The following is a 245,195-nucleotide window of genomic DNA, read 5'->3' as shown; positions in this document are numbered from 1 at the left end:
CCACCGCGGGGCCGCGCATCCAGCCCCGTGCAGCGCGGCCGCCCCCAGCCCCTGCCCCAACGCCGGGCTTTGGGGAGTTTTCAGCCCCCGGGGGGCCTTTGGGGGTCGTTTCCCTTTACGTTTTTTATTTCCATTTGTTTTTTTTTTTTTTTTTTAATGTAGAATATTTTGGGGGGTGTTGCGCTTTCCCGAGCTGTCCCACACTCCGCTCCCAACTTAGCCCCACGCACACACCTTGTGCCTTCCTGCCCGGGTTGTGTCCCAGCGGGTTTTGTTCCCATCCTTTCCCCATTCTGTGTTGTGCTAACACTTCTTTTCCTTTCTTTTTCTTTTTTTTCTTTTTTTTTTTTTCGGTCTTTCCTCTGTTTGTCTTTTTTCCCCCCTAATCTGTAACATTCATTTCCCCGGAGTCAATTTGCTAAAATGAGGGTGATATACCACATCATAGCCGAGATAATTTCGCCTCGCATCTCAGAAAATTGCTCTAATTATTGATGTTAAACTCAGGGAAATTAAAAGAAGGCACTTCTCCTTCATCTCCTGATTTTAAGCTCTAATTTGTTGAAATCGAGTTGTCATCACAATTCCAATCACTACCGTTAATAGTAAAAGTGTTCTAATAGAGCCAGAATTCGCGCAACCCATGCTATTAGATAATTAAGAAAGATGTTAGAAAGGCAAGTGCTAATCCTTGGGCACACGGACAGCATTTCCATCTGATCCAGCAGGTAGAACAAATTAATTACCAGAATCAATTAGTCCTAAAAGTACAGTTCTCCAGGAAGTGTAAGCCGCGTCTTCCATATGGATGAGCTGGTAAATGGTAAATAGATGAGAGGAAAAAAAAAAAAAAAAACTTTAAAAGAATAGAAATGGCAATCGTCCTGTTTTAATGAAGCTGCAATTCGGAGCGCCCGACTTTTTCCGGCGGTGCCGGCTCCTCTCCGCGGCTGCCGGGCAGAACTGCGCGGTGCGCCGAGCGCCCGCCGGGCGCGGCCCCGATGCGCGCAGGATGCGCGCAAGGTGCGCGCAAGGGGGGGCGGCAGCCCCCAGCTTCGGCAACCGGGGGAGCGGGGAAAAAGGATTTAGACTTCCTTCTATAAATGATGAAGGAATTATAATGCCGCGGTAGCTGTTAAAATACAGCTGCATCCACGTGTAGGTATAAATCTATCTGCATAAATATCTCTATAGATTTAGCTGTGCGACCAGGGGCATCTGTTGCACTTGGCCAAAATTCACAAGCAGGGGAACCAGAGAGCGTTCCCAGGTAAATCCACCGGCGGCTGTGCTGGGTTTTTGTTTTTGTTTTGTGTGTGTGTTTTTGGTTGGTTGGTTGGTTGTGGGTTTGTGTTTTTTTTTTTGGTGCCTGCAGGCAACGCGTGTCACAGCCACGCACAGGCTTTGCTTTACACGTGCGTTGTCCCCATGCAGGAAGGCACTGGTGTGCTCCCCACGCAACTTTATGTCATGAACAGACAGACAGACCGACACACAAGGTAGACAGACGGCCAGGAGGGTGCTGAGCAGGTGGGAGCAGGGACAGGGACAGGGATGAGGACACGGACAGGGATGGGAATAGGGACAGGGACAGATCCCCATCCCCCACAGCAATGTGTCTTGCTGTGTCCCCTCCCCTTTTAATATCAGGCCAGGATTTGGGCCGGCAGATTTGCAAACACACTGAGCTGACAACTTTCTCTGAGGAGCAAATGAGTAAGAAAATGAATTAACAGGATGAAGCGGGGCCAGCGCCCAGGCTGTTAATGGAGGGAGCGCAGCCAGGGGCGTGTAAGCCGCTTGACTGGCCATTTCATCAGCTGAGATTGCTTCTCCAGGAGGGCTGGGGCTTTACTCAACAGTTGTGTGTATAGAGAGAGATAATTTACTTTTTTAAAGAAGGTTCAAAACATTAAAGATGTGATACTTCAGGCAGATCGGGTCACAGCTTTAGCCTCTCCCCAGGGTTTGGCCCCGGGGGGCCAAAAGCAGAGGCGATAGCGCTCTACCTGCAAAAAAGTCCCCCTGAAGGAAGGTAACCCTAGGAAAGGGGAACCTCTGCACTGCAATTCCCACTACCAGTGATTTTCATGTAACTGCTTTATGGCTTTTTACACCAGGAACTGGGTGCTGGGCATCTCCAGGTGGTGGTGGCATGGCGGTCTCTTCATCCCACAAGTCTTTTACCTTTTTTTCTCTCCTTTTGGCCCATTTTTACAGGTCCCCATGGTGACAGGTGTCCAGCAGCAGGGCTGTCACCCCTGCACTCCCAAACCCTCCTGGCAGCACCCTTGCTCCCCAGGGAGTAACCCCAGGATCACAAATTCACCCTTTTTCTCTCCTTGCAGACATACACACACAGGCAGGTGTTCCTCTGGGCTTTCATACACACGCATGATCCCGTTCACTGCCAAATTCACAGGTGCATCAGGTCTCCAGAGAGACCCCTCAGGACATCTCTTAACCTGAGCAGGGTCCCCCTTTGAGGCAGAAACAGCCCCAAACCTGGAGAGAGAGCAAGGCTCAGCTCAACCCAGGGGCTTTGTGCAAGGCAGGGAGAAGCAGCAGGGCCAGCTGCTTTATTCACCATATGTTTTTCTTCCTGGTGGGGGGACAGAATTCCTTCTTGGCACTGTGTTCTCACATCCTTCTCCAGATACCCTATGGTGTGTGCAACATCTCAGCCCGCAGCCCCCAATGCTTCAGACCTCCTCCAGAGACACGAGTCTGTGCAACCAGGTAGCCACACTCCTGCAGAGCTCATTTGTTGTTTCTTCAATACAATAAAAGGATTTCTGCAGGCTTAAAGAGCTTTATAAACTTTGCTAGAAGTGATACACACCTATCCCCCCTATACATGTATACACACATGCACCTTTTATGATTTAGTAACATACGCAAGTGCTGCACTTACACAAATGCCCGTTGCCATTATTTGCACACTTAAGATCATTTGAAGATATTATGAGAAAATTCTCCAGAGGAAACAGAAATTTATTTGACTTAAGTCTTAGTGGGACATTTAAAAGGTTGGTGTAGCTGCACTGATGTTAGCTTTATTCCAGTGCCTTGCATTAGGGATAAATTTGGTGCGATTTAAAAATACATGCACTTACCTTCCTGTGGCTCTTGAAGAGGTAGGGTAGCTTGGAAGCCCAGCCTTTTCATGCCTTTCAAGACAAATCCACTCAAAAAGGAAGGGTTAAATTAAAAACAGACAGCCTCACTACGATCAAAATGGGAGTCTGGCTGCGGGAAAGAGGTCTGAAGAGCTCGGTTTGAGTAGCCACACACACAGCGCGGAGAGAAGGCCTTTGAACACGCCGCGTGGCTTAATGGAGAATGTTCCCTGTGTGATGCTTCAGGCAGGCATCCCACCCTGTGTCATGGGGTGCCTCTTCCTGGGGGCTCCCCGGGGGCGATGGTGTGGGGAAAAGCACTTTGGTGGCCCCCAGGAGCTTTCCCCATCCACACCCAGCCCGCCTGTGTCCTGGCCTCGCCATCACTGCAGGCCTCCAACACCCTCCTGGTGTGGGCCCAGCCATGCCTCCTACGTGCTGACATCGAGTCCCTGAGGATTTTTAAAATCCAGGGGAAGAGATGTGGTGTGAGAGCGTAGTTATAGACCAGAGGCCTGCTCAGCACCCTGGTTCTAGTGTGTCAGCCCGGCCTGCGGCAGCATTTTGCTGCTGGTAGCCCCAAAATGTGCCCTGACAGGGCCTGGGTTGGAGGCGGGATGGGTGGATCAGCCTTGAGGTCAAAATGCTTCAAACAAGCAGGCTTCAGGACTGCAAACGAGTGATGGGGATGATGGAGAAGGGGGAAGGAAGCAGAGTTGATTTCAACCCCCCAGCACCAGGAGGGACCCAGACAGGTCTTCAAAAGCTCAGGAGCACTGCCACCCCAAAACACATCGTCCTGCAGCCTGGGGACAGGCACATTCTCTTATTTATAGCCTAGATGAAGAAAAGAAGACAGAATGGGAAATAGAGAAATAATCAGCCTTTTTTTTTTTTTTTTTCCCAAGATTTCCAATGCCACAATTAAAAAAAAAAATAAAAATAAAAGTGTCTTTATCATCCTAACAGAATCACTGAATTTACCCACAAACAACATCACGGTAATTTCAGGGCTACAGGTCTGGGTTAGAAGCACAGGGGAGGGTGGAAGTGCTGCATGGGATCAGGGATTTTGTTCCTAAACCCAGAATTTTGTCTATGTACTGAAAATCTGCCTCATTATCTGATAATCCCAAATATTTTCTGATGACAGAGTACCTACATAAAGAGAATGAAAACACTGTCGTCAACAGGTTAGGTCCCCCAGAGCAGTGACCCTTACTAGGAGCTAGAATCTGTTGAAACTGTTTAATTATCTGAAATCTGTATGCAACTTCATCAGCGTATTTGTACTACTCCAGAACACAGAAATTGGGAGGGAGATTTGGAAGTTTCCCAGGGACCTGCTTTCAATTAATCTTCTCTTCATTTGGTTTACATACCAATTCTTCCTCATGGTGTGTCCGACCCATGGGCATTGCTTACTCCCTCGAGGCGAAGGTGATTATTTCATCCACGACCATCTGTACTTTGGGATCTCCATTAATCCTTTGCTCTCAAAAAATCCATTCTCGATGCTGTTACCCCAGCTTTGCTGTTGCCTTTGGCACATTAATGCTCATTTATTTCCTTTCATTCAGGCTGTGTAACAATCATCTGCACAACTCAACGTTTTGATTCACCTTTTTGCACTAACGATTCAGAATCTCCCTTGTTTCCCTCGTCTCGTGGCATATGCACCTCACACATCCTTGCTTTTAACCATCAGGGCAGGATAATCCTCCTTGTCCCTTTCTTATCCACTCAACCTTTATTTTACTCCCATTGTATTCCTACTGTTCTGTGTTTTTCCTCCGATTATTTGCCATACTCTTTCTGTAGCTCCAAATACCTCACAAAAACCTCGTATGCTTTTTCTACTTAAAGGAATACTTTGAATATATAATCCCAAGTCTGATCTCAGGCTGGCAAAAGTCAGGCATAACTTCTAAAAAATTTAATGGAGCACATAAATCTAAATGACGCAGGTGCTTTGATTTTTTTTTTTTTTCAATTCCATTCTTTAGTTTCCAACTTTAAAGTGTCTCATTCTGAAGTCTTAAAAAGCACACAAATGATGCACTTTGAGGTCAGAGAAAGCTATTATGGCCACCCAGCCTGACCTCCTGAATCACACAAGCCAGAGTTTCATCCTGTAACTCCCATATCAAACCATAAAAAATACCTGACCTAGGTAGCCAGTGGAATAAGAATACCGATTTTCTAACTCTTAAAGCTATGTTTGATCCATCTTGATGTATACACAGGAAATACTTGTATATAAATAGAGTGAATGAGCAGCTTTCTCTCTTCTCTACATCTCCAGCAAGCATCTCCACTCTTCTGTATTTATATTTTGACTAGCTCCATTGAAAATCTGGGACTATTTACAAACTCAGCACTAAGCTTTTTCAAATATGATTCAGCCTTCCGTTAAAAGATCGATCTCTTCTACACAGTAGATTTTACACGTCACTTAGGTCAAGTCTCAACCTCCTGGCTTAGTTTTTCCTCCTGGTTTTGATGCACAAATTGTTAAATCATCTCATGATGAGACACAAGATGCACACAAATGCCATGCATTACATGCATTTTGTACACTACGTGTCACACACACAGCGACAGTCACAAACTGATGCTGCCTTAGCCGATCATTTTGCTAAAAGAAAAGAAATCAGGCTTTACTGAAAGATAATTAAACCTTTTTCTTTTATGTTTGCTCCAACCAGATTGCAAAACTAGTTGGACCTAGTTTACAAAAAAGATAACCTTTTTGATGATCAAAGGAAGAGATTGGTTCCATTACTTGCATTAGTCAGAGTTGTCTGTGCTGTGGCCTTCAGAATAAAGGGAGAAATGTACTTTAGAAAGATCTGAGTAACACACTTTACTCGAAACATTTTTGTATTATATTGCTTCTTGACTGTTTCAGCTTACTCTGTATCTGTGCACTTTATTTTAAGCACTCCAGAAGTGGATGACAGGTCTGGGGGAAAAAAAAAAGATAGAATCTAGTCAGCGTCCAGCAAATGCATCTTCAAATAATGCTTTAAAACTGGAAATTACATTTTGAAATGGCATTTTGTACATTTCCAAGGATGAGGTATTCAAATGGCGATATGATGTAATATAATATTATCTAATGTTAAAAACTCTTTCTCACATTTGTCAATGTTATTTTAAATTGGAAATACTAAAATGCTCTAGGTCATGAAACATGAAATGATGTGGAAAGGTGCATCATAATAAATTACTGCAATAATTTTTGCATGATTTTTCCACACTTCAAAAATGCATTCAATTTATTTAGTTTATTGGATTCAGTCCAGCTCTTCCTTGTTCATTTTAGTATTTTATTTTAATATGATTTCCTGCTAAAAAGAAATAAAAATAAAAATAAAAAAAGCTTGTACATCCTTCTCTAACTCTTCTTTGTCTGCTTACCACAGCAAGGTTTTAACATATCAGCCAGTTCCAATGAAGTTAGTTGGACAATTAGCGGTCTCAAACATACACTTTTCCAAAATGTTTCATAAACAGGTGGCTGAATGGAGGAGAGTAACTTCGTTAGTGCAGTGTGAGCTTAATTTCTGAGGCCACAGCAGGCCACCAACCTCGCTCTGTCTGCCTCCTGGGGGTCTGTGGGCAGCAAAAGCAAACGCCCAAAATTTCATTCATCGGAGGCTACCACAAGGACAGCAGTAGGTGAGAGAAACCCACCTGGCTTAGAAGCTGGAAGTCGTTCTTAATGCTGAAAGAAATCAGGGATCACCCTCCAGTCATTTCCCCCTGCTCCCAAAGAAGCCGTGGGGTGGGCAAGGGCAGCGGGGATGCTTTTGGCAAGGCATCTGAGCAAGTGGACACAGAGACCTGTGTCTAGGGGACACAGAGAGCCTGGCCAGGGATAGCCAGCAACAGGACAGAGTTTTAGCATCATCTTCAATCCTTTCTTAGGGCTGATAAGGGCTTTTACAGGAGGAACAGTAACTTTCTGGGAAATTGAACCGGATTGCAGCACCACTGTTGCTTCTTCTATGCATGCTAAAGGATCCTGCAAGTGGGCTAAAATCATTCTTGATAGCAAAAAGACTTGGGTATTACACGCTTTTCAAGACTTCTCTATTTTGGAAAAAAAAATAATTAGAGAGTTAAGCATTTTTTTTAGAACAGGAGAAATGTTATGGAAAAATACAAAGACTTAGAAACATGCTATGGTTGCTTATATATGGAACCGGTGAATTTGTTTTTTTTTCTGTTCTTGAATTAGCTTTCACTCGGCTAGCATTTTTAGTAATGAGCTATGGGGTTTCCTTTTCCATTAATATATTATCTGCTCTTCAAAGCTAACATTAGAAATTATCAGTATAATGTAATCACAAGATTCACCGATGCAAAGAAAGCATTAGTTCTCTGCCAAAAATCTGCTTTTGTTTTCTTTTGACTTCAGTGGGATCAAGACCTGGCATTCATCAGCCTACAGCCGTCTTCACAAATTAGTTTGCCATTTGTTATTACACATGGAAAATTAAACCTAGAAGTCCAACAGGTCAAGAGCCATAAGCTTGAATGAAGGAAAACAGCAGCACAATTATGGGAAACAACATATCATACAAAATGTCCTCAAAGCTAAGGGGGGATTTTAGAATGTTATAAGCTCGAGCATCTTTCTGACGAGGTCCCAAATATGATAGGGGTGCAGTCACACGTTTGCGTGCTTGTCCGTGCATTTCTGTCCAACTGAGATCAGTACTTGAGTTTCAAAATAAGTGCAAAAAGGAGAATTTTCCAGTTTGTGTCCTCTGGCAAATGCAATTTCCCTCCCAACACACATTAAATTCATTTAGCCTAGTGCATTTTTAATAGACATTATTCATCTATTACCTTAATGAGCTTGTGGTGAAAGCATATTGCCTCCCAATTTTAACAAAAGCAGTCTAATATTGCTGCAGCTTTTTCCCCTTTTGCCTTCTAAGGCAGAAGCACGGAGGGGGGAAGAAAAAAAGCTATAGAGACAGATAAGGTTTTTATTCTGTGTCACAACACTACATTAAGAATAAAACCTTCCACTTAAACACTTAAATGAAAACATCAAGAAACTAATTTACCATTTGTAACCACATGATTTAAGTAGGAGCAGCTTTAATTTTCTTCCCATTTTCCTCATATTCAATGTGAGCCCACATTAGATTTCACTGGCTCAAATCACAACACTTAAAGCCACTTTCATTTTCTTTTTGATTAAATAATTGAAATTCCTGTCACTGCCTGCACTTTACTAGCACACAAATTTTATGTGTAAAGATAAATACTCTCTTTCTCCTTTCCCTGCCTGTGGGCTTTTTTTTTTTTTTTTTTTTTTTCAGTTTAATCTTAAAAGCAGGCAAGGTTTAGTTTATTGATGGTTCCATAAAATGGATCAGTACTCCATTCACCTATTTCGTGGAATTATACCGCTCCCATTAAGTGATTGTTTGGAGAAATTATGGAAAGCCATCTTCTCTAATTTAGCTGTCATCGTTGTTAGGTTATTGCTATCCAATCCTAAAAGGACAGGAAGCAGAGTTACTCGTGTGCTCTTCCCTCTCCCACATGCGCATCCATTAATGCCCGAAGCCTTGATTTTTATTTAAGTATTTGTTTCAATTAGGGTAACAAGTTTTCTTAATGTTCCCTGATAAGTGACTCTGACAAAATCCTAGGCGCTGCCTTGCCACTCGGCTCGCTCACCCTGCAGCTCCCGCTGCCTGCGATCAGAGGGGTTTGAACGTGGTTTTGGCACGAGCTCAGGCACCTACTTCCTTTATCTAAATGTCAAAGGATTGTGCAAATCTCAACGTACCACCCCATAGCAGGTCTGGGGACGCAAAGAGGAGACAGAACCCGGCTGGGGCCACACCAGGACCTCGCAGTTTGAGCCTGTGGCCCTACAGCATCACTGTTGACTGAACAAGGGTTCAGGCATAAATCCATCTAGAACCAGCTCCCTGAAGAGACACACGTGGTTATTTCCCAACAGGAAGCTTTGTGCTGTTGCACTGCTGTGAGTTCTCCCCTAATCTGGCACTTTGGCTTGTCCTGGGCGATGCTCACAGAGCGCAGAGGCACTCGCAGCATCACACAGGAGAGGAGGCTACCAGGAGGGGTCAGGAGGAGAGGGAAGATTTCTTCCTTCCGCAGCAGCAAAAATAAGAAGGGCAACGTGTGTTGCCTCCCGAGTAAGCTTTTTACTGCCAGGAAATAATAGAGAGCATGGGCAGACGTGGCCTGACATGGAAACAGGCTTTGGGGACATGCCTGCTCTCAGCCAGCACAACTGGAGCTCCAGAGGCAGACACCGCCGAGCACAAGGGAGCCTTGCACACCAAGAGGGAGGTTTGGGCCTTGCTCTAAGTCAAACCAGATTATAAAACTGTTAAATTTAGGGTGATAAAACCACTCAGATGCTAGTCCGGTCATACAAACACCTCCGCCTTAAGACATGCCAGCAGCAACACACGCCTATTTTCTTAGAAGGAAAAGTCAGGATATTTTTACAATTCCTATAGCAATATCTTATTTCTGACCTAATACCCTGACCAAAGAACCAATGACTTCAAATTTTGGATGAAGACCTTTGAGAAAGACCTATGAGCTTCAAAGGGTGTGGGGGCTTCCTATCTGTATCTCCCAGCCTCACGAAAGATGCTGTCTGCCACTACCAACCCACCAAGCTTGCCTCATCAGGCAAAAAGAGGCAAATTTTATTTTAATGTAGCGTGTCAACCTCCTTCCAAACAATTTAGAAGCCTTCCTGGTATTCTTGAATATACATTTTCAAATAAATTATAAAGCAAAAAAAGAATTTCGGAAGAAAATTTGCCACCAGCACTTGCAAGTAAGTTAGGTCCAGGAGTTAGGGACCTTTCTGTGACGAAGGTCAGCCACAGCTTTTGATTCTGAAAGGAGAACCAAGAAACAGAAGAAAAACATCTTTGTTCCTGCCCCTGCGTTTCCTCTAACTATTCACCCTAGAGGACATTGTTACCGTATAATAACTGGGCATGTCAGAACCAATTAGGCAACTAATAATAAAGCAGATGCTGCTATTGTGAAGACGATGCAGTGAAAGTATGGGTATAGGAAGGCCCTTGGTGCAGCCCGGGCTAAGCAGATATGATGCTAATTGAATTCTTGCTGGCAATTTTTCACCCCTAAATGAACAAGAAAGAGAGGAATCTTGGAGTCTCATCTGTTTAGCTTGTGAACAGGAAAATGTTTTCAAGCCCAGCAAATGAGCAACCTAATCCACAGGGATGCTAGCAGGAGGGGTTTCTTTAAAAACTGCAATGTCCCTAAATCCTGGAGTCTTGAATATGGATTGTGCCCTGCTCCCAAAGAGGAGCAGGAGCCAGGGACTTGGTTATTTTGCTTAAGGAAACTGAGCAGGACTCTACTTTTTCCTTGCTTAGAGACTGGAGATCCCACACGAGGGAGCGAGAGGGCTTTTCACCATGCTTGCACGGGGCACTCCCAGGGCTTTTAGGAGGCTCCGATGGCACCAATAGTTCAAATACAATCAGAAGAAGGACTTTAATTTGGGTCCCTGGGCACCTGAATCAAAAACTACCACTCTCCATGCCCCCGTACTGCTACCCTACACCCAGAATCCTGCCTCCTGCCACGTTTTGTCCCCATTTTCTCCCCAAGTCTGCTGGGAAAAGTGACATCCAGCTTGGAGCCTGGCCGTCAGCTGCCCCCAAAGTGGACTGGAGTGCCCCAAGTCCAGGGAGACCTTTCCTGGAGGTTTGGGTGCCAGGTTGTGAATTAAGTCTTACCAAACCAAAGGCAAAGGTTCCCAGGTTTTAACATGGACTGAAACCCAAATTCCAGGGTTAAACCTGCCAGGGGGTATTTTTTGGCAAATATCCTTGCTTTTGTTGCTCCTGCCACAAAAGAAGTGATTTCTCCACCTCACAGTTATCAACAAGCAATTAAGTCTCTTCCAGTAACCCTACGCTGAGAAGGGCTTTTAAATTAAAATATTTTCCATTCGATTTTGTTAGCTGCTAAATGAAGATAGGGAGAAACAGGCTAATTACAGCTATCCTAATTAAGCTCCTACAATAACCCATAATTACAGCATATTTATCACCTTTGTGTCGGACACTTTAACCTGTTGTGGTTTGTAATCAGCATGTCTGCGTTGGGGGCTGGAGGCTGACATCTTCTCTCCCCTGGCAGGGCGAAATTTTTGATTGAAAGTGCGGAAACAAACTCTCTGCTCGTGAAACTGTAATTAGGGTAATTTGGGAGGCTGCATCAGCAGCAGCGAGGCCAGGTTAGGAAGCTGGGCTGGGTGGTGGGCGCGCTGGGTGACCCCACAAACAAACGTGGCCTGGTTGGGGGTGAGAGGAGGTGGGACAAGCACCAGCCTCCAGCTGAGCCTCAGTTTCCCCAGGTGCAGAAAAGTGATGGGCAGGGAGATGGGGCACCCACAGCCTGCCCAGGGAAGGGAAAAAGGAAAAGGAAAGGGAAAAGGGAAAGGGAAGGGCCATGCTGCCAGATTCTGCCTCGCTGTAGGTGGAGGCTGGCCAAGCCCTGTGCCGTGACCCTTCTCTTTCTCCCCTCTGCCTCTTGCTCTCCCCCCCAGGAGCCAGGCCGCTTCTGGGCTCTTTCTGCCCAATTTTAGGGTGCTATGGGGATGGGGACCCATCCCAGGGGCATGGGACAACAAAAAACATCCAAGAAAAAAAGCCAAGACAAATGAGGGGTGCAGCCTGGCACCAAACAACCCTGCCTTCATGGAAATACTCAGAGGAAGGCAAAAAGAAATTTGTTAAATCACACCTAAATCGTGTTCTGAAATAAAGGGCACCCGGCACTGCCCACACTTATGAGGCCATTCAGAGCTGATTTATCGCCTGAGACCACAGAGACAAAATCAAGCCATTACAACCTTTTAAAAGCTTTCTTGCAACAAACTAAAAATATCCATTGCTGGCAGATGCAGGCTGTCAATAAGGAATTTAAGAACTCAGTATGAAGAGTGGAAAGAGTGCAAAGTCTTGATAAACATCTCAAATTGGGTCTTACTCAGTGGGAAACAAGTAGTTTATATTGGTAATTGTAAAGGGCATTTTACATTGAGTCAATTAAATGAAAATCTTTTAAACCCTTTTTAAAAAGAGACCTTTTTAAGTTAACAGGTGATTTTAATTGGAACCATGGGACTTGCATCACAGGAGGTGGGTTGGGTCTTTTTGTTGAGGATTTTTTTTGGAAGCATTAAATATAGGGGAAAATCGATACACTTCCATCAGCATCTGAACTCCTAGAGTCTTGCAAGTTGAATAGTGAAACTAAGCAAGAATCACGGTTTGCTCCAGTTTTGCCAGGGGGGTTTCTAGCAATTAAACACGTTTCCATCATGACTCCTTAGTTGTGAAAGATGCAGGAGAATTTCCTAATACCCTAAGTTATATCCTAATATATCCCAATATCCTAAGTTATATCCTAAATTGTTGTTAGTCAGAATCTTTGCCATAACCTACTGTAAAATAGGATACATTTTCAGAGATGATTTACCTTCAGAGAAGATTTCAAACATCCCAGCTGACAGGAACAACAGCAGGAATTGCGTTTATTTCACATATTTCACATTGCAATTCCTTTTCTTCCTTCTTCACAACCACAAAGCCTGCTCTGTAAAAGAGACCAACTTAAGCAAAACCCTTCCCTCCAAAGCAAGCGCCACCTCCAGCAATCGCCTGCTGAATTCCTGTGGTTTCCATTGCCCTGCATTTCACAAAATCAAGCACTGTGTGTCCTACAAAGCCACCAGCACCTAACCAGGACCAGGCAAGGCAGCAACACGTGTTCCCTGGGTGAAGATGTGGAGTTGCCCCTTAGCAGAGCCAGGGAGGCACCTGTTAATTGCATCAACCTGCACCTCCCCGCCCCCTGCAAATTGTCTCGGGGCTGCAGCCTTTGAGTCTCACCCCAAAAAGCCAAAGGGAAATGCCCCATGTAGCTAATAGGGGCAGGGAGCCCTGAGCACGCAGGATGCAGCCTGGCAGGGAAATGGGTTGGCAAAAAAGACAGCAAATGCAGCAAGCAACCTGACGGCAGATTTCTTGAAAATGGTTGCATGAAAACTCATCTTTTTGACAAAAACAACAAAGACTTTGATGGCATTCCCTTTTGCTAGCTCTAAACAGCTGCTGCCTGGGAATTTGAACGTGTCCATTAAGGAGCTGGTACTGAAGGCTGCCCGGTGGGTGCGGTGTGGGGGCAGAAAGCTGCTCCTGCAGCTGGGCAAGGGCCTGGTGGAGAACCCCCTGCCCCTCTGCTGGTCCCAAGGAACTTGTGCTTGCTGCTGGCATTGGGTGGAAGAAAAATGCCAGGGGAAAATCAAGAAGTTGCCCAGGGGAGTGCATGGAAGGAGGGAGCAAAGGCAGCTCGGGGTGTTTTGTTGTGCTCTTTGCAAGAGACAAGGAGCAGTGGCCAGGCTGAGTGGGGGGCACCCTGAGCTCCCTGCTGTCACCTCTCTCCCCCCCCCAAACCTTAGGATGGAGTCAGGAGGCCAAGAAGGCTGAAGAAGTCAGGCATCACCACGAGTTTATGGACTTTTCAGAAGTGATCAGGTCCTGGGAAATGTGAAAGCCCCCCGACAAGTGTCAAAAGAGCAAATATCTCCTGCCATGGAGCTGCAGCCTCTTACAAACAGCCAGAAGAAGTCAGAGAGAGATTTAGAAGGGGCCAAAACGCTCCAAGTGACCACCGGGGGTGGTTTTGTAGCCCCTGCCCTTCCACAGCCTTGCAGTGAGTTGCACACACCGTGTTCCCAAAAAGCCAGCAGGTGGGGAAACTGAGGCACGGCCGCATGGGAGAAGCTGGGCACCAGCATCCCTCGGCACCTCTCTCTGTGGAATTGGTGTGCTTCTGCCCGGCACCGGGCGATCAGTCTGCGGGTGTGAAGTTACGGAGCGGGAGATCCAATCTCCAGCACGCCTCCAGCCCTGCTCCAGTCCTATCCGAAAGGGTAAGTGTTCTGCATCTTCTTCCGTGCCTGCAACAATCTAGACAAATAGGCTTTTAAATTAAGCAGTGATTTGGAATATAAGTGAGTGCATTTAAGCTGCTAAGAGATGGAAAGATCCTAATGGCTGAAATATTTGTCATATCACAAATAAACTGGCTGTATCGGGAGCTACTAATATAACTAATTTTTACCAAATCCTTCACTGCTCTGTGATAGAAAATGAGGTCAGCACAGGTTGAGGCAACATAAAATGAGCAGCTGCTGGAAGGCAGCACAGAATACTGATAAAGGACTCTGCACAAACTGTATCGCCTGCCCACAGAAAAAAGGAATCAGTTTGTTCAAATTAAGATATAGCTTTTCCAGAGCATCCAGGGTTTTAATGAAAAAGTGCCAATGAACACAGGCTCTCAATGGATCCTGAATACAAATGCATGCCGAGGTGCTGCCTCAGAGCCTCCCTATCCCCCTAGGACCCCATTTCCCCCAGTTTTTCCACATTTTTAATGGTGAGGGCTGCGTGACTTTGAAGGCACTTGGGCATGGGAGAGGGCAGAAGCAGTGATGGGAAGCCCTGGGACGTTTACAGCTCCTTGGATTCCTGCAGAGCTTTCCAGCTATGGGATTCAGACCCTCCCCAGAACCACCTGGTCCCTTGGGTGCCCGCAGAAGGACACAAGGTGTCCCTGGCTGCCACTGGCCAAGTAGGGTGCAGCCGTACTGTGGTTACACGAGAAAAACAGCATCACTGTTCTCATTGTCCTAAAAAGAACCTGGAATTATTTGCAAGGGGAATGGCATAAAAAGTATCAGGACTTCTTTGTGAGGCTAATGGCCTCCCTCTGTTCCAGGCAGGAGCTTTGAACAAGGGGAGGATTTCGTTCTTAAGAATTGGCCCTTTCCATCCCTAAACCTCAGGTGAAAAGCATGTAGGTCCATTTTAGCAATGGGGAAACCAAGGCATGGGGACACCGAGGCACAGAACACCCCCCAGAAGGGCAGAGACTGAGGCTGATCGTGCTCCTTCCCTCCCCATCAGCAAATTGTGTGACTCCACCGTGGCACCAGCAGCTCAGGGAGGGGACCGGGCTGTCCATGCTGGCATGGGGTCGCTCACCTTGCTGCCATCCCAGCCATAAGCCCCCTCCCAGGGCTCCCAGTCCGGCGTCGGGAGAGCGGCTCTGCTGGGATCGATGCACTGAGAGCCGCGGCGGGGGAACAGGGGCCACTTGGGAGCCTCAGACAATTTAAGGAAAATGAGATCAACATGGATTAACAATAAAACTCCGAGCACGCCGCAGTTCCTAAATGGAACGGGAGAAGGGTTCATATTTGATAACCATTAAATGGTTTAATGAAATAATTATAACTCAGACTCCTGAGCCCAGCCACAATCAATACCTATGAGCTCTAAGCAACAGCATGAGCCAAGTTCTGCCATTTTCACAGTGCTCCCCAGCAGGCAGAGTGTGTGACTATAAATGCGATTGACAGTAAAGTTGCATTAAAACATCCCCATCAAGGGCAATAATAGATTAAAGGCTACTGAGGCGCTGCAGTTGGCTGGTCAATATGCTTTATTTTCTGCATCACCCCCAATTTTGCCACCCTCCCGCATACTATTAGTGTGAGTCGATTTGCTGTCAATGACCAGCCCTGGCAAAAGATGCATTAATGCACGCTCACAAAAGAAGTGCGCATGGCATTATCACTTCACTCGCTTTCAAATTACAGCCTAATGCTGTCTCCAGGCAGCTTGTGACACGTTAACACTATGTGCGATTTGTTGGGATGGGGCTAAATATTTCATGTCTAAAGATTTCATCAGAGATTTGATGACAGAAATAAACTACCGCCCGCTGGGAAATCATTCCCAATAATAGAATTAAGCATTGCTGGAAAAGCAACAGGAAAGGAACGATGCTGGCGTGGGGTAGTGGAGGAAGAGCTGCAGGGAGGGCAGCTAATTAAAGGCAGTATTATTAATAAATCCAGTGCAGGGGCAGAAACTCCCAACCAGGTGTCTGTACCTTGCTCCAGACACCAGGTTCGGCTGCTCCGTTGTTGTTTTGGCGTGCCAAGGAACCTGACACGATACACAAACCACAGGAGGATGTGCCCAGAGCTTTGCTTTATTTCCTGCTGGGTCTGGTAAAAGAGACCCGGGTGCTCCCAGCCCTCGAGCCCAGGCAAATGCTGGCCCAAGGATCCAACACGAGAGCCGACGTTCGGCACTGACTTAGGTGCACAGCTCGAAGGCAGCAAACCCATTAATCCTCGCTTGCTCGAGGCCCCAGGACCTCTGCATTGACTGCCTCCTCCAGCAAGCGCTCCTGCCTTTCAGCCTGAACAAAACAGCCACGGAGTCAATCGTGTGATGAACAAACAGGCACTTGACCAAGGAGAGGAGACAAGTACTGAGGCTCGGCGCTGAGCTGCTGCTTGGTCTCCTGGTGTAGCTGTGGTTTGCTTTTGCAGCAGGCCCACCTACAGCAGCAATTTCAAGTCAGAGCTCTGGTTTGTGCCCACCCCTCACACCCAGCGTGGCCAGCACCAAACACTCAGCTCCCCCGCAGCTTAAAAACTTAGGTTTAGTTGCAAAACCTGCGAGCGTTTAACCCCAATAAAGTCTTTTAACAGTGCTTTCTCCTTCAAGAAACTGTGAAAGCTTCTTCAGATCTCCCTTTCTTTGCATTTTGCAGTGCGTGTAGGAAATAAGCTGAGCCTGGCTCCCACAGCACGAGACACTTGGGAAAGGAAAGATCTCATTTACCCTGCTGAGTGCACCCAAGCAGACCTCAGAGCCTGTAAAACCAAAATCCTCACACCAATTCCTGTCCCGTGAGCTGGCTGTGCAGCGTGCTTGTGTTACCTGCAAGGGTATTGAGGTTTCCTCCTCCTCAGCAAAGCCAAATTCAGCCTCTGTTGCTGAAGCACCAAGTAAAAACCTTCCCTTCTGCCTATTTACCAGGAGATTTTAAAAGCATTTTGCGGGATTTCATTCAGTCCCCCTGGAAAGCTGGTGATTTTGGGAGGTTTTGCAGGCATCTGCTGACATCTGGTGGCTGAAACCCACCAAGGCACCCAGGGGGTAACCAGGCTCACTGCGCCCTCCCCACCTGCTCTTCATGCAAATCCTAATTAATCCCCACCTAAAATGTGTCCAGGTGATGGAGTTTCACGCTAATCAGAGAGCTCTGTGCTCTTCCCCAATATTTTGTGGGCAAGGTTAATTAGTATATCAATTAATCCTCAATTATTATTAGATTTTAATTGCCTACCGATTATTTTTAAGGACCGCAGGTGCGCCCCAATGAGAATTGCCACTCCTCGGAGCAAACTTCACCTGGAGCAGCGCCGCTGGCACCGAGAGCAGGAAAATGAGTGTGAGGTGTGGCAGCAGAGGTGACAGGGACATCAGGGCCAACACCCAGATCCCGCAGCGCCTTCTTTGTGTATTATCAACATCAGCCTCCCTTTTGCTAGCCTGCCAATCCCAAAAGGGATCAGAAATGCGGACAGGAAGATGCCTGCTCTGACCCATGGAGCCTCGTGCCTTTTAGAAGGGGAAGAGGAGCGTTGTCACTCAAGAACCTAGTTAATAGATCATCAGTACTGAAGGGTACAGCCCTGAACTCCACCAGTTATACGAGGATGCACAATAAAACCAGTCTAGAAGTAACTGACTTGGGCTTTCCTTATCCCGCTCTTTGTTTGTAACCCCCGGCCCTGATCTGACTCATGGAGGCAGCACAAAGCCACCTCCCAGCCCAGCCGCCACTTCTCTAAATGATAAACAGCCCCACAACTTCCCCCAAGGAGTGGGGGTTGGGGAGCTTTGAGCTGAGAAATGCATAAAAAATCAGATTTTCTTTTTCTATCTATAAAGGAAAAAAAGACTTTTGCTGCTGTGGGTTGGGTATAAGCAGGCTCTGAAAATAATTCTCTCGAAATGCTGCCAGACTTTCTGTGAGCTTTGTGCCTTGCAGCCATCACGCAAACCCACACACAGGTGAGTTGTCTCCTCAGGTGGTGTAGCACCATACAACACCCACTTCCACACCTACCCCACCCAGCTCCAGCCCACCTGTGGCCATCTACCACTCATTTCAGGCTGGCCACTCCTTTCTACAGCTGGGAGATGAAAAACTGAACCAGAAAATGTGATACTTATTTCACCTACAGTTTTAGGATGGTGCAGTTCCATAGCCTTTGAAGATATAGGAAACTAATGCTTTCCTGTAGCTCATGGGGCTTTGTACCAGCCTTGAACTTGGGAAAGAAATCAGCGCTACCAACTGTGTCTGGTTTCTAACTCACTCTGGAGCTACAAAAGTGGTTTAGGGAAGTCTTTGAACTTTTTTAACTCTTACACCTCAAGCTAGAGAAAAACTCTTTACTAGTTGCATGCATAAACTGACCAACGTTATTGCCCCAGCTGTTTTGCCACCCACAGCAGTATGAAAGAATTCAGCGAAGCCTTGTGATGCCCATTAAATAGTTTTTATTCCTTAGGACATGAATTGCATTTCCACTTGTTTACAGTACTGTAAAGTGCAATGGTATTAATCTCCGCTCCTGTGCACATGTTCAAGTATTTAAAATGCCCAGAAAATTTATTTCTTTATTTTTACAGCAGCTCAGTTATGGAGTTGTAATCTGGCAATACACCCAGATGTGCCTACAGGTTTGGGTCCTTCACTCTGACCCCCAGCAGGGGCTCTCCAACACTAACTGCTAGTGGAATGCACTTCCCAGCATCTTTAATCCACCTCCTCGATGGTTGGTCCAGAAGAAGCCCCACCAGATGGAGGAGCTCCGCCACCAGGGAAGCCCCCAGGCATTCCTCCGGGCATCCCTCCTGCGCTCTGGTACAGCTTGGTGATGATGGGGTTGCACACCTTCTCCAGCTCCTTCTGCTGGTGCTCAAACTCCTCCTTCTCAGCCGTCTGAAAGAGAAAAAAGAACTCAGCACCTGCTGCTCTTGCCAAGGCATCCAGTGCCAGTTTAACAGCCCCATCTGAACAAGCTCACCCTTCACACCTCCACCAGAGTAGGTGGCAGAGTATTTCTGCTTTAAGTCTAACTTTAAGTTTTACGTACTACAGAAGATTCACTATTTGTCAACTAGCTAGCCTGAATGAGGAGGAAGAGAATGTTTATGCTCACTAGCTGTGGTCGCTCAGACATCCAAGGAAGGTACTTGGACTAACATGAGTCTTTCGACTTCTAGTGGAAACTACGAATGGCTTTGGAAACACTTTCATCACTGCAACCATTAATTCTCTTCCAGATGAGCTGTCTTTGTAGCTAGCACTGACTTGAGCAGCACAACGTACCTGGTTCTTGTCCAGCCAGTTGATGATTTCATTGCATTTGTCCAGGATTTTCTGTTTGTCCTCATCAGAGATCTTGCCCTGGAGCTTCTCATCTTCAACAGTAGCCTTCATGTTGAATGCATAGGACTCCAGGGAGTTCTTAGAGGACACTTTGTCACGCTGCTTCTCATCTTCTGCTTTGTATTTCTCTGCTTCCTGAACCATCCGCTCAATGTCTTCCTTGCTCAACCGGCCTGCAGAACACAGGAGACATTTCACATTATTTTTTGTGGAGAATGAACAACCCTCTGCATGTTTGTGTTACATCTTCTGCAGTTACCCAAGTTAACTTGGTCATGTAGGCAGTGTAAGAGAGAGCACAGATTTATCAGGTGCCCTTATTTCACACCACTGCATGGGCTTTGAGATTTTTACAGCCCTGATAAATCAAGTGCTGTGTGGCTGACTTTACATTCAAGTTCTGATAAAGCTGGCAAGTTCTGATAAAGCTGGCAAGTGCATTAATAGATTTTATAAAGCTCTGAAAGCTTTATAAATGACATCACTGCAGGCAGCTTGCCAGTCTCCTACCCCAAGAAACATGTGGTGCTTACCTTTGTCATTTGTTATCGTGATCTTGTTCTCCTTGCCAGTGCTCTTATCCACAGCAGACACATTCAGGATGCCGTTGGCATCGATATCAAAGGTTACTTCAATCTGAGGTACACCTCTGGGAGCAGGGGGAATACCGGTCAGCTCAAACTTGCCCAGCAAGTTGTTGTCCTTGGTCATCGCACGTTCCCCTTCATACACCTGGGGGGAGAAGCAGCAGATGCATCAGATTTGTCCACATCGAGTTGTGGTAAGAGCTTAGCCTGTGACTCGGTCGCTCAGACATCCAAGGAAGGTACTTGGACCAACATTAGCCTTTCGACTTCTGGTGGAAACTACGAATGGCTTTGGAATCACCTTCATCATTGCAACCATGTAAATCATTAGCTCCCCTAACAAATTAACTACCCAGAATTCTGACAGGGTTTTAGGACCAAGTGCACCTTGGGGTTGCTCGCCTACCTGGATGAGCACACCAGGCTGGTTGTCAGAGTACGTAGTGAACGTCTGTGTCTGCTTGGTGGGGATGGTGGTGTTCCGCTTGATCAGGACTGTCATGACACCTCCAGCAGTCTCAATACCAAGAGACAGGGGAGTCACATCCAGCAGGAGCAGATCCTGGACGTTCTCAGACTTGTCTCCAGACAGAATAGCAGCTTGAACAGCTGGGGAAAGAAAAAGAAACATTAGGAGCCTTGGAACAGATGAGCCACAAGCTGTAGTAACCCCCATAACTCGCTCAGACATCCAAGGAAGGTTTTTGGCCATCATTAGTAGACTTCTGGTGGAAACTACGAATGGCTTTGGAACCTGATTCATCATTGCAAGTCAAAATAACTCTTTACTGCTGAGAAGCAGCACCAACTCCAGCACGTCTAGCACCCGCACCACTACTGCTGAGACATTAGCTCATGCAGTGCCCAGTTTACTGGGAGCCCCACCCCATTATGTTGGCATAGAGAACAGATTAAGTTGTGACAATTGATTACCTGCACCATAAGCTACAGCTTCATCGGGATTGATGCTCTTGTTCAGCTCTTTGCCATTGAAGAAATCCTGCAGGAGTTTCTGGATCTTTGGGATACGAGTGGAGCCACCGACCAGCACGATGTCATGGATCTGAGATTTGTCTAGCTTGGCATCCCGCAGGGCCTTCTCTACGGGATCCAGGGTGCCACGGAACAGGTCGGCGTTCAGCTCTTCAAAGCGAGCTCTGGTGATGGATGTGTAGAAGTCAATGCCCTCATAGAGAGAATCGATTTCAATACTGGCCTGCGTGCTGGACGACAGGGTACGCTTCGCGCGTTCGCATGCAGTGCGAAGGCGACGAACTGCTCTCTTGTTCTCACTGATGTCTTTCTTGTGCTTGCGCTTGAACTCAGCGATGAAGTGGTTGACCATGCGGTTGTCAAAGTCTTCTCCACCCAGGTGAGTGTCACCTGCAGTGGATTTCACCTCAAAGATGCCATCTTCAATAGTCAAAATGGACACATCGAAGGTGCCACCTCCAAGGTCAAAGATAAGGACGTTCCTTTCAGCACCGACCTGAAAGAGAATTCATTTTTCACAATTTAACTTGTTTTCTACCACTAGGTTAGCAGGTTTAGTAGTTCCAGAGACCTGTCAGATCACAGCATACCTTCTTGTCCAGACCATAGGCTATAGCAGCTGCTGTTGGCTCATTAATAATTCGCAGCACGTTGAGCCCTGCAATGGTTCCAGCATCTTTTGTGGCCTGGCGCTGGGAATCGTTGAAATAGGCTGGTACAGTGACCACAGCATTAGTAACAGTCTGGGGAAAAAAAAAGCAAGCAAAAACATTTAGTTTTAGATGTTGATGACCTCATATATCCAGAACAATTTGTTAGATTTGGTTTAAGTTCTGTGCCTTACCTTCCCAAGATACGCTTCTGCAATTTCCTTCATTTTGGTTAAAACCATGGAAGAAATTTCTTCTGGGTAGAAGCTCTTTGTCTCTCCTTTGTATTCCACCTGCACTTTTGGTCTGCCAGCATCATTCACCACAGTGAAAGGCCAGTGCTTCATATCAGACTGGACAACAGAATCATCAAATCTACGCCCAATCAACCGTTTTGCATCTGGAAAAGTCAGTGCAAGATATTGAAGAATTTCATTCACAGCACAGAAACATCAGTTTCATCCTAGAATAACTGCACAAAAGCCTCTAAAGCCGTACTTTATCTGGAATTACGACCTTGCCAATATCTCCAGCTAAGACCTCAAACTGCTTGCTATGAGATGTAGACTTGTGTCAGCCAACGCAGCAATGCTACAGCTGCCACACAGTAAGCTAAAGTAGAGGCTATGTACCACCTGGTAACTCAGTCACAGCCACCTAACACTGGTCACCAAAAAGCTGTCTGCAGAAAGGCAAGTCTGACTTCAGAGCATGGTATGAACTTGGCCATTCTTAACTCTGTTTTCCTATTTTGACTAAAACACAAGTTTTTAAGCTTAAGAGAAATCACAACCTCTGCTATAAATCAACAGCTAACGTTGACTATCACACGTGTAAGATCTCTACACACAAATCTTGCAGCCTTCTTACCAAAAACTGTGTTGGTTGGATTCATTGCAACTTGATTCTTTGCAGCATCGCCAATCAACCTCTCTGTGTCTGTGAAGGCGACATAGCTCGGCGTGGTCCGGTTCCCCTGGTCATTGGCAATTATCTCCACCTTCCCATGTTGGAACACACCAACACAGGAGTAGGTGGTGCCAAGATCGATTCCGACAGCTGGTCCCTTCGACATCTTGTCTGAAAAGATAGAAGGAATTGGAAGGTATGATTAACGGCTTATATTACTCATCTGCACATTCCGTTGCTGATTTGAATAAAAATTCTCCAAAAATTATTTACATAAGTGTGAAGACTTTCTTATTTCTCTTTTTGTTAAAGTCTGCTGTTTAGCGCGCGCGGCCGAGGCATTTAAAACGCCCGGGTGCCGGCGCCCAGCCACGCGGTGCGGCCACATGGCCGCAGACTCCATTTCCCATCATGCCCCGCCCCTCGGGGATCACGTGGCGCCCGCCGCCATTTTGGGCGCGGGGAAGCGGCCCCTCCGCCGCGCGTGGGCCGAGCTTGGCAGCCCGCGGGGCCTGGCGCAGCCCCAACCTCGCTGCGACGGGAACGCGGCTGGGGGGAGGGGGAACGGAGCCAGCCCAGAGCCCTCAGGGGCCCAACAGCGAGTCCTGATCCTCCATTCCCCATGGGACCGCGGAGATCACCGCGGAAACCCGCACCCCCTTTTCCCCAGCCCCATTTCAAGAAAACCGATGCGGAGCCACCGCTAGCAGCGGGTAGGGAAAGCGGAATCAAGGGAGCGCCGCTCTGCAGAGCCGCTTCTCCCCCCACACAGCGGGTTCAGACCGCAGCAGCCAGGCCCCGCTCCCCCGCGCCCCGCTCCTCGGCCACCCCAGCGCCCTGCCGCGTTCCCCACAAAGCGCTGCTTCCCCCCCGGCCTCCCCCAAGCCCCTCAGACCCCCCTTCGAGCCCCCGCCCCCGTTACCTGAGCGGCGCGGGCGGCAGCTGGCGCGCACGGGAACTGCGCTGTTGGCGAGTGTCTGCTGAATGAGAGCGCTCGGCGCCCACCCCGCCGCCTTTATATACCCCCGCAGAACCTTCCAGAAGGGCCCGCCCCTTTTCTCGGTCCCAGCCAATCCGCTCGCGCGGCCCGCGGAGCTGTCCGCCAATGGAAGCCCGCCGGAACCCACACCCTCTGTGACGCCAGCAGGAAGGGGGCGTGGCCGCCGGCCGGCCGGTATTCTCGAACCTTCATGCGCTTTCCCCCCACCGCCCACCGCCCCGCTCCGCTCGTCCCCCGCCCGCTACGGAAAGGGGCGGGGCTCCCCGCGCGCGGGAGCCAATCAGAGCCCTCCAGCGGCCGCGCGCGGGTGGCAGCACCGGCTGGAGGGGCGCGCGAGGGCGCGAACGGCAGCCAATGGCAGCGCGGCGCCGCAGGCTCGTTTGCATTTTTCCCGCGCCCCGGGCTAGCAGCGGCCAATGGGGTGGCGGCACCGGGGGGGCTCATTTGCATAGCGCCGGGCAGGGGGTGACAAGATGGCGGCGCCCCGCGGCCCCCGCCCGTCCCTGCGCGGCCCCGGCCGGCCGGGTTCAAGGCAATTAACGGCACGGCCCCGGCCTAATTAACGGCTCGGCCCCAGCTTAATTAGAGGCACGGCCCCGCGGGGCGAGACCCGGCCTTGTTCCAGTCTGTTATTCTGAACACAGCCCCTTACTCTGACCTCTTAACTCCAGCCCTAGCCCCTTACTCCGGCCTCTTACTCCAGCCCCTTACTCAGACCTCTTACTCCAGCTCCAGCCCCAGTCCCTTAATCCAGGCCCTTACTCAGACCTCTTATTCCAGCCCCTTACTCCAGCCACAGCCTCTTACTCCAGCCCCTTACAAAGACCTCTTACTCCAACCTTTTACTCCAGCCACAGTCCCTTACTCCAGCCCCAGTCTCGCTCCGTCCCTTCCTGCAGCAGCTGCTCCTGCTGACCCTGCTGCCCTCTCCCAGCCCCGTGTCCGTGCCAGCCCTGCCTGGCCTTTGTGGGGAGGTGAAACCAGCGGTGTCAGATCCCTTCCACACCCACGGAGCAGACTCTTAGTTTCTCCTGCCTGTAAGCACCTCTTAATGCAGCGAACCAAGGAATGAGCTCACATGGCACGTTGTCAGTGCTACCCACGGTGCATGCTCTTGGCGTTTCCAGCAGAAAAGAAACAGAGGCTCAGGACAGGGGAAAACTGGCTGTTCAGGTTCCCCTCCAGCAGGTTTTGGGATAAAGCAAGCAGACAGAGGCAAACGGGTAAAGCAAACAGTCACCTGGTCACGGTGCCAGAGGCTGACAGCTGGTCAGGGGTCATGATCCAGCCTCAGCCCCATCAGCAGTGCTGTGAATTGCATCATGTCCACATGGCATAAAACACCAAGGGGAAAAAAGTGCATCCTGACCACGTGTTGTACTCTTAGGCAGTAGGAAAAGGTGCAAGGGAGGAAAAAATAAATAAATAAAATTCCACATTCTTGTTAACTGCTGACAGTCTGGCTCTTGGGGGTGGGGTGGGGAGAGTAGCAAATCTCTTCCTTCAGCCTTATCCCAGTCAAATGACCGTGTGCCCTCTGTGGTACCTCACTGCCTGCACCCTGAGCCTGAAAGCTGTGAGCTTATCTTCCTTCCACAGCCACCTTGGGTTATGTCTACTGGAGAACATGACGCAGTCACCCTGCATTACCTGCTGCTTGTAGCTCGTTATCAGACCACTAATGGGCAGGTTCCTACTGTTACCTGCCACTGGGTAGGAGCTGGCATGTGGCAGGTATTGACCCACAGCCCTCAGTAGTTTGTGGCTCTGATTTGTGCTCTGCCATGCGCTGGAACCTGTTTTGGGACCTCTGGGTGAGCACAGAAGGCAGCACCACAGGTTGGAATTTGGATGCACATGGTCAGAGAGACGGGAGGTGCAGCAGGAAAAGGAGCGGGGTTGAGGCACTGACCTGGGAATAAGGGTACTCCCGTGTGCCTTTAAAGATAAAGGGCAATGAGCCACCAATTAGGGGCAATATGAATCCCATACACTGACCAGGGATGGCATGCAAGGCTACTCCACCCTGAGCAGAGTACAGGCTGCTGAGCTCTCTGCTCCCGGGCTGCCCCTGAGAGCCCCCCAGTTTGCACCAGTTTGTACCAGTACATTGCGCTCCAGGTCTCAGGGGAGCTGTGCTGCCAGCAAGGCATTGCCTGCACTGTTTTTTGGCTTTGTTTTTTAAATCACGAGCAGGATTTCAGTAGGACCTAAGAATAGTGCTACCGGCCCTTTGAAATAAAGCAATGACACTCTGATGTGCAACTGTACTTTGCACAATGGCCTGATGGCAAGGGAAGGCAGCCTAAGGAAGCAGTGAGTCAGTGCGGGGAGGAGAGCAGTCTAGCAAATGACTCATTACATTAGAAATTAAAGGCTGCTTAACACACTTGACTAAAGTAGCCCGCTTACTGCGAATCAGAAAAATTAAGGCCCAGCAGGCTGGACACTGCCAAGTGTTTTGTGTTGCGTTTCTTTGTTATCCTTTCTTAAACAATGAATAGCAACTTTATATATATATTTAAGCCAGTTTCGTACATTGCAGATCAACCACGTTTAACACAGAGGTAGATAGAGAGGAGAGATTGTCAAAGGCATGCTTCCTATTCACAGTAACGGCATCCGCACGCCCCAGCTGAAGTTTGGAAATGATGCATTTCTAATGCAGCCCTTCCCCTTCCCCCAATGTTCTTCCCCTTCAGCACGGCAGTACAAACTGAGCCAGGGTAAAAATAACCCAAGATTCCTGATACTGTAGAAAAGCATGCAATTGCACAACTCCTCTTGAAATGCGTATCGCCTAATCAGGATTTTGGATGTTGTCAACTCAGAAGTGAGCCAGTAACAGCCTTTCCCCATGAATCAGGGATAAAAGGGCACACCTATGAGACCACTGTTGTCACTGTTTTAAATGCTGTGTAATTTAATTATGTTGCAACTTTTACTCCCAGATTTCTGTAGAGAGGATTGCTGATGTGAGACCTCTGCGCAGAACACCCTGGGGGAAAGAAGGCTGAAAGCATTGCGAGAGGAAATCAACCACAGTCATATTTAGTTAGCCTAAGTTCCACCTACATCTCCACGACTGGAGATTCCTGTTAGCTAGTTCAAAATGTTTATCTGCAGACGAGATCTAAGCTGTCTGAAAACAGCCCTTAGTTGTTCAAGGTTTCATTGTCATCTCCTGCACAGTTCAGGAGATGAACTGAAACGCACAGGGTGGCTCAGAAGCAAGCCCTGTGTATGTGGGAGTAGGAGAGTAGTGTTGCTGTGAGATTTTTATCTGTGCTGTGTCTGCACTGGCAGTATTTACCATATTAGCCTGAAGCGGCTACGTCCTCAGCCAGAACATCTCAGGTGAAATAGCTGCATGGAAGTCAAAACTCAATTTACTTCGATCCACCTGAGATTTCACATATTTCATACCATGTCACATAATTCAGACTGAACAAATCCCCAAGAAAAAACTGCAGCTTCCCTGCAATTTCTACACAAACGTGCACGTAGTCCTTCTTAGCTTAAAAATAGTATTTTTACCCCCATATCTTTTTTCTTAGATTCAACTCGACAGCATACAACATATCATAGCACAGAAGACAGAGAATTAGCACAAGTTTAGTTGAGCTGCAGCACTTCAGCTGCAGCATATTTATTTATAAAACAACCAACCAAAAAAAATTATGAAATCATTGATTCAAAGGAATCAATAATAAATATTTGCTTTCCTCTGAGTTGTTCAGACACAGTACAAGTACACCAATTATAGCAGAGAGAAGAGATGTAAGCTCAGTTTAGCTGCTGAGACAAAAGAAAGCTACATAAAACTGTACGCATTTAATCACACTAGTAATAACTGGTATACGACAGTAAATGCTTTAAGTACACTATTTTACAAAATAGAGTTTGGCTTATGGTTCATTTGTTTCCCTTGTGCAACTCCTGATAGCATCATCTGGAGCCCAGAAAACGTCCCCTTGAAAACAAAATCCCTTAGAAATGATCTCTTTCTCATATTTCCTTTGAGTAATGAACTTTTTCGGGCTTTGTGCTAGCAACTGAAGCGTGGAATTGATTTGGTGCTCACCTGTGAGATCACCGGTGTGCGGGCTGAAAAGCACCACTTCATTGCAGACTTAATGATTTTAAATCACCATGCTTTCTGGCCAGGGCTATACATTTTAATGCCATGGCAGGCAGGAGAGGGCCACAGTGTTTTTCCTGACACGGTTTTGTACACAGGGCAGTCCACACGTGCATGGATAGCAGGCACAAGACCTCCTGCTTCCTGACCAGGGCTAGGAATCATCACACACCAGGCTTCAGCGATTGCTTCCAACTTTTCCCCAAGGCCCATAAATCTTTCACCCCATGGAGGCAGACGGCTAACAGGGAGTGATTTCCCTGCTCCAGGAAAACTGGATGCCAGGAGAGGGTTGCCATAGCGGCTCCGTCCAGCAGCCTGCTCCCCAAGGCCTCCAGGAAAGCATCTGCTTGGTGCAGGCCAGACAAATCGTAGCTGGCAGCAAGCAGCCCCCAGGCTGTAGGCAGAGCACCCTTCTCTTTGCTAATTGCAAGCCTGGCCTGTGACTCAAAGCTAGCTGACAGTATTTGGTGCTTAAACTGTAACCAGCGGAGCCGCTGGAAGTGTTACCCTCATTTTGTGGTAATCAGCTGCTGGTTGCTCAGGCGTGCGTGCTTTGCTGAGAAATTCACCCCTGGGTTTCTCTGCATGGAACAGGTGTCCCCAGATAACCTGCTGAGGTAAATCAAGCACAATAGGCAACCATAAAACCACGAACTACTTCAGAAGCACTTCTCATGTCTTTCCTCAGGACTTTCCTAGCTCTGGAGAGCCTCGTAAGCGTCTTGCAGTGCCTAGGCCTCCAGGGCCCACAAAAAAAAAAAAAAAAAAAAAGCAACAGCAGGAGAGTCACAGACACAGCTGCTGCTTCCAAACAGCCACAGCCAAACCCACCAGAACAAAGCTGACCCAGGAAGGCACCTCTGGAGTAACCAGGGAAACCGCCTGGGTAAAATTGCAAGGTATCCGATACCAGGAGCCTTCATAAAAGTAAAAGCTTAACAAACAGCTAATCCGCTTGTTTAAATCTGTGACTCAAGACCTTCCCTGCCCAACAAGTGAGTATTTTGTCATACTGAGGGTGGTTAGGTGGCTGTGGTACAGAGAACAAGCAGAATCTCAGCATGTGGGATGAAAATGGGTGGTTGTTATTAGGAAGAAAAGTCCTCAGGTAGTATAGGGCAAATTTGAAACCTGTTTCTCACACAGATGTAGCCCAAACAAGGCCTCATTTTAATCAGATTTTCTAAGATCTCAAGCCTGTAAACTAGAATGCTGAGTCTCAGAAAAAGAGATTAATTACAATCCCTAGAGTGAAAGAATCAGAAATCTGTGGGTCTTTTGAGCTGATCCATCTGTAGATGCATTCCACAAATTGGAGAAAACCTTCCCTCCTTCAGATTAAGGATTTTTTTTTTTTTAATGGAAGATCATCAATTTAGGAATACAGGAATTTAGAACATAAAAACTCAGTGTCTTCTGTGTAGCAGTGGTCAGAACCAAGTCCTTCAGAGGAAAGTATTAACGATTAAAAATTATGGGAATACCTGCCTCCAGAGGAAGGCCTGCCCCTATCTCTCATCATTTCTTATTGGCCTTTCACTTGAAGCATAAGACTATACCCCTTAAAAATGTCTATTCTGGCTAACAGTCACAGGAAGGGTTTTGTTCGTTTTTATTTTGATTCTTGAAATTTTTGTTTATTTATTTATTAAGAGTCCTGCTAATGTTTAAGCCTCAAATATAGAATGTGGCCCACAGGTTGATATATAAGTGTGACACTGCACGCAGATATTTTCTTCCTTTTTTCACTGCACCTGTTTACCTGTCCCCAGTGTGTTTCCCTCATTACATGCTCCATCACTGCATCTTCAGTCTTACCTGGATGCCCAAAGGTCAGTCCAAAAATACTCTTTGTTCAACCTTGGGAAGAGCTCTCCAAGGCTTCTATTGCGTGGCTCACCCCAAAACTGGTGAATTCAAAACCTGGTAATCCTCCAAAAGCTTCCTCCCGGCTTTTTGGTAGATCGGCAGCCCTCAGTTTTTGAGGTATGCCTCCATTTTGGATTAAGCGCACAATTCTCATCTCACTAAGGCTCATTTGACACAGATACAACTCCAGTGGAGTTACTGCAGCTTTACAGTGCTGTCCATAAAAGCAGAGTCCAGCTCCTTGCTGTATCTCTCAGGATGCATCAATAATGTTATTCTGGCAATTAAAGCACCTCTGTTTCCTTGACATGTAGGCTCCTTTCTCTTTAGTAGAGGCTAGTTCACACACGCCTTAATTCTGCATCTCTTGACCTTTTTGAGTTATCCTTTCCTTTCTGCTTTAGATACAGCTTCCAAAAGTATTTCACTAGAAGAATGAATGCAGAAAATGTGAAGTGTTTGTTCCCTTTGAGGTTTGACCACCAGGCTAGCCTCAGCAGAGGCTACCTCAAAATCTTCAGGTGAGACAATGCATCTTTTAGTAAGTTCTCCAAAAACAGTACAGGAGACTTTCCTCTCCCCCTTAAATCTCACTGCAATATTGTGTCTTTTTGTCTTCTATTGATCCCTTTTAAAAAATCCTGAAGTTTGGCTTCATTTCATTTGTACAGCTCTTAGCTGACATTTTTCAACTGTCGTTTTAAAATGCTCAGCGTTCCATTTCCAACAAGGTAATTAAAATAAAAAGCTCCCCTTTCCCCTCAAATTTATCCTTCTTAAAAAAAAAAAAAATCTGTATCAGAACCCCAAGTGCTGGAAGATACAAGAAAGAGTTGAGTGGGAGGGCTTCTTGTTGTGTCAATAATCACAAGTGATTAAAATTAAGCTGACCAGGGAGATAACTAGCTAATCTAACAATTCCTATGTGGCTGGTGGTGTGTGAAGTGCTTCTGGATGGCAGGAGTCTCCAGGTGGCTGGTGAGCAGTCACACCGTCTGGAACGCCCGGCTTTGGGCAGGCACCATGACCTGCGTGGCTCCCATTTTCACCAGGTTAGCGTAGTCGACTTTCCTTGGCTCGGTTTCCTTCCCTTCCGTCTCCCTCTGGCTGTACTGGGGAGGAGTCAGATGGGGAGTAGCTTCTGTTGACAAAGTCCGTTGGCTGCGAGAGGCACTGTTGGCTGTCGACCTGGTTGAGGAGGAACCCGAGCGTGAGCTCCTGGAACCAGAGGATGAGGAACTGGGCTTGACAAGGTGGGCTTTGGGTGCCTCCGCGTCTTCTCTGCAATCAAACACAGCAGGGTTCAAATGCCATGAGAACAGAAACACTCCTATTTTTGCCAGACTGAATTGCTGCTGCGATGAGCAGTTGCGCACTGAAGTTGTAAGTCACCAATGCACAGTTGTCAAGCGGTTTGAGCAAGGTACAGGGTTTTCTGAGTTCTGTGCAACACAACTTGGTGGATTGAATTCATTACTGCTCTGCAGAGCTATCAGCCAAACAGATTTATAATACATGTGCACACGACTGGTTCTTTCTGTGTGGCTTTGAGGTCTGTGGACCAAATGCCAAGTGTCAGTGCAAAAGAGTTCAGACAGTACTGCCTGCTCTGCAGTCTTTACTCATAATGACAATTTACCTCAACAGGACAAGCTGAGACCAGTTCATCAGTTTAACATATGTGGGTAGTGAAAGAAGTGCAAGAACTGGGCCCAGAGTGAGAAAAATCATGCATGAAAAGGTGATAGAGGAGGCTCAGACTAAAAATAAAAAGGTATGTGAGATTTGAAAGCAAAAGAGAACAAGGAAAACGGAAGGGAATAAATCAGCAAAGAATACCTTCTTGCTGTCCAAATAGGCAACCTGACTGTCAGCCAGTGTAATCAGCTACTGGATGGATTATAGAGATGCCTGCTTAACAGCACATAGATGTCATATGAGGGCAGGCAGTCCTTGGCAAACAGAAATAAGGATGGAACAAGGCGAGGGGGTTCTTCAAGGGCAGGAGGAGCTAAAACTCCTTCCTGGAAATATCTTTTTCCAGCACTTTCCTTCTCGAGGTTAAGCTCAATTGGCTACAGTCCAACCTCCGCTTGGAGGAGTGAGCAGCAGACCTCACACACATGTAACAGATGAATTTAAAGAACATGCATCAGCATTCTTGGTACGCCCATCCAGGGGTGAGGCTTCTCAACTCTGCACCCAGAAGCTCAGGGGATTTTTCTCCCCGAGCTAAATCCAGAAGCACAGTTGTTCAAAAGACTCAAGGAGGACTGTGAGAACCTGCCTGCCTCGTAGTGTTCCCAACAGGAAAAAGCAATTTAAAAGAAAAATCAAACCTCTCAGAACCATAAGGGCTGAGTTTAATCCTGGAGAGAACTACGTAACTGCTTGAAAATGCTGAAATTGTAAGCAAGAGAATAATTAATACTAAATTGCATTTAATGTAATTTTATTTTGTTTTATGCTAATCTGTCCTGGGAAAAATATCTTTTTTTTTTTTTTTTTTCTCTGGAAAGTCTTCACAAGTATTATTCTCACAGTAACAAAAAAAAACGTCAGTGATATTTCAGGGAGGCTTTACAAGTTTTTTAGAACAACCTTTCACGACTGTTACTTAAAACATCTCAGTTACTTAATTGAGTGAAAAAGAGACATTACTGTGGATCATGCTGGGTGTATGTGAAACTGAAAGAAGGGAGGGTAGGAGGTGAGGGATTAAATGAAAGGCGTTACCTGATTTCATTTGGGGCCTCCTCTTCCTCATATCTCTTCTTTTCTTTCCTCCTTATTGTCAGCCTCACCACCAGGAAAAGGAGGGCAAGTCCCACCACCACGCCACAAACTGCTCCAGCAATCATACCAATATTTTGAGCTTCTGTTGTCCAGAAAATAAATGTGTTAGCTGGTAAACTCCCAGCAGGAGTCATACGGTCAGATTCTAGCCCACACTAGGAATTACACCATTGTGTATAAATCAGAACAGCATGTAATAAATCAGACTACTTCTTTTGGTGTCACCATGCAGAAATTGAACCAATTTATCTTAAAGCGCTTATTTCGGAACCTGAGCCAAGACTGAGAAAAGCATTCACCTCCAGAAGGGTGAGATCACAAGAGCTATGCCTGCAGCTGTGGGTCAGAATTGAAACGGGGAGGAGAAATCCTCACATAAGAGCCCAGAACCACACAAAGCACAGAGGCAGACAGGACAACCCACATCCAAAAAATAAGTACCAAGCAGTTTTGCAGAGGCAGAAGAGTGTTTGAACTACAAATACTTCCCCATGAGGTACAAATATTTCCCCATAAGGATTTTTTCCCCCTTCAACTCACCCTGAAATGATTACAATCTACTTGCAGAATGAATTATTCAATTGGAAAAAAAGTGACCTGAGGATGACAAAGAGGAAGGGAGAAAGGAAGACCGTACTGTGCAAATGCAAGGCATTTTTCATCCATAATAATAAAGTTAATGAGAGAACACTTCCTAACGTCTATGAGCCCTTGGCTGAACCTGTATGAAACTTCATTTCAGTGTTAGGTTGGGTTTGGCTGAAAGTTGTTTCCTTCAGGCTTGTCCCTGTGGAGGGTTTAGCAAATCAAAATGAGGTTTCAAACCAATCCAATTGGTATAAAAGCTGCCAGCATGCTTTTACATCAGAGGGGAAGTAAAATGCCTGAGGGGAACAGGTTTTCTCTGCTACATGACCATATTGCAATTATTTCAGGCCTGGTTGGGCAGACAAATTCCAAAGCTAAAGATCTCCACAGAAGAGACCTCTCTATTAGCAGCCTTTTATCACAAGTCCAGCTCTTGCTGATCTCCCCTGAGTGCTGCACGTAAAAACCTGCTAACCTGTATTGTTTTATTGTTTGTACTTGCTGTCAGTGTTGATGCCACGCTCCACCCTTTTTATTGCATGCATATGCAAAGACACAGGTACCTAGACACATACACACCCTTGATATGGTTCATCAGGTAGAACATTTATTTTAATCTCTGATATTTTGGCCGGAATTTATTAAGTCTGGATTAAAATCAAACTGTGTCAAAAAGTTGCTTTTTAATTTACATTTTACTTCAAGTCAGAGTCAGCCTTTCCAGGCTGTCTTTAGTTTACTGTCTCAAGTCCAATAAACATTTAATTTGGAATTTGAATGAGGGACTACTCATGGAGATTTTATATCTGACAGTAATCTCACGCAGTCATTACACCCAGAAATAACTAAAAGCTGGAGATTCAGCAAACCCACTCACCATTTCCCCCCCCCCCCCAATATTCTATTAGTCATTCTCAAAACTCAGATTTTTTAACAGACCAAAACAGCTGAGCCCAAATAGCATATTTACCACTCTAGGTTATAAGGACTGCTGAGCAAAACAGAAATGTAGTAAGTAAGAACTGTTGCATGTGATTCAAGTACAAAAGGGCAAAGGTGTGGCAGAGTTCATCAGCTGAAATAGGACAGCTGAGAAGCTGCACTGCTCATGTGGTAGGGAGAATATTAGTTATGTGCCAATACTCACGCTGCACTGTCACCTGTACAACACAGCTTTCTTGTCCAGCCTCGTTGGTGGCAATACATTGGTATAACCCTGTACTCATCTGGGTAAGATTCTTCAGTAAGACTTGCCCGGGATTAGAAATGTCTGAAACAGGAAAAACAACACCAGGATTAACCATAAAAGACTAAGCGACTATACGGGTGGATGGAACACAGCAGAACTCATTGAACCTCCAGATCAAATCAGCTCAAGAGCAAATGACACCTCAAGAAAGCTCCTTGTCAACCTTTTGCAAAACACTACAACTCAGACTTCCTTGTGCAGGGTGGAGCATGCCACAGCATCCAGCTGCAGCAGTGAGGAGCACTGATACACCATTGTTGTCACTGCTGGCAAGGGATCCCCAGTTGAAAGGCATGACTGTGCATGTGGGTGGTTATCTGGCTTTGAGCACACGGAGAGCTCCAAGAGGAAATGACCTGACTTACTGACTCTGGATGTGGGCGGGAGATGTTCAGCTCTCTCGTCCTCTTCATTTATGCGCTGCCATCGGTAGGAGATGGGGGCAGTGCCAGAAGATGAGCGGCACTGCAGGGACAGGTCTTTTCCTTCTGACAGCTCCCCTTCTAGCCAGCATTTGGGCTTGGAAGGCTTCTCTATAAGAAACAAAACACAGGTCATGCACACACAGCAGACTGTTTTCTCAGTGGAACCCCCCCCTCCTTTTTTTTTTTTTTTTTGGCAAGAGGACGCATTTAAGCAGCTTTCAAAAGCTGCCTTCCCTGGAAAGCACTTGGGAATTACACCACTGATATTTGTTCATGGACTTCAACTGCAACCTTGTGCAACTTCGTAGTCTAAAAAGTAGAGCTGGCTGGCTCAGACATAGAAATTATGGGGAAATTATGGGGAAGTCTGCCTCATGGATACTTGCACCAGTGTAGTAACACTACATTTCTCTCCTAGGTACTATTTAGAGAACTTCCTTCCCTCCCCTTGCTTCGCCATTTCTTCCTTTTCCCCACAGCATCTGGCAGGCCACAGCAGGGCTTTCATGGAATGATAGCATAAATGCCAAACGCCAACTGGTAATCCAGAATCAAGGGAGAGAAGTGCTAACCACAGCAGTTTATTCATCACCCTCATGACCTGGATCGGTCTGGGGTCCTCGGACATGAACCCCGAGTCCTCAGCAGGAGACTAGACAGAGTGATCACCACTAGGAAGTCATTCTAGTTTGTGCGATGAGATCATAGAGGTAATTCGGAAAGAACAGTTCATGTGATTTTGCAAGTGTGTACACTTACCTCAAAACAGCTCTCTGGGCTCTTCCTGTGTGCTGTCCTTTGCCAAAAAAAATGCAAAGGTTGATATGGAGCTAGACAGTGAAACCTGATCATGAGAAGTCTGTGTGTATTTATACTCCACTGAAATAAATCTCTCTTCAGGAAATGAGCCTAGTGATTTCTTTTCCCCTTTGGAAAAACAATAAGATGATCTTACCTACAACCTTCAGGGTGATGCGAACCCATTCATACTGCCCAGCTTTTTTGACCTTACATATGTAATTCCCTGCATCACTGGACTGCAGGGATATGATCTGTAAGGATGCATCTCCAGCGCGGAAGTTGGAAGTGAATGAAACACGGCCTTTCTGCTCCTCGTTGAGGTCATCATAAACGCGGCCTCCAGAGTAAGTGATCACCTGTGGGGCAGAGACAGTCTCTGATCAGCCACTTGGAATTTTACTTTCATATGGAACAACAAAACAAAGCGTTTCCAGAAACTGCAGGCTAAGGTTCTGTATGGCTGAGGGACTTACCTAGGGTCACACGGAAAACCTATGGCAAGGCAGAAAATGAAACCTGGATTTCAAGTCTGAGACTGAGACATAAACTGTATTTACACTGAAGGTTCATATTTGAGCATTTATACAAGCATCAAAATAGACACAAGCTTATGCCACAATATGTAAATGTATTCTCTAATCTTAGCTAGATTCAGCTAGCTAATTTAAGTTAACACAAACTTGATTTTTTAAATACTAAACTACTATTTTTTTTTCCCCTGAAACTAAGGTTTTAATACCTGTACCTATAAAATCAAAAGCCAATTCCGAAAACCTGAAGGGTAATTTTGAGGCTTATCCAGAAATGACTGATTAAATAACAGTGTTGATTTAAAGAAAGCCCAGATAGAAAATCAATACCCACTCCGATATATGATCAATGAATACAATGAATATCAAATAACTTTTATACATTTTAAATCTCTTTAAATAAAATAGTTTTCTCTCTCTCTCTTTTTTTTTTTATTTTATTATTATTTTAAGTGCTGCTTACTTCCTCAGTATAAATAGCAAAGAAAATCACAAGTCTCTTTAAATGAATGTCTGCTGCTGATGTCAACATGGAAACAAGGCAGTTTTCCCACCAGGTGCTGATCATGGATGCACCTACCGCTTTTTGCACCGTTTCAGAAATGTGCAGCAGCCACTCAATATCCAGGCTCCCTTGCTCCAGGAGGCCCAGGCGGTGGTGACAGGGCAAAGTCACGTTTTCTTCAGCCACTCTCTTAAATTCAGTCTGAGCCTCAGCCAGCCAAACAGAACAGGAAGCTGAAAGAGAGATGCTGGTGGTCAGAGGCCAAAAATAAGGGTTCTTCATCATTTGCTTCATAGCATCAAAGCAAGCCCAACAGCTTGGCTTCCTGGATACATTGCAGCTGATTAAAGGGGACATCTATCCATACATAGGGAGTTAGTTTCACACCGATATTTAAGCACGAAGAACAGATGGCTTTGCACTCCAGAGCTGCAAACACTCAAGTCACAGAAACTTTTGCTAATATATCCACCTACATCCTCCGTGCGCTCAAAATTTCAGATTGCCTCCTTGGTTTTGCCCTCTCCTTGTATTCCCTTGTTTTGTAAGTGACGTTTTAGCCCAAAAGACCTTCAGAGTCCATAGATTTATTCCTACATCAGCCTGATGATGCTTAGAGTTTCTTTCCTAAAACCGAATGATGTTTCTGCATGCAATTCAGCACTGGAAACAAGAAAACAGCCTGGCAACCTTACAAAAGCATGGTGCGAGTAGAATAGCGAAGTCTCTTTGAACAGCAACATCAAACAACCCAAACAACCACCAGAAGTCATCAAAAACGGTTTGTCAGGAAAAAAGAAGTTGCCAAGACGAACCACTAGATGGAAGCTGCGTCCTTTCAACGTTCGTAAGGAAAAACCCCAAACACAAGCTAACGCCCTGAAACCAAAGCCAGCAGATGGCGCATCCCAGAAAAGAGTAATTTTCAACCCGCACTGCTTAAATCATAGCGAAATTCGCAGTTTCTGTCCCGGTTTCCTTCCGTATTGCTGCCCTGCTAGAACTAAACTGAATCAGGGTCTGATTCTTTGCTTTACAGATCTCCAGACAACAAACGGGCTCTGGTAAGCTCAGTTTCGATTAAAACCAGCCCAAAAGATCAGAGGTATGGAAAGGAAAACCTGTGTATTTAGATTTTCAGATTAGACTCTCAGATTTGCTACAAAACCAAATGAAAATGTTTGCAAGCGAGCTTCCACGTGGCTTTGTGGCATGAATGCCATTCGCCTTCTGTGTTGAATCTTCAGAGTGCAGCTGTGTTGTTCTTAAGTTTTGCTGTGCAAGAAGAAAGCCCCCAAACATTTTTATTTTTTTTTTTTTTCCCCTGTGAAAAGAAGCAAGCTGAAATCTCTCAATTTTTAGACCAATTACCGTGAAACAGATTAAAACAGTGAGAGTTGGCAGCGGTAGGAAGATACGTCACACGTGTATTGAACACAACCCCATGATTACATAGCAAGATTACTGGCAGGAGCTTGAGAAGCTGTAGTTACGTAGGCTAAATTTATTCCTGCATTTGCATTCAAACACTGGGACTTTAACCTTTAAAAAAAAAAAAAAAAAAAGGAGAAGTGACATCAGGTGACATTGTCTTAGCTTTCTCTGTTACTCTGTTTATTCTGAACAGAATTACCCACCCTGTTCCCACTCCTCTTTTCAGACCATGACCATCCCTCAGCTCCCAATATTCAGTCAATACTTGTCGAGCACTTGTATAGAAGGTATCTGCTACACGCACACATGTACGAAAACACTTTGAAATATCAGACAGGTAGAGTCTTGCAAAGGATCAAACACTCCTCTCTGCACAGATCTCTGCATGAATTGATGAGCATGAAAGCTCCTTTTCAGTCACATTAGCTGCTTTCTTTAAAGGGAAAATTAATCCACTTTATCACTGGATTCACTAGTCCCAAAGCTCCATCTGCCAAATACAATTATACCTTCTGCCTAAGACAAATGCCTGCTCTCTCCTGCAGCCACATTGCTGCAGGCTGCCTTCATTAACACGCTGATATTTGCTAGATGGCTGATCAATAAGTTTAATTAAAGCGCAACAGTAGTGAGCATTCACATCACATTTGCAGCAGCTTCAAAGTGCAATGCCAGCAGAGCACTGAGCTTTTGTATACATATCACGGGGTATTCTAGATTTTCAAATGCAGTTTTACATTAGAAACTCTGATTGAGATTAAAAATTGCTTTTTGATGGAGTATATTTGTATCACTTTCCTTCATCACTGGCTTGGATAGACTGTTTTTAGGAGGGCACCTTGGTCTATTCTTGTTGCCCCCAGCAAGCAGGCTCTGAATTTCAGGAGCCCTTCACCTGTAAGCTCATCTTCTATAGACAAAACCTTCACTTTCTCTTTCCAGTCACCTATACCTGCACAAAGACAAAAGGAAGCTCAAAATACAGCTTCCTAGAAGTACACAGAGGATGCTGCTTATCAAAATTACCTGTTCAAAATCTGACGAGAGCTTGAAGTGAACAGCCCACATGCTTTCCTCATGCTTTTTTTGTCTCACTGTGGCAATAAGTGAGACAATCGAACAGAAACACAAATTTGCCTTTAGACATGAGCTGGAATTTATGCCTTTGAAATGGAAAGGAACTAGAGACCATGTCTGAGCAGCGATCTAGTTACTTTGAGTTATTATTCACAGAATAAATGCTATCTGAGGTTCTCTCATTTATCTGCAGATGAGACCCAGAAAGAACAGCTCAAAGAAATGAGAGTTTGCAGATAGCATTCAGTTATTTTCCAGCCTAAATTGTTTAAATGAGGAATTCTTTATGGGCAACCCTTCATAGCAGCAAACAGCCCTGCATGCTGGCCAAAGCACACATCAGCGGGTTTGAGCAAGCAGCTTGCTCTGGGCAAGCCTTTTGCTGTGCTGGGTGGGTGCAGAAGGCTCCAGACCTTGCCCCTTACCCAGCTCCAGAAAGGCAGAGCACATTCTGGGTGAGGCCTTTTGTGCTGGCTGCAGCAGATGGCAGTAGATTAAGACAAGATTTTCTCAAATGTCAGACCCCCGGGTCTCACTCAGTAATGCAATATGTATGCAGGCTCCACAGTTCTTACCCAAAAAACTTCTTCCCCTTCCACATCCTGTGTGGGGCTCTTTGCCACAAGTCATTCAGCAATTTACTCAGCCTGCATCCCACGACTCCAAGGGAGGTCGGTTTGTTTCTGTGGAGCAGGAGCCCTAAACCCATTGCAAAGCAGTGGCTCACGGGCCTGAAAAAAGCCTTGGGTGCGGTGCCAGGCTTGCTGACACACTGCAGCATTCTCTCTTTGGGGGAGGAGACCTTTGTAATGCCTTAACACTTGCACAATTGTTCAAGAAGACAATAGCTCTGGCACCCAGTAGACAAGGGAGAAAGATTTGTCTTTTATCCCTCGTTAATGCTTCAAATCCAAGGAATACAGAGCAGCAAGTATTTTATAGGATTTATAGGACTGTTTAGGACTGTTATAGGACGGCTTATAGAACTGTCTGGGCAACTGGAAAATAGTTTGCTAAAGACAAGATTTTTTCAACATTAATAATTTTGGTAGCCTGTCAAGTCCTCTTGGGGATGCTCTCAAATGAATTATTTTCACACCTCAGTGCAATCCTACTGCCTGATGATGGGGAAGGTTTGGTCTCGCAGTGCTCTGAATAACACATTCTTCTCAAAATCCAGGGTTGCTTTTAGAAAACCACCTCGGTGTATCCAACAATCCCACGCTCAGCTAGACCTGCAGGCTGAACTGCTTGTAGAAGTATACTTCATTTAGACCATTTTGACTAAAAGGAATAAAAAATTTCTACTTAAACAGTTTAAATTAGTCCACACTCCAAAGAGTAAGTGTCCACTGTATTATTCAGACAGGTAACGTTTCTCTAGCTGAATAACCCTGTACATTTGACTCGCTTATTGACAGGCTTAATACATGCAATCCACTCAAGCAAGTATTTAAAGAGAGTGTCTGTCTAAACAATATATACACAAGAGTAATGTTTGAGAGTTAAAAAACAGCTCAGCCTGACATGGTGCAACTTCGAACCACTCCTTCATGCCAGGAATTTAAGATTTCACATCTGTTAGATCTTACTGCAGTCTTGTAAGATTTTATTTACTGAGCTTCTTCATGGAAAAGCAGAAGTCTGCCCTCACTCCATCTAGTGCTCTCACGAGTGCTAATGAACAAGATCTGAGCATTTGGTAACAAACAAATTTAGTATTTTACATGCTTCAATAGGAGGCTGACTACAGAATTCTTTGTGGCCAAAAAACTACATCTGAAGTAAAACTTAAGAGATGGTTGAGCGATTTTGAAACTCAGATCAGCCAAGTATCAATGACACTACAGACACTAGTTCTACTTCTTCTCTGCTGAGAAATGAATCATTTTTTCTTCAAGTTATTACTGATCAGTAGCGATAGGACAGACCTGCACCTCATCTTGCATCTCCCCTTTAAGTTTTCTGTAGTTTCTGCTGTGGACAACCAAAATGGTGAATAGCTACTTCAGTTTGTGACAGAGCTTTAAGAACCCACAAGGTTGACACCCCACACTCGCCATCAGACCACTCTAGCATTAACAGTTAGTTACCCTGACAGCATTTTAGGCCAAAATAAATACAAAATGGTGTCTTCTTACAGACAGCTATTTTGCATTCTTTGTGCAAGGGAGGAAAAGCTGGGGGCGGCTGGAAGTCTCCTAAGGATAATTAACTCAGCCAGGGCTGTGCTCTGGGACATCTGCTTTCTGTATTCCTTGGCTGGCAGAGACAGAAAGGCCAGGGGTCGCCTTCCCCCTGAGAGCCCAAGTGCTCCAAGTGACCAAGACCTGGCCCCCAGCGCATGCTGCCTGCAGCCTGCTCCCCTCAGCCTCCCTTTGATTTCAGGAATTTGGTTGTGAAGTGAAAGCATCTCAAATGAGAAAAATGTGAGCTAGCAGTCAGTTCCCGCAGGGACAGGCTGGCTGTGTCAAAATGAAGAGGTCGGCCTATCCTCATAGCACTGCAGAGGTCCTCTGTAATTGGAACCACATGCGCTGGGGCTGAGGTTTGAGGAGGCTGTTAAACAGAAAGCAAAGGCAGCTCCAGCACGCTGCCGAGTTTCCATGGGGGTGACGTGAAGTCTTTGGAATTGAAACCGTTGCAGAGCTAGGAAGGCCCAAGGAGAAGAGAAAAAGCCGCGTTTCACAAAGCCAGAGCCTCTGATTTTTAGAGGTTCGCAAGGACAAAGCAAAAAGCGCAGGAGGGGGCTAAAATCCTCCTGGTGATACAGAGGCTCCTGCCAGAAAAAACACTGCCAGCTGCTGGCCACCCTTCCTCCAAGCTCCTGAGAGCAGCCCCTCACTCCCTGGCCCTTCTGGGATGAGGGAGGCGAGCCGTGGTGAGCTGTTACACCAGCATAGTGGCAGAGCATACCATGTGTGCACAGAAATGCCCTAAATGCAGCGTCCATGCTGCCCCTAGTGCCAGCCTGAGGCTGACAAATGAGAGACTCATGGCAGTACAAGTGGCCACATTCAACCTAAGGAACCTACCTACACATTCCTAGGCGCAAGAGGTAAAATTGTCCCCAGAAAAAGCCAGCAGGAAGCTTGCCTTCAACACCAACATGCAATTGAGTCCAAACCCTGCAGAGACTCTGGAATACTGGAAAAATGTCAAAGCATTCGGTTAGCTGAGGATCCTCAGAGACAGCCAGCAGCTATGTATGTACTGTGTCTGTCCTTTTTCTCATTGTATTTTAAAATCAAGTGCAAGTAGGCAGGTCTGGATTTATATCCCTGGAGACCATAGAGAACAGAACAGACTACATCAGAACTGCTTCTTCCTATTTAATAGGTCACAAAATGTTTGTACAGAGGGATGTGTGAAGTCCCTTAGCCTCTAGTCCAGGCATTTCATGAGGAAAATGATCCAGGTGTCTTCTTTTTACAGGAACACAGCTCATCTAAGCCTTTCAGTAATGCAGCTGGTGATTTCCAGCTGCATGGATGAGATCTGTACAGAGACTGTCAGTACGTATCACATCCTCAGGGGGCTGAAGCACCTAAGGCTGTCGGATATTCCCTTTTCCTCATAGCATCTCTGGGCTGCTTTGAGTACCCTACAAAGGTTTGTGCTGAGTGTGGTGCAATAGTTCTTTCCCCAAACCCAGCTACGGTTTAAGATTAATGTTAAGACATCCCTCTTGTCAGTGCGCAACAGGAGAGCACGAACGGGTTCCCCAGTCACATTTCAAACCCTTGTGTCTTAAGTCACAGCCCAATCTGAGAAGTACCAGGTTCTGGAATACACCAGAACAGCACAGTTGGTGGAAAATACCAGAACTGCCTTATCTGAATCATAGCCGGAATGGAAAAGTACTGACTAATAGTCAATCATCTCATGAGCCTATAAATAATGGTTCTAAGCAAAGAGCCCCTTGAGCTCTCTGGGATCACAGCAGGCTGTGACCGAGGAACTCCCCCAGAGCTAGGACACCTCGCAGGGCCATCTCCGAGGTTTAGCACTGCTGACAATTGATGCACAATTACCTCTTAGGGCAGGCTTCAAGATGCAAAGATCATCTGGTGATTAATGCCACAAAAAAAGGGTGAGTAATTCACCAAGGGGAAATCCTTAGGCACACAACTTGAGAAAGCCCCAATACCCTGCAGTAAGTTTCATGTGAACCTTGCAATTATCAAATCTTTAGGTCGCTGTTTTAATCGTAACTAATTTTTGTTAAAATGCTATACTATATCAATAAACCTTAAGAACTTATAGTGATATAAATTGGATTTCCAGTATCTATATTAAATTATGTGATTTGAGAGCAATGGGTTGTATCAGCTGAGATAACTCAGAAAGTTTCCTAAAGAGGAGATAAAGATTCCTGATAAAACTATGGCTGTATTAAGGATTCTTTTTTTTGCCCCCTCTTAGCACCAAAATGTAACAGATTAACCAGAAAGTGCTGAACTGATTGTGTTCCGCTGCTGCTTTTTGTCATAGAACTTGAACTTCTTATAAGAATGACAAGAAAGCTACCAAGAAACCTGGAAGGTACTCACAAGCAAACTTTATCCTTTTCTGCATCTCAGACATTTTCAACAAGTTGGATGTGGTTTTAAGGAACAGGCTTCAGCCCCTGTTCAGCACATCCATGTTTTTCAGTGAGATGCTCAGTTCTGCACCCATAATTGCACATAACGTGGTATGACATCTCACTTATCCACTACAAGCACTGCTAATATGATACAGAATGAATGCCTAATGTATTAGCACTCTGTCACTTTTCATATTCTCCTAGTCACTCAATCTCAAACACTCAGCTACAGCCTAGCTGTAGGGCAGAAAATGAACAGCAGCAGCAGCTCCTCCCCATCATCCCCGTAAGTCTTGGGGAAGATGTGAAATTCTGCAGCACTTCTGGGATGAATACAAGGTGCGATCTTTGAGGCTGAGCACAGCAAGACCAACAGCAGGCTGACTCTGGAAGGGTCAGGGTTACAGATACTGCCTACCCAGCTGTTTCTCACCACTGCAGCAGTAGCCAGAATTAAGTTACACTTACTGAACCTGTCGGAGGTTAGAAAATACAAGAAATCTAGTTCTCTTAAGCCTTGTCCTTGCACTGGTTTCAGTATGTAAGTAAATAAAGATTGCATTCTTAATTGTGTTATCAGTATTTATTCAGCTTCTTCCCTACGTCTTTCCCCCAGTTTGGCACAACAGCGTCCCAGCTGCAAGCAGAGCCCTAAGAACAGATTTCTGTTCTGTCCAGCCCCCAGTGCCAGGAGCTGCTGCATCTCTACACATGCACTTAAGTCTTGGAAGACCAGATTCACTCTAAATCCTGCTTTCTGAAGCCAAATTGAACAAGTAGGGATTACAGAGCAATGCAAACCCCCCTGTAAATGCTGGAAGAGACACCCACCTACTGCATCTTAGGCAGCTGGCATCAGCCAGATGGTTCACAAGATCTCTACATGCTGAGCATTAGTTTGTGTTGCACTGAATTAGGTCTGATCTTGCATTTGATGGGCTATGTATTCAAAATGATTGTGAGGTTCTTCCTAGTAACACTTAAGAACTAAAGGGCAGACTGAATAGTATACTCGTGAGAACTTGCTTTGATTTTAAAAGATGAGCATAATTTGGAAAGCATTCTCCCTTCAGAGGGACGCATCTCCCAAAGTGCAGCACAACAGCTATTTTAACTGCTGACAGCAACGCTGCACAGCTGTTACAACCAATTCAGAACTTAAAAGGACTTAAAGTCAGGAAGTAAGGAAGTGTTGCATAACACTAAATGCAAAGCATGACAATGATAAACCCACGCCTATATGTTTTTCAATGACTGGGCACAGCTGACCCTAAGACACCAGTGCACTGACAATAGCTGGGGATGCTGAGGTCTGAGAAGGATTCCATTACCCATAAGATCACAGCTTATGAGCTGAGGGCCAAGCTCCACGTTCCCCAGACTTCTGGATCTGTTCCACAAGACAACAGCCTACCAGCCTAAAAAGGACACAGCTACACAATAACGTTACATTAATCAAGTCAGTTAAGTGCAGCAACAATGCTGCAACCAAGGAACGTAAGAAAATGAATGGCTTTTCTTCTGTGAAAGTTTCAGAGCATCTCTGAAATGGAAAAGCCTATTATTGTTTTCAACTACCTATTTATTTACTGTAAACCTACACTTTTTTTTTTTTAAGCTTAACATAAGGTATCAAAACCCTTGTCTTAAAAGTTCAAAGCATGACTTGAGTTACCATTTACGATGGTAAAGGAATAAGGAGTAAAACAAAGCAGATCCATTTCACTTCAACAGAAACAGATGCAGCCTGAGAGTATTGACTTTTTAAATGCCATTTTAAGTGGCTTTTTCTAACATGAAAGTGGAAGGACTAAAGCAAAGCTTCAGCATCTCTTAAGCTAAATACAACCTGTAAATTATTGGGAGGGACAGAGAGGGAGCCTATTCCAGGGTTAAAGAGCTCAGAATCTGTCAGAGCTGAACCACACTGAACTACTTTCTAGTGGTCATATCACCCAACCAATTGCCTCTGCAAGCTTGGTCAGGAAGCAGATTTTCTCTGCTCACCGCAGGGCTCTCATGCCGGCAGCTGAAATGCACGTTACATATATTTTGCATGTTTGCAAATACCAAGGGCTCTGCAGAGCAGGAAAGTCTGTAAAAGCCTAGGGCCATTGCTAGGGGAAACCCTGAATGAGAACATGCAAGCGTCATGCCTGCCAAATATTCCTGTGACCTTTGCACAAAAGAGTAATCTAGTTCCCCTCTGGCACATGTTCCTCCTCGGAAGGGAGGGATGCCCCAAGTGTGACCGGAGAGGCAGAGCTCTCTGTGAGAAGTGGCAGCTGGGTAGCAGTGTCCAAGCACATGGAAGCCGTAGGAGCTGCTACACATCGAGCTCTGGTGAGCAAGCACAATGTTTCCAAGATGCTGAACAGAAAGAGGGGTTTGGAGGGGAGAGGGGAATAAAATGTGATTCAGGCAACAGTTGAACAACTCTGCTAATTGGATATGAAAAGGTCAGGTATCTTATCAAGAAACATACTGTAAAGGTCAGGCAAAGTATACAGAAGCCTAGAAGAAATGGGCATGACCAGCTGCAGTTCTACCACTGGGACTCTGAATCTCCATCTCAGTGTATATAAGAAGTCTGACCCTCGACCTAAAAGCAAATATTTTCCTTTCTTATGCAGACTGAGGTCCCTACCACAACTCGACTAACCCATTTCCTTAAATTCAAAAAGGGTTTCTATCAAGTACAGCTCTGAACATGGTCATAAAGCAGGAGATGTTGAAGCAGTACTGTGCAGATCTGTCTTAAATATCCATTCCTGCTCCTGATAAATTATTTTCCTTAAAACTGCTTGAGAACCACAGGATAGTGGAGGCTGTGAGGGACTGAACTTGATCTAGTCCAAGGCCCTGTTCTAAATAGATGCCAGTCCCTTAATCATCTTTGTGGCCCTTAGGTTGGCTCATTCAAGGATATTTATCTCATACTGGGGAGCCCCAAACCAAACCCAGTATACTTATGGTCTCACCACTGCTGGGTAGAGGTGAGGGATTACCTCCCATGACCTGATACCAACTCCTCCTAATGCGGCCCAGGATGCTGTTGGCCTCTGCCACAAGGGCACACTGCTCACACTCACCAGGACCCCCAGCTCTTTCTCTGGAAAGTAGAAAGGATAAGGTAGAGAATATGAGGACTTCAGTATTGGTGCAGGAATACAGGCATTTCGTTGAAGCAAGAATCTCAGTAGGTCTAAACAGCCTGAAGAAAAACGATGAAAGTTTTCTGCTGAATGATTTGGAAGACTTGGCAGTGGGGATTTCTCCAGGAATTCATCTAAGCTTCCTGGACAGATGAGAAACAAACTCTACAGAATGACCTCAAGCCCTGCTACGGAATTAAGGGTTCCTGGACAAGCTGCAGCTTCTGTGCCTCACTTCTGTCCATGCAAATGTATGTGAGAATACCTGCATGCCTCAGGGATGAATATGTAAAAGCTTACAGAAGGAATAACAAGGTTACAGAGAAATCTGAGTCAGACTCTTCTCAGAGGTACACAAGAAATAGATGAGGGACAATAGACAAGCTGTAAAAAGGGCAATTCCAGTCATATTAGGGAAAAAAATACCGCAAGGATATGCAAGATTATAGTCTGTGGAATCAGCATCCTTGGAGTTTTTCAAAACTGGACTGGCTCAAGTCCTGGGCAGCCTGATGTAAGCCAACCCTGCTTTGAACCAGAGGCTGGATCCAAGGCCTCCAGCCATCCCTCCTGCTTTACACAATCCTGTGCAAAGCTCAAAGTCATATAGCAGGTCAAGGAGGGACCCATGAGATTCAAGCAGCACTCCCTAAACCCTTAAGCCTTTCTGCTTCACCACAACTTCTAGGCTGCCCCAACTTCCAGTTCCTGAGGGCCACACTTTGGTGTCAGCTGCCACGACACACACTGTGTACACAGCTGCTGGAGCAGGGTAGTGGGCTCTCTGCTGATTAAGTCCATTGTAATGTCTGGCAGGCATCTGTCAGCCACATTTACAGTAAACTCCAGCTCTCCTATCATGTGTGGTCTGTGGGGATAGCTGAGCACATAATTTAGTTAATGAATTTAGTTTCTTTTAATGTTGACAGTATCTGTGAGCAGGTCACAGCTGTCTCCAGTTTCTTTACTCCAGTACCAGCATATTCAGTCCTCTCCACAGGACAGAAACAACAAGCTGTTCTATCTGATCAGATACATCACCTGATATTGCTTCCCAATTGCCTAAACTTGCAAGTAAATGCATACGTATATTTGACATTGAATTCCCTCCAATATTTACTTGTACAACACCAACATTTATTCGTAAGTACCAGCAGAATAAGTCATTAACTGACCACAGAAAGTTGCAAAAAAAAGGGCCAAGGCAATTTGCTAAGGTAAAACATTGCTATTTGCAAAGTAGTCTGCCTTATGCTGATTTTGGGAGCTGAAACAAGATCCAAGGAGCTCAAACATTCCAGCTGGTGTGCTTTGCTTCTATTTTCTATGAGTGATACTGAAAACATAAACCCAGGTTTTCAGGAAGGTAACCTCTCCACAGAAATGACCAAGTGTGTTTTCCTGCAGGCTAGAATCTGCTTTTTATATTGTTGCTCTTCAGTGTTCCAGTGGGTTAAATTTTGTCCTCCAAAAGCCCCCAATATTGTTGAGCCAGAATTGCTACAAGCAGCAAACAGAACACGTGGCTGGCCACAGCTATACCTGTGTATTTCTGCTGTTTAAGTTTCTCCAAAAAAGTAAGTTTTCTTTAATAGAAGCTGACACACAGCTCTCCCCCTCTGTTTAAGAGGGCATTTTCAGTCAGAAGGAAGACTAGATAAAAGTGCTGGCTGTCTAAACTGAGCACTCTGGTCTTCCTCTGCCTCCCCAAGGTGCTATTCACCTTCATACCCTCAACTGAGTGCATGCAGAGTTGCAGGTATTCAGCACCTCTGCACATCAGCCATCTAATATCTCAGCTGTAACTTCAGTGCTTTACCTTACACATCAAGAAGCTGTGGTTAACTTAATCCTGTTTACTAGTTCTCGGGGGCTTGGGTATCACCAAGTGAAGAGAAAAAGCATAAAGGAAAGCGCCTACTGAATAGTTTTACTTATTTACCTTGATTTTAAGCCTAGTGGACTTTGTCCAGTGGCATTCAACTAACTAGTGTCATTGTGCATAAGCAAAAACATCCTTAATGTTACCTTTCCCCCACTCATGTCCCACAGTAACTTGTGCACATCATACAACTAAAACAGCCAAATCACTCTCCCATCGATCCTCCCATGCCGAGACCTTGGTGTTCTTTCACAGCCATTAGTTAAATGAGCTCTGCGGCCCCACAGTGAAGCTCCTAAGTAACATTGTTTAGTGTGCAAAGTAAAGAAAGCAGATCCTGAAGGCTCAATCCATCCATGACTAACTAGGGACGCAGCAGTGCTGACCAAGGTCACAAGGAAACAGCAGCAGAGTTGGGACTGGGTTCTACAATTCACAAGCTCCAAATCAAACAAAACTCGGGAAGCATCTCTTGACTGGCTGCCTGCAGAAGGTTTGGTGCCCCTGGCTTGCTTCAGTTCAACCACATTAACCTATGGCACAGTATTTTTGCTTCTTGTAAGAAAATGCATTGGATCTCATGCAGGTTACCCGTCAGAGATGGGAAGGGTGATAGAGGCTGTATGCCCAGTGTGCTGACTTTCACAGAGGAGGCTGGCACCATACACAGCCCACAGTCCACAGAGGGAGGAGAAAAAGCAACTTGTGTCGGCTTATTACTTCTGGTTTCCAAACAGGACAGAAAGTGAAGCCAGCACAGCGCTCAGGCTGCAAGGAGGTAGCTGGCTCCTTGCCCAACACATCGGTTCGTTTTTCTGAGGCCCCTTCAGCTCCACACAGCCAAAAAAGGAAGCTGGAAAATGTCATACCGAAAACAAGAAGGGCTGCATCTCCTTCTCTCTCCCTGCCTGGAGGAAGCATCTCCTCTGGCTAAACTTCAGCCACCCAAAGGAGAAGCAGGCTGCTGTGCTTTCCACCTGATGCTTGCTTCACAAGAGATTCACAGGCATGATGACCAGTGGCCAGCCATTCCTGCCACTCATCATATTCCTGGCTGATGCAAAATCATTTGGCTGTGAAACACAGGTGTCATGTTATGCCACAGCCCTGCCAGCTCTTCCAAGAACTCCAGGTCCGGAAGAAACACTGCCCATTTCTTCTTGACATACTGCTGGTGCCACATGAGCGGAGCTGGCAACTGTTTCCTACTGACCCTTGTGCAATTCTTATAACTAAATATTTTCCCTTTATTTCTAAATCAGACAAAAAGTCCCTAGTCACATGCAGCAGCCAGATTTTGCCAGGTTCCAGCCTAGAACTACCCTAAGACAGGGAACAAGGACCCCAAAACAACATCAGCTCTGCTGCAGACCTTCCAGTGGTCCACTTAATCCTCAACCTTTTGGTGCTGATTAGGAAGTCGGTCACCAGCACTGTTTGATGGACAATCCGTCACTCCATCTCACAGGAGGCAGAGTAGGACAGCCATTTTGCCACAAGCTACTGAAAAAGATGATAGAACCAGAGCCTTAAGGCTCTTCCATCCTAAAAAGACAGGATCCCCAAACTAGCTGCTATTTGCATCTTCCCAAACATTGAGGAGTCACCACTGTCAGCTGCCTCCCTTTTAACCCCTGTTGGTTAACAGCATCCTCCTAACAGCTGGCAGAGCAGGTCACAGCCTGTGCCTTCAGCACACTCAATTCCCACCTCAGCATGGGGGAACTTGTCTTACACCAAGGCAGCTGCTCACTTCGGTGGCATGTTAAAGCCCAGATCCTTAAGGGCTATTTTGATGTGTGGTGCCAAGGTAGAAGTGTAGGAAAAGCACTTTAATCAGACTTCAATACACTGCTCATTTCCTGCAGTCTCACAGAAAAGCTGTCATACCTGAACCAACAGCGTGGCAGTCAGCGGCTGTGATGTTCCCAATAGCATAGCAAAAGACTCCTTGCTCCCTGCGCCTCGTTTTATGCTCAGTGCATTCAGTGGAGAGAACCCGGTAATGTGGGTTGATTATTTTTACCTTAAGCCTTTGCTGCAAGTTCCAAGAAAAGCCCTTCTCCGTTACGAACCAGTGACACCTCCCTGCATGAGGTTTCGGGGACAGCGGGGGGAAGGAGGTTATGTAAGAGCTGCAGGAACTGAGGGGGAGAATGAATGTCAAAACTTGCTAAAACACAAACCCTGGAGCCTTGCGGATTCCGTCTCCAACATCCATCAAACATGATTAATTTTAATGTCACAACATTTTAATGTCAATTACTTTTAATGTCACTGCTTCTTATTTACTGGTGCAACCACATTCTAGAGCTGATAAGAGATTTCCCCCAAAGAACTTTTAAGATCAAATAAAGAAAAATAAACGCAATAAGCACAAGCAGTAGCCTGGTGCCTCTCTGCTATTGTAAAGCTCTTGATGTGGTGAATCCAACTGCATTTCAAAGGCCAAGGCATTTGAAGAATAGAGCATATCTGAGGGTTTTCTGTTCAGGGTTAAATTACTACTTAGTAAAAATTTGCTTCTATGCATGTTTTCCAGACTACATCAATTTGGCTAAAGATGCCTATTAGATAAGTGGCTTGATATTTGCATTAGGCTAAGCCCCCAGACAATATTTTTAATGTTGCATAAAGTAGACAGTAACAAAGTCCTAATCCTGGCTCTCTCATAATTTGTGTATAAAAGGACAGCACATAAACTTAGACGGTTGAAGAAACGGAAGAGCCTGATATTCAACATCTCCAGATTATCCAGTTGCTGGGGAAAAACAGAAGAGCTGAAGATTTTCGTAAGGCATCACATTAAAAATCTATGTAAATTAAAATCTGTTCAACTACTGCAGATATAAAAGCCTGCTATTTCATTCAAATTCTTTGCTTTCATTTGCTCTTTGGCAGAGACAGAGACAGCAGATAGCAAATAGGGAAAAGGAACACAGAACATGTACAAAAGATGACAACAAAAGAACAGAAACAGTGAAGTATGAACAGGGTGACTCAGCCTGCAGAGTGTTAGGCAGCTATACCTAAATACACTATGTGGTACCTATATATAGTACTATGTAAGTGCTATATACGTGTTATTTGCTTGTTGCTTGCTGAAAAGCAATTAAAGCACCCTCCTTTGGATGCAACATGCAAATAGCTGCTGTATACTTAGAACTCAAGTGTTTTTAAAGACTTGATTGAGCCTGAAGAAAATTTGTGGGTACAGCTGGCAACACAAGACCGGTACACAGACTTCTGTCTGTGAAGAAGTTTTTAAAAACATTTGGAGATCAAAACCACAAACCCCACGAGGTTTCTCAAAACAATTAAGGAAGTTTTCCTATCCTCAGTCTTAAAACTTACTCTGAAGACAAGTCAGGCCTCTAATCTAATATAAAGCTTATAAGAAAAGGAATTTGCAAAACAAAGGAACTAATTAAAGAAACTGAGAAATAGAAGTCAAACACCTGTGTTTTGAAGCATTGTATTAGCTACTGATGTTTGTAGCAACTAGAGATGATAAACTGATTAATCTGAATAAAAAAGCAACATTTTTATTTGAAAATGAACAGATAAAACAGCACACAACCAGTTATATTTTGTGCTCAGTTAAATGCAAATGTATATGAACAACTGAACTGAGATGAATAAGAGGGCATGAAAATACATCATTGTATAAACAAATTGCTTTGTTTGGAAGCAAACTACAGACTGCAGCTATTGTTAGGCCTTTTGCTATACATGATTTTGATCCTCAGTAATTGTTTCAGTGTGGTTTTCACTTCTCAGCTACAGAAATTTTATTCCTGACACTTTTGCAATAGAAGTGATCTAGTTTAGTTTCTATCCAAAGTCTGTTTGGAAGAACTGTCTCAGACCACAGGCAGTAGCATTAGAGCAGATTAATTGTTGAGGATCTGCTTGAAAGGAAGTTGGGAAAATTTAGCCAAAGCTTGATGCAATGTTCAAAGCGATACTCTGAGCAAAGACTTCGCAATTAGGATCACCCTAAAGGAAGTGAGAGGAAGAACAAATCTTGTAGTAGTTTCCTAGGACATTTTTAAACAGATGTAGGCCACACTAATAAGACCCGTTGGCTCCACAGCACCTTGACTGGACATAGGCAAGATGAACACATCATTTCTGGGAGAGGATTGCTGGTCCTGCAGGAGAAGTTACTGCCAATAAGAATAAACCCAAGCCAATAAATTGCACGATTTAAGAGCTCAATACAGACAGGGCTTGTGTTTGTAAAACAGATCACAGACTCTAGAAAAGAGGGTAGCTAAGAGAACACTGGATCCAGTCATTGATATACATTTATATATCCACATTTACACTTGTTATCTCATTTAATGGTAATGAATTATGCAGCTCTAGAGCTACTACCATTTTATTTCAAAAAGCTTCAGCCATGCATATTTTAAGACAGTGGCAGTTCAATGGGACATCTGACATGCTTATTTCCACCAATATGTCACTGAGTTACATCTCAATCCATAATACAACTGTAAGAATGAAATTCGACATTGGTAGGTTTTCAAAGCAGAATAGATGAGGTAGTTCTGGTAGTGATAAAGAACCCTTGAAAACAGGTATTTAACTCTATTATTAAAAAGAAAGGCCCACTACGAAGCTTGGACTTCTCACCCAATGAGAGCAAGGCAAGGACAGGCTTTTGCCCCCATGTGTGCTCCCCCCCAAACTCCTGCTGCTTCCCATGCCTGGAGCAGGGGCTGTCCTCATCTCAGGCCCCATGCAGAAAGGGGGAGGCTTAGCACGAGCCAGCCCTAGCTGTCAGCTGGTGTTAGGATCCAGGACTCATTCAGAACTGGGGGTGGGATTTACGTAACACGATGAGTTGCTTCATTCTTCTCCTCTTTTTAGGGGATCAATCACAGCACCATCTCCTGATCCGTGCAAAGCACCTACTGCATCACCCTTGTGCCTGCATTGACCCAGACACATTGGTGCATATCAAAAAAAACACATTTACTATAAAAGGTAATCAGGTAAAACATACAGAGGTGCCAAGAGATGCAAGACAGTGCATTCTGACAGAGCTGTGTGTACATCTGACAGCTAGCATAGCCCAGAGTCATCTCCCAGTCTTAAACAATTCACATTCCTTCCTGAAGCTAAATTGCGCTTGGCTGCATTGTTTCAACAAGCAGAAAGTCAGCCTTGTGCCAGGGGTTTGCTGCAGGAACCTTTACCCTGACCCAGACTAAGCTAAACTCTCCAGACACAAGCCCTGAACAAAGCAGCACATTGCCTTTGTTTACACGCATTAGTTGCCCTGAACCAGGCAGAGAAAAACAGCAGGGTCGTGGTGCTGCATGGAGACCTGGCAGGCCATCTTTGCAAAGCCACCTGAAGCTCTACAAAACCCCAGAGCTCAAAAGATTCCTCAACAGGATCCCCAGCCTGTTTTTGGTTTTAACTCTTTCAGTCTGAGAAATTCTCCTGCCCACCTTTTCTCTACTGCAGCCAGTTCAAATTCACTCAAGTTCAGCAGTTCAGACCTAGAGACTCAGCCAGTGCCCACAGCTTTTATATTAGATGTCAGGAAGATTTGTTTCCATGGAAGGATTGGTTAGACGTTGTAACAGGCTGCTCAGAGAAGTGGAGGAGCCACAAATCCTGGAGGTATTTGAGAGGCATGGATGTGGTGTTTAGGGACATTGTTTAGTGGTGACTTGGTAGGGTTAGGTAATGGTTGGATTTGATCTTACGGGTCTTTGCTGACATAAATGATCCTATGATTCTATGAATCAGTGTTTTAGATGAACTTTTAGTCATCTGGTCCAGTAATTCCTAGCTCCTTATTTTCATGTTCTCTTTCAGGCAGAAGGAGTCTGACTCACTGGCTGAATCTATGCAAAAAAAAGTCAAATAGTTGTACATTAGAGTTACTGTAGAGTTTCCAAAGCATCTGGCAGACAGGGTCTGATGCAATTGTGACAGCTCACAGAAGTGAATCCAGGGCATGAATAACTATGGCAAACCTATGGGCCAGATGAAAAAGTGTGGCTAAATGAGTATATTAGCCACTTGCTGTTACCGAGCGCAGGGTGTCTAATGAACTTCACAAAGCATTATAGAATCATTTAGCTCAGAAAAGACTTAAATGATGATCAAGTGCCCCATTAACACAAGCGTGCATGGTTACACGGAGACATTTCTCACAGCATGTTTCATCTTCCTCTGACTTCCCAGGGTTTTGAGTTGTACGTTAAGGCCTTTTAAAGGCACATCATTAGGACTTGCTCCCTACATGTACTGCCCACAAGTTCATCTGCACGTATCTGTAGCACTGGAGGCATACAAATAATGATAAATAATGCCTAGAAATCCACTGGACCTCTCTGCAGCTAGTACAGACAGTACCACAGAAAATGCTGATGCTAATTTGTATTTTGGATTAGGGCATTGACTCTGAGTTTCACGGGGAGCCTGGTCTCATGTTCTTACATGAGAACACGGGTAGTTTGTGGGGAAGGGGTCAGGTAGAGCTGTAAGGAGAACAACATAACAAGGGGCTGGAGCACCTCTCCTACGAGACAGGCTGAAGGAGTTGGGGTTTGTCAGCCAGAAGAGAAGACTCTGAAGAGACCTTACAACAACCTTCCAGTGCCCAAAGGGGGCTGCAGGAAAACTGGGGAGGGACTCCTTGTCAAGGGGTGTGGTGATAGAACAAGGGGTAATGGCTTTAACTGAAAGAGGGTCAATTTAGATTAGAGAATACAAAGAAATTCTTTGCTCTGAGGGTGGTGAGGCCCTGGCCAAGGTTGTCCAGACAAGCTGTGGCTGCCCCATCCCTGGCAGTGCCCAAGGCCAGGCTGGATGGGGCTTTGGGCAGACTGGGCTGGTGGGAGGTGTCTCTGCCCTGAATTACGTCCCAAAGTGTACACTTAAGGGTATCAAACTTAAGTTTCTGGAAGTCTCTACAGTACTGACTAGGAACAATTGGAAACATCTGGCCAGGGAAGAGTCCCTCCTGTTTTTATCCTGTTCCTGTATTCTTCCCCTCAGATCAGCACCTAATAATTACTAGAAACAAGATACCAGGCTAAGTGGGTATCCTAACCATTATTGTACCTCTTGTTCTGTAACACATTATATTAGATGTTGACATTTTGACTGGGACACAGTTATAATGTGTGAATCTTGCACTGATAATTAATGTGCTTTTTTGCTCTTCACTTGCCTTATCTGGAGTGACAGGAGATACACACCCCTTGTCTCCCTGTTTCAAGCCCGGCTTTATCCCCCCAGCCTCAGCTTCCTGTGTTTCTTCATCTCAAGTGGAAACGCCTTAACAGCTTCTTGACACTGCAAATACTTTATTTTTGTTTGCCTAGTAGAGGGAGAAGAAACCAAATGGCCCCATATGGGGGACGACAGTGGTTCATTGGCCCCAGACCACACAAATCTCTGCATCTGGCCCTCCTTAACATCTAGAAACGAAACCAGAGCATCTGTGTGCCAGGCAGAGGGTCTCATCTGGCAGTCCTGCAGAATAATCACAGCAACATGCACCCACTTGCAGGTTCCTGGCTGATCCTCAAGGCTCATTTGGGATGAGTATAGGTAGCAGCTTGATTGGAGCAGCCACAGCAGGTTATCTCAAGTAGGATTTACGGTCTGGTTTGTCGTGAGGCCAATTCCCCTGATCTCATGCAACCCCGTAAGTTAACAGCCAGCTGCTTCTGGCATCCTGCAGGATGGAAACTGCTGTTTGGGGGGATGGTATGAGGGGAGGGGACTTGTCATGGTTTGCTCAGAAATGTTTTATTCAGGCTGTTTATCCTCAAAAGAGCATTTTCCTTTTAGATTAAAGTATCTGGATTCTGTTTATTCTAAACACAGGAGACAGGACTCAGGCATTTCCTCTTTTAGGAAGTATGGCTGAGCATATTTCCTACAAAATTTATAAAGAATTGAAGTAAGGACTTCTATGGCTCCTGAAGACTTCAAACTCATCTTCACTAAATGCAATGAAGGAGCCACAGCTCTGTCACAGCACAGTTGCAACACTTAAAATACAAATGAAAACAGACAGCAGCTACAAGCCCTTTGAACAGACAGACCAACTAAAACATAATCAAAGTATTTACCAATACTCTGCACTATTTTGTCTGAACACCATAAACCACATCATATAACAGACAAGGCACTTCCCTTTATACAGATGGGGAAACCAAAGCTCCAAAAGGACTCGTAAAGCCACCTGCTGGGATTATAGCTGAGATGACAGGCAAAGTAACGAACAGATTTCAACATTATCACTGAAAAGTTCTTGTCCCAGTTGATTGCAGAGTCACCACTGCAGCTGGAAGCAGAGCCACAGATTCCTGCCTCCCCATCTCTTCTATTTAGATACAACTATCTCTCAAAATAAAGATAGCATCCATTTTTTATGCCATTTTTCATGCATTAGCCACTGCACTTTGTATAGGAAGTCTCTCTCTCCACCTTAAGCACAAGGAAAGTGCCTCGCTCCGTCTTGCAGGAGACAGGAAAGCTGGATAATGAACAGAGCTCCTCTACCCATAAGGCCAACCCATCTCAGCTTCCACAGCATACCTCTGGACTGATGCAAGTCTCATGTTTAATCTCTCAAAACTGCCTACGACATTTTCCGTGGCATCTACCCTCAACATTCATATATTATGCACTACTTTCGTCTGGATTCAAAGTAGAGAATATATGAATGGTGACTGCTATTTAAGATGTCTGCAGAAATAACATCTATCTGCTACATCAAGCCTTCCCCATCTGCACAGCCTGAACATAACCGATGGTGTGTGTTTATAAAGCATGCATAATCATTACCTGCTCAATTACTGTTGTTATAATGCATGGTTTAGCAATAAGTGCTGCCAATTGCAGGGCTCCACCAGCTCCCTGTATTAGGGGGATTCTTCATGTTTTGTTTCTAATTCTGCATCATAATCAAGCCCAAATTTTATGCATGTTGGCTCAGGATATTTTCCTTTCCTTTACATTATCAGTCTGCTTGCCACATCCTTGCTGAAGGGGATTCCTCACTGTAAGTTCTTCTCTTGGTAGGGCAGGATGGCCTCTTTTGGTTGAGGATTATAGGCTCTGACAGTGCCGAGACAGAAAAATACAACCCTAGACTGATTTAAAGCAATGAGCAGGGCTGTTCCCCTAAGATCAGTTATATGCAGCTACCTACCATTTTCTCCTCCTGTAACTCAGACCCACTCTGTACCTGGCCTTATCCACTGTTAGCATATCGCAGACCCAATGACCATATCCACTCCTTCACGCACTGTATTTAAAAGTGAGTTAGGAATTTTAAATACTAACCATGAGACCACACTGCTGCTTCCCCTCCATGGAAACCAAAGCAAAAGCAAAAGTTTTGGGAGCAAAGAAAACCCAAGTAAGAAAACATTTGAAGAACTGTATTTGTTATTTCCTATATTTGAATGTCTCTAAAATAAAGCACTAATTAAACTAAGTGGAGATTTTTGAAAATGCCCAGGTACTATGTTTTCAGAACAGCTTCCAAAGGGCCTGCATTATGGCCTGGCAAGTTAAGCTTTAAATTAGTTCTGAGCACTTGCCAGGAATGTGTGGTTCACACGTCTGCTCTCTGCTACAGTAAGTCACTATTGTTAGCTGGGCCAGTGTTAAATAAAAAGCATAAAGAGCTTGGGTACTAAGTTAAAAAACAAACAAACAAACAAAAAAAAACCATACAAACTGAAAACAGAAGTGTTCAAGTTAGTAAAATACGTAACTGAGAAACTGATGGGAAATTTTACCTCTTCGGATCTTCAAATCAAGCCTGGCTGTCTTTCTGGAAGAGATTTTACTCAAGTCCTTAAAATGAATGCAAAGATAAAGATGAAGTTCTTCCCCCTCCAATATACTTGAACAATTTTCGATGCTGCCCTCAATTTCCTTCCAACTGTCAGTGTGTGTAAATCAGGATCTCAAAGCTTTCACAGATATGCCTGAGAGACAGATTTCAGATACATTCTTCTGTAGCTTTACTATGATGAGATACAGAAGCGGTGAGCAGTCCATGCACCCTAATTACACCATGGGGCTGGTCAGTATTTAGGACCTTTAGCAAAAAATAACCTTGCTCACAGAAGCTGCTTTGCAATCTGGTGGAACAAACCCAGTTTACAAAAGCCCCTAGCTGAGCACCCCTGGCACCACATCTAATTGTTCATCAGATGTTATTTGAGTATCTGAGGTTCCCAGCTTTCCTGGCTTCTCATCGCATGAATCTATGCTCCAGAACTACCTTGCCTGGGTTTCACACGAGCAGATGTGAACCTGGTGCCTGGCTTTATACAGCAAGCAGGAAGAAAACTAGGTTTAAGACGTTCTGGCTGGCCATGCAAGCTTTGAGTCTGCAGTGTTGTAGCAACAGTGCAAACAGGCAAGGAAATGGTCCCTGCTACAGAGCACTTACATCCAAGAAAATATCCTGAATATTTGCATCTGGTACAATAAAGCCCCGTTTGCTCTGTTCACAGCCTGGTTTTAGCTTTCCTTTCTTCTGGTGCTTTCACAGAAGAGAAGACACAGGGTAAGGAAAGATGTTTGCTGACAACTTGAAAAGAGAAACACCACAGCTTCCACTGCATTCAATGCCTTTTTCTAATGGGTACATACTCATTGCTATCCCACAATGGAAACAACATGCCCAAGGCATTACTAAATAGGAAAAAGATGGGGGCTCAATTAGAGGAAAAAAGTATTGTGCAATGCAGGATCATTAACTCCAGAGCAGTGGAGCTCGGTTTTGAACATCCCTTGTACCAGGTCACACTGGGACTGAATTAACTAACAGCTGCAGAATTATCTCCTCTCCTTACCCCAGGGCAAGCCTTGAGCTAAATGGAAGGAGCTCTGACAAAGCCAGATATGCTGGGATGCATTTGCCACAGAGTGACACTGATGGGAAGGCTCCAGAACTGCAACATCATCTTCACCCGTTAAGCTAGTACCCAGAACATATTAACAGGCTATCACTTTGGCCTTTTATAGCATCATTTTCAGCGAGTTCAAAGCACTTGCAGCTCATCAGGGAAGGTTTGCTTCATTTGTGAGGGCTTTTACATTTATCAGCCACAACAGAAGCTGAGGCACGCAGCAGTTGAAACCAACATTTTCAAATGCACCCCAAAACTTGGAATGATTAAAGGACACCCAACATTGCACATAGCTGGTGCGACCACAACAGGCTCATGGGTCCCTGGGCTTGCATCTTCAGCAGTACTGGCCCTTTATAACAAAGTTCACCACTTGAAACAGAGACACTCAGAACTAACAGGCACTTAAAAATGGAACTTGAAATTACTTAAATCATAGTCACTGGCAAAACCAGCAAGGGAATCTAGACATCCTGAATGCTGTTTTGACCAGACACCACTCAATTACTTAAAGCCCCCCCTTGGAAAAGAAATAAGAAAATAAGGTATTAGTCAACACAAAAGCTATGCTTTGTCTTGCTAAAATCCCCACTGTCTCCAAGCAGGAGCTTGAAACAATGGAAATGGAGAGGTTTTACCCACAGCACAGACCACATCAAGCAAGACAAAGCTGTGCTGTGGAAACATCGATCCAGATTGGACGAATTCAGTAAAATAGCTCCTTATGTGAAGTGCTGAGACTGAGGATTAGCAGCAAGTGACACCTCTGTCACGTCTGTGATGGGTGCCTATGAGACAGACCTACTCCAGACATGGGAGAAAAATGCCACAAAACCTTCAGAGCTGATGCAAGACTTCAGAGGCCTTGGAGCAATAATGCCAAATCCCTCATCTGGAATTGGGTTTCTGAACCTTGCTTAAAAAAAAAAAAAAAAAGCTCTGCTTTGTGCTCGGCTGGCTAATAACTTTTTTTTCCTCCCCCCCCTGATAATGCAGCACCGTCAGTTCTAGAAAAAGATATTTAAGTGTCAGCTCACAGGAAAACAGATGAACCCAGCACAAGCACCCAATGGCACCCAAGCCCACAGACTAAACCAAGCCAAGAAAGGCGACCACTGCTCAAGGAACAGCAGCAGGGGGTTATGGCAGTAACAAGCCAACATCAGAGCTTGGTTTTGCCAGATCACTGATACATATTCCTGCTCCTACTTCAGAAGCAGAGGGTCACAGATCCTCAGTTGCCACAAGGAAGCTGAGCATTCCTCTGCTGTTGTTCTGAAACCTGCTCAGGACCAGGTTCCACTTAGCTCCCCTGTACATTTAGCTCCTCTGTAAATTCAGCCAGGATTCTAAATAACTGTCTAAGACGTCAGACCTGGTCTGCTACTCATCTATCAGAGCAACAAAACAGCCTTCCTTCCCAGTGTTTGCTGAGCCCTGATTTTAGCTGGGGCCTTTAAAAGCTGCTATAAAGTAAATAAAGCAAGCACTTGCTAATAACCCTTCACTCAGCAGCCCCACTTCACTCAGAGCTTAGTGCAATCCGATGAAGGAAATGAAATGCTTCACTACGTGTGATTGAAAGCTGTGACACCATTTTAAGACTGTTTTTAACTTGAGCAGCCTGAAGTAATCTACCAAAGACATCTGTATATGAGGCTGTGCTCTGGCTTCCATTGGCAAATACTGAGGAGGAGCCAGACCTAGATGAGAACTTCCCCTAACACAGTAGATTAACCCTGCTAAAATTAAAGCAACTCCCGCACCAGATATCCCTACCCAGTCCAAAACATGGAAGGTAACAGGGTAAAGATATTCAGGGAATAAACTTAACAAAGCTAAGTGGTTTGACATTTGAATTCTGGGTTTGATTTGACTTGTTACAGTGCAAATGAGAACTGCATTAGGGGAATTCACACCTTCAGCCCATGGCACACCCCGTTTTCTACCAGGCAGCTTTCTGATCAGCACGAATGGCTGCCTCCTTTACTGACCACACAGCTAAAAGCCACAAAATATTTAACATTTCTATTTCCCTGTTCCTAAGACAGCTGGGATGTGGCTGGGGTCAGTCAGTCTGACATTGCCAGTAGAAAAAACAGTCAACTTCTGCCTCAAGGCACAAGCCCTAAGGAATTCTGTTTCCTCATCAGTCATTCCGCCACCACCCTCTAGCCTTCCAGTCCCAATAGGCTTTTTGAAGGGCATAATAGCTCTTAGCTCTGGGTAAAGCCCTGCAGCAAATCCTTCAGAATTACCTGAAAGTCAATTGAACCCCTTCAGCAGACTCCTTACCCATTTTGAGCAAAAAAGTTTGTTTTCCATGAGAAATATTCATAGTTTCTTACAAGATCCACAGAGCATTTAACAGATATTTGCTGAAGCTGCATGTCGCCGCACTGAAACGAGCTCAAGTGCCAGTAAATGCCTGAGCAAAATGAAGCAATTTCATTAATATTAACCCAACAAGGCAGGATCCACAGCAGGATTCCCAGCACCCCACCAGACACTGGTCTTGAGTCTCGCTTCATCAGATTTGCTCTGGAATTACCCTACCAAAACTGATTTCCAAATCTGTCTCTGTACCTTTTTTTTTCTGCAGAGGTTTGATAAATGGTCTTTTGTTCAGAAAGAAGCCCTGGTGGTGGAGAATGTGGCTTTTTCCTCTTGTCCCTGGAATTGTGATTGGAAATAATTGGAAGTGTCACTGGAAGTAATCAGAAGTGACAGTCCCTGGGCTATAAGGCTTTTGCTTCAAGTCTAACGATCCCCCCCGCAAAACAAAACCTAAATTTAAACAATGAAGTCACAAAGTGATTTGCCTTCAAGGTTGAAAACCCTGCTTTTTTTTTTTTTTTTTTTGAAATGGAAAAAGTGCCTGACTGTTTTAGTTCAATATTCAAAGCTTGCTCTGTTGTACGAAAGATTTCCCCTGCACACAAACACCCCACCATTTCCTGGCACTCGGCAGCTCTACCCCACAGATAAAGGCTTACATCTATATTAAACATCTCCATGGCCTTTAAAATTTTATCAAGGCTTAAAAAAGAAAAAAAAAATAGCCTAAGCAGTCTAAGCTATGAGACTCAGCCAACATGCATCTCATAAATATTCCGAGTACTGGAAAACCACCTCATTCTGATGTTTTTGCTGAGGCACATAGGGGGAAGGGAACATAGCCATTTGATTTTTCATACACCAGTTCCGATGAGGCCTCTCACCAGCCCCGTTCATGCTGAATGCCATCCAGGCACATAAGGAAAGACCTACCTGCTCAAAACGCTTAGAGCCTCAATAGCCAAAGGAAGTGAAAGTCAAGGCAGTAGAAAAACAGTGGGATCCAATCCAATCCACCATGAACTAAGGCTGCATCCAGATTCCCTATCCTTAATTTAACCCCCCCCCAATGCTTCCCCAGCCATCGCTAATGCTGGTTTCCCAACTGTGCTTTTCTTTCACCTTCAGACACTCCAGCAAGCAGACTACTCAGAGGCATGTCCGCAGACACTGCACAGTTTTCACAGTTACTATGCCACTGCTCCTATTTACAGTATTTTAGGGAACATCTATTCTGAATGAGTGCTGTTGGGCATATGCTTTAAGACAGATTTACAACTGTTCCCTTTTCCAAAAGCCACGGCGAAGTACAGAGGGGACTCCCAAATACTTTTAGCATAGCTGGCTTCCAGGTTCTGCTCTACAGAGCAGCTCAACACACCCAAAAATGTTTATGCTAGATAGCAAGACTAAATTTTCTACTCTCCCATGCAGAAAACAAAGACATTCAGGGCCTAAACACCTGCAGCCCACATTTTTTGTGAGGACTCCTCTGGTAACAGCCATTCACGTCATGAGTGGCGTTTCTCAGCACACTGGTGCTCTAAAACCCATTATGCCGTTTTTCCTAATCAAGAATATTATTACTAAGTAAGAATAAGTCAAACCTTGCCATCCATCCCTCAGAAGTCATCCCTCCAGATGACAGCTCAAGACACTTAGCTTGATGAATCATGGCTGATGGATTCAGCTGTTTGCCACTGATCACTTCCCCTGTGTTTTAGGGCATACTAAAAAGGGAAACAAGTCAGAGCTGCAAGGGTTCAAAACACGCAGCAGTATTGCTATGTTGTCATGAGGCAGAATGCACCCACCTGGGCCTTCGTTTCCTCCTCTGCTAGGTGGGCTTCCTATATTCTCTACCCAACTGGTTGGACTAAATTATCTACCCAGAGCTTTATGTATTTATGGCACTTGTCACAAAGGATGCTACAGCAGCAGCAATGCCATATTACAGCACACCACACACAGTCTAGTCATTGTCAACAGTTGCCTCTAACTATGCACACTCCATTTCAGAAAGACTGCTCCCAGGAGAGCTGCCTTCCTTCTACAAATGCGTATTTTAAGCACAACAAAAATTTCACTGACCTTTTCCTACCCTAGGCAATTAAACTGCAGGCAGTAAGCTGAGCTTTGGCCTTTCCACCTAGTTAGTTGGGAACAAGTCACACTAAGGCTTCATACTCATTTTGCAGCCTCTAAAACGTGGATGTCAGCTACATGGGAGAAGAGCCAGGCTGAAAATACCCTCTGCAATGTATATCAATTCTTGCAGGACAGCAACATCATGAATCTGTGTCTGGGCCATTAAGAGAAATGCTGAGTTAGCACAATTGCCTCCCCCCCCCTTTTTTTTTTAAGCTGTCAAACACTTCACTAGAGAAGGTGAAGCAACAGGTGAAGGCAAGACTTGTCATGATTTTTTTCATCATTCACCAGCACATTTCACAATTGCTCAGTCCTCATCATAACTTGTTGCAAGAAGAAAAAACTTGTTGCAAAGACAAGTTAGATTTCCCTTACATTAATCCCTTCTCCACTTCACACAGAAAAGCTGAGACACCAGAAAAAGGTGTATGAGAAAACCTAGTAGTGGTGCTGTGCTGAGGCAGGACAGGACCCATCCTTCTTACATATTCTGGTTGCTTTTTCCAGAACCTAGTGAGCTTCTGGGGAGAAGAAGCAACTTTACTTTCAGTTGCTAACCCACAGCCAGAGCCCCCAGTCACTCCAGCATATACCTGCTGTATTCTGCCCAGGTGGGAAGCGCTTTTCAGGCAAAGTCTGGAGCTCAGGTTGGTAGAGGTAGCTGAGGTAGCAGAGCTCTGCTCCCTAGACTTTCCACTCAGCCATACTGAATTACTACATTGAAGGAAGAGGAGAATAACAAAAAATAGAAATGTTGCATCCTCCTTCCTCCTGTTGACTTCACTTCCCATCACTTGGCACATTTTCCATTGCTGTGCATCCTGCTCTCACTATTTCTGCATCTACTACTACCCTGTCCTTTGAGGATCTATTCATGGACCTCAATGACCTGAGTTCACCCTTGGCTTTTTGCTGGGCTGCTTCTGTAAACTAACCATTTCTAAAAACAGATGAAGAAAGAGCTCGGGGAAAAGAGACCCAGTCGTCTTCCAGACTGGGCACCACCAACTTCCCACTGCACCCAAAGTAGCCTCTGTTTTGTAACACATGAGTGCAAGCAAGACGCGCACAATATTAAGGGCATAACAGCTAAACTTGTTCTACAGACAAATAAAGCCCATTGCAGACCTGCACTGCATGCAACATACACGAGCAATGCTACTGCCTTGGCTAACCAAGGGGAGTAATTTAGCTGGAAACCTAAAATACACTTTGACTAAAGCTGTGGGAATCATTTCTGGAGAGAAGAGGCACAGCAAGCAGCTTGCAAACCCCTTCTTTGCTGGTACCAAACACACTCACAATCGTTATGTGCAAGTGTGCTTGCCACACGATGCAGAAAGCAGATTTTTGCCAATACACACACTTTGTCAGAGTGACTGTTTACATTGCTTTTCAGGCAGTTCCTACAAACTCAAACAAGTCACAGACTGTAAACCTGCTCAGTTCCCTATAAAGCCCTGTATTTGCCTTGAGGAAGACAGGGGCATTTGTTGTGATCCAGAGGATAAACATAGGGATATCTCCAAGCCCGTTGTGCAATGACAAGCATTTCTGGGAAGCTCGCTCTGCTGTTACACAAAATGTCCTTCTGAAGTGGGCCAGAGTACCCCACAGAAACAGACCGCTAATTCTGCGGAGAGGAGACAAGGCCCAGTGTGGGCACAGTGGCAAAACACCAGTTGTTTCGCATGGGAAATTCAGAAAAGTTGCCTCCCCACACACACGCTGTTTCTCATGATTAAAAATGAATCCATCTTCAGTATTTCAACTCAACGTTGGCACGCTGCTATTCCCCACTCTGGAAGATTACCTTTTTTCTCCTTTTCCTTTGTATGGTTAAACCGAAGAAAACAAAGGATAAAAATAACCCCCAAATTAAAACCAACCATTTTAAACGTTACATATCTGAACTATTTCATGTAAAACAAAGCAGCACTAGAGAAAAATAGGGCACTTTTATGAAGTGCCTTGACAGAAAATATTTGATGCAAACCAGCCCTGGCTTTAAAAGAATTTTAGTGTCTCACAAGAAGTGTTAACCCTGATATCCTGCCAGATAGCAACTCACTCAATTATGTCTTGCTTCTTTGAATTCCCCCTGGAGCACCAAATGGGCACACTGCTTCTTTGCTCTTTCCCTATGTTTTCTTAGAGCAGTGTTGTACTAAAGAGCTCTCTGCCCTCTCCTAGAAGTAAATTCACACCACCAACCGTTCTTGCATACATCTGGTGTTTTGTTGACTGCATCTAGAATTCTCTCCTGAAGAAAAATCAATTACCTTAATTATCAATTACTTGAAGTTGTCTTTGGGTGAACAGCCTCCTTTTGAGCTAAATAAACTAAGAATAATTACCTGCATTCCTTCATAATCCAATGAAGGAAAAGATGAAATCCACATGGCAAAATCCTGTACAGAGCCCCTGTTCACAGCTATGCATTTTCTTTTTCTTTTTGTACTTCAGTCCTGAGCCAAGAATTTTTGTTAAGTGCTGAAAAAATATGGGGCAAAATCCTTGCCCCATCAAGCTTCTAACCTAAGGACACCATGAAATAAACAAAGGCAACAGAAAAAGCCATTAAAAAAAGAGGCAGTAGTAAGTATATTCTATATTGGCAACCTCAGAAATTTAGGAAATACCCAGAGAAGCAGCAGAAATTAGATGAGTCAAGTTTTTGTTTGCTTAAAACAGCCTCCCTTGTTTTTTACTAGTTCCAGGCAGAAGCATTCTATCACAACGAAAGCTTCCCAGTAACCTCACTGGGAGGAGTGCTGGTTTTTATAACAGCACAGCAGTTCTTGGCTTTGCTGGAGTGTAGTGTTGCAAGGTTTTAGGAAGGGCCTCGAGCAAGTGTGACAAGGCACTGTGCAGGTTACCTGTGCTCTTACAGCAGGAGAAAATACAAGTCTCAGAAGTCAGTCAGTATTCAAGCACAGCCCCCGGCTGACCTGCCACTGCCAAATGCTGCAGAGCAGCTTCCATTTCATCAAGGATTTTCAAGCTGGGATTCTGGTGGATACCTAGGCAAGCGCATGCTGTCAGACCCAATCGCTCATGCCAACAAGCACTACAGGGATTTGCACCATAACCTTTCCCAGCACAGTGAGACAATCAGGTCTTGGTGTTCAGTGCAGCAACTGTGTTCCCCTGGGACAACACTGTAAGAGAGCCATTGACCTCAGCTTTCAGAGCAGAGCTCGGCTACATCCACACAGAAAGTACTTTTGCCATTACAGCTGCATCCACTCCAGCAGAATCACTTCTGTACAATACACCAATTTTTATATACTGAACACATCAGACTACCTAAAGCCAGACTAAATATGCAAGTCAGAGCCACCAGGTACACCTGCATCCATCAGCCTCGTACAGTACATCCGTTTCCCTATATCACATATCACTGTACCCTACTCTTGTCTTTTCCCAAGGACACCATATGCAGAGGTAGTTAAGACTAGGCTCTCAAGGCATCTGTGCTTGGTCTTGGAGGTTAGACTTCTTTACATCCTGCTGGCTAGTTAGATTTAAAGAAACCACGAAGACATCTTTGCAGTTATTGAGGTTGAGGCTAACGGCGAAGGTATGAAAGCAGACTTGACCATTCCTCCGTGTAAAAAGAACTCCTGTGGGCAAGCAGCTGCCCGCTTCTCACAAAGCAAGAACTGAGCAATTAGGGCGCTGAGATGAGCAACCCCTACCGCTGTAAGGCAAAGGCTCAGTGTCAGCAGCAGGACACCAGAAAGCTGGATGGCTGCATTGGTTTGGCACATTCTACTCATTTGGATCTCGAACCCACTGGTTTCTGAAGGGCAAAGAACCTACACTAGCCGACAAGTTAAAAACAAATGTAATACCAAAGTCAAAGCAGACATACAAATATTACACACAAACATATTTGATTACAAGAAAATGAAATTTCCTTTTACTTTAGTAGAAGGTTCATTAGAAATATTCAAGATTGACTTGAATTAGGAGATGGGAAAAGGTAAAGGAGATTTCCAGCACCTGAAAATTTAAATCAATTAAACAAAACATGTGAAAAAATATTTACTAATTATTTTTACTCTCTGAAAAATAAACACTCCATAGTGAAGAATCAGGAATTTCCCTTGGAAACTTCCATTTTCATCTTTAAAATGTTATATTATGTTTGTTATATATGAAGCTTGAAACAAGATTTTGACCAGCCATGGACCAAGATAAGAATCAGACATCACAACTGTGTGTAGGCAAAATTGGCGTGCGTCACCATCCTCTCCACACTCCTTCCTGCTTCATTCACATAGCCTTCGCTACAGAAGCATGGTCTTGCTCTTGGCCACGTTTAGGAAAGTCTTGTCACATTTTAACAGCTTCCTTTAGTAATTGGCTCCTGTTTGCTGCCTCCTCACACAGACGTTCACTTGTCCCAGAGGTAAACAGTGCAAAAGACAAGGACTGTATACACGTACCATTAATAATAATCAAAACCCAGCAGAGGCAACCTTCGAGGTTTACATGGCTTCTCTAAACACTTCTTCCCACACTACTCCTTCACTTTAACAGTGAGCAAAAGCAAGCCACCACTGGCAATTCTGCACCCTTCTACTACAAAGGCGCAATTAGACTTTCCCAAGGAAGCAAATCAGACCACTCAGTCTCATTTTCTCCCCAGCACGAGCCATGAACAGGGACCACAATGATTCCTCTTCCCTAGAACATGCTTCTAATGGTGATAAGCAAAGCTCAACTTGGAGCACAAAGATCAAGCTGTCTGTTGACAAGACAGGTACAGCACACGCAAGTCGAGGGGCAGGTCAATGACAAGGAGAAAAAGCATTTTTGGTTGTGCTGTGAGCCCTAGGAAGCCACTTATCCTCTCCATGCCACAGCTGGGACAACTCCCACAGAGGCTGAGGAACGCAGTTCATGGGTAAGTGCATAAGCTCTTCAGGGCAGGGATTGTTGTTTCTTTTGGGCTTATGCATTACAAGCAATTCAGAGATCCCTTGATTCCAAAGAAATGGGAACGGTTAAAGCCCATTACGCTCCACAGATAAAACCAGTGCTAGTCACCCAAAGGATAGTTGTCTTGTCATTACAGCCAAAAGCACCTTTTTCTGTAGCAACAGCTTATCCCTTTTGTTCCAAGCCTTCATCATGGGGCCTCTGTGAGAAGATACACCCTGTGAAAAGGGTTGGTGGATACTGCCATTATCCATCCTCTTTAATGAGGTAAGCGACCTTGCCTTCTGTTTCCTAATTTTTAGAGCCACTTATTAGCCATTTCTGCACAGCAGACTCTGCCCATGCACCTCTAGCAGAAGCCCAGGTGTACATCCAGTTCTTGGTGCCTCATCTCAGCCTTCTTTAAGAACCACCACATAGAGACAAATTGTAAAGGTAAATGTGCAAATGGGTGGGGGGGGCAAACTGCTGCCTGCAGTCCCCTAAGGATTCTTCAACATGTTCAATTTCCCTCATTCCTACAGATAAAGCCTTTGCTAACAACAATTCCCAGAGTAAAAACATTTTCCATAATATATTCAGCAGCTCTACAGATGCTGCCTTTCTTTTGGACATCTAGAAAGCTGGCTAGTTCATATCCCAAACCCGTGAGACACAAACAGGTCTGTGTTGTACAGCATTACTTTTTAGGATCCTATCTGAAACCCCTTTTAACTGTGTCCACCCACATCAGTCCCTCACCATGTGGGGCACAACTCTTCCATGGGAATCAAAGACCTGACCCCTTCCACACCTGTATGCAGGTTTCTGGGGGACAGAAGGACCCAGGAATCACAGCCCTTGTTCAACCACAACAGATCTCAGAGCTGTCTGCTTGTCAGCACTATCTTGTGAGCAGAATGGAGACAGAAACTCACTCATCACATTACAGTGCCTCTGGAGATACAGATACCCAGGCTGTTTCTGAGTCACTCTTGTAGGCAAGCCCCCCTGAAAGACTTCAGGGCTGCAAACCCTTTCCCCATAGACTATGGATTTAACAAACCTCTCTTTTCAGCCCTTCTACCTTCACTCCTTCCTTCTTTTAGTGTTTCCTCTCTAGTTTTCTTCTCCTTCACTCCTATTCAACAGGAAATCTCTACCTATTTTCTTTCAGCAGCCCTTTTCCCTCCCCGTTTCATGCTGTCTCTTTTGTTTTTCCCCCCTTTCTCCCTTCTCCCATCCTTTTCCCCCTGAACTCCTCCCTCTCGCACTTCAACACATCTGTTTTTAATCTGAGGCATCAATTGGAAACAATAACCCCTTTTCATTTTAAAAAACTGAATGTTAAAGGCTCGAGCAAAGCAAAACAGTTTAACAAATTTGACACTATGCTTGGAACAAAGACATTTTGTTCACTTTGTTTTGTTACAGAGGCTCAAGCCCCTTACTAGTACATTGTCTAAAAGTGCTGCCCTTTTTAAACAAAAACACACATTCCTAAAGGAGTCTGTTCAACCACCACTTCTAAAAAACGATTCCAGATATTAAAAGATCTCTGGCCATCAACCTGCTAATAACCAAAGCAGCGAGAAAAGCACCAAACGACACTGAAATTGGAGTTTTCCATAAAAGTTTTTTCTTTGCAAACCCGTTTAGCTCATCAGGAATGAATTTCAGTCGCGCAGAGAGGGCGCATGGAAGTTACATTAAACACCGAACACCAAAAAGCCAACCTACCTAAAAAGAGGATGGAAAGTGCAGACATTCCGTCTCCAGGCAAGAGGGGGACTTTTCCTCCCTTTTTCTTCCTTTCTCCCAGGAACAGCAGGCAGACCTGCACAGGATTCAAAGGAACGCCTCTGGAATGCACCGAGTGTAATTGCATCCATGTGCCAGAAAAATAACCAACTTCACTCTTTCTTCCCTTCTGCTATTCATCTCCTTGTCCATATTCCATCCAAATTCAGCGAGAGCTTTTAGATCTGCAGCTGGTAATTCAGGCCCTTGAGTTTGTGGACGAGGAGAGAGGCAGTGCAGCAAGGAGTTCACATCTCCAGCAGCATAGAACAATTTTGCATGTCTGAAAAGAAAAGGAGAGAAGCAGGGGAAAACACTGTGCTCAATGTTCACCACATGGCTGCCTCCCAGAAGAGCCCCTCCCTACCATCAGCTGGGATTAATAGTGAAGACCAGTCATGTGGGTGAGGTAAAGCTAACTTCTAGCAATAATATATATATTTACCTTTGGGGGAGAAACAAGAGGATTTCTCTAGTGTCAAAACAGTTAAGTTTGGAGGCAGTAAAATCCAGCATGGAAAAAAGAATCCGATTCGTCACTCAAGGGCTGGAGACAGACTCTCTCGGAAAAAGCACACATGCTCTGCAGAGTTATAAACACTCACGTATATACATTTTATACACACTGTATCTTTGTAGATAGTAAGCTACGGAATTAAAGCTTTTAGTCTTACTCGAAGGATTTCTCCTGTCTGGTTTATTATTTTCTCTTTGAATAAATCTGAGTTTCTAGGATAGAAAAATCATAAAAATTCATTTAATCACACATTTTATTGGTTCTTTCCCAACTAGCAAAAGGGCCAAATCAAGCAAACATTGTATACCTACATTTAGTGACCCCTCTGGATACAATTCATAAGGGATACCCTCAAAGGCATTTTAAACCCGAGCAGCCTCCCTTCAGCCTCACACTAGTGCAGTCAGTAAGCAAGCTTAAAAAGCTAGCTTAAATACACCATATTTTCTGCCTTTGCTGCGGTTCAGAGAAAACTCTGTTTCCATAAGAAGGATAAAATTTAATAGAGTCGAGTTCACAGATGGCTTTGACCATCTACAGAGCCGAAACAGCCGGAACTGAACTTTTTTAATGCCTCGCTAACATTTCTAAATCATCCTGCTCACAGCGAGGCCATGGAAGCAGTGTTTGACATGTGCACATATGTACCACTGCTCTGGTCTACAGCACTTCACACATACAGGTCGTGCTTACACCTTTACTTCCACATACCCTGGGATACATCTGCTTTTCCGAAAAGCAAAGCACTTCCAGCTAGTCCACTTGGGTATCAACAGAGTAACACAAACACCACAGGGGCTGTAAAACCAACCAAGTGTCTGAGTAAGCATTCGGGTGGCTGTCTTCTGCTGACCTGTGCTGCCACAGCTTTGCAAATCCCAGGACCCTAACTAGATGATTTAAACATGCTGAGGTGCATCTAAACAAGCAGCAACTGTACATTTTCTAAGCACAGGCACACTCACACAGCAATGTCCAAAATGCACAGCTGCTTGCAAATCAAGTTGACCCACCTTGTGCAACTTGGGACTGAAGGAAAGCTTTGAAGATAAAAATCCTCTGCTTCAGAAGCACTTACGAACATATCTGTTTGAGGACAAGCAGGACATATGCAAGGTTGCTAGCCTGGAGCTTGCAAGCTCTGACTTCAGTCCCAGGCTCTCTTAGTAGCTCCCTGGGCAAGACCATCACCATTTAGTTTCTAAACGGATATCCCTGTAAAATCAGAGTCAGCATGCTGCTCTCCCTCTTCAGGGATGAAAAACACAGCATCATTAAGTCCACAGTGAAGGGTACTATGTTTAGAAGCTCTATGGGCCTTCATTATCTTGGCTCTTCATTACCATACAAGCCTTTCAAGCATTCACTGGAAGATGGGAAGCATTGCCACCCCAGACAAAGTGAGACTTGAGATTCAGGTAAATACCATTAGAGAGAAATAATATGGATAAAACTTATCTTTCTACATTCTGTTTCATTAAACAGCATCCTTTTACCCTTCCTAATTCACACATAGAAGCAATGACCCAACTCCTCCTTTCCAAAACAGCTGTTCTCTGTAACGGTGAGAAAGTGTTTTAGACAGCGTATTTAACTAATACAGGTGAAGGTAACAGCTCCTACAGAGCATCTTTATCTGCATCATCTGCCATAGCATTGGAGCTGGATTCCTTCAGAGCATCTCCCACACCCTTGACCAAACAGGCTGCTTGCTTTCAGACAGTTGACTGGCTCTGAGAGACCATCATTGATTTTCAGTGCAGAACACAAATCAATGGAGAAGAGTGCATTTAATCCTTTCCTCTGCTTTCCAGAAGCCAAGCAACACCGAGCTTGTCTCTCTGCATTACAAGTCTGACAGAAGATGTCCCAAGCTATGCTGTGAATACCCAGCGTGCTGCTTTGCTTTAATAGAATCAATGCAGCACGAACCAAGCCAGAGAGAAGTGGTGACACCCTGCATTTGCTGCCTCGCCTGCACAGAAACAGAGCTGGGATGTTTGGAATATGCCCCCAGAAGGGGAGGAGGATGCTGAGGATCAGAGAAGAGACCACACATGCCAGATCTCCTCTATCTTCTCAGAGGAGCCACTCCACAGCCTGTTCTCCCGTCATATTCAGTCCTTTCTGGAAGCAACTCAGAAAAAAATTATGTTTTGGGGTTCAGTGGGGATTCATAGCCCTTACGGCAAGGTATCTTGCTTGTCTGTGTAACAGCAGTGACAAGCTAGCAAGGGCTGATGTAGGTATGTAGAAGGACAACCATACCCCTTACACCAGCACAGCCTCTCTCAAGAAATTGCTGACTGCCTGGAGGTTACATAGGTCTTATCTATAACAGGTTCTTTTATTTTAATCCCCAGTAGGGGGTAATTCTTCTAGAAGACTCATGAATGATTTCACCTGTTCCTATACAGTGCTAGCACAGCATGGAAGATATCTATCATGTGTTTCTCAGCAGGGAGAGAGAACAGGGCAGTAGAGAAACTGCTGTTTGTTGTCATAAGCATTAAGGAAAAACACTCGGTAAACAGAGCTGTTTCCAGGGTTTCTGCACGGCTTTTAACAGGCCACAGCTTTTAAGTCTGGGGTAGGTCCAGATTAAAATAGCTGTATACAAAACACCTGTAGAAACCCTACAAGTCCCACACTAGCCTTTTCATTATCTTCCCTAGTGACTTCTCAGTTTCAGCACCTTTCACATTTGCATCAATCCTACCAGGAAAGTATGTTCCCTCAAACCCTAGATCCTGCCAGGCTCTTCCTAGTTTATTCCTGTACTGGTTGAAGCATGTGGAGGGGACCCTCTCCTAACCTTTTTTCTTTTTAAAGCGTCGGGTTATTCTTTTCACCTGGTTACTCCTAACTCCAGGGAAATAGCCCCTTGAGGTGCTTCACTGCAGAGCCACATGCTGTATTCTGGGAGTCAAGTGGTGCTGCATGCACCCAGCAGCAGCTCTAACACCAGAAGAAAAAAAATATATATATAATAATAATAATAAAAAGTAAAAAAGAAAAAAGAAGTCCTGCTTGGACATTCAAAAAAGTGAAAAGTAAAGAATCCAGCTCTTCTCACCTTTCTTTTCTACTTCTTCTTCCAGGAGTGTTATTACATAGCAGGAGTAAAGGCTATCCCTACTCAGCCACTCTCTTGTATCGATTCTTTTAGCCTGCTCTCCGAGACTCCCAATATAAGCTTACCGCATACAGCTTAAGTGATTTAAACAATTTATTGAGACAGCCAGTAGAAAGACAGTGCTCATCCATAAGGATGCCCAGAAAGGCACTTTAAAACTCCAGAGCAAAGCTGTGCTGCATTCAGCTTCTGGCTTTGAAATTTTAAAAAGTACAAAAATGCACTTCACCAAAGGAAAGGTAAGCCACACAGGCAAACCAGGCTCCAAGTAGCAGAGCTCAAAACAGATAAGAAAGAATACTAGGGCAGAAAATAAAATCATTCACGTAAGCTTCTTTTCACAATAGTCTGCTGTTAAAAAGGCTGCTTCATACCACGTCAGTACTCAGATATTTACTTACAAACTAGTTGTTTAAGAGTCTCCATCTCTCACGCAGGCTTCAATAATTGATCATAAAAGCACCATTAGTCATTTAATATTGGTGAAAAGTGTCACTTCAACAAGCCTCACTGTCAGTAAGTGCATCTCTGACTGATAAACAAGCAAGCAGAAAGCTTCTTCGAACTCTAGCTATTTTTGAAACATCTCAGGCCATGCAATTTATTGCTCCAACATTTACTTATTTATTATTTTTACATGAACACACACTTATTACTATTTAGATAGTCTTACCTGTGTAAGCCTATAACTAAATGTAATGTTTAGCTGAGCAGAAAAGAAGGGTTTTTGCACCCAAAAAAACACTAATTTAAACTTTATTAGCTTTATATTGATAGCAAGATGGCCAGCAGCTGAGCACAATGTGAACTGCTTTCATTACCATCATTTACTTTAAAGTAAAGGATAAAATAGGTCCAAATCAACAAGCTTTCATTATTCACAAAATAATAATAATAATAATAATAATAATAAATACTCCAATAATGGAGAAATTCTGCTTCTAAGCCATACACTTACCAAACTTTCCTAAGACAAATAACATCACTTAAACTCAAAGATTATAAGAAAACCTAACTGAACAGAAAAACATCATAGCAAGCAATAACCCCTCTTTACCTTCACAGTTCATTCATCACTTCCATCTAAAATATATATATATATTATATATATATATGTGTATATATATACATATGTAAGGAATGCTGGATTTTATTCAGTTTCCTCTGAAACATTTGCCAGTGAAACACCATGCCTTAATTTCCCATCAGTGGGATTGGATACTTGGCAATTGAATTGTATCTACTATCCAAAGGTGTGAAGCCTATGAGATGAAAAGGGATGGTCAGAACACAACTTAAAAAAGCAAGAGAGAAGGATATTTGGTTTCTGAAGTGGAAGAATTAAGGTGAATTTTACTTTTAAATGTGTATCTGTTTGTAAGTGCTTTCATATATTTATGTATTTAGTTTTGATGTGTATTTTTAACATATGTGTATTTATGTTGGTAGAAAGTATAAGCAAGCTATCTAGAAAAAAAGAATGTGAAAGTAATAGATAAGAAAGGAGAAAGAAACAGTTGTTTATAGTGCAAGGTAATTAAAATATTATTTATTTAAATATTTTTAATATAAAATTTAATTTGTTTAGGAAATGCTTTCAATGTAAAGATTGATTTATTTTTTAAAAAATTGTTTTCTTTAAATAAGAAGTTGGAAGGATTTTATTTTCATTATTGGCTTGCCTGAACCAACAAAGATCAAAGATGCAGAGGTATATGATATATCTTATGATAATGCTATAGGTAACATGTAAGTGGCTCTTCTATAAGCTAGAAAAAGTAAGTAAATAACAGCAAATAAAATACAACGATGCCTAGGAAACCAGTGAAGTCTTCAGTTAATCATGGCAATATGAGCCTACTACTAAGTAGTAAGATATTAGTTTTAAAATTAGTATCTATAAGAGGACTCTTTTCTTATGTTATACCTCTCGATTAAGTACAATTTCTGTGAGTAGGGGCATGATTTGAACACACAAAGTCAACTTTGAAATAAATGTAGTATAGGAAAAAATGCTAGGGAAGGATTGAGATTGATTGTGTTGTGTTCTGCCTAAGCCTTTGCTTAGGGAGGCTTACATAGTTCTGGTTTATTTTTAAAACAACTCTTCTGTGTGTTAATATTTTAGTTTTGACTGGGCTTTTTTGTGTTGGCATGGCTCTTCACAGGAGAAGCTCCTGCATTTGTGAGGCTATTAATGGAGGAAGACAGGTATACAGCTCTTGTTTTTCTCTTCCCAGCAGATAGCTGCTGCCCTGGAGTAGGGATAGCAAGTACGTTGGCACATTGCAGTTGATAGATATCACTAAGCTTTTAAGCTAGCCCTGCTACTGACCTCTGAAGTGATATTCAGCACAGTGCTCCCCCTCCCACCCCACCCTTTCTTTTTCTTGTACCATTTTTACACAGCACAGTAGCTATGCAGCTCCTACCAATCTCAATTTCAGCTGGAGCCTTCAGATGTTGTAGAATGTAAACCAGAGATCTGTTTGCTGAGTACTATCACAGTATGGAACATGGTGCTAATTCTGAGTGCAAATTCTTTCAGGGATAGATAAAACAATGTGAATCCAAAATTTGCTCAGACGCTTAGAAGCAAAACAAAGCAATAATGTTTACTGTAATTGGACAGATAGAAAGTCAATACTGTAAAACAGATTTCTTTTAATTGACTTTAAATCATGGTCCTGTAGCACCCATAAATAGACTTCCAGAGTTTCCTGCATCTATTTTCTACATTCCAGAGTCTCTTATTCCTCAAGTGGATTGGAAATAAGAAGGTTTATTATAAGCACCATTTGGACTCTAGAAATTTTCTTCTTCAAAGATCTCCATAAAGAATAGCAAAGATTAAGCCTGACTTGCAGAAACATTAAGGAGTTTCTCTTACTCAAGGAACAAATGTTTACAACTTTTTAAAATGGAAATGTTGGAAGTGTGCTTTCATTTAACACCTTGAATATGAATATCAGTACTGCTTTTTAATAATCGTATGCTCTAGAATAGCAAGATACTCTAATGTACTCTACCGCTTCTGAATTGCTTTCAGGTAACTTTTGTCCATGTACTTCAGCACTTTTATGCTCTCTTTTGTTAATAAACAACTAGATTGAAGCTTACATTCTTGACTGCTCCCATCGTATGATGTAGCTTGTATGACACAGTATTGCTGTCTGCCTGCATAAAAGCAGGTCTTCCGTTTATCTTGGTTAGCAGAATGTTGACAGTTTAGGCTAGAAAGGAAGGTTTTCCTCTCAGTATTAGAAGAGATTAGTTAGAAGTGCTGACTTGAGAAAGATCTTTTTTTAAAAAAAAGTGTGTGTGGGGGAGAATGCTTTGTCAATTTTCCTTTATATGTGTTTATGAATGCTTGACAGTGAACTTCAAGTGGCTGAATACAGTTGACAAGGCAATCTAGGAATAGCTATGCTGAGACAAACTGCTAGTCCCAAACCACGGTCTGCTTCTCTTGTACTTCTCGTTTACTCACCCTTGATGAAGGGGAGAGGGGGAGCAGCAGGTCATTTCAATGTCGAAATGGTCACTATTTCTGCCTCCTTGCTATCTTCTCTTCTGCTCCTTTACAGCTACCACCAGTTTGTTAGCAGCAGAGAGTCCCATGCAAGTGTTTAACAATCGGGTAAGATCTTTTGTGACCCAAAGGAAAAGGGAAGATTTGTACCAAACCAGAGAAGGAAATAAAGCAGCTTATCTTAGAAATTGCTCTCAGCTATTAATCTTGTCATTAGGGATCATGACATGTGTAAAATTGGATTTTTTGGCTACTGTTAAATACCTAACCCAGTTGCTAAAAATTTGTGACATCATGCAGCGGCTGTTTTCAGGACCACAGGAAATAAATGTGAAAACTTAACCCAACTGCTTAGGGGGTGCACTAACCCCACATATTGTTACAATGACCTGTCACAGCAGGGGTAAATAGGCTGAAATTAAAATAATCAGTGGAGACTTGTGGGCTTAGTCTTAAAAAACATTTTTTTAGGTCTGGGTTAAAAAATACTGTGAAGTGAAGATGACATGGGGGTAATGTGGTTTTGAATGGCAGCCAATCGGTTGAAAGCAGGGGTCAGGCAGAAGCTTTCTGTCCCTGGGGCTTTTGGTTGAGTCCTTACTAATACAGAGTTCACTTAGAGTATGTGGAAACTTAAAAGCCTGTTTATTCAAGGATAACCGATATGAAGCAATAAACTGGAATTGCATGACATTGTTATTGACTGCATGGCATTTGAGCACCCACAGTACTGGATTCTGTTCCTTTCCTTCTCTGAGAGGCACTGAGCTGTTAACTTGTGCAGTGGTGTACAGCTCCATAAATACATCTGGAAATGGTCTTTTTGAACTTAGAACATATTTTAAGCCATTTGACATCATAAGATAAAGTCTGCTATTTGTAGGTTGTGTGTATTTTGGTAGAGCATGATGTTTCTTCCTTTGTTTTTACAATTGTTGCACTTGAGTTGTGTTTTCCTTCTCAATAGTCAAATCTTCTAAACTCAGTGACAGAATAATTTCATTAGGCATCCAGTGTTGCAAGAAATATTTACAAAGCCATTTGGAAAAATCCCTTGTTTGCCAATGCCACACTGAGCATATCATTCCACAGCGTCAAGATTAGGGACTCCCAACAATAATATGAATGCTGAAGCATGCACGCTTCTGTTGAATTTGCTCAATATCCAGTTTTAATGACAGTTTGTTGCTGACTTGATATCTTACTGGCTAGACTGGCATATTTTTTCTCTTGGTTGGAGTAGCCTGAACACATTGTTAAAATATTCTGTTTGTTGTTATTCAGCTATTGTATCAATATTGTGCAGTGTGCAAATGTTCTGACAGGCTCAAATGCATGGATTGTGTTTGAAGGAGACCACAGATTTAAGATGGTTTCAAGGCTGCATGCTTTTTAGGGTCATAATAGCTGACATTTGCCTATGGTGTGAGTACAGTATGCGTTCTTAATAGGTTTGGGTTTGTGCCATGTGTGTCCGTATGCTTCAAAAACTGTTGAAGCCTGTGAACTTGCCCTGGCACACCTAGATGTGCAAACGTGTTGTTGTACACTCATGCATATGAGATGCATAATCGCTCAGGTTTTCTGCTGCAGTTTGCTTGAGGCAAATGTCCTGTGAGGTTATGTTTAAATAATGCCATCTAGGATAATCATTTAATGTATATTACTAATTTAATGTGAGCTGTAAGAAGTGAAGGTTCCAAGACCTGTTCTTTCAGCTCTTATTAAAATGCCAGCATGGTCACTGATGCTCTGACACTGTCTCTGCATGGCTAAAAGACACCTTGAAAGGTTTACTGCTCACTTGGCAAACCTTTTCTGACAGTCCCAGTTGCACAAATCAAAGCCTTTTAAACCCAAAGGCCCAAAAGACTCTTTTGAGAAGTGATAGGAAATGCTGAACATAGACAAGAGACACACAGGCCATGGGACCCTACAATGACAATGGGGATGATGCTTTTCTTGGAAGGTCAATGTATTTTGGTGGATGTTGCCTCTTGTTTCCTCTGGATTGCAAGACTTCATGTTCCTTAACCTGTCTGTGCTTAATAATGCTTACATATAGACTGTTGCTGTGTTGCTTGCAGCAAACAGAGCTGATATGTTGTTAATTGAATTTTGCTTGTCCTTTTTCCCCCTTCTGTGACTCGTCTTGGAAGAGGGTATGGCTTTAAATATCTGGAAGAGGTTTAATGCATGCACTGTACTGTGTATTAATCATGTTATTAAATGAATAAACTATTTTCAAGGTATTCTTGGCTACTTGAAACAGGATTTTTGTCAGTTGCAAGGAGTTTTAGTTTAAGGAAAGTATATAGACAAGCTGGGTTTGTTCAGGCTTCTTGAAAGCTGAACTACAACAGCCTAGCATCTCTGAGGAAACAAATTTTCATGGTCCCAGTAGTAAGGACAGAAGCATAAGAATTTCCTTCCTGTGCACACAGAAATATTCATGAAGATGTTGAAATTGCTAGGCTGGAGTGAGAGCTCTCCATCAATAAATAAAAAACATCAGTATCTTACGATATTAGTGAGGAAAGAATGACATCTTTTGCTTTTATTTCCTTCTATTTTAGAACATTCAGGTTATAATATTCAGCTCAAAATGACACTTGAAGCAGGTTTCTGAAGATATGACTTAAAAAAAAAAACTATTTTGTGCTAAAGGAATCCATTAAGCTCAGCGGGGAAGGTACAGATGTGTAACAGTTCCCTGAGCCTCTCCACTGGGCATCTTGGTGTCAGAGATGGCTGGCTGGCAGATCTGAATGCCTTGACTTCAGGCCGGAGAAGGCCTGGAGGAAAGTCAGGAATGCATGTTCCCTAGTAAGCATATGTAGGGAAATAAGAGTGCACCGATGGATTTCAATATACTGTCAGGAAGAGTAACAGTAGCAGAATTTGAATCCTTTTTCAGAAGGATCAAGATTTTTCTAAAGGTCCAGTAATAATGAAGGGATAAGCCCTATCTAACTGCTTTAGTATCTGTAAACATCTTGTTCTCAGTATGTCACAGCTTTCATCTCTTATGTAGATACAGGGAAAATGTTTTTTGAACTCTACTGTTACTCTGAGCTTTCTTCAAGAATTCCTTACCCCTCCCTGATTTCCCTGCCTGAGTGATCTGCTTTTTGGCCTGTCACTTAAGATGTAGGCAGCCTACAGGTTATTATTGGGGTCTTATTCTGAAATATATCACCTGAAAGTCAGTACCACTTTTATTTGGAATTGTCTGTCTGCCTTGTATGCTGTCCAACTACTGTTACCTCTCTGATTCAGTATTATGTTGTGTTAAGTGTCATAATGATTAATTTCTAACCAAAATGCTTTCAAATCTAAAGCTGACCAACTTCCATACTAATGCTGAATATACCCATTATTTTTCTGGCTCTTAACTCTTGTAGCCTTAATGCTTGTTTCTTTCCTATTTGCAGCATAGAAATGCCCTGGAAGTGCTAATAGCATGGGAGGAGGTTGTTCACTTGGTGAAGATGCAGCTCAGAGTGGAAAAAAATAAAACCTAAAATGTGTAGTTTCACAGACTTTGGAACAAAATTTTCTCTGGCTGAAATTCTCACCTCTGGAAGACATCTGAGAGCTGTTAAATATCTGGGAAGCTGGAGGTTCCCCCACTGCTAACTTTTGGCTTCTCTTTCAGCCCCTTGAAATAACCTGATTTTTATCATGTAAGAATCATGAAAGGGACGCCCTGCTCCATTTCTGCAGACAAAAAGTCTCATTCAGATGTCATTAGATTCCTCGCTTCAGACATACAATGTGAAAGGCAGCGATTCTGCCTGTACACAGACTGCATGTACCTCTCCTATAGAAGGTTGCCACTGAAAAAGCAATACTCAGCCAAAACACACATTGCTGTTCTGGTGCATCAGTGGGGTGATGAAAGAGGAGGAGCTTGGCAGACACAAACTCCTGTTCTGAATGACTTTACCTGGAGGTAATCTCTTCCGCCAGGCTGAGTCTGACATTAAAAATGGAAGAAGCCAGGGACATTTTCCACCCAAAGCTCAATGGAAAGTGGCAGGTGTCAGATTTTTTGCAAATTTCTCTCTAACTCTCAGGCTTCTGCTGACAGGGACTTGAAGGCTCCAACCTGGAAAAGCTCCAAACTAAATTTCTGCAACTAAGTTAAAATACAAAATATTTTTAAAAGTGGAGGGAAGGGAGTTGGGGAGGACAATGAGGTTAAAGATAGAAATGGTAATCAGAAGCAGCGTCAGGGAGAAGTCTCATTTTGAACACTGTTAGCTGAAGATGTTCACTTACATGCAGGTTTAGTCATTTAGAACACGGTGCCTTTGCCAGGAACATAATAGGATTTTCCTTCTGCTGTCATTCGGGTGCACATGGAGAAAACTGTTCAGTGGTTAGCTCCTTCCGCTAACCCTTTCTGGGCTACCAGCTGCACCTTCTTCTGTATATTAGATTCAAAAGCACTATGTGTATCCTGTACGCAGGCTAATTCTTGGTATCATGCTGCTTAGTAGCCTACTATTGGATGAGGAATAGATGCTATGGGAAAGCAGATCCCAACTTGAGGTGATTCACCTCCTGCTTAATGGATACACGACGGATCTGTCTTGGGCAACACTTGTGTATTTTGTCATGGCAATACATTTCATGGAATTAATCAACCCTGCAGACTAACTTGGGTAAGATGCAGTCTTAGGACTTGAAGCAAGCAATGAAAATACTGTGTTTTAACCAGTGACTGTTATGTCAGCTGTGTACTGATAGTTAGTCATGCACTTCAGCCACTGTGATTGCAAAGCTATGCAACTCAGTTTAGACTGTGATGGGAGACATTCAGATCTTAGGCTGCACTGCTTGGGAACCTAAACTGATGTTGAAACCAGGTCATGCTTAATGTCAGCTTTCAGACAGCCACTTTGAAGTTGTGTGTAAATTGGCGCCTAGGAAGCAGTATTCTTCCCTCCCCACCTCCTACTAGTGCTTTCTTAGGCAAAGTAAAACAAATTATTAAACTTCTAACCAAAGAGATTTGTTAGCTTAAGACATAAAATTTAGGCTCTGTCTTGGCTCCATAGGTAGAAAGGGAATTGTGTATTTATTGCTTGGAGGAAATGGCTTTGCATAATAACGGGTTCAGTTTACAAATGGGGGAATTAATCTGTGTATGGTGCCTTAGAAAGTATCTGCTTGCTCGCATCTGGACAGGAACTAGATGGAGCCAACTTGTTTTTGGATGCTTTCAGTTTTGGATTACTGAAACAGAGGAATGTTCAAAGTGAGTTATTTTGGCTCATAGACCTCCACTACCTGCTACACATTTTGCTTTCAATTTATGTTGGTTCAAAACCAAAGCTTGAAATAGCTTGTGAAATGTCTTTTCTGCCTCAGCTTCTAATTTCATCTGGCTATGCAGGTGGGTTTTCTTAATGGGAGGTATTCTTAGCCTAGGACTGTAATTTCCATTCCATAATCAACAGCCATGTTAGAGGAAAAAATAATTCTACATAGAAACGAGCTGCTAAAAACCTGTGTGAAGTGAAAGATGAATTTAAGTTTTGTTTGTTTGTTGTTGTTTGTTTGGTTGTTTGTTTTTTACAATAAATTTTAGTGATCTCACTTTGAAGTTTTACTATTTAGTCACTGATTGTTTCAAGTAAAAATAATCAGAAAAAGTGAGAAACACTGACTTCTGGATTGACATCTGGAGCTGAGTGCAGAGGGTATTCGCATTTATTGGACTTCCTAGGCAACACAGTTCAGAAAACACAGAAGAGTTGAGGTTTAGGGTCTCGCTCTTTGATCTAGTTTCTCCTCTGATATCACTATTATTGTTCTTTTAACTTCTAATTATTTCCTCTAAGTTTGGTAACCTGAGGATAGGAAGTTAGTCAGAGGGGAGGCAGGAACTATTTATTTCCTGTTGGAGCTATGGTTTCGGTTGTTTTGTTATAAATGTTTTACTGAACTTTTAAACAAGTTGTCACAATGTGTTACTCTGAGAATTAATGAGAGACTCATAAACAGGTTGTAAAGTGATAGCAACGCGAGCCATGCTGTTACTTTGACTGCGTCACAAACACAAATGGTTTTTCATCAACTGTCCAGCCTCCTCCAGAGAGGACAGTTGCTGAGAGCTAAGGCAGGTGAAGGGTGTGTACATGTGTCCTGGTGAGGATGGAAATATTTGCGAAGCATCAGCATTTTCCTTATTTTGTACTTATTCTATTCTATCTCACTGCTGTAAGGCTGCTTAGGAGTCCTGGATTAGTTGTGGTCATACCCAAGAACACTCTCCCTGCCTTGAGGAAGATAAAATCTGAAGATAGAACAACTGAATGTGGTCAGAGCAGAAATCCAGAAGCTGCAGCATACTGTGTGATGCTGACTAGTAGTGAAGCTCAATGGCTGAGTGTAGAAGCCAGGCAAGCACAGTATGACCTTCTCCTTTACACCATCCCAACTTTTTGCAAGGAGAGATTTAGAGATCGCTTGAGCCACAGGCTGTATCTGCCTCACAGAGTTTGATGGCTGAAAAAATAAACTCGAGGGAGCTGGGGAAACTGGAAGATAAAAACCTACTCTTTTCAGCTTGTCCATTCATGACTGTTTCTTAGAAGTATATGGCTCAATGTTTTATCTACCATCCCATGTCATTGTTTCTGTGAAATGTCAGAAATCATAAACAGTCTTAGGCTTTAATGAGTCATTATATGCTTAGTTATGCTTATAACTACAAGTTTAGATAAAGTGGCCTATCAACATCCTGTGTGTTACAGGATGTATTATGCCTGTGCATTACTGAGGCTCAACTCCTTGGAGCACCTCATGTGACTCTGTATTTAGTCCTGCGTTATACCTGTCCTTAAGTCGATACAATATCTGTAATAACACAGAGATTACCACATCTATAACTTTCTATTAATGGGAAGTTGGTCCTTTAACTCTAGTGCATGTAATGGTGGGCCTTATACGTTCCTTCAGTAGGAAGCTCTGAATTATTTATGACTGACCTTCAAAAAGAAAAGAAGAAAACTAGCTAATGGAAATGTTTTCAAACTTAAATATTTTTGTAAGTACATTGTGTGTCTGGAACTGAAGACAAAATAACATGTCTGGGAGATAAAGCAAAAAGCTCTTTGGAACATAAATTGTGGAAGCTGTGCCCTGCTGTTTCTGAGCAGGGAGCTGCTGGGTGGTCTGACTGTCACCGGCTGGGGAAGCAAGTTCTGGCACTTACAGAGCAGACAGATTTAGCTTTTTCTTGTGCTGTATCCCATCATTCATACTGAGGAGAAAAACAATGAGATAACTGCGAAGTTCATCCCTGGGGGAGATCAGCTGCTCAGTTGCTGATATTGCTATAGTGAAGAGGGGTATTGCTATAGTAAAGAGGGGTATTTCTGATTTAGCAGATGGGTAAAACAAGCCATCCAACCTTTGCCTGGCAGGGGGAATCTGGTCACTTTAATGAGTAACTGTGCAGTTGTGAATCCTTGCTTTATTTTTGCCTGATACAAAAGGGAAGATCTAGAGCAATAATGTTCCTTTGGTGGTTCCACAGTTGCTCTGCTGGCCAGGGTAGGCAGACCAGGTTGCAGAAAAGCTGATGTGCTTGCTAGGGTCTTCTAGGCAGTGTAGTCTGTGTTGGGGGCCTAGTTTCCTTCTGCTGAAACAACTTTCTCCTGCAGAAGCAATTATGAGATTGCTAGTATCTTCTCAGCTTATCAGGCCACTTTTCCTTTTCCTGTCTTGCACTTTGTTTCCTCATCTCTAAGTGGAGGCTTTGTTGATACTTAAATTTTTGCCGTGAGCTTGCCCGTACCTTGCCTCACTTGAACTGCAGCTTCAAGGAGTTCAGGAAGAAATGCTGAGTAGTTGGAGGCTAGGGAGCAACAGCTGTCAGTGTCAAAAATCAGTGCTATTTTTCAGTGCATGTGAAATAAGGTCAATGTCAAGGACAGCAGTCGGTATTCTTCCTTTTATCATCTTTACAAGCAGCCCTTATTACTTCCCAGACAGTTCCATTACTGTGATTTGAAAAGTTTTTCACTTTTGGACCATGGGGGACAGGTGGGAGGGAACAATGAGGGGTGTAAAGCTTGATGTAGAGGCAGCAGCAAACATTGCTGATCTTTGAGAACCAGAAACTAGCTTTATAATGCAGAACTCTTCTCTGCACTGTCAGGGTAAGGCTGTCAAGTGTTTTGTTGCTTGTTCTGTTGACTGATGCTCTATTTATCTTGAAAGTAGTTTATCCTTCAAGATCATAGATTGACTGCTCTGTGGCCCTCAATATATCTATTCCTCAGCATAACATGGCAGCAGATTTGACACTACCCTCCCTACAGTTGAATGACAAGATCCTTTCTGAAAGGAAGAAAGGGGATTGAAGCCATTAAGAGAAGCAAGACAGGAGATGGACTTGAATGAGGCTGCTGATAAAAGTGTTATGTCTTTGTTATGATGTACACTAAAGGTAGGATTACTACCTCAAGCATTGGATTTCATGATGCTTGCTCAGTCCTCTGGGTCAGCATGTTTCTGACATGGCTGCATGGGCTGCAAGCTGTCCCCTAACGTCTGAGTGCTGAAGGTCTGCATTCTCTACTGAACATATCCAGAAGCCTGCTGAAGGACAAAGTGTTTCAGGCAGACATGTAAGTTGTTATAGATAATGAGACAGATGCTTTCCCTGTATTTTTTTTCTCAAAGCTGAATTGCAAAAAGGAAAGAAAAATGTTGTTTATTGAATAATTCACAGACCATGATCTGTTAGGATTAGTGCCTCTAACTGGGCGTATGCTGTCAGTGTTCCTGTTTCTCCTGCAGCTTCTGTATCTTGGAACCTTGGTGACTGGGTGTTAATTTCTCCCCAGAAGCAGAGTGTTGGTTTTAAGCCCCACAAGAAGGGGGGAAAATGCTATTATATTGTATTTTTTGCTAACGAGAAGTATACATGTATCACTGAGTTAACAAGAATGTAACACTTCTCAGCAATTGCTGGGCTCAGCATTTTCAAGCAAAGTCAGAACATGTTTATCATTCTAAGGTGGGGTAGGAAAAATCTGAGACTTCTACCTTGAAATGAAGATGGAACAAGGGACCTAGAGAGGGAGAACAATATTCTAGTCATTAAATATTGAAGCATATGTCAAAACCAATGAAACTGATGGGAGAGAGTGCTTCTGTTGATGCTATTGTTATGAAAATTAGGACTGGAGAGAAGATGCACAACAAGATTAGAGCTCGAGGATATGTCAGACAGATTTATTACAAATACAGTCCAGACAGTAGCTCTTCAAACTAAAAAATATTTCCAAACAAACCTCCATGTGTCTATGCCCTGTCCATTAGATGGAAGGGGATAGCTGAATGTTATTTGTGTTACAAAAGCTTTTGGAGAGCCTCACTCAGAACTGTACACATTGACATCAGATGCTCTACAAATACCAAACGGACTGTCCCTGACTTTTATTTTTTCCTCTGTGTTGGGCTAGAGGGAAACTTGGCAACGAAAAGCAATTTTTCTGGAAAATGTGCAGTAAAAGCTCAGGTTTCTGTTTTGGGCTATCGGTTATTAGATTGTGAGATGAATTTCCAGGCTCTTATTCTTTTAGTGATGATGCCATCTAGTGGGGTAGGGAGGACAGTGGGCTGTGACATGGTGGGCCCATCAGACTGGATGGGGCTGGGCTGGAAACCAGGGAGCATGTTTTCACTGCCTTTATGAGGCTGGTACTTGCCTCTGCCAATGTTCCCCTTATTCTGCTTACCATCACACAGCCTTTCCTAGCAACAATTTCCTGGTTAACAAACTTTATACACTTAGATGCCACCTAGCTGTTTCCAACTTCTTGCTGCAGTAAAGGAAGGCATATCTGGATTTAATTTGTTCTTTTAAAAGCAGGGAATATTGGCTTTGAATTTGTGGATGCCTTTGTCATATATATCAAAGAACTATGGTGACAACAACAGCTGATTTGTTACAAATCTTAGTAACTTACTGCTCCTTTACTCAAGGTTTGAAAGGACTTGGCTGATAGGTTGACTATTGTAGTTAAAGCTTGTATCCTTCTGAGACTGAGTGCTGAAGTAGCAGCTTTATGGAAATCTTTGAGATTTCTAACAGCTGGGGCTGTCCTGTAATCATTCCACTTGCCCATGTTGATGAGAGGTGTTTAGAAGAATGAAGTCATTTAATCTTCTGTGCTGTCCGCATGTCCTATAAAAATAAAATAAAATAAAATTCTTTTGCTATACCTTTATTTCTTAGTGAAGATCTGGTGTGTTTTCAAAGGATGGTGGGTGGCAGGGAGAACACTTGGTCTCCTTGGCCTGCAGCATCAACAAAAATAGTTTTGTGCTGTGATATCTTGTGACAGTGATAGGCAGAGAAAAGCAGATCTGTTAATAGAGCACAAGGAAGTTGCATGGATTTCTGATATTCTGGTGAAAAAGGATCCTCTTCTCCACTGTGACTAGGTGTCCTTAATTTTTGTGAAAATAAAATATTAGCAAAAATGCTTTAATTCCATAAAATGGCTGCTATTTTTTATTAAAGCAAATCTTTCTTTGGTTTGTTAGGAATCCATCTATGCCTCACTAGGAATGAGCCTTTTGTGTGCTGGGAATGTGGTATATTTACAGATTTTTTTTTTTTTCAAGCTGAATCTTTGGTTCTCCTGCAGAAAGGCAGTAGAAATCTGTACATTCTTATATGTGCTAACAATGTTCTTGCTGTAAAATACACTAATCAAAAGAGTTCATGGCATGAGAATTTTAATTCTAGACATAATGCCTTTTTGGTATTTTCTTTGTTATTTTGTATTTTTTTTTTCCCCATTGTTTTACTGTAGAGTAGCCTGGCTCTAAAGAAGAAAATACATGCTGAAATGTTACTGCATTTTTTTTAGCTACATTTTTACAGAAACTTGCAAAGAAACCCCTTAATTTAGAGGGCTGGAAATGCCTGCTTATTAGTTCATGCTGCCACTGAAATACGAGACTTCTGTCACAAGAAACAAGTGTGTGTAAAATAAGCTTGTGGGCTGCCTGCAGACTAGAAACATCCCTTCTGTTTTCATTTCATAAAAAACATTCCTGGGGGAGACTGCCAACAGTTTTTACATGTTAGCAATGATTATCTTTATGTAGAACAAGCACTGCCTGACTGGGATCTGGGCCCATCAGAAAACATACTTAGCATAGAAACTACAAATGCTATGAGGATGTGGAAGTATGAAGTCAAACAAAACCAAGGAGGCTAGCTGGCTAGGAGGTGTTTTGCTCTGGTTTAAAGCTGAAGCCTCCATTCACACCTAGCTCTTAGCCAAGACTGGAAGCCACACTTGCCTGCTTTACTTTTGCTCTCAGCTCAATGCCCTGGGAAGCATAGATCACTTGATTCTAGCAGATTAAAAGATGAAAAATGTGTTTGAGTAGACCTCAAAGCCTGCATAAGTACAGAACATCTAGCTTGTCCTATCTGGAGGTCTATTTGCAATCTGCAGCTGTATGAACTTGCTGAATGTGGGCATCAGTCACGTAATTTGCAAAGGAACCTAAACTACCTTCCAGCCTCCTAACCTCTGTTGGGATGCAGTCCCACCAGAGCTGAAAGCCTGTCCCGTGTCCCAGCAGATGGAGCTCTTGCTGAGCTTTTCCATTTTGAGTTAATTTTCAGTTATTGCTGCATCTGCTGAGTGCACCCTGGTAAACAAAATGTCTGGAAACAGCTGTGTGTTGTGGGGTAAAGGGAAGAGCAATATTGAAGCTGTTTATTTTGACTAAGTTGATCCAGAAGACAAAGAACTTGCTATACAGGACAAGCAAAGGAGAAAAATGCCCCTGGTATTTTTAAAAATAATTAAAGCTTCATGTTTTTCCCTAGTTCTTTTACTTATTTTGCACTGCAATTATAAGCATGCTCTTTCGCTTTTCACAGAAAATTTCTTTAAGGTCATGATTTTTATGATGTGATAAATTAAGCAAGCTCAGCCCAGGTTAGGATTTGAATAGGGAGTTTGAAATAAAACCTGTGAATCCTGACTTTGTTGTATTTCTTTCATGTTATGTTGGTGGACAGTGTTCCACATGCAATGCGTTTCTAGGGTGATAGCGAGGTCCTGATGGCATATGCTTATTGGTATTAAATAGCATATGACAGTTTTAACTAAAATTGTCGTTATTGGCTTTATTTCCAAGTGGATAGTACCTCACTTTGATTATTTCATACAAGGAAACATTGCCTGATCACTATTGAAGTTCTACAGTGTTTAAGTGATCTGCCCTGGCGGCTGCCTTCTGCTGCTGGTTAAGGCTTCTTGTTAGGACTGATACAGTTGTAAAATGTTTTCTTTGTAGCATGACACACTCTAGGAAATGAGTTCTTTTGGTGCAAAAAATTAGGTTTTGTGCTCTGAAGCAAAATGTTGGATTCAGTACACTGGCAAAACCAGGATGGTCTGTGGGTATGTCTGCTCATACAGCAATTATTTCTATAAACACAAATTTTGGCAGGTACTAGGAGCAATATCATAGATTGTATAGAAAGCAGATGGTTACTTCATCTGCTCACAGATGTCACAGCAGTGTCCCAGCAGTGTTCCTTGTAAATACCAGTATATGCTCTTATCCATTACCAGTGCTAGCAGAATCTCCAAAGGCAAAATGAGAAACCAGGACTGGTGCAATTAACATCATCTCGTGCAGTTATTTGATGTTTTCAGGTGAAAGTCCTTTGTGTAAGGCTGTCTGGGAAGCTTAGTATTTAGCATAATGTTAAAGAAGAATTGAAACTGGAAGGTGCTCATTAGGCAATGCCAATTAAAAGTTAGACTGGATGTGCTGTGTGTGGTTGGTGGGGACAGGACACCTTAGCATGCAAAGGAGCTTCATGCTAACAAATGAATGTATGCAATATATAGTAAGGGTTTCTGGGGCATGATGATGATGATGATTATTATTATTTTTCTGCTGGAGGCTGCATAAGAAAGTGTAGGAGGGTGTGTGGGAACTGTGAGCTGTGGGAAGGGTGGTCAGCCTGATTTAAAACCAAGGTATGTTAGACCCCTTACAATGAAGAGACTGTTCTTAAAATTGTTTTCTTTTTCCCGTATGGATAAAAGCAGTGGTGCAAGAGGCTGTGCTTTGTCATGTTAAGCTAAACTTGAAGTGCTTTGACATCTTTAGTTGAGCAATGGCATTCATTTCTGAAGATGGTCTAAATAGTGTCAGCTAAAACATTCAGCAAATACTTCATGCAGGAATGCGTGCATGCCTGTACAGTGGTATGAGTTCGTATTTATAGCATCATGCTCCTGTCTTAAGTGGTATGCTGCCTCTGTTCCTTGATACTCCCTTCTCTACTCTGCTAGCTTCTGGTATTTAGTCCTGAATTCTAGCTTGGCAGTTGACAGTTAGCAGTGTCCTGCTGGCATCCCTAGAGAGCAGAGGATTTACAGTAATCAGTGTTCTCAGTAGCAATCAGCCTGCTTTTCAAAGTGCATTTTGAATTGCTAACTGCTTGAAAATGCTGATTGAACATGTAAGGCAGTGTGTGCTCTTGATGGAAATGAAGTCAAAGGCTTGCTCTGAAATTGGGTGGTTCATAGGGTTAGCATGAAAGAGCACACCAATTTCTGCAGCCCAGTATATGAGGAAACAATCACTCTCCAGGCTGGAAAGACATGGACTCAAACAAATGAAATGAACTGGAGTGCCCCTCAGATCTGAAGTAAGATTTGAGTGAACAAATCCTTAATTGCTCTGACAGCAAGCTTTTCGTGGTCAAGAAGACAATGAATGAGGCCCAATGTCAGCAGATCTGGAAACAGAGGAGGGGTTTGGGGGTGAAGTGATGAGCTTCGTTTTTGATCCAGTCACCTAAATGTGCTCCCAAAGCATTTGGTAGAAACAGCTCAAACCTGTTATGCACATTGGCAGCCACCTCTGGGTGGCAGCTTCTGAACACGGTGTGGCTGTGCCACCTGACAGCTGAGGATCAGAAATGCTGCTTGGCTCCCAGGGGAGCAGACACAACCTACCGCCTGTGCGATAAGCCTGTGTTGTGGTATGGGCCTCTAGCTCAATTAGCTTTTACGTTAAGATCTTGGTATTGTAAGGACAGTGCTTCCCTTGAGGTCCTTTTATTTGCAGTGCCTCTCTTGCCTCCAAGTTTTGAATAGTGCAATGCTGTGACTTATGAAGCAAAACTCTTATGGTCTGTAAACAGGCTTAAATCAGGCATGGATTTACTGAAGGAGGCTAGAAGGGCTGATGCCTTATGACAGAAAACTGTCGGGGTATTGTGTGCTCTCGCTTTATATAATAAGAGTTCTTCCTCCCCTATTCTCAGCTGTGGGGCTACATCTGCTACTGCCTTATATAAAATGAGAAATTTAGCCTCTGGGAATGTGCTGGTTGTGTAATAAACAAAGACTGCAGCAGGAACATGAGTCTGGATGCTACTAGGAAAAAAAAAAAATCCTTCTGTATTTGATATAAAGCCTGTAGCTATAAATAGAATGGTTTGGCATGAAGCCTTCATATAAAGGTCTTGCCAGAATACTAGGAGTAAATTTGATTGTTCCTGTTTGGCAGACCTGGAGCATCATAACCCCTCAGTAGTCAAAATAGGTGATGTACTGCTGGCCTTCACTACATCTGACCACTCAAGGCTATTTTTACCTATATCAACTGGAGACTGGCTTGAGGACTTTCTACTTTTTAGGTCTAGGAGGCACATTTTTATTCTTATTCCTATCCATCCTGAGTGTCAGAAAGCTGCTCGGTATCCCACAAAGCACAAAAGCTCCGAAGACATACTGGAAAAACAGTGAACCACAGCAAGAAGTTTGAGTGATCATCTTCGCTCTCAGCATCTCTATAGACAGTTCCCACTTGTGATTTTTCAGAGCATTTTACCTTAGAAAATGACCTCTTTTAAACCATGTGACCTGAACGTTGTATACAAATATCATTAACATAGCCTAGCAATATAATTAGGTAGAGGGTAAATAAAAAGTTGCTAACATATCCTGTGTTACTTTTAGTTTTGCTTTGCTTCAGCTGAAAGAATTTGTTGTACTGCAGTGGAATATAGACAAATGCCACTGCATCTTTTTCCACCCCCAGAATGTTTGCTGAGAGACCTTGCACAGAATGATTGCTATGAATATTTTACTTTGCTGTTCAACAGGCTAAAATGTCCTACCCCAGGAAACTATGAAATATTCACTTTCTATTCAGCAAACGAGTGAACAATCCAAGTCTTGGACCAGATGTGTTTCAGATGATCTGGATCTAGATTTCTAATGCAGAAGGGTTAGTTTGGCTAGCATGGGAATAAAGAATTTTTGTGCCTTTTTCTTCTGTGGGAGAGCTTAAAAGTCAAACTCTGCATTATCCTGGAGAGTGAAGAGAACTGTCTGCCAGATTTCTCCAGCTTACACAGTCAGGCAAGCGAGGGGTTTCCCTCTCAATTCTTCCATAGAAAAAAATCTCTCATCTGATTAGTGGAATCTTCAGATTTTATATTAACTTGGTACTGAAATGATCTTTATCCCTGGAAGAGGTAAATTTGGTATTACACTGGACTGTTTGTTCTTGGTAATATTGTGTTAAGAGCCGAGTAGACCTCTGGCTCTCCTTGGAACAAAGGCTAACATACCTCTAACTTTCTCCCAGTTACTAAGAGTTTAGAAAGCCAAAGGATGGTGATTTTCCACTGTATGTCTCACAGGGATGTTTGTTTGCAACAACATCAACTGCTTCATTTGTTAGGTATAAAACCTCCTGCCAAGGAAGCTAATGTTTTTAAGACAAATTGAAGAAGAGAGAATCAGGAAAGTTTATTGACCAATTTTCATTATGTTCTCTTTGTAATCTAAGGACAGTTCTACAAACTGTTCCCTGAGGGATTTATAACAGCTTAAAAACCAGGCTGATTTTTATCTTAAATCCCACCTTAAACTTTGTATATTATCAGAATGCTACAAAAGTTGCTTTAAAACAGGAATTGGGGGTTTCATTCACTCATTCATTCGCTCTTCTCTTGAATACCAGGCTTCAGAGTGTTGTTGGGAAGCTGTGCAGTGTCCACAAGGTAACCAGTGGCAAGTAATTCAATTTTTAAGGGGATCAGTTACTTTAGAGAGCTATGGATTCTCAGGAGGCTGTTTGGCTGCTTTCTGGTCTTTGGTCTTCTCATCTACTTTTTGGCGTGTTTTAAATATTACATATATAATTGCATCCACTAAAAATTCTACTGCTTTGCTCTGTGATAAATGCTGGAAAGCCTTTCATTTTGCTTTTTGCCTGTTTGAATACTGGAATCCAGCCATAGAGTTAGACTTGTTTGCTTTCTAAGGCATTTCCAGTTTTGCTGGTTACAGAAGTGAGTTTTGAAACTTCATGCTATTACCCCAGCAAGGATATCTTATCAGAGAAGAATGGAAAAGACAATCCATATGGAAATGATGGTCAGAAAGGAATGTGTCATCCTATCTTGCAGTTTGCCTAAATTTAAGTAATCCTACAGAGAAACACCAAAGGGACTGGCTGTTGATTCACGTAGCAACATCCTGAATCTGCTTCTAGCCCTGAAAGAAGAAATTGCTCTTGCTTAATGGAAGCAGGTTGAGTTTTTCCGTTGATTTGAGGCATAATTAGAAAGCTCATACTGTCACCACAATGACATGACGTGACAGAAAAGGCATGACTGAGCACTGTCTCTTGCTAAGATAAAATGCATATAAAGCTGCATATTTTCCTAGCTGAGCTAAATTTGCCTGCCAAACACATGAGCCAATTTAGTGTCAGGAGTTGAAAACTCTTGATAATTGGTAAGTGCTTGATGAGGGCTTGGGTTCCATGACCAAAATCACCTCTGTTTGTCCAGCCTTCCATTCTTAGGTTTATTATTTTTCTCTCTGCATCAGTGGAAGGCAGTCAGAGAAGAAACTTTCCTTTTCTAATCTGCAAATTTTTATTACCTTTCTTCCAAGGGGGATAAAAGGGAACAGTTGCACTTTAGTTCTGATCTATTCCCTGGCTGGACACAGCTCTATTAGGTGAACTGCAAGAAGTTAAAAGCTCATAGCAACATGATCTAGCAGCTAAAGGATGAGATTAGAAATTCAGTTGAACTCTATTTCTGATTGACAAGGCCCCCCAGGTGGCAGAGCAAGTCATTTACCTTACATCTTGCTTAAAGTAACCTTTCCCTTAAAACGGATGATTTCCTTTCTGGATGCTTTCCAGTGGCAATAGCAGCTCTGACTTCAAGAAGTAACAGGTCTATATGAATGTTTTTGTTTTTTTCCCCACTTATCTTGCACAGCCACCCGTCTCCTCTGCTTGTGCTCTGAAACACTGGGTGCTTTGTGGGGCTTGCTAAGGCACTTGTGGGAGGGCAGGCTTGGAAGGAAATTGGTGTAAGGAAGCCTTTTTCCTCACTCCTACCTTGGGTAAGATAGCTTGGCACTCATTTTAGTATTGAGTGATGTAGCAATGAAGACAGAAAAACAGGGAGGTTCTTCACTTGGTAAACACTGATGCAGTGCAACAGGGAATTTGAGCAAAAGGAAAACATAGGAGTGTGTGTGGCACCATCTGGGGATGGAAATGCTTTTTCTGATTTGTCCTGTGGGGGCTGTCAGAGGGCTGTCTGTCGAGGCTGTGGCTTCAGTATGTTAGGAAAAATGAGGGAATAAAAGAGAATTTAGGATCCTTGCTGTTGGGGGTCAGGCAGCATGGGTTTAAGTCTTGAGTTTTCTGGGTTCTGACCAGTAAATAATGTTTCTGCTATACTTCTTGCCCTCCCTTGGAGCCCTGGTACCTCCTGGCTGTCTCTGCTGCTATAAATCTGCTCCTTATGGCTGGCTTTTTCTTGTCTATTGAAGTGGAGTGTGAAGTATTACCTGTAGGGTTGTGGGAAGAGTGGGCCCTTGAAAATGAGGATGGTTCATGTCTGATATATCAGGTCTTCTGTGCATCTGTTGTGCCAGTTGGCTCGGGTGTGGTGATGTACATAGGGAGGACAAAGGGTGCAAGAAGTCTGCAGGTCAGAGGCTGGGAGAGGGGACTTGCTTGTGACCATGCCTTGCAATTAAAAGTCAGTTTTCTGTGGTAGTGCTTGAGGAGAGCTTTTGTCTCAACCCTGGTACTACATCACAGGTGGGCTCCTTTCTTTGCCTGTTTTTCTGGAAAAAGGCAAGTTACTGATGCAAAACTTACAGGTGTTGTAAATCTGACTCCATAGGTGTATATTAATGCATTTAATAGTAGTAACTGAGCTTCTTTTGCTTACTCTCTGGAACTGGAATTTGTTTTACAGTTATAGGGTTCCTTCTGGTCAAGTAAAGATGAGTCGTTGCAGTTTAAGACGTAAATGGGATCTCATGAAGGAAGAGTGGATTAGTTTTCCAATAAAGCTTTCTCACCACAAGTTCTATACATAGATACCTGTGCAATTAAGTTTTTTAATGGAAAAAATGTTCAAGAAGGTCATGAAAGTGACAAAATGTTCTTATAACACAGCAAGTCTCCAAACTTGTGCTAAAGTAATTGATCTTCTGGTGGCTGTCGGAATCTCAGCTGGTGTTCTTGGATTATAATTTGGGCAATAAAAATAGATGCCAAAGTCGAACCTAAAATGCCCTTGCTCCCTAGCTATTTTAAGGTGCAAATATTTAAATTTTGTGAATCTGTTTGGAGAAAGCAGGTTTATTTAAATCCCAATGTCAGAGGCCACAGGAGCTGAAAGTGTAAGCTGTTTCAGTGACTTCACTGCAGAGGCAGGAGTAGCTCCAGGTTGGTGGCTGCATTCCTCCAGTTTCTTTGTGGGATCCTAAAATGAAAGTTTAGTGCTGCCTTTATAGTGTGTGAGGGCTGACTTTGTTTGCCTAGGCGTAAAAGCCCTGAATTTATAGGAGACATGCTGAAGCTTGGGGCACCTGATGGTTGTTGCTGTCTAAACATGTGTTGGAGTTCAAGGCGCAAGGGGTTTATTAAGTGTGGTGGCTTGGGGTTTGGCATCTCCACGTAAACCAGTGACAGTCAGTAGTATTCTGTGCTCCCAAGGTCAGGCTGGGCCACGTTTATTCCAGTTACTTGCATTCCAGAAAGACTAGGAAAGTCTGAGCTTCGAAGGCAGATGCTCTCCCCATATGCTCAATGTGTTTTTTGTTTACTTTTTTTTCTTTTTTTTTTTTCTTACAGCATCAAATTAGAAGCTTTCTCATTAATGATTTTAAAGAGGAGCTGTTTAGCGGGACTGTTGCCCTTGTTATAGTGGGGATCTTATACTGTCTTTGTTGTTCTCTTTGCTTGCTGCTTTTAAAATCTTTTTTGAAGAATTTGTGTGCATATGGGAAAAAAAGAAGGGGGAAATTCAAGAGCTGAATTTGGGTAATGCATCTTTTAGTGGAAGCTTGTTTTTAGTATGGAAGAATTATTGTGATTATGCTAAATAACTAATTAAATGGGTTCAAACCTACTTTTTCCTAAATGTCTGCCCTTAGGATTGAAAGCCATATTACTCTTGCATTCATTATTAAATACCTTGTTCTTGAAAGAAGCCTCTAGGCCACTGTCTTCCTCATGAACTTCTATCTCTGGTGTGTTATCACTGTCTTTGTCTTTAATGTAATCAATTGGCTTTGTGTTTGTCTTGGCCTTGATGGCAATGACCATTTGGATGGGGAGGGGCAGGGAGTGTCCTGAAGATGCTGCAACTCCCTGTATGCAGAAAGACCTGGGCCTGGCCTCTGGCCTTTCAGATGGAAATCTCTAACAATGGCCACTGCTTCCCTAGCAGATAACAGAGATTTTGGCCCAAGAGGGAGCAGCTCCTGACTCTGCCTTAAGGATAGCAGCAATTATACGCTACCCTCAATGCATATGAGCTTCTTTAAATGGAACCAACTTTCTGCTCCAAGCTTGAGCACTGAATTTCTGATCTGTGTCAGGGATTTATTCGTACAGAACTTTGTTCTGACTTGTCTTATAAAAAGTTGCAAGGTTGGAATTAGTGCTACACCTGCCAAAGTTCTGACGTGTGTTTGCACACTATTAGGATTGGGTTTTGGTGTCTGCCAGAGCCTAACTTCTTGGAGATGTGACCTTTTTCCTTAAGATGTGTCAGATGCAAGTGCATTTATTGCTGTAGGTGTTGTGAAGCTCTGGCTCTATTGCCCTCAGTGTGTTTAGTCCTCAAGTCTAGCATAGCCTAGTGTGTCAGGAAATGAGAATGGGTGAAGAGGTTCCTGAGCATATGAGGTAATTCACTGAAGTCAGACAGTAGCATTAATGTAACTAAAAAAACCTTCTAAGGCGCATGTTAAAGTTGAAAGGTACTTAATTTAGTTCTGAGTTTAAACTACTTGTATGTATTACTTACATCTACAGAATCGCCATATCTAAATGAAATTATAAAATGTCATTTCACTTTTTTTTTCTTCTTTTTTGCTATTCACATATGGTATCAAAGGCTGAGGGGCAATAAATAAGCTGTTTTATCATTTCAAAGGGCCAGGTCAGCCTGTCAAGGACTTGATTGTCTTAATATCTTTGTTTCTTCTCCTTATCAAACTGTTATGGATTGCAACAGGAACTGATAGCTGGAAAGTTCATTGTTAGCTCTGCCAGAACTGCCAAATGCAGCCTACAGAGTGATTTTACTGCATGCAAGGCTTAGATAATAGGATTCGTTCCTGAGGAAAGGAAGCTCAAAGCTAGCATGGTTGTTGCTGCCAGGTCTGTTTTGCCCACTCCTGTTGTTAGTGACAACTACAACTTCTCAGACTATAGTGTTTCTTTGCATCACAGTACTTTTGTTCCTTTTGTAAGTGGGTTTTCTGAAGTAAACAGGAGTTAAGAGTAGGATGCAACGGTTTACTGAAAGAAATTTAGCACCTACAGTTGAGCACTTCTGCCAGGAGCATTCAACTGGAAACAGAAGAAAGAAAAATATCTAGCATAAGTATCTAATCTGGCCTGACATCCATGGCTTGAGGAATGCCAAGTGCGTCTGGTGCAGATGGCTTGTAGGCCAAGAACTCTTCATGGAAGTGATACAGAGTAATATAATCCTTCTGTTTTAAAGTTTTCTGTAGTACATGTGCGCTTTCATTTCTTCTCTTCAGCACTCAGAGGTACTGAGATGCCTTTTAGCTTCCGAGTTACCCACCCAATGCCTTGATTCAAGACCAGTTTGGTCATATGGGGAGGGAGGGATGGACCGTGAGGGGAAATGAGGTGAAAAGCTAGGACCTGCTTCTGGAACACTGTATCTCAGAAGGGAAAATAAATAAATAAATAAAATAATAAACTGCTTCCTGAAGACACTTTCACAATTGTGTACTGCTTACTACTGACAATGTATAAATTCACCCTTGTGGTCAGCTTGATCATTCTTTCTTCTGGATAGGGTGTCTTGAGTGCTGTAAGTTCAGGTAATGTGCTCTAGCTGAAGTTGCTCAGATCTGGTACTCCATCTGCCTCACACAACACCAGAAGCTGTTCAACTTCTACTTATTTCCTGCCTTTAAGTAATCTGATTTCCCTTCTCCTTGCTCATACTTACTGGTAAGTGATTCACATTCTAGTTTTGAGGGGGAATAAATTCCACTACTCCATTTTTTTATTTTCTTGGAATAGAAAGGCTAAACCTCCCTTTCAATTTTCCTCTAAGGACCTGTGAATAAGAACAAGGTCTTTTTGGCTTTTCTTATTATTGTATTGCCACCTGAAAAGTAAAAGCTTGTACTGGTGCATTTCATAGGTGGATGGAGCCTATTGCAGTTGTGAATAATTCAGGAGTTGTACCTGCCGTCCTGAGTTAGCTGCTTTCTCTATTCTGTTCAGGATAGAAGTGAAGATACATTCTTGCAATAAAGATGTATGCAAAAAGCCAAGCTGTATAGTAACAGAATTCTGTATTGTAGGCGTGTTTTTTTATTTTCCCAAGTTCTCATACCACTTCTGCTTTGCTTTCTCTATCTGGGATGATGATCTGCCTTGAAGGGATACAACTCCAACATTTTGTAAGCAGAGAATACTACAGAAGTGCTAAGACGTGTCCTGTGGCTTATCTAGGAGCAAAGCTTGGAGCTGCCTGACTGCCCAGAGAAAAAATACTGTAGCAGTCAAGCAGTATTTGACTATTGGTCTTGTATCAGAAATGGGATGCTTGGCAAAACTAAAATGTTGGTTTTGCCCTTGAGTCAAGTCTTAGCAGAAAATAACCATATTTAAAAGGGAATAAATAGGAACCTGTTGTGCAACCACAGACTTAATCCGATGTCTAGGTGGGCTCTTTTAAGTGTTTTATTTTCCCTTTGTAATACTGCATTTCTTTTGCAGCTTATCAATATCCCTGTAAGTCTCTGAGGTCAAATTCCATTCTCTGAAGCACTGGATTAGCTTTGTGCTGACTCTCAGCTTGCAGAAGGGAGATTAGAGCCTGTGGGAGGTAAAATGGTAGAGCTGGCTGTAGGGGCACACATTCTTTCTCTTCGCAAGGAAACAGAATGTGGATTTCTGTCTGAAAATAAGCAGGGGGATGCCTGATGTCCAACTGCATAATTATCCTAAGTGTAGGGAGCATGGTTTTTGGTACTGTTATCTTCTTGTTTACCATCAAAAGTCACCATCTTGGCTTCTGTGGAAAACCCTGTGTAACTTTCTTGTTCTAAGAATATTTTAAGCTGTGCTTTGACAGCTCTGTTTTCAAGGATGCTTTTCTGAGACATCAGGTGATGTGTGGAGTAGCAGGCTTCTGGAAGGGGTGAGCTTTGCTTTTTATAGATGAGCACTCAAAGCAGGAGAGACAAAGATAACACAAGCAACTAGTTTGAGAAGTGGCTGTATTTGAATAGCAGCTGTATCCCTGACATTTTTGGCTTCTGAGAACAGAAGTTTCCAAGTCCAGGTTGGCTAACCTCAGACACTGATTACAGTGTTCAGATTGCAGAATGCCTGGATGGTCTTTTTCAGACAGCCTACTGCTCACTTTGCTTGTGGTGTCAGCCTGCAGAACTGCATAGTTAGGGAACAGCGCTTTACTCATGCACATTGTGTATGCTCCATGAGCTGAAGAGCAGTGCTTTTGGTTCTGTGCCTGCTTGTGCATAGCTAGTAAGAATCATAGGCAAAGTGAACAGTTTGTTCACTGAGAGGTCAGGGGATGGCTGTATTCTGTGGGTTATTGGTACTTTATAGAATCACAGAATATCCTGAGATGCAAGATCCACAAGGATCGTAGAGTCCAACTTGGATAAATAATATCCTATTATAATAGTAAGCAGATGTAAAATATTCCCTGCACAGTTAGCCCAAATGTGACAGTAGCAAAGGAGGACTGCAACTTTCTAGAATCTAATGTAGGATCAAAAAAGGTGGAACTTTTCCATTGGGATGTAATTCCATTTGATTTACTTTTTTAATATAAATGGTAGAGAAAAAACTTCACATTTGGACACAGTCCGTATGCAGATACAAGCAAACTGGGTAAAACATAACAGGCAGGATTTGGAGACAAAAGAGGTGCAGTGAAGATGCTCTCTGAGCAAACTTTGTGGCTAACCATCTTCTGGAGAAGCAGTTAGCTGAAGTTGTAGGGAGGTGGCTGTGATGCCTGTTAGCGAACTTCAGCTAACTTGTATATAAATGTTTTCACAACCCAGTGGTAACCAGGAATGTTGTGTTCCAGCATGTATAATGCTGCTGTTCTGTAGTAGATCAGATAATTACACAAGCTGTAGCCTCTGTATGAGGGAGGCTTTGATGCTGGGGGTAGGGGAAGACTTTCTTCCACTTGAAGGAACTGGGAGATAACTACTTTTCCTTGCTCTCCATATGCTGCTGTGTACATCAGCCAAGCAGCCCAGCTGTGCAGCGTGGGACATGCTGAGTAGGCTAGTGCACCCTGCTGCTCCCTGCTTACATTGCGTCTGCTAGCCGAGATAACCTGGGTGTCTGTTCTGCAGCATGGACAAACTTCTAGTCCCTGACAGCAGTCCTGTCTGGCTGCTACAGCAGTCTGTCACACTAGGTAGGTTTGTTCCCTTGAATGCTGCTCTTTGGTTACAGCCTGTTCACATCCTTGCAAAATGTGATTGCATCCAGTCACGTGTACACTGAGGTATTACAGAACAAACACAGGGGTTTGCCAATGGCTGAGGTTTGCTTACAGAAGAAATGGTATAGGAGCTCAGAGCCCTGAATTAGATTGTCTTGGTGGTGATGGGGAAGGATGTAGGTAGGAGAGATCACCCGGTTTTGTTTGGGGAAGATTTTTCGATAATCTGCCTTCCACCACGTACTTGAAGCTACACTTCACTTCCCTGACCACGGTCCATTAGCAGTCTGGTTCTAAGAACAAATGTTCTTAAGGAAATGTGCTACTTTTATTCTAACATTTAATCTTGGCTTATGGTGGGCTGTATAAACCTGCTAAAAACAGCATACCACACCACCTTTCTCTGACATAGATGGTAGAAGTCAGCCTGACCCCAGAGACCTGGCATTTACCACAGGGTGGGATGGATAGTGTTTCTGATGGAGCTGGAGCTCTTGTATTAACTGCTGTACTAGACTGCAGTATAAAGGCACAGGTATCCAAGAGATTTCAACTTCATTACAGTTGATGAGGTGTCCAAATCCCTAGGGTGTGTTGTTAAATAAGGAAAAACTGGTCCCTGGTTATTGAATTAAAATTAAGTGCAGAAGTGAAGTGAATGTGATCCCAAAGAGGATCATGTATCACAGGTCTGAGCTTCTTATGACACGAGTGGTATGTTCTGCTTGGGTGATTTGATGCTAAAACAAACCTGATTACATGTTAACCTGATCTGGTTCAGTGTCTGTGTTTTCCATATGTCACTTTTGTCAGGTATTTTATAATGCTAGTGCCCTAACCTTTTTGATGCTGGAAACAAATACTTAAACTCCTGAAGAATACTCCTGTATTTTTACTGAAGGTGGGGGGATATGGGTACACAAAATCTGACCCTCTCTAAATCCATGCCTAAGTGGAGGAAATATAAATATTCAGAGCCCTCTTCAGAGCCCTCCATAGTACAATGCAAACCACTTTGTTTCCAGCCCCAGTGCTCTGCTAGGTAGCAATGTGGGGTTCAGCTCTTCTACACACCTTCATTCCATGGCAGACCCTTGTTGTGATGATATGAGGTCTTATTTGTAGTTTCCACATCTGCAGCTGTTTAGCTGTTATGTGTGGGGGAGTTGTTGGCTTTGCAGCCTCATTATCATTCCTTTAAATCTCTTTTAGATTGCCTTGCAAAATTCCACCTGATCTGGGTGACGAGTTTCTACAGGAGCAGCACTGAGGATGGATTGGAAAGGAAGATCCCCTAAGAGGGGAGCTCCTGCTTCATGCCCTACAGCCAGAAGAGGGTTAACAAGGCACACAGCTCCTGTGCAGGCAGCGTGTGTACTTGGCAGTGAGAGATGTGCTACAGAGTGAGAGGAGGAGTGGAGCAGCTCTCGGCTCTGTTTGCTGCCTGTCACTGACCTCACATCTCTGGAGCTGCTGTCCTGTTCACAGCGAAGGGTCCCCTCCTCCTGAGCCCGTATCCTGCCTCTCTGGATGGGGATCTTCCCTTCGCATGGTGGCGTCTGACTCTGGCTGCTGCTGTGAGATGCTGGTGCTGGCTGGCTGATGAATGAGTGCCCCTCCGAGCAGAGCCAGGTAAGACAGCCTTACATTTGTTGCCTTACTCTTGTCCCCTTTCTGGCCAGCATCTGGCTCAGGTAACCCTGGGAGTCAGTGGCAGTACTGTAGGCATGGGATTTGGATGGTCTGTGGGAAAAAATCACTGTGCTGATCTCTTAGCATGGAATAAGAAGTGTAGGTCTCTGGGGACATCTCCCCTCTGGATGTTTCCTGAGGGGAGACTTGTATCATTTTATCTATGTTTCTTGGGGCATTGAGGTTACTGCAAGTCAAAGTAAAGCTATTAACATGGACTGTTGAAAAGGCTGTGATGGGAAGGATTGCCTTATGTATTTGAAGGGATAAGAAATTTGGTTACTTTTCACTTCATTTCATAATATTTAACTGTCTGAGACATGTCTTTTGGAGTCACAATACTTACATACTACACACCATGGAAGAATGGAAGTCATGTTCCTTCACACAGGAAGGATGATACTTCCCAGTAGTATATTTAGCAACACAGTGTTTTGTGGACCTCCTGGATATTGCAAAACATTATGCAGATACTGCTTCAGTTTTACAATCAAGCTCTACACTCCCTGTGCACATTTCTTATTTCTATAGGTCTTTTCCCCTAATATTATCTAAAAAAAAAAAAAGATTTAGCTGTTAATGTGTATTCTTAGTTTGCACGTTTGCCTTGGACATAGGCAAATGTGAGTTAGCAGGGTACTGAATGCAGCAGGTTAGTCTAGCCCTCTCATTTGGGTCATGTCAGAAAAGCTGTGACAACAAATTCAGTCTGACCATGCTTCATAGCTAGCTGTGTGCTCTTAGAATGAACTTGAACAAGGTTGTGAATATCTTGCATAATTCATGAACTCACTGTCATATATGTATGAGAGGAGGCATTACTTTGCAGAGTAAATAAGCAGTTGCCAAAATCCCTTGCCGGAGTATGGGCAGAGCAAGGCAAGGATATTGGCCACATTGATTACTCACTGAGTATACTTGGCTCATAAAAGCAACACCTTTCTCAGAAGTGGGCTTTAGGCCTCAAATGGTGATGGTATTAGTCTTTGTTGCTAGCTGGTTGTGATTCTCTTAATGGTTTTCAAATTTTTGAAGCGGAAGGGAAAGACAGGATTTGTTAGCCCTGTATGGTTATAAGTATTGAGTGAATGCAGAAGTAACAAACTTCATAAACCATTGGGATTCTGATTGAAACTTCAATCTCAAAGAAAAACAGATGAAGCATTGGCTTAAGATCTAGGAGGCATTCCCCTCATTTTTGGTTTAGTATCTTCTGCAGCTACTTAATGTCCTGTTGCTTATGGCAATTGCAAGCACGTAAACAGCAGTGAAAGAGCATTGCGGTTTGAGGGGAGCTGATCTGCTTCTCTTTCATCTATCTAATAAAAACTTAGATCATGTGATGTATAATCCTTTGTGCCTGTGTGCACGTTTCATGAAGATGTTCAGAAGCAAATGAGAGAAACTTAAAATCAATAAAAAGATCAGAGGTGTTTTGTTAATGCTTTCTGCTTTTGATCTTTCCCAAATAAGCCTAAAACTATTAGGAAGATGATAAGAAGTTTATTATAGAACTATATTAATTCTCATAAATTAAAGAATGCTCTTTTGTCTGGGTTAGAATAGTTCCTTTTTTTTTTTTTTTTTTTTCCCTTTGCAATCTGTGTTTGGTGGGTACCAGTGACAAGGCTAGCTCAGGTCTTGCAAATCTGGAAGTTCAAGGCTTGAAGCTCCTGTTGACTTTCCCTCACTGAGTATGGAAATAGGGGAATAAATATTCCCATTTTGCTGCCTGTGCTGGAAAGAAAACAGTCACTTATTCTTTTTATCATTAGTTGTCTTTTGACAATATAAATGTTTAGCAGTAACATTCATGTGGTTTAGCTATTTTTCACTAGCAAATCCGTAATCAAGAACCCTTAGCAGACAGGACTTAGGGGGGAACCCAGAGGACTATTAGGAGGGAACACCTGATGAGGCTCTTGTGCCAAGGAGGCATGGTGGTTTGGTTAATGATAGGCTGTGCAAAAATCTAATACCTCAGGTAAGAACAAGGGCCTGAGCTATCTATTACAATAGTATGGGAGTTCCTGGCTTTCATTTACTAAACACCAGCTAAGAATGCACATTACTTCAGTACAAAATACCGCTGTAGTTACCACCCGTTGTCTGCCTTAAAAATCCACTGTGAGTAGAGAAATGCTTGGAGTTTCCATTTTTGAGAGGTGGCCCTTGGTATGGAAAATGGAGAATCCCCTCATTAGCCATCAGCACTGATGCCCTGGAGCAACAACAGTTGCTTGTAGTTAGCACTGGAGCTGCTCCGTGTCCTCCCTATGAAACAGAGTGCTTGCTGAGACCTGGAGAGGTGTTACAGAGCATTAGGCTAAGAGGAGACAGGAGGTCTGCACCATGAAAATAGCATACAAATGTGTATGGTGGGGTGGGGAGATCAACAGTTTTGTCTTCTCTTTAAGGTTGATCTTTGGGGAATGTACAGGCTTTGAATGTCATGCTGCCATGTGCCCCATGCCTTATAGTTGGCTTTAAGTTTTAAGTGTCTTCTTTCTTAAATTTCACTAAGGAAAAAGGATTCTGCTAATTCACTTGAGCAGGAATGTGGTTTGTGACCTGGATGATCTGTACAGTCTGTAATACCTACCACAGGATGCTAACTAGCAAGGGAGTTCTAGAGCTAGGAACTATTTATAGAAAGGCTGTGCTTGCTGCCAAAGGGCAGAAAATGTATAATTCTGATTACCTTGCATCTTGAAGAAATTCTGAATCCTGGAGGCAAAGATGTCATTCCCAGGAAGTGGTCTTGGCTGCATTTAAAGTGCAAGACCCAATAGGCAATAATCATATTTGATTGCACTTCCTATAAAGGTTTCATTTATAAAAGACAATTTATAGTTGACTTTTTTTTTTTTCCCCTAGGAAATACTATTCTTGTAGCTGGACTGTAAGTGAGTTCAAGAACTTGTTCAATATAGCTACTTAATATTTTTGAAGTATCTGCTCGTTTTTTAATTATGTGATTAAGAAATATCTAAACCATGGTTATATTCCCACTCTGCTGATTATTATTATTATTTTTAATAAATAGGCTTTGAAAGCCAAGCTTCACTCATTTCCATTCTTCAGCCACATCTGATAGAGAGAGAGGTGCTGGAGTTCTGGGCTCTTGGTTAAGGAAGAACTTGAAACTCATTTGGATTGAACTGTAAGGTAAAACAGTAGCAGGAGGAGGAGCCATAGAGGAAAACATGAGTGAGAAAGCTCAGGTCTACTTGACCTGAGGAATGCAATCATACTCATGAGCTTTCATGCCATGTGTTATTTTTGGATCAAAACCAAGTCTGATTTTAATACTCTAATTGTCAATAAATATGTATGTTCAGCATGTCTGTGCATTATGCTTAAATACTTCTACGCCCACTGCTTGTGTGTGTTGCAGAGCAAGATGCTTCCCCTTTTTCATACTGTCATGTCATGTATGCTGCCTTCCTATGAACTTGACTTGTGTGTATCCATCTCCTAATACAGATGAATGCTCATTGCACCACTCGTTTCATGTCTTTGCCGAGCTGTTTCATGCACAGCACTGTGGTAAACAAGTTTACTAATAAATTGCTGCAAGTTTCAGCAAAAAACAAAATCGTATACTGCAAAAAAACTGAAATTGTATACTGCAAAAATTTTCTACAGAAATTAAATGCCATTTTGAACTCTTCCATGTTTCTGTGCTCTGATGAGGAAGCGTGTTCAGAAGAGGTTAAAGGCATTGGTTTAATACTGGATCTCTAAGTTTCTTTATAGGATATAAAGTCAGTATAGCAACTGAACTGGGTCCAGTGTGCAGTCAGTAACTGGGTATATATATGCTGAATTTCATTGCATTTTAGATGTTGAAGCTAACAAGTGTGAAAATTAAGTTTGTTCTTGATCTTGTAATCCTGCAGACTGCTGTCTAGCTCTTCTGTTCATGAAAGGCGGCTGTTCTTATAGGGGAGATGGACAGCATGATCTGTATTTTAAGCTTTCTTTAAATTAAATGACCAGCTGGTTAGAGAGTGAGCAATAGGACACTTAGAGGCTTGTTTTGTCCCTGATCCATTGTTGACCACTGGAGTGCCTGTAAGCAAGTCATTTCAGGTCAGCCATTTGATGATATGCTGCTAGCTGTTGAATGTTAGTCGTGCTCATCCTCAGCTGCTGGCAGGCAAAATGGGGATAACAGCAGCCTCCTAGAGGATGTTGTAATGATAAATACCAGTTGGAGCTTATCTGGCTCTCATTACAACTCCACAGAATAACACCTTAAGTAGTTAGTCTGGAAGCAATAACTAGTCTAGCACTATAGTTTCTTTTTGCTCTAGAGTGCTTAGACTTCTCAGAGACAGTATCTTGCTTGTGGTAGCTTTACCACTGACTACCCGTAAGACTTCACATTCTGCACCCCTTTAATTAGCTTTGAATACTGTCAGACTATTTCTAATGGCTTTCTCATGTACGATTATAGGATTTGACTTAAAAGCTGGATACAAAACAAAATGGTAGCCCGGTTGCCTGTGGCAGCACAGTGCCTGCTGATGTGCTGTTCTACTTCAGAGAATGCTTCATTGTTTTTGTTGGAGTTAGTCAGCCTTGCACAGCAGTGCTGTGGGTTTAAAAGTCCCTAATTCTACAGAGTGCTACACTAGTGTTGCTCTGGAGTCTCTTGAGCACTGAAAATGGTGCTGTACAATCAAAATCTGGTATTCTACCACTACAGGATACCCAAAATGTGGGTGGTGACCTATGTGGACTTCAGTGTCTCCTATCTGTAAACAAACAGGCGTCATGCTTTTCAACTGTATCGCCAGTCTAGTTCCTGCTGATCCACAGCTTTGTTTCTGTTATCAGCTTGATGCTATTTCCAACACTTTTCACACATGCCCATATCTTTCTGCCTCCTCTCCCACTTAACTTTTTCTACTCTTAGATCTTGGATGTTGGGCAAGATGGACACCAAGCAATTGTTTTTTTATAAGGGTGATGATACTCACACTTAAAACAGAGTGAGTCTTGTAAGGGATGGAAAATGTCATGCTTGTGGGCATGAGTTTTTATCTGCTAGAGACAAGGGAAAACTTGGTGTGTTCTAGCCTTGTAGCTGCCATGTTTTGTGTCGTGGGTTGCTATGCTTTCCAATGATGTACACAGCCAAACTGCGTTTTTCTTTTTCCTACCTATTTCCTGTGAGATAAATAGATCACGTAGTGCTCATTGCTTCCTATCTATACTGGATTGGCAGGAAGACAGATTGGAAATGCTGTTCAGAGATAACTATGACCACATTCGGTCCTGGTGTGATCCAAGAGAAGCTAATGTAAAAGAACAAGCTGTCGTCTCTCCCTGTGGTGTGACACTCATTGTTGTGACACATGACACAGTAGAAAGGGCAAAGACCCCTGAGCTGTGGAACCTTGCTGCCCTTTGCCCTTCAGCAAAGAGGGAACACATCCTGAAAGGAACAGTTTACATGATGTGACAGGCTTAGTTTTCAGGCTAACTGTATAAAATATGGAACAGAGCATGCACAGGGAAGGGAGATGTCTTCCCACAAGCCTTACTCATCTGATGCTAAACCAACCAGGTAGCTCAGAAACTACTGCTCAGAGTGATCTTAGCTTTTGGCAGGACTGAGCACAGCTGGGCAGGGCAGTGAAGCCAAAGGCTCCCTGTGCTGGTGTAGGATGTAGCGCTGATTGAGTGTGAGGTTCTGCGGCTTTCTTGCACACATTTCCATTTCTAACTAGGTCAGTTACAGTAACTCTGCCTAGCTATCAGACCTAGTGACTGCAGTATAGCCACATGCTTTCTCTACTTCAGTTCCTCTTCTGTGAATGTGGGATACCTTTCTTTCATTGAAAGCACCTTTCATGTGGAAAATATGCAATGGGAGGTCAGGAAGAACAGTATTCATATGCTTGCATGTCCTAGTGTATGTATTAGGTTATTTGATGATACCATAGAAAAATTCACTCCTGGAACTCTGTTATTCTTTCTTTACGATTTTCATTAGCTCTGTGGCAGGGAAAGAGGACAAATAGACTTAAATATCATCAGATAATCAGCATTGAAATACAAGATTAATCAAGGAACAGCTCTGCACTGCTGTGATCGAGATAAAACTGCAGTGAGTCCAGCTAATGACTTTCTAGTTGGCTGAGACGGGCCCTAGGAGAGAGCACTGCTGGGTTAATATGCTTTTTGTCCCCAAATGATTCATGATCTTTTCAGCTTGCACTATTTGCAGGCAGAATATTTGAGTGCTAGAAAGGCAAGGGGATTGAACTATAGACAGAAAATTGAGGGAGGTAGATGAGGTATACCTGTTCCATCATAAGTTCCTTGAAAAAGTTTCTTAAATACCTGAGATTATCTATGTGCAAGGCTCCTGACTGGGACTTTAGACTGCAGTTTTTAGAAACAACTTGAGTACAACTATTGCAAGGCAGAGGGCAAGTTCAAATAAAGGACCTTATGCAAAGGTGGCATCTTTTAGACTGCACAGAACAGCCCACGTGGCAACATCTGGCATAACAAAGGGCTAAGAATACGGCCTTTGAATGTATCTGTGTTATCTACAAATATGCATGTATTTCTTAAAATGGAGGGAGTTGTACTGTCCTGAAAACTGTTGCTTTTCTAGACATCTGCTAACTATTATTTTTTGTAGTATAATGGGTTATTTTAAAATGTGCTGCTGCCTTCAAGAAAAAAGAATTGCCTTTGCCTAAGGGACTACTCACACACGGAACAATGCATACTTTTATCCTGAATTAAAGAAAAGTTCCTGTGGAGAGTGAGAGACATGGTGATCCTTTTTTAAATTCATTAGGGTCTAATCCTTAATCTTAACATTTAAGTCTTAAGGCTGCTGGCCAGGATACTGGTATTACTGTGCTATAAACCAGAGGTAGATTTCTTTGAGCGTTTTAAGGTTCCAAGAGAGAATTTCTCCATTTGGGGTTCACAAACTGAGCACGCTGCTGGTGGCACCTATGGATGTACCTCTGCATAAATGTTGTCTAGCTATCAAAACTGCTTGGTAAAGATCAATATTCTCATGTATACATATCGGAGCAAAGTCTCCTTTTTTAACTTTCATGATAGTATTGATACACTTGGATGCTTTCTTTGAACACCAATGCCTTGCACCCCCAAGCTGGCATGATGCTTTGTACAGTATGAGTCTGGGACATTTGCATCCAGGTAACAAACATTTTGTGAAAAGCTGCAGTGTTTGATGAAGACATCAAACGCATGATGAAGACATGCTTCAGGGACTGTGGCCTTAGAGCGGTGACTGGGAGTTTTAAAAAGTCACTAGTGTGTTTTGGTAGTGCTTAGGCAGGGCAGATCTGCCTTGTTTTGTGAGCTGATAAGCACCTAAGCTAGACATCAACTGCAGCTTGAGTTTATCTTCACCTGCTAAGCCCAGGTACTGTGGAGACAGTGGTGTGATGAGGTGAGCAGGGTATCTGTGATACTAAAAATAGGAGCTCTGTGCCTGGTAAATAGTTACTGCAAGCAGAGCAACAAATAGGCTTGAGCCCTAGGTTGCTCAGAAGTCTGAAAACTTCTGATGCTGTTCTAAGGAAATATGAAATACGTACATGCATTGAAGTCAGGCAAGCCTCCTGCAGATTCCTTCTTCCTCCTGTGCTGAGACTTCAATAAAAAGTATTTAGAGGTAAACAGAATGAGACACTAACCAGATTTATATTTATCGCCTGACCCCGTCTGTTTCCTTCCCTTGCTCAATTTTAAAACCATAGAATCGTTTGGGTTGGAAAAGACACAAGTCTGCAAGTCCACTCATCATCTAATGCTACCAAGTCATGGCTAAGCCTTGTCCTGAAGCACCATGTCCATATATTTCTTAAATACATTCAGGGAAATCTCACCTGATGCAACTTCAGTTTGACCTTTCCGCTGCCCTTTCTTTGAAGTCAGTACACCTTTCTTCTTGTTTGAAATGTTTGTGTTATGTTTGCCTGTTAAGGTCAAACCCATTTAGTGTTATTAGTTTGTCCTGCAATTGCACATTGTAGGGAGAGGAGTGAGACTTCGTCTGTACTAGAAGTTACCTTTCAGTTATGATGTTTTACCCTAGTACTTATAGTTTATGGGCATCAGGGCTTTTTACGCTATCCCTGTACTATGTATAAGGAAAGTGGTGTACAGAGGGCAAGTAATTTGTGTCAAATCAGGCATGCTTTTCGTCTTTTTTTCGTGGATTCTGAGACTTTACTGAAGTGGAAATAGAGTTTGGAGTTGCTGTAACCTCATCCTGAGTATTCAGAGCATAAATACTGAAAGGCTCTAACTAAAGAGCAAATTTACCTGGATTAGGAGAGATTATATTTAGTAGCTTGCAAGTAATAATGTCAGCTTTTGTGCTGAAAAACCCAAACTACCCCAGGCAGGATTAGCAACAGACTCTGTAGAGAAAAAAGTTTAAAGACTTTGTCTTCTGACAATGCCAAGTCAGCGATCATTTCTTTACTTAAGACTTAGAGACCCTGTACTAGAAAATGCTGTTGAAATGGGGCTACTGGAAAAGTGGGCAGTAGGATGGAGAAAATCAGCAAGTCTTCGTTGTGTCTGGTGTGTGATTTGCATGGTTATGTCCAGTCTTACTGAAAGGCATGGGAAAGACTGCTTCTTTCAGATAAATTTCCACCCTTTGTGCTGGGAAATGGTTACAGAAGAATCTGTTTCCGATCACCAGGCTGGAAACTGCAACCTGGATCTGGACACGGCTTTTACAAATGGTCCTGATCCTTATTTGTGCCTCAACCCACACCCCTCTCCTACCTTTCCACCCTTAAGTTCAGCTGTGTTATGACTGAAAGAAACCTCCACTTGATTCCCTTAGTTCATTTTTATCCCGTTATTCCTTGTTTCACACTCTGGAGACCTCTTTAAACAACTTGAGTTGCATGATGTTTTATCTTATGAGTCACCACAGTTTCTTTTGCTGTCATCTGGCCAAGATGTACATGCTTAAACTTCTTATTCTAGTGGAGAAATTGATGAAGTAGGCTATTCTTTCTGAGTGTTCTTTGCTTCTACAATTTTTTTTCCTACTAATATTTAGACTTTCCTGGCTCTGGGGAACCCAGTACTTCAACCAGTATTTAACACTCATGGTCCTAAGTTTTGCCTGGTTGGCAAGATAAAATCGGTAGACTAGAGACACCAATTCTGCAGGTCAAGGAAATGTCTATAGCCAAATGACTTGTTTTTGCGATGTTTTACACTTGGTGATGTCTAGTTTCTTCGGTGATTTTTGGATTGCTTGCATTCCAAAATCAGTCACCAAATCTGTGCTATCTTGTTCATTGGCTTTCATTTTAATTTGTTTGGTACAGGATAGGAAACCCATATGCAGTATTTGTCAATAATCTTATCTAAACTGAACATCTGTTCTTCCTCACCTTTGCCAAAGAAAACACTGGGGATCTAGACTAGATAAAAATAAATAAATCCTGCTTAGTATTACAGCAGCCTGTCAAAAGACTTTCTCCTTTGTACCTCAGGGGAAGGAGAATGAAATGTGGCCAGTGTTACCTTGGTAGTCCAATGAGAGAGAAGGACCTGATTTTATTTTAATGAGACTTTGGGGTTCCAAGTCAGCTGTACTCTTCGATCTGTTGCTTGGCCAAGCTGGATGGGAGCAAAACAGGGCAGTGTCCCTAAAGCTTTATCTTTGAGAAGCTTAAAGGCAGTTTCATCCTCTGGACTGGGAATGTTTCAACCCCTGCCCTGCTTGGAGGTTACTCAGCACTTGCGGTTTTTGGCAGCTTTTTGGAGCTGTGTGTGCAGTGCTTTATGGGCTTATCTGCTCTGGTCTGGAAGTGCTCTGTTTTCAAGGGCTGCCCCTGAGCTAACAAGCCCTTAGAGGTCTGGGATGCCTGTGCTCCATTTCCAAGCAATCTTTCTCTTGCAATCTTGTAGCTGGAGTAAGCAGATACATCAGGTCAGCTGTATGTAGACTATCTGTGTGGGTAAGCCTTTTATCTCTTAATGCATCTTTGAGGAAGGGTGTACAAGTAGTTAACATTCAGAAAGATGGGGCCCTAACTTCTGTATGAGCTCTTGGGCTCTAAAGCTCAAAAAATAATTGTATTGATTTTGTGTAGATATTATCCCAGTATGCGATGGGGGAAATGAGCACAGAATTTTCTAGGCGTCTGAAACTTTAACTGGAACAGGAAATAAAAAATGAACTTTTCAGCTTCAGTAGTGCTTTATATGCCAAACCAACTTCCCTTTTCCCAGTGGAGTGTGCTTAGTGTTAGAGCACAGGTTATATGGATTGCAGCTGGGGGACACAAAGCCAAGCTCCCCCAGCTCAAGTAGCTGATGCAGCTATATTGAAATCATTGGAGCTGTTCCACTTTATGCTGGCTAAGAACTTTTGCCTGAATGATTTGTTTTTTAATGTGGTCCTGCAGGGCTGTCCAAGTCACTGCAAGTCTGTGTTTTTCTGTGGCTACATCTATTCACTCATTGTCTCCTTTGAGTAATTGCAGAAACTGAGACTGAGTGGAGTGGGCCAGGTGGTGTGACTGATGACAGTATTTCTTTGGGTATGAAGAAAATGCATCCAAGGTAAAAAAGAGCCTTCCAGAAAGGAAGGAAGTGCCCTTTTAATCTTCTGGTGGCTGCTGTTACCTTGAAGGCAAATACCATTCTTAACAAGTCTAGTGGTGTTCCCCAGTTGGCTCTCTCCTTTGACTTTGCTGTCAAAACTTTAATTAATGCCAAATAAAGCTGCTTGAATTTGGAAGTGAAAAGGGAGATGGCTGAAGATCTCTGAGTACAAAGCTTCACAGTGGCCGTGCATCTCAGGACTAGGCAGGAAAAGAAGGAAACCTTTTGGTTGATTTAAAAAAAAAAAAAAAAAAAAAAAAAAAAAAGGCAACTTTCACTAAGGTTGATGTCTTTTAAGTACTTTGGCTCAACATCCAGGCCCTTGAAAACCACCTCCACAGTGACATGGCACAATGGTTCTGTTTATTCCTAAATGCAGCATAGCTTTCACGTGCCTGTTACTGTGAGATCCTGCAGTGGCTGCTTTAACCTGCTAATTTTAAGAGGCAATTGAGGTGAACAAACAGAGGTTGTAGCTTTTTTTTTTTTTTTTTTTTTTTTTTGTAGCTTCCCTACCCTCACTCACAGGCCTCTTATAAAATGTAGGAATCTAAGTAGTTTAACAGTGCTGCCATGTCAGCCTGTCATTCTTCTAGGATGTTTTTTGATTTATGTTTTCCTGTTACTTAGTGAAAGCTTAAATGAAATTATTCTGGGCTATAATTTAAATGTCAAGTGTAATTATTGATGAAATGATCTGCTTACTGGTGCACTTGACTCCCTGGAGACATCCCTTTATAGAACCCTAGAACCATTTAGGTCAGAAAAGACCTCTAAGATCATCCAGTCCAGCCATTAACTCAGCACTGCCAAGTTTACTGCCAAATCATGTCCCGAGGCACCACACCTACGTGTCTTTTGAATACCTCCAGGGATGGTGACTCAACTACTTCCCTGGCCAGCCAGTTCCAATGCCTCGTGACCCTTTCAGAGAAAAAGTGTTTCCTAATGCCCAAACTAAACCTCCTGCTAGCATGACTTGAGGCTGTTTCCTCGTGTCTCATTGCTTGTTGCTCAGGAAAAGAGACCAATCTTCATGTTGCTGCAGCCTCTTTTTGATGCAGCTGTAGAGAGCCAGGGTGTCTCCCCTGAGCCTCCTTTTCTCCAGGCCAAAAAATCCTGGTTCCCTCAGCCATGCCTCATACCTTGTCCTACAGCCCTTCATCCTGAAGGTAAAGAGAAATGGAGACAAGGTTGCTTGTGGCTAAGACCTGGAATTCCTGTCCACAAGAGCATTTTGCTTCCCCCTCTTTGCTACATGATCTAACTTAATGTAAGAGTATTTAATTTAATATTAAAGGAACAGTTAGAAATATAGGAATAATAAGAGTCTGATTTCTGGCATAAATGTCATATGGATGAGGTTAGCTCAGGGTGGCCTAGGGTTTATAGCAGCAATATGGGAGTCAGCATTGCCTGGGGTATATTTAAAGGGGCCGTGGTGACAGGCTCAAAAATCTTGCAGTTCTGTTTTCCGGGGTTAGAGCTGATGCTTCTGGTGTCTTTTTAATGTACTGCTTGAAAATTCACAAATTCATACCAGAGTTCTTTCCCTTGCTGCTCTGGCAGCTGCAACACTACCAGCTCTGATTCTTCATTTAAAACAACAAAAAAAAACACCACCACCAATAGAAACAAAGTGAAATGGTTTTTATTTAACCTATTTTAGTATCTCATGCCACAGTTCTTATGGATCTTGTGGTCTTCTGTGCAGTGTATTAGTGCCATGGAGAAGGATTCTGCTGAAGTAGTTTATAGCTGACTGCAAAACTGCCCAAGGACACTTAGATCTGTTTTAAAAATGGGAATTGGGCATCTTCATCTGTTGTATGGGTTTGTAAGAATGTGAACAGCAAAGAATATCTTGTCTTCAATCTCTCTGGTGGATAGAGAATGCACAAGACTATTGGACTTTGTTCCATAAAAACTTTGACAAGTTCACAGGGATGTTTAAAGATCACTTAAATTACTGATTTCATACCCAAGGGTATTAAAAGAAGGTGTCTGTTCCTTTAGGTCCCCTTTTCATGGGTTACTTTTTTCCTTTGGCCTCTTCCTGGCTGACTCCAGACTGAAGATGGAGAGGAAAACTAATCACAGCAATATAGCAAATCCATGTTAATAGTTTTACTATGAGCATGCTCAAAGATGTGTGCTGCAGATGTGTTTAAATATGAAAATAAATGGGGTAGAGCTCTGTTGATGGCAAGTAAGCTGCTCTGAGTAACAGCTTGGCATATTCAAATCCAAATGTGCTGCTTCCAAAATGTCATAAAAAATGTATGTGTAGTATTTGACTGTCTGTGTGCCATCTGTGTGTGTTCTAGTAAAGCTCTTCAATAACTTGCTAATCGTTACTGTGTTGTTCCTTTCTTTAGCACCCTTGGATCTTTAGCAGGATTCCCAAGATAATCTTTTTCTTAAGGGTTTCATTCAGCTAGATTATTCTCCTTGACTGGAATTCTTATCTGAGGAGGAAATGAAGTCATGAACTCCTACACCTACATGCGTGTTTTGGATTAAGCAGTGATCCTGTTATAAAAATCAGAAAGCTTTTTAAAAGCTTTTTAAAGGCTGAGAACTCAGCTTCTATATACTGCAGACAATATAAACAAAAGATGCACATTAACATATCAGAATGGGATAGAAGTGGAAGTAAAGAAGCAATTTGAAGAGAAAGTGGGGGAGAACATAATGCAAGGAGTCTGGAAAACCATTTAAGAGTAGGAAAAAAAAGATAAATGTTTCTGCAGCCTGTCAATGTAATTCTGTTCAGTGTTAGTATTAAATCTCAGAAATGCAGCCCTGAAGAGTGCCTGGTTTGTTTGTTTTTTTTTTTTTTCTTCTTCTTTCTTGCATTTAGATCATTACTGCAAACCTCCAGACACTGTCCCTCTGCTTGTAGTGCTAAACCACCATCTTCATGGTGATAACAGCATATAATTCTGCAATCAAGACACTAAACAGGCTGTAAAGTGAACTTCTCACATTATGGGAACGTTGAAATTGTTAGGTCATCAAGGAATATGGGTGACAAATATAAATTTTGAAGAAAGTGGGGAGTTCACCATCAGGTGTTTGGTTGGGTCTTGGTTATCCTAGGTGCAGCCTGGGCTGGGAGGTGCTGTTAGGGAATACATATTTGGTACTTTCGAGACTGAGAGGAAAAAGAATTTTCTGTATGCATATCTTCCCAAGGAAAACATTATCATTTAAATAATGTCTTGCCTGAGGCCCTGAAAAGCTCCAGTGCTTAGCGCCTGAGTGTTACATTATATATTGAATTTTACATTTCTGATGATCCGTGGTTATGCAGAGAAGAACAGATGCTTGCTAAGCATACCAATATCCTTAATTTTCAGGACTGGGTAGGTATAATACTTGAGAGATTAATATGCTATGCTGATGACTGATGCAGAGTAAACAATGAAGCTTTAGCGGTGGTCTTAAATCTTTTGGTTGTTGAAAGCCATGCAGTGGCTTCAGCTCTGGAAGTTCTGGGAAAAATGAAAAAGGAATTGGTGAGTGAAGTTCAGACAAAAACCTAAAGCATTAGTTACTAGGGAACTCTGCAATGAAAATTGCCCGTATGTTTAGGACTAATGTGTATGTTTGTGGCATGTTAAGAACTTACCCATCCGTGTGAGGAAAACAGAGCATTAGCTTTATGGCTCTGACCATTCACGTCTGAGGTCTTCAATGCAAAGCACACTTAACGACTGCAAAATGAACCATTCTTCTGAGACCCTACTGATACTTTTAGGCATTGCTACTAGGTAGATTTTGATCACAAGTTGTTCGTGTGGGTGGTTTGCCTCTGAACTACAGTAGCACTCGGCACATATCCTGAGCTTATTCATTGTGAGACCCCTGCGCTGCAGTAAATGGGTGCTTCTATATTAACATCTTGGTGTTGATCAGAACTATATTTCTGAAACAAAACTACCTGTCTTACTTGCACTGTGCATGCAGAGCATGCTAATTGCTTGGACTGGATTGCTTTCAGATGAAACTAAACTGGAAGCTGTGTTCCCTACCATTGGAGTGCCTTCAGTCCACAGGACTGGACTGAGAAGACATCTGGAGTGTCAGGTCCTCATTTTAGAGACCTCTCTGTCTGAGCTGCTTGTTGGTGTGGTTGCAGCCAGTGAAATAACCGGGGCTGTGTACTCTGTGAGGCTTTTCCTCCAGATTCATTTTTGTTCCCTACATTGTATGCCTTTGTTTACTAGAATTTTTCCTCTGGTCAGAGAAGCAGAACTTCCTTCCATAGGATTAAACCAAGCATTTAATTTGTGTGATCCAAAGGAAACACCATCCTGAATGAAGCTAACTTGGAGCCTAGGAAAAGTGATATTCCGTGAAACAAGACCCACGTCTTGTTACCGACATGTGGATTAAAACATATGGGTTAAAGTCTTCCTTAAGGTTTATAAGGTCATCTTTGCTAATTGAAAAGCTGCAGCAAAGCCAAAACTTGGAAGTTCTGGTGGTTATAGGCACTTCAGATAATTGCGTATGAAGATTTATTGTAGCATTTTTGTTCTATGCTTCCTGACCCTGTGAGTCATGTTCCAAAAGCCTGTGTTAGCTAGAACATCAGCTTCTTACGGATCTGAATGAAAAAATGTGATCCCATTCTTCCTGTTTTGCTGTGTTCCTGTAATATACCCAGCTTCCAGGCAGGCTCCTGATGCCATGCCTACACTTCTAGTTTTTCTGCTGTCACCTTCCTCACTAGAAATGTTTATGTGGCAGAAGCTTTTGTCTTCCACATTTATCAGTTTCTCTCCAGGTCTGTCTCTGCTCTTCTGGACAGCACAGCCCAAGATCTCACCCTTAGAAAACCAAACTATTTAGAAGAGTTTTCAGGTTAGTGTGTTAGCCAGTACAGGTCTCATCAGTCTTCCTTTGGTTGTTACACAGGGCAACTGTCAATATGTGCACATATAAGACCTATGCAGCAAGCCGAGGTGGATGGAAGTGTTAGGACCCTGTCCTTCCTAAACGTATGGCCCAGCCCTCGCTAATGATGTTGGGCTAAAATGGTTGCTTCAAATATTAGTCAACCTACTACTAGTTTTCATGGCTGTAGATGTGTAGTTAGTCTAGGTGTAAATTTCAGTTCTAATCAGGTCGTTTTGATACACCTGGATGTCTCTCACTGGAAAGAAAGCAAGCATGGTATCTGTTTTCCTAGTGCTCCTGACTTCAGACTTGCAGAACAGCCTGGTGCTGCTTGTGCTGGAAAGAAACAACAGCTCTGACAGGAGATGTATTGAAGATGCTCCCAATTTAAGTCATAGAAAATGTTTGTTTAGCTTCTGTTAATTTTGGCAAGGAGGGAAGTGTAATTTTCCCGGTACTGAATGTGTTTCAGCTTCAGTTCCAACAACACTGGTATCTCTGTGCCTATTTATCCAATCCATGTAGCTGTATGATTGGCAGTCCAAGATAAGCAAAACTTGTTTGTCCTTTTGAGATGTGAAAGGGTGATTATTAGAGGAGTACAGGTGTCCATGGAAGCTGCACGCAGCATAGTTTTATTTGGAAAGTGTTTACTTCTTAAAATTAATCTTCTTGACTTATGTACTTGTTCCTGTTCACCATTTCTTTACTGAAGTTTGTCTGAATGAAACCAAAGGCTTCAGAAAGTTATGACTTCAAATTGGAAATTTATGCTGTCTGCTTCTCCCTGTAGTAAAGCCAGCCTTTTGCCCAGAACTCAGGTTTGATTCTCTTCATAAGCATCTGGTTAAAATAACTGAATTGAGCTCCACAGAGAGAGCCTATTTACATAATACTTGAGCTGTGACCCCATGGCTCTGTTCCAGTGAACTGAAATTTGCCTTCTGTTTGTGATGCTGTTTTTTTCCCCCTCCGTAGATTGGATTTAATATCCTGCAGTAGAGAAAGTTGAATTCTCCAGAGCAGTAAATAGACAAGCTCTAAGTGCAGGAGAGATGATCTAGAGTATGGGATTTGATGAAAGATAGACAAGTAAGGCTCTTCCTGAGCTGAGAAGAAGGATTTTTTTTTATGAGAAAAGTGTTAAGTGAGTTAAGTTTTGGCAGGCACCTGCAGGAATGTGAAAGCAAGCAAGGCAGGAAGAAGTTTGAGAATTGTCTTGCAGGGTTGGAAAAGCATGAAATAGGGCAAGGCATAGTGTGTACTTTTGAACTCTGATCGTATTAGAGAAAAGTCTTGACTCATGTTAACTTAATAAAAAGTAGGACAAGTCTTAGTGAGTGCCTTGTGCGTAGTCTGTCTGGCCATGAGCCGGGGCTGGGGGTTGTTTCACAGCATTTCACAAATTCAGGGCTGTATCTGCACGGATTAAAGTGACCCTCCGAGACTGTGTTTGAAAACAAAGGTCCTTCATGTTGAATATAATCTGAGAGAACGGAAAAGGGAAAAGGAATGGAAAAGAACTGAGAAAAAAGGTTGGATTGTGACTATTTCTTTAACTCTGTACCTTTCCTAACTCTGCACAAAATGTTTCTTCTCAAACCGGTGACAAAGCAGCTAGATGTTGCAAAAGCTCAGATTTTTTTCTGTGAAGAATTCAAGTCAATTTATCATATTTGAATGTTTCTTATGCTTTACTTATCCTCATCAGTGCTCAACGAAGGAATTGAGTCTTGGCTGAGATAATGTTCCTGTTTTTCAGCTAGGGAATGGAAGAGCAGATAGCTGCTTGGATAGTTTCAAATGGAATTAAATTTAACTGAGGTTAGTGGACTAGCATGTGCTGATTAACGATCAGATTCAGCTCATTTACTCCAGGCTTCTGATCATTTAAATGCTTATTTCAATGTGAGATAGCAGTGTATGTCTACCTCGAGGTGCTGTACAGTGAGAGCAGGGTAACTGCAGCATGCTTAGATGTTTGGGGTAGCTGGGTCTTACTGTCAGTGACTTGAGTGCAACCCAGCAATAATGTGCACTGGTATGGTTTTGTCTTTAACTTTCTGAAGAAAACGGGAATGTTCAGGAAGTTTTCAAAAGAGGCTGTTGCAGTAGTATTTGTAGATGAGCAGATGAAAATTACCATTAAATCTCCCCGTGCTTTTTTCTAGAGCAGTTCTGGAGATTTATTAGGTTGGGGAATAAGATGGTGTATGCATGGGCAGTTGCGTGCCTCTCCTTACCTTTGTTAGCTTAGGCCGTACTTAATCATGCCCAGTTGCACTGGACTGGCTCCTGAGTTTCCCAGTGGTACACGGTGGTCTCAAGCACGCCTAGAGCTCTGTGCCATCAGGTCTCATGGTGCCAGTCTCGAAGCAGCAGATGTTTGAATGACAGCCAAAGGGGTCTGCATGGCTCCTGCTCCACGTGCCTAGGTGACAATCCCCCCTGTTCCTGCCCACGCAGCCCGCCTCCCTTAGCCCCCTCTGACAGTCAGGGCTCGTTTCCATGGAGCTGTTTCATCCATACCTTAGAAAACCTTTTTTTCTGTTCCCCTATAGACATAATTTCAGGTTTCCATGGAAACCTCTGAGGGAGGACCCAGGGTATCTTAAGAAAGAACTGAATCTTGGTAAGCCCGACTTGTGAATGTATGCTCATAACACACATGATGGCAGTGTTCACTGCCCTATTAGTTGTTCTAACTTATGTTAAATATGGTGAAAAAAGCTTGAGGGACTGTCTGACTTAATAAAGCTCAAACTCTGAAAGTTACAGTTAAAAAAAAAAAAAAAAAAAAAGAAAGAAAGAATTTCAAGCAGTTAACCGAACTGTCACGCTGTGCATAGCTGTAATGACATTGAGATAAAAAATGAACGGTATCGTGTAATCTCATATCTAGCATCAGTCTTCTAGAAAGATGGAATAAATACTGTAAATCCATAAGCTTTTATTTTTAAACTATTTTAAAAATATTTCATAAAATAATATATAAAATTCTAATGATTTAAAAATGATAAAACTAGATCCAAAGCGGAATATTCTTTTCTTTCAGCTTTCAGTATTTATTTGGGGAGGAGGAATGGGATCAAGTATTCACCATAAATTATGGGAAAGTCGTCAACACCAGCAGTGTTGCGTAATTTCAGGAGAGCCAGGAAGCGGCGATCGCTTGTGTTGGAAGCTGTGTAGAGGTCAGGAAATGACTGGGGCTGAAATAGCTGGCTGTGATTCGAGGTGCTGCCTGTGACGGCTAATGCAAAAGGTCTAGACTGATGGAACTGGTGAGAAAAAAATACAAACCTTGTGTGGGGTGGGCACAGGGCAAGTGCCACGGGTGGATGTGGAGGCAGGTTGTGCGCTGACTGCATCAGGTCTGCTGTGTTCTGCTCCTTGTCCCCAACCCAGTCAACTATTTGAATGTCGTGTGTTTAACAGCAACTACTGATTTCATTTGTGTCAGGATGAATGGTCAAGGGTAAGCACGTCCTTCATGTATGTACCTGCTGTCCCACTGTGCTTCTAGGATTTTACTTGGTTTGCTTGAGTTGGAGAGGTTTTGTTGATTGTAGTGATTTCTGGATCACATTCTGTGACTTTAATCTTGAAAGATCTTTTGAAGAATCCTAGAGAAAGAAAAGTTGCCAAAAACCCTCCCAAGAAAATTAGCCCTGGGTACATCTGTCATTTCCGTGACTAGGAATTGTATTTCAGTGGTATTAACCGAGGGGAAGATCGGAGGGTGCTGCTAGTGACTCATAAATAGAGGGTAGCCTGGAAAGTTCTGCGAGTTTGGCTGAAGTGCTGTGAGTGTCTGGAGGTGGATTATCAATTACTGCATTAAAGAAATGCCTGAAGAAAAATGATGTGATCCTTGCAAAATGTGGGCCTTCAGTCTTCTGTTGCGAAACTATAGCACTCCGTGTTCTTGTCATTTGCCTTTTCTTGAGCTGAAAGTGACTAATGTAGATATGGCCTGGTAAGTGATCAGTTTAACTCCTGTGTGCATTTTTGCTACTTGGATTACCGGCAGCTGTTGATTCACATCGTGAGCTTCAAGTTGCTTTTTGTTCCCTCGTATTGTCACCGCACAAGCCTGAGGATTTCTTTGACAAGTTCCCTTTATTTCGTGCTCAGACATTTGTTATACTTAGCTTCTAAACTTAGATCCGTGAATAATTTTTAATCTTTTTAATAATCTCAGAATGGTCCTGCATGTACTAAGCAGAGTCCTATGGGAGAAATAACCTCTTTTTTTTTTTTTTTTTTTTTTTTAAAAAAAAAAAAAAAGGGCTTCCTGCTGGGAGCCATTCACATAAGTATGTCTCTGTAGCTGGACATAAGCGCGTGCTCTGTAGTGATCTCTGTGTGCGTACAAATGGAGCCTGTGTGTACACAACCACACATTCATAGTGGTATAACTGCAGAAGGTGCTGAGAGTAGGTCCTCCTGCACAGCCGGGCTTAGCTGTCAGTGTCTTCTTGCACACTGAGCATGCAAACATCGCTCTGCCTGGTCCTGCCTTCTTTCATAAAGACCAGAGCTATGGGAAAGATCTAATGATCTGGATTAGTGACCATCCTGATGCTGAATTTGTATGGAGAAGAAAAAAAAAAAAGTGTGAAATTAATGAAGTCCCTTTGGAGCCCATACATCCATGCAGCTACAGAACTGTGGGAGAACTCCCAGGAATAGAGGACAGCAGCGTTTTCAAGTCTGTATCTAACCCAGTCTGTATTTAACCTGTGTGTTTATTTTCATAAGCAGCACCCAAGAGTGAGGAAAGCTGCTTATGAGTCAGATTCCTGCTGCGCTCCCCTAGTGACTTGGGGGAGCGTGGGGGGAAGCACGTTGAGGAACATCACAATTCTTACCATTGCCTCTCCTTTCACATCTCTTGCTGGTGCTGCTTCCTGCCCTAGGAAAGATGCACTGCAGGAGAGCTGCCTGCTAGAAGAAGTGACATGAGGGCGATCTCAGAGTGTGCCTGCGGGCCCAAGAGCCACCTTACAGCCAGCTGCTTGGTTTCCTTCCGGCCCCTGTGGCAGCTGCTGCGGCAGCAGTCGCAGCTTGCAGTTGCTTTCTGTGCTTGCTGAAATGCCGGAGCAAGCTGTTAACTGTCTGTAACTGCCTTCAGTTTAGGGACGGTGTTATAAATGCAAACTTTATTAGTTGTAGCCTTGTTGTTTGCTCCCTCTGGCTTTGAAACTGCTTTTAAGATAGTGGTGGGAGTGAGGGGGAAGGGAGGGAAAGCCACGGAAGATCCTGCCTGATTCTCTTTCTACATTCAGCAGGATTTCCTATGATCCTTGTGATCCTTCCTGCTCTGTTTCCCCCTCCCTCTCCTCTGTCCACATACACATCCGTACACCGGGTGCCTTCACTCCAACACCACTGCAGCTCCCAAAGGTGCTGAAATGAATCCACTGCTGTGTTTTAGAGGTTTCCCTGATGAAGACAGCCACAGAAGACTGCCCATGCTTGCTGCTGTTCATTTAACCCTGTAAGTGCTACACTACCATGTGAGTTTCATGCTGGCTACTTGAAATGTGTACTGTACCAAGTATCTAAGTATTTAAACTTGGGCAATTTTAGATCAAAGACTGTCACCTACCAAAAGGGAGAAAAGCAGAAGTAGAGAGTGTGCGACAGTGCGTATTACACAGGTTTGTTGACTGTAGTTTGTTTTTTTAAGTCTTTTTTTTTTTTTTTTTTAAGTCAGGCAGTATGGAACAATAAGAGCTTTGTAATTCTGAAGGGAACTACATTAAATGCGGAGTTGTTTGGTAGCGAAATTGGAATGTCAGAGCTATACAGAAAAAGCAGCATGGTGTTACATGCCAAATCTATGAAACAGCGATTCTTAACAAAAATGCTATTCAGCTGAATTTATTTAAATGTTTTGGTGTTTATCAAATGTTTTTAAATATTTGTTTTGGAATTGTATTTATATAAATGTTGATATTTAAGGATTACAGAGTAAGCAATTAGAACTTCTTAAGACAGATGGAATTGCTCAGGAAAATATGAAAAGTGATCTCAAGGATGTCAGTTCATGCATGCACATGATAGCTATTTAAACGATGTTCCCATCTTTTAGTTGAACTGTGGCCTGTTTGAGTAAAATGGATCAGTTTCTTTTTTAAATTATATCTAGCTTCTGTCTAGTTTTGTTCTAGATTGCTGAAGTTTTTTTCCTGGGAGGTGTCTTCTCCATTATGTAGAGACTTACGGCAAAGATTTGACCAAGGATATACTGTAGGCAGTCCAGAGCTAGGCATAAATCCTTTGCTATCAGTGTTTCTGTTGCCCTCCTATTTAGTAGACCTCATTGATTTTTAAGAAGTGTAAGTTATCAAGCATCAGAAGTGGTCTTGGTGGCAGTCTTTGGAGAGCTATGATTTTGAGTTATTTTATCCTACTTCAGCTGGTCAGACTTTGTTGGAATATATCATGTAAGCAAAGGATAATAATCCGCCTGCTAAAAGGAGGATTGCTGAAGAGAAGATCGGAATTCACTTACATGATTCTTAGCAGCTTATGATGCTGTGCAGACCACAGTTGCACATATTTTTGAGAGGAAATGATCAAATCTTTTCTGGAGTGCAGCAAGGGATGTCCATGACATGTTGCAGGTAGTTCTTAGTGCTGATCCCTCTGCTGCAGGCAGTGCTGATGTGCAACATCTTCCTGCAATTTGTATAGGCAGCCCTGAGTTTTGTACTTGGATAAGACTTAAATGTGTGGCACGTAAATTCTGCCTGGTAAATGAGACAGAAAAGTGTCACATCCACCCCTCACAGCTGAGAACAGTCCTACCTGAAACAGAGCCTGTGCTCATTCCAGGCTTCTTCACATCACCGAGGTCAACTGTGGTAGTGGGAAGGAGACAAGTCCTGACTCAGCTTGTGTTACTGCATGAGCAGCTGTGATGCTCTCACTGGGCGGACACTGCAACACTGAGCTCTAATTTTACATCTCTGTTTCACTTCTCCGTTGATTCTGTTTCTAAAAGTGTTTTTAATAAGTTCTCTGAGATGAGTCAATTGCGGTTTTTCCTTGTTTTGCTGTCCTTAATTTCTTGGTGTAGGTTCATTGGAAAAAAAGGCTTGTGTAAGCACCTCCTGAGGAAGTGTTCCTGCTGTGCTCACTTCAGTAGGTATCAAACTCCTGCAGTTGCCTTAAAATACATTTTATGTGGGAAACACCAAGGATGCGATGTAGAGTCCTACTCCCAGGGACTTGTGTATGTTCACAAGCTTGGTGCAACTCCTCTGGAGAAGGACTTTTCCTTGAGCTGAGATATAGAACCTCTGTTTTTCACACATGTGAGTTTGCTTATGTGATGTTAGACTGACAGATGTTGGTTATTTGTGTGACAAAACCTTCTGGATGTCTCGAGCAGATGCTGTTGAATCTTTACTTGAAGGAGCGAGACCCAGCCTGTTTGCCCATCTGTCTGGGCTTCTGCCTCATTAAGTGTTCTGTATTTTAAACAAAATGGGTAATCGCCTTGATCTGAGCTGCTGAGTGTTTTTGTATCTCAGGCAGACAACTATTTTTGTAGGCTTTTGTATACCTGATTTGTCTGTCCATCAACGTTTGGAAAAACAGAATATTAGCTGTTGCACAGCACTTATTTCCACTGAACCTGAACACCCTGAAGAAGGTACATTAACAGTTATTCTTGTCACAAAAGCTACTTAGTGCAGGAGAACAAATTCCCCTGAAAATTGGTGAAAGTTAGTTCTGAAACATAAAAGGATTATCTGAAATTCCTGTTGAACCATGACTGTGCAGAAATGAAGTACATGAGTACAGACAAAGCACTCCCCAGTACATGCCATGGTTATGTTACATGGAAGTTGGTAGAGCTATTTATTCATTTCACCTGTGGTGAAAGCTGAATTTATTATTTGCAATTTTTCACTGGGATTCTGATGGTAATTCCATACAGTGATCTAAGTAAAAGCTTAAAGCATGCAAGTTGCTTTCCAACAAGCTTAAAACAAGACATAACTTAAAACCCCCGTGATGTGACTTAGAAGACAACATAACATCTTTGAGTTATGCTGAAAAATGTAATAGATCCTGTCTCTTAGGTAAGAGAAGGAATTTACAGCCATTGGCTTTGGAGGCAGACTAAGTCTTAATGGAAAAGAACGACGATCATCAGGTCCCCAGCCTCCGTCCCAAAAGGTGGAAAGAGATTTGCTTCTTAGTACACTTTTAGTGTTTAAACCAAAAGGTTTACTCTCCCAGTTATTTGGGAATTGTTTGGCACATGGCAGTCACACTACTGCTATCAATACCTTTTTAACTGTGCCTAATTATAAAGCCTATTGGTTATTTTAGATCCAAATCAACTACTTACATAAGCTCTGTGCCTTAGATTTAATTACTAGATGTTATTCGCATCAGAGACACTGATTCATCCGAAGTAGGTAATTGCCAGATTCCAGTGTATTAAAGAAAGACATTTATCTCATGCCTCGCTGAGCTTCTGCTTACTGGGGCTTTTTTCTTTGCCATTTAATGTGGGCTTTTTTTTCTGACACCTTTACAGAGGTGTCATTGTGCAATTTAGCCCTCAGCACACTGATGAGAGGCCCAGAAATATTGTTAAAAAAAATATCTAATAAATGTCATTGTTCACTTGAAACTAATACTGGTTGGCTGAGGAGTGGGAGTAAAATTGCATGCAGGCAAGAATGAATGGCAGGTATATTTATAACTAATGAAAAGATGCTGTGAGGAACTAAGTATTCATTCCTGCAGAGGTTATTGACTCAAATGCTGATTCGGAGCTGAATAATTTTGTAAGTAAGAGTCAGAACTTTGAAAACTAAATTCACAACTCTAAGATTTTTGTCTATTCCTGCTTTCAGAGTCTTTTCCAAGGGCAGTGACATTGTTTGCTGGAATTGACTTGTTTCCCTTTCAACTCCCACCACAGGCAGAATTTGACCCTGCGAATGAGATGTTGCTTTGCTTGTAAATTAGTCTCTCAAAACTACTGCATAGCCTTCTGTAGAAAAATTAAAGCACCTTTTAAGAAAGGTAAAGAGTCTGGGAAATGTCTGGGAATGATACTGTTCCCACATGCATCCATGTATCTTCCTGATGTCCTATGTCCCTCCTTCTTCAAAAACCCTTCTAAAATTAGCAGTGGTTTACATTTTAACATTCAAGAACAGTTTGCTCCAAAGAGGAGCCCTGGGTTTGTAGATTCAATTGGCTGGTCAAAATAAAAAAAAAAAGGGGAGATGCAGGTGTTTTTGAAAGGTCTGATTCAGTCTGTCAGAGATTTAGCTAGCCTGTATGTGCTACAGGCTGAAGTCCTGATTTGTTTTCCTTTGTCTTAGTAATTGTTTTTCACATTTTATCAAGTCTTTTGATTCTAATTTGTGTAGCAGAACAAGGAAAGAAGGACCAACTTTCCCTGTAGAATTCAATTTGGAGGTGACAAATAGTTTTAACTCTGTAGAAGGTAGTGAGGAAAGAGGGATAAAATCTGGAACTGAATCTTTCCTGGTGTGATTTCCTTGACTGTATTGATTTATACCAGGGATTAATTTGTTTCTCAGCAAATGCTACATACTAAGTCTTGCACACCTTGCTAGCAAAGCCTGTCTGCACACATCTAGATCCTTCAGCTTTTCCTATGAATATCTGCCCAGGAACAGGACTTGCTTTTTATGAGAGACTCTTAGAATAACCCTCCAAACCAGAAAACAGTCTCAGCTCTAGCCATGTATGCTTTGCTGTCTGTTTCTCCTCTGGCAGCTTGGTCCTTGATCTTTTAGCACCTGCTCATAAGCTTTTCTCCTTTGTAAGTGAACCTGACCTAATTTCAGAACATCTTGCACTGAGGCAGGACCCATGGGAAAAGCCTTAGTTTCTGTATGAGTGTTGAGACTGCTGATCCTGAAGAACATAAGATGAGCAACTGGAACGTGTGAGGAGAAGCAAATGTCACAAGGGTGCAAGAAAATCCTCTTGGGTTATGAAGTTTATGAAGAAATGCTTGTGTGGAGGGGCTCAAATGCAGTTCCTGAGGTGAGTGAACAAACTCCACGGGTAATCCAGATTCCCAGCTCTTGGAGGAAGACTTTCTTATGCTGACTTTGACAAGCATATCCAGCTTGCCTTAAGCATCCCTAGTTCAGTCCTGACCTGTGGAGCATTGTGATAAATGTCACTGCTCGCTGGCAAGGCCCTCCCCTGGCCCTACAAGGCATGTGCCAGCTGTCTGTGGCGCTCAGCGGAGGAAAATCTCAGCGTGGCTTGTAGGGTCTGAAAAGTTTGGTAACCTACAGCTCAGTGCTTCAAGTGATCTCTCAGGGATTTATGCTGCTATCCAATGGTGGACAGATATCTTAAGGTTAGAGAGATCTGTTGTGGAAGGCTGGAATTACGGGCTCTGCGCAAGACAGTAATATTTAGCTAGGGATTAAAGTGGCTGGAAACATGTAATGGCAGCTAAGGATGTTGAACAGTTTGAATGTTGTATTGACAGTATTCTCTATGTCTGCACAGTATCTTAGAGGCAAGGAACCATTTCAGAAGCAGACCTCAAGGCAGCTGTAGCTGAAGCCAGCCTGTTACATTGCCTGCAGCTATTTAGCCACTAGGGAGCAGCAGGGCCCTGCTGGTGCAGGTTCCCCTAGCAGTGGTGCTATGCTCCTGCCATACTGGGATTTAAGAAAACCTGTTGTGCTGTGGACATCGAAGGCAGGAGTAGAAACCCAGACCAAGTGTAAAATGCGTGTTGTTTCAGGGATTCGTGACACATCAAGAAACATCAGAGTGAATAAGTGATTTGTTCTGTGTACTCCACTGTTCAGATGGTCAGCAAACAGACCTGTAATGGGAATTCAATATGCTGTCTTTTCAAATTTAGTTAGATGGCACATAAAAGCCTTGTTCTGAGAACAAGGAGAAAATGAAGGAGAAAGGTAGCCCCCTTAGCAAGTAGCTTGTAATTTTGTGTATTAGGTTTGGCTAATACCTCTTATTTTTATTTTTAGGCTGTTTTCTTCTTCATGTAGATAGTATCCCATGCAATAGCATCACCTCAGATTTCTCTTGGCCCTTGGTTTAACAAGGACTTTGAACGTAGATTCATGTCCTTCCATTTTGTAACTCACCCATGACTGAAGATCCCAGTAAGCGTGTGACAGTAGTTATGAAAATTGGTAGGAGCTGTTAACAAAGAGACCAACAGCAAAGAGCACGTAATTAAAGTAGTCATTGTGATGTCTAATTTGAGAATATTTTCCTATTATGCACATCTTCTAAATCTGGATGTGATAGTAGAAAACTCAGCATAAGATGTAATAATACAACTGGAGATATTAACTGCAAATTAAAGCTCAGCAAATAGTACAATCCCCTGCCCAAATTTCCTAAGGAATAAAAAAAGGACAGTAGGATTTGCAATACTTATTCTTCATTTTCACCAAAACAAATGTCCTAGCTCATGAACAACCAGATTCTCAAAAAAGAAATCAGTGTCTTGCTTTTCTATTCACCATCTTGAAGAGAATCCTTGCTTTGAACTGCAATTGTTCTTGGTGGTGATGGGCCGTGGAATCTTCAGCTCTGTTGGCTCAGGTGAACTCAGGTTCCCCGGACTGTATGTTTTGATTTGTCCTGAAGGTGGCCAAGTGATTTATATACTTTCTTAAATTAAACTTCCACAGTTTTAACACGTCAGGCAGCTATCTTAATCTCAATTTTATCTGCGAGGAACCTGTGACAAAATGTGAGATGACTTTCTCTGAAGGACAAACGAGAGAAATAGGACTGTGTCCCTGGAACCCTGATACCCAATCTCAGCAACAATCCTAACCCATGTATGCCTCATCTCCCTGGCATTCAGGAAGGGAGGAAAAAAAAGGAAAGCCTTTTCAGATAGTTCAGCTTACCAGAGACTGTCACGCTGGTTGGAATCCCATGAGAACTGCTGAGACAATTTGCAGGGTATAAAATGTGATGTGTGCTGCCAACCCTTTCCTCTTGTGTTCTCAGATCGAAGATGCTTGCTGGGTAGGCTCTCATTATAGAAACATAGAAATCATGATTGTTCAATATTACTATAAAAACCCAGACAGCTGAAGAAGTATCACCTGTTTGATCTTGTTGCTGCTTTCATACTGAAAGGCAGATGGAAGAATAAGAAAACTTTGTTCAGTTTGTGACTGCTGGCGTTTGAAGCCCTGGGACAGGTGAAATGGAGCACAGTGTGGGCACTGTTAGTGTAAGCTTCCCCCCAGAGCACTTGGATCTGATCGTGATCGAGTGCCTCTGCTGAGTTGGTGACCTTGCTTTTCCTGAGCGTCTCAAAAGAGTATAACTGCATGATAATTTGGAGGGAAGACATGAGAAGCAGATTCCTGGCAACTGGGGCATAACCTGGCAGTTACAGGCTGTTTCATTAAAAGATGACCATTGCAGACTAATGATCCTCAGCAGTTGTTAGGAACTAGGTCAGCAAGAGACCCTATGGCACTTGAAATTCTATGTGCGTATACATAAAATTTAGCTAATTTCCGACTTCCAATTAGTAGTATAACTGCCCTGGTTTTGGCTGGGATAATTGCAGTACTTAGCTGCCTGCCCAGTTAAGCCATCACTGTAAACTACTTGGTTGCAGCAAAGGCATCAGATAAAAATGTAGTAACAGACACTGCTGGGAAGAGTTAACTGTAGAAGGGAGGCATCTGTTGTCTCTGCACCATCTGTAATGACTGTTTGTAAGATGTAAGGAATCTGCTACATTCCTGTAAGTGTGTTCTGCACGCATTTATCAGCTGTTTCATGCCTGCATATGCATGCTCAGGTAAAACTTATGCCTGAGGGGCGTATTCAGAGCATTCTGCTTATGCATGGTAAATGTGGCATCTACTGTGACATTCACTGCACAGTGGCAGTGCTTTGGATCTCTGTGTAGAGCTCTTCCATACTCATTTACTGTAAATAATCTCTACCTCCTGATGCTGCAGATAGCAGTACATCTACTGTCTTCTGTGCTCTGTTATGCAAGCAAGAAGCACGTATAAATTTTGTAGGCATAGGTGTTCCTTGCATCAAATGCTTATGGCATGAAATACACAAGTAGAAATGGCTGGACCTGCATTATATGCTCGGTGTGATTGCGCTGTATGTTGGGGAAGAGAAATGGCCTTGCTTCGTTCCTGTAAGAGCAAGTGCAGGATTGTAAGGGTGAATGCAAAGTCAGCTGGACATTTTTCAGTTGTGCATGAAGTAGCTCCCAAATAGCTCTGCTACAATGATCTTGAAGAGAAATGACAGTTCTCCTCAGGCATTTGTGTAATTGAGGAAATGGGCTCTAGCAGCCTTGCTGCTGAAGCTGTGGATAATTGAGATGATGGACAGGAATGGTATTTATAAAGCAATATCTATATAGTTATTTTAAATGAGTGTACCAGCTGTAGAAAGCCTTTTCTCTCCTGCCATTCAGTGGCTATTGGGAGTTCAGGGCAAGTTTTGGAGGCTTCCATTTGGCCTTGTACAGAATAAGACTCAAAATTTTTTTGTCTCTGCAGGCATTCATTTCCTCAGTGTTTTTCTAGGGCAAAGTAATGTTCTGCTACTTACTCTTCCAGGAGGCAAACACAGACTAGACAGTTGTGCTTTAGGATTGTTTTTAGTTGTCACAAGACAGAGCAGAAAGACTTGGGAGAATTCCACTTCCAACCATGCTGCTGGTACAAAGTGAAGAGTTGCAGGTAGCACGTCATTTATTCTCTCTGGAATCAGTTTGATTCCTACATTTCCGATGTCAGAGCCTTGCGAGCCGTCTGTGCTGCAAGCCCTGAGCTTGGGAGCCACTGCTTGTAGCCTCCCAGAAATCTTTGTTGGAGTCAGGCCATGTAAAAAGCACACAGTGATACTTGCTAAAGCACTTGGGGTTTTCTTTTGAGTCAGGACAAATGCCCAGGTGGAAAGCAGAGCCACGTAACCTCTGTAACCTCTCCTCACAGGAAGGGCACGCCGTGTACCTTAGTCTGAGATTCAAGTCTGAGCTCTTCTGATTAGGTAAAGCTGTCCTCTTCTGGACCAATTGCTGTTTAAATAATTGTATAATCCTTGAATCACGAGAAAAATGACTGACCTTGTGAGAGGCTCAGTTACTGGACTGTTGGGTATTCTGGAAGGAAGACATCTTTTTCCTTTGTGTTTTGCTCTAAAGCTTTTTTTTAGTTTTGCACAAATACCAAAACCTTGCTGTTTGCATTTGGGGTGAATTTGTTTCTCCTTTTGCCTAGTACCACCTTAGATTTTGAGGTCTGTGCCTATGGTGCTTGTTCTATAAGGGACTGTTTGTGGGGGTTCCTTCAGGCTTTCACCCTGTGCTTTTCTCCAGGCTGACTGTTAGTGTCAGGGGGAAGGGGCTATTGTAGGTATTTGTCCAAAACCCACAAGTGGTAAAGATTGCAAGAGCGTTGTGCTTAAACTTAAGCCACGTGTCTAATTTTTGGTGCCTAAAACAGGGGAAAGTTAAGTTCGTACCAAAACTGTTCGATTGAAGCATCGAAAAAATCTTTTTTTTTTTATTTTTTTATTTTTTCCTCAGAGGGAGGATGTTCATACTGCAACATCCAGGTGAATATGTAGTGTAAGCTGCGGAGATCATCATCCCGTGGTGCACAATGCAATATGCTGCTTAGCTGTGCATGTTTCTGTTCGCTCTGTTTTCAGCTGACAGATTAACTTCTGTTGCTTGTGTTTGAGTATTGACTGGGTTGCTGATGTGCTGAAAAGCCTGACTGTACTGAGCCCTTGTTAGACAGCGTGGTGTGGAACTAGGATCTCTGGTGCTGCTTGCGTGTGCTTTAGCAGAGGGAGGCAAGGATTTAATCCAATCTGTTCTTGTTCTTTTTGGGTAAAATGAAGTTTAGGTATGTTCATATTCTTAATTTTTATTTTGGTATGAGGAGTTTTTAGTACACCTGAGGTCCTTAAGCGTGTGTGCTGCCTTTTTTTTTTTTTTTTTTTTTTTTTTTTTTGGTGCAGGTCTGGGTTAAATACAGCAAACTTAACCGGCCTGAGCTAGTGAAGCAGGTATTTTACCTGAATAGGAAAGAATGCGCTGTTCAGAGACCTTTTGTACTCACAGGCTTGTTCTGTGATTAATGGTGTGTGCTGTGAGCTGTGACCTGTTAGGAAAGTACTGTTACAGGTAGAGGAAATCCAAGGAATTCGGACAGAGTCCCCTTGATTCCTTTGTATACAATGTGTGTAGTGCATAACAAAAATGCCAAGTTCCTGTGGAAATTAATTCGAACAAGTCACCCTTTGTTTTGCGAGGGACAGAATTTAATCTATTCTAGATCTGGTCTTCTGGATTTATGAGGAGAAATGGGCTTCCTTTTGTGATGCTCAAGCGGTTTGTCTTGAGCAGTGTAAGTAGATAGTGCAAAATGATGAGCCACGTCAGTTTTGGATGGTACAGAAAATTGAGGAAAATGTCCTGAAACCTTTGCCCTGTTGCCATATTCTGATGAAAGATTATTGTAAAGTAATGCTGATTTAATTTGGTTTGCTTGCTGATCTTTGGCTCAACTATCCCCTTTAATTTGGAGGAAATGCATTACCTGAAGAAATCAACTGTGAAAGGGTTGTCCTAATGCTGGAAAAATAGGTGCTGTGCTGTGTGAGTCATGATCGGTGCTTGCTGGATTTTGGATGGCAGCTGAAGAATCTGGGGTTTGCTGCCGTGTATGAGGCCAAAATTTGAATGCCTTAAATTGCGTGATACTGTTAGCAATAATGCACAGACTGGAGTCTTTCAGCATTATCACTGACATGAGAATTACTTCTTTTGGGAGGCAAGATACAAATAGACACAGGCTAACCTTTAAGCAGAAAGCCCTGTTGAGCTGAGTGCTCTTTCAGCCCCTGCAAGTATTAATAAAATGGCTAGCAAGCAATATGTAAAGTAATAAAACACTTGGGCAAGTTCTGTATATTTAATTCTCTTAGGAGAGATTGGATACAACACAACTAAGCCTACTGCAGCCCACTTCTGTCCCACGTTGTGACTTATTTCTGACGCCGGCAGTAGAAGCAGGTGGTTGGTGCCAGATGATGCAGCTCCAGGCATGGAACTTGGGGATCAGGTTAACCTCCTGTAATGCACTTAGGGCAAGTGTGCTCGGTGTGAAGCACAGCCTGCAAGTATGTGAGTGCTGCTGCTGTAACTGTGGGGCCATGACTTCGCTGAGTCTAAACAGCCGACAGCCGGATTTCATGCTCTGGTTAGGTATGGTAACAGCAGGCGTAAGTGTAATGAGACTAAGCCCTGTCGCAGGGTAAAGGCTAGTAAAATGTGAAATTCCTGGTGGGGAACAATCCAGGCAGCAGTGAGGGTGAAACTATCCTGACAGGAGTACTTCTACAGCAAGAATCTGGCAACAGCAGCTCTCATGGAAGCAGCCACCTCGTGCTGTCATTGTGGTTTGCACAGAAATAGTCCTTGATCATGGGTGGAATTTTTCACTCTGTGGGTCAGGTGTTTGAGTGGTCTCTCCTATTACACAGCTTCTGGCTTTTTTTTTTTTTTTTTCTCAGAGGACAAGACAGGTGGTCAGCATCCTCTCTCCAAAATAAAAATGTCCTGAGAATGTTTGAGCACAAATAAGTGTTGCTTAGTAATCAGTGAGGTACTTGGAATTAAAGGGCTAGTCCCTGGGTGTGGGTACCCGGTCCTATCCCAGCAGATTCCCATGGCACAGCCCAGGAGAATCATTTGAGGCTGTGCAAATGGTGTGGGGAAGGAGCCCCCGTCTTGCTCAAGTGAATTCCAGTCGTGTTCAGCGAGGCTGAGGATGAAGAAATTGTCCTGGCACAGCCTTGGCAACAAAAAGCAGACTGGTGAAAGGTGAAAGGGCTGGTTCTGCCTTGCCAAAGAAAGCTCCAAACGCTGCTGTTGCCCACAGCAGTGCAGTACGAGTCTTGTTCAATAATTCATGTTGGTGGGGATTGAGGGTCTGCAGCATACTCTGTGTGATTTCTTACTGAAACAGGCAAAAATGCCAGCTTTTTGCCCCTGCTAATTGCTGAAATAAGTGCAATGAAGCAGCAAAATCTTGCACAGTGGATAAAATATTTCACAGGAAATCAAACTCAATATATGGAACAAAACCTTGATAGCCTCCAAAGGGCTACTGCTCTGGTGGCTGCAATACATTAACAAGGGTGGGAGTTCCTTTTGTGGACGGGGAGGAGATTTAAGGGAAAGAACTTCTGTCCCTACTACCTTTTCCTTCTGCGAAAGTGAAGCAGAAGCAGAAAAGTCCCTTCCCACAGTTGCACGTAGTCTTGGTTAAGATTTAGGAATGATATTGTGTGGTTTTGAATCCCGGTTGCCTGAGGAGGAAGCTGAAAGTGAGTTCTGTGAGTTGACGGGGGCTGTGGGTTGATGGGGGCAGTGAGGGTACAGGTGGCTTCAGCATGTGGTGGCACCAGGTGGCTCAAGGACTCAGGTCCAGGTTTCACATCTCCTTCCTCCTCTGTAATAAGGAATCAGCTCATGAGAGGAAAAGGGGGTGCAGCTCTCATTATGCAGGTCTTCAAAAAGTAAACTGTGGCTGTCTATTCTGTAGATGTTTGTCTTTCAGAATTGATTGTTTTGACTTTTTTTTTTTTTTGGATTTAAGTGGGTATTTGTGGAAGGTGTTCCAACTGTGTGTGCCAGGTGTATAGACACCAAGGTGACAGGAGCTCCAGAAACTGAAGTTTTGCTCAAGCTGGTAACTTACAGGAGAAGCAGAGCAAAAAGGCAAGAGTAAAATAAGATCTAACATTTGGGGATTAAAAAATAAAATAATAAAATTGAACCACTTCCCCCTTGTTCTTGCTATTACAAGTCTTCCTTTTTTTTTGATATGCTCAGTTATATAGGTCCAAGATTCCACAGTTTCTGATGCTCAAAGTTCTTGTGAGGTTTGTTTTCAAACAAAACTTTGAGGCAGCCCATGCAAAACAAAATATTTTGGTTTGGGTCAACAAATATTTTCTAACCTGAAACTAGTATTTTTAAAGGTTCAGACTGTTGAACAATGAAAACCAAAGCATTGCCAGATTGAATTAGATGTTTTTGTCTGACAGCATGCTTAAAATTCACACAGCTGGATTCTAGGCACTCTCTTAAAGAATTCACGTCATTTCTACCTGAAAATATACCTTAATGCAGTTTCATCCAGCAGCTGCTTTAAAACATAGGGGATCTTGGTGGAGAATCACTCTCACACTCACATCCTTTCTGTTTTGGTTTTGTTACCACAATTTTGCAAGGCTGGTTGGAAACGGCAATTCCTCCCAGTGCATGACCCTCGGTAGAGCCTCCTTAGCATGCTCAGTGCCTGGGAATCTTCCATGTAGCATGTGTATTCATCCCAGTCTAAAATTTGTCCTGCACGTTTAACTGTCTTTGTGGTGTCTTTGTTGGTTCCTGGACCTGAGGCCATTCATCACCCCCTGTGTCATTTTGGAAGCAGCGCTGCCCTCGAGGAACTCCCTTTTAGCAGCTTTCGCTCCCGTGAGCCTGAGCTCCAGCACCAGCCGGCTCCCAGCTCTGGTGCCACCCGCTGCCACTGCCTTGGGAGCTTTTCCTCAAGCCCTCTCCTTCTCTGCCTGTTCTGTGAGCAGACAGTGGGACAAAAAACCCCTAGCCTTGCCAGAAGGCTGGAAGTCCAAGTTCGCTTGTTCCCTCCCCAAGCAGGGGGGCTGTCCAAGCAGGAAGGTGGGACGAGGGGAAAGCCTGTCCAATTGGCTCCCACAGAAAGTTATTTTCCCTTCTTACCCTTGTCATTCGGTTGATTTGTGGCAGTGGCATATTCGGTAATATAAACCCTGTCCCTCGGGATTAAGAGTGCAGTTACACTTGGAGCAGCTGCCTGCACATGTCTTATCCGCTACAGAAAAAGAACATGCTGCTGCTCCTCCTCTTTCCTGATTTTATCAGTATCGTTTCTTCCCTCCTCCTTTGTCTCTCTCTGACCTCCTCACAGCTCCACGCCGCTCCATACTTGCTTCGTCTCTTGAGAAGACCACAGCTGAGTTTCCCAGCACAGCCCCAGGAGGTTTTTTCCTGAACCAACATTAGGCAAAGAGGACAGAAAGCAAAGGAAAAAACAAAACAAACAAACCTGAAAGTGAGCCAAGCTGTTGCAAGCAACCCTTGTGTTGGTGCTAAACCTACTGCTTTGAGAGCCGGGGCAGGGGAGGGACCTTGATTTGCAGAGAGGGGAAGGACAAAAGAAACTTGAAACTGGCTTCCCTTGTGGCATGTCTGTCCTGAGCACCCCTGCCTGTTAAATGAAAGCACCTGAGCACCAGGAGGCTTCCTGCGTGAGAGGGAGGGCGAGAGCTGGACTGCGGGAGGGAGGGGAAGGGCGAGCTGTGGTTTTTGCGGTGTGGTTTACACGGAGATCAGAGCTAGCGTGCCTGGGGGTGGGAGCAGGAGGAGAAAGGGCATCTGATGCCAGCCGCCAACATGACAGAAACCCTGCAGCTCCCTGCACTGCAAGTCCCAGAGCAGCAGGTGGTGGAGGGCGGCCGTGCCTGGTCCAGTTCGTCCACCCCCACCCTGCGCAGGAAGCGCTTCAAGATGAGGCGGATGAAGAATGTGCAGGAGCAGAGCCTGGAGGCCAGCAGGTATCAGGATTCTCCTTCCTCCAGCAAGGAATACCTGCAGCTCCCCTCCATTGAGATCACCCCGTCCAGTGACGAGGACACCCCCTGGTCCAACTGCTCCACACCCAGTGCCTCCCCGCGGCGCAAGCGCTTCCTCCTCCGGAGGTGGCTGCGTGTGAGAGAGAAGAAGGAGTACAGTGAGAGCAGGTATGTTCTTGGCCACTCTCCCTTCCCTGCTTCTGAAAGAGCCTTTCCACAGCGGTTAGGGCCTGTTGTTCCCCCACAGGTTTTGGTGGGATTCTCCCAGGAGCTTTGCCCTCACCTAGTGGCTGGAATGGGTAAAGTGGTTGTTGGAGTTGGTGATGCCAGACCAAATGGCCTAATCCTTGTGCCCAGACAGCGGGCATGATAGAAACAGCAGCGCTAGGGTCATCCACGTCCCTTTTAAAGGCAGTGCAGATCCGGTGGAAAGGACTTAGGAGTGAGGGAGGGAGACTGTCCCTAAAGAATGGGTGGCAAGGCTAACATTGAGGCATCCTGCAGAGAGCTTTGGGAGAGAGTGTGGCGACATCTCTGGGGGGATTACCAAGACAGGGAGTGAAGATGCTAAGCCTTGGTCAGTGTTTGTATTTGTGGAGTTCATATTTATCCCCTGAGACGTTCTCTGAAGTCCTACACTCACTTGCTGACATTAGGACAACGAGGAGGAGATGGAGACATGGCAGCCTTGTGGTTGTTATGTGGGTCTGCGTATCAGGATGTCTGGGTTCCATTCTTGGCTGCTTTCCAGACTTGAAAGTCACTCTGTCTTTTGGCTCAAAAGCAGAGGACGAATAATTCTAAGACCTCCAAGAGCCTGTCAACACAGCAAAATTAATGCCCATGAGTTACAGTGTCATCATTTGAAGAAAAAGCTGTGCGTTATCTAACACTGTGCAGGTGCAATTGGTGTCAACATCTTAATGTAGTTTACTCTACTTTTAGTGCCAGAGTGGAACAATGTATGCCTTGTGAAGGACCTAAAAACTACAAGACACTTTTTTCATGAGAAATTAGTGTGTTATACATCATTATACTAGCTTAGTGCTGACTAATTTTTCTTTTGTTGCATCTCTGTGTGGGTTTATTCCTGAATGTACGTACCACACTTGCATTAAAAAAAAGACAGACATGAAGTCTCTTACTGGTTCTGCTCCCATCTTACCAGGTTGGCTCACTGACTCTGTTACCCTAGTATTTACAGGACAGAGCTTTCTTCTGTTATGCCCTTTGAGTATGTGGTAACTTGTCACACAAGTTCCCTTTCGCAAGGTCAATCCATCATTTTATTAAGTTTCGGGGAAGCTTCAGCAATAAATGCATGCCACCAAGGACTTTGAGCCCTTTCCTAAAGTTAGCATTGAAAAATATTGCTTGGTTGAGGAATATTACTGGATTTTGCTTAACTGTAGTGATGTGATTCAGGCTATAGCATTGCAAACATGCGAAGGATAATGCATAGGGCATATGCTGAAGTGTCAGAATCACAATTAAGTTCTGAATTTTAACAGAACAGCTTTTACAGCTGAAGAATCTTCATTTGGGTTTATCATTAGTGAAAGTCTGAGAGAGCAAGACAGATTTCTTTGTAAATGTGTAAAACAACAACAACGAAAATAAACAAAACCAAACCCACGCCACCACCACTTTGTATCTTTATGTACACATGATATTTCCATGGCTGTGCTGACAGCTGTCTCCTTATTAATCTTTCTAAAGATGTTTCTGCCTTAACCTTGGTTGTGTTTTTGAAGTGGTGACTGGAAAAAAGCTGAAGCAGTTGATGGATTAGGTGGCATTAACATACCAAAGCCAGCATGGCACCTCCTTTCTTCATAAGTAGCAGGCTCCAAATCTGTCCCCTTTGCAACGGAAAACATATGATGTTTTCAAATGGAATTTTTCCCTTCCCAGTCCAGAGGGGAAAAAACCTAGATTGGTGGTCAGTGTGTGCTGAGTGTCTGGGCTCAGAGGCAGAGCTCATCACCGGGCTTCCAAAAGCTCAGCAGGCATAGAAACAACACAGAGCGCGCAGTCTCTGTGGAGAGCTTGTCACGGGAAGAGCGATGAACCCTAAAGGGATTTTGTGGCATTAATTTGAAAGAGATGTAGCAGCTACGGGGTAAAGTTTACTGCACCCTGAGGCTGTTGTATGTGAAATGCTGCTCTAAAATTGCAAGACAGGGGGCTGGCTTTCTGGGAAGCAGACTGATGCTGCCCATCTACCTTCCCCTCCTGAAGACTTGGTCATCTAGAGCACCAGCTCTTTCTTGCTGCTGTTTTATTTGTGATGCTGTTCTTAACAGATGGCACCTGTCACTTACTGTGCTATTCATTTAAGGGAAACAGACCTGTATGGCTCCTGTGCAGCGGAGGCTGAAGCATTTTGTCTAGTGGTTCCTCCACCAAGCCCTGCACGGTAATGATGTTTGAGCTGTCCAGCTGGTTAATTGTGAGTGCCCTAACTGTGATTTCCAGTGTGGTCAGTGTGGTGTGCGTCTTCTGGTAGCAGAGACATGCTGCTAAGTACCTGACTTCCCAGGCTTGTGTTGCTGAGTTTCACCTGGTAAAGTGTGCAGCCATCAGCATGTTTTTCCCATTGGAAAAAATGAATGCTGTTCGCTTCTGATTGCTCCATCTTCCTAATTGAATTGTTGTGAAGCACTTTTTTTTTTATTGAGTCTAATAACCTTAACCCTGTCATGGGGCCAGCTAGCTTCTTGCTTGGCAGGGTTTTCCCAGGAGAGCTGGTAGCTGAGAGCAAGCTGTGCACCAGCTGATTCATTCCAGTGATGCATGTGTTGCTCACGCCCCTGAGCAAGAGCAATAGCTCTGTGACCATTAGCATACAGTAAGCATCCAAGTGAATAAACAAATGTTTTCAGGACTTAAAGGCTGTCTGTAATGCTCCGGGTCTGACGAAAGCTGGCTGTTTTTTTTATCTGGAAACTCTAGCCTATAAAATGTTTTATAACACTGGTTAGTTTTTAATAACCTGGATAATTTTAATGGTTGTTTGCCTACTGGTTCTCTACAAGCTGTTAGGTGGTTGATAGTGAGAGCAAAAGAGTATTTCTTTTAATTAAAAAGGAGAAGGGGCACGTAAGAGCCTAGCTTGCCTATAACACTGAGCTCTCTTCAAGATGAGACAGGAGGAAGAAGCCATCTTTCTAATAGATGGTTTTTCCTGTAACTTGTGCTTGTACAAAAGCATGATGATCCAGACTCCATTTGCTCTGGGGGACTTGCATGGTCACTCAGTAACTTGAATTATTTCAGAAGGGATATAGACAGCTGCTTAGCTATGCTCTTTGTCCGTTGTTTACTACCCAGTTAATAATAGGCATTGCTTACCTGCATACGGCTTTGTAAGGTACGAATCCTGCACACAAGGGCACAGAACTTGATTGAGGCTGTCCTCACAGACTGCATCTGGTAGCTTTTGGCTATGCATGCATTATTATGAATGTGCATTATTGATGTGGGGGATGTGTTCATCTGCTTTAACTGATTTATTTACTTAAAGCCACCCTTTCTAGTAACATCTGGGACTACACGTGATTCTGAACGTGTGTAATGCAAGAACTGTAGAGAGAGAAGATGACTTGGGCTCGAAGCACTGCTCTCCTTTTTGCCTTAAAGCTGGTATTGAAATGAAATCCTGTCTGTCCTTTCCCTGGCAGAAGCTGAGAGTAAATAGGTGCCCCTGCACTGCCGTGGCCCGACTTCAACTCTTGTGTGAGTGCTCCCCACCAGCACACGTGTAATAGTTGAGGTGCAGTAAATCGCTTGCTTTTGAACAGTTTGCCATGAGTTATTCATACTGGGCACAGGTTGTGCTGGTGGTAATCGGAATATACTGCACTCCTGTGGGGAAAAAATAAGCCAGAAAGCAAAAGATGCAAGAGGTTTCAAGTCACGCTTTGCTTGTCATTATTCCTTGCTGGATTTTCTCTCTTGACATGTCCTAGAAGTTGTACCTTGATGCCCGCAGTCCCTTCCCAGAGCTCCATTTCGCCTGAGCTCCCCAAGATAATGTTTTTTGTTTGTTTGTTTTTTTCTGTTAGCACTTGTCCAAAAAGTCAAATTCTCATCTGTTACAGCATCCAGGATAGCTTATTAAATATAAACTGTTGGTGCTCCGAAGAACTATTTTGTTTTTAAAGTGGATTTTGTTGGATCAATATGGAGTTCATTGTTCTGCAGCTCTTGACACTTCTGAAGATGGATTTATTTGGTTTGGTCTTCTGCTGGAGTTAAGTGCTAAATGACAGGTTCAGCTAAAGGGAAAGGACTTGCCCAAGTCCTAAAATGACTCTAGCATCTTTAACTCAAGCTGTTAAAAATGAGGTATATTATTAAAAGCATTTCATCTGATCTGACAAAAGGGTGTGTGATGAGGAGATAGAGGTCTCTTGAATTTCCAGACACAAAACCATAGAGGTTTTACAGAAGAAATTTTCACAGCTTATCTGATAGTAGGAACCAGATGCCATGCTGGGTGATTTTTTCATACTGTTCAGCAACGTGCTTTGTGTGGCTGTTACCATTCACATTCACCGTCAGAAAGACATTTCCATTTTTTTTCCTTAAGGAAAAACATTCCTATGTAAAATCTCTTGGTCATCCTAGTGAGACACATCAGGTGAGAGGGAACTGCTTATTTGTTGGAATTCACACTAAAAATATTATTATAAAGATATCTTAAATATTCTGATTTTTAATCAAAAAGCCTTTAATTTCAAGTAGTTCATAATGCTTTTGCTTTGCTTACTGAAGTTGCAATTTAGTCTGTTTCTGGAAAATAATGATAATCTTTTCCCTTCCACACCCAGGTAAAATACTGTGGTGCTTTCTAGAGGAAAAACCTCTAATGAATGCTTGAGATAGTGCTGTTTCTTCCCCCTCCCCTAAATAACTGCTAAAGGTGAAAGATAAATATCAAAAGCTACAAGAGTAATGGCTGTAGAGCTTCTCACATCGTGGAAAGGCAAATAGTGCTTGTGTTCTCACCTTTGGGAAGGCAGCTGGAGGGAGGTGGCATCAGTGACAGCATTTACTGACTCGGAAAAAGGACTTGAGGATGGGAAACTGTTCGAGTCCCACGCTGCTTGTGATTGAAAGGAAGACCGAGGTGGCTTGGTGGCCTGAGGTTTTGTTCATTCCATGCCATGTAATTGCTGAGAACTTGCAAAAATGAGTACTTCTGCCAATGGTTTTTCTCAGGTTGTCTGGTTTCTAGAAGTTTCCACGTTTCAGTTTTAGGCTTGAGAGGAAGTGGGACTCCTGTCTGAGACATCAGGCTGAGGCAGGGAGTGCTCTGTGTGCTGCTTGGGGCTGCCAGCCTGAGGCTTTATCGCTTTTTTCGTAAATTCACGATGAATTCGCACTGGTGTGAGGAACTTGCAGTTCCACAGGATGTCTGCAGTAGAAGAGGTCAATGGGTTGCATGTTTCATGGTTGGCTTGTAGGTGGAGTTGGTTAATTGAGGTTTTTGGGAGGATGCAGGTCAGACGTGGTATTCTGCAGCGTAGAGTCCTGCTGGCAGAAACTCACAATACTGTGTCTAAATTTTTGGAATACATCTTTCCATGGTTATCTCTTACACTACATTAAAAAAAAAAAAAAAAGTAATTAATGTAATTAATGTAATTTTTAAAAAAATGTAATTAATGTAATTTTTCTCCTTTTTGAAGCTGCAAGTTTAAATAAGGCCTCGCTTGTGCTTCCAATGAACTGACTTTTTGGAACTGCAGCATGCATCTCTTATGTAGAGTACTGAGGTACTGTTTGCAGAGGATATGGTTTTATTTGATAATGTGTGCCAAGTGCCTGTGAATCTTTCCAGCACTGTTTTGTTGGCTGAATTTTGCTGCCTTTGTGCAGCTGCTTGTGTTTTTTAAATATTTATCTTTCAGGATTTGTGTGCTTTAGGGTGACCATTCACATGAGTATCAAAACTGACTCATTTGCAAACAGCCAGGAACCTAAATGCTGTTGATCTTACCTAGTCAGCAAATATTTCTGGGACCATCTGAACTTCATGTATACACAGCCCTGCGCTTGCCAGGATTTACCTGTCCTTTGTGTTCACCACCACAGTTCTTCGTTGGACTGCCAGGAAGGAAGGTTGCCCTGCTCCAGGTTCAGTCCGACTCCAACTGAGTGTGACTTCAAAGAGCGCCAATTAGCACTAATTGTGTTGGTCTGTGTGATAGATGCAACTGTTAGGTAGGGATTTGGCCAAGGCAGCTCGTTTATTCTCTTGCTCACTATTAATGGGTGTAGCCTGTAAACATTGCTCCCCCTGCTTTATCAAACTGAGTTAACAGAACACAAAGGTCTCGAGGAAGAAGCGCCCCTTTGGTTTTTGGACATGCTGGTAATGTTACACAGGCTCCAGCTTTTGCAGGCTCTGTTTGTTTATTATTTATTTATTTATTTATTTATTAAGTCCTTAAGTTTTCACTTTACAGCTCTGCCATTCATTCATGAGCTTGGGTATGAGTTTTCCTCTCCCCTCTGCATTTCCATTTCAACTTCGGTTCATAATAATCAAGGTGTTTGCCACCTATCTATGTATATATATATATACGAAGAAACTCCTGAGTCCTTAGGTGGAGCTGGGTTGCACAAACCAAATGGGCACTGGGATCCTTAGAGGTGTTGCGGTGCCATCTGCCACCTGCCTCCCATGGGGCCTGGTATCAGTGCGGTGATTACAGTTCACTGAACACGAGTCTCATCTTTAATAAAGCCTGGTGTTAGCTTGCTGCCTTCAGTAACAAGCATATGTTACCCCTGACAACTTGGCACTCATGTGCTGAGAGTGGGAGCTTGCAGCACCATCAGTGCTGGTGCTCTGACTTCAATTCACAGGCTGAAAGCTTTAAGGCTATCGAAGGACAGCCCTTCTTGATGAGTTAGGCTGTCCGTTATCTGATGGAATAACAGATGGTGATTTCCTAGCTTGGCAATTTCCTCTTCATCACCCTTGCTCCCTTCTCTGTCCCCTCCACCTTGCAGTTCCCTGGTGCGTGTAACAGCCCCGTTGCTGCTGCAGCCATAGAAACCCAGGGCTGCTGATGGCAGGGATTTAATTTGCTGAGGGCACTGAGGTGCTGCTGGGCAGCTGGGACTGGGAGGTCTTTCTGCTGCCTCGTGAGAAATAGAAGGGGGCTACATGCTGGGAAGGATGGGCAGAGCAGGAGGGTGAAATGGAAGGTAAAATTGTTCTGTCTTTAATGAGCTTCTCCAGCCCTGTGGGGGGAAAGTTGGAGGAAACTTTTCTTCTGGCACTCCTGAGGCTTGCAGTTGAGGATTATCTGGTAGTAGTATGTAGTTTGGATAACTAAGCAGCTTTGTGAATTTTAACAGAAGCCTTGATGCAAGTTCACTTTTATTGCTTAGAACCTGCATTTTTTTTAATTCCACAGAAAAATTGAAAACATTCCTATCATGATATATCAGATATTAGCTTTGTGTTCCAGGAACAGTAGCCACAGTTGCAGAAAGCACTTGTAGAGGTTGTATACCTGTCAATTACCTATCCTACTTCTGTGAAATGCTTAGTACTGAACCCAAAGCCTATGAATACAGGGTTTAATTAAGAAAAATGAATAGGGAATATTCATCTGTGTTCAGACTTGAAAAGTTCTATGTGAAATTATTCGCTGAATAGCTGTGACTAACAATAACCTTCTGAAGACCACAGACTCCTGTGAATAACTGATTCTCCAAGCTCGTGAATTGATTCCACCTTCCATGACAGCCGTTTCTTCCCCATTCCCTTGCTCACCCCGATCATCCATCACTGTTGAAAGAATTTCCATTGAATAAAAGCCTGCCAGACTCACACCTGCAGATACACAAGTACAGTGAGATGTTTTCTATCACCTTTTCAAAGCATTGTCAGAAACGAGAGGCAGAGTGGAGAGGGAGCACTAGTTTCTAGTGGAGTCATTTATCAGATACAGCTATCCACATGTTTCAAGTTAGGAAACACAGTTGAGACCCATTTCTCATTGCTTCTGAATGTGTTTGTAGTTGAATTCCTTTAAAGAAATTGCCCTTCCTCTGATTTAAGGACAAGTAATGGCATCTGTTATAAGTGCCAGACTAGATGCTTTTTTCCACCCATCCAATAATGTGTGAGTGCTATTAGAGCATTGTTTAAGTGTGGTTAAAGCAATCTGTGTGTGTTTCTGCCTTGCGTTGGTGGCATGGATCATGCTGTATTGATACCTTCCAAGGTGGAATTGCTGAAGATGCAGGTCTATCAAAGTTTGGCCTGGGTTGGCAAATTTGTTAGGACTGGTAAGTGGAAAGCAGTGGGAGACCACACGGGAAAAAACAATGTCACGTACTCTTGCTTGTGATCATGACTTTTTGTAACGCTTCCAGACGTATCTGGAAGGTACAGAATTCCCAGAAAACCCCTGCTGTGCAAACATTGACACGAGTGTCTGAACTTTGAAATCTGGACAGGCATTTTAGTAGAAGATCTGCTTAGCTTTAAAAGCCTATTCATGCGTAAAATGAGAGATTGGCTCTGCCTTACCATTTACAGACTGAAATCTGAGTAAAATGAGATATTGCACCCCCTGCCCCCCAACAAAAAAGCAAGAAGATAATAGCACAAAATGTAATTTAAAACTTGCTGAGACCAGGTCTGAGAAATGTTTAAATATTTAACTTTGAGTGGCATAAAGTCGGGGAGATTAATTGTGATGAGCATTTTTAAAGTACATTTTGCACTTTGATCTCTAGTATCAGCAGTCTACTCAAGTTCACTTTTGGCAGGATTTGGAAGAGGTGATTTTTGTGTGCGACTATCTTGTGAGCATTCATCTAAGTGCATGTATATAGGTCACGAAGTTGATGAAAACTGTTTAACACTTATAACGTATTACAGATGCTGGAAAAGAGACGACAGAACAAGCATCCTTAGGAATAGACTGTTTTCTTCTGTGCTTTCTTTTACTGATTTACTAAGACTTTTAAGCAGCTTTTAGCCTTCTCTGTAAATATAAAACCTCAATGTCTGTATGTAAAGCTTTCCCCTGTATTACTTCTCAATACAAATCACACCTTTCTTATCTCCTTATAAATATAGCCAATACAAGAGCAGCAATTTGTTGTTCCACCACCTCAGAGGAACACTGTCATCTTAAAAGCAGATTAACTTGCAGTGGACCGAAAAGTGTAATGAAACAATAGCTCTGCATTTCAAGTGCTCTGTGCTTTTTAGGGGGTTTAACAGCTGCACTGTCTGGTAATCAAAACATTGAAATGGTTTTTCTCTGTGTGAAGAGCTCACAAACTTGTGCAAAGCTTCCATGCAAAACACTGCTGCAGTGAAGTAGGAGGGGGAAGAACTGATCTCCTTCTTCTGGTGTTTCTTTAATTTCTTGTCTTGAGCATTCCCGAGTGATAAGGAAAGGGGACAAGGTGTTGTACTGCGATGTGTTGTGACATCTGTATTCCATTAAATTTTAACCCTTGGGTTGAAGGGCTGTCTGAACAGGGCATTTAATGACAGTTGAGTGAGCATGAAAAGGTCTAAGGTACGTCTTGTATAACTGTCTAAGAGTAAAGTTTCAAGTGAGATTCCCAGCATTGCAGGAGCTGTAGCTGGGCTGTGTTACATTGGGACTTTTTGGTAAGTTTCTTTTATCTGCTTAATCAAAACTGAACTGGCAAAGTTTTGGGAGAGGTTTTTTATTTATGAAGTGACAAGTAGGAATAGTCCCTGGATCTTCAAGGGGAAGAGACAGGCCTTTCCCCCTCACCTTTTTAGAGCAAGAAAGGAAAATGTTCACTACCAAGGGATGTGGTATTCATCTTAAAGCTTATGAACAGTCTCCCAAGAACGCAAACTAATCAAAAGGATGTTTTTGCTCTGTGAATAAAAAGATGGGGCTGGAGGGGGGGTTGGGTGGTTGGATTGCCCCTTTTAAAAAAAAATAAATAATAATAAAAAAAATAAAATAAAAAAGGAAAGAAAAAAAAAGCTACTAACAAGCCACTGTATTCTTATACAGATTTGTTGAAGCAATGCTATTTAGTACCTGAGGATGTAGCTCTCTGTTGCTGACGTAGTTTCTGGTTCTAGTTCCTGTTCTGTCTGCTTAGCGGTTTCTTCATGCCTTGGAAGTACCAAGACAATTGCAGATGAACTTCTAAGCCTCTTCACACTTTGCTCTGTTAATTTCTGTGGTGGCAAAAGTAGTGCTTTTTTTACATAGGGCTTAACAAACGTACTGACTTAAATAAAATTATCATTTCAGGTATCCTTTCTGTACTGTAGTTGAGTTGAAATGCCTAAGTAGATGTAGGTAAGAGGAGCTGTAACCACAGAGTACGTTCAAAGAAGTAAAAGAAATGGGGGTTTGGGGTGAATTGATTTGAAGAGAGACAGAAAAGAAACGAACAAGTAAACTTGACAGAAAAATCTCACTATGGTGTTTTAGTGCTGTTTTACCCAAAAGTAGATCTGGAGGCTTAGTGCTTTCTAAGAAGAAAAAAAAAATGCAGTATGGGCATTTTTGAAACTGCTTCTGTGCCTTTGGTATGTGATGTGCAATCTATTACACAGATTTGTCTACACTGCAGTAGAAGCTGTGATTACAGCATGCATCTGTATACCTGGACTGGTTTTATTCGAGCTGCTTAGGTTCTGCCAGTGGTGAATGCAGAGTGTTTTAGCATGGTGTGTGTTCAGGCAAATGCATCCAGTGTCCCAGGTGGGGCTGGACAGTTTGTGCTGAAGCTGTGTTGCCATGGCTCCATAGCCAGGGTACCCAGGCTGTGCAGATTAAGGATGCCCCAAGAACATCTGTGTTGTGCTGCAGTCGGGTATCTGAAGGCAGAATCAGACCTGTCGAGGGCTCAGAAGGAAAGCTCTTGCAAAGAAACATGAAGCTATAGAAATGAGAAGCAGGAATGCTGATGAGTCCCTGGAGCAGGCTGAGGCTGCTAGGAGGGAATAAAGCCAACATCATACAATGGATTTAAAAAAAAATAAAAATAAAATAAACACCTCCAAATTATCCATTTAAAGGGGGAGAGTGACATCTTGTGGGCTCAGCATGCAACTCTCCATTAGAAATTTGGTGGTGACCACTTCTGGCTGCTTTATCCTTAAAAAGAGTTCATTTAAACTGCTCTTTTGTCCCGCTGTCCGGAAGCGGGGGCATATGAACAGATAGTGGTTTGGTAGTTGAACGTTAAGCTGTATGAAACCATTGTGGGGTGGTGTGATGAAACACTCTGTAGACAACGTGCAAGGTTACTTCTGTATCTGAAAGTTCTTAGAAAAGCATTACAGACTGGAAGTAAGAGGCTTCAAACCAGTCACTCCTGTTGTATGTCAGATATGAGCTTACTTCCTTATATTTTTCTTTGTATCTCTAAATATATGAAGAATGAAGCTTGTGTTTTTTCTTGTTCTGGCTTTAAAATCAAAACGTTTCATAGAGACTTATCAAAATCTGTCTTAATTGCTTCTGTTTTCTATTGCAGCAGTCAGCAGAGCAGCCAGCAAAGCAGCCACGATGATGACTCGTCTCGATTCCTGAGCCCTCACATGCGTGACGACAGGTACGTCTGTTCATGCTCAACTGGGGGAAATTCCTGGAAACACTCAGTAAAATCAGATGGTCCGCGCTGACTGAGGCCTCATTTTCCCTCTGTTTCTCAGTTATTTAACCAGAAATGTCACATACTTAAAAAAAGCATGACTTAATCGGTCTTATCAATGCCTAAAAAAGACATATTTTTCCATGTACTTAAAAGTAGAACTTGGGACAAACACATCCAGCCCATGACGTAGCCTAAATTTTATTCTCAGGCTCATTCTCATTCAGAGACTAATTCTCTGAAACTTTATCTGGTGTAGAAAGCTTCATCAGATCCCCTATGTATTGATCATTAGCAGCTCTGATCCTTGAGTGTACAAGTGAAATTTTGTATGTAATTCTTGTCCCTACCAAGTACAATATTGAGACTGGCTATTGTATTTTAGATGTGATGTGTGGGGACAGTCCCCAGGTGTCTGCAGCTCATTTCTAGCAGCTCAGTAAAAACTGCTGTGAAGTTTGAGAAGCAACTTAAGTTTCTTGTACTTAGGGTTGATTAATGACTACTTTAAAGTGCAGTGTTGGCACAAAAGCTGTTGAAAAACAAATGCTTATTTTTGTGTGTGATTTATTGTTGCTTTGCCGAGGACTATATGATTATTAAGACTTTTGCTCTATCTTGTAATTCATCTTGTGAGTCTGAAACCACTTTTTCTTTTGCTGTGCATGAATTATGAGCCCTGAACTGCTATCACCTTTCTGTCCTGGGTCAGCTCCTGCAGGCCTGTTTCCCTAATAACACCTTTGGGCCCAGTGTTTGGTCTGGTCTTTGGTTTCTGAAATTCGTGTTATTTTGTTACTGCATTGCACAGGGGAGTTGTTGCATTTTCCTTAATGTTGTGACTGTGGATCACAGCTGCTGCGTAGTGGATTATGAGAAGCATCTGAATGTGGCTTCTGCTCTGTGTGCTCTTATTGTGGCATAGTCAGAGAAGAGCTTTGTTTCAGCTCTGTTACTCAGTTATTCCACTCAAGCTGTCTCTGAGGTCGAAGGTTTTTCTGACTGGCTCCAGGAGGGTAAACTCTTACCGAACTCTTACCAATTCCCCACTGTGATATGAGAGGCCAATGGATTGAGTAAGAACTGAATAGCAGCTGAGGAGGCATCTGAGGAATTGACTCACTGGAGAGAACATCCTGACCCTGAAGAGCTAATTAATATCCCAACAGAGTTTGGCTCTGAATTAGCACTTGGTAGTTGCAGCTAACCTTTTCTTCCATATGTTTCACTCCAATTATCAGTCTCTCTGGTGCTGTGGAGCCTGGCATAATTGACTAGTGGGGAGTGATGTTTGCAACCAGTAAATAAAGAACCTGACAGCAAAGCAGATGGACACTTAGATTATACCTGGGCTTCCTCTGTGTAATGCATGCTGTTATAGCATTTCATTTTGGACTCTGTAGGTTAAATAAGGTTAGGCTTCATTAATACTCTGATGAGGGTTTTCTGGACATAGGAAGATGGGAATAATTTGGAAGTGCTGCAGGTTTCACACGTAGACTTTTTGAGAGCCTTTATACTGGTGCTGAGAGCATCTTATTGTCTGGAAGAGATGCTTCAGCTGGAGCGCTGTTGGAGCTCAGACCTATTTATGCAGGGCCGGGGTGGTGGAGAGAGCATGCTGACCTCTCTGTTATCAGGAGACCTGCAACATTCTTGCTGTCCACAATAAATTTCAAGTTGGTTTGGTTTCATGGAAAATACTGATCCTAAAATGACCCATATGAAGGCAAGTAAATTGTCTTTATCTCTTTTTCCTTTGCCAAAGTAATTTCATCGAGCTCTGCTGGTACAGCTGCTTTGGATAGCAGTGACTCTTGTCCATGAAATTTGACAAAAATGTCTTTTGGTAGTGAAATACATTTCGAGTTTCCTGTAAGATGTGAAGTAGGCTAATGAAATCTTTGAGTGCTTGCTGTTCCTACTAGCAAAGTTGAAGGTGGTTTCTGAAGCATCTTGAAGCTGCCAGGCTTTTACAAATGAACGAGGAGGTACTTTCTCACTGTCCTTATGTGGTGGTATTTTGACCAGTAACAATGGGTCCTCCAACCACAGGTTTTGAGTTCTCCTCACAGTCGAAATGGTAAAGACCTGCAGGCAGTTCCCTGTGCTTGTTTCATTGACTTACCATACAGAAGCTGTAAGTAAAAATAACAAGGGTTTCAGCAGTCCTGTGAGTTGTGGTAAAAGCTGAGCAGAAGAGGAGACAGCAAGAAATCATGTGGTGTATACCAAAGGGTGCTCCTTCTCTTGGCATGCTGCCCCTGGTGTTGCAGGCAGGAGTCTGCTGCACTGGAAGGATCAGAGCAGAGTGAGCAAAGATCTGCACCCACTTCAGTACGTCTGGAAAAGTGCTGAAAGCTACTCCAGCCCAAATAAAGGGATGCTGAGTTTTTATGTTGACTCTGAGATTTAGAAAAAAAAAATAATTAAAAAAATATATATATATATATATATGGAGAGGAATACATAGCTGAGGATGGCTGACATCAAGACTAGGCAGAGCCAAGATCTTAACTGCGTGCTTTTCCTGTAAAAGATGGTACCAGGGAATGCTGCTAGTGGAGTTAACTGCTCAGTGATGGACTTCCAAGGATCGTGCTCCAACCCTCAGGCTCTTTCGGAGAAGACTCAGTTTTTTTCTGCTGGCAGATGCACTCGGTTCTCCCCAGCAGTTGTGTTCCTTGAGGTGTGAGCGCTGCTGTTGGCTGGTGCGGTGCGAAGTACGGCCATGGTCCAGAACCCGTGCCCTGACAAGGTGTCCTGCAGCACCGCGGTGAAGCAGGGCTGCCACTTGCGTGTATCTTCTCTGAGGAAAAAGCTGGCCTTCTGCACAGTCATGTAAGTTGTCATGTGTCTATCATACCTGATTGTGTATGCTGACAGGGAGCCTATACAGGTTTTATTTTGTCTTGGGGTAAATAAACGCTGTGCAGGTATTTTTGGGGCCATGTAAGGGAAAAGAGGCAGTCTAGAAGGAGAGTTGGGTTTTGCCTGGACTCAGAGCTCAGGTGCCTGCTGTCTGTGTGAGCTTCTGTGAATTGTTTCATGTTCTGTCTGTGAAATGAAGAGGTCAATTCTTTTCTAACCTCAGAAAAACAGATAAAAAAGATGGTGAGTTAAGTATGTGGGTTGCTCAGATGCTGAAACACCCCAACCACATGAGTGTGAAGATAAGCAGCAGAGCTGAGATCGTGACCAAATAATCGTGCTTGCAGAAGCTGCTTCATTTAAACTAATTCAAAGAGTGGACAAGATTGGGATGCAGACAGACAGAGACTTGGGTGAAATATGTGCACGTACACAGTCACTAGTCTCTGTAACAAGACATGTTTATGTATGAATTGCCTTGAACTTTCATCTGAATGAAGTCTAAGGTCATGAGCCTGCTTCTGCTTGAACCAAGGGCTTGTTCTTTGTCATGACGTTGAAGTACCTATCGGGTATAGGACGCGGGGAATTTTAATTAAGAGTAAATATTAAGCTACTGAACTGGAGGGAAGATCAGTCCTTAGCCTCATACACAGTCTGAGGAGGAGAGACACTGATAAGGTCAAAAGAGGAGTGTGGAAAGTACGGGGATAGAAAGCAGTAGGATGTGAAAAGGAGAGGAGAGAAGCAGGTAGCAGTTTACAGTGATCATATCAAAATGGAGGAAATGGGGAACAGCTAGTCTTACAATGTTTTGTTTTAATATGCCCTACATCTTGATTGCAGCTTAATTAGTCCCCCAGTGTGTACAGTATCTTGTTCTGATAATTCCAGGGTTGTGGGACTTGTTTTTCCTTTGCTTTCCTTTGTGTAAGTTACTAAGTGTTTCTCAAACAATGGATCAAAATTTGCGAGAGCTTGCAAAAAGATTAGGGAATGGCTCAAGACATAGACAAGTTTAAGAAATTCTGCCTCATGTTTGGATTTGCAAGAAGTTGTGTGAAGATCTGAAATGAGATCAAACTTTTAAAATGCTTGTGCCAAAGTTACATCCTTGGGGTGTTTAACAAGTCAGTAGGAGTTCTGTATTTTAACAATGTACCCATGACTTACCTGCAAGTGGAGGCACAACAAAGTTAGCTACTTCTGTTGGCCATGAGGGTCCTGATATTAGTTAAACACCTGAATAACCATTATTCATCAGGGGCGGATGCAAGCATGGTCTTTAGGGAGGTTTTCAAAAGTGGTGATCCTGTTGTGAAGAGCTCAGGCTGAGCTTCCAGAGTGTCACAGAGCATAACCCTGATGCTTTTGCAGTAACTTTAGAGCTAGATCAATATCCATACTTCCCTTAAGCGTTCCTTAGTCAGCTGGATTTAACATTCAGTGGACTAACTTGGGAGGAGTTTAACCAGAATGGCACTAATCTCCTTTGTCACATAGGAAAGATGGTTAATAATTAGGGTCAGAGCTAGTGTCTTCCCTCTTTCTAATTTCTGCTGCTTCCTGAGCCCCAGCGTTGACTCTTGGCTGTGGAAGACAGAACAGTTTAAGAGCAGCTCTCCTCCACTTGGATTGCCAGATTTGCTACTGTCAGCAGAGCTGTTGAATGGAAATAGCACCTGCCCTGTTCCTCATACGCCAGCATTGTTCCTTTTGAAGACGGGCTGTTGTTAATTACAGTCTGCCTGGATCTGGCTCTGTTGGATAAGGCAGGCTGCTAACAAGCAGCTGGAATAAGATGAATTTTGTCTTTGTCTTCAACTGGGAGTCGTCTTTTGCACCTGGCATCCCAGCTCATTGGGTCTGCCCTGTAAGAGGGTTAAGCCACCCGATAGAAAGTCATCTTTTCTCCCTAAAATCCTCAGTCAACCTCTTTCAGTGGAGATAAGGGTGCTCTCTTCACTGAAAGTCTGCGCTGGATTTGATTCATCAAAGTTGTGCTCCACTCACTATCTCTTTTACTCTTGTTCTTTAGTTTTAAGGAGACTGAACTAAAAATGCTTTGTGATTTCAAAGCAAGGGCAGTAGTCCCTGTGCTTCCCTTCTCTGTGACTGAAGGGTGTGGAGGGACTGATACCTCTCCTGCTTGTCTTACTGGGGCCAGAGACAAGCAGGAGACCCTGCAGGATTAATTGGTGTGCTCGTGCTCATGCACTTTGTTGTTGCTGTTGCTCAGCATGTGAGTCTGGAGCTTTGATGAGTTCAAAGCTATTGGCAAGCTTGAGAACAGGGTTATTTTATGCTTTCTGTAGTAATGTAATATCGTGCCTCTGGGCATTAGCTGATAGCCACTGGTGAGAGGGAGTTTTATTGATAGCACAAATAGTTTCAGTGCAGATAAGGAGAATAGATTGTGCAAATCCCCTCCATCACCAAAAAGAAACCATTCTTAATTCAGTCCTCTGCTCCAAGCAGTCATGGCAAAATACCTGCCTGTTCTCTTCCAAAAAGTTGGCTTTGACATAGAGCTTTTAGTGTGAGAACCTCCACGCAGGTCAGTAACAGCTGCAGGAGAAGGCATGGTCACAACAGATGCAACAGCAGGGCAAAGCAGGATTCAGATCTCGCTTCTCCATTTCCTGATCAGTTCTGTCTCTGCTGGACTTGTGTTATCATTGATAAACCTCAGCGTGCCTTGCAGATCTCACTGAATGCAGAGGAGGTCTGGCAGGCCTCATGTGGCTGCGTTGCTAGCTCGTGATGCTCAGGAACATGAGGAAGAGGAGAGGACTCATTTCACTGTCCCTTTTTTCCCGTATCTGCGGCCCTGGGCAGACCCTACCCAGCCTTCCTTCTTGTTACCAAGAGCAGAGGGCTCAGCTGTGTAAGTATTTCACTTGCAGACTTTAAGTGGTGGTCACCCCATCAGCGCTGTGTCCTTGGGGAGCATTGGGATTGTCAGTGTCACAGTTGTTAGCTTGAGGCATATGAAGAAGCAGGAGTGAAGCCAGCAGGACGCTGGGGTGCAGGGCTGTACACCATCTCCTTCCACGGGCCTCTTGCTCTGTGTAAGCCTCCTTGGCCCTTGTCCACAAGCTTCCATGCAGAGTGCTGTCAGCTGCTGACCCCTTGTGTGGATTCACCTTCCAACAAAGCCTGTGCTGTGCCTCAGAGCCCTTGCGAACTTCTGTTGCAGTACTAAAACTTCAATACTGCTCTAAAATCAGCCATCAGAGGGTCTCAGAGGACTTAATTGATTTTAGCCTCTTACAGCCAGAGGTAGGCTTTTTAAAGTTGCAGGGGAGTGATGCTTTTTGAGGGAGCCTGCTGCTAAATTCAGATAGAGTTTGGCCAGGTTTATGCAGTGACATGACTTCAGATCTACAGACCGGAGGTTCCTGAATTGCAGAACACATCCCTTTTGGTGAATAGGTGCCTTCTTAAACTGGGGCACGGTCTGGGATGAATTTAGGAGCTGTGTTTGTCCTTTAATTCTATTGCATGTACCCAAACGTGGTATGGGAGCTCTGACTGCACCAGTGATCTCTTCTCTTTAACAGGTAGAAATGAACCGGCGCTGAAAGTTAGGTGCAAAGCTTCCTTCAAAAGAACCGTGTGGGCAATACCTCTGTCTTACAGTGGGAGAAAGCCACCTTCCTTTATGCAGGAAACATTTTAACCGAGGTGTCTTCAGAAACCACAGCTTATCTGAGAGTCCTGTTGTGAGCATGCCTGGCACCCCAGCTGCATGGAAAAGATCTCAGAGTATGGTGTTGCTTCTATTTTGTGGTGTGGCTGACTGATCAATGCTGTGCAGTAAAACAAAGGCGTTATTTAAAAAAAAAAAAAAAAAAAAAGAAAAAGGAAAAAAAAAAAAGAAAGAAAGAAAAAAAAAAGATTGCGTACAGCTCTTCAGGTCCCAGTCTCCTAATTTGTAGTGACTTGTTTGATGTGCAGTAGGCATAGAAAAGAAGATAAATACTCAAGTGAGTAGCTGGGGGAAGTGTTGAAGGGATAAGCAGGTTAAAACCCATCTGTTGAGCCAGTAAATTGGCAGACAGGACTGACACATGTCAAAGGGCAGAAGTGGAAGGCATTTAAAAACTATTTTTCTATTTCTCTTCCCAGTTCAATTTTTAGTGAATCTGGGACTACCGTATACATCAAAATCAGAACTGGCATTGCTGTTCACAGCCCTGGCTTTGAGTGGTTGCTCATGGAGGCTGGATGCACGAGGGGAGGCAAACCCTTCTGCCTGGGCTTTGGACTGCAGCTGGAGGAGGAGGTGCTGGTTAACAGGGATGCTGCTGCCTCAGCCTCCCCTGAGACTCCGGCAGACCACGAGCCCTGGAAGGGGATCTGGGATCAGCTCTTTTTCAGCTTGAATGCATATGCTTGTGCCCTTATAGAGACCTTTCTAGGCCCTTGTTTACAGTGCAGTAGTCAGCTATTTCTGAAACTGCTCGGTGCAGGGTATTTTTCTGTACAGACAGAAGTTCCTCAAAAATCTAAGAGCACTTACCTGAAACGGGAATTAGGGTTCTTTTGGATTTGCTCGGTGAAACACCCTGCTACTCTCCTAAGATAGTGGTATCTCTTGTACAAAGTGCTGTGTGTGTGTGTCCCTGAACAAATCAGCTTTTTCGTAACTTTACAGTCAGCACAAACTCTTTATCACGGCCTCTTCCTTGCTTTTAGTGCTATTTGCCTTTGACACATGCAAATACTTGCAATATTTACCTTGGAAAATATGTGCATCTTTATAGTTGACTGCCTAAATGGGGAAACAACCTCAAATTCTTTTAGAGAATCCTTTGTTCTCTCAGACTTTTACACCTTATCCCATAGCAGCTGCAAATTCAGCAGAGCCTTGCAGGCAGCTGTGCCTTTAAAATTGAATCGCCTGTGATAGAAGAAATCTGAGAGCAGAGAAAGGAAACCTGTGCCTCTTGCGCAGAGCAAGCTCTTTGGAGATTTCTCCATCGCTCTGCCTTCTCATCAGCCAAGTCACCGCTCCTTCCCTTTGGGGCCAAACTGCAGAGTAATAGCAGTAGGAGCCATCCCAGAACCATCTTCATGGTGACATTACATCTTTCCACGGTGGACTCTGAGGTCACCTCTTGGTGCTGCTTTCTCCCCCAAACTCCTGTGCGTGTGTAAACAAGCTGGGATTCCATCTTTTGACTCAACAGCGTTTTGCTCCCTCGCTGCTGAAGCGGCTTTCTCGGGTTGCTGGGGAGCACGTTGGCACTTGGACAGACTTCCCTCTTTCTGCAGATGACTGTAACCGTGTGAGTGCTCACTGTGACCTCTGCATTTCTTCTTTTCCCTCTCCTCTTCCCTTGTGTATCTTCCCATCCATTTCTTTCTTGGCCTTTGCAGAGCATTTGTTGTGCATTTCGGTGATAAGATGGCAGCATGCGTCTCCCCACCGCGCCATGCATCGTAACAAGGTCAGGTGTTACAATCTGTACTTGCCAAGGGCTGTCCTTGAGCCCCCCTGCTACACCTCTGCTTTTCTCCTCTGCTCCTGCAAGTTTGACCTAAATTTTTTCCTTAAGCTGTTCCTCACCGCTGTTTGTTCTGCCTTCCCTCTGAAGCACCCCACCCCAAATCTTCAGTTGTGGCGTGCTGTTAGCTGTTCCCTCTCCCCCTTAACCTTTTCCTTTAAATGGCAGGTTGCATGGGCCTTGCTTGAGGGGTCTGTTGGAGTTCCAGGCATTGTAAGATGTAGCATTTTTCTGCTGTGGAAAAGGATTTTTGCTTTAGGCATAGCCATGTATATGCTCAGACGTCCTTATGCGAGCCTCATGGGCTGTTGCTTTACCTGTGCAGCACCTGCCATGCGTCCGTGCCCTCAAACTCCGAATCTTTATTCTGGGTTACCAAATGAGGGGTGTGTGGTACTTGGTGGGATGTGACACAGTGAGATAAGTCATCCTCTGTATTGTTTTCCTAGTTGCAACCCATCATCCTCTGTTCCACCCTGTTGCTGCAGCTACTGGAAGATCTCTCTAATGTGTAGGAGCGTGAGCTGGGGCTGCGGGAGGCTTCTGCTGCAGGGCTGAGGTGCCTCTGTCTGCAAACCAGAGGCTTTTGTCCAGAACCTGAGTCTTGAGCCACTGCTCAAGCTACTTTCTCTGATCTTCTCTCTCAGGCTTCAGAAATAAGAGGAGTCTAGGACCTTTCTTTTTTTTTTCTTTTTTCTCTTGACTTCACTCGTTCCTCTAGGTTTTCATTCTTAAGGCCAAGATATTGCGGTGCATGTTCCTGCCACAAGGTTTCTCACTCTTTATCTGAAACATCTGGGGTTAATTTTTTATCCAGGAGCGGATGTTGCATTAGACGTTCCATGGGTGCAGATCAGACAAAGGCTTTGTTTCTCCAGTGTGCTACCTATGTGCTTCAGTGGATTATCCTTTAAGCAGTGCCAGCCCAAAGGCTCAAGTTTATACCATATTTAAAGATTTAGCTCACCGTACTTGAAAGATTATTTTTTGTTATTTAGGATCCAAAGTGTCTTGCCTGGTAGACACCCTGAAGTTCTCTGATTTTGAGAGAGCAGATGGTTAGTCAGAATACCTGGACTTAATGAAAAGGGAGATGATCAGCCCATAGGGTTTCTGTCCAAGATAATGCAGTCTTACTGCCTTCTCCTTGGTGGCTGCACATTAACTCGCAATGGAAAGTAAAATTAGAAGGTGGCTTTTAACTTCCTGACAAATGCAAATGAAGAAGGGGTTTTGTGGCATATGAAATGTGCCGTGAGTCATAAGACTTTCTGTTGTTAGCCTGCCCCTTTCCACAGTGAATGAGCCTCTTTTGGGGGTGGGAAAGGTTATTACACCATCTCACATAAATGGAAGGCTGAGCTCAAACATGACACAATGAGGGGAAAAAGATTTTTGTTATAGTATTGCTCAAGAAAGAAGCAGTAGCAATACGAATCGTCCCAGTTTCTCCATCTTTCTGATGCTGCTGATCTTTCTAGGGAATTATTCTCTTTTCACCTTTTGATAGAGGAGCTTCTTTCCATTCTTCTCTTCTGGGATAGCCAAAGCTCTCTCTTCTGTTGTGATGCTCTCCTGCCTTTCTTTCCTTTCTAATACCCTAAGACATAATTTGCATGCCATGGCAAACTACTCATAGCACAGAAAGAAGTGGCTTACATGCTCTTTCTGTTCTGTACAGTGTGACTACAGCTCCCATGATGCCAGGAGTGTGAAATGCATATTTTATTTCTGGAAATGAAGTCTCACGTGACTTCCCAGCTGCTGCAGCAAAGAAAGAGTCCCTTCTGAGATTTTTCCCTGGGAAATGGAGGTGTGCCCTAGCTTGCGGATGCTGTGATTGCATCTGACAGCAGAGGCTGTAGGGCTGCAGGACACTGCTGACTTCAGGAAGGATTCAAGAATTTATCCATCTGGCACATTTTCCTGGGGATCTGTACCTCTCCTCTAAGGTGCCTAACAGTTAAACTACCTCTTCCTTACATTCTGCCATTCTTCATAGCTGTTCTCTCTCCACTTAACACTGCTGATTTTTCTCTAGTTTGTCATCCCGCTAGTCCTGTCGCTATCAGGTTTTGTCTTGCTTGCACATTCCCCAGAGGCGCAGTTTTTGCCTGCTGCCCCCAGCTCCTGCAGATCTTTTCTTGCCACATGGCAGAATCAAACCGTAGCGCCCCCCGGGGCAGCATGCTGGTCTCTGTGCCTGCAGGTCACTTAGGTTTTCGAGCCAACTGACGTTGTTTCCATTGTGTGGCTACTTGGCTGAGTAACTTTTACCGTTATTTGCTGGATCTCTGAGGCGAGTCGCTCTGGTTAGCGTGAAGCTGGAGCTCTGATTCCTGGGCAGCAGCAAAGCCCCGATGATGTGTGTCCGAGGGTGTCCCGGTGGCTGTGTGAGGCTGGGCAGTGGCACTTGCAGGCAGTGCAATTAACAACCAACAGCTTCCAATTTGTAAGATAGCTTTAATGAGGCAATTACAAGCTCGTACCCCAAACTAATGTGACGCTATTGCTGTAGCTGTTCACAAAGCTTTGGATTCTTACCCAGCCCTTGAGTGTGTCATACTGAGTCGCTCGCTTCCGAAAAGCGGACTTCCTCAGGAGATGTTTCCTGTTTGCTGTTAAGTTCATGAGCTATTACACCCTGCTGGAATTTTATAGCCGCTGCTGTAAAGAGAGCACAACATGGAAATTCAGCTGCTTCTGAAACGCGAAGCTGGGCTTTTCTGCTTCTCTAGCTTAGGGTTTGCTGAAGGTCCTCTATGAGGCAGGCTGTTCTGTCATGCTGCTGTGAGTACTCCTGGCAGAATGCATGTGAGTGAGTAAACGGCCACCGAGGGACTTGGTGGCTCGATAAAAGAGGGGTTGGAGAGCAGGTTGTTTGCGTTTGCTGTTCGTGTACCTCTTCACTGCATGTGGTACACTTGTAGTACTACTCTTGTTGTGGCGTGGGAATCATTTGGAAATCCATCCAGTGCTCACCAAGCCACAAGGATCATGATCTTTATCCCAGTGAGTGTAACTAATGCAGGTGGCGGTGCTCTTTGTGCATGGTGTTGGGACAGGCTGAAGATGGGTTATGTCCGCAGCAGTGCTTGGGATGGAGGTAGACCTGAATGTGTTAATACTTTAATGAATTTTCAAAACCATGTTACTGCATCCTATGGCTGATGATCTAGGTGTTTTCATGAGATGGTGTTTAAGTCCCTGATAAGAATGGGGTCAGTACATTTGAATAAGCAGAATAAAAAGGTGAAGGAAGTGCAGCAGCCTTGATTTCTCACAAGCAGGTGACTATGCGAATGCACTGCAACAAATACCAGAAATATACCAGTATTTGTGTATATATTTAATATAAGATGGAATGTAAGACACTTAATTTAATAAAACCCTGCTTTATGGGGTGTGTGGGCAAGGAAATGAGTATGGCTTTGCAGAAATCAGGTAGCTGCCCTTGAACACGTGTGCGCTGCTGGGTGCATTGAGGATCATCTGCTGGTGCCCCAGTCTGTGTGTGCTGTGCTGTGTGCCGGCCGTGTGCCTGAGCACGCCGTGCTGCACCGCTGTATGAATAAGCACTTTCAAGCAGAGCTGTTTCTAGCCCTCTGAGGCTCTTAATTTGACTGAGCTCTGCAGTGTTTTTTTTTTTTTCTCTTCCCAACCTTCCTCTCCCTCCCTCCCAGCCAGGGTTGCTCACGTCTGTCTGCTCCACCAGAGCACTCCGGCCAGTTGCGTGCGGCGGCTCCTGGCTGGCGAGCAGGCTCCAGGCTCGGTTTCTGTAGGGAAGCAGCCAGGAGGAGCCTGCAGGAGCAGGGAGGGAGAAGCTGGGTGATGAATGGGGCTGGGTGAAGTCACCCTGCGCCGCCAATCGGGGCTGGCCACAGCCGGGCAGGGCCTCGGCAGCTCCGGGAGCCTTTTGACGCCGGGACAGCTTTACCTTAGAGGATGCTCTGCTGGCTTCAGGCTGAGCTGAGGGTGTGCTCCGGGGAGTTCCTAGTTTAGGCCCAGTAATTTCTGAGGGTTGTTCTGAGGTGAGTGTTCTCAGTAGGGTGTGGATAACTAACCTCCTCCTTGCATTTTGCTCTGCACGTGTTCATCTCTCTTTACGTGGTCTGTCTCTGGCACGCTTATTATTATTATTATTATTTTTTTTTGGTGGCATCGCTCTTCCACCTGTCCTGCTCTCATGCTTTCCTTCCAGAAGCTGCCTCTTCCTTCCCCACTGCCCTCTCCTCCCTTGCCCCCTGCACTGCCCAGACCCACTCGCTGGCTGCCTTTCTCCTGACTTGGAAAGCACCCACGTGGGGAGCTCCTTGTGCTCCTCTCCCTTCCCACAGAGGGAGAAGGAGGAAGCAGCAGGGCCTTTTCCCCAGGGGAGGCACAGGTTGCTTGCCTCCTCCCTGCGGGGAGCTCAAACTTGAAGCTGGGAGGACGGGGCTGTCTGTTCCTCAGCATCCTGCTAGAATTTGGGGTAGTAGCAGGGGTTTGAGGGATTGTACTTGGGGGGGGGCTGGCAAATTGCTGGATATTGTGCCAGACTCAAGAATTGAATTTGGGACCATCAGCTTGAGATGCTTTTCCCTCCCCTTTGGGGGCAGCAGGGAAAACTTGGGGCTAGCTCTTATATGACTTGCTTGTTCTCATCCATCTGTCAAATTGTTTGTCTTCTCTTCACCATCCTTTTTTTGACTCTCCCTTTTTCTCCCTCTCCTCCTTCAATGGTCTCATTTACTGGTAGGCCAAGCAGAAAACATGGAGACGTCTGATATGGCGACAGCAAAGGTAGGATGGAAATGCTGCCGGCCTCACTGTGCGTAAGTGGTTTCGCTTGGCACCTTCTTACTTTGTCACCCTTTTTGCTTTCTCCAGACCCTTCCCCCCGATGCTGGGAGTGGTTCTAGTGCTGGGGTTGACGACGGGATTCGAGATCCAGGAAGGAGTTGATATTGTGGCTGCAGACTCTATGTGTTGCTTTTCTTGTCAGGTGGGAGATAAAATCTTCCTGCCCTGAAATGTTGATGCTCTAGGCCAAGGTGGGGATGGGGGAGAGAGAGAGGAGCCTGCATCATTGTCGGTGGCAGCTTTTCCTTTGTCCGAAGGGAAGCCAAGGGGGAGAGCCGGGATGCTGCAGCCTGCTTTGCTGCTCGATATGAAAATGCCGCTAGAGGGTGCTTTGGTGGCAGGCTCCCACCCTGAGCCTGTCTGGTGGAGCAGAAAGGCCTTTTGGCAGCCTCATTATTTTTTTGGAAAGCATCTCGAGGGGGAGGGCTGGGTGAGAAAGTAACATGAGCTCATAGATGCATCCGCCCTTTGCTGCGAGGCTGCTCGCCTGTACCAGGCTGCAGGTCCTGCTCCCTGCAGCTCCGCGGGTATGGAGATGTGCCCGGCATGGCTTCAGCATGGTTCGGGAGAGCTGGGGAGCACAAAGCTGCCTCACCCCGCTTCATTGGGTCTCATGGTTGGGGTTGACAGCAAACGGTTGTTTTCTAGCATGAGCCTGCTGCCAGCATAGCCGCGTTTGGTATCAGAGCGAGATGAATGCATGGGGAAAGTCTGCGAGCATCTCCTGTCGTGCTGTTACCCCAGCAGCCCGTGAAACTGAGTGTAGTCGAAAAGCTGGAGTTTGGAAAGGGAGGGAAATGGCATTAGGAGTTACAAAATGCTTCTGAGCCTGCCCTGAATGGGAGGCTGTAGCTCAGCAGCGAGGCATTCTGTGCTCCGGGAGGTACCGGTTTCACCTGGGGTAATTCCTTGGTTAGAAAAGCACTGTGCTGCTGATCAGATCGTGGGGCTTGTTCCTCTATCTCAGCTAGATTTCACATGGAATAAGTACTTTCAATTTCCCCCCTTGTTTCTATTAAACAGGGCGTACTTTCAGTTCCATTTCCCGTAAGGCTGGGTGCCCCTGAACAGCTGCCCTGCTTGGCCCCAGGACCGGGCTGCATGTCAGGGCAGGGTTTGTGGCTTTGGGCGATCGTTGTGTGAAGTACTTCAGGGTAAATGTGCCTTTACCGAGGTGGAATCCTCACTGCCACGTCTGTGCAAACTTGAGCTGCGTGTTGCTTGGAGCTGCAGTGTTTGGAAAAAGCTGCCACTGCGAAGCCTGAAGGGCAAATGGCACTGAAACCAGATGAAAATGACACTCAAATTCAATTTTTTTTGGCATTTTGGGGGACTTTTCTGTGTTGAAAAACAGACATTTTCAAACAAAACCAACAAAGTCAGCGTGAAACACGTTTTTGTCTGCACCTGCTTTTTATACTTTGTTTCAGTTGAAGGAAAACACAATCTAGAGAGATGTTAAGGCAACATCTTGGTGTGGAGGTACTGAAAGCCTAGTTATCTGTTCAGGAGAACATCTTCAGAGTGGAAAATATATGTAGTTTGAACCTTCTAAAACAGATACAGCTTCAAAAAAAAAAAATGCCATTAATGTTCAAATTATAACTATATAGATTTATTTGGATTTAGACCACGTTGGATGATATTTAGTCCCCTATTCTTTGTTGAAACCAGATTTCTTCCATGGTTTTTTTTTTTTTTTTTTTTTTTTTTTTTTTTTTTTTGTCTTGATTTAGATCTGTATTACCCCTGTGCTGGCTGGCATGGAGAATCTCTGAGAGATTCTGGTTCATCTTGCTGGGGTCACCCTGGACCCTGGGCTAGCAAAGAATTTGTGGAGAAAGCCAAACATTTATTTTTCTCAGCCTGAATGCTGAGAGCAGCCCTGGGACGCAGCAGCAGGATGTTTCTTACTTCCACGGCTGCTCTCCATTGTGTTGTGCTGCTGCTTCCTTTTCTGTTGGGGCACCTTCCAGGGTACCGCAGGGACTGGCATTTCCTGGCACTCCAAAGAATGGTCCCAGCCTTAGCCCTCCAACAGCAGCGAGAGGCACAGCTTTGAGCAACTTCTAGCCTGTGGCTCTGATTGCAGGGCAATCACCCTGGAACTGGTGGTGGAATCGAACTTTTTTCCCCTGCATGTTGTTGGGCATGTTGCAGTGGGATCATGGCATGTCCTGGCACCTCCCATCTTGGCTTACCTGGTGCCTGGCTATGAAAACAGGAGCCCTGCTTGCTTTCTCCTTGTTGCCTTACGGAGAGCCAAGGGGAAAAGTAATTAACCTGTTAGCAAAGCACATGAGAGCAAATGATGCTAGAGTGCTTCCTGGGAAAGCATGAATCACTCTCCAGGTAATCAGCTAGTGGAAACGTGGGACGTAAATCAGCGAGATGTCTGTCATTCCCCTGACACCGAAAGGCTTCTGTTTCTGTACTGCGAATGGAAAGTCCTCAGACATTTCGGGGTGGAAGAGGTCATAAAGCACATGATTTACTTGTTCCATGTCAGAGGGGTTGTGCTTTGCTCACGGGCTACAACTAGAAGATGAGTGAAGCCAGAAAAGATGTCCATGTGCAGTACTTCAGAGCTGCTGTTTTCAGATTTCTGTGGCTTGTGTTGGACAGCAATCCCTGTCTCAGCAAGGACTGGCGGAAGTAATGGCTAAGGGGAAAAGGACAATGGGGTGATGCAAAATAACTAGCTAGTGAGTGAAATTTGGCTGAGTATTAAACGCTATCACATGAATTTCAGTAGTGGCCCCTGCTTCCAGCTCTTACCCAGGCCCTGGCAAGGGAGGTGACACAAGAGGTGACACAAAGCCATGGGGGAATTGCCCCTTCCTTGCAGTCTGACCAGATCGTGGGAGAACACCGAGACCTGGTTCATTACAGCCACCTCATGCAGAAGTGTTGGGGAATGTAGAGCACCATCCCATCTGGACAGTAGCACGTGGTGCTTCTTTCATCCAAGCCAGAGATCAGAAAGAAAACTTGGCTTAATTTTTTGTATTAGTCTTTTTCTTTTTTTTTTTTTCTCTTTTGTATTCATGTGGCCTTGAGAGTTTATAGTTACAGGTCAGGAAAATATCCGGTCTTTTTTTCTAAGTCCTTTTTTCCTGATACTCAGAATCTCCAAATCTTTCTTCACTTTGAGAAAGTTCTGCGGGGTTTTTACTTTGTTGCTGTTTTTAGTGTTTGTGTGTGCTGTTTGACTTCCTCATCCTGGCTGGTGTGGAAGCAACCAGAAACCCCCTGGGAGGCTGTGTTTGTGGTATCCTTGCTCTGGACCAGAAATATTCAAAAATGTTACTGGCGGTAGGCCAGGATCCAAATTATCTTATTTAGTCCCTATTGAAGTTGATGGGAATTTTTGCTTGTGGGGAGAGATGGGATGAGACAGGGCAAACAGGCACCAAGTCAATTCGTTTTATTGTTATTTGCTGTTTACGTGTAGTAACTGTTTGTAATACTTGCAATCAAAAATGAGGTCCCTTTCGTAATCATAATTCTACTGCAATAAGGAAATAATTTGACTTATATATTTTAGAGCTAGAAGGGAAATTATGAACATCTGATCCAACATCCTGTATGAAGGGCAGTCATTGTGAAAATATACGTATGGCTCCATGTGGACAGGTCAAATACAAACAAATACAAAGAGGAAAGGAGATAGGTATGAGAAATTAATTAAAAATGGGTTGGGAAAAGGAGGGGAAGTGATCTGATGATGATTGGGGTATGGGAGGGAGATGAGAGCACAACACTGAAAAAGATGTGATGACGAGTCAGCAAAGGTTAGGAAATAACTGAAGGAGGGGTGAAGATGGGATAGAAAAGGAACAGAGAAGAAGAAGGAGGAAGCAGGTGTAGAGAAGTGTTGCTTAGCGAGAGGCAGATTGGCTTTTGGCATGGGCACAGGTGGCAGGCAAAGGGCAACGAGAGCCACAACTGCAGCACCAGGAGGGCGAAGGGGGGAGGACAGTGGCTGAAGAGAGGCAGTTTGCAAGGCACTTGTCCCTGGTGTGTGATCCTGCTGCTCTGGTTAAGCTTTGCACTTCAGAGACTGTAGCTCTGAGTGCTTCAGATGGGCTGCTGTTGAACTTGGTGTTGGTTATGTGAGGTAGGAGAGGCCGTGGTAGGTGAGATGTAAAGGAGCCAGTAATATCGTCGTGTTTTCAGGGGGTTGTGATTGTTAATGCTGGCCAAAAAGACGCCCACTCTCAAATTTGTTTTCAACTACTGTGCCTGTTCTTAAAAAAAAACATCAAAACAAAAGTGAAAAGTCATGTTTACACTACTTTTTATGCTATTTTTGCCACTTTTACCATTCATGGGGAAAAATAAAAAATTGCCAAAAGAAGAATGGCTTGGGAAAGTTCTTTTACATGCAAAACCTGGTCATCAAAGACCAGCTGTATTCACTCACAATCCGCAATCCACTGCCACTGAAGATATCACAACAGTGTAGTGGACGTCTCCTTAAAACATGTAGTGCCACAGATAAGTGAAAAGGCACAGAGTATATTGCCTAGGTTCAAACCACAGCTCTGTGGCATAGCCAGAAGCTGCTTTTTGTCTCTTCAGGCCCCAGTTCTGCCCGTGCTGCTTCTCTGTTTTCCCATTTTCCTGTTGTGCGGGATAGATGCTCAAGATGGAGTAGGTAGATGACTTATCTGGAATTCAACGTGCGTGTGACTAAGTATTCTTAGTACTGCAGAGGTGGACAGGGTGGCTGTGCATAGCCTACCTCTCTTGATATGTACATATGCTCTTTGTTACCCTGTTTAAATTTTAATATCAGTCTTTTCCCTGGAGTAGTTGCACGCACAGGATGGAGCAAAGAGGCAAGGGCCTGCCCGTGCAGTGTTAGCTGGCCCAGTCAGGTGAATGCAGAACCCAGACTGTGTGCAGCAGTGACAGTGGGGTTGTGCCTGGGGCTCTCCGGAGACAGTGGGCAACCCACGGGCCTTTCAGCAAGGCTCCTGCCAGGAGGCTTTCCGAGAGCAGATCCCAGCTGAATTGTGGCAGAGGTGGCAGCATCTGCCAGTCCGCTGCTCGTACAGACACTTTCTCCTTTGAAGTGGTCGATTTCCTTTGATAATTTCCTGACCTTCACATTATTTTAAAAAAAAAAATACATGATTGCTTATCTCTTAATACCTTTCTTGCCTGAGCTTTGATTTCCAAACATGTGACTGCAGCATTAGCCTGTCCCAGATTTGCAGGTCTCCTGACCCATTTTACAGCATTGTGATTTGCTTCCCTCCTTGACAACCTGCAGGCCCCAGCTGTGTGGTGTTTCATGGAGGAAAGTGGCTCTGGACCCGAGATGAGGCCAGGCCAGGCAGCTGACGGAGGCTGTGTCACTCTGTTTGTGACATTTGGAAGTGCATGTGCCCAGCTTTATGGCTAAGTTGGCTGGGAATAAAAAGGCATGCTGCAAAGTTTACATCCAAACCAAACCCTTCAAGCTTTTGTTTCAAGCATTTGCTTCAAATCTTTGTGCCTGCCCCTGCAGGGGCTTGGGGCTGGAGGATGCCCTGCCCTGGCTGATGCACTCATCGGCGTGGTACTGATTGATGGAACAAGTGTTTGGGGAGCTGCTTGCATGGAGTTATTAGCACAGAGATGAGTTTTCCATTTTACAACTCCCCAGAACAACATTTCAGTGTCACCTGCACAATTTCTGAACCAGCAGCCCACTTGCAGTGCTCCTGTTTCCTTTCATCTGTGATTTTGAAATGCCCTGGGGTGTCCAAAGCCCTATAACAGTGATTTCCAGCTCAGTTCAGAACTGGAAGTTGGCTCCTGTTGGCTTCTGATCACGATTCAGGAGCTTCATTCAGAAAAAAAAGGCCTGGTGCTGTTCTTGAGCACCATGCAGAAGCACATTTATTGCTTCGTGGAGGTGATGTTATCCATCATGTTATCACTGTCTTTGGGTGTGGAGGACAATGCTCCCAGAGAGCTTTGTAGGGCAGAAAGGAGCCTTGGGACTCGTACCCACGGTTAGAGGGGAACAGAGGAGAGGTTAGGGGTTTATGGAGACGATTCTCTATCATTCCCTTCTGACAGGAAATGTAGACAGGGATATGGTTTCTCTAGCTGTGGACCATGACTGTGTAAAATAATGACAATCAGTTTTAGGAAACTTTTAAGCTACTATCATCTTTTCCCTTTCACCTAGCTGGTATCTTTCCTCTGTCACGGCTGAATTTTGCTGAATTGCTGAGGATGCTCAGGATGCTCGGAGCAGGGGGGGGGGCTGTGGCTTCAGCTTCGCCCCCCTCCCCCCCCCCCATCATTTCAGGGCGCTCCTTTAGAGGGAATTAACTAACCCCATGGCTTGGGGGCGATGCACAGCACCCCTGGGTGCCAGGCCGGGGCGCAGCAGCGCGCATCCCCCTCCCGCACCCCGACTCCGTGTCCCCCCTTGCGGGGCCGGGACCGAGGACCCCGGGGGGGCCGTGGCAACCCCAGGCACCCCTCGGGGGGCTTTTGCCCGGTCCCCCCCAAGCCAGGGGCGGGCCGGCAGCCGCCGCACATGCTCAGCAGCAGCAGCAGCAGCGAGGGGCGGCCGGGGCCGGCCCTGCGTGGCGCTGCGGGTGCGGGGAGCCCTGCACCGCTCGGGGGGGCACCGAGGGGACCCCGGGGGGGCCCCGGGGCCGGGAGACGGCCTCGCCCCGCCGCGGGGGGCTCGGTGCATGGGGCTCGGCGCCGGCCGGGGGGCGCTGGGCGGCCGGGGCTCCCGCACCATGTCCTGGGAGCTGCGGAGCGAGCAGCGGGCAGCCAAGGACGCGGGCAGCGGCGTGCGGCGGCCGTACTGATGAAAGGCTTCAAGCTTGCCTGGTAAGAGGGGAGAAGGGGGCGAGGATGCCGCTTACAGCCCGGGGAGGAGGCGCCCGGCTCGGCTGCGGCATCGCCGGGAGGCGCCCGGGGGGTCCCGGCGCTGCGCCCTGCCCGCAGCCGGCCCCTCTCCTCCCCTCTTCTCCGGGGATGCACGGGGTAAAAAGCAAACGCGGGGGTCTTCCCCCAAAAGAAGGGGGTGTGAGGGCTCCTGTGCTGCCTGCGCCCAGCGGCCTCTGCTCGCTGCTCCTCTCCGGTGCTGCTTTGGGGATGCTCCGCACCCGGCGGCTGCAGGGGCTGGGGGCTCGGGGCTGGGAGGGGAGCTCCGGGCTTCCCGGGGGACAGAGCTGCTCCTGGGGTGCTCCCGGATGTTTTGGGGGAGAACTCGGGGGATTTGGACAAGCGGGCAGTGAGGGGGGGTGTGTGGGTGCAGGGTGATCAACAAAGCTGCGTGTATATCAAATGTTTGCATGGCAATGTGTTTTTTTTTTTTTTTAATAGGGGTATGTATCTGACATGGGTGGGTAAATATTTACATATATAATGTATGTGGATGTTTCCATGCCTGTAACGTATCTAATAAACTTGGCCGGCAAAGGTTCGTATAAAATCTAGAGTATGTCAAAACTATTTAGCTGCAGTAAATAGTCTCTGAATTATTAAGATGAAATCAATTTCATTAGAACTTTATCAGATGGGAACGGGTCCACGGTGGAATGTGACTTTGTGATTTGGTTTGAAATTGCAAAGTGGATGACAAGAAGGACACGAAGGCCTGTTTCTTTTTCTTAATCCTTTTTCCCTATAATGAAAAAGGAAGCAATCGCAGGAATACCAGCCTCTCCCTGAAGTCTGCTGTTTCACATCAGTTCAAATTTAGTACTTTGAGATCCTTGCTTGTAAAGTGTGAGAAAACAGTGAAGTTATTTTTCTTACTTGCTTTTATTTATTGTTGCTGTTTTTTTTTCTGTGAAAAAAAAAAAAAAAAAGCACTACAGCACAGCACTAGGAAGCATCTTGTACTGAGCCCCAGGGGAAGGACTAGAGCCAGGGATGACTCAATAGGTCATCTCTTTTTGTAATTTCTGTAATTTTGTCTTTTATTTAATTACAGTTAGAGCCTGTGTGTACACAACCACATGCAATATAGGATATACAAAAACCATCACTATTAGCATTTGAAAATAATACATAATTTTCCCCCCCCTTTTTTTTAAAAAAAAAAAAGTCCAACTCCTGCACTGATTTGCTGCTTCATGTGGTATGCTGTTGGGCTGACGGGTTGCATAATAGCTCATCGTACTACCGGGAAAGCTGAGCGTGTGTTATAAATGCCGGGATCGCGTGCATCTGCAATAACATGGCACCCTGCTGCATTCAGCTCTCTGCCTACCCACGAGCAGCGCTGGATGTGTTTGTTACTCGTGTAACCGGAGCACTTTGGCGCACCCGGTTCCATCGCAGCGTTTATAGCGCTCGGTGTCGGAGCCGCTCCGTTAATCTGCTCGGACTTCAGAGCTAAGCGAGCGAGGCTGGCAGATGCGGGAGCTGGATGGGGCCCACCGGATTGCTGACGTACCGGGTGAAGCAGCCGCGGCGTTTCGGCAGGTGACGCTCTCCCCTCTGGGCTGCCTCTGCCGTGGGCTCCTCGCGAGGTGCTCAGGGCTCTGCGCCGCCCTGGCTGCACAGGGTCAGGCAGCAAGCGCAGTAGTGGACCTGAGCAGCTCCTCTGGCTCTCCTGGAAACATGGAAGAGTGCTCATGAACCCTGCTTGTCCTGCATCCTCAGCACCCCCCTTCATCTTCCTCAGAATCCCGAGGAAACAGGTGAACTATTTGGATTGCTTGTCTAATTTAATAACAGCGTACAGCATCTTGAATCTTTGCAGCGGTTGCTCTGTTCCCCCTAAAGGATGTCTGGGATGCTGACACAGAGTTTTATTTACTTTGTTGTGCTGCAGTGTCCGGGCACCAAAGGGTGAGTTAAGGATGTTGTTTAAGCCCTCGGTCACCTATGTGCATGCGTTTGTCACTGCTGGATGCCTTGGTGTGGTTCTAGAGGAGCACGGGTCTGAGCACAGACCCCAGAGTTCTCTGCTGCTTGTCTTGGTTAGGATATCTTGGTGTGGGTTGTATGGCCTCAAATACTCGCAATGAATTACTTTATAGGGTTAGTATTTATCTAAGAAAAACAGCACGTCCAACAGATCTGTTGGTCCTTGCTTTGGAAGTGGTGATTGCAGTCCTAGATGGCACTGCTGGGGTTAACGCAGGTTTCCTTACGGAGCAGCTCTCAGACAGACACAGGATTTCTTTCTCTACCAGGAAGGGCAGCAGCACAGGGCCAGAACGCTGCCAGCAGGAGCAGCCCTCCCCGGCCATGAGGACGTGCGCATGCTCTCGCCTGCATTTGGACCCGTTCGGTTCGTGTGCTGAGCTGCACGAGGTGACATTGTGCATTTTGCCGGGGGCCCTCTGGCCACCCCTGAGTCTCGGTGCGAGCCTGCTCTGGCACAAGGCAGCGTTGCTGCGATCTAACACAGTGTCATGCGTTTCTGCAGTCCATCACCTAATTTTGCCCAAAATGATCTCATCACCATCTGGCGCCGGATCCCGGCGTAGCTGCGTGCTACGGAGTCATCGGGCTGCCACGGAGCGCTGCGGTACCGCAGGATCCTGACATGCACCCGTCACAGCGTCGTGACATCAGAACCGGGCTGCATCGTGTCATGACACCAGGCCCTGATGTACCAGAGCAGCATCCCACTGTTATGGTGCAACATCCTGGTACCAAAAATGATAGCACAGTTCCTGGGTACGTTCTTATCACGCGATGATGTCCCTTTGTCTCGTCAGGGCCTAATGTCCTGCTTCCATGAGTCATTTTCATGTCATAACATAGCACTCTAACACGGTCGCATGTTGCGTCACAGTGTTGTGAGAGAGAACTTTTGCTCTCAGCCTTATTGCATCGCTCCTTAGCATGCCTGTAACAAGCCAGGCCCTGAGCTTGAAATCTGGGAAAGGCAAGCACTGTGACAGGGGGACAGGCTCTCCTTCCCTCGCAGCCCTGCTTGCTGATACTCTGCTTCCTCATCAGCAGTTCGGGGAGCTCCTAATCCAGCATAGATGGGTACTACTGTGAATCTTCCCCCAAAAATAAGAATCAGTTGACTAAAGATGTCTTTCAGGGACAAAAGCAAGCTGGTAGCTGAACTTGATAGCTCATCTTGACATCCCATCAATAGGATGCTGAGCAAAACTCTGCTCCTGGGAGTTTTCTTCTTTCCTGGTTCCTTCTGCCTTGCCTGTGCTCGTCTGTTGCTTGGAATATTTCTGAGTGCCAGGCCCTGCTCTGTGAAGCCCACGGAGAAAATAAAGGCCAAAGGCTCTACCTAAAAATAAATCTGTAATTCATTTTTCTGCTAGTGCCTGTGGGTGAGAATAAAACCTCTCAGTGTTCCAACACCCTACTTATCTGAAGGAAGGATCTATTATATAGTTGTGGGGGTGGGATGGGAACTAGGTAGGGTTACAGAACAGCAGAGCTAAAATTAGCAGTTGTTTGATGTCAGGGAGCAGTGAAGATTAACGTTAGGCGGTCTCAGTTATGCATGCTGTAAGGCAGCCACTTGAGGGCTTCTTTGTATCCAGACCGGGAGGGACACCTGCCTCTTCGAGGGGCTCTGTCAGGGCCTCGGTACCAAGGGGAGGAGAGGAGAGGGTCTTCATCAGCTGTCGTGACAGTCCTGTGTGGCTTTGTCCTTAGTCTAGTCCTGCAACTTCTTCGGAGGCTGAAATAACAGGGTAGGGAAGAAGAGAAAGCAGGAATGCTTCTCTCAGTTCCAGAGAATTTGTTCTTGCTGTTTTACATTAACCTGACAAATGTGGGTTTTGGGTGTCCAGGATTCTCGCCTCCCTAATTACAGAGTGACATGATGCTACATAAACAATTTTGAATTTCATATCTATACTGCAGAGGCTTAAAGAGCTACCCCGTGCAGTGAAAATGAACTTAGTTCTTTTGCAGTGCAAATTAAAGGTGAATTTTAAAATCAGTTCTTCCTCAGATTTTTTGGAGAAGGCTAGGAGAGGAGTTCAGCTGGCATTGCATAATTGTGCCGTTGTGCACGTGTGTTTGACCTTCATGTTACAGGTTAAACTGTCATGTTTTGGTGTGCTCTGTGTTCACCAGGTCTTTTGCTTCTACCTCTTTTTTTTTTTTTCTGTGCTTTTTATTCAAAAGGAAGAAACAGATGTTGATTATTCCCCCCAACAACTATCAAAGATGACCCACATACGTGTAAGTTATAAATATGGCTCTAGCATTTGGAAGCAAGAAGCGTTCCCTCATTCCCTCTTTATACATTCTGCAAGCGGATCTGAGGAATCAGAACGTTCCCATTTGCTGTCGATGCGGTGGGAAGAGGGAACCATATTAATAGGTCAGCATCTCTCCCTGCCTCCAGAATATTCTGAAAATTTGACTGAACCCGTGACCATAAGGCACAGCCTTGCTCCTTTCTCTCAGCAGGAACAAAGGTTGTGATGTGTCAGGTGAGTCGAAGAACTTTGAACAGTGTTGGGAGATCAATTTTGTAAATGGCTTCATGGCACAATAAAGTGATTAACGGCAGGTTTGGTGCTAATTTATCCGGGCTTTCAAGGAGTGGGAAATGATAGTAAGCAGTAAAGAGCCTAGTCCAAGTGCACTAATGTCAAGGAAAAAGCTTGCATGCAATTCACATGGCCAGACTGTACTCACAGTCAGTAACCGAGCCAGAAATAGAACCAAGATCGGCTCATTTCCAGTTTGTGTCCTGGCCTGTACACTGCCACACTGAATTAATACCTTCAGTGGTAATATGGTATAAAGTACAAGTGAAGTGACTATTTTAGTAAAGAAATAAAATAAATTACAGTGTAAGTAGACTATTTGAAGAAAAACTGACTGAGTCATTGTGAAACCTTTGATCTGAGATTTGGTTTGCTCTCCTTCTGTGTGATGATAGACTTGCAGAACCTATCCTTTAGTGTGTCTTTGTTTGTTATGTGGTGTGCTTTTGGCATCGGATTCTGACTCAAAATTGGATAAACATCCAACATTTTATTCTCTGGTATATATATGCTGACTGAAACCTCTCTGAGGGCAACGTGACGTACGCCGTGAAGATGCTGCACCTTGCAGAGCTGTGCTGCCAGCACCCAGAATCTCTCCCTCAGATTTCTCCTTGAGGTCCAGATTATTTTGGCTAATTCCAGTCATTTGTTTCATTCCAGTCATTTATTTCATTCAAAAAAATTGCCTTTTCTGCTTCTCAGATGGTAAAATCAGCTTGCTGTCTGTGTAGTCCTTCAGCAGCCTTGCAAATGTCAAGTGAAGGGCAAACTGCTTAGAACCGTCCTGCAATTCTGCCGCCGCTGCTCGCTCAGGGCCTTAAGTTGAGATGAATGAGGCTGCAGCGTGGCTTCTCCAAAGAGTCTTCTCCTCACGTATGCAGGAGGAAAAAGCATGGAAGGAGGTAAATGCAGTCACAAAGGGTTTATGGATAACATTTAGCAGATAATGGCTACTTCTGTTAAGGTTTAAATGTGGAGCTGAGACTCTTGGTGTGCTGTCTGAGTGCTTGGTTCCTTACATGAGAAGCAATGCCCTGGTTTTTGGAGCTGGAAGTTGGGAGAGGCCAGTTTTATGCCTGGATCTGTCCCTGCTGTGTCATGATCATGCCTCTGCCCCACTTTCCCTGCCTGCAGAATGGGGCACGCCAGCCCGCTCCTCCCACTGAAGCAGTTTGATATTTACGTGTGGCAAGTGCTAGAAGGGGCATGGTGAACGCTGTGCCGCAATTTGTGTGTGATTCATCCTGCCTGACTTAATGGTTCTACTGAAGTAAATGGAAACGCTCATAGATTTACAATTTCTGCTCAATCAGGGTTATTCTATTCAGGAAATGGGCAAGGTCAGAGCCTTAAATAGCCAAGCATTGCCAGAAGAGCTCTTGTGGCATGGTATCAGCGTCCCGGTCAAGACGTCTTTTGGTTAATCACATTTGCCAACTGAAATCCCCCTTGGGAACAGGAGTCTTCTTCACTCCCTCCTCTGAGCTGGTTGGTGGTGTTCCTGTGGCCTACTAAAGCAGCTGCCAGGTTTATTCTTGAATCTTTCTTTGCCTGCCTCTGATTTCAGCCCTGGGTTTGAAGTGCAATTTAATAGCAGACTACCATTATGTTGGCAATTGATACTTATTACGCACGGTAACTGTTAATTCCAGTATTTTGAGTCTGCTAGAAGTGAATGGTATAAATTGAGGTATAATAGCAATAACAGCATCCAAGTATAAAGACTAAAACAAATGCTCTATATAAATTGGTAGCTTTTCTTTTCCTTATTTATTTCCTTTATATTATTTGTGCTCTTTCAGAGCCACGTGCTGAATGCAAGGTGGTGGAGCCTTCTCTGAGCTTCTGCTTTACTAAAGCTTTCTGTTCGGCCAGCTTTAGGTCTGTGCTGGTGTTATACTTTCCTTTTTGCAGTGGTTTTCTCTTTATAACCATTTTTCCTGACAAAATGCCGTCTGGCTAGCCAAGGGACCTGGGGGTAGGTGTTCTGCCTTTTTTAAGCTAACATCATGTGATGGTGTCACAGCCGCTCTACACATATGGCAAGGGAGCAGAGAAAGAAGGATTTGGAGATTTTTTATTTTATTTTATTTTGGTGGCAAGAGGAGATATGTATTTGGGGTATATATTTTGAATAATTTCAAACCACTTGGAATATCAGGTTTGGAGAAATGTGGTTTGACCACACCTAATTTCAGGCCTTGGAACTGGAAGGAAGAAGATGGAAGAGAAAACAAGCTGAATGAAACTGATTTAGGGGAAAAGGAGGAGGTATATATTCAGGAGTAGCAAATATGTGGTAATGTAAAAAAAAAAATGTCCACGTATGCACATAATATAAGGCACCAAATTAGCTGTGGGGGGAGGAGGAAAAACGACTTGTTTATCTTTGGTGTAGAGAACAACTCTCTCTTTAACTAGAATCATTCTTTAAATGCAATACCCAGCAAACAAGCCTGGCCTTAAATGACAGTAGGAAGAGATGGTAAAGTCCAAGGATTCCAGAGGAATCGTTTGGAAGGTTTCATTCCTCACTGGTGTAGTGATGTGAATTAAAAGGCTCATGAAATGCTGTGAATTAAAAGGCTTGCCCTGGAGACAGGCATTTTAGAAAGCTGGTGGAAAGCTAGAGCTGTAATTTTGGTGTATTTCTGACCCTTTATGAATAGAAATGAAGCAGATACATGGGTCTGAAAGAAGTATCCTTTGCTTCTGAGGAGATTGGGTACTGTGGGTTTGCAGACCTCAGAACTGCCATTTATATTTTTCAGATCTGTCAGCAATTAAGAAACAGTGTGGCAACATGGTGGCCTTCACTCTGACATACATTTTAGGAATGAGGTTTGGGACATGAACTGTTCCTTATCTTAAGGCCTTGAAAGAAGGTTTGTGTCTGAGAGCTGGAGCTCAGAGTCTGACCAGTGCTCAGTGGCTGGGTCAAGGCAGTGAAACTACAGCATTGCTCCAAATGCCTGCAATATTATTTTTCCAAACTTTCCAACAGGGCGAACAGGTTCCCCATGGATTCTTCTGAGTTTCAGGTTGACGACAGGTAATAGCAGAACTGATTTTGGAAGTGGATTTAAGATTGTGGTGTTTTACAATGAGAGAGGGTCTTACAAATAAGTCTTCATTGCATTAGGAGATTTTCATGTGCACCCTAAGAGACCATCTGTGTCCTCAAGAGTTTCCAGCCTCTAAGGCCAAGACGGACAAAAGGCAGAAAAAAGGAAGTGCTAGTAGTAGCCTTGGTTTGCGGGTGACACACACAGAAGTTAAAGGCTATTTTACAGTTAACATTTATTAGAATATGTGTACTAGAAAACTTCCCTACTGGAAGCTTGGCACGGGTGAGTTAAAAAATGTTATAGCTTAAAACAAACTGTATTGATAAAAGCTTGATAGAGAGCAACCTGTATTGATCAGAGATGCAAACCATCCTACTACATCCCCTGCATTTCTCATCCGTGACTTGCCCAAAGTCACAAGTTGAATCCAGATTGCCCCAAAGCAACCTATGTCTATGTCTTGCTAGTAAGTGTAAATACCATAATTGTAGTAAGGGCATTTATTCTTTGAAGGATCGCAACCCAGATTCATAGTCCTAAAAACTTCAGAAAGTTTTAGGTGGAGCTTTGCAAGACTTCCCTCCTGAATCTCAGAATCATCAGATACGTTTCACTGGAAGGTTTTGCAAGTGACTTGCTAACACAGCAAGGCAAAAGAACTCTCTAAATTGTGATGCTCAGACAGCCGTAACACTTATCCAACCGAATGTAGACTTCTAAGGGCTCTTGTATCACTAGGAAACAGCAGTAACCAAAAAGTTACTGGACTGAGTTGCTGCCTATTAGGAAAATGACGGAAAGCAAAATTAAGAGCGAAAAAGACTGCAATTGAGTCATTGATCCGTGCCTCTGCCAATACCACGCGATTCCTTGTTGTGCCTTTATTAATGGTTACCCAATGCTGTTTAGAAACATGACAAGTGGAAAGGGTTATACCGCTTCTCTCGTTCTCTTGACTGCAACGCCTTGCCTTCAGCCTAGTTTTTTCCCCTTCATTTACTTTCATCTCATTGCTCATTGGTATAAAATCTTTTAAGACGGCTTCCCTTTCTCCATGGTATTTACATTCTTCAAATATTTGTTGACTACTTTGCTTTGTTTACTCTTCAAGTGTCTTTTCATAAATGAGCCTCCTGAATAATGTGATGTTTTTGTTGCTTTCCTTTGAGCTTACTCCTGTGCAAGAACATCTTTCTGATTATATAGCACCCCTGCAATGAAGTTCCAGGGAGAGATTAACTGATCGTTCACAGCAAATACTTCATCAGCTTCCCCGAGCTATGATTGATCAGACCGTGCAGCTCTGAATCACATTAGTCTTTGCTGCTCCTCTATCATATTGCAGGAGCACATCTCATTTGCTTTGTGCTCGTACCCTGCACACTGTCAAGCTGTGCTGCTTTCCTGCTTTTCAGTGCTGTGGCTCGATGCACACACTCTCTTTTTGCCCCTGTAATGCCAGTTTGGAATAGGTACAAGAGCTAGAGCAGTGGCAGGATATTCTGCATGCCTTGCCCGGAAGAGAATCAGTCACAGTCTGTTTATTTTCCTTGTGAGACAGGCTTCTCTATGTGTGTGTATCCAGGTTTTTCTGTGCATGTTGATACACACTTTCAATATGAGTCACGTTGTTACCTTCTGCATTTTCTAACCTTCCTGTAGAAGATGGCCTTTCAAAGAGCTGCTATTTGGAAATACCCATGTGTTGAAGGCAAATATTTTTCCTATTGCTGGCTGCACTGCCTGCTGCTGTGTCGGGGAAGTAGATGGTTTGTGTTGTGCCTGGGAAGGCTTGGAGAGGCTGCCCGGTGCCTCCGCAGGGTGAGGAGTCGGTGTGTCCATAGAAATGACTAAGTGTTCAGAGGAGAGTGCTTTGTGGGAGTAGGGAAGTTGAATTTAGAGGTGGTTAGGATGCTTAGGTCAGTGCTGACTGCTCCTTTGTCATCACAGAAGTTCTCACTGGTGCTTTTTACAGCGGGGAGCACAGGGGTGTTTAAAAAAGCGCTGCTCCAGCATCCCTGTGACAAGGTGTGGGATGCCGGGGCTGGGCAGGGGTACGGCGAGGTTGTGCCAGGGCAACACATCGAGTGAGTAGGAGCAGGGGAGGACAAAACTGAGGAAGCCTTGGCATTTCGGAGCTGTCATCGGTGCAGAGCAAGGAGCAGCCAGGGTTAACCAGGCGCTGGTGATGTGGGCTGCGGGGCATTCTTAAAGAGACAGTGGGTGCTCGGCGTTCCAGTGGGCAGCAGCCGGCTCGGATGCCAGAGCTGGTGGCAAGTTGCAAAGAAGGCTTTGTTTCAGCCATGCCAAGCCGTTATCAGAGCGGGGAATCTTCTCGTCAACTACTTTCGAGAAGATAAAATGCATCAGAGCAGGGAGATTCGTGTGTGCTTTAACGATCTCTCCCCCAGCAGAACTGCTTCTGTCTGCAGCTTGAATGGTGGTTTCGGAGAGCAGAGGAGCAGGGAAGACACGCAGCTGCGCCCCAGGAGATGCGATGTGCTAACAGGTGGCGATGCGAGCCTCTAGCTCTTCATTTGCCATCTCCCAAGCAGGCAGGAGGACTCTCCCGCGGATGCAGGTTCCTTTGTGTTTGTGTTTGTGTGCTTTGAGAGGTCAGGCGGTTCCTCGGGAACAAGGATGCCCTGATGCAGTGCGGGGCTGGGACAGGGAAACAGAGGGTTTGTCTGAGAGCATTCAGGATGGAGGGGCTGGGGCTAGAGGGGAAGAAGCTGAGCAAGACTCCTGTGGATGTCCAGGCTTTGTGGCAATAAGGGCTGGACTGGGTGGCTGCTTAGGGCTGGTAGTGGGTTTCTGGGTGAGGCCAGCAGAAGACTGCAGGAATCTGAGACCATCCTGGAGGAAAGGGTCAAGCGAGGTTAAGAAAGTCAATTAGTGAGAGTGGGGATGAATGCAGTGTGTCTGAGTGGGTATCAGGAGAGGAGATCAGAGGTGGTTCAGGAGGGATGAAAGCAGGGATTGGGGAAGGCTTTAGGAGGCTGGTTTTGGTTGGGATATAGGGATCGGAGCAGTGCTGACAAATGGGGAAGCTGCTGTAATTGCAGTGGTATTACATGACATAGACGCGCACGCTGCACCAGCTGATGCTGAAGAAAGATTGCACTCTTTTAGTGCCCTTTTCCTTCTTTTAAATAAATCTGCTCATGGGTCTGAGTTGTTCCCCTTCAGTGCAGTGTGCTATAGGGAGCGGAGTGGATTGAACGAGTGGGGCATGTCTGTACCAGGAGACTGGGTGTAGCCCAGCCGCTGGCACAGAACAGCTGATGTGCATTTTGCTCTCTCCAATGGCAGCTATTGAAGCTTTATCCAGATGTCAGGGAATTCTCTCTTTGTGCTGAGCTTGCCTAGGGACAGCACATACAGGGGTTGCTGCCTCGTTGCTGGGAGCAGAGATGGATGTGGCTTTCTGGCGTTCAGAGTGGTGTCCGAAGGATGGGATTTGTGTGCACCGGGTTTGAGGTGAAATTCAGCTGCTGCTCGTCCTGTGCTGGCTATAGTCTTGGTGTAACTCAAGGTACAGTGGCATGATATGTAACTCGGTCCTGAAGAGATAAGAGAAGAAAGACACACAGCTAATAGAGGCAGTATTGTAATGATTCCATAGGGAGCTGTAATTAATGTCTGACCCCCCCCATTTCTATTGTTATTTGTCTTTGTATGATATTGTTACATTGGTTAACCTGCTGTCCTGCTTTTCTCTTCATCCTCTCTTAAACTGGGCATAGTTCTTGCAGCTGGGCTGCACTCAGGCCCTAGCAGCTGAAGGTGACTCCCTCGAGTGCAGCGAGGTTTGAAATGAGTACAGCCTCTTGTCCTCATGCTTTTCACTGCAGAGTTGAAGTCTTGCACTGTAGCTCCTCAGGGTGAGGGCTCTGTCTGTCTTCAAGCTGGCCAGCCCTCAGCACGGTGCTATGGAACAAATAAATGCTGGTGTTACTTTTATTAGTGCTTGAGCTCAAAGGCTGCTGCTGCTGTTATTGATGTGCTTGTTAATCTTCGTTTTCAAGTACCCTGACTGCTGTATGCATTATCTGTCAGTGCAGCCCAAGTGCTTCTGGAGTAAAATATGCAACAGCTTATCATTAGCGCACTAGAACAGAGCATGTAATGGCTTCAGAGGCAAAAAAAAGAGATGGATTTAGTATCAAACAGAAGTCGGCAGGGGACTTACGGATCGAAAAACGTAGACGTAGCTTAAGGAAGTGATGTGGGAATTTTTTAAGAAATGCGTTGCTTTTGTGTCTGTCTTCAGTTTGAGAAAGTTCAGCGTTTCAGATGTTTCAGTGCTTCCTTCACTGAAATATTGCAGTCAGTTCTGCAGGTGATCAGCATGTACGGGGATGTTTCAACGGAAATTTTGATCAAAGCATTTCTGAAGTTACAGTTCTGCCCTTAATGACATGTAAACCATCAGAAATTCAAAATTTGGCATATGAGAAGTTGGCGTGACATAATAGCTGCAAAACTTGTGTATCTCTCTGTCACATCAGCAATTGGGGCAGTCTTGCAAATACATAATTCACAGATAATATTTTTTTGAGTATTTCATTATAAATTAAAGACAGAAATTGTGGGAGGACAGCTCAGGCAGTCTCTTTCACTGCATCACCCCAAGCCAGTGGTTTCTAGGCTGGGAGCTGTTGCCTCTCTGCGATTGGTCTGTAATTTGCTTTATTCTGGCTGTTTGTCCTGACCAGGATGCAATGCCTGCCTATGTTGGGATGTGATTCTTTTGGTCTCAGTGCACAGAGCAGAGCTTGGCCTACAGAGAAAGCTTGATGGGTTCCCTTGTTGCTCCTTCCCTCAGCTTTTGCAGGTACCACGCTGAAGCAAAAAGGGCTGTCAGTGCAATAGACATCCTCATGGATAATACTGCTTATGAAAGTGTTCCTGCAGGGATCTTGGGCAATTCCACATTTGATAGCAGTGGCTGAGCAAGAAAGTGTCTAGAAAGGTCCTGGCCATGCTGAAAATGCTTGTCCTGCTTGCCCAGGCTCCAGCTCTCACTCAAACACTTCTCTTCTTGATACTGAACCTCACTCCACACACGCTCTGTCTTGACATCGTTTCACCTCTGCTGCTTTTGGCTCTCCACGTGCTGATTGTCGGAGCGTGGTGCTGAGCACAACAGGTAGGGCTCTGTTTCCTGGGTGAGGTGGGATCTGCTGCTCCTGAATGCCTGAATTCTGTGTGGTTCCTTTTGTGCAATTAAGGAGAGCTAATTAGCTCCTTTTAGTGCAGTCTCCTTGCAGAGGTAGCTGACCTCTTGTTAATCCTGGATTAAGTTCTTAGTAAGAACTGGCTCTTTGTGTGTCCCAGTTAAGATGTTGACACTTTGTTCTCTCTCTCCTTTTTCTCCTCCTCCCCCTCTTCCTCCCCATGCCTTTGAGCACATGATTGCCTGCCTCCTCCCTCCCCCATACTGTAGGAGTCCCTGAGCTCTTCGCAGCCACCGCATCTTGCTTGTGAAAACACTGCTGGCAGCTCAGAGTACTCTACCCAGATACTTGCTTGATCTGGCACCTGCCTGGGAGCCCAATTTTTGCAGAAGGAGAAGAGTTTTGGAAATGCTCCTTATCGCTTAATAGGGTGAGAATAGTGGGGTGTGAAGTGTAGCACATGCTTTGTGTGCTGAAGGCTGGCAGGATGCTCTGTGGTCGGAGCAAACCAGGACCACGGGGCCCAGCCACAGAACCGAGCCTGCGCGGTGCCATGCATTCAAAAGCAGAGTCCACACCTTTACAGTAACGAGGGTGTCAAGGAGAAAAGCAGCCTCTGTGCTGCAACAATAGTATGAGCAACACATTAAATATGTGCACAACGTTAATTACCATCCAGGTGCGCTGGTTATCCATTACTGTTAATCTTACTTGCAGATCTTGAGGTTGTAGCGCTGCACTGAGTATCCCCCGAGGACAGGCTTTCTTGAGATTTCTGGTACGTCTTTCTGAAGACGAAGCCAGAAGTACTGTGAAAGCATAAGCATCCCTGGCTCCGTGCTGAACTCAGCTGAAAATTAGAGGTGTTGGGGAAAAACTGTCTCAATGGCTTCAAGTTTTCAAAACAAGTAAATGGGCAAGGAGTTGTTGGGGAAGGAGAAATGAGACACCTGGCCTGTTTTCAAACCCACGTGCTCACTGTTCGGACGCTGAGCAGCTGGACTGCTGGTTATTTCTCTATCTGTGGAGTGGCTTACACGGAGAGTGAAGCTGCTGCAGCTGGATGCAGTTTGCCTCAGCCACCCATCTTGCTCTGTAGGCGTTGGATGTGCAGGCCCTGGACGGTCTCCCGTGTATCTGTTGTCAGTCCTGGGCTTTAATTACTTGGACAGTGCATCGTTTCCGCTCACCTGAGGGATGTAATATGTATGAGTACGCTTGTGTTACGGCTGGGCACACCAGGAACCGGCCCTGCCACCAAGCCCAGTGGGTGCTACAGGCGCGGCTCGGGCTCTTGCCTGAGCATTGCCTCAGGTGCACGTGCCCGCACTTGGAGTGCTGCTGACGTGGGAGTTTCCGTCTTTCTGTAGGGCTTGGTAGTCCTGTGGTATTTGGGCTGTGGTGTGAGACCATGTTGTGCCCTGCATAGCTCAGTAGTCAAGGCCTCCTAAGCTGTCCTACCAGGAAAATGTGCTAGTGCTTGTCCTGCTTCTTTAGCACCAGGGCAAGGGCTGAGAGAGGTGCGTGCAGGCAGAACCAGTCAATGTAAAATGAGTTCTGCAACTCTTGCACCAAGTGGGAACTGGCAGCTTTGCCCTGGTAGCTTAAGGAAGCTCAAAAGCTTCCTTAAAGGCCCCTAGAGATCCTCTTCTTGGTGCAGTGTTATCAAAGCACCAGAAAACAACGTGTCTTCGTAGTGACGTGAATGGTGCTGCAAAGAGCCAGAAACATACCCAGAGTGTTTCTCCTTCTGAGAGTTCTTGGTTGAATTTTGCAGATGTAATTAAGTTCCTGAAACATGTGAAATGTCGTGTGATTTTTCAAATTACCCAGAACTTTGCCTTTTGCATTCCACCCCAGATAAGCTTAAGAAGCTTTTCTCCAAGTAGGTCTTGCATTTTTACTACTGCTCTTACAGTGCTTGTGGAAGCACAACTTTCTTTGGATTCTTCTTTTATCCTGTCTGTCTGAAGATCGGGTAGGTCATAAACTCATATGCTGTACCTATCCTACCACTTCATGACCTGCTTTGAGCTTTGATGTGCTCTCTGTGCTTCCAGATCAGAAGTAGCCATCATACTCAATTTCCTACAAGCCTTTGGGTCAGTGGAGCTCTTGTGACCACTGCAAAACTGAATCTCGTTCAAACCTTCATGGTCATTCAGACCAAACATGCCCAAAGGCTTAGAGGCAGAGACTCGCACTTCCAGCTATTTTCATGCAAAATTAATATGAAAAAATCATAGACAAAAACATAAAACAAAACGTGACCATTCAGATACCTCCTCTGAAGGGGAATGCAAAGTGTAAGAACTGCCTGAACTGACTGTTGCTTGAGGTACAGAACGGAATTTAGAAAAACACAAAGCCTTGCTTAATATTGTTTTCCACAGACGGATAATCTAGTCTTTAAGAATTAGTTACAGTGGTTAGCGTTGTTTACATCCAACAATGCACCTCTCTCATCCACTCAGTTTGTCTAGCTTCAGCTTTCAGCACTTGGTACTGTTGCACTTCTGTTAGCCAGTATTTCTAATCTGTCTTCCAGGTGAACATTTAAAGCTTGCCATTCCTTGACCTGCTGTGTGTGTTGAATGGATTCAGTGCCACTATCTCCTCTTTAAATGCTTTGGTGAGGACCCCAAGACTGCTGCATGTTGATTTCTCCAGTTGCAAAGCAGACTCATAGACCTGTTTTACTGATAAACACTGAAACATGGTCCTTTGAACCAAAAATCAGTTGGTTCTCTGCAAAACTGGAGAGGTCTGTGTTGGCAGAAGGTCAGTGTGTGTAGACAAGATGGTGCAGGGTTTGGCACTAATTCTTCATTGCCAGTTGTTATTTAGCAGTACAACTTACCCTGTTAAAGATGGGTTTCCACAGAGGTAGAAAACTCTGGGACTTGCAGAATTATAAAGTCTGAAGTCAGATGGTACTGGGTGAAGTGACAAATGCCATTGTCAGTTCTTGTGATTGTATTAAGGCCTATTTTTGGTTCTCTTGATAGATCTCAAATGCTTGTAAACACATCATTATATGAAAAACTTCACTGTCTCGTTTTAACAAAAGATTTTCCCCATGAGCGCAGAAAAATCCTTGGGAACACAACCTGAACAAATATGTGCTAATGGAATCAGAGGAATAAAACAGGTTTCAGAGGAATAAATCAGGTTTGCTTTTATGAAGTTAGGTTTTGTAAGCCAACTTAATGTTTGGGATGAAAGTTGATGTGTTTTGGACACTTGTTGATTGGCAGCACTGTAAATGGAGAAGGTGTAGTAACACGCTTGGTCCCAAGAAGGATATCACAAAATTAACATAAAGCTGATTATTCTCTTAATGATACAGTGCATCTGTTAAAATAGTGGCCTACACACAAGGAGTGCATGCACGTGTGAGTACATTCTTTCAGTAATATTAAAAAATTGGTGGTATTGGTGCACTGTACCGATTCAGATAGGTGCCTGATGATAATATTTTCAGTTTAAAGTCATGCACAGCATCTGAACTGCACAGTGGCATGTCTGCTGGTGCAGATCATTGATTATTCGGAGCAGAGCACCTCCACTGATTTTGATTATAGTGAAATGCTGGATAATCAGCCTTCTGGAGAGATGGTCTTTGGGGACGTTAGCGCTGAAAGCTGTGACTGATTCTGGAGAGAAGAGAAAATGTTCAGCCCAGTTTCAGTGTCTGGAGTGGGTAAAATGCAACACAAGGAGGCAGCAGGCAGAGCAGCATGTGTTTACATCGCTTAACTTTAGCTTTGGCTCCTTCCGTTGGCAGTGGGGAGCAGAAACTCCCCATGGGGTCATTCACAGCATCTAAGTGTGGCCATTGACTCCAGATTTAGGTACTCTGAGTCATGCTCTAGACCACAGGGAACTCTCAAACCTTCAAGGTAGGCGATGAGAATACGGTTGCAGAGGCTTCTGAGGAACAGAAGAGTCACAAGGTGTGAACCGCTGGAGCCCAGCTGGTAGAGGAACCTCTCTGGGTACACTGTAAGGCTTGGCCATGCTGGAAAGTGTGTGCACACTGAGAGCCCCAAAGGACACGGTGCTTTTACCCGTGGACACTTGTGCTTCAAACCAAGGGTGCTGTTGCTACAGGAACCAATTCTGGAACAGCTCTGCACCATTTCCTTGTGCAGACAAGGTCTGATTTCATTTGCTGGAAGGAAAAGTACAACCTTGTGTGTTGTTTTGCTTTCTTTTTCATCCTTCACCCTACAGAATTTACACTGGACTAGAAGAGCCCTTGAGAGGGACTGGGACCCTCCTCGTGTTCTGGCACAAAGATGCTCCTGAGCAGCAGTGGAGGCATACAGCAGTGTGTGTGTCCTCCTCCAAAGCATCATTTACTGATGCTTCAGCAGAGTTGTAAACTTCCCTCAGTGTATTTCTTTAAAAACCCCAGGCCTGTTTATACAGGGGAAGGCACGAAAAATTAAACCAAATTAGCTTCCTAGGTGAAGTAAGCCAAATTAAGTTGAGGTCACCTTAATTTTGAATGTGCCCTCACAGTGTTTAATTCAGTTTAGATAATCCACTTTGCCAGTTAATTAGGGTTTAATTTTCCTGACCGTTCTTGTATCGACACGCTTACAGGTTTCGAAACTTTCTCCCACACATATGAACGGTCCGGTGTGCGCGCAGGGAAGACGAGCGTATTTTTTTTTTTTTTTTTTGTAACCTGTAGGATCTTAACTTGTAGGCTTTGCCCAACTTTAGGAACAGCACCTAAAAACGACAGGTATAACGGGGGGCTCGGGGGGAAAAATCGTGAGCTCTCTCCCTTCCCCGTTTGTTCTCTCGGGGCAGGGATGGCTAACGAAGGCGTGAAGGGGCTCGCGTTATGTAAAGCGGCAGCCCACTGGCTGCGTGCACGCGCGCGCACGCGTGTGTGCGCGTGCAGGAGCGTGTGTGCAAGAGCCAGCAGCAAGGGGAGAGGCTCCCAGCCCTCGCCAGAGCCGCACAAACAATCATAAGCACAAAGAGCGGGGCGGGGGGAGACGAGAGGCCGAGCCATGGCAGGCACCCGAGCAGCGTGCAAGGCGGCCGGGAGAAAGGGCTGTGGGTGCCCATGAGCACCCCACGGCCCTTCTTCCCCCAAGGAAGGGCTCTGCCATGGTGCAAGGGGTGAGCTCCCTCCCACCCCACCCTCGCTCTCCACCCTCGCCACGCACAAGTGCATGAATGAATGAATTCCTAGCTGCTCCGCGCCGCGCTACGGTCCCTAATGGCTACCAGGTTAGTGTTACTCTCCTGTTCCTTCTGCTGCTGCCTCTCTTCCTCTCCGCTCCATGCTGCCTGCGGTCCCCGGCCGTGCGCCCGTGTACGTGTGTGCATGTCTGCGTGTGAAAGACAGAGCCCGAGGGCTGCGTGTGCCAGGCTCAGCGCAGGTTTGCTGAGCAAATCTGTCGCCCGAGACGTGCGCTTTCAAGGCAGATTAAATCTGGAGTCCATGTTGGTTGCTGCTGCTGCTGCTCCTTTCTGTTCGGGGGACTTGAAAGCAGACGGCGTGACATCATGTTGCAGAGATGCTCCGCTTCTTTTCCCTTTCCCAGCCCGATTCCTTTCTCCCTTGTTCTCCCCCATGCATGCGCCGTGCCGCTCCTGCAGCGGAATTGCTTAAAGCAGCCTTTTCGATTGTTTGCAGCAGCCGATGATCAAATCTGATGGCTGCTCGCGGCTCCCCTCACCCCTCCTCCTTCCCCCCTGCGCCTCCTGCCTGCCCCATCCCCCCGGCCCAAGGGGCAGATGTTGCTCTCCAGCATCTGGGCAGATGGAGAGAGGCAGGAGGGGGCTGAAGGGGGCTCAACTGGCGCTGCGTCACCCTCACCGGAGGGTAGCTGGAGCTGCTGCAGAAATATGGTGTATTTGTTTGCCCATGTGCTCCCTCGCTCTATAAAGGTCTCGGAGCATGCACGCTGCTGCCCTGGGTCTGCTTTGCATTCCTCTCTGTGTTGATGTGTTTGCGCTGATGGGGAGAGACGGAATTTGTTTTCTGCCACTTTATCAGGCTGTCCTCCAGAGTCTGTACAGGTGGCTGTTATTTTTTTTTTTTTTTTGGCAGGGGACAGCAGTAGGAATTGAGGGCTTGTTGCACTCTGCATAGTTATGGGCAGTGAGAATTTGATGAATCCCCATTCTCTAAAAATATTGCTTCTCCTTAGATTACCGGTGACTAGCATCGTGCAGTCCATCATGGAAATCACTGATTCAGGAAAGAGAATGTATCCCTGTTTCTTTGCTCCGTTAGTCACGTGCATCTTCAGGACAATTCCTTTCGAAGCTGGTAGATTTACAATGGAGCTTGTGGTTTTGGCTCAGTAGGATAGAAGGAAATTCTAAATTAAATCTCATCGGTGCAATAATTCCAGATGCCCAACATTATGCCAAGGGAAATCCCCAACTGCCCCTGCCACTGAAAGCCAGAAAGCTGGAGATAAAGCAAGAGCATATGCCGTGTGGGGACAAGCCTGAATCAGGGCCTGGGGACAAAGGACTGCATGTGTGTCTCTTGCACTGATGGTTTGTGACGCTTCTCGGTATCAGCTGCTGCCCTTGGCCCTCTCTATTTTTAACTTTCAGCTGGACAGTGCTGCTGCATGGTTAGAGCAAAGGAGAGAGAGACTGCGTGGAGGATATCAGGGTGAGGGGATGTGAAATTGCTGCATTGTTGTGTTCAGAATGGTAAAAAGATGGAGTGCCAAGGGATGAGCAAAAGAAATCAGTTTGGTCCCAGCACTGGAGATCGCAGCATCTTCCATTAATTCCTGAAAGCTGATGATCAGCAGGAGTGAGTGGGCAGCTGCAGAGCTCTAGCTTTGTCTTCCAGTCCTTAGAGACACAATATCCCTTTATACCCCCACCTGTCACTGATGAGATGTGGTGTGTGGGTACGCCAGACGTTTATTTGTGATTTGTGAACCCCCTGCCACAGGACTGGATTGTGTCAAAGAGGATGCTACCTGTGCTGGGGGTCAAGGCCTCTCTGAGGTGGTTGAAGTGATAGCAGGAGATGGGCAGAAAGGAAGAATGTTTGTGCTCTTCATGAGGTAATGCAGGAGCGGTATCACACACGTGCCCTCATCCAAAACCACGTATGGATATTCATCATTAGCGTATGCTAACGATCAATAAAAATGCATGATTATTGCATTTTTCTTACTCTCCCTTGAAGAGACATGCAAGGCACTGAAGACAACATCAGATATTGCAATTCCTGCTGTTAATTACAGGAGCCATTGTCGTGGCTATGGGGAGGAGAGGAAACAAAGCCCCAGCCTGTTCCTCTTTTGGAGGTACAGCTGCAGGCTGAGTGACCTGCAGGTGACCACGCCAGGGCTGGCTCTGGAGCACACATGCTGCGAGCTTCATGGGGATGTGGAATGCTTTTTTTGCATTATTTCCATTTTATTGCTTCCCAGCTTTCGTCTTATTATTCATCGTACTTTGTTCCGTGTGGTTTGTCTCCCTGCAGAGTAAATGTAACCGTATTAATTTGTGGGTGATGAAGAGGTTTAGAATATAATTTATAACACATTTTTGGTTCTCTGCAGATTAATGATCCTCTCTAATATATGCCACTTGTATTATTGGACAGCATGATTAAGATCTGTCTTGTTCTATTTAGAAAACATGTTTCATTTTTTTTTTCTTGGAATTTTTGTAACAATTCAAAGTAGGAAGGGAGCGGTGGAGGGATTGTTTCAAACAGCACAGTGGGAGTTTCCGTACGGTATGAGAGCATTTGTCCATCAGAATCGCTAGGCTGTCTCCAGTGGTAACCAGTATCAGATGATTCGGAGAAAGACAATGACATTGTTAATAATACATTTGGCCAACCTTGCGGTGCTGCATATGTGCAGAAGTCAAATTCCTTCCTAACACTTGCAGTGATTTGCTAATCCCCTGAAGCACAATAATTGTGTTAATTTTATCTCATGAATATGTAAGCGTGCTATTGAATGTCATAGGAGGAAGAAACCATTCTGTGAAACTTCAAAATAATCAGAGTAATGCTTTGACAAGGATGGACTTCTGGGTTAAAAACTAGTTGCTTAAAAAGCATGCAGAAAGTATACTCCTGCTATTGTTTTCAAAGCAATTGGCACGAAACACTGCTCACTGTCTGTACAGCCCTACAGTTGTCATTGGTTTTTCATTTAATGCTTTAATGCTTTATCTTTTTTTTTTTATTGGGAGATGTAATATAAGTATAGCCTTTTGTTACAGTTTGGCAATAGAGCAATGGCAAGCCCAGGGATATATGGGGGTTTTCATTCGTAGATTATCAATTTGAAGCGCCTGTAGGTTGGTGATGACCAAAAGTTGTTACCATCTGCTTGCTGTTTGGTAGACTGCATAATGAGTTTCTGAACCTCATCTTTTTCCAGTGATGTCAGACTGTATCACAGAGAAGTATCTTTGTAGGCGTCTAATTAACCCCCTTACTAGCTCTTTCTGAGGAGAATTAACTCCTTTTGTACTCCAGGCAGGCTTGAGGTGCCTTTTTGACCTTGTGCTTTTCCTGCCCTTTTCCAGGCTCCACCAGTACACTTCTGCTTTATGCGGGAGGATATCCTTCGGTCTTGCTTAGGAAAGTGGGAAAGCACAGGCTTGGCTTTGTTCGCACCCTCGGTTTCAGTGGGTCTATATGCAGAGCTAAATATACGCTTAAGTTCTCTGCTGGTGTGTGGACGCAGTGCTCAGCAGTTTGCAGAATTAAGCCTGGCATTTGCAGTGCTGTTGGTAACAGTCCTGGGCCTCGAAGAGCTTACGGCCAGGTGGGTGCCGTGGTGCAGGGAGGTGCAGGCACCTTCGGCAGCTGTGCTCTGCCGAAGCAAGTTCTTTGGAGAGCTGTGGCAATCTTGGAGGCTGCGATTAGCTTTCCAGATCAGGACTTTCTTCAGGAAGTCTGAGGGGGTTACAAATATGCTGCAGGAAATGGTGTCGCAGATCTGTTTCTGCCTTCTGGGAAGCTGGTGATCACAAAGAAACAGGGAGCGCTGCGTGGCTGGAACTGCACTTGTTCAGATGAGCTGCCCTCCTTACAAATCCTTTGGTGCACTTGGTAACACAGCGATTACGACTGGCTAAATTCACGTTCTGCAGCTGTGAGATTGAAATGGATTTGCTCAGTGTCTTAAGCTGAGCTGATTGCTACCTGCGAGGAGAGCCCCGAGCTGCTGCGGCACAGCACGGCCCCGGCTGCGAGCCCTGGTGTGAAGAGGCTGGGGCTGAGCCTTGCTGCATGAGAGGCTTGGGAAAGACCTACTGCAAGGTACGTGTCCTGAGCCCAGGGACGGTGGTGTGGTCATTTCAGAGGGCCTCGTAGGGTGGACAAACTTTGGTCTCAGTTCAGGGCTGCTCATCCTCCATGTGGCTGATGGCCCTGGCCCCTTCCTAGCCACGCTGCTGTTGCACGTGTTATTTTTAGCCGTCAGATGAGGCGTTTCTGTGAAACATCACGCAGCCCCAAGGCATGAGAGGTGCTGTGCCGAGGTGCTTTGCTTCACATGCTCCACGCGGGGGTTCCCCCTAGGAGCTGGGGCCGCCTCTCAGCTGGGCTTGTTTGTGCTCTGTGCCTGCCTCGGTGCGGTGCATTACTAAAGGCTGCGCTGCAGGGGTGTGGGGGGCCCTGAATGCTCTCTGGTCAATTAGTTCTGTAAAGCATTATTTATTACTATTATTTATTTATTTTTTTTTTTCGAAGTGGGTCAAGCCATTTTGGCATTTCAGGCGTTGATTCCTGGTTCAATTGCAGGCCCCGGTCACTATGGCAACTGCAGCAAGCGTTCGTCATGGCTGTTCCTTGGGTCGGGTTCAAGCTTCGGGACAGAGCGGGAGCAGGGCGAGTTTTGAGGGGCTCAGGGCCGGGGGCGAGCGGGACGGAGCCACGGGGGGCTGCTGCTGGACCCACTCTCGCCACGGCAGTGGCTGCCTGAGTGGCCTCCTCCCGTCCTTCATCTCTCATGGCCTCCTCCTGTCCTTCATCGTGCACGCACCGGCAGAGCCCTTGCTGTGAAAAACACTCCACATTGTCCGGCCATCAGATAGGAGGAGGAGGATTTGGACCTCCCGTGTTTGATCAGCTCTTGGCCGCTGACTTAGGAGACAGCTGAAGAAGGCACCCTTAAAGCTCTCTTCTGTTCCTGTCACTGCAAAGGTGATGATCCCCGTGAACCTAACGCGATTTATACAGATGGAGTTAGTTTTTTTAAGCGGGCAGGAGATGCTAAGTGAGTGGAAAACAAACTCAAAGCCAGAGTCTGCTCGGAGAGATTCCGCTTGGCAGAGCTGGCACCGAAGCGTACGGCTGTGGCAATGCGAGCTGAGCCTGGGCAAGCATGTACGTGCCAGCTTTAAGCTACTCAGTGCTGATGCTGCTCCTGTGAAGCTGCAGCGCCATGGGTTACTCAGCCAGGCCTGAAAAACCCACTGGAGGAGCTTTGCGAGTCCTTGAGTGATCAGCTTGAGTTGGCCTCCATGGCTGCACAGCGCCTAGCAGGACCTGAGCTGAAGGCGGCTCCAAAGCATGCATCGTGCTCAGAGTGAGAGAACCAAGACTATATCTTCCACATCTGTGTGTGAGTGCATACTGAAGCAAGTATTAACGTATTTATTGCAGCCCGCAAAAGGCAAAATCTGTCTCATTTCACATGTGATCACAACTTGGGTGAGAGTACCAAACTTTTTAGTGGCTTGCATCTTGAGTTTCACATGCACGTGGTGCTTCTGTACCAGGTTTTGAACTAGTTATTTGTGCTTTAGTAACAGGCAAAACTCAGTGCACTTTCATAATTGTAACCTACAGGCAAGCAGGGCTGTGACTGAATTTGACTTGGTCTTTGAAGCTTCAGCTTGGCTGAAGCTGAAACTCAGAGTGAAACTTGTGTGTGTGAACACCCACAAACTGAAAGCAAGAAGGAGGTTGTGCTTGAAAAACTCAAGTTTTGTTGAGCTGTAGTAAGAAACGGGTATGTCTGCTCAAGCAAATCTAGTGCAGTGACATGTGACTCAGGAACGATCGGTTCAGATTCTGTCTTGTAATTCTGGGGACCTCTCAAATCAGTTTATGTTGAGTCAAGCGTGCTGGGGCAAGATTTAGGAAATCTGCTGTAACACCAGATAAGCAATTACACACCACGAACAGGAGCAATGTAGCCTCAGGATCTGGAGTTCTTAATAACCATAGGAATGGCAATTCAAAATCATTTTCATCCGTGGAAGTACTTCTAATGAGCTGCAGGATTTAGTGCCATATGCACAGCACCACGTGCACATGGTTGGTGATAGTGCTTGGTATATGTAGATGCCACTATGCTGGGTTGTTAAAAACTGTGCATCTTGAATCTAGCCAGGAAAAGTAGCAGCAGGAGAGCAGAAAGAGCGAAATACACATTTTAACTGGAACAGCTGAAAGTCTGGGAAGAAACCCGATACTTTTGTACGTTTTAATAAGCCAAAAAGACCCTGGTAATTTCACTTCATGATATACCTAAACTGTTGCAGGCACTGTAACATTTCCAGTATAAAATGGATGCAGCATGTGGTATTTTGAGGAGTCTGGCAGGAAAAAAGGTATCAAGGAGAAGGAATAGTTGGGAAATCTGATTTTTCCTGTCTTATTCTGAGATTGCTGCTCTGTTCTATATAAATACATATGTAACTGGCTTTCTGGTTTAGGTGTTAGGGCATTGGCTGAAGGTAAGGGAAGAGAAACTCCATTCCCCTAAATGTTTTGTGATTACTGTAAATCTCTGAAAGGTCTTGCTTTTGCCCTGATATGAAAGGGGTATTTTTTTTTCTTTCTTCTTTTAACTTTTTGCTTTTTCAAACCATGAAAGCTTTTAAGTTACAGCAAAACATTTTCATCCCCAGCTCTAACTGGTGTGGGAAAGGATGATTTGGTACAGGAAGTCATGACTGCATTGTCTGTGACTGGTGTCCCATATGCCTCCCCTCCCAGTGCCCCAAGGGTTTTGATGACCTTTAATGGAGTGTTTCCTAAAAGATAAGATTCCGTTTCTGCGCATGCTGTTAAGAAGGGGCACAGTTGCTGATATAAAAAGTAAAGGAGGGATGGGGTGGGACTATGTCTCAAATACACTGACATCTCCCTTGTTCTTGAGCACAAGTGTAGGTTTTCTAAGCTCAGATCATCATTTTAACATCTCAGAGCCTTACAGGAGAGAATGAGTTCATTTTCTCATTAATTTCTCTGTGGGCAGATCAATTGAAAGGTGGGTGGAAAAAGACACTGACAGGCAGCTGAAGTTCTCTCTGCCACCAGTAAATGATGCCTGTCTACTGCCTGATTTTACTGGGGAGATCAGTAACAAGTGTGGCATGGGGTGCGTTGCTTCAGGAAGCCAGATTTATCTTTTGTGTTACTGGAGAAATCTGTGGGTAATGCTTCACCTCAAGGGAGGGTGCAGTTGCTTTCTCTTTGAGCTGAAGGTTAACACTTGTGTTCTTTCTTTCTTTTTGCAGTACTGCCAGTAACTCAAACCGCAGCACGCCTGCCTGCTCCCCCATCCTGCGCAAACGCTCTCGGTCCCCAACACCGCAGGACTCCCAAGGAGACACCATGGTGGAAAAAGGCTCAGACCACTCATCAGACAAATCCCCTTCCACGCCGGAGCAGGGTGTACAGCGGAGCTGTTCCTCTCAGTCAGGCCGCAGTGGGGCCAAGAACTCCAAGGTGAGGAATGAGCAAATAACTTTGGTCAAGGTGTACATTTGTCCGCTGCTTTAAACTCTAGTGTGGTACACTGGTTTTGTTCAGTGCCTTTTTTACTTCTGGCTAACTCTTCTCCTTCTTCCCCCATCATAATTCTGAAAATTCTCCTAACTGGGAGCTGTTTGGGTAGGTCAGACTTCAGTGCACCTCCATCATCCTTTCAGTGAACTCAGTCCAGGAATTGCTGATGGCTTGTACTGCAGCTCCGTAATGGCTTTGGTAGGCTAATCTTTTTGCAATCAAGGCCCCGTTTCCTTGGAAGGCTCTGTGATTTTAAGCAAGACCTTGAAAATCAGCTGTTGCAATCACTTTTTATCAACTGGATCGTGAAGGGTCATGAAAGAAATGCTCCTCTGTGCAGACAGCCTGCAAAGGGTCCATGCGTTTCTCCAGTCCTGTCTAAGCCCTGTGTTGAGATGAGGTTTAAATTGCACAAAATCAGTCTGCCAGTCCTCTGCACGTTGACTTTTACGGGTGCAGTATTACAACTGTCTGACAAACTCCATGGAAATCTTGGCTGGGTAGATGCTACTTTCCCTAGGGAAGTATTATGTCTTTCGACAGATGGTCTTAGAACCAGTATCAGCCTTTGTTTGCCATACTCAGAGGAATAGGGCTTCAAGTTTGGGGACCCTTGATTTTCTGTGAGCAGTGGGACCTGGTAAAGCATGCTAGTGCCTTGGGAACCAAGCATAACCTTTGACTATAACCCTGATGTCAGTGGTGTATTATAAGATTGCTGTCAGGAGCACTTGCATTTTTCCAGCTTTATGAAGTATTTCAGCCTGAACGACTTCCCGGTGTCACAGGTGGCAGAACAGCATAACTCTGATGGCTTGTGTGAAATGAGTTGTGGGATCTTTTACCCAATTTATTGCTGGATTGCACAAAAAGTCTTCATTCACTCCTCTTTGTGTTCACTGTCAGCAGAGAAAACAGGACTCCCTAGCCACTAAGGGAGGAGTATGTGTGCTCAAAAGGGGGCAAAGGGTTTTTTTCAAGATGATTCATTTGAGACCAGTCAGTTCCGAGGTTGCCTTGAGGTCAGACTTCTTCCTGTGCACACAGTAAGCTACAACCACCGCCCAGGATGGTGGATGGCAGCCTCATGATGGTGCTGTCAGCCTTGTGCGCTTGGGCAGTCTGTCCCCAAAAGAAAGCCATGCGCTTTGAGGAGGCAGGCAGGATGCAGGGCACACTGTGTTTGTAGATGGGGTCCGTCAGGAGAATCACGTCCTTGGTAAGGGGTGTTGCAGAGATGAGTTGCATTGCCCTGGCCCATGATGCGCTGTGATTCAAGGCCATGGGAGGGTGATTCTTGCCAACAGAGGAACTGTTAGTAATTCACGGTGCTTTTAACAAGGAAGGGGGGGAAACAATGCTTTCTGATGGGTTTGTGGGTTTTCCTTCTCTTGATTTGTGAGGTAATTTTTCTTCTTTCCTTAATTTCTCTCTTTTCATTCCTGCATGCTTTCTCTCCGATTAAGTCACACAAGCGCCTCTCCAAAGTAAGCCTTCTTTTTTCTCTCCTGTGCCCCACTGTAGAATTGTCTCATCACGCAGAAACCCTCCCCGTGGTACTGAGCAGTGACTCCAGTAAGGCATTCTCCTGGTGCGGCTGCGAGAATGCCAGCAAGAGCTCACCCCGATGCCTGTAGCTGAGAAGCTGGTTTCACTTATATCACTGGGATCTCCTTAATATTTGCTCACATGGTGCGAAAAGTGGCCTGTTCCTCACACTCCTTCAATTACTTCCAAAGAATTTTAGGCTTCATTTTAAGATTTGCTTTCTTTCTCCCTTAAAAATAGTTGCTGTCTTTACAGGGAGAGATCTGCTGGCTCTGGTGGGCTGAACATAATCCCTTCTCTTTCATCTCTTCTTTATGCCTTTTAGAAATGGGAGTCGATCTCCGTAACTTCTTGCCTGCTTTTTTATGATGAAGACTAGAGAGGCCATTGATCTCAGTTTACTGACCTTACATGTTTTTTCTGTGTGATGTAAATATTAAAGATCAGTGATTTCAAATGAACCCAGCTTAAACCTGTTAGAACAGACCTGTCCCAAATGAATTGTGAGAATTCATGGGCTCGCTCTGAAAGGTAATAGTAGAAAATCCCTCTGTGGGTGCTTGGATTGGAGATAAGCTCATTTGAGACGTGATCTCAAATCTCTGTGCTACCCTCAGAAGAGTGTAAAAACCAGAAACGCTGATGGGATGCTTATTGGACAGAGTGCCAGGCTGCTGGCATTTCCACGTGTGTATGCAAGTTGAAACCAGAATGGCTTGGATGGCTTCTCGATCTACTAAATCAATGTCTTGGCTTTTCCCCAGTTGATGCCTTGGATTTAATTCCAGGCAAGTTGCTAGTTAGCAGCGAAGTTGACAGTACTGGCTTACAGTTCCCTTTGTCAGAACGCCCCGTGTAGCCAGCCCTATCTTGCATGATTGCTGGTGTCTGCTGGGAACTTCTCCGTATCTTTCTTTAGACAGCTCGTCTTTTGCATGGTAATTGTAGCTTGGATGCTACAAATGAGGACTGTGGGACTAAAGGTGAGGTGTGAAACAACTTCTATGGAAAATGCAGGGCTGGAGTAGCAGAAAGTCCCAAAAGGATTCTGGTGAGTAGGGAGAGGTGTGTGGGTAGGGCAGGTCATGTTGGGCTGTGGCAGGCTGGAGGTGCCTTGCCAAGCTGTGGAGAGATTTGTCAGGAGAGGTGGGAAGAGCGTTGGCACGGAGCGGTGTGCATGCAAAGCACATTTTTACGGGTACTGGGATGTGCTTGCAGCCAGCCCCTTGCTTTTCTAAGAGGAAAAATACTTCACTGCAGTTAGAGAAACAAAAGGGAGGTGGACCTGAGGTGGGTTCAGTGCAAGGATGGGTGCACAATGCAGAGAGGGGGATCCTGGGCTTGACCTCTGCCAGCCTGCGTCAGAGCCTCCTGCCCCAAACCCCTTCCCCAGCTGAAGGGTGAATCTCATCCTGAGCTCCACAAAGCCGCCCTTCCTGGAACAAGAGAGTCTGGCATCCCCTGAATCCTCTGATTCTCCCCAGGCAGATGAAGATACCTGTTCAAGACGGGGAAAGGCTAGGAACAAAGAACTGAAGGGTAAAAACTTAGAATCTCCTTTCTCAGCCTCTTCTCCTCTCCCCACCCCTCTTCTGCAAGAAGAAAAAGTCTGATTTTCCAACCTGTCTCGCTGATGAAATGAAACAGCTTGAGCCCATGAGTTTGATGCTGTGTTTATACAATTGCTGACAGTTCTGCTTGAAGTCCCTTGCCCTCTTTTTGTCTGTTGCATTAATTGTCATGCTGCAGTGTTGCCATCAGAGGGAGTGCTTCACCAGGAGTTTTTAAGCACTGGATTACATCTGTAGGGAATCTTTGGAGCTTTTCCATGCAATCCACCAGTGTGGCATGGCCCAAACCACCTAAAGGCCTGTGTCAGCCTTAAGCTTTTACTGGCAAGCACTGCTGCTCCTGGAACAGCTTTCTGCACTCAGGGAATAAAAGAGTTTTGTTTGCAGCTAACAGTGAAATACATGTTTTTTAACCTCTTTTGCTCTTGCCCAAGGATCAAAGTTATTTGCTCTCAGTCGCATGTCTTTCAAGACTCATCCCACTATCTGTACCTAATAATGAGTGCTGAGGAGAAAATGTCAGGTTAGAGGAAAACAGGAATTTTGATGTAGGCCCTGAAGATCGAGCAGTTTAGGTCAGGAGGGATCTCTGAAGCTCTCTAGTCCAACCTCATGTTCAAAGTGGGGCTGATTTGGTAACATCAGGCTGCTCAGAATCTGCTTTAGTTGCATTTTGAAAACCTCCCCAGGTGGAGACTGCACAACCTTTCTGGGCCCCTGCTCCAGTGCTTAATCACTCTTGTTGTGAACAGGCTTTTTCCTTCTATCCAAATAGAATTTCCCTTACTGCAGCTTATGGCTGTTGCACCTTGTCCTTCCAGCGTGCAATTATGAGAAGATTTTGGCTGTCTTCTCATTTACCCCTCCTGCTGGGTGGTATAATCCCCTTTTAGGTAGTAGCTCCTGAAATTCTGGTCGTTTTGGACTAAAGTTCAGAATTTGGGAATAAATTTCATGGATTTCTTTGAGTTACTGGGCTGTGAGGGTTCAGAAGCCAGCTGAATAGCATAGAGCCTAGACGTACATAGATCAGGAGAAAGGGCTCTGGAATTTGTTCAGAGCTCTGTGCCCTCACTCTGGTCTGTGCCTCTGTTTCCTTTGTTCCAAAAAGGACTAAGTGATGTCACTAGAGTCCATGGCAAGTCATTCACTTGGCAAAATGTTTCTGTTCCTCCGGAAGCAGCAGTACGTAGGAGTGAGTTGTGATCCTGCTCCCAGGAATGCTAAAAGGTGGAAACTTCTGTTGGCATCAAGCTAGCAGGCTGAACTTCATATACGTGATCCGCTGCTTCCCATCTGCACTGTAAGGCTGTAATCTTCCAAAGAAATACATGCAAATGTAGGGTCGTTAACCTGCGAAGATTCAGAGGCAACACTACATTAATTAGAGGCTCAGAAAAAAGCCCCCATTTTTTTCCTTCCTCAAATTCTCCTAAGTTCTTCCTGGCTACAGCCACCATGTAGCTATGAACTCTGGTACCTGCTCCTATGGCATCATCTCTGACAGCCAGTGACATCTTTTCCACTTCTGTGTGCAACTCCCTTCCTCTGTTGCTCATTTATTTTATCTTTTCAGTTCTAATGTTTATGGTTTCTTTTTCCAGTATGACAGACTTAACCTGCTCAAAGTAAGAATGTTTTTCCTTTTTCTTTCTTTTTCCCCTCTGTTATACTATCTCTTGATTTTCACAGTTTGCATCCCTCTATATTCTGATGCTCAGTGATTTAAAAATAGAAAAAATTGAAGGCAGATTTAAGGAGTCAGATTTACACTGAGGCTTAGTTTTGCCCCTCTTTGGACTCTCTCTAGTATGTTCTACCTGCAAAGCATAGGGATTAGGAGGAGGGAACCTCCTCATGCTTAGAATACTTGGTGGAAGCAAAAGATGAGGGTTGGGTTATCAGTATGACTGTGTGAAAGGGGAATAAAGCCACAGAGAAGTCACACTTGGGGAAATTCAACTGTGCAGGGCAAAAGGAGTTACTGCAATTAATGTAAGCGAGGGGAATGAACTCCTGTTGCAGTGTGCTGACACCGCATGTGCACCCTGATTTAAAAGGCTCAGTAACAGCAGTGTTTTGTATATGCCAATTTTAGTTTGATTATGGATTTTTTTTTCCCCAGGAATTTTAGAGTTATGCATTTTTCTCATTAAGGCAGGCAGATGGCAAAACAAATCTGCAGGAAAATCACTCCATCTTAGATCCTGTGCTTCTGAGGACAAGGTGGTTTGTACGAGGACAAAGCTTAATTCCCCTGATTTTTTTAGTGTAGCCTGAATTGCATAAGGCCTTTTTCCATGTCCTGCTGGGAGAGAAGGATGAACCATTTATGAATGGAGCCTATGGTGAAGTATGGAAATGTGTAGCCAGTAAGAAAATTCATCTGGTTGGTCAATGAGCCAGGTGTGTATTCAGTTCTTCAGTTCATATTCTTTTCCTAGGGACTGGGGAAAGGCCTTGGGGCTGTTGCTCTTTTTAACATCAACCTTTTGTATTCTGTACTGTGGCATATACCATGTTACTCTGGGTTTTTTGTTAGAGACCAGTGCAGTGAACAGGATGCTGTCCCAAGTGGCAGAAATGCCCAAGGTGGCAAGGGGCCCTTTGGAAACGTTGGCTCTGTGAGTGGGATCCAGATGGCAGGGAATTCTGTATGGAACGGGACCTAGGGAGCACAGGAAACTGAAAGCAGGGAGGTTTAGGAAGAGAACAGTGTAGACAAACCATGCCTTTGTAGGTATCTCTGGTCCAATCTGATCTCATTAACACTTTGTGCTTACTTTCCTATAGTAAGACATCCCAAATGTTGTTGGTCCTCTTGTGGGCTATCCCGGTGCAGCTGATTTCTGTGCTTCTGTGAATATGAACTTAGCTCTCTGCCTGAAACCTTCAAAGACTGCCATAAGTCAGAGAAATAAGTTCGTTTTCCTTCATGTTCTAGACGGGATGGGGTATAAAGCTGTGAGAAATACTCCCTCCAAGGTCAGAAGCAAGATGACTTCAAGGAAAGAAATGCAGTAAAACTTTGCTTCTGTCTTTGTCCATGGAACTGAACTCCCGCAGGTGTAACGCAGACATGCTGCTGGTCATAAGAGGGGGACAGGCACAGCTGCGTGGCTGCTGACACACAAAGTGCCTGACCACGAGCTCTGCCACTGACCACCGTTAATGGTGAAAGGCTACAGTGCCTCCAAGCCTCGTTGCTCTGAGGTTAATCCACCCTAAAATGGGGGATGCCTGTAATTTCTGTCAGCTCTGCTCTGTGTCCTGACACTGGAAAGCCAGCCTCGCTGGAGTGGGAGTGTGAAGCCTATTTCTTCCTCCCTCTGTGCTGATAAATCTCACCTCCAGCTGAAATTTGCCAAGTGCGACTTTCCAAGCTGAGCTAGCTTTTTCATATGCTCCAGTGTGACATGTGGCCTGCCCTCAAACTGTCTGAAATGCCATGATAAGGGCAAAAAATTACATGTGCAGAGGATGCAAAGCACTGTGCGCTGAAATTATGCAATAGTCTTTTTTTTCCGTTCAGCTTTTCTAGCGATTTTCTTCGGCAATTTTCCTGTCTTTGTATGCGTCTCCCATTTAAAATTTAAAATAAAGTTTTGCCTGGTGGCTGTTGTGAGTAAAATTGTGTCTCTGCCTTCTGATAGTTCTTCGAGGGCTCATTTGCAGAGGGTACGTTCAAATCGGTGATTTTACACCCTAGCCAGCAGCCGTGGAAGAATAAAGCCTCTAAAAGAACCGGCTGGCACTGCTGATGGTTAGCTCCTCTGCTGCTAGCGGGCGCTGCTGCTCTGCAAAATGATTGCAGCGTGAGTTTGTGTGTGTGTGTGCGTGCATGCGGACATGCACACATTAGCCTGAACTGTTTCCTATTATAGACTCATGCTCCTGGATTTGTTCTTTGTTTCTGTGACTGGGAATAACTGTTGGGCTGCACTGTGAAATCCATTGAAATCTTCTGTTTAACCTCACTTTCACTTCGCTAATTATGCAAACCAGATTGGCCCTAGTTTCTCTGTCCGTCTTTCTTTTTGATCCTAAGATCTCTGTGCTAACTAATGCTTCTCTTTTATTTTGTCCTTACAGAAAAGCCAGAGTTGGTATAATGTAAGTACTCCAGTTTCTCTTGTCCCTGGGTGAAAATGGGCTGGGTGCCTGGGGGGGGAAGGTGCAAAGGGGCTTTGCAGTGGCAGTGGGGCATACTGGCCATTTCCCAAAAGAGGAGCTGGAAATGGCTCAGAACTGGCAAAGGAGGACTGACATCCTGAGGGAAAGGGTGCCAGCGGTAGGGAGCAAAAGCTTTGTCTGTGCAGTCGCTCTTCTGATGATCTCTACATCCTGTACCTTCCAGTTTCCTGGCAGAGTTGGTCTTGATGTGATGTGAAATAGCTGCCACCATGCAAACCCTTTGCATCTCTCAGGGTGGTGTGGGGCGAGAGAGGAATTATTTTCTGTTGATCTCACAGAAACGCAAACCATCGCCTGCTTCTGCCTTCATCTTATTTTTGTTCTGCAAGCACAAGGGGCAGTGGTTAGGCACAAAGCTGGCAGTTTGCGAGTTTCCACAATTGGTGCCACCTTTGCATGGTCGAACCCCACCCCTGAAGCGCTTTGAAGCAGATACGAGCAGCACGGTGGCTTTGTAGCCAAATGCAGCAGCCTTTCCACGTTCAGCAGTGGTTCCTACCTTCCTGCAGTGAGCACCAGGCATAAGAACCAGTGATTTTAGCAGATACAGCGTGCTCAGATTTGACAGAGGCGTGAGAGGCACACTTATTTGCTGTACATAACCAGCACGGGGATGTTTCACTCTCTCTGCCTTGTCTCAGGAGCCGTGGCTGGTGTAGGTAGCATGCTGTGCAGCCGTGGCAGCCTGCCGGAGCTCTGGCTGGATGTGCTGGCTGGGGAACCCGTATCAGGTGCTGCAGATCCGTGGCTCTCTGCGGTAACACTGCCTCAGGTTTGGCTGGGATCATGGCTCTGAAGGACAGCACAGAGATGTCAGAGAGGGGCTGTGACAGAGCGCGCTCTTTCTTTGTTACCGTTGAAGGAGGAGGTGCATTTTTCTCACTTTTCTGCACCTTTCACTGCTTAGTAATTACTAACCCTGGTAAGCTTGCTGTGTCTCTGAGGTGAAATCCCCTTCGATGATTACTTAAGGTGTTAAATGCAGCTGGGTTGATGGATGAATCCTTTGTGCTCTCGGTAGGAAACAGACAGGCCTCCCTCAAAAAGAGGAGGGAATTTAATAAGGCTGGAGAGGAGGGGGAGAGAAGTGGGAACAGAAAACAGCTGTCCTCTTGGCAGGGACATCAGTGCAGAGCTCCCTTTGTTGTGGGGGAAGAGCTAAGTGGGATAATCAGATCGAGAGCTAGCTAGCAGCAAGGACAGGGGAAGATCTCAGACGCAGATGGAGGTGGGGAGGCAGTGGCACGAGGAATGAAGCATAACCCACAGTGGCCCGAGGTGGTGGAGCAGTGGCAGTTTGAGGAACCGTGGGGTGAGGCACTTTGGGCACGTAGGCACCCCAAACCGGCACGTGAAGCCCGTGGCCATGGCTGAAGGTGACTTCTGCTATCGCACAAGAGCTGATGGAGGCGGTAGCTGCCGAGATCCATTCCCTGCTGCATGGTGCTTCTCTGTGGTCTGCTTCTGTGGGTCTCGTGTGTTTGTATCCTCTCTATCTTATCTTTCTGTTCTCTTGTTTTTCCTCCATATATTTTCAGCATGAGAGACAGTACATCCGGAGAGTAAGCACTGGCTGCATTTTTTGTGGTTTCCCCCCACAATTATTTTCCTTTAGAAAGCAAAACAAAACACGTTCTAGTTAGTAGAGACGGTCTGGCCAGATAAAAGCAGCAATGTGGAAACACGGATGGGCTGCAAACTGCAGGAAGGCATTCAATCCAATTGCTAGTATTAACATCAAAAATTTGCTAATGTGTCTCCTTGATCGACTTTCTCTTTTTTTTGCCAGCTCCTTCAGGCAGGATTTTTCTGGCACTTGGACCATGCTGACTCCTTTATTTCTTACCCCACTGCGAGCAGCTGTAGAAATGAATCTGTGGAGGCTCCCCCTTCATGAGGCCTTGGAGTTCCATTTTACCCATTTCCCCTCACTATCATTTTACGTAAACTTCTCTATGCGTGCAGCAAACGCTCCACAATTGTTCTTTGTGTCTCTTTGGCAGCCCTGGGTGCCAGGCACTGTGCAACACAAAACAAAAATATAGTCGTTGCCTCAAAGAGCACATGGCCCTCAAAGCTCCCCAGAGCATCAGTGGTCAGAATGCCAGTTTTCTAAAATAACTTCAGTTTTTGCTGCTTTTAACTGGTCTTTTTGTCCTTGTAGCCCTATATCCCTCTTTGGCAGTTGGAAGCCTTCCTTCTCTCCCCCTTGATTCCTTACTCTCTACTTTTTCCTTCCGATGTTACCGACTTCTCCATCCTTGTGTGTTCTCCTCTTGATCCTAGCAGTGCTTTTTGGGATTGGCATCCCTACCAGACTGACAAGTGGGAGAAAGGGAGTGAACCAAGGTCATGGCTTGATTTGGCAAGAGTCCTGCCCTTTCATGGTCTTGGTGCGTTCTCTTCTTGGCTCTCCAGAGGAAGAGTGCAAGATGGTCGGGTGCACAGTGAGCATTAGAAAACAACACCAGAATAAATATGCTCAACCTTACGGGGTTAGCTTTGTGTTTGTGCCCTTATGGTGGAAAAGCAAACATCACTGGGCTGGCTGGGTTCACTAGCAGTGGAAAGGAAAAGTCTCCTGAGGTGTTTTTTGTGCCTTTGGTGAGGAATAGCAGACAGGGAGCCTCTGGCTTGAAGAACTGCTTTTCTTACGGATTAAACCCCAGTTTGTTGGTCAGCTCTGGTTTCAGCCCCACTCATCTGTGCTCATCCATCAGGACGCAGTTTAAGTGTGTCTGCATTGGAGTTGTGTGTCTGCATGTTGAATTACTGTTAATTGGTTTATTATTTTTAAAGGAATAGAGCTCATAAGCAAGTTTTCTCTTTAATTTTGTTTACTAAATTACTTATTTTGAAGACCTGATGTGCTTAGAGATGGGGAATTTGTGTATCACTCCCCTGGTGACGTGAAGGATGAGGTTGCACTGGCTCTGTGGGATACAAGAACTCCGCAAATTGGTAGAAGGAATTCCTCACCCTGCAGAAGTCAATAAAATGAGAGACAAATTGGAGACATTTTGGTGCCAAAGAAGAAAAAGCATCTCTTTTACCCTTCTCTTTCTTGCTGGGCTCTGGGTGAAGGGCCTCATGTTTGAGCATGGAGGAGCTCCTGGGTTTCATGTCCTGAGGTCAGCGCCAGTCGAGGCCCTGAGCCCAGCAAATCTGCCAGGATTTTTTTCTGCCTGCTTCTCTGTCAGCTGGACTGGTGATCCTTCTGCTTCCCTGACTGTTCCTAAATCAGGCTGTGCATCTCTGATTTTCCACGGCATTTCTAGCTGCCGCTCTCTAGCAAGGGTTACTGCTGTGCTGGGAGCTGCCATGCCTCAGGAGAATCTGCAGAGCATGCTCCCAGGAAAGAGAGTAAGAGGCTTTTGAAAAGTTAGAGCAAAAGCAGTTGGCGCTGGGGAAGATGTGAAATTTGTGTCTGTCCATGAGGTTTTCAGTTTAATATTTAGGTCCCAAGGTCAGCCCTCCTCTGTACTCCTTTCCTTTGTGTTTATCTGCTTGCAGTCCTTTCACCTGCCTTCTCTTTTGGAACTGTGCTTCATTTTTTTTTCTTCTTACAGCTTTCCCCTCTACCTGACCCGAGCCTCCACCTCTTCACCCATGTCCAGTACAGTTCCAGAATGGTTAGTGGAAAAAAAATAGAGTGAGAAGACAGTAATTGCCTCTTTCAGGTGTTCTTAAATACTACCAAAGACCTTTACTGTCCTGGTTAGTTCGAAAAGTTCAGCAGCAGGACGGTTCTGTCTGCTTGTCTTTGGGAGAGCAAAGTCTGCACCGAGGATTGCGCTGAGTGGGTCAAAGCCCCAACAGAAGCCCTGCACCTGCAGTTCTGCAAACAAAGGCTGTGCACACAGGGCAGCTTTCCCAGCAGTGGATCCAGGGAAGGCCTCGGCTGAGCCATGCACAAACCCAAGCAGTCAGCTTCAGGTATCACTGCTCGGAGTATTTCCCTCTGTCCACAGATCTGCAGGCTCTCCCTGGCTGTAGTGCTGGAGCTGCGTGCTGTATGTCACCGTTTGCAAAGTGAGTGGGAGAACATGCTCAGTGAATACAGTAATACTGCACAGAAGCTTTTTTTCATAGAGGAAAGCAGTAGTATAATTTCCAAGCCATAGGAGAATCAGAGCCAGAGAAGGCAGAAAGGAGGCAGAAAGCCTTTCGGAGCACAAAGGAGGGATGTGGTCTCCTGTGGAAATGCCCTTTCTGGAGCTGAGCGCTGTCTGTATCCCCTGTAACTTTCGAACTCTCTAAGCAATTTCAGCTTGCAGAGCTGAACGTCTCAAAAATAAATCTGGTCAGATTTGTGTTTTGGTAGGTAGCTGTGTAAAGGAGAGAGCCCTGGCCCTGGGAGAGCTGCAGCAAAAGTGCATTAGGAGGTGGCTGAAGGCCTTTCTTTGTGAAGCTTTTTAAGCAGCACTTGCAGCTTCTTAACAACATCAAATGATCATGAGACTGAGCACTGTCAGAAACAAGCCTTTGATGTCTTGGTGTGCTGTCTTCTTTCCTTGCAGCACCCTCTTGGAGACCTCATAGATGCCAGCGCGAGGGGGGAAGCTCAGCTGTTGGAATGAGTAAAAGAACCCGGATTAAAACCAAGAGAGGGAAATGAAGCACTGTTTTAGGGAAAACACCAGAAATGTCTTCCCAAGGGGTGGCAGCCTGAGTCTGACTCAGCACCAGCAGTCTTATAACGGGGTTTATTGCAGAAACCCAGGCCTGAGGATGACGTAGTGAGGTGCTGAATGAGCTGCCTTACTCTGAATCAGTGCTCTCAGCTTTCCAGTGCCAGTAACCATTTTGTCAAGCTGTTCCTGGAGCAGTGTAACTCCTTGACTTTCAGGTGTTTTTCACAGGCAGCTCCCCCCGGGGTTTCCATGATGTCAGGCGTATCGATTACTGGCCTGGCACGCCTGCTGTGGTGGAGCGGCACTAAATTAGAGATGAACTTCTGGTGCACCCTCATGGGATGATGAATTCAAATTCACTCTACCACAAACTGCCAGTGATTGCTTTGAAGCTTCTCCCTCTGGTGTTAATTCACTTTTAAAAGAAAGGAAAAAAAAAAAAAAAAAAAAAAGGGAAGGAAGTCCCCAGTGACCCGACCAGATTTGGAAGAGACGCCGTGGGACAGGTGGCCAGTTGCTTTGCTGGCATCAATCAGCACAGCAGTCCTGCTGTCAGTGGGGTCTCCCACAAAAGCAAGGCACGTATCCTGCTCTTTCCATTACTTCTGCTCTGTCCAGAGGCAATGCAAGTCCTCCACAAAGGCTTAGGAGCAAGTCCGTCAGTCACACAGATCAGTTAAGGTTTCCCTTCCTGGTTTTCTCCCTGCCTCCTTATATCTACCTGTGTTCTGTGCCGCGTGCTGTGCCAGACTGTGCCTTCCTCAGCTGTTGAGCAGTCAGACTTCCCTGTCCCGTCCCATCCCCCAGCAGCAGCTGCTTCAGATTTCCTCCCAGAGGATTTTTCAGCATATTACCAGTGAGTCGTGGCCCTGGCAAGGTCACACTCTTCTCCCCGTTCCCCCCCGAAAACTCGCCTCCGCCCGTCGCAGTGCCATCCTGTCCCGTCCCTCTCTGTTTGCAGTAGGGTTAATGTTTGCTGTCACCACCTCCGGGTTCGTCTTCCGATCGCTCGTGCCATTCAGATCTGCACCGGGAGAGGTGGGTGGCTGCGGAGACTGAGAAACATCCTGGCGGGATTTTTTTGGAAGCGATCCCATGCGGAGTTTCCAGCGAGAAAGGCCATTCAGTAAAACAACACAGGTGCCTCGCAGCTGTCTGCAGTGCTAATACCTTGTCCCTCCTGCGCTGCAGAAGTTGCTTTGCTCTCCCTTCACCTGGGGGTGCTGGGTGAGTGCAGGCAGATGTGAGGAGCGATGCCTTCATGGTGCACCTGAGCAGCTCAATGGTCCTCCCTGCACCCAGTGGCCGTGCCCTTGCAGGGTTTTGTGTGGTTGGAAACATCTGCGAGCCCAGTTTGTTAGGAAGAACTCGGATTTTTCACCAGTATGCTTGCGTCTGGTTCTCACAGCTCAGCATCGTGGCTGAGCAGAGCTGGCATGGTGTGGGCTTTTCCTCTGCATTTCCACGCTTGAGCAGAGATGGAGAGCGTGGGGATGGAGGGCAGAGGGATTCAGGGAGCTGTGCTCCAGGCAATCTTCCTGAGACCTGCAGGGAGTTTACTGGAGCCTGCAGGAGCCCTTGCTCATCCTTTCCAAAGTGACCTGGCTGAACCTAGAAAGCCGCAGGCTTTTTTGGGGGGGCGCAGGAGCAGCTGAGCCCTAACATTTCTTAACTCCGTGGGTCTCGTAGGGCTGATTCATCACAGCTCTGTTCTTCTGGCTGGTCCCTCCTTAGCCCAGCTCCCCTCGCGCCGCCCCCACTGCAGTGTCCAGCAGCTCTCCACGACAGGAAACATCTGCTGGAGGCTGAGCCTGGGTTACTGCAGGGCATTGGCCGGCAGAGCTCCCCTCTACAGTAACTGGAAGCATGTGCGAGGCACTTTGGTATCCCCTCGCCTGCTCCTTCCACGAGAAACCTCCCCAAAGACCAAAGCTGCCTTTCCGAGCAGAGGGACGAGAGGAGAGAGCCTGAGGCAGGCACAAGAATAAGAATCGCCGCTTTTCTGCTTTCGAAGCAGGGAGAAAACACCAGCAGCTGAAGGCTCTGAGCTGTTTGGTGTCCTGTTACTGTGGGGTGCTGGCCATCAGACCTGTGCTGGGTGCTCGCTCGCAGTCCTGGCCATCGGGGCTGGCTCAGGAGTCGCAGACGCCTTGCACAACCTGCCTGGGACCGCTCGGGCTGTTGGTGCTTTTGCAGCCCTTTGTCAGAGGATACCCGCAGCAAGAATTGGGTGAGACTGGAGCAGAAGAGCGCAAACGCTGCCCGCCAGCACGCTTATCCTCATGAGCCACTTGGAAAAAGTCCTCCCCAGGGCGAGTCCCCTCTCAGAGCTGCAGAGGCCGCTAGGGCAGACGACCTGAACGTGAGCAGGGAAGCAGGGGAAGGCACACGAACTCCTGCCAAGCTGCTGTATCTCTTTCGACTTTGAATCTAAACAAGAAGCAGTGACAGCAGGAAGAGGAAAAGCAGTCTGCCTGGGAACACGGGGAGCTGTGGGAGCACGGAGGGGACGCTATGGATCCCTTGCCGGAGTGCGAGGCTCTCTGGGATCTTGTGCTGCATCAGGAGCTCTCAAGTCTGCTCTCGGACCTGGACGGGCTTGTCGACTTGCCCCAGGAGTATGTCAGCAGTGGATCAGATGAAATTCTAGCTGTGAGTGTTGCTAAACTGAGCTGTTTTTCACTGTAACAGAAGTTCTGGTGCTAAGCAGAAGCGTCTGTTGTAGTGCAAGCTTTGGACGGGTCAGAACATCCCAGGCTGTGGGGAAGGGAGCGGAGCAGGGCTCCCCATGAAGACAGAACTGTTAATTCTGGTCTGTAACGTGTTAAACCCAGAGCTCAGAGCTGATTATAATCTCTATTCCTCCCTCTTTTCCCATCCTCTCCGCTTGTCCCAGAAAATACTGGGCTTAGGCTCTTACTGGAGCCCGTCTCTGGCCAAGGCTTTTTCTAGATATTCAGGCTAGAAGTTTGGTAAATGGAATGATACTTCTGTCACTTGCTGCTTTGTAGATTTTATTCGTAATCAAGACACCTTCCTGTGGGCCCACAGGACTGAAACAAATATCTGACGTGCTAAGATGTTAAAATTATTGTTTCTAGTTAATTAGTTCATTGAAACAATGTGTGGAAGAGGGAATGCTTCTTCTGGGGGAGTAGGATGGGGGTGTCGGTGCTACTTTCCTTTCTCTGACAGCATTTGGCAGTTCTGTAAGGCTAATAACCTTCACCTTCCTCCTATCCCTTCAGCACTCCCCCCCAGTTTCTCAACCAGAAACTACCTTCTGTAGTCACGTTCATTTGGGGGCCCCTTGCTGGGAGGCTCCGGTGTGTGCCCACCGTTCTGCATTGGGAGAGTTGTGTTGTGCAGCTGCTAGAGGTAGGAAGGGGCTGTTGAGAGGAAAGTGAGATACAGAGGGAAGAGCTTGTCCCCCAGGTTGCTCTGCCTTCCCTACGTTTGTGGGAGAAAGAGCAGGAGAGATCAGAGGAGAGACACGGGCCTCCTGAAATTGTACCTGCCTCTCTTTCAGTCAGTTCTGAAGTTTTGGCTATTCTGAGCGGCTGTCAGCACGTGTGTGGCATGCAGGAGGTGGCCTTTGGCTAGAACTGTCGGTCCTGGGACAGAGTCATGTTAAAGTTTAGTAAACAGCAGAGAGAAGCCAGCTCCTGATCTCCCTCCAGCCAACAGCACGGTTTTGTTTGATGCCTTCCGTGAGGCCAGGTGTCTGCAGAATAAACACAAAACACGGTCAAGTCCCTGTGCGAGCCTCTTCTGCGCCCCACAGAGGTGTTGCCCCTACACCAGCAGGTAGCTGTGGGTTCCCTGACTGCCAGGTGGAGCACTCGATGGGGAGAGGAGAGGGCATGAGTGCGTGATTCCTGAGCTGACAGTGATTGTTTGAGCTGCCCCGGCAGGGCTGCAGCTACACTGAAGCACTTATGGCCTGGGGTTGCGATGCTGTTCCTGGAGAGCTGAGGAGTGGCAGCTAGCTGAGGAATTGCAGACAGGGCGTGCATCATACCTGTGACCGCAGCAAAAGGGATTTTCTCTGCACCCTCAGCTTCCATGCAGTTCTGCACTGCGGACAAAGGCGTAGGCCTTCTGCTCTGTGCGTACTCTTCCAAGTCAGGTTCTCCTCTTCCTCTCACTTAATGCACTAAATCCCAGATCCTCGCACCTGTGCCTGCTGTGATGGGAGCTCCTGGCCTCGTGCTTTGTAAGTGCATCTGATCCCCCTTCTCCTTACCTAGGTGTTCCTGCTTTCCCACTCCGTTTCTCTCTACTCATGCCTGCCCCTCTCTTTAACAGGCGCTCTGTTATTTGCAGGTGTTGAGTCCAACCTACAAACAACGGAATGAAGATTTCAGGAAACTCTTCAAGCATCTTCCCGACACGGAGCGTCTCATTGTAGGTAAGGATTGTCCTCTTGTGCCGTGCTCTTCCCGTGGTTTTGGGAGGAAATGCAGCACACATACATGCAGCTTTTTCCTCTCCTAAGAGATTGTCACCAAGGAACAAGCCCACTGTCTTTTTCCTGTGCACAGACCATCCCCCTCCTCACTGTTTCTAATGGGTTTCATTTGTTTTACTTCAGGGAGAGCACAGCTGACCAGTATCAGCTACAGCCTTGTCTCCTCCTGACTCGAGGTGTATGTTTTCCTCCGCAGTGCTCCCCAAACCCATTAGTGTTTGAGCTCTTCCCTCAGTTGGTCAGGGTTGCCTGTCTCAACACGCATGGCCCTGAGCTTTCCTTTTTCAAGCTCCTTTGTACACCCCTGATGCTCCCTACTCATGAGTCTTCCTGTATTCATCTAGGCTTTGGCCTTGCAGCTAATTAGCAATTGCCCACTGCATCGCATCTGTTCTTCTAATGTAACTGGTGATCTCATACCATGTCTTACACTGCTGCAATATGCACAGACTAGCAGAGGACTAGAAATTGTTGAGTAGACTTAAATTGGGAGAGAAATGAGCAATGCAACTAGAAGGTGAGAAGGAAAACCCAGGTTAAAATCTGGAGATAGAATGCTACTGAATGACCAGCTAACAAGGCAAGATGGTTTTGCCTCTGAGAGAGATTGTCTGTGGCATGCCCTTGGGAGAAACCATAACCTAGTGGGCAGGACAGCAGCTATAGCCCAGTTCCTTCTGGCTCACAATCCTTTCTGCAGGATTGTGTCAGGTAATTTCTTCTCTTGGTGCTGCTGCTTATCCTCACATTTAGGCTGCCTTGTCTTCTCACCGTGATGCTCCTTAATTACGATGTGTTGTTCACCCACAGATTACTCATGTGCACTACAAAGAGACATTCTCCTGCAGGGCCGCCTCTACCTCTCTGAAAACTGGATCTGCTTTTACAGCAACATCTTCCGCTGGGAGACATTGGTAAGGCTCTCCGACTGGCACACGGAGCATGTGTTCTACGTCAGTATATTTGCTGACAACTTTAAAAGCACTCTTTCCATCGTCTTTCTCACCAGTGTCTCTCATTACCTGCTTTCTTTTTCTGCCTTCCCCTCTCTGCATGGCTCTGACTGTAGCTGACAGTTCGCTTGAAGGATATCTGCTCGATGACCAAGGAAAAAACAGCACGGCTCATTCCTAATGCCATCCAAGTTTGCACTGACACTGAAAAGGTACATCCTTGAAGCCTGCACTTTGTGGGTGTCAGGGGAAAGGGAGTGTTAACACCACCTCCATGGGAGTTTTCCAAACTGACTGCTTGTGGTATGTGGGGCCTGGGAGAAAGCACTAATGGAAAAGGGTTGGGTGCAGAGCTTCTGCAGACCTTGGGCTTGAGCTGAGTCGGGAACTCATGTAGCTTGTGTGTGGGCATGGAGGAAGTAGAAGATCTGGGTTATGTAGTAGCACACAGCTAACTGAGCTGTTTCTGTGCTCAGACCAGCTTTGTGGGTTGAGAGGTGCTCAGCCTCGCCATGAAGTCTCCATGGACTTCAGTCTGTGCCCAGGAGCTGAGCAGCAGTGCTGTGTGCCTTGCTCAGTCTCTCTGTGTGCTGTTTCTGGAAAATGATCCAAGCAGCTGTGCCTCTTCATCCCTTTGATGGGCCTTTTCTGAACTGATTTTTCTCTCCATCTCTTCTCATTCAGCACTTTTTTACTTCCTTTGGGGCTCGAGACAGGACGTACATGATGATGTTCAGACTCTGGCAGAACGCTCTCCTTGACAAGGTACAGAGACCAGCATCTCAGTGTTAGGGGGGGATGAAAGGGAGGTGGTGGATTTATGCAGAAGCACAATACCTGTGACTAATGTATATGCATAAAAAAAGACGTAGGGGTAGTAACTACATGTTTAGGTGGAACAGATACATAGCTGCAGGTGCAAATCTCTCTTTTTGCATGGAGTTCTGTCTACCCGCAGACACATCTTGCATGCACACTAGATGTCTCTTTGCCTCTGCTGAGGTGTGGAAGCAATCAGGAAGGAGATTTTTCAGGTCTGTAATGCAAGTGAAACAGCCCAGAGGAAAGAAGTTCAAAATGCAACAGAAATAGCTCACTGCACTGGCAAAGTTCTTAGGAAGTCTGTTCTTCAGCAGTGTAGAGTTCAAGATAGGGCAGGAGAGAAGCATGTGTTCAGCACATCCCAAAACCAAACAAGAGTGATAGTGGATGTGGAGTGCATTGGGTAAAGGCTCAGTAGGTTGGATTTTAAAATAAAGCAGGGATATGCACTTGCTGTGTCAAAGACCCTGTATATCCTATATTTGGTTCTGAGTATCTGTTCCAATGTCCAGTGAGTATTTCTGGCCTCACTCCAGGAGTAAGACTCACGAACTGATCGTACAGGGCTGTCAGCAGATGTTCAGGGCTTGAGTTCATACCATACGGGGATACTGAAGTAGTCAAGTGCCAGAACACCCCATCCTGAAATTGGGGTAGTATTTAGTAGGCAAAAGGATCAAATTGCATTGGGCAGCTCATGTTGCTATCAGATGCTGTAATTTAACTGGCCCTTTGAAGTTTATCACAAAATTCAGTGCCCTTGGTTTCAAGGTTGTGGCAAACAGGAACTAAGATTTGGAGTGATAAAGGCAGAAAACACTGAGAGAGCTCGTTTGCCAAATGAAGGAACCACGCCTGGCAGGAGGGAGGCAGAAGGAACCTAGTGAGTTTTTTCTGCTGAGATGCGAAGTAAAGAGAGTGTATGGGGGAAGAAGGTAAAACAGCTGGATATGTTTCTGAATTAAAGTTTCTCATCTAAGTGTTTTCCATCCTTTTGACTGCTAGTTTTAGGAGCTAGATGAAAAATTTCCTGCCTTAACACGTACAGTAACCATGGGAAGAAGTTTACGCCAGCAAAAAAAACAACAAAGTTCACTAGGTTTATTTTCCCTCCTTACCAAGAAATCTTCGTCATTGATCATAAGTTTCTCGTGGGTAAAAATCCACCTCCTTTCATCCATGCAGCACACACTTAAATCACAAGTTCACCGACCCATTTCTTGAGGGCTCCAGAATGCAGTCATGTGGGAGTCAACAGACCTGCATTGTGAAAAGCTGGGCTTTTGTGAAAGGTCTTGATAATTCATTTATTCTTTTTAACTGGAGATACAATACAGTCTTTTCCTAGTAGTAACCCTTCTTGATTTCAAACTGCAGCAGGAAATATTCCTCTTTGTTGCTGTTTTAGATAATTTTCCCAGCAAGTGTAATCTTTAGGTAGTAATCTTCCACCATTTAAACAAGGGTGGAAGGGAGAAAAACTCAAAATGTGTTGGGGTTTGGTGTGGTAGTAGAGACATTAAATTGAGACAGCAGAAAACACACGTGGAGGAAAACACAGATTTATTGCTTACACTTTTACATGCGCAGCGCTGTAGTGGTGGGAGATCTCATTTCTTGTGCTACTCTCAGTGTAGCCTCCTGTTGGCTTCCTGGCAGTGTCTTCAGTAACCTGAGCTTGTGACCTGGAAAAATAACAAAGTCAGATTTTAGGGCAGGACCTGAGCTGGCAGCGAAGGCTTACTTGGCAAAAGGGCCTCTTACTACTTGATCAGGGCAATCCGTGCCAACTTGGCATAACTGTATTAAGACATAAGCGTATGCCTGCAGCCCGTGGGGCTGACCAGCCTCTCAGTAACACTCAGTCCACCTTATGGCATTGCTGGAATTCAGAAGAAGTGAGTCAATCAAAAAGTTCTCGCCTCCCATCAACAAGATGTGTCAGAACCTCTCGCTTCTGCTTTCAGGGCAAGAAATGTAATATCCCTGACAGTCATAATTCCAGATTGAGAAAGAAATAATGGGCTGATGGCAATCAAAATGCCAGCGTTTTGGGGTTTGACTCACACTGAGGAAAAACTGCTGCAGGGCGGAGGAAAAAAGTCATCACAATCCTCAGTGCTGTTCACTTCCATTGCCTACTGCAGAAGTCAAACATGAAAATGGTTTAGGCAATACTGAATTAACACTTTCAGGGTGAGATCCAGTGTAAGTGTGAAGTGTGGCATATTCGTTACCTTTTAGTCTTCTCAGGTGAAAATGTACCCTGTGCTCTGTTCACTCTTTTAGCCTCTCTGTCCAAAGGAGCTCTGGCACTTTGTCCACCAGTGTTATGGGAACGAGCTAGGTCTGACCAGCGATGATGAAGATTACGTGCCTCCTGATGATGACTTCAACACAATGGGGTGAGTGAGGAGGAGTGAAATCTGCTTGTGATGAAGAAAAGATGGCCTCAGGAGAGCAAGAGTCCTTATATATTGGCATACCTCAAACTGCAATTCGTTCCCGGTGAGAGATTTTGGGTTCTGGGCAAATATTTGGCCTTAGGGATTAAGGGCTAAAAAGCTGAAAGTGTACCATTTCCTCATGGAAATCAGTAAGAACCGAAATGGTTGCCTCTCTACTTGCTGAAGTAGATGAGTGATTCTGTAAATGCCCAAGTGCCCTATTCACTGGGCCAGTCAGCATGTTACGTGGTCAACAAGTGCTGATGCTTGCCAGTCTATGTATAAACACTTGAAAAGTTTGGGCTTGATCTCCCTTGCACTGAGCCGTTTCTGATTCCGGTCAGACTGGAAACCGCATAGAAATATTCTTACTTGCTCTGTGTGTCCAGCTGTAGCTGTACTGAGAGGGGTAAACATAAAAACGTGTGTTCTCTGTGGCGTCTCAGCTACTGTGAAGAAATCCCTGTGGAAGAGAATGAAGTCAATGACAGCTCCTCAAAGAGCAGCATGGAGGCCAAGCCAGAAGCTAGCCCTCAGCTGCCAAAGAAATCTGTCACTGCCAGCACGTTGACATCTACAGGAAGCAGTGAAGCACCAGCCTCGGTAAGTGTCCTTCCTCCACTGCAGTGGCATCTGGAATCCTTTTCACAGGGATTTCGCTGGCAGGGCTTGAATGTACAAGGTGACTGCCCTACAGCTCCTCTTCCACGGCAGCTGACCATGGTCCTCGTGTTAGTAATGTTTGAGGGCATGGCATTTGTCAAAGGAAAAGTAAGTAAAACATGCCTGACCTAAAAGTCAGTGTATTAGGATTCTCAGCAGCAAGGGTATTTTCCCATGTGCAGTTTTAGATTAAAAGAAATGGAGCACTGAAGATAAAGGGGTTATAATTCCTCCTCTGGCTTCAGTCATTCCCTAGGAAGCAGTGTGCACCTTCATGGTACTGTGGCAGAGCAGACCTCGTTGAAATATAACTTGAACTCAGATTTTCCTAGCTGTTTGGAAAAATCTGTTTGGAATTTTAAAAAGCTGTTTGGAAATTTTAAAAAGCTGTTTGGAAAACCAACCTAGTGTTTGGTTTTGTACAGTGTTTTTGTCTGGGACAAAACCTTTATTGTTTGTGTGCTTGTCTGAACAAACAAAAAGCCTTGCATATGTCCCAAGCTTGAATTCTGTATATATACATTTTTGAGAGGAAGTGGTCTAATGTGTCCATATGTTTTCCAAATACTGTATGGTAAGCTTCCACCTCTCCATTATTTAATTTCCAGTCATGTTGATGCCAGATGTTCAAAGGTATGAAAACTGGCCCACGGATGGAAATAGTTTTCAGAAATAACCACCAGTTTCTAGGTGCTGGTCTTGCCCTCATTATGTTCTGTCCTTGCTGCAGTTTGATGGGGTGCTACCGGAAGAGGAGGAGGCAGTAGCAGAGAGTCCTGTGGAAAAAGACCTCGGCATTGCAAATATCATGGGAGAGAAGATAGAGATCATTGCTCCCGTGAACTCCCCTTCCCTGGACTTCAATGACAATGAAGACATTCCCACGGAGCTCAGCGACTCGTCTGAGACCCATGATGAAGGTGTGCAGGGAGGAATCCCTTCCATTGGTGTCATGTTTTGCCCCGTCTCTTTCAGTGAGGGTATGGGGCAGCAAATACTGAATTCTTTTTCTGGACCTTAAGAGTTCAGAAGATGCAAAGAATTCTTGGCCTGGGCTGCAGAAAGTGAATTTGTGGGATATTTGGAAGGCTGTCCCTAAAGTAATGTCATGTATTAATTACCCCACCTGATGTTCCAGCTATTGTGCTGGGATCAGTGGTGGGAAAGGGATAGAAGCACTTCCTTTGGGATCCTCTTCACAAAGTAAAATACTGTAAAATACTGTACTGGACTGTAAAAGAACAGTCTGGGAGGTTGGCACAGAGAATCATGCCTGGGGCTTGTGGGCCTGTTTCCCCACAGGTGAAGTCCAGGCCTTTTACGAGGATTTGAATGGCCGTCAGTACGTGAACGAAGTGTTCAACTTCAGCGTGGACAAACTGTACGACTTGCTTTTCACGGACTCTCAGTTCCAGAGAGACTTCATGGAACAGCGTCGGTTCTCTGGTAAGCTGCCGTGGCAAAGCCCAGTCCCTGACGGAGGCTGTGTTCCCTGCGGGGCACAGAGCAGGGCTCAGCTCCTAGTTCTTGAGCACATACAAGCCTTGGAGGTGTGACTTTGGATGACGATAGAGGGGTTGGGTAATGTTGTGAGGTCTTGGGACCACACCTACCTGTACTGACAGTAATCAACAGCAGGTAGAACCACCCTTGTTTGGCTATCGGGGTGTATTTTTTAAGAGCCCCATGTAAGTTTGTGGAAGAATCAGATTCTCTATCTTTTTCTTAATATCAGCTAAGGCCTGATCTTGTGTTCAAGGCTTAACATTCTGTGGGAAAAGCTCTTCTAGCTCTACTCCAGACACTGGCAAAGGCTGTGTAGTTGATGATGCAAAGAGTGTTCCTGGGCATCCTGCAGTCCTCCTTTCCCTGTAACTGAAGGTTTGCAAAAGGAGCGATGGCCTCAGCCTCCATCCCTTTCCATATACTGAGAGAGGGGAAAATTCTCCCCACATTTCTAATTCCTCAGGCACACCTCAGTCTGAAGCCATACTACAATGAGGCCTTCTACAGCTGCTCTGCTGCCGCCAAAAAACAGCCTCAGGCAGAGATACTCCCATCACATCTTGGCAGAGGATGCACCTCATCCCTGCAGTGACCATGTTTAGTACAGGAGACCTTTCCTTCACACTCAGTTGAACTCTAGCACTTGTGCAGCCAAGCTCTCTAGAGGGAAGGAAATACTCTCCTCAGCTTGGTTTTGCTTTTACTAGGGAACTGACCTGAGGTTGCTTTAAGTTACTTTGATGGAATATTGTTTTCTCCTCTCAGATATTATCTTTCATCCTTGGAAGAAGGAGGAAAATGGCAATCAGACCAGAGTGATCCTCTATACCATTACCCTCACCAACCCCTTGGCCCCAAAAACTGCCACTGTCACTGAGACGCAGGTATGTGAAAGGGCAGCAGGGGTATGCTTTGTAGGAACAGGTCTGTGGTTTGCTTTCTTGTCTTGAGCTTGCTGCTCTTCATGTTCTTCATGTCTTCATTTTTTTAAAGAAATGACTGATGTAGTCTTATGGTATTTAGAATCAGAGTAATTCAGTCCAGAAAGCACCTCTGCTCAAAGCGGGCTCAGCTCTCATTTTAGATTGGGTTGCTCTCTGGCAAGCCACACTTTAGTTCAGTGAAAAGAGGTCCCACAGAATCGGTCCTTGTGTGACAGTGTAACTGCGTTATCTGAGACAAAAAACTGGGAACTAACTCCTTTTGAGAAGGCCTGCCCAGAAGGCCAGTTTTTTAAGGAGGAATTGCAGAGATGGGGCTTGGGCATGGGCACAGTCTCCTGTTTGTGGTAGAGCTGTTTTTGTGAAGTGCTAGTGAAGGTGCCTAAGTATCAAAGCCTTGTTCCAACCAGCCTAACAGTTGTCTTGCATGCTTTTTGATACAGACAATGTACAAAGCCAGCCAAGAAAGCGAGTGCTACGTCATAGATGCAGAGGTGCTAACTCACGACGTCCCCTACCACGATTATTTCTACACCATTAACCGCTACACGTTGACTCGTGTTGCCAGAAACAAAAGCCGACTCAGGTATGCTGCTGGTGGGATAAACAGCTTTATTGATGATCTGGAGTCACCTGGGGGTGGGAATGCATCTTTCTGGAGGGGTAAAAGGGGCTGGGGAGAACTAAGCCCCACTTCTCTGTTGCAGGAGTTACATTTGGGTCAGGGAGAAGAATTTTCTCTTGCCCCCTTCTTTGAAGCAGGGACAGCTGCCATACAAAACAAACTAAATGCACTAAGGCTCTGCCTCTGAGAAGCACTTTGGGGAACAAGCAGAGGAATGTGGTACCAGGGGAAACTGAGGTGTTTGTGTTTCACTCTGATAAGTAATCTAAATGTCTGCCTGCCCCGTGGCTGAAGGTTTTGGGAGTCCTCTTTAGGCCTTACTGCCACGGCCTTTGGAAGGACTTTTCATGCAGTGCTGCTCACCTAGAAACACAAAGGGCTAAAACCCTTCCAGAAATAAGTGTGAGCATAATTATTTTTTATATAAACATTGACAAAGGATTGTGAATTGATGTAACCTCCTGGAAGGAAAATTGAGAGTGACTTTCCCCTTTCCACACAGGGTTTCCACAGAACTACGTTACAGAAAACAGCCGTGGGGGCTGGTGAAATCCTTCATCGAGAAAAATTTCTGGAGCGGCCTAGAAGATTACTTCCGTCATTTGGGTAAGAGTGGCAAGGACTGGAGCTGCAGCCATGACAGGGGCACGCTCTTATGGTTTGCGTGTGTCTCCCCACAAGCAGGCAGCATAACGGCGTGGTAGCTGCTGCCAGCCTTCTGGGGACTAGGCTTCAGAGGGGCTTTTAAATAGGGCCGGCCAAAGTCATTGCCACTGCAATTGGTAGTACTTGCTGGCCATCAGCTCCTCTCTGAGATGATTGAAGGCAGTCCGGGGCCAGGGTTTGGCTTAAGGTGTAAGGGATCTGTAATGTGTCCCCGGGCACAGCCACCTCAGACCCCACCAGGGTGCCTGGGCCAGCTGAATTCCATCCAGCAGCCGTGCCAGGGGTTTGTATCTTTGCAAGGCTGCTGCCATCTCTTTTAAATGCTTTCTTTCCTCGCTGCCTCTGCAGAAAGTGAACTGACCAAAACCGAGAGCACATACCTGGCTGAGGTCCACCGACAATCCCCCAAAGAGAAAGTGAGCAAGCAATCAACTGTCCGCCGGCGGAAACGGGCCCATGCCCACCTGCGGGTGCCACACTTGGAGGAGGTGCTGAGTCCCGTCACCACCCCCACGGACGAGGAGGTTGCTCACCGAATCAAGCATGTGGCAGGTGAGGGACTACAGGGACCTCACACTTGGGGGTGGAGAGCTGGACACCTCCAGAGACAAACCAGAGCTGTGTTCGTGGAAGGTTAATGGGCAGAGAGGCCAGGGATTTGCAGAGCGATGGAAGCATGATGACTTTTTGAGTAAGATGGTGGGGTGGGTAGAAGAAAAATGTTGCCCTTCCCATCAGGCAGCATTTCATAGCCTGAACAAACCCATCTGTCTCGTTAGGTTCCACTCAGACACGGCACATCCCTGAGGAGAGCCCCAGTGGCTTCCACCTGCAGAGTGTCTCCAAGCTGCTCCTCGTCATCAGTTTTGTGTAAGTAAATTTTTTTTGCTCTGCCTTTACTTTGGTCCTCTCATGTTTCTGATGTTCTTCACTCTCCTGTACCGTTTTTTGATTTTCTCTACTTCCTCTCTGGTCCCAAACTTTGCTCAGCACAGAGTAAAACAATGACAGGCAGAAAAGAATGAATTAAAATTTCCCCCAAATGTTCCATCAGCTGTTTGGTATGGCTTGATCCCAGCTTTGGCCAGTGCTTAGCCAGTCACTGACCTGGCTCTGTCGGTTTTTCCAGATCTATTTTTTTTTTAAAGTCTCTTCTTCCCTCAGTTTTGAGAGGCAAGTCAACAGTTAGATGAAATCTGACAAGCAGTAAGAGGCTTTTTTTTTATTTTAGGGGCTCATTTTATAGATTTTTATTAATTTTTCTATCTAAAGTGACATCTAAAAAGATGCTATCTGCAAAGTGAGGATAGAAACACATGAGACAAGAGAGACTGGCATGGTTCCACTAGTTCAGCAGCAAAAACTGTGCTTTAGTTTGTGTCCTTTCTCTGCCACCACCTTTTCCAGTTGCTAGCCGTGGACTTGCTGGATGTGTGCTCAGAGTGAGCCGGGCATGGGGCCCTTGTATAAATGCGGACAACCCAGCAGTGTTTTTGGTTTCACTGTGTCTCAGGCTGCCAGTAGCTTTCATGGGTTAGTGCTGCTGCTGACTGCAGAGGTTTACAGCAATGACCCAGAGCAGCTGGAGAAATGTGACAGGCCAAGTGACAGATGCTTTGGGTAGACAGCCTGGTGCTCTCTTCTGTGGCTAGACAGGTGGGTAGCAAGGCACAAAAGCTTTATGATGCTCTCTCCTTACAGGCTACTAGCTTAGCTTACAGTGCTGAAGGAGCTCTCCGTAATGTTTTCAGAATACTTTTCTGGCTGGTTGCTATCCGCCTGCCTGAGCTGGGCTATAGAGAGGCCATTCTTCCAGCAGAATAGCCACACTATTCAGAGACGGGCACGAGCATGTTATTTTTGAGCCTGTTCCCTGAGCCGCCACTCGCGCTGGTAAAGAGAGTAGAAATGTGCATGCGTGGCGGTGGAGGAGGGAAGAGAGGAGCCTGACAGCATCTGGTGAACTCAGTGGCTGCCCTGCCTGTGGTGGTGTGCCCACCTTGGCATCAGGTGGGAGCGGGTAGGGCTGGATGTGTGCAATGTGCATTTCCATGTTAGTGCCCTGCCATGGGCGCTTTGTACGTGTCCACAGGAGCCACACACAGATCATCTTTTCCTGGGTGAATTTCACCATTAATTGCAAGCCCGGTTATTTCTTTCCCTCCGGCGTCTTTCCTCCCTGTTCCTTTCTTCCCTCCTCCCTGCCATTTATCTTCTGTACTGTCTATAAACCTCTGCTCAGCCCAGTTTCTCCCGTTCTCTGTCAGTTTGTTTCTAACCTGCAGCTACTCCGTCTTTTCTCTTCCCTGCTCCCATTAGGATCTGTTTCAGGTACTGTCTTTTTTTTTTTTTTTTTAAACCTCTTTACTCTCCCATTTCTCCCCTTTCTCTGCATTCAGCACATCCACTCAGCCAGCCTGTCTCATCCATCTGTCATCCCTGTCTGTCTGTCCTTGCTCACACATCTCTCCCACATGGTGAAGTTTTGGGTTCTGATCACTTGGCCCTTACACAAATTAAATTCCCGCTCCCATTCAGCGTGGACCTGGGCTCCAGAAACCTCGTTAAAGCTCTGGATGTTTCCCCAGGTGTGACAGGCAGGCAATGGGGCAGCAGTGCTCCCAGTAAACTGTTTTTCTCTTTATTTGCAGTCTGGTGTTGCTGGTCATTCTCAATATGATGCTGTTCTACAAACTCTGGATGTTGGAGTACACTACCCAGACGCTCACAGCATGGCAGGGCTTGCGGCTCCAGGAGAGGTACAGTCACACCAGCTTTGTCTTTGCCTCTTCTTGCATGTTCCCTACAGATGTTAGAGGCTTTACCAGGACACCACAGCTCAGGGCTGTCTGGTAGATTGCTTCCCTGTTGTGTGTAACAGATGAAGTGGGTAGATAGCTGAAGACATGGGGCTGCTCAGTATTTCCTGATCCAAAGTGCTGAACAAGGCAACCTCTGCTTCTTCCCAGGGTCCCACTTATCTGAGGACACAGGCTGTACAAAGAAATGTTTTGTAATCTTGGGCCAAGGTTGTCACCTCCCTTTCTCTGATGGCTCAACTCTAAACACTCAAAGCAGTGTTTAGAAAGAACCTCTTTGTACCCAGATAAGAATTTGGACTTGTGACATGATTAATTGTTGAAAGATTTTGAAAGGTGTGGGTCTAGCTATCAGCAAGTTGTTACAACATAGGAGGAAGAGAGAGCGCACTGGGAGGACAGAGTGCTCCATAACAACCTAAGCATTCCCTGGAGGTGTACTAGATGGAAACGTCATTGCAGATTGACTTAGTTTCTCTAATAACTGATAGTGTGGAGCCTTGCCCAAGGCTTTTTGAACATCTTATTTCATTACAGTGTCCGCTGGGTGTGTGCTGTTTGAGGTGAGGAGAGCTCCAGGCTGTAAGGCTGTATTTCCCATTTCGTTTTGCAGAAGGCACGCTGACTTGCCGCAACCAGACTGCATATGTTGGGATCATTTTTTATTAGATAGACTCCCCCATCTGGTCTAGAGTTGAAGTGGACCTGCCAGTCAGCATTTCCCAGGGTGCCCTCCAGAGCACCTTTTGGTAGATGGCATTTTACAGCGGTGACCTGATGGCCCAGAGCTGTTTAATAATGACCAGCAATTTGGCGTTTTGAATTCCTTCTGGCAAGGTTAGGTGAATGCTTTTTCTGTACATAAATGCTAGGTGTCCTGCCTGATCAGCTTCTCTGCGGTCAGCAGTTGAAGTTGGGAACATCACAATCCACTTTGCTATGGTGTTTTGGTCTCTTTATGTCCCCTTTCTGGACATCCTTTTGTGTAGTTGCAGTGATTCCCTCTTCAACTGACTTTGTCTTGACTTTAAACAGTTTGCAAATTACTTTATTTGTTACTTGTCTTATGTTACAGGCTTTCCACTTCTCATTAGGGTGGGCTTGCTCTTTAACTGGTAATAGCTGTGCAACTGTCCCACAGATCTAGTCAGTGATTTTTCCTGCTTTATCTCCCTATGACAGTCTTGGTATTTATTTGGACCACTACTGAATATGGTATTAAGTATAGCACTGTCTTATATGCTGTTTGTAATGTGCATGTACTGTAATTATAGGGGTGGGTAGGGGTTCTCCTATTTCCCCTCTGCACAGTTAACTTTGTTGTGTTGTAACTGCAATTGCTGTGGATTAGACCAAACCCACCTGCTGGGTCCAAGGTGGGGTGTGCTCAGAAGCATTCAATTCGAGGCTCTGAAGATAATGATCTTCAGGTGCTAATGAGATTGAGGAGTGGTACACTTAGTTAGGGGGACTACTCACTGCCCCAACCCACTCTGAATCTAAGTATGTGGCTTCTCCACTTAGACACAGAAAGCAACATTTATTAGTAGCAGAGTTATTTATTATAGTCTAGGATTACTGGGAATGGGTCCATTTTTTTTTTTTTTTTAACTTGTAATGCTTTTTAGTTGCCACACTTACCATGTCCTTGTTTAATCTCCAGGTCAGGAGCTGGCTGGGCTGGGCAGATGCAAGCCCTCAAGCCCTGGACAGGAGGATCCCCAGGCCTGGCTGCCCAGAGCTGCCATGCAGGGCCACAGGCAGGTGACCGCAGTGTGCCTGGCAGGTAGGTAGAGCTTGGCTGCGACAAGGCAGGGATTAAACACTGTGGAGCAAAGCAAAGCCACACAAGGAGAAGAGGTGAGGCAGTTAGCATGGCACATGGCAGGAAGGCACGGCAGAGGTGCCCCCATTCTGCCCGTCTGCCAAGGTAAGAGAGGATGAGGCTGTTAACTTGCAGTGTCTGGAGAAAGAAGGAACTTGAGGGAGCTCTCCCTTCCCCCTAGGAAGGCCCTGCTCTGCTTAGCCTCCAGGGTAGGAGACTTGAAAGTCTCCACTACGGTCTGTAGACCTTAAGAGGTGTATACAGCAGGAAGTAGCTAAGAGAGGAGGGATCCAGCTATCTTAGGAAAAAGCAGAGCCCAGGAGGTAAGCAGAAGACAAAGCAGCGAAGATCCCTCTCTCTTACAGATAAGCAAAGCCCAAGAGATGAAAGCAGAAGACAAAGATTTAGATGTCTTAGAAACTAGAAAGGCCCAAGAAGCAGTAAAGAGAGAAGTAGCTGGCTTAAAAGCTGGGGGCATACAAAAACAACCCTACCTCTTAGGCGAGAGAGGTGCCTCTGCAGCGCATTCCTGCCATCTTCCAAGTGCTGTGCTCTCTGCCTCAACTCTGCTCCTCGCATTGCTTTGCTCCATGGAGCTTTATCCTCGCCTCATCCCAGCCAAGCTCCACCTATGCACCAGGTGCACCGATGTCCTTCCTCTGGCCCTGAGCAGCCAGGCCTGGGGATCCTCCTGTCAGCGGCCTGACAGCTTGTGTCTGCTCTGAGCCACCTCCACTCAGCAGCCAACAGCCCTGTTGTGGAGGATTAATTAGGCCTGAGGGGTGGGGGGAGGATTAATTAGGCCTGAAGGTGGCTGCCGCTACAAAGAGAACTGGTGCTGCTGTTATTCAGAATAAGGAAAGCGTGGTATTAAGGTGATGGCCAGCACAGCATGTCTAGGGAAGTTAAAAAAAATCGAAACCCACTGCACAAGGCTAGCACCTGCCCAGCAGTGTACACTGCAGTCCCTGTCAGGGGCCCTGGTGCCACCTTTTGCTGTTCTCACCTCCCCAGCAGTGACAGCGCTGCCTTCTGCCCCCTCTGGGACGTGGGCATTCAGCTCCAGCTGCACTAGAGCATTTCTGCAAAAGGCACATCTTTGCTGTTAATTACCACAATTAAGGCAGGCTAATATTAGGAAAATAATAAGTGCATCTAGATGCTACCCCCTTAGGGTGGAAGGGTTAGACAGAGATTGATGCAAGCTGCAGCCCCCCTCCCCTGCCAGCCCACTTTGCTCCCCCTTGACCATGGTTCCCCCAGATTCACTCTTGCTCATGTTCTGCCTGACAGGTTACCCCAATCTCAGACAGAATGGGCCCAGTTACTAGAATCTCAGCAGAAGTATCATGACTCAGAGCTACAAAAATGGCGCGAGATCATCAAATCCTCTGTGATGCTTCTAGACCAGGTGAGACCACACGGCCCGTTGGTGCTGTGCGTGGAGGGTCACCATGTCCTCCCAGCCACACAGCCACACACTCGCAGTCCTTACCTGGATCCGCTGCAGCCTGTCAGGTGCATCTCCTCCAATTCTGTCTCCCTTTAGCTCCATCTCCTGATGCTGGGGTGGGCAGCAGATCCCAAGGGCTATTCACAGGATACCATGGATTCTCTCTCACCTCGCAGGGGGGTCCAGGCAAGTCAAGGAGAGAATTCTGGAGGGCCAAAACCTTTTATTAGACAACACATCTTGTATCTAGGCTCCGACATTCCAGAGGGGTCTGTAAGACCTTGGCAATCCATTTGGAATACAAATTTTTTCCCCTCAACCCTGGGCTCATATGTGGCTCACATGGGTGAAGGGGACGCACTCTCCATGGGCCCTTCACAGCACAGGGCCAGCAGTTTTAGTATCCATTGCCTGAAGAGCCCTCACCCTGTACCTTCTTCTGCTCACCCCTTGTTGTCTCACTGACTCCCATCTTCTCAGTCCCCACCGGTACCTCCCAGTCCCCCACAGCAGGTATTATGGTGTCAGTACTTTCTGTGAGTGAAGGAGGCACCTGGAGGCACTGATGGGGAAGGAAATCCCGAAGCTCTGTCACCTTCAGGGTAGCAGCACATTGGAGACGTTTCTTGTCTTGCAGATGAAGGATTCACTAATAAATCTCCAGAATGGCATCGGGTCCCGGGACTTCGGGTCAGATCCAGAAGAGAAACGGAAACGTTTCCACTAACAGGCAGGAATGCAGGAGGCCAGAGGACGGTGTGCAATATGTGTAAATAGGATATATAAATATATATATAAATATATATATATACAGAATATAAATATATATATTATATACAGATTTTAAGAGAAAAAAAAAGCCTACGTATCGCGAGGAAGGACTGACCTCCAAACACTGGTTGAAATGGAGCGTCTCGGTGGTAGTGTGGGGTGTGCGTGTGTGTGCGTGTGGGAGGGCTGTGCTCTCCTGGCACTGAGGTGCGCTTAGGGATGCACCCTGTGTGCTACCCTGGGCTTTTGCACCACTCTTCTGTAATACTCCTGGCTGTCTGTTCGTCTGTCTGTCTGTTTTGTTTTTGTTGTTTCAAAGGGAAGCATCAGAGCGAATGCCCCTCCCCTCCCTGCGCATGAAGGTCCCTGACTGACTCTGTGTATCTACACGTATAAAGGGAACACTGTCAACTTCTTACCTTGCTGGCTTCAGGACAGAGAGGTTTTGGCAATCACCATCAATCCCTCACAAAACTACTCCGTGTTTGGAGAGGAGGCCTCCAGAGGAATTGCTCTAGGTCTGTGGAGAGCAGGTCTCACTGGCAATCATCCTTATGGCTCTTGGAGCAGAAATGCAATTTGCTGTCGTGCTGGCCAGCCTGGTTCGGAGAGCAAAGCACAGAATGTAAATAAGCCTGAAAAGCTTTCTCCAAACACCTAGTTTGCCTCCTCCTGCTATTGATACTGCATTAATTGCCAAGGAGATGGTGGGAAGGGGGAGGATCTGCCCCCATGGTGCTCAGATGGAGGAGAGCTACACTGCAGAAAGCACACTTCCATCTGTTTTGACAGTGTCCCCTTTACGTTTTCTGTGGTTCTCTGCTTTTTGTGTGCTTGGGCCCCTGCCATTAAGCCATCCCTGTGCTGAAGATCTACATCGGTGCTGATAAGGGCTGTCTGTGTGACTTCTCACAACAGGGGGAGTGCCCCAACTTAAAAAACAAAATCAAAACGAGTATTTCTATGCGAGCCCTCCTTTCTGCCAAACCACGTGCTATTAGCACAGTGTGGAGTGGGAAAGCTAAGGGAACTTAGCAGAACCACTCCTGCCATCCTGCTCAGCAAATTTACCTCTTGCTCCTAGTCTGAGAGACCACTTTGCTCATACCTCTTAGCCCTGACCTTTACTTCTAATCCATGTGGGAAAGCATTAGGTAGAAAAGAAAAATATCCTTTCCTTTAACAATGACAACAAAAGGACACCTTTGCTTTGGATCCTTACCTGCAAGCTAGAGCAGCAAAGCCTTCATCAGTCCTCATAGAGGTTAGGAAGGGTCACAGGGACCAAAAAAGAAAAGAAAAAAGGGACTAAAAAGGGACTGTTAAGGGGTGCGGGACAGACTGGGGGATGTCCACACTGTAAGGCATCTGACTGGGCTGTCTCCTAAGCTGCACAGCAGTGCATCTGCTCTCTAAGCAAGTTAGGTGGTAGAGCTGCATTAAAGACATTGTGTGTTTTTACTACTTGTGGGGGATAATTCCAGATTCCCTTTAGCAGCCAAATGAGAAAGAAGGGCAGAAACTGATGTGCAGTGTAAAAAAAGCCACTGTGAGTGGGTGGGATGCAGGGTGCTTGAGTGGGTGATTGATAAATGCTTCCTCATCTTACCTGGATAGGTAGATTAGGTGGTATGTGAGACCCTCAGTCTTCATCATTACTCAACACCAGGATTTTTCCACCTTCTAAATGGCAGGAAGGAGTCAGCCGCATATTCCCCACATGCAGATGGTCGGTTCTAGCTCATCCACTGTCTTTTGCTCTAATTGGCACTGAAAGAGCAGGGGACATAAGGGTGAATAACTGGTTTATGTATCTTTGTACCAGAAACACTGATCCACACAGCTTGGGGAAGAAAACGAGTCTAAGGAAAACCCTTACAAGCTCCCACAGCCCAACCAGGGAAAGGTACCGTTTGCAGGAGTAACCCACTGATTTCTCCCAGCCTGCCTAAGATTTTTCATGACCAAATTCTAAACATGTCCCACGGACGAAGACTCACAGTTGAAGGAGTGTGGATGAAGGCAGGTTACTGAATGCACATATAAGGGTGTGAAAGGTACAATTGGCAAAAACATGCCTCGGAAGCTAGAGAATAACTTGTATTTATGTCTGTCTGTTTGATTTCATGCTGCTGACTACTGTGCTGCTCCCTGGCTTTTTCCAGGGAGGCTGCTGAAATGGCTACTGTACGATGAATCTGAGCTGCTAGTAACCTGAAAGGGTATCCTGCTGCTCTCATCTTGGGACCAAAGGGCCCCAGCTCCGTCCCCACTGTTGACTTGCCACACTGGCTGAGTCCCATTTTCCCATTTGTTACTCCCACAGTTGCTAAGCACAGAAAAATGCCTTGCTGCCCATCTTCCCCTTTTTCAAAAATTAATTTCAGAGAGAAGGAAAAAAGAGAAAGGAAGCCCTGTGCTTGCCACATTTCCTTGCCAGAAAAGGGAAAGGCTGTATCTTGAGAGAGAAACCTGGAACGTGGGTCTTTGTAACCTGGCTGGCAAGCTTCTGTCTGTAGAAAGACAACCGAGCAGGAGACAGAACAACTTATGTGTCCGAGAGGGTAAAACAGTAGTCAGAGCTGGCTTCTTACCCATCTGGTGTTCTCTTGCTAGTTGTGGAGGCACGGAATCCCTTTGCTTATGTGTGTGTCCTTCTTCCTCTGCAGCATTTTTGCAAATGGTGGTCACATTGGGTTCTGGATGTTCCCACTGATTTGGCTTCCTTGGGCTTGGCCTTAGAGACAGAATTGCACAAGGTCAGTTAAATTAATGTGAGGCTACACACAGGCAGATATAAAAATATTAAGCACTAATATTCATTCTGCCTGCACATTACTCTAAACTGTTTAACATGGTTGACAGCTCTAACACACAGTTGCATTAAATTCCTCAATAAAGACCATAAGGGTGTCAATACAGAACTTAAGAGTGGTGGTCACCAAACATGCCCTTCAGAATGAGGAACGCTGCTGTTTGGGGTCTTAGGTTTCCTTTTCTCAAAACCCTAGTTACGTTGGATTTTTTTTTGTCACTTGGCAGCAAGTCTGGCTTGGAGGTGGGTAGTCTGGCAAGTCTGGCTTTGTGAAGCAATCCTTTATTGCCACTTATCGAAGTAGTAGTGAAAGAGAAAACTAAGGTCTTTTCCATAAGGCAAAACCCACAGTGGCACAAAAGCAAGGGCTCACACAAAACCTCAGCATGTTCTCATTTAGATGCCATCTTGTAGAGAACTACGATAGGAATCACCTGCTACTGCAGATGAATTCCAATCAACAGATTAATTCCTTTTACAGCCCCAGGCAATTTTGCTGTAGTTCCTTCATGATTACATTTCCTAGGGAAATTAGCAGATGCTTTCTAGGAGCAAGGCTGAGCAACCTAACTGATGTTGCAGGAGGTGGTGCTTCTGCCTTACCTAAGCAGTCACAGCCTGGCTGTCCATAACATATCTCAATCATGCCACTGACACAGAGTACACCTTTCCACACAGCTTACACACTGCCATTCCTGTCTGGACCCCATTTGTCTACTTTAATAAAAAGAAATCTAAAACATATAATATATATTTATTATGATATAACCCTGTACTGAAAGAGGCAAGGCTTCAAAGCCTGATGCTGTGTTGGTTTTAAAGCACCAGCACTAAAACACCTCAAAACCATCACCTGCATTGCTATAACCCCTCTCAGGAAGCCTGGCGTGCCAGGCTGTGCTCCTTTCACATCAGACAGCCCCCTGCTCATTTTGGAAGCTCACCTGGGTGTATGGGGGATGGTCCTTAGCCTACCTGTCCCTAGCAGCACTAAATCATGTAGCCTACTTAGGTATGCTTTTTCCTACCTTTATATGAGGTGAAAAGATTGATTTTCAAGTAGGCATTGGAGACACATGGTCCAGGTACTTGAGATGAGAGCTTTTGGCTGTGTTGTGCAGTGATCTCTGTGCAGATCTGTAGGCCTGCGATATGCCCAAGCAGAATGAAAGACACACTTTCATGCCTCACAGTTTCACTTCTACATGTCAAAAATGCTAACCAGAAGGGAGTGCATACATACAGGTTTTGGTGAATACAGTTTCTTTCTCACATGACTTTAATCCTTCTCCCTTTCCTGGTGGCTCTGCCTTCTCAGACCTGTATTTCCATCATCTTTCAGGGATGCAGACGCACTTAAATTGAGGAGACAGAGAGGGGAGCCTGCAGCTTTCATACCAGCCAGCACTAGGACAGAGTGGTAGAGATAATCTCCAACCCTAAAGAGACCAGCACTGCTCACACAGAATGAGCTGCAAACTAGAGGTTAGTGGTGGAAATTCTGGGGGAGTGAATCACTCCTAGCTCGTTAGAGGATTTTCTCTTTACTACTAGGAGTGGAAAAACTTTTGGGCCCCTTCTTTCTCTGGGGTTCATTTACAGAAACACAGCATGAAGTTAGTGAGTTAAGGTGTAGGAAAAAACCATCTGTGAATGCTCATTTCCAGGCATACACAGTCTCTAGCCTATTGCAATGATCTGGGAAGAGGCTCTGTCTCAAATTGGTAAAATTTCATTTGTGGCAAACACATTGAGTCCTACTCTGCCACCTGTGTGACACAACCTTGCTCCCAAAAGTACCTCTCCACAGAATGTCCATGGGAGGTACGTACCCAACCAGCCATTTTCTAGCATATACCCAGGGCAGGACTCTATCCGTGTTTCTTTCTCCCAATCAGGATACAAGCAAACCACTTTCTAATTTAGAAGTGGCAATTTCTGGTTCCACAGCATGCTAAAGGTGAAGCAAACAAAGCATCAGCACTGGGTGCTTGCAGTACTGCTGGCTAGGGGAAGCAAGGACCTGACTCTGGAGGCACTCAGTCATGTTTCTCAAGGCAGAATTGTGTTGCCAGAACTGTTTTTTCCAAATTACGTGCGCAACTCTGAGGAGCTCATTGCAGCAGGATCTCTGCTAGGCTTGCTGCCATTGAGAATCATAGAATATCCTAAGTTGGAAGGGACCCACGAGGATCACTGAGTCCAATTCCTGGCTCCACACAGGACCACCCAAACAGTGCAGTCGTGTAGACTCTGGCTCAGTCTTTTCAGTCTCAGCACTAGTTAAAACATCTAGCAGGGGATTGCTTAAAAACAATACTCAAAACAGAGTCTCTTAAACCAAAGCATCTGAGGTAAGTGGCTCGCAAAACCTTTGTGTCAGTGTAGTTTTCAAGATGTGACCGTGCCGACCTTTAGGCCCGTTCCCTCTGCCTGGCATGCTCTGAGCTCTACGCTTTGCAGTCTCCATAGCACGAGTCTCTTTGTGCCATAATACCTGTCTTTTTCTAGATGTGCACACTGGCCAAATAAGCTCCTCATGTCTTGATCAACTGCCGATTGAGATTATTCCCTGATCTAGCCAGACAGCATGGGCTTAACCCTTAGCATGGATACGTGGTGTGCCATGCCCTCTTCTCCCACACACATTTTGCAGTGCTTGCTATGGCTCTTCCCTCTCCCCACGTCCCTTTGCTGCCAGACAATCATTCCCTTTGTCATAGGTGGACTGACCTGGTGCTGTCCCTGCTTGCCTTTCCTTGATGCAGTCCGTACCGCTCTTCAAGTGAATGTGTTCTTTTTTGTTTTTGTTTTTTGTTTCTGTTTTTTTTTGTTTTGTTTTGTTTTTTTTCAGTAGGGAAAAGGACTTCCTTCTGCAGAAGGAATTATATTTGCACATGGCTCAGGGAGGTACCCTCTCTCGCCGTTTCTGTTACCTCACTCATTTAGGCCAATTCCATTGCTAACGTTAAATGGCCACTTTCCCCAACTGAAACTCCAAGAATAGTTAGGGAATAAAACAAACGTGCAGCTCAGGTTCTACAGCCACTTGGTCGTGTCACAGTCTCGGCTCAGACTGCCCCAGCAGCATTAGGATTTGTGGGAGCAGCTGTTACGAAACAGCAACTTCATCCAGCAAAGAGGTGGAGCCTGTGCCACACGGGTGTAGTTCCGATCTCCGCAAGCCCACCTCCCCTGTAATAGCACTTAGCAGAGCAGATACGGAAGCACTAACCTGGCTCTTGGCCTGCTGAGGTCGGAGTGGAGGGAGGAGCAGCAGAACCGTTGCAGCGTACATCCTTAACCACCCCGGACTGGCATCGTGTGGCTGCGGCACCTCTGGGACGTTATCATTCCCACAGCAGTTCATCTCTCATCGCATGCTCCAGGGCTGGATAAAGCTGCTAAAGACCCTGGAGCGTGTTCTCCTCACCTGAGGCCCTGGATCCTGCAACCCCAGATGCTGTCGTAATTGCAAATTAACGAGGATGGCCTCATGTCAGCAAGGAAAGGGAACGGGTCATACAGTCACCCGCAGGTGCGTGCTTCCCTTTGGGATTTCACCACAGGAGCCCGGGAAGCAGAGGGCTGTTGGCCAAGGCCGGTGCAGCCTGTAGCACCGCTGTGAACTCCAGGGTGGGGTGGGGGACGAACCGTGATTTTGTTTTAGGAGTTGTATAACTGTCAAACTTTGCGCTGTGCGCAAAATGCGATAAAACGATAATGAAACTTACCTGCTAGAACCTAGGAACTGTAAAGGCTATGCAGCCGAAACTTAATGTAAGTAGCTAGTACAATGGAAGTATAAATTAAAAAAAAAAAAATCTATCAGACAAACAGCATGACTCATGAGTGCTTTGTTCTTTTTATTGTCCTGCCTATTCTAAAATCTCTTCTGTCATTGCCAAATACACAGGGAGGGTCTTTTCAGATACCAACCAGGACCATCTCTCCCAGGACACAGCCTGCCTTTAACACCGCCCTTGAGAACCCCCCCCCCTTCCTTTTTTTTTTTTTTTACTATGGGAATCTTGAGTAGAATTTAGGCACCATTTTCCCCTGCCTAGAACAACACAGGGCAATAGTCCTATCTGTATGCAAGAACTGTAAAAGTGAAAGATTTGTCCAAAAGGCATCTTAAGAAGATGCGTGCGTAATACCCGAAGGTGCAGGACTAAAGGACGGCCCTTCTTTACCACCCGAGGTAGCTCTCAAGAAGTTTTCAATTTTCTCCTTTTTTGACTTCACATTATAACATCAGAAGGTTGTCAGTACTTCACAAGGACTAGGAGAAACAGAGCTGAAGTGAGAGAGAGGTTTATGTAACCTTACCTAAAAATCACTCTGAGCATTATTGCCATGGTCAGCAATGGAAACTCAGTAGTTATTGTCTAGTCACTCCTCTGTTGCTGTGGATCTAGAGTTAGGATTATGCCAAAAATTGCCTTGAGGCCAGGCATGTTGGCCTAGGGAAAATGAAGATATCCATCAGAACTGGAAGAGGAGCTATTTTTGGACATTATGGTTTAAGGAACCAGTGCCCAGACTACAAGCGTGCTTCATCTGGAAAATGTGCTCACGTTGCCAGACTCAGCTCTGGGCTTGAGAAAGATCCTACGGTGAAGACTGGATCCTAGTAGTTTACTGAAGTTGACACTGCTCTAAGAAAGGCATTTGGAACAACTGCCAGTTAGAAATCTGGCTTGGGATTTGACAAATGGAACAACTTCTGCGATTTTTAGCAACACATAAACTGCAGCAGAACATAAGCAGGGGAAATTCCATATGTAGGAAGCATGCTTTTGATTCACAAGCACTTTGTAATACTTAAAAGCGGTCAGTGTAGCAAAATTTGTCAGCTCTTGCAAGCAGTACAGGCTCCATTGCAGCAGGGGTGTAACACCATCTCCTATATCAAAAGGAAACCTTCTCCCACTTTAAGTACAATTCTACCCCAATGTTTCTACCATTTGTTTCCTCATGGTCCTAGTTATTGAGCTCAAATATCTACGTTTGAGGCCAGAAAAGTGATTTTATTCTGTTTAAACCACTAAAATTTAAAAGGTCAGTTTGCATTCACTGAATTTACAGTGTAATTCCTGTGCAGCAGTGGGTCATTTACAATGAATATTGAGACTAATCATCACATAATACATAATTACTACAAAACTAGGAAAAAGTAACCACTTTCTCCATATTCCTCTAGGTGGTGCTGTAGGATAGCGTGAGAAGACCATCACGGTTACAAGTACAATCATTTTACAAAGCTGTCAGTCCTTTTACTGTGAGGACTACGCATCCTATTTACTTGGCATGCTTGTTTGCCTCCAGCTGTCATCCTTTCAGGGTTTTCCCCAGAAACAGGTTAAAGGCATACCTTGTCTGACTGGCTTGCCTGCTGCTGCTGAACACGGCTCCACAGGTTATTCCTACCACTGTGTCTCTGCGTGCTTGAGGAGTAAACCTGCTACACAAGGGAAATGGAAGGAACTAAGAATTTTGATACGTGCTAAGTGGAAGGGAGGGTACAGGGGGGTCATGTATCATACAGCCTCCCGAATTAGGAGTACTTCGGGATTTCTGTTCTCAGCTCCCTCCTTCAGAAGCAAGTGTGAACATGACACAGGGACTCATCCTTCACTACATGTTTTTCATCAATTGCAATGCATTTATACTCCTCATACTCTACATCTGCACTGGTAGCCCAAAGTCCAGAGCAACTTACTGAGCTCAAATATAATAAAAATATAAAAAATATCTCAAATAATTGAACTCCTTCTATTTAACACCTCTAATAAATGCTGGGGCTGTAACAAATGGCGGAACATCATCCTAAATGACCTTGTTCCCAGTCCTGCAGGTCAGAACAACATGATACATACAACCTTTACCTCTGCAATGGAGAACTAGCATATTTTGCAAATAAAAGTGGTGGTGACAGCAGCTAAGGAATGACACTAACATTTACAAAGCCATTAACGTGATGAGGGGACTGAAACTTGGGAAGGAGCCGTGCTGCCCACACCCCTGTGCCCTTTGCTCAGCATGCTTCAAAAGGAGAGTCCATTAACAAATGGGCTGGCAGCTCAGAATGGAGTCATGAGGCCAAAGTCAAGGCTGTACAGAGTCCAAGGCAAATGGAAGAGAATTTACACTTCCCCGCATTTCCTCCCGACGGCGTAGAGCTCCCCCTCAAACCTGGCTGGCATGACATGGTCCTTCTGTCTTCAGAGCCCCTGCAAGCGAGAGAATTCCCTTGGAGTGCAAGTCATTTGAAGGTACTGAAGTGAGGATCGTGATACATTTAGCGTGATACCTGACAGGACATGAACAAGTCTTTAGATCTAGGTCACAGACATTTGCACACAAAGTCCTTCCTAGAAGACGTATCCTTTGGAGACGGTGCCATTTATTCCTCCTGTTCCCCATCTGCAGGGGACAGTGACTGTTCCCAACTCCACAGGGATGCACAAAGGAGGAGTAATGAAATCACAGCCTAAATACGTGCATTGGTTTGGGGTTTAAAATCATTAGTATACCCACCATCCAAAGATACCTGAATTGTTTCTAATGTCATTGGAAAAGCTCCAGAGAAGGGGCAAAGCCAGACTCCAGGAATCTCCCCTCTGCCATTTCTCCAGCCCCACACACCTAACCCACTGTAGTAAGGGTGAGGGGTTGACAGGCACAAGCAGCAATTCACTGCTCCCTCATCACCTACCCTGGTGCCGTTTGTTCCGCTGGTTCCTCTCTGCTATTCCTCCACAGGCACAGCACAGTTTTCCTTGTTTTCTGACGGAATCGCAAGGTAGTCTGTTCTGTAGTTGGAAGGAAAGAGGAAAGCTTAACCTCAAGTGCACATTTCAGGCCCCTTCACCCTTTCAGAGATACTGAATGACCGTAAGTACCTCTAAGGTAACAAATTCCACCTGTAGAAGATGCTCACAGTAGGACATTCTCATTGGCATAGTCAGGAGCAGACAGTGAGCCTTCCCGACTGTTAAATCCTATACATACAGCTTTCCTAGAGATGGGAATGGGCCAGCATAAAAACTGGAACATCCCTGGTGTATCAGCTGCCAGAATTGTCCTTCTCTTCCTCTGCTTTTTCGAAGTAGCACAGGCTGCAGGCTTGTGAGTCAGATCTCTGAGGGCAGGCCTTCCACGAGAGCATCTCCACATGGTTCACGCTGGGCCACTTTGGAATACTGCCCACCTTGGCCACCCTCCCTTCACTGTACATCATCCCTCACCTTGCTACTACACCGTCTCTTTTGGTACTCCGGAACACTGCAATTATTCCAGACATAGCAAACATCAGCTAGAAACGTGCAAGAGCAAGGTTTGGTCTTCTTGCAGTCTGACCTGGACTGAGACATCTGAAGGACCCTTGCAGCACTGCTCACATCTGGAGGGATGTCACACTTACGCATTTTCCTGGGCAGCCTCCTCTGCCTTAGAGACTTTTCTGTAGCAATAGACCATTTCTATCAGTAGCCACAAGGTGAGGAAGACCAGCAGAATATACATCATAATTTCAGAGATGACTGAGGTGAAGTCTTCTCCAGCTGTTGAGAAAATGAAATCATCTCTGATCATTTACATGCATGTGATCGTTTACATGCTGTCAGAGCACAGCAGCTCCATTCAAACCCTCGTGTCATCCTTCCTAACCCACCTTGCCACAGACCCAAGTGCCACTACACTGTCATGGGTCAAAAGACAGGGAGCAGGCAAGACTGCCAGCAGAATATGTATGCCAGCAGCGACTCCACTGCGTGTTTCCACAGGCATCAAGCATGCACAGGCTTGCACGTGTCTTGCATTCTCTGCAACCTACACATTCCTACAGATTGCTCACCGTGTGCCTGTCTCATCTTCACATTCTGCTTCCTTTGTACATCTTACTCACTGCTGTTACTTGAGTGTGCTGTGCCGGCAGTGATTTGAGAGAGATCAAAACAGAGATGCTTGTGGGGAAGAAGGAAAGGGTAGACACAACAGGAAAAGATGAGGGGTAAAAACTCTTGTCCTTCTCTGCAGAGGACAGCGGGATTCCTACTGATTCCTAATGAGCCAGGATCTCAGCACAGACGGGAGCAAAACCAAAAGGAGTGGTAAGACAGGAGCAATGCAAAGGGAAGGAGGGGCTGGGAGAGGGAAGAAGCAACAGACTGCTATCAAAATGGAGAATGAGTTGAAAGAGGGAGGGGGCAGAAGCGAGGAAGGAGAAGCTGTGGGTATCCTGGCAAAGGCTGTGCTGTAGCATCCCAGAGCCGCCAGGGGAGAAGGGAGGGTTCTGAGCAGAGAAACTGGAAACCTCTGCTTGCACTTTGTGCCTGCCCAGCTGTTCCCAGACATTGCCTCAGCCTTCCATGCTTATACCATCCCCACACAAGCACTCTGTGCCAAGGCAAGGCTGCAGTCAGGAAAAAAAAAATAATAAAGCTGGGCTTTCCTCTTGAACCCTGTATAGTACTTGCTGTTGGCAAAGAAAGACACAGCTACCTGGGAGCTCAGTCCCCCCTCTCCTGCAATGCAATACAAAATTATGTCCCTGTTAGACAACACCCATGGCACATTAGGACACAAGACACAGTCTGCCAGTCCTCCGTACCCTCCTCCACCACGGTGAGGTGGATCAGTCTGGAGCTTGTGAAGAGAGGCCGGTGAATCTCAAACTCAAACTCCCGGGTGATATTACAGGTGTAGATACCCGAATCGTTCAAGGTGACGTTTAACACAGTGATGGACACATCCTGCATGTCTTTACTCCCATTCCACTGTAACCGACCACTGAAGCGGCTTGGAAATTCTTGATTTGTGTTCCTGTACTTGTAGATCTGTGAGGAAATGTGAAGGGATACTCAGATTAATCACTGGCTCATATCTTGGACAACACCAGAGAATATGCAAGAAACGGTTGAAACTCTGTTCTTCTCTAGCTACACATGTGTACGGCCTGGGATATGGCTTCCTTGGGAGCAACACATATTCAGATTCTGCCATCTTTTACCTCAAAATCTCAAACTACTTTGCAAAAGAGAGAAAATTGAATCATCTCCATTGTGGAAGTAGAAAAACTGAGGCACAGAACAGCAGAGAGACATAGGGACAATGACACAAAAGATCAGCAATGCAACTAAAATTAGGATCCCATAGTCTTAACGACCAGCCTGTCAGTCACTGGATCATCTTCAGAAGGTACCACAGAAAATAAATACTGCAAAGACAAATGGTCATCTTCAGTAAGCCCTGGGATACTCAGCTGAAATCAGTGTTGCAGAAGAAATAGAGCAGTGTGAAAATAGTCTGTCAGAAGAACAGATCTTAGGTGGCTTTCACAGGCCTAATTTTTGGTAAGTTGCTGGCTGACCACTATACATGATCACAGCATTACACTGCCTGCCCCAGCTCACCTTCATTACCTTTCTCTGGGTTGCCACCAGCAAATCTATCACCTGGGTCACTGAAAGTGAATGCCTGCCTCACTCCCTAGTGTGGCTCCTTTTGTTCTCAGACGGTTGGAGCCTATTTGCTATCTTGTCTGTCTCTGATCAATCACAGTAAAATGCAGGTACTGACGTAATTATTCATACTTAGATAAAATAGCTAGACAGGAATGTGTGCACTCAAACCTTGTTCTCAGATTCACCATTCTTTCTTGATTTCCAGTCGCCTCTTGTGTAAGATTCTCATTTTAATTCACCCTGAAAACTGAATTTTACCCCTTCCTGACAGGGATCCAAAACAACAGAGATCATGCCACAGTCAGCACACTACTGCTTTGTCTGTAGCCAAAAAAAAATAATTAAATTCTGTCCTACAGATTTAGCAGAGCCTGATTTAACCTCCAAAGAACAGTTTCAGGGTTAAGAAGTGGTCCAGGAAATAAGACTTGGCCAAGGCAGCCAGGACTCACCCCATACTTTTGTTTCTCTTCTCAATTCCCTCATGTATTAGACAATACATATTAAAGGAAAAGAACTACAATTCTCATTCATGTACATACAGCCCCAAATGTTTGGGCTCACCAGCAGATTCCAGCTTTTCCTGACACAGGTACCTGCTGTGTGCAAGCATGGATAACAGCTAAACAAGGAAAAGACACTTTAGACACTGCCCAAAAGTGGTGCTGTGGAATATCTGGGCGAAAATGCTATACAAATGGTGCAGACCTGCAGGTTGGAGCTGAATTTAGCTCCAAGCTTGTCCCTCCTCCATGTCATTAAAGCAGCCTGCTAGGCATTTCTACAGACTTTGAATGAAAACGAGGCATAAACCTTTTGTTCGTATTTGGGTCTCTCTTCTTCATCACGGATCCTGTGGCAAGACAAACTCACTCTCCTAGCACCTTTTGGCTTCTCCTACATGCCTTCACTGGACCACATTTCACCAGACGACCTAGAAAAGCAAGGGCTCAGCTACCAAACATACATACGGGTTCATCTTTTCCACCCTCCGGCCTGTAGAACCATTCCACCATCGTGCTGGCTGTGACCTCTTCCCTTTTCATGCAGGAGATGCAGAGTAGCTTCATGTGTGTTCCTTGGACAGCCTCTGTCTCTGATGGAACTTCAACACATACTGCAGAACAAAAACCAGCTAGGAGGAGAAGTGAGAAGAAATGTAAGAGAGAAAAAGAGAGGTATCAATTACCCAATTCTCAGCACTTACGACCCCATCATGCCCCAACGAAAAACCTTTTGATTCAATACTAGCACCCTCTGACAACAACTAAGTCTCAAATGTCAAATTTTACGAAGCTTCCTTCTCAGAGACATAAATAATTCATAATAATTAACAGAGGGTGATCACTTCATGCAGATTCACCTCTCCAGCATCTGCCTCGCCACAACTTTAATTTTCCCCCTAGTAATTAATGCTGCTTTAGAGGCACTGTTCATTCTCTCTCACACATGCTGAGCATGCTCCTGTTTCAGCAGCAATTACAGTGTCTGGTATGAGAGAAAGCCCAGAATTCAAGCATGGAGGAACAGCTCGCTCTTCTTTGTGCTAATTTAAAAGGTCTGGATGTTTTAATCTGGCAATGTGTTCAAAACAAAGGGGTAAGATTCTCGTTTCGCTTCCTGTTTCTAGGTTTCATAAGCAGTCCAAGGAACCAAGGGGCTTGGAGTCGAGTACATTTGGCAGCTGGGGGAGTTATTGATTTTATATGCATTCTTGTTCAAAACATTTCCAATCAGATTTCTGCTAACACTGGCAACTATAAAATACTGCTCTCCCAACCAAGACAAAAATCACAATCTGTGAAGCCGAATACTTGATGTGAAAACGAATGCTTCAGAACGGCATCTCAGACTAAATCCCTGCTGACATTTGTCCCCTGGGCTAAACAATGCTGGGTTACGTCTGTCCAAACCTGTCTCCAAAGCCTAGAGTATAGATGAGTGAAGATGCTGATTTTGCTAGCTGCTCCCTTCCTCCCCAGCCTCTGAGATCCCATTAACCCCCACACTCCTGAGCACTGAATTATCCCGGGACCTATCCTGGGGAACAGCCGGATTCCACTTCTCCCATACTACCAGCTCCGTGGGTAGCAACAGCTTTCCGGGAGAAAGGAGAAAAAAACAAAACAAAACAAAACAAAACAAAACAAAACAACACAAAACAAAAAAAAAAAAACAACAACAAAAAACTGGCTCGTGCTTTATTCCATTTCAATTAAATATGTACACCCACATCCACACACACATACACAGAGCTGTAGGTATACGTGCAGATTACACTTAGCTGTATTTGCAAAACCAGCAAACCTTTGCTGGGTTTCAGAGGAAAAACTGGAACTGCAATAAAAGCTACATGTTTCCTCTAGTTTACACAGACTGCATGGCCAACTAGCACTAACGCACAGCATATTGGTTTGCACAACCTCTCTAAGGAAACTACACATTAAATTACATTGCAAATTTGAGAACAACAGCAAACGGGAAACAGTAAGGAACTTGCATGCATATTAAAGCACACGTTTTCTGCGGTAAGCCCACTTAGCACGAACGCATTTTCTTTGTTCACATTAACTCCATTACGTCCATAGTAACTCTTTAAACGTTATTTCCTTCTCCTCTTGTAAACAAAACTAAAATCCACTCTGAAGGCTGGGCTCCGCGGCAGCCTCAGAGAAACCCTGCTGGGAAAAGGAGCATCCTCCGGGAGAGAAGCAGAGGATTTGGAGGCGAACCCGAGGATGACAAGGGAAGGAGCACCTACCCCAGACCACCAGCACGGCCGAGGACACCCACAGCAGCCGAGGCAGCGCAGCCATTGTCGGGAGCGAGGAGCAGCTCCCAGCAGCTCCCAGTAGATCCCAGGATCTGGCAGGAAAACGCTCCGGGCTCCTCTCGCCGCCTCGTCCCCGGTGCAACAGGATGCCTGTGGCGAGCCTGGAGGAGAGAGCGCAGGGTGGGAGGATGCTGCTGAGCGCTCCCGGATCCTCGGGTGGCGCTTTCCCCGCGGGGTGGGACCCACGGCCCGGCGGCAGCACCACGGACAGGGCCGGGGCAGGAGCCAGCAGCAGGTGGCCGCTTCGCCCTCCGGCCACCCCTGCAGCCTCCCCTGGCTCGAAAAAAAGGCTTGTGCCGAGCCCTGCCTAGCCCGGGCGGGGGGCCCGGCTCTCGGCAAGCATGCGCGGCTTGGTTAGAGCCGGAGGGAGGATGTTAGCGACCTATAGCATCACTTATCCGGCCTCCGAAATAAATCCGGATCGAGGGAGGGAGGGAGAGGGGAGGGGAGTTACCCGTGCGAGGTCACCCAAAGGCCTCCGCCTCTAATGAGGTTAATATTAACGTTTGTAGGGCTCTGAAGGTCGCAGTTGGAAATACTGGGAAATCCTCTCTCCTCATGTTCCAGTCTGGTTCCCTGGGGGTCGATGCCAGCAGCAGGCTGGGCTTTCTCTTCTTGGCCTGGAGCCACCGCGCCCAGAAGGGCTTCTCCAACTTTGAAGGTCACCGTGGACTGAGAGGGAGAAATGAAGTGCTTGTTAAATGTGCTCCCTCTTTTTAAAGCGTCTGCTCCGATGGCAGCTCGATAAACAGCACAGTCTATTGAATTAAACCTAACCCATCCCATCAGACGACATGTGAGCAACTTCCAGTGCCAAAACCCAGAAGCAAGTGTTGGACACGGGCAGCGTGCAGACGGTCAGGCTCACCCGAACAGAAAAAACTGCAGGCAGCAGAGAGCCCCAGCTCCAAGCCCGTCAGCTGGACGTTTACTCTCAGTGGGGCACAACACTGCTGAGGTCCAGACCTGCCTGGTGCTGGGGGCTCGGTGCTGAGGGCACACGCGTGATCCCTGTGCTGTGTAAGCGAAGCAGGCACAGAACAAAGACAGAAAATGCTTTTCCTAGATATCATCTCATCACGTTCATGTCAGAATGCTGCAGTACTCTCTGCCTGTAGCCATGTGCTGAGCAACTGCCTCCACAGCATCCCTTGCATGCTGCATTTCTGCGATGGCAGAGTGACACGAGGCACACCAGGGTCCCACATCTCCCAGGCACCGAACCACAAATGCACAGGAAGAGAACATCAGGTGCACGAAGAGCCATGCAACAAGTCCAGGGAATTCCTAGCTAAAGGACATCTTTCCAGCTCCTTGCTCTGCTCCGTTATTACCCCCTGGACACGTTGTGCTCTGCCTGGTTCCAAACCACAGCTGGCTGGGAGCAGTGAAACCTTTGCAGCCCTGAAGTATCACAGCAGCAACTGACCGGTTGTTTTCTCCCGTCGCACCGTGCTGTGTTCACAGCTCAACAAAAGGAAGGGCAGACAAAGCCATGGGATTTGCTCCTAACTTTTCTGGAACAATCCAGCCTGTGCATGGTGGATGAGTGCCGATGGAGGGGTTTTTTATAGACACAGGAACTACTGAACAATGTCCATGGCTATCTCATTTGACAACCACCTGTTTCATGAAGCAGGGTGGTAATCACATCTGTTCTCAGGAAGCCAGGTGCACTGCCAGCAAGCACAGGGCACGGATCAGCAGAGTTGTACTGCATGTGCTATGGCTGCTCTAATTACTTCTGTCATGGAGAATCCTGCCAGGGAC

General features: G+C 44.8%; 4 protein-coding genes across 19 annotated transcripts; 1 reads left to right on the top strand and 3 right to left on the bottom strand.

Moving 5' to 3' along the window:
* Positions 1 to 18,599: 18,599 nt before the first annotated feature.
* On the bottom strand, positions 18,600 to 23,722 carry HSPA8 (heat shock protein family A (Hsp70) member 8). The gene is made up of 9 exons (XM_082777881.1): positions 23,579 to 23,722; positions 22,618 to 22,827; positions 21,942 to 22,147; positions 21,688 to 21,840; positions 21,038 to 21,593; positions 20,511 to 20,713; positions 20,051 to 20,249; positions 19,458 to 19,690; positions 18,600 to 19,067 (listed from the first exon to the last, which is right to left on the bottom strand). Exons 2-9 carry the CDS (start codon positions 22,820 to 22,822, stop codon positions 18,882 to 18,884), a joined length of 1,941 nt encoding a protein of 646 aa, XP_082634007.1. The 5' UTR covers positions 22,823 to 22,827; positions 23,579 to 23,722; the 3' UTR covers positions 18,600 to 18,881.
* A 3,674-nt stretch (positions 23,723 to 27,396) lies between these two features.
* Positions 27,397 to 71,133, bottom strand: CLMP (CXADR like cell adhesion molecule). Its single transcript, XM_082777837.1, has 7 exons — positions 70,773 to 71,133; positions 36,639 to 36,796; positions 35,683 to 35,884; positions 34,668 to 34,835; positions 34,201 to 34,323; positions 32,406 to 32,547; positions 27,397 to 30,950 (listed from the first exon to the last, which is right to left on the bottom strand). The coding sequence occupies exons 1-7, from the start codon at positions 70,918 to 70,920 to the stop codon at positions 30,656 to 30,658; spliced, it is 1,236 nt and encodes a 411-aa protein (XP_082633963.1). The 5' UTR covers positions 70,921 to 71,133; the 3' UTR covers positions 27,397 to 30,655.
* Positions 71,134 to 103,544: 32,411 nt separating this feature from the next.
* GRAMD1B (GRAM domain containing 1B) lies at positions 103,545 to 230,156 on the top strand. 15 transcript variants are annotated; one of them, XM_082777930.1, is made up of 21 exons: positions 103,545 to 103,722; positions 150,568 to 150,645; positions 196,128 to 196,338; positions 203,610 to 203,630; positions 212,672 to 212,756; positions 213,627 to 213,730; positions 213,886 to 213,981; positions 214,454 to 214,534; positions 216,881 to 216,996; positions 217,485 to 217,641; positions 218,432 to 218,621; positions 219,004 to 219,147; positions 219,973 to 220,091; positions 220,592 to 220,734; positions 221,276 to 221,379; positions 221,788 to 221,991; positions 222,219 to 222,309; positions 224,091 to 224,198; positions 225,922 to 226,044; positions 227,377 to 227,494; positions 228,174 to 230,156. In XM_082777930.1, the coding sequence occupies exons 1-21, from the start codon at positions 103,697 to 103,699 to the stop codon at positions 228,261 to 228,263; spliced, it is 2,409 nt and encodes an 802-aa protein (XP_082634056.1). In that variant the 5' UTR covers positions 103,545 to 103,696; the 3' UTR covers positions 228,264 to 230,156. The 15 variants fall into 15 exon arrangements, 14 of the variants coding, with proteins under 14 accessions (XP_082634056.1, XP_082634055.1, XP_082634047.1 ...); XM_082777929.1 differs by lacking the exon at positions 103,545 to 103,722 and adding an exon at positions 124,808 to 124,843; XM_082777921.1 differs by lacking the exon at positions 103,545 to 103,722 and adding an exon at positions 136,746 to 136,764.
* A 5,001-nt stretch (positions 230,157 to 235,157) lies between these two features.
* SCN3B (sodium voltage-gated channel beta subunit 3) lies at positions 235,158 to 244,040 on the bottom strand. 2 transcript variants are annotated; one of them, XM_082777954.1, is made up of 7 exons: positions 243,880 to 244,040; positions 243,354 to 243,526; positions 241,564 to 241,727; positions 239,740 to 239,965; positions 238,552 to 238,690; positions 237,844 to 237,940; positions 235,158 to 237,358 (listed from the first exon to the last, which is right to left on the bottom strand). In XM_082777954.1, the coding sequence occupies exons 2-6, from the start codon at positions 243,406 to 243,408 to the stop codon at positions 237,877 to 237,879; spliced, it is 648 nt and encodes a 215-aa protein (XP_082634080.1). In that variant the 5' UTR covers positions 243,409 to 243,526; positions 243,880 to 244,040; the 3' UTR covers positions 235,158 to 237,358; positions 237,844 to 237,876. The 2 variants fall into 2 exon arrangements, with proteins under 2 accessions (XP_082634080.1, XP_082634079.1); XM_082777953.1 differs by lacking the exon at positions 243,880 to 244,040 and having other exon boundaries at positions 235,158 to 237,438; positions 243,354 to 243,534.
* Between the last annotated feature and the right edge of the window lie 1,155 nt (positions 244,041 to 245,195).

This window comes from Aythya marila (assembly GCF_965140915.1).
Source record: "Aythya marila genome assembly, chromosome: 23".
Taxonomy (NCBI): domain Eukaryota; kingdom Metazoa; phylum Chordata; class Aves; order Anseriformes; family Anatidae; genus Aythya; species Aythya marila.
Note: the sequence above shows the minus strand (reverse complement) of the source record. Positions and strands in the feature narration are given on the sequence as shown.

What these genes read in the sequence shown, in the direction of transcription:
- HSPA8 (XM_082777881.1), bottom strand. Translation starts at nt 22,822, where the DNA reads ATGTCGAAGGGACCAGCTGTCGGAATCGATCTTGGCACCACCTACTCC. An exon ending in CCTATGGTCTGGACAAGAAG is followed by an intron (nt 21,594 to 21,687) that starts GTATGCTGTGAT and finishes ATTCTCTTTCAG; the next exon opens with GTCGGTGCTGAAAGGAACGT. An exon ending in ACTGGCTGGACAAGAACCAG is followed by an intron (nt 19,068 to 19,457) that starts GTACGTTGTGCT and finishes TTTCTCTTTCAG; the next exon opens with ACGGCTGAGAAGGAGGAGTT.
- CLMP (XM_082777837.1), bottom strand. Translation starts at nt 70,920, where the DNA reads ATGCAATTACACTCGGTGCATTCCAGAGGCGTTCCTTTGAATCCTGTG. An exon ending in ACTTTCCATCCTCTTTTTAG is followed by an intron (nt 36,797 to 70,772) that starts GTAGGTTGGCTT and finishes TCTCTCTTTCAG; the next exon opens with CTTCCTGTTCTGTTTGGCTG. An exon ending in GAGGCCCCAAATGAAATCAG is followed by an intron (nt 30,951 to 32,405) that starts GTAACGCCTTTC and finishes GTTTGATTGCAG; the next exon opens with AGAAGACGCGGAGGCACCCA.
- SCN3B (XM_082777954.1), bottom strand. Translation starts at nt 243,408, where the DNA reads ATGGCTGCGCTGCCTCGGCTGCTGTGGGTGTCCTCGGCCGTGCTGGTG. An exon ending in GGCCGTGCTGGTGGTCTGGG is followed by an intron (nt 241,728 to 243,353) that starts GTAGGTGCTCCT and finishes TTCTCCTCCTAG; the next exon opens with CTGGTTTTTGTTCTGCAGTA. An exon ending in CCTCACCGTGGTGGAGGAGG is followed by an intron (nt 238,691 to 239,739) that starts GTACGGAGGACT and finishes TTTTCTCAACAG; the next exon opens with CTGGAGAAGACTTCACCTCA.
- GRAMD1B (XM_082777920.1), top strand. Translation starts at nt 138,851, where the DNA reads ATGCCAGCCGCCAACATGACAGAAACCCTGCAGCTCCCTGCACTGCAA. An exon ending in CACGGAGCGTCTCATTGTAG is followed by an intron (nt 212,757 to 213,626) that starts GTAAGGATTGTC and finishes GTTCACCCACAG; the next exon opens with ATTACTCATGTGCACTACAA. An exon ending in CTCCTCGTCATCAGTTTTGT is followed by an intron (nt 222,310 to 224,090) that starts GTAAGTAAATTT and finishes CTTTATTTGCAG; the next exon opens with TCTGGTGTTGCTGGTCATTC.